The 288,358-nt window shown below is 41.9% G+C and overlaps 5 protein-coding genes, 1 long non-coding RNA gene, 1 other non-coding gene and 1 pseudogene across 16 annotated transcripts in view; 4 read left to right on the forward strand and 4 right to left on the reverse strand.

Moving 5' to 3' along the window:
* Positions 1-4,594: 4,594 nt before the first annotated feature.
* On the forward strand, positions 4,595-53,762 carry PKD2 (polycystin 2, transient receptor potential cation channel). 2 transcript variants are annotated; one of them, XM_027116878.1, is made up of 16 exons: positions 4,642-5,374; positions 12,721-12,759; positions 12,845-12,958; positions 21,761-21,894; positions 23,075-23,325; positions 26,927-27,151; positions 29,611-29,839; positions 33,615-33,782; positions 36,362-36,543; positions 37,895-38,015; positions 41,378-41,476; positions 44,132-44,253; positions 44,502-44,619; positions 46,278-46,441; positions 50,981-51,128; positions 51,512-53,762. In XM_027116878.1, exons 1-16 carry the CDS (start codon positions 4,762-4,764, stop codon positions 51,746-51,748), a joined length of 2,964 nt encoding a protein of 987 aa, XP_026972679.1. In that variant the 5' UTR covers positions 4,642-4,761; the 3' UTR covers positions 51,749-53,762. The 2 variants fall into 2 exon arrangements, with proteins under 2 accessions (XP_026972680.1, XP_026972679.1); XM_027116879.1 differs by lacking the exon at positions 12,721-12,759 and having other exon boundaries at positions 4,595-5,374.
* A 6,379-nt stretch (positions 53,763-60,141) lies between these two features.
* ABCG2 (ATP binding cassette subfamily G member 2 (JR blood group)) lies at positions 60,142-190,298 on the reverse strand. 7 transcript variants are annotated; one of them, XM_027116899.1, is made up of 17 exons: positions 190,178-190,298; positions 180,388-180,771; positions 98,371-98,592; positions 90,974-91,033; positions 88,562-88,676; positions 87,815-87,967; positions 84,731-84,888; positions 82,434-82,585; positions 80,352-80,456; positions 78,970-79,220; positions 73,819-73,901; positions 68,695-68,784; positions 67,440-67,564; positions 65,695-65,849; positions 63,449-63,538; positions 62,091-62,173; positions 60,146-60,357 (listed from the first exon to the last, which is right to left on the reverse strand). In XM_027116899.1, the coding sequence occupies exons 3-17, from the start codon at positions 98,571-98,573 to the stop codon at positions 60,210-60,212; spliced, it is 1,971 nt and encodes a 656-aa protein (XP_026972700.1). In that variant the 5' UTR covers positions 98,574-98,592; positions 180,388-180,771; positions 190,178-190,298; the 3' UTR covers positions 60,146-60,209. The 7 variants fall into 7 exon arrangements, 6 of the variants coding, with proteins under 6 accessions (XP_026972704.1, XP_026972700.1, XP_026972699.1 ...); XM_027116903.1 differs by lacking the exons at positions 180,388-180,771; positions 190,178-190,298 and adding an exon at positions 125,342-125,477 and having other exon boundaries at positions 60,142-60,357; XM_027116898.1 differs by lacking the exon at positions 190,178-190,298 and having other exon boundaries at positions 180,388-180,908.
* LOC113625973 (uncharacterized) lies at positions 188,231-194,368 on the forward strand. Its single transcript, XM_027116947.1, has 5 exons — positions 188,231-188,236; positions 190,194-190,272; positions 190,332-190,844; positions 192,961-193,122; positions 194,225-194,368. The coding sequence occupies exons 1-5, from the start codon at positions 188,231-188,233 to the stop codon at positions 194,344-194,346; spliced, it is 882 nt and encodes a 293-aa protein (XP_026972748.1). The 3' UTR covers positions 194,347-194,368.
* Positions 193,100-213,858, reverse strand: PPM1K (protein phosphatase, Mg2+/Mn2+ dependent 1K). Of its 3 annotated transcripts, XR_003434962.1 has the most exons (8): positions 213,710-213,858; positions 208,982-209,495; positions 207,532-207,632; positions 200,267-200,432; positions 199,964-200,108; positions 198,501-198,635; positions 195,635-196,404; positions 193,100-194,571 (listed from the first exon to the last, which is right to left on the reverse strand). XR_003434962.1 is itself a non-coding variant. In XM_027116905.1 (7 exons), the coding sequence occupies exons 2-7, from the start codon at positions 209,419-209,421 to the stop codon at positions 196,273-196,275; spliced, it is 1,119 nt and encodes a 372-aa protein (XP_026972706.1). In that variant the 5' UTR covers positions 209,422-209,471; positions 213,710-213,858; the 3' UTR covers positions 193,100-196,272. The 3 variants fall into 3 exon arrangements, 2 of the variants coding, with proteins under 2 accessions (XP_026972706.1, XP_026972705.1); XM_027116905.1 differs by having other exon boundaries at positions 193,100-196,404; positions 208,982-209,471; XM_027116904.1 differs by having other exon boundaries at positions 193,100-196,404.
* LOC113625947 (uncharacterized) lies at positions 213,066-229,166 on the forward strand. Its single transcript, XR_003434964.1, has 3 exons — positions 213,066-213,658; positions 217,913-217,988; positions 228,224-229,166. It is a non-coding gene; the product is annotated as an uncharacterized LOC113625947 (long non-coding RNA).
* Positions 229,167-251,217: 22,051 nt separating this feature from the next.
* LOC113625974 (ferritin light chain-like) lies at positions 251,218-253,154 on the reverse strand (annotated as a pseudogene).
* Positions 253,155-268,376: 15,222 nt separating this feature from the next.
* Positions 268,377-268,483, reverse strand: LOC113626141 (U6 spliceosomal RNA). Its single transcript, XR_003435051.1, has one exon. It is a non-coding gene; the product is annotated as a U6 spliceosomal RNA (small nuclear RNA).
* Positions 268,484-279,708: 11,225 nt separating this feature from the next.
* LOC113625975 (putative E3 ubiquitin-protein ligase HERC6) overlaps positions 279,709-288,358 on the forward strand; it is a 44,298-nt gene continuing 35,648 nt past the window's right edge. The window contains 5 exon segments of the mRNA XM_027116949.1: positions 279,709-280,176; positions 281,571-281,646; positions 282,341-282,436; positions 282,439-282,499; positions 284,284-284,360. Of these exon segments, the coding sequence (XP_026972750.1) occupies positions 279,709-280,176; positions 281,571-281,646; positions 282,341-282,436; positions 282,439-282,499; positions 284,284-284,360 (778 nt within the window).

Here is a 288,358-nt window from a genome sequence, read left to right on the forward strand (position 1 = left end):
TCAGATGTCAAGTGATTAAAAACTTATTTTACAATGTTCTTGAATAAATAAGGGCTGAGAAAAAAATTGAGAGAGAAACGTGTTTGTTTGGGTGGGTTGCTAAGCAACACCGCACATACCAGAGGCTCCTTTTGGATTTCCTTTTGAAGGTGGAATCTGTGGGACCAATGGGTACTTCAGCTTGCATCTGCTTCATCAGTTCAGATTGGAAAATAAAAGCAAAACAGGAAACAAACAGGCAATTCTAAAGTACAGAAGTCAGAGGTGTAGAGAATGCTAAGTATTAAATTAGCCTAGTCGCCTTTTAAATGACTTCTCTGAAGGTCCTCAGTGGCACTAACACTAATAGGTGAGGTTTTATAAGTGTGTCCCCGGAAGAATCGACCACACAGATGAAACAAAACCAAACAGTATCCAAGCTACATTATCTATCCCACACAGTATTTCAGGCCCTATAGATTACTGAAATTTGTAATATGGCAATAGGATGTAGCAACCAGATGAAGAAAAATATGTTTGTGTATCTCACTTATTTAATAAGGGATAACTTCTCATGAGAAATAGAGTTTTACGATGGGTACTAAAGGAAGGAATTCTGTGGGAAGGGAGAGAAATTTACAACCTCAGGGCCTGCTTGAGCAAAAGCTAGGAGCTCTGAAGGGGCAAAAAGAGTCAAGGTAAAAGCAGGAAAGAGAATATTGGTCAGCCAGAAAGAATGAATAAATAAATATTTGAGCAGGAAATATATTGGACAGCTGGGGAAGGGTTTATGAAGTCTAAGACTGAAATTAGTAGAGAAACTCCTACAATGTAGGATTTAAAGACGCTGTGGATCAAATACTATCTAAGTCATATTACACAAATATTGCTGTGCATTTTAAAAAAGCGTATTTCTTTCAACGATTTGTGATTTGAGTTTCAGGTAAGCACACATCTACATCTGAACTATGTAAGTGCGGACACGTTTTCAATCACTCTGTATTCTTTGAGGGACGGCGTATAGTCTTAGAAAGAATATTTCAGATTTTGATTTAAATAGTTGACACTACAGAAAGGGGGCATGTTATTATCATCAATTACAGAATAAAGTCTGTACTCCTAACGATGCATCTGAGGCCTTCCACGATCTGGCCTGCCTACCTGCGCTTCCCACGCCAGCCTGAGGATGGGCAGTCTCTCCTCTCAACCCCTCCCATGCTGAAAACCTTCACTACTGACTTGACACTGAATCATATTCTCCCGTCTATTGTTATTTACTCAGTGTGTGTATCTCTCCCTTGAGATTGTAACTCCCTGAAGGATGTGTCCAAAGAGTATTTTGTTTTGCATATTCTGACTAAAATAATAATGTTATTTACTATGTATAGTAAATGCACAGAATTTGCACTGAATACATGGACAGCACTTGAATTAATTTATCACTCCTTGATATTATTGTTTCTCCATTCAGTCTCCTTATGTTTCTGGACTCTAGGCCTGCTAGCAGAAAACAGGAAGAACAAACAAGAAATGAACAAGCAGAAGTCTATTGCCTTCTAAACCTTGAACTCTGGAAAATCAAAATATCCTTGGGAGACAAATATCACAAAACTAAAACCAGCATTTTGAGCAGGGAACATAATAGCTTCAAGTGGGCATAAGCTATTCCAAGGGCCCTTGGAGCCTGCAGGAGAAGTGGTGGTATGCGAAAGTTAAAAAGACCTCTACATGAAGAATTAGGAACCCCTGTCACAGCCAGAGGTCTAGCTGTGTGCCTTAAAATGACTGTACCTGACTAGATTCATTCATTTCCCCAACCAATCCGCGGGGAATGCAAGCTCTTTAATGGCGGGGCTTTTCACTAGTGTCATTGCTTGCACTCTGTCCTGGCGTTGTGCCTGGCTCCTACTAGGTGCTCAATAAATATTTGTTATGGGATCCTCTGTCTTGGTCATGGAGTGTCCATCCTCAAGAAGCTCATAGTCTGGTTAGGACAAAGACTTCCAAATATGCAATTCTAATAGATGAAAATACTTATCCTAAGTAAGCTATAAGAGCTCATAACGCTAACACTTGAGCATTTACCGTGTGCCAGGAAGTGTTCCCCATGCCTTACATGTATTAATTCACCTAATCTTCACAACAACCCCGTGAGGCGAACACTATTATTATTTCCATTTTCCGGCACAACGAGGTAAAGCCACTTGCCCAAGGTCACACAGCTAGGAAGTGGCAGCGCAGGAACTGAACCAGGGTTCAGAAGTAGCACAGTGCAGGCACAAGACAAAGAGTTAGTCTGACTCAAAGACCACTGAAGTTTCTTCTAGGCCTGGGATTGCAGAAGAGGGCACCACTGGTGACAATGAAGTGCTAGGAACACGAGGGAAATGTTTCATGAAACCCCACGCATGTGGACCATGTTGGTGCTTCTCAAACTTAGGATGCTCCAGAATCCTCAGAGAAGATTCAGAATTTCAGGCCTGAAATCCTGCAGTTTCTGAATCCATAAGGTTGGAGTGGGGACGTGGAATGTGTATTTTTAACAAGTGTCACACTGATGTCGAGAATCATGTTTTAAGAATACTAAACTAGACCTATTCTCCAGCAGAACACTTGGGCTGAGATTCTGCTCTTTTTTCTCAGGCCTGGCTCTCCTCCGGCCAGGTGTCTGTTGGGAATCCTTTGAAGATGCAATCTGGCAGCGCTCTGTTAGGGGCACCGGCACCTGTAGAGGCTCCTCAGACGACAGGCATCACAGCCCTCACCCAGGACAGTTATTGACGGTTTATTTGTCTGTCTCCTCTTGAGAGCAGGGGCTGTGTCATACTGTGCTCTGCATGCCAGCTCCTAATTCAGTGTGCAGGAAATGTCTTCTGAAGGAGACTGGATGGACTGCATCAGCCCTGCCCTTGAGAAGCTCATAGTTAAGTGAAGGACACAGATACCTGAATAGATAAACTGCAGGATTAGGTGATGGGTGGCCGTGATTACCTAAATACGAGCAGCATGCTGTGAGGGCACAGGGAAGCAGCAAAGCGTGCTGCACAGGTGGGAAACCATGCTGGAAAAGCAGGTTGGGAGCTGTAATGGGCTGAATTGTGTCCCCCTCAGAAATTCCCGTGTTGAAGTCTAACCCTAACCCCTCCAACCAGAGTACCTCAGAATGTGACTGTATTTGGAGACTGGGTCTTTTAAAAGGTAATTAAGTTAAAATGCGATCATTAGAGTGGGCCCTAATCCAATCTGGCTGGTGTCCTCAGAAGAGGAAATTGAGGCATAGACACATACAGAGGGACGACCATGTGAAGACACAGGGCGAAGACGGCCACCTACAAGTCAAGGACGGAGACCTCAGAAGAAACCAACCCTGCCAACACCTTGACCTTAGACTTCCAGCCTCTAGAACTGTGAGAAAATAAACGTCTGTCGTTTGAGACACCCAGTCTGTGGTACTTTGTTACGACAGCCCTAGCAAAAAAAAATATAGCAGCAGATTATGAAAATTTACCAAGCCAAACTACATAAATTAAATTTTTACCTTTTAAGCTGTCAGAAGCCTCCACGGGTGTCTAAGCATCAATGCGACATGAGCAGGTTTGGTTCCGAACCCAATTTGGAAACAGCGGGTACCCAGAAGTGAAAAATGATGGTGGAGTTGACAGATCCATTGTTCCAACGCAGCATAAAACAAGTCGTAAGGGCCCTGGACTAAATCATTGACAAGGGGAATGAATAACAGAGGTCCTAATCAGAGAGACCTTTGTGGGGCAAAAGTAACACAATTTGGGGGAAATGAGGTGTTGGAGGCGAAGAGCAGACAGATGAGGTTATCATGAAGTGTACTTTGGGGAGTGACGATGCCTCAGCTCTCAACTGGGGATACAGGAGGTGAAGCAGGCTTAAAAGAAGAAGGGAAAAGATAACAAACCTCCCTTGCGATGGGTGAAGTTTGAGACAACTGCAGAGCGTCCAGCTGGATGTGCTCCGGAGAGCGGGAATAAAGCTCTGGACCTGCGGCCTGAGGCGGGATTCCGTGACTCACAGACGGGGAGATGGTGGGAAGGGGGCGGTCGAGCTCTGCGGAGCATCAGCGATCCAAGAGCCCCGCGGCCGAATCCTCGGGGTCCTCGCAACGCGTGGACAGAGGAGCCAACCAGAGTCAGGAAACCCTCCAAAAAGCTGCTGGATTGGGGCGGGGGGTGAGCGCGCCAAAGGCCAAGGAAGTCAGAGATAGGACTCTGTTAGGAGTTTGCTGGTAGTTTTCAAACAGAGGAACGACCTTTGACCCTGCTACAGACCGGCTCGGGCTGGATCTCGCTTGTTCACGCCGTCGCACAAAGGGGTTTCCCTCGCTCCCTGCACCGCGGTCAACCGAGGCAGAAGTGGCGGGCGGCTAGCAGGGACCCAAGCACCACTCTGGGTGACGCAGGCAGTGCCAACTCCGGAAGCCCTCCCACCCGAACGCAATGGGGACGCCCGGGCCCCGGCTGCACTTGGGACACGGGCCCAGGCGCCGCTCGCCCAGCGCGCCGGCCGCGGGGGCGGCTGCCTCGCGCCTCCCCCTGCAGCGCGCCGCGGCCGCTGGGCGAGGCGAGGCAAGGCGAGGCGAGGCAAGGCGGGGGGAGGCGGGCCGAGGGGGCGGGCGAGGGACGCGGGACTCTGGGGAGCTCGGGGGCGGAGAGCAGGAGGCGGCGGGCCCCGGGAAGAAAGGAACATGGCTCCTGCGGCGGACAGCGCCGAGCGCGGCATGGGGCGACGGCGCGCCGGGCGCCAGTGACCACGATGGTGAACTCGAGCCGCGTGCAGCCGCAGCAGCCCGGGGACGCGAAGCGGACGCCGGCGCCCCGAGCGGCGGGCCCGGGCCGGCTGATGGCGGGCGGGCGGGCCGCGGGCGCCGGCTTCGCCGGCCCGGGCGGCCTCCGCGAGCAGAGGGGCCTGGAGATCGAGATGGAGCGCATCCGGCAGGCGGCCGCGCGGGACCCCCCGGCCGGAGCCTCGGCTTCCCCATCTCCTCCGCTCTCGTCGTGCTCGCGGCAGGCGTGGAGCCGCGACAACCCGGGCTTCGAGGCCGAGGAGGAGGAGGAGGAAGAGGAGGTGGAGGGAGAAGAAGGGGGAATGGTGGTGGAGATGGACGTAGAGTGGCGCCCGGGCAGCCGGAGGTCGGTCGCCTCCTCAGCTGTGAGCTCTGTGTGCGCCAGGGGCAGGGGTCTGGGGGGCTACCACGGCGCGGGCCCTCCGAACGGGAGGCGGCGCCAGCGAGAGGACCAGGGCCCGCCGAGCCCCAGCCCGGCCGGCGGCGGCGGCGGCGGCGGGGACCCGCTGCATCGCCACCTCCCCCTGGACGGGCAGCTGCCGCGAGTGGCCTGGGCCGAGAGGCTGGTTCGCGGGCTGCGAGGTAAGAGCGCGACCCTTGGCGGCTGATGCACAAACCAGAAGTGCGGGCGCCGTCAGAGCCATCGCCCGCGGAGGGCAGCTCTCCAGGGCTCCCGCTCGCGTTCCCATTGCGTCCCCGCCTCCCTAAGAAGCGTCTTCCGCACCTCTGCTAATTCCGTTCTATTTCCGGTACCCAGCACGGAATTCCACTGCGCCCTTGTTGGTGCAAATTCATTGGATACCTCCTTCTTCTAAAAGATGTGTCAGCTTATGTTTACCTTTGGAAATAAGTGAAAGCCGTATTAGAGCGAAGGGGTACATCTGGAGTTTGGGGGGTTTTTTTCCTTGTAGGGAAAAAAGTATTCTAAGGCAACTAATGGTGGTTGCAACTGCATATTTGCGAATTTCACTAAATGAAAACGAAACTTATGTGCTAGTACCCATGGCCTTTCACTGTCCTGGATGCCCTATTGCCCCTTACCCCTTTCCGGAATGGGTACGCAGTACAGGGTCCTAGTTGTGGAAGGGTGTCGCTGGACAGTCATTGATGTAGTTTTGGCGGTGTCTGGTTGTTTGGGGGAGAGGGAGCTGTTAAGAACGCCACGAATAGAATAAACTGTCTAGCAAAACAGTTATTCGGCCATTTCTAAGTCTAGGTATTTTTCTAAAACAGTTGCAAAGTAAATGCTAATGTTGTTTAAAAAAGTTGAAAGTATGTTTTTAAATAACTAAGTTAATGTTCTTTGAAGTTCCAATGAGACAGTGAGGTCATCAGATACCAGCTGTGTGGAAATGTGTCAGAGTTCGGTGCACCCAGCTCTCCAAAAGGCAGGAAAGGAATTTTCAAAATTGCCAGTGCCTATTAAGAGGACACAAATTTTCCAAGAGCAAATGGGATCCTGTTTTTGCAAAGTTTTGTCAGAGGCATCTTTGGAAAAGAGTTGCATTGGCTCTTGCCATCCAAGTGACTTTAACCTCTACTTTTAAGAGTTTTCCATTCTCAGTTCTTTTGAAAATTTCCTTGCCCTTCTCTTCCTGTCAGTTTTGAAAATCTTGCACAAAAAGCTATCCAGGTGTTTTTACAGCAACGTGATTAACACCAAGTCAGGCCTACACCCGAACCCCAGTTCTACCACACATTGGCTACATGACCTCGAGCAAATTGCCTAACCTCTCTGATCCCCAGTTTTTGAATTTTTTTTTTAAAGAGATAATCATAATACTTAGTTCTTGACTTGGGAGGATTAAATGAGGTGAAACATAAAACGTGTAGCAAGTCTCTGCCATGTTGTGAGTGCTTCATAAATAGAAATTAAATCATAGATTCTAAAAGTGTACATTTTGGTACTCTTACACAGTGATTATGCTAGTTAATTTGATTCAGAGCATGGTGGGGACCAAAAGATCCTTTTTGGATAACCTGTGTGAGTAGATTAGTAAGAAACTCTCATACTCTTTTCAGGTTGTTTAATTGTTTTAATTGTGCTTTTTAAAGTATTCGCTGAAGTGAGAGGAGTTTCTTATAAGTTAATAAATAATGGAAAGTCATGATCCTGTTAATTCAGCTTAAGTATTTGATAACACTTAATGTTCTTTGGATAAACTCAATAATGGAATATAATGAAATGAAATATATGAGTGTATGTATAAGTTTATCTCTTTTAAAGAAAAGTTTCAGAAAATTTACAATGAATAAGGTAACAGTAAAACTTCTAGTCAAACCTTATCAGTGGTCTAATTAGTAGAATAGAATCCTGAAAATCTTTTCTACAGAAAAATTTAGAATAAATTTTATTTTATTTCTTTTATGAAGAAATATAATTGATACTTGTCACTTATTAACATTTGTTAAATAATTAGTGACTATACTAGGTGCTACCAAAAATATATATATATATATAGCACATCACCATTTTCCTATGGACAGAAACCCAGAAAAGTGAAATGAATAACCATGAATGAGTTGTGATTTTTTTTTTCCCCCTCTTGGGATACCGATAACAAAAAATCTTATATACATTGTATAAGTAGTGCTCAGGGTCAGAAGAGAGAGTGACTTGGAATTTCTAAAGGTAGGAGCAATTACTCAAATTGGAGTGGTCAGGAGCTTCCCTGGAGGTCTCCAACCTTTTGTGACTTTCCGTAACTCACTCAGACTTCCTGGCCTCTGTTCCTCATGTATAAAATGGAAGAGTTGAACCTAATCTTCAAGGTCCCTTCTAGCTTCAGCATACCCTGTGTTGTTGTTAAATGACATGAATCTGAGCTGGACAGCAAATGGTCATTTCTCTCCTTGGACACTAAAAAGATCTATCCTCTTAGCAGGAGTAAGATAGCAATGAAGAAATGTTTGAGGCCTGATGATGGGAGGAAGTTGTGTCTAGCTAAGGAATTAAGAATTTACCCCTAAATATTAGGAAGCAGTTGGAAAGTTTTGATCAGGGGCAGAGCACATTGAAAGGGAATACGAGTCAAGCAGTGTGCTGGGCAGGAGAGCTTTGCAGAAGGAGACAGGGAAGCGGGAGGACCAGGTAGGAGGCCGCCAGTGGAGGGCTGACGGAGGCCTGCCCCGAAAGAAGCAAAGGAAGGCTGAAAGATGGAAAGACTGCTCCAGACTAAAAGATTTCCCCAACCCAATGATCTCGTTTACTTTTCTCTTAGCAAACGCTTCTTAATGCAGAGATAAAATTTGAGACTCTACATGAGTTATCATATTTTCTGAATTTCCAAAGTTGAATGTGTTTTATGGATATATCCGGGTACTGAAGTCACTTTCTGTTTGTTATTTCAGACATATATGCTTGGTTGGTTTTTTGTTTGTTTTCCTGGAGAAATCATAAAGAACTAGCTGTATTGGTCAGGGTGGGCTAAGCTGCTATAACAAATAGATACCTCCTCTCCCACTCACTATATTGTATCATCACCGTCCATATCCAGATCTTTTTTATCATCCCAAATAGAAGGTCTGCCCATTAAACAATAACTTCCCCTCCTCTTCCCCACACCCCCAGCCTCTCTTCCTCTTTCTGACTCTATGAATTTTTCTTTACTGGGTACCTCATGTTAGTGGAATCACACAGTATTTGTCCTTTCATATCTGGCTTATTTCACTTAGTATAACGTTTTCGAGGTTTATCCAAGTTGTAGCATGTATCTGAACTTCATTCATTTTTGATGACTGAATAGTATTCCCTTGTATGTATATACCACGTTTTGTTTATCCATTCATCAGTTGATGAACACTGGGATTGTTTCTACCTTTTGGCTATTGTGACTTTCCCTTTATTTTTAATTGAACCCTCACTCCATAATTGCTTCCTTTTCCCTTTTTATTTGCACTATAATTGTGAACAAGTGAGATGTTGTATTTTCATCGCATGGGGATTTTTTTTTGAGGGAGGGTTGCTACTCTGCAGGGTGTGATAAGGCTATGCTAGTAACACAGTTTGTGCAGTCAACAAACATTTATTGAGCATCTCCCTTGTGGTAGGTACTAGGGATACAGAGATGAATAATACAAGATCCCAACTCCCAAGGAGTTTAGTTTAGTAGCGGGGGTGAGAAGTGTAGGTAAATCATTGCAACGCCAGGTCCCAGTTGTGGGAGGGACCCAAAGAAGAAAGGACCTGCTCTACCTGGGGAGGTTAGAAGAAGTGAATCTTGAGTTATGTTTTGAAGGATTCAGGGGGGAGCTGGAGGAGGGAAAAATAGAGAAGTAAGACCAAGCAAGCTTGTAGCTCATTGGTACTTTTTCCTGTAGGCAGAGTCAGTGAGGGCTTCAAGCAGGGGGCTGATATGATATCATGGCAATCTGAAGATGATTCTAGCAAGAATGTAGAGAATGGGGTGAGGTGCATAGTGCCAAATGCTGGGAGAATAGGTCAGGATAAAGTGACAAAGGTGATACAGTGATAAAGTGTCAGTTGCACTGAGGATTGTGAGCTGGGATGGAAGCGCGCTAGATGAAAGAGAGAAACCGTCAGAATTGTGGACCACCTCCATGTGAGGGTTATGAAAAGGGCCTGTTCCAGGATGAAACCCATGTTTCTGGGTTGGTACCATTAACCCACACAGGGCAAATAGGTTTCTAGAGAAAGGAACAGAAGAGAAATCTCAGTTTGGGGCATGTGAGTGTGAGCTGTCTGTGGAATATGCAGGTAGATCACGCCATTAGCTGTGGCACACACCTGTCTGCATCTCAGGAGGGGGCTGCCTAAGAAATTTGAGATTCCAGCGTCAGTATCATAAGGTAGCAACTGACTATTCTGTAGAAAACGGACCAATAGTAAAAAGTCACTTCCCTTTCTGAAGGTGTCCCTGCAATTCAAATCACTGTGAAGAAGGATTGTGTATATCTTCCTAAGCAAGGCCCACATGTGTCTAAGCCCCAAAACAGGATTCTTTTATCATGTGAGTGCAATGAGAATTTGGTCAGGCAATTCACAATGACTTCAAAGTCCCTATGGATTTGGGTCTCCACGCCATTCTCAAATCTGGACCAGCTAGGCGTCAGAAGTAGGACATTTCAGATTTGGACCTGTTTCTGAAGCCATAAAAGGGCCTCTTGCCGCCACTCTATTGCTGTACACATAATATTTCTAATTCCCAGAACAACCCCACAGAGAGGTACTCTTACCTCACTTCCAAATGAGGAAGTAGAGGCTCTTGGCGTTAGGCAAGGTCTCACAGCTCCTAAGTGGCTGACCCTTCATTTGAACACAGCTTGGATTCCAGACCTCCACACTGCACCTTGTCACGATCAGTGAGTCACAGTGGGTTAATGTATTTCAGATGGGACAGGGTTAACGTGAGGCAAAAGAGCCACACTGAATTGTTTTTACCGTGGAACTGAGATATTAACAGGTGAAATGATACAGTCGCTGGAATTAGCTTCAAAATAATTGACGAGTGGGTGAGGGTTTCCATGAATCCAGGTTGGTGTTGAGTTGATACCTGTTGAAGCTGGGTGAGGGGTACATGGGAGTTCATTATATTGCTCTCTCTTTGTGATTTTTTTTTATATATTGCAAAATAAAAAGGGTTTGGAAGCATTTGGATAAAAGAGTTGCAGAATGGCATTTTTTCTAAAGTCAGTTATTTATGTTGGAGACCTTTTTGGTGTTTTGGATTACCCATCTCAGAGTTTATGCATGTTAATTTGCATATTAATTGCAAATAAATTGCGTGTTAGTTAATATGCATATTAATAAGTAACACTTATTGTTGAGGTGATGTGCTCCGACTTTGGGCTCTGGCATTGACTGATCGATCACCTTCTTACACAGGAAGGAAATGGCATATTGTCCCATGTCCCCTCATAATCGTGTTCTCCTAACAGATGGAGACATGTGAGTGCCTGGAGGCACTCCCTCCGCAGCTGGGATGATGGCGGGAAAAGACAACAGTTGTTTTTGAAGAACGCTCCCATTTTGGACGTGAACACTGCCCTTCACCATTCTTATTCTATCATCCCTGATGATAACTAAACATGGGAAGTAGTTGGCTGCAGGACAGCTGTTTTTTCCATTTGTGGATGCAGCATTTCTCACCCATCAGGATGTGAAGGGATCCCCGTATCCTAAGACTGACCCTACTACATACACACCCAGTGGGGAAACTGGATGACATTTGTAAAGCAATAAGTATTTGAGGAGGTAGCTAGAGAAATTTAGAAAAAAGTAAATGCATAGAAATATACTCACATAACATATAAATAAAAGGGCTTGTTTCTTTTCATTTGAAATGTTTCATTCAAGGGCTAGACTTAAATTGCCGTAGACCATTGCAAATTTAGCCTGAAGAAAATTCGATAGGAGTTTGGTGTTTTCTGTTTATAGGTCAAGCAAAACCATTTGCAAATAGTAAGAACCATGACTTTTCCTTATTGCGTAATTGTTTATAAACCATGGGAAAGAGTGAAATCACTGACCAAGTGAGACAAGGCAGCAGTCTCTGCGGATGGTCAAGGGACTAGCAATTTCCACTTATGCGTATATTTTAGGCCTGGCCTCCAAAAGAAATACGCCCAGAGAAATGGTGTGGTTTTATCCAGGGCTACTGAGCCTAATATTTGGCTGCCTCTGTGTTATTCTGAGCTGTAATTTTCCATGTCATCTAAGTTCGTAATAATTCTTTACTATGATGGAGTTTCAGCGAGCAAACATTCTGCTTGGTGCATTTCTTCTGAGTGAGTAATCCCCTGACACAACCACCAGGTGTTGGCAGAAGCAAACCTGGTCATAAGTCATGCTCCCCTTCCGGCGTGGTGAAACCTAGGACGCGTAACCCAGTGTCTTTGAGAGCAGTTGCTGATTTTTCCTAAAGGAAATTTGGGAGAAAAGAAGAAAAGGAAACGAAATACCCCAATTTAGGAGTAGAACTAATGTATGATTATAAGACTTAAAAAGTACATAAACACTAGCAATGAAGTCATTTCTTCCAAGTGCAAGACCATATACCATTTTCCCCTTGTTCTCTGTGTGGCTGGATTGTGGCATCAGTGGCTCGGTGAGTTTCTGTGATGGAAGGGGTTAAAGTCTGTGGGATAGAAGTGTGAGGCAATTTGCCATTAACAGCTGACCTAATCTAACAGAAAGAATTGAGAGGTTTGTCTTTTTTGGAAAACACTAAGGCTCTTCCAAGTAACCAGCAGTGTGACTTGACCACACTGCTCACTAGCTGGGGTTTGGACGGCCACCATGTCTGTCTGCTGGCTGCGTCCACAACTGTGGGATCTCTCTCCAGGCAGCTCACCATGCCTTATGTCATCTTCGGTCAGCCGGCCCAACGCTTTTTCCATCTGCTAAAATATGGAGCACGGGTGCTGCTTTTACCCTTTCTCCAAAGAGAGAGGGAAGGCAGATGAGTTCGTTGCTTTTCGTTTAAAAATCATACGTTAATTGGCATTTTTTAAAAACTGTTCAGCTAAGCGTGTTTAGTGTAATCAGTCAGCACTGAATTTCTTAAAAGGCAAAAATGGGTACAGAGCAGAGATTTTACACCGGTGTGTTAGAAGCTTGCTAGATGTTTCCATAATGAAATGGTGCTCCGACCAGGACCTCTTTTCATCAGGGGTGACCTAAAAAGTATTGTTTGCAATGTTACATCATGTACTAACGAGGATAATTAATTTAGTAACACGGTAATTCCTCCCGCATATAGGGAGGACTGATGTGTATGCATAATTATTAAACCTAAACTTCCTCTTCTCTTTCTAAATTTTTACTAAGATACTTTCTAATGAGGTTGGGAGTTTAGACAATGATCAGATCATTGCCTTGTGTTTTGCACATCTGGGGGGATAGTAGCGGCTGATGTATTCCTAAATTAAAGGTATTCCTGCTAAAACCATTTCTCGGTTGCCTTTAGAGCATGCTAAAAAAAAATCCAGGAGCATCTCCCTTAAAGGTATACTGTTTTTTATGTGTTTTTCCTTTTGCCATTCATGGGATTTTTTAAAAATAAAATGACTTCTTTTATTACTGTTTTAAAGGTCTCTGGGGAACAAGGCTCATGGAGGAAAGCAGCGCTGACCGAGAGAAACACCTGAAAAGTGTTTTACGGGAACTGGCCACGTATCTCCTTTTTCTCATAGTCTTGTGCATCCGTAAGTAGAACATTTTCTTCCACTAGAGGAAAAGTTTTGAAAATATTTGACGTGTCAAAATCGTGATTAAGAGGAACTGTAGATGCACCAGTGACGGTTAATTCAGAAGTTCTCTTCTCTGTTACCAATTCCAATTTACAGTTTGGTAAAGCTCTCCTCTCTCTTCTGGTAAACACTGATCAAAATTCGGCATTATTTGATTGGCCGGTTTGTTGTCAGTTGTGACCATCTTCACTATGAGATGCACAGGGCGACCTGCCAGACACCAGGTAACCAAGTAAAGGGATTTTTGTATTCGATTCTTAACAATAATTACAGCATTACTGTTATTACATCAAGTAATGTAAAGTGTACGCAGGAATTATTTTCCAAGTTTAACTTTCAGAAAATACAAATAATGTCACCTAATATTGCTTTTATGTCTATTTATATTTAAAAGTCCCCTTTTTTTGGATTCGGATGTGTTGTGTGGATGCCTTCACTCTAACTAATCATTTCTTCCAAATCTTCAATAATTGTAGATTTTTACTCCATAGGAAACTTACTGCAGACTCATCTCTTTCTGTTTTCTTTCTCCTTTCTTCTTTCAATACATTCCTGCATTGTCTGGGAGGGGAGGGATGCCTTAGCCAGAAACAACTCTTAGAAACCGTTTGCCTCCAAGTCCAGAAGGTCACGGGCAAAGGACTTATCCTCTGAATCAAAGGATATTGGTTGATGGAGTTCTGTTGTGTCCTCTCTAAAGCCCTTTATGAGAACAGACAGGAAGCAGATTTATGACCACCAGGACCTCTTAGCATATTCCTCAGGGAAAGGAGTTTGTTCTTACAGTGTACACTTAGAAATGCTTAAAAACCAACATCAACTGTGTAAATGGAGAGAGTAAATGGAGAGAGTCCTGATTGTAAATGGAGAGAGTCCTGATTTAATCAATACTTTAATAATGCCATTCTTATTACATTAAAATTGACCACCTTGAATTTAATTGACTAAGCGCTAAAAGCTTCCTTTAAAGATGTTTTTTGTTTACTAGATTTATAAGAAGATGTGTAAGTTGAACATAAAAGATTAAGGAAACATTTAAGCTTTTGATGTTTGTAATTTTAAGAAATTGAATATTGATTTATGTAATATTCCCGCACTGGTTTTCACTAATACCAGTAAGCTCTTAGTGAGACCCACACAGGGCACGACTTCTCACATTTTCTGAGAATTTGACTATCCAAGTGGGAACTTAAGAAAAAGAGAAAAAAAGATGTTATTTAAGCTAAAAGGTATATATGTGTGAACAACATTCGTTTTCTTGCTTTTTTCTTCCTAATTTTCTGAACTTTTCTGTTGTTTGTTTAGGAAGGAATCTCTCTCATTACCTTTAAAAGCATGTTATCTAAGAAATGCTGAAAACCTAGAAATGATCTATTCAGTACATTAAAAGTTATTAAGCAAGAGATGTGATATTTTTTAACTTTTATGTTCTGAGCTGTTAGAACTTAGAGTAAATGCTGAAGTGAAGTTTGCTTCCAGCGTAGAAATGGTGCTTAAATATTAAACTTCAGTGGCCTTAAATTTTAACAGGTAGATTAGAATCGTTATTATTACTAATTTTTTTCGAGCATGACACATACATTCATACACAGATTTTATGCAAAATATAGGTGCTCCTATAAGTCTAAAATTTCATTGTTCCCCAAAATTGCCTAAACATCAGAATCACCAAGAGAATTTCTTTTATAATTGTAGTTTGCCTGGATCTACTAAATCAAAGCCTTCCAGATATGGCCCAGAGAAGTGAATTTTCAGATGCACTGACCAGCTTCGGGAACTAGGCCAGATAAATAAACTGAGTAGCTAGAGTTTTAGGAAACAAGCTTGTCACATAACTAACTAGCGTTTTCTTGTTTATTTTAGAATTTTTATGCTTTTTGTTCTTTTTCACACTAATCACATTTTTGCTTCTTATATCAGCTACATTTCTTACATAGGCAAAGTTTTTTTTTCAAAATATTGTAGAATCTCTGGGTAAGAAGGAATCTTGGCAGTCGTGGATCAAACCTCCACTGAATGCTAAAACTGCCCCCTGCAGCATCCTTCCCAAAAGGTCAGTCATCCTGCCTCCAGTTGGGCAAGAGTTCCAGGTTAAGGGACTGACTCCTTTGAAATAGTTCATTTTATTTTTCTATGGCTGTGTTAGAAAGTTCTTCCTTATGCAAAACCAAAGTCTGTCCTCATCTAACTTCCCGTCTTAGTTTTACTCTCTAAGCCAGCCTAATACCAGGGACCTTTCCCATGTCTCTCCTCCAGTTTAGCGTGTCAGAAGTTTGGAGACAGACGTTCAATCTCCTCCAAGTCTTCTCTAGGTTAAACCTTTCCAGTTCCCTTAGCTGTTGATCATGTGATTGGAGACGTGCCTTTGAACAACCCACCTGATAGAAACTCCCTCCAGTTTATCAGAGTCCCCCCCTTTTTTTTAAGGGGATGCATTTATTGTCACTCTTCCAAATGTACCCAAAAAATGAGAAAATAACCCCCAACTCAATTCCCCTCACCTCCACAACATTCTCTCCAGCACAAATAATTTTTCCCAAAACCACAAACATAAACTGGTTCTGATATTCTCATAAATATCAGTACACCTAAGCTGCGTCTTTATTCCCGTCTTGCCCCTAGGTTGTTCATGACCATTTTTGTTTGTTTGTTTGTTTTGTTTTTTAGCTTCCATATATATGTGTTAGCATACGGTATTTGTCTTTCTCTTTCTGACTTCATTCTGTATGACAGACTCTAGGTCCATCCACCTCACTACAAATAACTCAATTTCGTTTCTTTTTATGGCTGAGTAATATTCCATTGTATATATATGCCACATCTTCTTTATCCGTTCATCCGATGATGGACACTTAGGTTGCTTCCATCTCCTGGCTGTTGTAAATAGAGCTACAATGAACATTTTGGTACATGACTCTTTTTGAATTCACGTGCAGTCTTAAGTTCACAGGCTACAGTCCATGGGAGGTAACTGCTAAAGACCAATTATGGCTGGAAAGCTCTCTGACCTTTTCAGTACTGGACAAAAACTACAATAACGGGCTTCCCTGGTGGCGCAGTGATTGGGAGTCCACCTGCTGATGCAGGGGACGCAGGTTCATGCCCCGGTCCGGGAGGATCCCACGTGCCGCGGAGCGGCTGGGCCCGTGAGCCATGGCCGCTGGGCCTGCGCGTCCGGAGCCTGTGCTCCGCAACGGGAGGGGCCACAGCGGTGAGAGGCCCGCGTACCGCAAAAACAAAAACAAAAAAAAAAAACACTACAATAAGAAATGTATATTCATATATAAATATTACTTTAAACATGGCCTTTACTCCACGTGCATAGCTTTCTCTTTATTTCTTCGTGGTAACTTCTGTGTAAATATTACATGCTTTTCTCTCTTGTTTTAAAAAAAAAATTACACTACTTAATACAGGCAGGCATTCACAAAAGCACTTGTGTTGACAACCTCTATCCCTCAAAGATTTCCATCACAACTTGTCACTTACCTTTGAATTTTAACCCAAACTGCATGAAAATATTTGGACGTGTTAATAATTTTAATGCACCTCTCTGGTTTATTCTGCAGCCTCACTCTGCCTCCTGAAAGGCCCTCACCCAGGTCACCAGGGACGTCTTAATTGCCAAAGTTTATGGGCTCCTTTTAGCCTTTCTCTCTCATTTGGTCCCAGATGAGACATTTGGCATTCCACAAACTTCCCTCTTTGGCTTCTGTGACTCCCTCTCTTCCTGTATCCCTCCTTACTCTATTCACTTTCTTCATTTTTTTCTTTCTGAGATGTGTTTAGACAGACGATTTTCTGTGACTGGGTCTTTGCCTTTCTTTCAAGGGATCTTCCCTGCAGCTTCAGCTGGTCCTGTACGCTGGCGCTCCCAAGTTCTTCCCGACCTCTCATGGACCACGAATCTTGTGCCAGCTTTTACTGGACCTCTCCACCGGTGCATCTCAGGGGCATCCTTAACATTTCTCAACCTGGACTCACCCTGTCCATCCAAACATGCTTTGCTCACGTTCTCTATCTGGTTTACTATTAACATCACCCCCATGAATGCCTCTCCCCAAACCTTGAAAAAGAATGTGAGTGATCCCTTCTGATACAGTATAAAGTTTGATATCTATGTAATACATTAAGTCGTATGTTCTATTATAAAACCCCTAATGTCCCGAGATCATTTTTATCTTCTTTCTCTGTCAAAGATTGAGAGATGTAAATTTGTTTCTAAGTGTTATTGTGGTTTTGGTAATTCTCCTTCTGTTACTAGAAGACGTTGCTTTATATAGCTTGATATTGTTATTCAATACATAAAAGTTCATTCTAGTCATATCATTGTGTAAAGTATCATTTATCAATAAAAGATCATCTTTTTCTTTAACTCAGTACTCACCTTATAATCTCCTTTGTCAGATGATTGCAATACCACTTAACACCTTTTGTATATCTAATATATATCTTCTCATTCCTTTATTTTTAACTTCATTTTGAATGGGTCTCATAAAAATTCTAAAGATACATTTTTAAATTTTTTAACCAATATTTAAGACTATGATCTAGTAAGTTTAAGCTCTTTACATTTCATGCTTTTGTCAGATTTCTGCCATCTTATTTTTTCCTCTCTTTTACACTTTCTTGGTATTTTTCATTTCTCTTCTTCTTTTTGTTACATTGGAAATTTTTTCTTTGCTTTTTATTCCACTGATCTGGAGTTTATACAGCGCAGTCCCCTTTATATAGTTTTTAGTATTTAAGCCTATATTTTTTCAGCCATATTAAGAAGAAAATGGTGTCTGTAGCCTATTTTTAAATGAGACCATGTTTTTTGGTTTGTTTTTGTTTGTGGTACGTGGGCCTCTCACTGTTGTGGCCTCTCCCGTTGCGGAGCACAGCCTCCGGACGCGCAGGCTCAGCGGCCATGGCTCACGGGCCCAGCCGCTCCGCGGCATGTGGGATCCTCCCGGACCGGGGCACGAACCCGTGTCCCCTGCATCGGCAGGCGGACTCTCAACCACTGCGCCACCAGGGAAGCCCGAGACCATCTTTTAAGACAGCTTTAGTTAGTTTACATGCTGATTAGTTGGTGATGCTGTGATAATGTTTTCTTTTCTGGCTTATTTCATAGAAAATCGAATCTGAGAGTTAAGACGAGGACTAAATAGCAGAAAAAAAATATATGCACATAGGATATCTTTTCTGGCTTATTTCATAGAAAATCGAATCTGAGAGTTAAGACGAGGACTAAATAGCAGAAAAAAAATATATGCACATAGGATATATGTGTCCTTTACCTTATATTTTTAAAATATTTTCCTCTCCTTTCTGATCCTCGTTTATGGTTATTTCATGATGTAACTTTCTTCTTTACAATTCAGTTCATTTAAAGAGTGTATGTTACCTTCCAAGTGGGCTTTGCCCATCAGGGACTGAAAGGAGAAACGATGTAACAGTCCTACATTTCTATTGCATTGAACAGTATGCAAAATCTGTTCACATAACATTTCTCCCAGTGAACTACACAAAAGCCTTAGATGTTATTATTCCCATTTTCTAGATAGTGAAACTCAGGCTCAGAAAAATTAAATACTTGTCCAAGATCCCAAGATACCGAGACCCACAATTATGAACACGGAGGCTGACTTAAGGGTGAAGGAAATCTTAAACTCAAACCCAAATCGTTCTGATTTCAAATCCCGGGGGGTCCTTTAGCTCCAGCCTAGCTGGACTCATGATGCAGCTGACCCCTGGAGTGTATGGAGCTGTCACTTGAAGATATCCCTTGGACCAGCCCACTGCCTGGCACAAGGGAGGGACGGAGTTAACGTTAGCTGACTGAAGGTGTTAGAATCGTCATCCCCTTCAACCACTAGGTGGCATTATTTCTCTGGATGTCCAGCAGGTGGCACTGCATAGCCAAGAGGATGTACCCCTTCCCTTTCAGTGAAGTTCTCAAATTCCATACAGGTCCTAAGAATTTCAAAAGCAATCAGTATTAAAAGTACAGGACAATAAAGGAGATGCATTTTAAAATCAGTGGCTAAAATACATACATATTGCATATTTATAAATCAAAAAATTTAAATAATTTGTCATAATTCTTTTTCAACAACCAAAAAAACCCCACAGGTAAAAAAATTTAAGAGTGATCTACATTAACCAGCCAATCCAAAGAAAATTCTAATTTCAAATTAATTCCAAAATTCAATGTAATAATCATTTAGTCGGCTTTGGGGAGACTTCACGACCCCTCTTTAGCATGATATCAGCTTTGGATCTGAAGAAGGCCTTTGCAGAACACATCGTACCTTGTCCACCCCTCTGTGGGAGCTGGTAGGCAGTGCTCCCCCTGGGGACACCGTGAGCACCTCTTCTTGAGGACAGAGATCACATCTTTTTTTTTTTTGCGGTCCACGGGCCTCTCACTGTTGCGGCCTCTCCCGCTGCGGAGCGCAGGCTCAGCGGCCATGGCTCACGGGCCCAGCTGCTCCGCGGCATGTGGGATCTTCCCAGACCGGGGCACGAACCCGCGTCCCCTGCATCGGCAGGCGGACTCTCAACCACTGCGCCACCAGGGAAGCCCCAGAGATCACATCTTGCGCATCTTCATGTGTAACACCTTGTCCCATCAATGGATTAAAAGTCCAAACCCTGAACTCCAGTCCGATGCAGTCTTAAGAGGTGACAGGTTATGTAACACTGGAAGAGGAGTGTTGTCCTAATTAGTGGGTCATAGGATGACAGGTGATGGAACCTAACTGTGAGGACTGGAAGAGGTCCCTTCCCCTCTAGATGCGGCACACGAGCCACGTGGTCGTGTGTGTTTATTGCTTCACTGACTGACTGCTCGAGATGCCTCGCAGACACGCTTGTGTTTGGATCACTATTATCCACTCCTCTCTTTTAATCTTAATTCTCTGTGATGTTTGGGTAGGGAAGGGGACTAGGTGAAGGAAAGATGTAATCCCCAAATCACTTATTATGAGGTTTTAAAATGCATTGTATGCTGCCTGAAGATTATTACAGAATCAGCTAAGTAGTCATTGCTTGCTGGGTGTTGAGAACTGTGGTCGAAAGACCTATAAAACCTCTGTGGTCAAAAGAAGCATAAAAGGAAGTATTTCCTTCCTCTTGAAGTGTTTTGTCATCTAATTGTAGGTATCAAAGCGTATGATACCTGCAATCATTAGAGTTCGGCATAAGACAGCACTCGTTAAAGTGCTGAAATTTTTAATAGATAACGTTGTAGCGATCTGGTTAAGGAGGAAGAACCACCATTATTGGACATTTAAGTGTCAGCCACTGTATTGGATAATTTTTAGTTTTGTTTTTTTTTTAAGAAATGCTGTTCTGCCTCTTCTTTCCCTTTATTTTTAATTTTGGCTGTGCTGGGTCTTTGTTGCGGTGTGTGGGCTCTGCTTTGTGGCACACGGGCTCTCTAGTTGTGGCACACAGGTTCCGGAGCACGCGGGCTCAGTAGTTGCAGCGTGCGGGCTTTGTTGCCCCGCGGCATGTGGGATCTTAGTTCCCCGACCAGGGTTCAAACCTGCCTCCCCTGCGTTGGAAGGTGGATTCTTAACCACTGAACCACCAGGGAAGTCCCATTTAGTTATATATTTTTTTAAACACCAAAAACTCCCATGAGATAGCTAATTACTCCTTACAGAAGAGGCAACTAAAGCTTAGAGAGTCTGAGCAACTTGTACAGCTCATACAGCAAGTAAGAGGCATGACCCAGACTCAAAGCCTGATCTCCTGTGACCTGCTGAGCCTGTACGCGATCGCCCCACCTTTCTCCGGGACCATTCAGAATGGGCTGGTAAGATCGGCAGGTCTTCACGTCAGGGGTGTGGCTTGAGTTTAGAGTGTGCCACGCAAGAGCTGGTAGGTGGCTGGGAGGCAGATGCGTCTGTTAGTCAGCATCCCAGAAGGAAAGAGATGGGAGACTCACAGCGGCAATTGTGGGAGTTCAGCGAAAGGACCGTTTACAGAGGTGTGGTGGCAGGGTTATAGGAGCCAACGAGGGGACACGAGGCTCTTGGGCAAGGTTCCCACCTCCGGGCCTGGAGGGACAAGGGCAGGGAATGGCGTGGTGTGAACCTGGTGTGGCTGGGGGAGAAGAGATGCCCCCAGCAGCGGTGGCCACCGTTAGAGGGTCCCCAGCAAACTGCACCCAGGCAGTGAGGGCGTGGGAGCAGGGAGAACAAACCCAGCTCTCTCTCTCCTCGGGCCGTCAGGTCTCCTGTGTGGCCTCCTGTGGGCTGAATGCACCGGAAACCAGAAGACAGGGGAGTCCAGTCGGTCTGCAGCGGTCAGCCTCAGGGTGCAGAGCAGGGCACAGGAGAATGGGGAGTTGATGTGGGAACAAGACGAGAGTGGGCTGCCCACGCCGTCGTAGGCAGAGGGGGCGGCAGGCGCACAGCTGGAGAACGTGGGGCTCGGCGTGGCGTCTGCTGGGGCGTAGGGCTCTCGGGCAGGGAGGGTGCTCCGGGAGGTGGTGGGAGGCGAAGTCGAAGGGCGTCTTGGAGGTCCCAAGTGTCAAGGAGGGGGCACCTGATCTTAATCCGGTGCTCAGTGGTAAGCCAGTTTTGTTTCATGGAAGCCAGTGTTAATTCATTTCTTGTATAAGCCAGAGAGCTGGGGAGGGATCCTGGAACAACGATGCAGGGAAGGGAGGCGGGATGGCTGTCTGCCCGTCCACCGGGATCGTGTGAGTGCGTGTGCAGGATCCCTGGCAGAGTTCATTTGGCCCTTTCTGTCTTCCAGTGACCTATGGGATGATGAGCTCCAGTGTGTACTACTATACCCGGATCATGTCCCAGCTCTTCCTGGACACCCCGGTGTCCAAAACGGAGAAAACTAACTTTAAAACTCTTTCTTCAGTGGAAGACTTCTGGAAGGTATTTGCAGATGACCTCTTGCTCTTGAAAATTGTCCTTTTAGCTTCGTAAATTCAGTTCAGGCCCACGGGGGCGGAATTTCATTGTGTTGTCTTGCTTCGTTTTTTGTTTTTGTCTCTTTGCTGGTGTTGGAATGTACCCCAGAACCGAGCCTGATACAAGGCAGGCACATTCTTTCAAAGATCTCTAATGTAAAATTCAACCCAGCCCTCCCCAACTTGTCACAAATTCCAACATTAGTGTTAGAGGATAAGCAATGAGGGATACCACAGGAAAAATACGAAACTGATCTGGGAGATGTGTTCAGAATCTAAGAGAATGGGGAGGGAAATTGGAAAGGAAATGATTACTTCCTTCTGGGGAAATACTGGCTAAAATTCTTAGTAAACCCTGGGGTCAGAGCTGTTGATTTTAAAGATAGAGGAACTGGGTCACAAGAACCTAAATATACTAAATAATGCCTAAAAATACTTGACATCCAAAACCACACTTGTATAATATGAATCTTTTCCACCTCAAGGGGGCAAATCACTCCATCTCTGTTGATTGTCTGATAAGGATAACACACTGAGAAATGGCTGGGTCTGTCTTTCCTACAGGCAAACTAATGAGAAACTTCTCACATGTATACAGTTCTGTGATAATGAATGCCACACTCTAAAAATGGAGGGAAGGAGGGGGGGGATGAGAAGTGAGAGAGTTCATTCACCCTATGACAAAATAATCCAGACAATTAAAAGGTCCATCTGATAGCAGACTGGTTTTCAAAACTATCATCTTTTCCTCTCCAGTGATGGTGAACCATGATTATGTGGGATGCTGTTGTAATAAGGGAAAGTGGAATTGATCATGGTTACGGATGCGTTGCAAACTGCACCCTCTCCCCAGCCTTTAGTCCTGGAGTAGAAGTCAAGAGTCGCCACGTATGAAGTGCCCATTCTGTGCCACGTGTAGCCACCATACAAAAGATAGGCATTACAGACGCTCGAGGCCTCACAGCCAGCAAGGAGATGACGGAGCAGGACTGGAGCAGGGTCCAGCCTCTCTGACAACAAAACCCACCCTTGTCACTCTACCCTGTTCACAGAGTTGCCAAACTGTTGGTCACACAAACATCCCAGGAAGGAGTAAGGCAGCCTCTGAGCTGAGAGTTTTTCAAAAATGGTGCCTTTGCTTTCAGTTTGCAGAAGGCGCTTTGTTGGACGGGCTCTACTGGAAGATGCAACCCAGCAACAGAACTGAAGGCGACGACCGAAGCTTCATCTACTACGAGAACCTACTCTTAGGGGTACCACGTATACGGCAACTCAGAGTCAGAAACGGATCCTGTTCCATCCCCCTGGACTTGAGAGATGAGATTAAAGAGTGCTATGATGTCTACTCTGTCAGCAGTGAAGACAGGGCTCCATTCGGTCCGAGAAATGGAACCGCGTAAGTGTCTGTGGCTCGGGGCCCTGGGCTGTCACGGACATTCATTCATTCGTTCTCTAACCCCTTCACCAAGGAGAAGATGCCTTCAATGCCTGTATTTAAGGCCGTGGCCAAACTTTGGCTTCTCAAGTTTTCTGTACTTTTTACCCCCTTTCAGCTTCTGCATACTTATTTTTCAGAAGGCTAAATGGCTGAGCATATCCCCACAGGAAAGAAGCTACCTTCACCTTCAGGGGTTTCTTTTAAGGTGCCTGGATCCTATTTTTATAAATCCAGTAACATGGTTCACCAGGTTGTTACTAGGAAGGTTTCTGGTACAGAAATTCTTTTGTATTAGCTCTTAGAAATAAATTTGTGTTCACACTACAATTACTTAAAGTGTATCATAAGCTCATGAGGCAGTTCTTCTGTCTGGTTTAAAGGCTGTCCTTCTCAAATGTGTGTTTTTGATTTTGAGTACGTGTCTGCATTGTGTGTATTTGCAGGGATTTTGGGTGCTCTTTGTCAACATACTTAAAACATCCTGTGTATTAAGGGAGGACAGTCCTTATTTCTAGAATTATTACAAAAAGTGAGAAGAGTTCTCAGGTTGTCCCAAGGTGGACATCTTGGGGCACAGGCCCTGGGTGAGTCACTGTGGATAGAATTGTCCTCTAAGTTTCACTAAACTAATTCTTTCAGTTCATCTAGATCCCTTTCTTGAGAACTGAGACACCAGAATCCAGATTAGTTAATACGCAATGAGGACAAACACCTTTTCCATAACCAGATTCTTCGTCTGTCGTCCAGTACACACCCTCTTTAGTACCTGGACCCATAAGGAACAAACTTACTAAACATCCGAAGATTTAGAGTAAAAAGACTGAATCGCAAAAGACGTGTTTTCCAGGTTGTGATAATGATTTTGCTCACTAATGCTCCTTTTTCCAGTTCCTGCAAAGCATAAGTTTGCACTTGAACTATGGTACCTTGTCTAATATTTTATCTCATCTCATGCCATTGGCAAGAGAGATTCATGCAGCCTCTATTCCATGCTAGACGCTATCTAAGAAGTGAATTCATGCATTATCTCATCTACTTTTCACAGAACAACTCTGAAATAGGTGTCAGCTCCATTTTATAGATGAAAACACATCACCGCTAGTGAATGGGACCAGCTTGACTCCAAAACCCATGTTTCTTTTATGACGCCACGTTGCTGCTTCCATATTAATTACGTTGCTAGAGTGGCTGCCTGCTGCCCTCAGTTCCCCGTCAGAATTCAAGCTTCTTGAGGGCAGGGACTCTGTTTTGTTCACTGCTGTATTTCCAGAGCTTTGAACAGTGCCTAGAACATCCAAGACGCTTATAAGTGATTTTCACTACAGGGTAGGCTACTGAAGGGATCCTTCTTGTGTGTATTTAAACCATCCCAGGTCCTGCCAGAGTCTGATAGAAGATGAGTGTGTATGCTACCTGTATGTCCCACCAGCTCCGATAATTCAGTATGCCCCAAACTGAGCTCGTCACTTTTTATCATTCATTATTTATTTATTTGTTTGTTTGTTTATTTTTGGCCATGCCGTGCGGCATGTGGGATCTTAGTTTCCCCAACCAGGGATCGAACCCGTGCCCCCTGCATTGGGAGCGCGGAGTCTTTTTTTTTTTTCTGCTGCGACAGGTCTTAGTTGCAGCACGCGGGATCTTCGTTGCCACGTGCAGGATCATTAGTTGCGGCATGCGAACTCTTAGTTGAGGCATGTGGGATCTAGTTCCCTGACCAGGGATCAAACCCGGGCCCCCTGCATTGGGAGCGCGGAGGCTTAGCCACGGGACCCCCAGGGAAGTCCCGGAACTCATCACTTTCTTGTCGAATGTGTCCTTCCTCCTGTTCACGGCACCACCATCTTAGCATTACCCAAAAAGAGACTGGAGTCTTTCTTCAGAAGCCCCATCTCCCTTGCCCCAGCTTCCAGATCAGTGCCAGGCTCTGTTGGCAGTCACCTCCGTGGCCCTGTCTCGGCCCTCCCTTGTCCTTCCCAGCTCACTGCTCTAGTTCAGGCCTCATCGGTTCTTGCAAGGACAGCTGACTCAGCTGTGTCGGGGTCCCTGGGACCAGCCTCACAGAGTTCAGCGATTCTCTGGAAGGGCTCCCCGGATTCAGCATATATTCATGGCCGAGCTTTACTACAGTGAAAGGAAATACGCAAAAGCAGCGGAAGGGACAGGCTCGTGGGGCAACGTCTGGAGGGAACCAGGTGCCGGGTTGTAAAGGTCCTCTCCCAGTGGAGCCACACAAGACACGCGTCTTCCTCCAGTGACGAGTTGTGACAACATGTAGGAAGCATTGTCCGAGAAGCTCAGCAGAGACTTGGTGCCTCCCATGTGTTTCTGGGTGCTGGTTACATAGGCAGGCTCTGGCCAGCACATCCCCAAATCTCAGACTCCCAGAAGGGAGGCAGGCGTGGGCATGAGCCACCTTGTTTGTACAGAAGCCTAGGCACTGTGAGCCTCTCCTTCTGGTCAGAGGAAGTTTCATATCAGTGTAGGGAGCCGTTTATCACTGAAATTCCAGGTGCCAGCCGAGTCCAGCCTGGATGCTTTAAGGAGAGGCGGTCTCGGACCCGCTGTGTTAACTCTCTTCCACACATGCGTCCTCTCTCTTTCCTCACCACTCCAGGTAACCCCGTTCTGTGCCTCCCAGAGACCTTCCCTTCAGTGACCCCTTCACGCCTGCCCCCTCGCCATCTGACCAGAGTCCACCTTTCAGCCTTCTCTCCTTCATCATATGGGCACCAAACCAAACTACTGGCGGATGCCTTGTACTTCTCCGGCCCCGCCTGGCTCAGGCTTAAAAACACCCTCCCCATCCACCTGCCTAAGTCTGAATCCTGCTTACCTTTCACAGCCTAGGTTCAACGTGGCTTCTTCCAAAGCCTTCTCTGGTTCACCTTTCCCATCATCGCTGAACCTCCAAAGAAGGCTAGCTTCCCTCTGCTTGGCCCGAGCAATTTTTCTATGATTCTTTTTTGGTTCTTCTTATCACCTACCTTGTATTTTCGGTGTTTAATTACAACTTTCCTCTCCCCACTTATTATAAATTGGGGAGAGAAAGGATCTTAGTTCATCTTTCTATCCTCAATACCAAAGACGCATCTGGTTCCTGAGAGCCTGTAAACGTTTGTGGGTTAAGCTCCCAAATGCCGTGTGGAGTCTTATTTAGTTGAGCTGCTGACCGTGGCACTTGATGAACTCGTACCTCTCTTGGCTGCAATTTTTGAGGGGCCTAGGGTCAGCTAGTCCCTGAGTAAGTCACCCTGAAAGGCAACCATATAAACTGAGAGCTAACAGCACAGGCCTCTGAAGGCAGACTGTCCTGGGGTGGGTTCCTGACTCTACCTTCAAAAGATCTGAGGCTGACTTGGCCTCACTAAGCCTCAGGGCCCTTATTCCTAAAATGGGCATAATAGCTATATGAGGATGATGTAAGAAAACACAAAGCACCGTGGCAAGCACATCACCCAGCTCGATGGGACTCACCGTTATTTGTTACGTACTCTGTCTTTGTAATTGCCCCAGGTGTTCCACTGATTTTCACCTGTTCGTTTTGTCTTTGAATTAGTTGGATCTACACAAGTGAAAAAGACTTGAATGGGAGCAGCCACTGGGGAATGATCACAACTTACAGCGGAGCTGGTTATTACCTGGATCTGTCAAGAACAAGAGAGGAAACAGCCGCTCAGGTTGCTAACCTCAAGAAAAACGGCTGGCTGGACCGGGGAACCCGGGCAACTTTTATTGACTTTTCAGTGTACAATGCCAACATTAATCTGTTCTGTGTGATCAGGTGTGTATAAAGGGCACTCACGCCTCCCACTTCTGTGTGTTTGTATATACGTCCTAGTCTGGAGTTAGACCAGAAAATCATTGCCTGCAGTTGGCTAAATGAGAGTTTCAAGGATCAGAGCTGACAGCAAGGAGGGGTGAAAACCAGAAAGCTTCCTGGGATAGGGGTTTCTGGAGGAAGGGAGTGAGGATCCGGGGATGTTATGAGTTAGGAAGAACCTTAAGTCTGGTCCAAGTTCATCCCAAGGCTGGAACCGTCCCAGACAAAGCACCGTGTTTTGCTGACGTCCATCCTTTCCCATCACGAGGATGACCATTGCTCCATGCTCTGCTACCAAGGCCCCCAGGCATCGTATCTTGACTCATTTCCCTGAGTTTCACATTCTCCGATGATGCGCACACGATTAGAACACGAGCACAGTAGTCAGGGGCTACACCTGTGCTCAGTAGGGTGCCCCGGTACCTGCTTACACTCAAGAATTACCAAAGGCACATAAAGTTCCTGCTGCAGATTCTGTGAGGTTTGTCATCATGACCATTCTGGTGACAGGGAGGAAACTGACAGAGATCCCACCGGCTTGTCTGGGACCTCTTGTTCGTTCATTCATTCAGCAAACATTTATTGGGCACTTAATATGTGCCAGGCACTGTTCAAGGCTCTTGGGATGCATCAGAAAGATCTCTGCCCTTGTAGAGCTCACATTCAACCACGAGGAGATGTTAGATGATAAACAATAAGCAAAGGAAACAAATTAATTAGATAGCATGTTAGAAGGTAATAGGTGCTATAAAACACGTAGAACAAGGCAAGGGGGATCCAGGCTTCACCCGCTTTAATCCTCCTGGTGAATGTGGCAGCAACATGCAGACGTTGCTGACATGAATCACTTGCACATATATTTACCCACCAAATAAGAAGGCTGCATTCTCATAATAGCCTTACTCTGTGATTACTTTTGAGGCTAAACTCAGCTGTGCTTTACATAGCCAGTTGGATTTTCCCAGTCTTTATATCTAATAACTTTTGCAGAAAACAATATCACATTAAATCAAGTAATAGTTATGACTAGAAATGAATGAAAATCTATTGCAATTATTGTTGAACTTCTGCTAATGATTCCAGTGAGCACAGAAAGAGGATACACGCAGGCAGGCAACTCTGACTGACGTTTAAGGAAATATCTATTTATAGAAGGTATAAACGAGTATGTCTCCCACTTCCCCCTCATACTTTAAGAGTGAATATTGTCAAGGCGGTTGCTTCATTTCTCTACATTGTTGTCTCAGTTTCTGGAGGGGTTGACGATGCAGGGCCAGAACAGGCAGAGAGAGATGACTCAGCACACAGAGGCCACTTCCTGCCCTTGTGAGTTCACACTGAGGCTGCCACAAGGCTCTTTGTCTCAGTATTGCCCTCCTGAGTTTCTGGTTCTCACCCCTACGCTCCAGCGTATTGAATAGGAAGAAAACAGGAGGTTGACAGTGCCAGGGAAGGAAGATGTTTCACACATCTTTGACCAATTCTCATTTGCTATAGTCCTTGCCTATACTTGATTATTGCTCATGCTCGAGCCCTAGATATTTAGGTTCTAGGAGTGGCCACCTGTCCTGTCCATCCTGTAACGGGAGAGATGGTTACACCTGATTGCTGACTGGAGATCTTTTAAAAGCCTTCGAGTTAAGGATCTAGAGAGTCTGTTTCTAGTGCGAAGGGAAATTGTACCATTAAGTGAATCGTTTAACCTTCTCAGTGTGACACCTACAAAGGGGAATTTGGCAAGAAGCATCTTCACTTCAGTTATTAGAAAGCACTAAAGATCAGTACCATCACTGTGAACGTAAGAGCGTATGTCAGTGTTGCAGACAGTCAGGCATTTACTGGGCACCAGTCCACTATAAGGCTCTGAGCAGTTCCAATAGCAAAATGGTCCCCGTAGGCAAATTATTTGATTCTGGTTAGGTGTCACCAAATGCATGAACGAGAAACTCATTCCCTGTCTTTATTTGTATATGAAAGAGACATCCTGCTTCTCAACCAGGCCATACATGTCTTGATTGATGACATATATTTCTTACGTTCTTGATTACCCAGTTGAAGGACTTGCATTTAATCAAAGTCCTCTAAAGTCTTGTTCGTTGATTAACTTCTACATTTAAAAATAAGCGTATAGCATTTTGAGTGGTCTCAATACCAGAAGTGTAAATGGGAGACTGAGGACGAATAACCTCTTTGGTCTGGGAGGCCTTGGGAAGGCTTGTTCTTTTTGTAACACAAAATTCTACAAGGATGGAGTTCCCGGCTGTGATAAAAAACATTTTGCCACTGGTTTGGAGTGACTTGTGGTCTCAGTTTTACTTAGAGCAGGGACAGAATAGACGATGTTTCTTCCCGGCTGCATCCACGTGTTGTTGTTACTGTTGACGTTGTTCGTCGTGTTAACTGTTCTTATTGCAACGCAGGTTACTGGTCGAATTCCCAGCGACAGGCGGTGTGATTCCGTCTTGGCGGTTTCAGCCTGTAAAGCTGATCCGATACGTCACGACGTTCGATTTCTTCCTGGCAGCCTGTGAGATTATCTTTTGTTTCTTTATCCTTTACTACGTGGTGGAAGAGATACTGGAAATCCGCATTCACAAGCTGCACTATTTCCGGAGTTTCTGGAATTGTCTGGATGTTGTGATCATTGTGGTAGGTTTGAGCACAACACCAAATCCCCTACCCTGTTATAAAAATGCGTTAGAGTCTTCGCTCCCCTCAGCGCTGTGCGTCTTGACCCTCCTGAAGGAGAATCTAAAGGTTCTCCTCTATAATATTAGCGTCACTGTTACTAACTTTCTCATGTCGCATGAGTGACCCTTCTGTGTATGGAAGTGGAGAGGCACTTACAGTAAGCTCTCACTTGGCCACACTAATAGCAAGAATGGGTTAGTAGTTCGTATTTGGCTTTGGCATGCCACACGAGATGTGGGGAGAAAGCAGTTTTGTTTATTCTGCTTTGGCTAATGATATTTTTCTTCAGCTACAGCAAAAATCAGTTTATATCTTTCTGCACATGTGTAAAGTTACGGCATAAGGAAACATCCAGGAAACTTTGGAGGTGGCAGAGAAAACCTCCCTGCAGTTTCAGATGTCCTGCAGATAGTCCACAGTGTACAAAATGTAAATGATGGCCATCAGCGTTTTCTGTAGGAGGTGCAGGAAACCATAAGGCAGAGTTATGATTGAGTTAAGACTGGGACCCCTTGTGGAGCCCTTGCCTGCCCGTGACTCTGTTACAAATTCCAACACTCGTTCAAGACGGTTCTCTTCAGCATCATCTTAATCACTTCCTTCCAGAGGCCTTAGTGTAAGATGTATTTTTGCAAGCTTTTCTCCCTTCAGCAATAACACATAATCTTCTGCTAGTCTGTTACACATTAGAGCATATAACAACATGCTTAATGGTTACGTGCTTAAAAGTCCATCCTTTCCACTGTGCAGCGACAGAGCTGCCCCTCTGAAATCTTAGTCAGTGATGCGTTATCCCGTTAGCATTCTCCCTTCTATTATCCTGCTTCTTAACCAGTGTTGTTCCTCCCCAACCAAAAGTTCATTTGGCTTTGGGAAGCATTTACGTCAAGTCATTATCAAATCATCACTAGAGTTAGTTGGGAATATATAGAAAGTATGTTACTTAATGTATTTTAATATGCTATTAAATATAGAAAAAATGTTATTCGTATGTAAGTAAAAGGAGCCTTAAGACATAAACAAGCTATATGTGTGTATTGCGTGGCAATAATGGTATTAATAGGAGCAGTAATAACAGTAATTGCTAACATTTAGAAGCTGTCTGTGCTAGGCACAGTTCCTCGTGCTTTTCCTCTACGGCACGTTCATTTAGTCCTCACGATAACCCTCTTAGCCACTCTGCCACCGCCCTCACGCCACATACATGCGTACTTCAGAAATAACTTTTACATAAAATATACGTTCCTGTAGGATACAGCACGGAACCCATCTGATCCTGATGCAGTTAGAAGTGCACCCCTTCTTTCACGATGGCTGTGTAACATCACAATTCCTGCAGCTAAACTCTTGATTCCCAAATTCTCAACAGATTAATAATGAACAGAATTACAGAAGAATTTCCGTACTTAAGGAGGCAGGAAAGGCGATGATATGGGAAATAATTTTTCAAAATATTTCTGTACTGCACGGTGGCAGAGGGCAGTTCATATACACTGAAAATCGTTCTGGAAAACAATTATTATTTGGAGCCCTAAGGATGCAAACTTTGCTTTTTTAGTTTACATGGATACGTTTATGTTTCTGTCATTGAGAATAATGGTAAAAAAGTGGGTGTGATATTATGCTAATTAATGTTTTCTTTTTTTTTTTAACCGAATACCTTCAGTGTGAGCAAAGGACTAGTCCGCGGCATTCAGCTTTTTGATTATGTGCACATATCAGTGAAATGCCACACCCTAGTGTATTTTTATTTATAAAGTGTGTGTGTGTGTGTAGTGGTGTAATTACATTTGTAAAAACATACACAGCATAGAATTTGAAATATTTGGATAAAAATAAATACAAGTAGAATTCTAACACTTTCTTATCACCTGCCTATACGTTTTAATGTTTTCATCTCACACCCCAGTGAATTGCCTCGTACCCACCTTGGAGACCGCTGGAAAAATAGCTGATGACATCATGGAAAGTGAGGCTAGTTTCTTGGCTAAGCAGCTGCAGAATTTTGCAAGTGTTTCTTTGAATACTTGCTTCCCTGTGCTCTTATTTTTTTTAACTCAGTGCTGACAAGACAACAGTTCAGGCAGTGTGCTTTCATGAGAACAAGGAACGGCTACTGGAATCCTACTTCTCCTCTGAAACCTTCTCTGACCCTTTAGAAATAGGGCACGCTTTCCGTGAAGCTTATGCCAAACGAAGAAAGTCCTTTTGTAGGTAAGAGATGAGAATCTCCAAGAAAACTCAGAGCCACGTAACGACCCAAATGCCCACCGAACCTCTTTCCTCTCTGCTTCTCTCTCATTCTCTATTTTGAAGGAAGAGGCTCAGGAAATTTAGTGTATTTCTATGGCATTGTATAAATGACCCCATGTTCCATATTTTTATAAACACTTTCCCTGGGCAGAGCAAAAACAAAGGATACCTAGTGAGAGTCGGTAAAGGGTTATTTTCAGATTCAGTCAGTCAGCCCTTTTTTCTCAGTGAAGTCCATGAAGAAAAACACTTATCAGGGTATTCCAGAGAGCTCAAGGGAAGTATTCTTAGCACCAGTGCAAAAATACTAGACTAAGTCTGGGAACCCTTCACGGGGAAGACAAGGACGGTGGTGAGGCTGGCTTTTGCAGCCGAGGCTGGCAGACAGGCAGACCCTGACTCTGATAATCACCAGACAGGCAGCTCAAGAAGGGCTGATGCAGTGGTCCTTGGCCATCATCTGTGAGAAGAGAGAGATGGACCGCGGAGGTCACGGCACCTGCCGTAGCCCGCATGCCGTGGACTCGGGGTCCATGTGGGGGCCCGGTGGTTATGGCTGACCCCTAGCTCTTTACACACATACACGTTCATCCAGTGGTGATGGGTGCGAGGCGGGCCCAGCGTTCCCCTCGGATTTTTATAGGCCAGAACCAAAGCAGATGTGAAGAGTTGTATGGTCATGAGTTAAAGGACAGAAGCAAGCAAGTGGGGGACCCTTGGCTCACATGTACCCACTGCGAGCCTTGTCGAGCCCTCTGTGCCCTTCGTTCCCGCCATCTAAGACCAAGCTCATTCTTCCCTGTCACGGGCGCTCCTTTGAGCATGTCTTGTTGCACCCTTCCCCTGTGTGGTGTGATGCCAGCTTCTTAGAAGGTTTTTGTGCTCTTTGTCTCTGGGTGTTTGTCTGCTCTTGAACCAGAGTATAAACTTCTCGAGGACGAGGTTTGTACTTTTCACTTGTATTTGTTCCTCTCGAGCCTTCACACGGTGCTGTGTACACAGATATCCACCATGTGTTTGTTGAATAAAGGAAAGAATAGATGGCTGGAAGATGAAAAAAAGAAGCCCCGCAAATAAAAACAGAGCGAGACGAGGCCTGGGAAAGCACAAGGCTGGAAAGTGATTTACGTGAAGGTGGAAGAATAAAACAGAAGGCGTTCCTGTTTGAGTTTCCTTTTGTAATGAAGTGACATCTCTCGGGTGTGTGCACGTGCGTGTGCAGGCACATGCGTGCACACGTGCGCTCACTGGGTTTCTGTTCCTAACCAAGGAAGTGCGAGCAATACATTCTTTTCCTTTTTTACGGCAGTGCTCAACACTTTCCCTCCCTGTGAGTGACTTAGTTTATGCATGCCGTTGGGTGAGTAGAATGGTGGGCCCTCGAATTAATACATTTGTGAAGGAAGATAAACTAGTCACTTTAAGGTGAGTTATATATTTCTAGAACACTGCACTAATAGCTAAATCTTTTGTCTTCCAGCTGTCAGTGGTAGCTGCGGGAATCAACATACACAGAACATCGAATGTGGAGGTGCTCCTCCAGTTTCTAGAAGATCAAAGTGCTTTCCCCAACTTTGAGAATCTGGCATACTGGCAAATACAGTTCAACAACATAGCTGCTGTCATAGTATTTTTTGTCTGGATTAAGGTAATTTATAAATTTCAGGTTCAGATCTTTAATATCGTTTTCGTCTTTTTATTAACGTGAGTCACACAAAATGCTGAAGGACTTGAATTGGTTTCTGTGGCCAAGTGTAGGCAGCCAGTCCCGTGTTTACGAGTAAAGTCAGCCCGCAGGACTCACGTGACCGTCCATCTCACTGCCTGCCTGCTACCTGCACTCTTGGAAGACCTGGCTTTGGAGCTTTCATTTAACAAATGCATTAAGAGACCTTTGAGTGTCACCTGGGCCTGGGGGCCCCTGGCTGTGCTAACCCAGAGACAGGTTCACCGTAAGTGGGGTGAACCAGGTGAAGGAAAAGGAACTAAGAAGAAAGGAGGGGAAGGGTGGGGAAAGGAAAGGGAGAGATCCTGCCCTGGAAATGTTCTCCGGAAGGATTGCCTCCTTTCCAGGTGGAGGCCAGAGAAGCTTTACCTAGAACTGAGATTGGGACAGACAGGTCCTCCGAGTAGTACCTTCACGACTCATTTCCTTCTTCTCCCAAGGCATCACGTGCCTTTCCTCGTGCGTGAAAGCTCAGGTCACTTCATATACGATGAGCCTCAATTCTGGAGGTTGAGGAAATGTCATTGTTTTGAGGCCAGCTGCCAGCTTGTCACCACTTAAGTTCTACGATTGCACCATCCAGATAGGAGCTGTCAGCCACAAGTAACTGTTTAGATTTTAATTTAAATTAATTAAAATGACGTGCAATTAAACATTCAGTTCCTCAGTCACTCTGGCCGCATCTTCAGTGTTCGGTGTCTATATGTGGCTAGTGGCTACTGTCTTAGATAGCGGAAATACAGAGCATTTCCATCATCAGAGAAAATTCTGTTGAAGAGCACCATTCTAGAAGGTACTTTCCAAACAGTTACTTGTTTTCCCGAATTGTTATTCACATCTGGAAGGCCTGAGATTTATCAGAGGGCTTAGACCTCGTCCTGCATCTCTCGCGCTATTTATTCAGTTACATGTTCGTTCAAGAGAAACCATCACTAACGTACCGTACCTTTATCACAAAACAGAACAATAATCAAGATCTCATAGAAATACTACGAGGAATCGTGTCAAGTAATGTGATTACAACAACCGTCAGAAACATTTTGTTGTGCCGGATGCGCTTTATAAGAGGTCTTTAAGTACAATTCTAGAGGTTTCCTTTCAGCGTGTGCCTCAGGGTGTTCATCTCATTTAGTGCTTCGCCTGTAAATATCTTGCCCCCGAGACCTTGTGAACCATTAGGTTCTTTAAGGCAGAGATTGGAGCTCAGCTTCTAACGGATCTGCCCACTTCCTTCCGCCGAGACTCCTAGCTAGAGCCGTGCGGTATGTCCTGCCCTCTGGGCTCGAGCTGCCGAACCTGGGCAGTACCCTCTGTGCCTGTCTACAGAAATGCGCCGTGTGGCTGTGCAGTCAGATAGAGCCCGGTTCAAATCCTCACTCCAAGCCCTGGCCAATGCCTGGCACAAAGCTGATGCACAAGCAGTGACTGTTAATATACAATAAGTATTTTCTGGAGGTTTTTTTAACTAGTGTCTTCTTTTTAAAGATTTTTTTTTTTTTTTTTGACGTGGACCAATTTTAAAGTCTTTGTTGAATTTGTTACAATATTGCTTCTGTTTTATGTTTTGGTTTTTTTTGGCCGCCAGGCATGTGGGATCTTAGCTCCCCGACCAGGGATCGAACCCACACCCCCTGTATTGGAAGGTGAAGTCTTAACCCCTGGACCGCCAGGGAAGTCCCTTAACTAGTGTTTTTTTATGTTAACTCTTTTTGTTTTTACTGAAGTACAGTTAATTTGCAACGTTGTGTTAGTTTCAGGTGTACAGCAAAGTGATTCCGTTACATACCTATGTACGTACATATATTCTTTTTCAGATTCTTTTCCATTATAGGTTATTACAAGATGTTGAGTATAGTTCCCTGTGCTACACAGTAGGTCCTTGTCATTTATCTAGCTAGTTTTCATTTGTGGGGTTTTTCCTCCTTTGTTTTAATCTTTCTAGGAGAAAAATATCAATGGTCATTTTAATTATAATTAAACTTGTTTTCACTATAAATGAGAAAATATAAGTGGCTGGATTTGAAAAAAAGCAAGTCATTTTTGTCCTCTCTTTCTTTCTGTTGTAAAATATACATAACAGAATTTTCCATTTTAACTACTTTTAAGTGTACAACTCAATGGCATTCAGTACCTTCACAGTGTTGTGCAACCATCACCACTGTGCGTGTCCAGGACTTTTTCATCATCCCAGCTGCAACTTCTTTATCCATTCCACACTAACTCTCCATTTCCCCCTCCCCGCAGCCCCTGGTAACTTCTGTTCTCCTTCTGTCTCTGTGAATTTCCCTACTCTAGGTACCTCACGTAAGTGGAATCATGCAATATTTGTCTTTTCGTGTCTGGCTTATTTCACTTAGCACAGTGCTTTCAAGTTTCATTCGTGTTGTAGCATGAATCAAAATTTCCTTCCTTCGTAGGGCTGAATAATGACCCATCCCATGTATATACCGCAGTTTGTTTACTCATTCATCCTCGTATCTCATCTTCCCTCTCTTTTACAGCTCTTCAAATTCATCAACTTTAACAGGACCATGAGTCAGCTCTCCACAACCATGTCGCGGTGTGCCAAAGACCTCTTTGGCTTTGCAATTATGTTCTTCATTATTTTCTTAGCATACGCTCAGTTGGCATACCTTGTCTTTGGCACTCAGGTTGATGACTTCAGTACTTTCCAAGAGTGTATGTAAGTATGTATGAAATTAAGAAGAAAAATTTAATCATAGACAGTGCTGCCTTCTCAAGGTTAAAGAAATCTTCACGGTGGCTATTTAACTACCAAGTACTTAAAAGCAGTTGTTTAAAATGAGAATTAGGGCTTCCCTAGTGGTGCAGTGGTTGAGAGTCCGCCTGCCGATGCAGGGGACAAGTGTTCATGCCCCGGTCCGGGAAGATCCCACATGCCGCGGAGCGGCTGGGCCTGTGAACCATGGCCGCTGAGCCTGCGCGTCCGGAGCCTGTGCTCCGCCACGGGAGAGGCCACAACAGTGAGAGGCCCATGTACTGCAAAAAAACAAAACAAAATAAAAAAACAACAACAAAAAAGAGAATTGATTCTCTTTCCCAGAAACATTGACCCATCAATGCAAAGATGACAATACCTTCTGAAACACTAATGTTTAAGACAGAGCCCGAAAGTAGTAAGATATAGAAGAACAGCTATAGTAAGCCAACTCTGTTCCAAAGACTGAGGTCTTCTTAGCACCAAATGCAGATGGTAGCATTTAAGAGAGACCTTTGCCTATACTTTTATTCCTATTAAATAATGTTGCCATAAACTTCAAACTTCAGCCTATTTTCTAAGAAGAAAAGGGTATTTCTAATATTCTAGGAGAAGCTCAAACCAATACAGGAATTTTCCGTCTTTTTCCAAAGTTCTCAAATAGGCTATGAAAAACCATTTCAGACTTCCATGTCACTTAGAAAGGAGTTAGTTAGGAAATAAGATGATCGTGTTAATAGGAGTTAATGGGGCTTTGTGCACGAGGACCCCTAATTCACGTTGCTGTCTGATGAAAGTCAGGAATGGAAACAACTGTACTGATAGAGACCCAGCATCTGGCAACGTGCAATTCTCAACCCCACTCTAAGTGCATTGAAATAGTGCATCTTCATACATGTACAATTTTGACTATCCTTCAAAAATCTTTCTTTCTTACGAGATTTTAAACTTAGACTCAGGGTGACCATTGTGAAGGTTTAGGGTTATTATATTTTACCCAGATTACGTTTTACTTTCTTCGAGCCTATTGCTTTATAAGCCATCTAATAATATATTTTCTTTTTACCAAACGGAAATAACACAGTTAGCACGAAAGCATATTCTTTTGATTCTAGAAGGCTCTAGCTGCTCATATGAGTAACAAGAGTTTTCCAAAGGGGTTGACACGTTTCTGTTATTTGGTAGCTTTCCACGCTGATTAAAAAACAAAAGGTCCAGAAGTATGAAATCATCTCTTAAGAAATGTTACGTCAGAAGAATGCTGGACATGCTTTGTTTTCGTACTGTGGTGTTGTGCTTTGTTTTATTTTTGTAGCTTCACTCAATTCCGTATCATTTTGGGTGACGTCAACTTCGCAGAGATGGAGGAAGCTAATCGAGTTTTGGGACCAATCTATTTCACTACGTTTGTGTTCTTTATGTTCTTCATCCTGTTGGTATGTATACTGTTGTTTATACCGAGGTGCTTTAGACTTCATGTATCACCATCATAAATCATCATCTCTTCTTTTCTCTCGCACTTTATTCCCTATCAATTTTTTAAAGACTCAGGAATAGTAAAAAACGTAGATATTAGGAAACATATTTTATTTTACTTCTCATTCATTCACAGTTTTAAGTCTTCACCAAGTATTTTTTTCCATGATCTTTCGTTTATATATGTACTCAGTGCAAAAAAAAAGTAGATCAAGTGCAAATGTATAGTTTCCTAAAATAGTGCTTTGCCCTTTAAGAAGTAGAATACGCTTACATGCTTTTTTTTAACACGAGTGTCAGCACTTTCGTGGTCACTTGCTTGAGTGACTTTTCATTTCTCTCCTTCTTCTTTTCTTTTTTAAAAATAGAAACTGACAAAGCCAGCCAGAGGCAGGGTGTCAGGAGTAACATTTGAGTGAATTATTGCGTCTCAAGATCAAGATAGGTTGTTTTAACTTACTCATATTTAATATATCTAGAGACTGCCTACAAAAAGTATTCAAATTTTAATTTAAAACTAAATCTCACAATGAATGGAAATGGCTTTAAGTATTATTTTCAAAAATAATTCTTTTATGCTTTTGATTTGGTACAGATGCACATTTTTAACATTTTGGCCTTAAATTAATTAAGATTTTTTAAAAGGCATTTTTTTCTTCATGTTAACATTTATACATTTATTGTCCACTCCACTAAGAAAGTATTAAATTAAGTGAGCTTAACCTAGGCATGGGTATTTTTCATTTAAACACTAACACTTAAGATTTTCCTTAAGAAAATAAAATCTTAACCATTTGAAGAAAAAAAAATTGTTTCCATTTTTAATGGATTTTCTAAAGATCCTTTGTATCAAGTTCATTAATTCAGTTGTAAGAGCTCCAGAGCTGGTCCAGGTATTTAGTGCTTACGTATATGTATTCACTGATTGAGAATTAGATGTACTTTAATGGTACTGAAAGAGTCAGGAATAGCATGCAAATCCATTTATGTCTTGCTGTATGCATGTATCATTATTAGTTTTAGGGCTTCCCTGGTGGCGCAGTGGTTGAGAGTCCGCCTGCTGATGCAGGGGACGCGGGTTCGTGCCCCGGTCCGGGAAGGTCCCACATGCTGCGGAGCGGCTGGGCCCGTGAGCCATGGCCACTGAGCCTGTGCGTCCAGAGCCTGTGCTCCGCGACGGGAGAGGCCACAACAGTGAGAGGCCCGCTTATCGCAAAAAAAAAAAAAGTTTCTCTTTCCTGTTATATATTAAAGAAAAAAAAAGAGGGAAGAGTAAGCCTTTGTTACTCTCTAACATTGGTAGTACTTTGAATTCTGGAGCAGCTGAATCCCTGAATGTCTACTAAGAGAATAAAAATCTCAGGCCACCTAAGTGTTCTTTGTACGTCAGTCTGCCAAGTGAGGGACGCGATGGTGGCAATTGGAAATGCTCCAGTGTGGGCTTGTTTGAATGTTGTCCTCTAGTAGGCAGTGCACCTACGTTATTCAGTTATTTTATCAGATCAATCACTAAAACATGAAAAGCTCTTAGTTTTTGTGTTTATACTGAAATATTTATTTGTACCACTGAACAAAAAGGAACTGTTCTCCCTGTACCCTCCAGAGAGAGAGGAAGCTACTGTCAATACAGATTTTTTTTTTTTTTTTTTTTTTTTAATGGCAAGCCAAGTGCAGGGCTGGCCACTGTTCTGAGATGACTGCTGGGAGTTAACGTATTGCCGCCACTTAAAAAGCCACAGTGGCATGCGGAGGCTCAGCTGAGTCAGGAAGCAAAAGCCCTGGCATCAACAGGGAAAGACCTCCTGTTGCAAAGTCCATCCCACAATTAAGTGAAGCTTGTGAGACAGGATGGAGACGAGGTGAACTTCCTCTCCCCACACCTTCGAGAGCCATTCTCAGTCACTTTCCATGTTCTGAAATCTCTTCAGAGGACACACACTTTAATCCATTTCAACTAAGACACTTGCAGGCGTTAGCTAACCATCATTTGGAAACAGAAATAGAACATTAGATGCCTGTGTTGGATGGGCGAAGGTGGGACATGGTCCACTGACTGCAACTGTCCACCCTTAGAATCAGGCATTAAGCCAGGAACTTACGTGTATTTTATATCCTGTTCTCATTTCTGCTACAGAATCTTAAACGGTATTCCTCCTTAATTCATAGAGATTTAGCAGCTCATCAAAATAATAGAGCTCTCATTTGTTCATTCATCAGTCATTCAATAAATATTTACTGAGCCACTATATTCCAGGCAATGTGCTGGGTACTGGGGATGCAAGTGGTAAGGAAAATAGATACCAACCCTCTCCTCATGAAGATTCCACAGACCTGTGGGGAGAACAGACGTAGTACACAACTGTACAGTCACAAACCATAGTTACACGCTAAAAAGGAAAAACAATGGAAGGGCATGTTAAAGAAGGGCCTGATCAGTGGGTGTGGTGCTTTGAGAAACCCGTTGGAAATAGGTGTTAGAAATACAACCCGTTATAGTGGGGAAGGGACAAGTCAGGAAAATGAACTAACCACCACTGAATAATAATAGTAGCTATAAATTATGTAGCACTTGCCATCCGTTAAGCCCTGTCCTAAGCACTTTACGTAGATGAACTCATTAATCCTTACAACAAATCTGTAGGGGAGGTACTACTATTTCTCCCATTTTATAAATGTAAAAACAAACAAAATTTCAAATTAGGAGTAGAAGAGTTACACAATATAGTCTTGCAGCGCCAAGACAGAAACCCAAGTTTGCTTGACTCCAAAGTCTCTGTCTTTAGCATTAAGCTTTTCTTGACTCTCTTTCTACTAGGCCTGCCATGTTTCTGTTTGCAGAGGTCTTTTTACCTCCTTAGAATATGTTCTGGAATCTCAACTATTATAACAATATTTGGAATGAGCATAGAATTCCACTTGTCTGTGTTGACTTGAAATTTGAGGAGCTCTTTAGAGTTCTACACCTCTAATGATTTATGTCAGATGAAAAAATGTAGAGAACAGTTAAGCAAAAGTAATAAAATAATCCCACCGTTCATAGGTAAATACATTAATATTTTGTTCTATTTCATTATTGTCTCTTTTTGCAAAATATATCAATGTATGGTTTTGTAAGTAAGAATATATATTGCATTTTCCCTTGCCATGACAATGGAAAAACTAATTTTCCCAAAGAATTTGGTAGCAAAGCTATTAATTGATGACTTCATAAAATACTCAAATTGTTAGAAAAAGAAAAAGACATGTCAAATTTTAGATTGATGTTAACAAAATATGTTTAGGTTTCTTCTTTAATCTCTACCTGCCTTTGGTTTACACACAGAATATGTTTTTGGCCATCATCAATGATGCCTACTCTGAAGTTAAATCTGATCTGGCCCAGCAGAAAGCGGAAATGGAACTCTCGGATCTTGTCAGAAAGGTATGACAAGCCCTAATTCTCAGAAGCGTTTTATTTTCTATATAAAATGGACATTGTTTCAGCCGGATTGCCAAATCAACATTGATCCATTGACACCACTTAAAGTGTAGATTGCTGTGTTCCAGGAATAATTTAAATGTTCTCTACATCGGAGATAGAGATGGATATAATGCTAGCTTGAACTTAAATTCTGGGAATCCTTTAGTGCCCTAGAATTAAATTCTCAGTAATCTCTTTTGCCTCTTAAGAGCTGAGCTCCTGGGTTCATCCCCTTTATTTATTTTGATATCTCCTCTAGTCGGCTCTCACTTTCAGATCCAGAGTTCAGAATAAACGGGAAGGGAAGATTATATAAAGACATTTTCCCTTCGTCTATCTTAATTACGATTTAAAAAAAAAAAAGGGAAAGACGTTTTAGAGGCAAATATTTTGTTGTTCACTCTTTACCCTGACCTTCCAGGGAAGTGTTAAAATAGTCAAAGGAAAAAGTCCTTGGAGCAAGGCCACGACCTAAGGGCCTGAGAACTTTCACTTATGCACCTTCTCAGGAAGCGTTTAATTGTTCATGGAAGGGCAGGGCAGGAAAGCTGGGCAGCTTTGTTCTTCTTCATGTGACTTCTATGCTTGATTTAAAATATAAAACTTCAACAACAACAAATAACTACATCTGAAGTACACAGCTCGTTCCCTGTCATCATTCAGCTAACGCACAGTGGCTCCTTAACCATAATATTTTTCCATTTGGTTCAAACCACAGGACAATGTTGTCTGTGAATCATGTTGAAACAGAGAACTTCCGCTTTGTAAAACAAAGTCCCTTGGACAGGACCTAACGTTTGTGTTACCCTGAATTTTGCATAATAGTCGATTACATTCTAGCAAATCCCCGGGGTAATACAAGCAGTCCTCACTTTGTACTGTGGTTCTGATGTGCACAGTATCAGTGATTTCAGTTAAGTAACACGAGCCTCTCAACATAGTTCAAATTTCAGTTATTACAGTATACTGACTGTGAGTAATAGCACGAAGGACAAACTTCACTACTAGCTCTTCAGGTCGTTACATAAATAACAGATGTGCATCATAATCAGTGACTAATAATGTCACTTCTTTCAAAGTCAAGGATGGTCACTGAGCATCTGCTCTTCAGTTTACATACAAAACTTGTAGTTGTGTTGTGCCCTCATCTCCCAGTGATAAACCGTGTGACATTTTACAAATACGCATAATTAAAATAGAGAATAGGCCAGCAAAGAAGAAAGTATAGGAAAGAAACAAGGAATGATAACACTGGAAGTGAAATTAAAAACAAACGTAATGGATTTACAGAAGAAATACGTAGCTGGCCAGGGGAGCATTGACACTGCCACCGTTCGAGAGCTAGACGGCAGCCAGAAGAACTCAGTGAAGGCAAATTTATCAACATAAATGAGGAAAGTGACTGTGATGAGTAGGATAAAGGTGTCTCAGAGGAAATCACACTGGCAACAAATTTCACATTAAAGGAGCTCTTGGAGATATTTCACAGCTTTGAAAGTGCAAGGGATAAAATGTTGGAAGCTGATACAGGTTAAGAAAGGATTATGATAACTCATCAAGACGTAGAAAAGATGCTCGCTCTATATTGTAAGTTACACAACAACAAGAAGAATGCAAGCACTGTTCAGACTGCTGTAGATACGTTTTTTAACAAAGAAGTGAAACTTTAATTTTCGATGTTTCTACTGTTTAAAATGTCAACATACAAGGGCTTCCCTGGTGGCGCAGTGGTTGAGAGTCCGCCTGCCGATGCAGGGGACACGGGTTCGTGCCCCGGTCCGGGAAGATCCCACATGCCGCGGAGCGGCTGGGCCCGTTAGCCATGGCCGCTGAGCCTGCACGTCCAGAGCCTGTGCTCTGCAACGGGAGAGGCCACAACAGTGAGAGGCCCACGTACCGCAAAAAAAAAAACAAAACAAACAAACAAACAAAAAAAATGTCAACATACTAAAATATTCATTTTACTATTTTTTAAATTTCCCTAAAATTTATAACCAACACCAAGGGAGTTTTTAACGTTTTAACATTTTGACAGAAGTTTTAAAGGTCACAGAACAATCATAATTTTTCCTATGGATCATTTGCATCGCTTCACACAGTTGCCTGGGGGTTTGCACAGCCGCGTGCTGCCATGCATAGCAAGGTCTGCCTGCAATGTATTAGTGAAAGATCCTCATCTCCATGTCACCGAAATTTTTTTACACACGTGACATATGTAAGGAAATTACCAACTATGAAATAATATAGAAAATAATTAATCCATGACTCAGGTTTCTTAGTTTTCTGAAGAACTGTTGCACATTCCTACATATTCTGAGACAGACAGCTGTGGAACACAGTGATTTTCATTCCTGTAACCTAAACGTGAACACAAACCAAAAGGCCCCTAGTTCTTGATTTATGGAAAGACCCTGACTCTTCCCATATAACTCTCCCACAAGAGCTTCACAGACAACTCGGGATGCATCCACCATTCATCCAACACATACTTGTTTTGTGGCCCACTTACATCAGGCACTGTTCTTGTCACTGGTTTACAGTAGTTACCACTGCAATTGGAAGGCAGAGCAAATGCAAAAGGAGGGTAAACTAAATGAAGTCTTCTCTTTCCAACAGGGCTACCATAAAGCCTTGGTCAAACTAAAACTGAAGAAAAATACCGTGGACGACATTTCAGAGAGTCTGCGGCAAGGGGGAGGCAAGTTAAACTTTGATGAACTTCGACAAGATCTCAAAGGGTAAGAATCAAAATTTCTGTGGCCCTGGGAAAGTCCTTATGTAAAGATAAATCCTTGGTGATAGGCTGACCCAAGTGCTCATGAAGACACTTCTTTTTCAGAGGTGGGTGTCTTTCTGGAATGTATTGTAAGAGGAGGACTGGCCCTGACTCAGCAGTTTCTCCTTTCCTCCTGCATGTGGATGTCTCTGTGTATGGGCTGGACCACGTACATGATTGAGTTCATCTGTAACCTCTCACTAATTTCAGGAAGGGCCATACTGATGCAGAGATTGAGGCAATATTCACAAAGTACGACCAGGATGGAGACCAAGAACTGACAGAACGTGAGCACCAGCAGATGAGAGACGACCTGGAAAAAGAGAGGGTGGGTCTAGTTTAGGAGCACATGATTGATTCATTACCTACCGTGTTTCAAACACCTTACTAAGTAGTGGATTACTGAGAGCGTGTGTGTGTGTGTGTGTGTGTGTCTTCTCTTTTTCCTTCTCTCTCTCTCTCTCTCTCTCTCAATTGATGTAGTAGTACCCTGCTTACTCCAAAAAGGATGGGAGTTTGGGGGAGAATGGATACACGTACATGTATGTGTATGGCTGAGTTGCTTTGCTGTGCACCTGAAACTGTCACAACATTGTTAATTGGCTATACTCCAATATAAAATAAAAAGTTTAAAAATATATATATTAAAATGCAATGTTAGCATAAATGTAAAAAGAAGAGTGAAGCAAAACAAAACAGATATAAAACTGAATGTGAATGAAACTAAAAAAAAATGCATTCCACAAAAATACATATGCTTAATAAGATTGAGCAACAAATTTAGCCCTAAGCTTTCTAGAAAAGCCACTTGAGGGGAAACCTGAGTAGTTATATACTTCACAATGTCCATGAGAATGGGAAAAAAAGATTTCTCAGGAGAGATACAATTAATTCGTTGTTCTTTAAATTATCATTTATAATAAAATAAAACTAACAGCTGCCTTCCATTTGAATACTTACTATGAAACTGTTAAAAATAAACTTACATGAGCTTTTATAATCAGAAAACATAATTTAAAGCTTTAACTTTAAAAATAGATGGTTAAGGGCTTCCCTGGTGGCGCAGTGGTTAAGAATCCGCCTGCCAGTGCAGGGGACTCGGGTTCGAGCCCTGGTCCAGGAAGACCCCACATGCCACAGAGTAACTAATTAAGCCCGTGCACCACAACTACTGAGCTTGCGCTCTAGAGCCCGTGAGCCAAAACTACTGAGCCCGCGTGCCACAACTACTGAAGCCTTCGCACCTAGAGCCCGTGCTCCGCAACAAGAGAAGCCACCACAGTGAGAAGCCCGTGCACCACACTGGAGAGTAGCCCCCGCTTGCAGCTAGAGAAAGCCCCACGCCCAGCAACAAAGACCCAATGCAACAAAAAATAAATAAATAAAACTAAATATATTTATTAAATAAATAAATAAATGGTTAAACAAACAAACAAAAAATCATGGTAATTGAGGTACAGAGAATACAAATTAACGTCACACAAAAAAGCTCGTTTCCTATGAGGAGACAGTACAGAACAGTGGTTTCCAAATGCTGCTCCACCGAACAGTGCCAACAGGTGAAAAACCTCAGTCATAGTGAAACATGAACAAGAAGACAATGAGTAATATTTTCACATGGCTGTATTTAATACAATTCTTATTCTAAGACTGTATCCTTCCTTACTTTGTAGCTATTACCTATGTTAACTTTTATGAAAAGATGATAATATATTTCTTCATTTACTTTTTTCTCTGCTTTGCTCTGTTTTTACTGTCCTTTCTTGTCCAAACAAAAAGTTAGCAACTTCTTGCTGGTCATTAAAATCTGTTTTGAAAATTTGCCAATCTAAAATTGAAAAGTATGAGAATCACAGTCTGGTGTTAACCTCACAGAAATCCTGGGTAAATGGCACACACCCATTTCCCATTTGCCCATGCCCTCAGTGAAGCTTCTGTGGAGTCTGGGGGTTCCTGCTCATCACTCAGTGATACCATGTTCTCCAGGAGGACCTGGACTTGGATCACAGCTCTTTACCACGTCCCATGAGCAGCCGAAGTTTCCCTCGAAGCCTGGATGACTCTGAGGAGGATGATGATGAAGACAGTGGGCATAGCTCCAGAAGGAGGGGAAGCATCTCCAGTGGGGTTTCTTACGAAGAGTTTCAAGTGTAAGTATAAAGGAATTGGCAGAATTTGAGTTGACAGGAATCAAAATGACACTAAGTAGTTCCTCCCACCTCTCTCAATTTGTCTTTTCCATTACTAATCATCAGTTCTTTTTTATAACTTTTATTGGTGTTTTTTCTTTTTATAAAAGTAATATGTTCATTATAGGAAAATTAGCAAATAAAGAAAAACAAAAGAAAATATTAAAATCTCTCATATTCCCAGCAACCAAAAATGTCAGTTAACATTTTGGTGTTTGTGTCTCCATTTACATGTGTTTATTTTTTAATGTTTTTATGGCCTAGCGTATGGTATATCCTGGAGAATGTTCCATGTGTGTTTGAGGTATGTTCTGTTGTTGTTGAGTGGAATATTCTATAGATGTTTTTTTAGGTCTAATTGGTTTTTAGTGTTATTCAGTTCTTTTATTTCCTTGTTCTGCCTAGTTTTATCCACTTTTTGAAAGTGGGGTATTAAATTCCCCAACTGTTACTATTAAATTGTCGACTTCATTTCTGTGAGGTTTTACTTTGTATATTTTGAATTCTGTTATTATATGCATACGTGTTTATAATTGGTGTGTCTTCCTAATTGATTGACCCTGTTTTCATTATAAAATGTCCTACTTTATCTCTAGTAAATTTTTTTGTTTTAAAGTCTTTTTTATCTGACATTACTATAGCAACTCCAACTTTCTTATGGTTGCTTTTTGCATGATATATCTTTTTCCATCCTTTTACTTTCAACCTGTTTGTATCTTGGAATCTAAAGTGTGTCTCCTTTACACAGCATATAGTTGGATCTGGTCTTTTTATCCAGTCTGAAAATCTCTGCCTTTTAATTAGAATGTTTACTCCATTTATATTTAATGTTATTATTGCTATAATTGGATTTAGTTTTGCCATTTTATTTTTTGTTTTCTATAGGTCTTTTTTGTTCCTCTTTTCCTTCTTTGCTGCTTTCTTTTACATAAAGTGAATATTTTCTGGTGTAACATTTTAATTCCTTTAATGATTTTTTTCACAGTATTTTTTAGTTATTTTCTTAGTGGCTGCTCTAGGACTTTACATATACAAATCAACTTATCAGAATCTACTTCATATTTATACTAAGTTAATTAATCCAATGAGGTATAGAAATATCGTTTCTATATAACTATCAACTCCTCTCCCTTTTTGTGCCATTATTATACACATTTACTTATGTGTATTACAAACCCAACATTGCATTCTTATAATTATCACTTTATATAATTTTATGTCTCTTAAAGGAGCTGAGACAAGAAACAAGAGATAAGTATATAGAGTTTGTTGTATTAACCTTCTTACTTACCATTCCTGGTTCTCTTCATTCGTTCCTGTGGATTCAAGTTACTATCTGACATCATTTCTGTACTCCAATGCAACTTTGCTCTTACCTACCTCATTTGTCCTGTTATTATCAAATATACTATTACATTTTTATATGTTATAGACCCAATAATATAAGTATGTACATATCATCTTCTACAATTGCTTCTTAAATCAGTTAAGAGAAAAAAGAAGAAATATGCATTGATACTATCCTTTATAGTTAAATAATTACCATTGCCAGTGCTCTCTTTTTTTTTATGTGGATTCTAATGACTATCTGGAATCACTTGCTTTTAGCCTGAAGAGCTTCCTTTAGTATCTTTTCTAAGGCAGGCCTACTAGCATGAATTCTCTGTTTTTCTTTATCTGGGATATTTTTATTTCACCTTCATTACCTTCTGGTCCCCACTGTCTCTAACGAGAAGACAGATGTTAGTCTTACTGAGGTTCCCTTGTATGTGACGAGTCATTTTTCTCTTGCTGCTTTCAAGATTTTTTTCTTCGCCTTTGTCTTTCAGTATTCTTACTATACATCTGAGTGTAGATCTCTTTGCATTTATCCTACTTGGAGTTTATTAAACTTCTTGGATGCATAATATGTTCATCAGATATAGGAAGTTTTCAACCACTATGTCGTCATGTTTTTCTGCTCCTTTCTCTCTCTGCTTTTCTTCTGGGACTCCCATTATGTGTAGTTGGGGTCTTAATGATATCCCATGTTTCTCTTAGGCTCTGTTCATTTTTTGTCATTCTTTTTTCTCTCTGTTCTTTCTTTAGATTGCATAGTTTCTGCCCATCTATCTTCAAGTTTGCTGGTTTTTCTTCTGCTGCCTCATATGTAGTCTTGAGACCCTCTAGTGAATTTTTCATTTCATTTCTTATTCTTTTCAACTCCAGAATTTCTCTTTGGTTCTTTTTAACAGTCTCTCTCCCTTTATTGATATTCTGTATCTGATGAGGCAACACCATCATACTGTCCTTTATTTTCCTTTACACATGATTTCATTTAGTTCTTTGAATATATTTAGAACAGCTACTTGGACTTCTTTGTCTACTGAGTCTACCTGTATCTGGGCCTTCTCAAAGGCACTTTCTGTTGCCTGCTTTTCTTTCCTGTGTATGGGTCACATTTTCCTTTTTCTTTGTGTCTCGTAATTTTTTTCTTTTTTTTGAAACCTGGAGACGTTAAATAACATTGTATATATGTATAAATTCCCCTTCCCCCCAGAGCTTGTTTTTGTTGTCGTTTATGCGTTTGTTTTTTAGTGAAGTCTGTTTCCCCCACGTTGTGAAGCTGCTGACGTCACTTCTTAGAGGTCACACGCTGACCATACACACCGTCATCCTGGGAAGACAGAGGTTTTAGCAGGGCTTGCATTGTCTTTTCCCTTTTCTTCTTCTCTCTGTTACGCCTTCTGCGTCTGCCCCTTCGGTTCTGCTAATTGTTGGCTGATAGGCCTATTGTTTTCAATAATGTCTTGGGATACAAATTTCTTCACAGTGTGATGCAGTGAAATGCAGGTCCCTTTGCAGGGGTAGGTTTTGAAGCCAGTCTTTAGCTGTCTTCTTAGCTCTTTCCCTGGTTCTTTCTGGTAAACTTGCCGGTAAACAGTGTAACCTGATGATCTCATGAAGTGACCGGCCTCCTCTTAACTGCTTATCACTACAGTCGCCACTGTTTTCGAGAGCATTCTTAGGCTTGACTACCCACAGTTTGTTCCAAATTAAAGCAAGTTCACTTGGGGAAGCTTTGGAGCTCTGTCTATGGCCTGATTCTCCCCCTAGGCAAAACTTCTGTGCCACTGCTCCAGAACTAGCGGCTGGCCCATCTCTCTCACAGTGACACCCCTGCTTCATGAATACGGCGCTGGGCTGGGATGGCAGCCTTTGGCGTTCTCAGCTCCCCTCTCCCAGCATGGAAAATCCACCCTACCGTTGGAAGCTGAGTGGAAGAAAAGAGCCTTCTGCCTCTCATCCACTCTTGCCTGGATTAGAGCCTCTGCATTGTGGATCTGGAGGTGGAGGCATAGGGATGAGAAATGCTGGCAGCCTGCCCCTCCCTCCCCCCTCTAGGAGCTGACGGGATAGGGCTGGGTGTTCTTTGCCGCGCCCACCCCCAGTGGAGCTCTGTCACACTGACCTAGGGAGCAAGAGAGAGGGCGGATGGCGGCTCCAGTATCACTCTTATTCTTACTGAAATTTAGTGGATTTTCTTTTTTTTTTTAACATCTTTATTGGAGTATAACTGCTTTACAGTGTTGTGTTAGTTTCTGCTGTATAACAAAGTGAATCAGCTGTACGTATACATATATCCCCATATCCCCTCCCTCTTGCGTCTCCCTCCCACCCTCCCTATCCCACCCCTCTAGGTGGTCACAAAGCACTGAGCTGATCCCCTGTGCTGTGCAGCTGCTTTAGTGGATTTTCTTAAATAAAAGCTTCTTCGTTTGTTGTATGCCCTTAAGAAAATTTCCAGAAATTAAAAAAAAAAGAATAATTCTCAGAAGTTATGGTTGTTTCGATGGGGAGAGGGCCTCCAGGGCTCTCATGCCACCATTCCAGAAGTTTTGTCTCCTATTAAATGTTTTTAAAGTGTTTATATAACATTTTGTTTATTCAAGATAATAGGATCATAAGTGAGCATACTATTTTCTAACTTCTTTATTTACATTATAGCTCACATCCTTCTATTTCATCATTAGAATGTGAACATCATTCTATTGCATTAAATACTGTCACAGTATAATTTCTGGTGTCTTCTTAGAATTCTGTTGTGTAGATGAAGAATAATATATTTAAGCAATCTTCTGTTAATTTTTAAAGTAACCATTTTTCAGTGACCCACTATTAATAAGCAGAACCCTAGGGAATATCCCTGTAGCCAAAAATTACGCACATACTTATGTCCTTTAAAACTTTTCGAAAACTGGAACATCTGAAAGAAAGAACAGGCATACCTTTTTCTGATAGGCGTACTTCTGATACAGTGTTGACTTGCGAAAAGGTTGTGCCGTTTAGCGTTCCCACCAGCAGTGTATAAGAGTTTCTCTCTAAAGTTTGAGACTATTTAGAGAGTGGTTTAGATCATAATCTTGTTTAAGAAAAAAAAAAATCTTAGCATTTCCATTTGACAAACCAACTGGGCCGAAAAGCCAGTGGCTTTGCCCCTCTCAACCACGTTTCCTGCAGCCTAGTGAGACGGGTGGACCGAATGGAACACTCCATCGGCAGCATTGTGTCCAAGATTGATGCTGTGATAGTGAAGCTGGAGATCATGGAGCGGGCCAAACTGAAGAGAAGGGAGGTGCTGGGAAGGCTGCTGGATGGAGTGGCTGAGGTCAGTGGTCGTCTGAAACAGAAACACCCTCATGCTATGAAGTATCAGGGTCATAGTTTGTAACCCTTAATCTGAGAGGATGTTTTTTCCCCATACCTGCAGATCAGTGCAGATAAAATGATAACCCAGAGGTGTTGCTTCCTTAATACTCCTCACACTGATGCTAACTGCCCTAACTGGACTGTAGAATTACTATAAATTACTATAAATTTATTACTATAAATTACTCCATTGATTCTCAGAATCGCCATTAAGGCTGGTGTTATTGCTCCAGCCTTACCTAAGTACAGATGATTGGGTCCCCAGATTTCCTAAGGCAATTTCTAAGTACGAGAGGATGCATCACTCTGCCTCAACATCTTGGTTTCTCTTTCCTTGATTAGGATGAAAGGCTGGGTCGTGACAGTGAAATCCACAGGGAACAGATGGAACGATTGGTGCGGGAAGAGTTGGAACGCTGGGAATCCGATGATGCAGCTTCCCAAATAAGTCACGGTGTAGGCACACCGGTGGGACTAAATGGTCAGCCTCGCCCCAGGAGCTCCCGCCCTTCATCCTCCCAATCTGCAGAAGGAATGGAAGGTGGAGGTGGAAACGGGAGTTCCAATATCCACGTGTAGGACACGTGCTACTATATGTGTTCTTCATAGGTGAGAAGGTGACTGTCCTGAGTTGCCGTGACAGGTACACTATTTATATGCCCTGACCACCATATATGATGCTGGTCTTTGTGACCAATCGTTAATTCTTCTGCACTTTAATTTATTTTAGATAAACTTTGCCCATGGATCAAAGAAGATGTTTTTTCTTTTTCTCATATAAGAAATCCAGGTGTAAATATTGAGTACAGAAAAGAAAATCTTTGTAAAGTATATTGAGTGGTATGCCCACTTGGTACCATAACTGAGTCTCCTCAGTTGACAATGAAGTAGCCTTTTAAAGCTAAAAAAAGAACTGTGAAAAGGCTTCTGAGTTTTTTATTTCCAATCACAAAAATCAGTATTGTCATTTTTGCCGAGTGTGTGAAGGGAAAATAGGGGCATTCCTTTCCACTGAGGCTTCGCTCATGGGCTTAATACATAGCTTTCTTTTAAGAAAGGAGCCTTTTATTTCAACTACCTTCCTGGGGTACACTTTTCTAAAAGAGCTAGAGAAGAACCCCAAACCATAGAATGGGTATGTAGTCATTATGCTAGAATTTGTATGAATGGTTACGATAAATGTTGTTGAACACTATGCTTTTTTGTTATTTTATCATATCTAATGCCTGGGGGACTAACCATTTCTCTTAATTTTTACACTGTTTTCACTCTCATTTGAAATGAGCTGCATGAAACCACTAAAGACCAATTGTGGGTTACAGTGTCATCTCTGACCATAGCACAGTAGAATTGGAAGGAGCCAAATCACTAAACTTGATTTTTTTCTAATAATTAGTTTAATATAAAGATTCATCCTTATGTCTTTTCCCATGTGGCTCAACTTATTTGCAACTGAATTTAATGTTGTAACTAATCTAGGAAGGTCAACTTACTAAATCTTTTAGGATGTACTGAACGTTTTAACTGAGTAAATATGTTCATTTTACACAAAATATTAAGGACTTTTGAAATTCATATAAAATATTATAAAACTAAGGTTTGAGTTTTATACCATTTTAAGAACACAGAACTCAAATTCTCTTGATCCTGCGTTTCAAAACTAGAATTTATAACCCAAGTGGAGCTCAATTTAATGAAAAGGAGTTTGGGTTACTGGAAGTTCAACCATTATCAGAAGGTATAAACTAAAGTTTTTGAGTTTGCAGCAGTATTTTTGTTTTTTTTGTTTGTTTGTTTGTTTTTAATAGGAGAGGGCCTCCCCAAATTTATGGGGAAGAAACCTATTTCTCAACAAAAACTGAAAATCTTATTTTTCAAAACTGAGTAAGCTGACCTTTGAGAGCAAGAGAGAATGCAGTGCTGGTGAATAACTCTCACCTGGAGAATAGCAGAGAGGCCTGTTTCTAATACTGTAGTTTAAACCCACATCGTTGTTTATTTAACTGGTAGAATATGCCAGCAAATCTTCAAAGAGAACATGAGCAAACCGACCTTTTTTAGCTGGCTTCTACAGAAGTGACACAGATTGGGTTTCTTTAACAGTTATTTCCCACGGCTCATCTCCATCTTTGCTTTCTTTTGAATATGCTACACAAAGTTCTTTATTACTAGGTACTAAAGTTTGCATTCCAGGGATATTGCGTGTACGTATTTATGTATGTGTACCATGTTGTTACATGTAAACAAACTTCAATTTGAAGTGCAGCCATGATGTGGCATCCATGTGTACTGACCAGGTGCCATATATCAATTATGGTCACTAGAAAGTCTGTATGATACTTAGTATCATACTGTTTTTCATTTCACCTGTAAAATTTTGCAGAGTTCTTTCTCTTTACTCATAAGTTACATATTGTTTTTTCTTCTTTAGTCACGGAGAATTACCTCCTTCTCCCTCCCCTATCATCTTCCCCTCTATAATGGTATCATTAAGAAGTTGTTACATATGCAAGTCTCTCAACAATCAAGAGTTTCATTAATGTGTAATACTGAGCACTTTACTTCCTAATAAAGACTTAATAGCAGATGTTAAGAGTTGTCTGTTTCTTAAGTAGAAGCAGTTGGGTAATTTGTCTTGTATCATGAGACTAATAGTAAAGGCTTAGACTTTGAAAAAGGCATCTTTCTATGTTCGGAAACAACGATTGACACATTACTTCTTCTGCAGTAGGTACCTCTAGTAAGTTATTCTGATGACTATATTAGTGTTTCCTAACGTACAGCCACTGCATTGTACTTACGCATTCCTATAGTGAATGGTTGGCTCCAATATTTCTGCTGTTTCAAAACCTTCATACATGATTCCCCTGTTGACTTTTCATGAGTTCCTCCGTGGGTACGTTACAAGAGGTGGGATGCTGAGTCCCAGGTATATAAACATTTAATTTCACCCAAAACTGGCAGGTTGCCCTCCAGAATAACGGCAGCAGTCTACAATTTCACTACATGCATGAAAGTACCAGTTCTACCCAGACCCTCACCAGCACTGGTACCATCCAGCTTCCTAATCTTTGTAATTGAATGGTTTTGAAATAAGGTGTCATTTTATTTTGCATTTCTCTGATTCCTAATAAGGTTGAACGTTGCCTTATATAGTTGTTCAACATTTGGGTTTCCTTTTTGTAAATTGCCCATTCAAATCTTTAAAATAGTACACTTTGATCTAATGGGAAACAGGTGTGTTTCTGTTCATTGTCTATTTTTCCACTGGGTCATAGTCTATTTTGTTGATTTGCATAAGTTCCTTGTGTGATTTAAATAGTAATCCCTTATCAGTTTTGGACTGTTAATATCTCTCATCAGACTGGTAATTTTGTCAATGTTTCCTTGGTGTTCATGTATTAATAGTAATATCCATCAGTATTTTTTTTTCCTGTATTGTTTTGGGGGTTTTAAAGAGACCTTTGTAAGGTCACAAACTTCTATTTATTACACTTACAGTTTTACTTTCACTTTGAATACATCTTAAGAGTAACTTTGCATAAGGTCCATAGGTATTTTTCTCCATAGAATTGAGCCAGTTATATCAGTACTCTCTATTAAATAGGTCATTTTCTTTACTAGTTCATGGCATCACTGATATATTTCAGGTTCATGTATATATGTGTCTATTTTTGAATCCTTTAGCCTCTTACACCCATCTCTGAATGTTCCTGCACAATAGGTTTTATTATGACTTTGTAGTATGTCCTCCTTCGTACGTGCCAAGGTCTTCATATGTGTTCTCCTCTTTGGCCCTCTTTTTATTGACTAGGCTATTTTTGTGTACTGTTATTTTTCCATATAAATGTCAGAACAAGTTTGATGGGTCCCGGGGCATGAGGGTAGGGGAGGAGGAAAGAGAGCAGAAAGTCCTGCTGAAATTTAGTTGGAATTGCATTGAATTTATTCATTAGTTTGGGGAGAACTGACGTCTTTACAATATCAGAAACATAAGTCTTCATCTGTTCAGAACTTCCTTAATGCCCTGTTTCTTTAAATTTCTTAAAGATTTTATGCATTCCTTAATATGGTTTTATTGCTACTATGAACAGTATCCTGTCTTCCATTATATTTTCTAGTTCGTTATTGCTGACATAAAGGAAAATTACTACTTTTTTTATAAATCTTACATATATCATACTTGTTGAACTCCTCTACTACCTCTAATAGATTCTGCATTGGTTCTTTGGGTTTTCTATGTAGAAGACCAGCTCATTTGTAAATACGGACAGTACCATGTTAGACGCTAGCAATAATAGTAGACATGCTTGTCTTGTTTCTGGTCTTAATAGGAATATGTTTTAGCTTGTGATCCTCTAAAAGAAAACCAAGGCAAGGACTTGAGTTCAGGTGATACTAGGAAACTGGAGTAGGAAACAAGAGTGAGCCAGGAAAGGAGGAAATTCATACACAGGTGTGTCATTGCAGTTGACTCTGTAGGCACAGAAGCCCAACTCCACCTCTGAGAAGGCTGCGGAATGCCTCCTGTAATTCCTTATCTGAAGAACATAAGCCTGGGGCATTGGTCCACTGGCTCTGATCCCTGCTGGTTGAGCGGTGCTCCTGGGGTGTGAACACCCCTGCAGTTTCAGGCTACACTTGCACGCGGGCCGAGCAGTTTCCTTCAGCTTTGGAGAAGGCCCTAGCACAGAAAAGGGAAGAGATTTGTGGTGCAGGCTGGAGGAGGGGTAATTGATGTCAACATGATCTGAGCTCACGTGGAGCCGTCCACCACAGCCGCGACCCAACAGAGGTGCAGAGGAGCTAAGACACAGCACCAGCGCCATGCCGATGCATGCATGCCCACATTAAGTGCACTCTGGACTTTTCGAGGGAGGTCAGCAAGAATCTCTAGAAAACACAATACAGGAGGGGCAGTGGAGCTAGCTAGTCCTCACTGCTGCCGCTGGTCACAGGCCCAGAATTACTTCTTATTCTCTCCTCTACCGTCCTTTTTAGAGGTTCCTCATTCTTGGCCAGAACTTCAGTTGTACTAGGTTGCTTGCCTGTTACAATGATTCACACCTTCATCGCTAAGGGCACAGAGCCCTTGGTTCCCTAGTCCTTTACCAGACTGCCTGTTAACTATGACCACCTAGCATGGAAACACCAAGTTCCCTCTGCGAATTCCCTGCCCCATTATGTAGCTCTGAAGTCTAGCCCCTCCTGACAGAGATGACAATGCAGTAACTGCTTCCTTTGCCTGCTGTTCCACCGGTGTGAGGATCTCAAAGTGACTAAGTGGCAGACATACTGCTAGTTTCAGGTTTAGTGGAGCCCCTGCTGTATTCCCAGGTGAAAAGGTACCCTCACTCTTGAGGATTCAGGAACTCCAGTACAGCAGTGCCTCAAGCTACAGAGACAGGAAGCATAAATTCTGCAAATGGGTTTAATGGGAATGATACTGAGAGAGGCCACTGTCATTTGGCACATGGACCTGTGTGTTCTAACGGTTGGGAACAGGCACTCTTGGTTTAATGCGAGGGTCTGCAAACTTTCCATAAAAGGCCCGATAGTGAATGTTTTAGGCTTTACGGGCTGCAATGGTCTCTGTTGCAACTACTTTGACATCGTGGTGCAAAAGCAGCCACAGATCATACAAACAGGCATGAGCATAGCTACGTTCCAGTAAAGTTTTATTTACAAAAAAATAGGCAGTTGGCTGGATTTGGCCCACAAGCCCTGGTTTGATGCACAGGACAATCCTGGAGGACGGCACTACTCCAGTCCCTGCCAAGGGGGTCATGCATGAACTGGCATGATGCCAGTAACCACTGTGATGTCCTGTGGGATGTAACAGTAATTGCTAAGATGTATGGAGCGCATCCTATGAGGCAGGTGCTTCTAGCCACTTTACATGCACCACATGCATTACCTTATTTAATCTTCACACCTCTGTGGAGGCAGATCCTATGAGGATCCCTATTTTGTGGATAAGAAAGATACAGAGTAAGTTAATCAAGTCCACAGGCCTGGGAAATGGAGAATGACAAAGTGGGAAGTGGGGGAACTTTTACCTAACTGTAGAGATAAACAGACCCTGTATTCACGTCACAGATCCTGAACTTCTTTTAGGTACCACTTTCTAGCTTATATTGAAGCCACTGTCCCCATCCTGGCTTCTGCACATGTTTACAAAAGTGACTCCCACAGATTGGGCACTGGTACTACTGCAGTACGTTCCAGATCTCAGCAAGGAAATAACCTGTCACAGAGTATTTGGCTAGTCACAGTCTCTGAAACCCAAGTTTCCTCATCTGCAAAATGAAGATGAGACAGCTTGAGATTTTCCAAACTACACAGTCAAGCCTTTCAATCACTGAGACAATGCCTCAGCTTTCCTGCTTGGCAAAGAAACGGGGCCAAACCAAGAGGCCACGTCCTCACTTGGATCCGAGCAACACCGCTTTCAACCGTCATGACTGAAAGGCTGTTCTGCGGGGTTGCCGGGTATAAGAATGATTCTGCAGGTTAAAAAAGGTTTGGAGATCCGGTGATGTTAACGCACTCCCTTAGTTCTAAATGTGATTCTGATATTTAGGTGGATACAAAATAGATGGCTTTGAACACAACTGTTGCACAGTTGTGATTGGATCAGATCGAATCATAAGAAATGTACGTTAAATGGTCTTAACTCCTTATTACAACCCTCAGTATTTCCCAAAGGATCACCTGGATTTCCAGTTCCACTCCTCAGAGATTCTAAGTCAACAGGGGAAAAAAAAAATAAGTCTTTCCTTCCTTTCTTCCTTCCTTACATAGCATGCCAGATGGTCTTTTTTTAAAAAAAACTATTTTTAAAAATATTTATTTATTTATTGGCTGCGTTGGGTCTTCGTTGCTGCTCACGGGCTTTCTCTAGTTGCGGCGAGCGGGGGCTACTCTTTGTTGGGTGCGCGGGCTTCTCATTGCAGTGGCTTCTCTTCTTGTGGCACATGGGCTCTAGGCACGTGGGCTTCAGTAGTTGTGGCTCATGAGCTCAGTAGTTGTGGCTCACGGGCTCAGTAGTTGTGGCACGTGGGCTCTAGAGCACCAGCTCAGTAGTTGTGGCGCACGGGGTTAGTTGCTGCGTGGCATGTGAGATCTTCCTGGAGCAGGGATCGAACCCACGTCCCCTGCACTGGCAGGCAGATTCTTAACCACTGCGCCACCAGGGAAGTCCCTACTTCTTAGTTTCTACTTTTGTTTTTTTTTAGGCCGCGTCCCATGGCATGTGAGATCTCAGTTCCTCAACCAGGGATCGAACCCACACCCCTGCATTGGAAGGGCAGAGTCTTAACCACTGGACTGCCAGGGAAGTCCCAATTTCTCAGTTTTGACATGCATCATGGTACATAAAATGTTAACATTAAAGGAAGCTGGGCAAAGGGTATACAGGAACTTTCTGCATAAGTTTTGCAACTCTTCTAATAAATCTAAAATTATTCCAAAATGAATAGTTTATTAACGGGAGTGGGAGGCTTACTTAAGGATGTATCTATACACACAGGAACACAAAAGTGAGCTGCAGTGACGTTCTGATAATAGCAACAGAGGGGAGTATACAAGTGTCATTTCAAAAATAACTCAGAAGAGAGGAAGCAGTATTGGAAGGGGAGCTCAGGGTTGCGGGGGGGCTTCTGTGCACTGGTCATGTCCTATTTCTTGACATTGTTGGTTGCACAGGTGTGTTCCTCCTCACGGGATTGTACTTTTCCCTACGTTACCCTTCAGTAAAAAAGTTTAAAAACACTTCCCTATTACTGGGAAAGGTCGGAATGAAAAGATGTGTAAGTAAATGAGATGTATATGTAAGGAAGGAAAAAACCTGTATAAGCCCAGTTATTCTATCATAAGTCTAAAATTTTCAGAGCTGGGAAGGATCATAGAAATCACCAATCCTGCCGTGGACAGTTCTTTATGCAGGTAGCCCTGGAGACCATAATGCAGTGCGGCTCGCAGAGCCCAGACGTCTGTATTGGAGCAAAATTTCTCAAGAGATTATCATGCACACCGAGATCACAAACCACTGAACTACCCCCCAGGAGGGTAAGTCACCAGACTCCTGGCCCTCTACACCTGTAGTCCAAAACCCAGCTGAGACCCCTGAGATATTCTAATTCCACTAGAGGGAAACTTCAGTAAGTTTTAACAACATTAGAAGGCTCATCAAAGCTTTTTCTATCGGGCTTCCCTGGTGGCACAGTGGTTGAGAATCTGCCTGCCAATGCAGGGGACACGGGTTCGAGCCCTGGTCTGGGAGGATCCCACATGCCGCGGAGCAACTAGGCCCGTGAACCGCAACTAGTGAGCCTGCGCGTCTGGAGCCTGTGCTCCGCAACAAGAGAGGCCGCCATAGTGAGAGGCCCGCGTACCGCGATGAAGAGTGGCCCCCGCTTGCCACAACTAGAGAAAGCCCTCGCCCAGAAACGAAGACGCAACACAGCAAAAATTAATTAGTTAATTAATAAACTCCTACCCCCAACATCTTCTTTAAAAAAAAAAAAAAAAAAGCTTTTTCTATCATAATGGCCTTTTTACCCCACAAATGACACTGGGTTTTGCCAACAAGGTTTGGATTTCATACTTCTACTGCAGCATCAATGTATTTGTTATTTATTATTTATTAAATAATGGAAGATCATAGATTCATATAATATTGAAGCTATTCATTTTAAAGGGGAGGAAGAAACCAATACCAGAAATATTAGTAACTTGTCACAAGTTTCTAGAACTCGATTTTTTTAAGGTCAGTAAATTAAACGAGATTTCTTCCCCGTGGTTACTGTCTGACTAGATGAACTAATACGTAGTACATAATGTCACTAGTTTATGACTTGGGTTCTTTCAAGTATAATTCAGTTCACTGTAATTTCTATAAATGTTTCTGTTGAAAATAATCCTTGCTGAAAAACGGTATGATGGCAAGTGAAAAGAAGACAACCAAAAAGTCAGTGAATACTGAAATCAAGGTGCTCCCTTTTTAATGTGGGGTAAATCATGTAAGTTAAAGAGGAACTTAGGAGAATTTTTTAAGGAATAACAGTTTCAGGTAGGCAATTGTAAGGAAGATCACGATCATGCATGCCAAGGCCACGTGATTCCTCCACAGGCCCCAAGGTGAGAGATCGATGCCCTGGCTTTCCAGAAATTCTTCGCCAGTACATCTGAAATTCAACAGAAAAAGAATATGACTTCATTCTTAGCATCTGTCAAACTTCACTCAATATATTCACTGTTCCTTTAAAAAGCCTACAGGTTACCACGTCTTAAATACCCATCCCTTCGTTTATAACAGAAAACAGTTTGGGAGGGCTTTTTGGTGGGTGGGTGGGTGTCTGTGTGTTTTAGCTTTATAATTCTGTTTTATTGGGATGTGACGGGGGCCCACAGGTCAGCCATATGCATCGTAAAAATATACAGAAAACAGTCGTTGAGTGCTTACTGCTAGATTCTGCTAGATACTGTGAAGCCTATAATAGTTTAGGTAAGCCCTAAAACAACCCAAATTTAAAAGGTGAGGAGACTAAAGTTTAAGGAACTTGGCGAAATTTACAGACTCGTACTTTGAACCAAGTTGCCAGCCTCCCCGAGTTCACTTGTTTCCAAGTCTATGATGCTGCTCTCCTCAAAGGGCAGAAACATTCATCAAGGAATTTTTCACTGAACACCTGATGGGAGAGTCTCAGCTTCAGCAGATGGTATCTACGGCCCTTACAAAGATGATGAAAGCCCTTTATAGAGCTTATTATCCACAGATCAGCCGTACGAAAGAAACACAGGCCGAGAGTTCTAAAACCAGGGGAAAGGCCTTAGTGGGGCTGGAGCAGAGCAGGATGGAGTAGCCCTGACACAGATTCGAAAAGGACCTGGTACTAAAAATACCTGGCACAAGCGTAACTATCGCCTGGTACCATTTTTGTGCAACTCTTGGAATTTGGCAGTTTAAAAAAAAAAAAAAGTTACACCCAGACCAAAAGAAAGGGAGTGGGCAGGATGAAGAAAGCTTCTCTTCACAGAGGTTTTCTGGCAATACTTCTAAATAGCAGTCTGTCCTATTATTAAGAATTACTTCTGTTCTACCTAAATATTCATGAGAGTTAGGCTACCAGCATTCTCTTTCCTCTCATTAATCAATGTATCAACATCACACCATTAACAACCATCACTGAAAAGGAAAGTGTTGCTCAATTTGAAAACAACACCTCTGATTTGATTAAATTCTGCATTTTTGTTTATTATACAAAAAATGGGATTTCCTTCTCTGCTCACTGAAATATGTGGTTCTTTCCTTAGAGGAGACATCCTTTAATAGGGAGTATTCCAAGTCAGTTAAAAAAAGAAACAAAAAAAACCTGTGCAGACTTTGATTTCATGTTGTCTCCTAACTGCAGGAGGAAGAGGCATGAGTCAGGACTGTGCAGGAAAATGTTCACCCTCCCCAACCCCTGCTGCCCTTTCAGCTCTTACTGCCATGGGTTGAGCTCACAGGAATTGTAAGTTCATGGCGTACACTTCGTATAATCCGTACAGTTCTGATACTGTTAAGGCCGTGCTACAAATATCAAAGCAGCTCATTTCAAACTCAAATGTTCTAAAAAATAAAAACTCAAACCCACAATCCAAACTGCAGAAGGATCTTTTCAAAGTGCCCCAAACAAACAAGTAACACGTAAGAAACATTTCTCCAACTGAAATACGATTTTGACCGTAATAGAATACCTAGGAGTTGTAGAGCACTTTCACGTGCATTAGCGTACAACCCACTTTATAGATGAGAACATCCAGGCTCAGAGAAGTCAGTGTCCCTGAAAGGACTCCCCAGCTCTAAGCCCAGTGGTGTTTCTGCATCACACCACAACAGTAAGCAAACCCATTAAGACAACGAACGCAAACTCACATTGCATAGCTACAGGTACTGTTTGTTGTTACGTTGAGTCCTGGGCAGAAGTTTTGTCCCAAAAATTCATTATGCTGCAAAGCCTGTAACACAAGTGGGAACAGGGCAAGGAAAATAGTTTTAAATTTCAGAAAGTTTCCAAAGAATTATCACAATCACATCCTCTGAGTTTAATCTCTGTTGCTATTTCTAAAAACAAACCAAGCTTCACGTTCACAGTCTTTGTCACACCAAAGTAAGTAAAATTATTTTTCCTGGCAATCAAGAGGCCAAGGGCTGGGATTCTGGCTCTAATACAAAAGCCAAGAGGAGAGATCTCTGGCTATATTATCCCACAGTTCTTTCCTTCTTCTCTCCCCAATTTTGTAACTCCATAAACACTATAATTAAAATGATACAGTGGGGGCTTCCCTGGTGGCGCAGTGGTTGAAAGTCCGCCTGCCGATGCAGGGGACACGGGTTCGTGCCCCGGTCCGGGAATTCCCACATGCCGCGGAGCGGCTGGGCCCGTGAGCCATGGCCGCCGAGCCTGTGCGTCCGGAGCCTGTGCTCCGCAACGGGAGAGGCCACAACAGTGAGAGGCCCACGTACCGCAAAAAAAAAAAATGATACAGTGGTACTCAATGACTATTGTTAATTTATAGTAACAATCTTTTGTATTGTTCCGGTTTGTTCTCATCCAAACCACTTATAATTCTTGGGAATTAGAAACTTAATTATATTATATTAAGGCACAGTTTTCTCTGGAGTTGATTAGCTTTCTAAAGCCAGTAGTGGCTGTATTGTATGGTCTTTGTTTTTCTTCTAATTTCCCTTTCAAGTTAAAATATGTATTCTAGGGCTTCCCTGGTGGCGCAGTAGTTGAGAGTCCGCCTGCCGATACAGGGCACACGGGTTCGTGCCCTGGTCCGGGAGGATCCCACATGCCGCAGAGCGGCTGGGCCCGTGAGCCATGGCCGCTGAGCCTGAACGTCCGAAGCCTGTGCTCCGCAACGGGAGAGGCCACAACAGTGAGAGGCCCGCGTACCGCAAAAAAAAAAAAAAATGTATTCTAGGCTCCCATCCTCTCATTAGTTTCTTAAATGAACTGAAACACTGTATTTTTTTATATCAATTAGTAATCTTTGTCCTTTACTCTGAGTTATCTCCCCATCCTTCACCTCCCTCAAACAACAGGGCGACTGGAGAAACCCCAGGTGATTATCAAGGTGACCCAAGGCTTAACAGGAAGCTCTCCTTCATTGTCCTAAAACTTGCACAGCCCATGGCTGGGGACGTGAGATGCTTAGGCGTTACTCTGGTTGTTCCCAGCAATGGGAACAATGAACCAGTCAAAGCGACAGACAAGGAGAACATACCGCAAAGCCATATCGAGGAATGCTGAAGTACTGAAGCCATGAGAGCCAAGGCACGACGGTTCTGAGATTTACCAACAGCCCTGAAAATATCTACAAAAAACAAGTACCAAGAATCAGAACTGGTGGAGTGATTTCATGAAGAATTCTAGCAGATACCCTCCTTAAGTCCCCGACGGCCCTGTGAACACTTCTGCCTTGAAATCCCTCCCACTACTCTGAAGACTTACCTTATCCTCTTTGTATATGTGTATCTCTCTAGAGCTGAGGCTGTTTAGGGTTCTAAAGGAATAACAATATACATTTTATTTAACTGGAAGATTTTTAATTGTTGAGGCTTTTACTTTCTCTGTAACTGCACACGGTGGAAGGTCAGTAAGTACTGACTGCTCTAATGATACAACCAACTATATGTTCCCACCAATAAACACACCCGAACATATCCTGAGCACCTCATGCCCCTATTTCCATTAACACAGTAATATTGACAAGGGTTTGCTTTCTATCTCTGTATGACTTTAGGAATAATTTTGGGTTCAAAATGCATGCTTAAAATAACCCAAAGACTGGAACTGGTACACAGCATAATATGGTAAAGCACAGCATAAAATATGGTCAATACCTTCATTTAAAGCTACCAAAAAGCAGTATTACAATGGAAATTCCAGGAGGGTCTGCTCCAGCAAGAGATGGCTACGTGAGAAGAGGTTCACGTAAAACATCTCCTAACTGGCACAAGGCATGCTGGGACGGGCATAACAATGACAGTGTTCCTGGTGTGACTACATAGTTTTAAACTTGACTTAACCAAGTGCTCAATACATAAGACAGCATCTCTGAGTAAAATACGGTCTTATGACTGGTTTATAAAGTTCTATACACAAACCCTTAAATAAAAACAAATCAAAGCATCTAATATATCAAATGAAACATTTTTATATTTGAAGAACATCTTATTTATTAGATGACATTATAGAAAATACACATAAAATTGATCACTTTCTCAATACTGTTTAGATTGGTACTTTTCAAACTCAGAAATGGAAGAATTAAACTTTGACACGAGTTGGTACTAATTACCTACCTTTTAAAGACAGGTACTGCTACTCTAGCAGAAAGGGCATGTGGATTAAGTAAATAGGCTACACATTCCTGTTTACTTGATGTTAGTGGGGAAATGTGATAACTGGTTCCCTTCACCTATTGAATCACCTTTGTGCGTGCAAAATGTAGGGCTGTGGGGACTTCCCTGGTGGCGCAGTGGTTAAGAATCCGCCTGCCAATGCAGGAAACACAGGTTCGAGCCCTGGTCCGGGAAGATCTCACATGCCGCGGAGCAACTAAGCCCGTGTGCCACAACTACTGAGCCTGCGCTCTACAGCCCGCAAGCCACAACTACTGAGCCCGCGTGCCACAACTACTGAAGCCTGCCGCACCTGGAGCCCGTGCTCCGCAACAAGAGAAGCCACCGCAATGAGAAGCCCGCGCACCGCAACGAAGAGTAGCCCCCACTCGCCGCAACTAGAGAAAGCCTGCGCACAGCGACAAAGACCCAACGCAGCCAAAAATTAATTAATTAATTTTAAAAAATGTAGGGCCACGTGAGGTTAGGATTAAATAGCTGTTTAAAAAAGGTAAACAGAAATATATTGACATAAAGGAATGTCAGGAACCCAGAAAGGAGGGGACCTAGTACTGGAATTGTTCAGTATTTTTAAAACACTCCTTTTCAAAATACTGGAGGGACACAAGATAGGCCCATGCCACATGCTGCTGTTTTCATGGAACTAAGTTCCTACCTTGCTTGGAGAGTAGTTCCTCCAACCAAACCATCTCAGCGGCCAGTTAAACAAGCCAGCAGTTCTCTCACACCAGCAGGGAAGTCAAACAATGAGCCTGTCATTTCTACAATTTTTTTAAATTTGAAAAATCAAAATTTTTCTGGTTTTTAAAGTTCCAGTCGATCAAGCTTTCACGATATGTCACCAAGAGGCATCTTTTTAAAGCTCATCGGTAACAACATGTTAACTAAGGTCATAACAACTATCTTAGAACAGTAGCAAAAAAGGCTGGATAAGGTGAAGAAAAAGCTGGTACGTTCTCTAATAATATAAGCTATACTTCAATATACGGCCTCCTTAAAGCAAAAGGATTTACAGAATCCTCAAGCAGGTTTTACAGGATAGGTGAATCCTGGGGGAGAACAAAGGGAAATAATTACGTCTCAGGGAAGCACAGTTCATACTCACCATCATAAACACAAAAGAGATGGTCATGAGAAGTGTTGCTATGGATACCACGCTCTGACCTGCTGCTATGGCCAGTGCCATTGAACTGGCTGAATAAGCCACCATCATCAGGGTAAACATCATGACGAAGAAGGCCTCCACCTGTGGTTTCAATCCTTAGGGAGCAAAGAGGGGGTTAATCCAACTGTCTACGTCACGGTGTATTGTTATTGTGCAAATAACACTACAATATTTTGAGAAACTAGTATCAGATGGAAAAAAGTCCATCCTCTATCCAACCACCCTGGGTCACCACTTTCATTGTTCCCCCCGATATAACTGTAGGAAGCTATATGCTATATGCAGTTTTCTTTTTTTAAAAAAATTTATTTATTTTATTTTTGGCTGTGTTGCATCTTCGTTGCTGCACGCAGGCTTCCTCTAGTTGCGGCGAGCAGGGGCTACTCTTGGTTGCAGTGCACGGGCCTCTCATTGCGGTGGCTTCTTTTGTTGCAGAGCACGGGCTTTAGGTGTGTAGGCTTCAGTAGTTGTGGTGCACGGGCTCAGTACTTGTGGTGCACGGGCTTAGTTGCTCCATGGCATGTGGGATCTTCCCAGACCAGGGATCGAACCTGTGCCTCCTGCATCGGCAGGTGGATTCTTAACCACTGCGCCACCGTGGAAGTCCTGCAGTTTTCTTTTACAGGCTCACTGCATGAGCACTTTTGCACGTAACACTCGTGCTTCTTTATTTGTAATTATTAACCATTTCTGAGTGCCTGAGGTGGAGAGCTGCAGGCAACACAACTGGCCAGCATTCTACTGCCTTCTCTCCTAAGAAGGAAACTTGCCAAGACCACATTCACTTTACCTAGACATCACCACATTACTCACTGTTTGTTGTAAATGTATTAGTGAAGATACTGGGAAGGTCAGGATTACACGCCTTCCCAGTGGTTTTAAAATCTGGGGGACGTGTCCATAATCCAAGTCTCCCAAGACAAATCACCCTGTAACTCTGGGATTGAGGACGGGGTTAAATTAAGTTTCATAAAACTGCTCTGTCAACGAAAACAGGCTCATACTGTGGGTCATACAAAAATCTGAAGATTTTGGAACAGCCATAAGAACACCAGTTAGGAGTCTGAGGATGTAGGATCTATGCCTAATTCTTTACGAAACACCTCTTATTTGTAAAATGGAATTTTACACTCAATGAATAGTGCTTTGTCAGAAAAGAAATATTTCTGGTGCGTGTGTATGTGAGAAATATACGGAAATTCTGATACAATGAGCCTGGGGTGTAGTCTAAACACAAGGCATAAAAAAATCAATCTGTCTACATCTATCGAACAAATATTTTTATTACCAGAAGTCACTATCTTTCATTATCTTCATACACACACACACACACACACACACACACACACACACACACATATAAAAATATAAATAGATAAGTAATAAATATCCCAGCTCCAGCTCCTCCAACATAGTGTCAAATAGTTTTAGGAATTATTTCCATGTTTGTATATGACACAGAGCATCTCTGTTTATAAAATATAGTTTTATAAATAGTTTTAAAATTACTTTGGAAAAAGTCTTGCAAAAATCTCCTCAGAGAAGAGTTATTCCAGAGCATACGTAATGAACAGATGCTTCCTTATCTCAGGACTTGATTTACAGCTTTGAGAACCAAGGCACGCCTGCAAAAAGTCCCCTCACATCCAAGACTAAAAACACATACCTTTTGTTTCACGGCTTACCTAACAGGAAGTATGTTATACTAGTAAATATAATACTTGGTAACATCCTCATGGGGAGTAAATCAGATAACAGTTTTCCAAAGAAGTAAGATGACACTCTGTAATATCCACTGATATATTCATGTCTAAAAACAAAGATTCACATCACACATCCTACGTTAGTTGAAGAAGGCAAAGACCAGAAGATTAGACCACTTGGCTATACCTATTTCCGCTGCCACCCTGGATCTAAGAACTACAGCTTCCAGGTCCTCGAGGCTAACCCACCACCCTTCATCCCCGTCAGCGCCAGGCGCATCTCACGTGTGCGCCTCCCCTGGGACATCACCCCCCAAGGCTCTGTGCAGTGACCCCTCTTCTCATTGCGTAACTCCCTCCAAATGCCGGCCAGTTCGCCCTCCTAACACACACGCCAGGGGGACGGGACCTGCATCGCCTCCCTCTCTTCCGACAGTGGCTCTCCTTGAAGGCCAGCATGTCTGAAGCTGATCTCAGAGGTCACAGAGGCTTTTCTTTTTCCCTGCTTCTAATTATGAAGAAGGTGGTGTTGCTACTCTCCGAGCCTCAAATGCAGCTTTGGGTCACTAATCTGTTTTTACTTCTTCCACTATCATGATAAAAAAAAGAAAACGGTACTTCCTTCCATGATCATGCCTGCCCACCACACACCCCTGTCAGCTCTCAAATCCTCTTTTCTTCCCTCTGAAGTTCTAGATCCCTCCTCTTCCTGACAGCTTCCTCCTGTAAATCCAAACTATTCCACCAAGATCTTCATTCTTCCCCTCTCTAATGATTCCTTTATGCGACATGTAAACACGCAAATCTCTTCCAACTTGGAAAAAAACAAGAAACGAAACAGCCCACCTTTATTTTAAGGCTGTCCTCTGGCCCTTCCGTTCTCCCTTCCACTGAGGGCTCGGTCTACATTCTCGGTCAGCTTTACTCCTCACCTTGAATTTACTGTTCAGCTCACTACCTTCCCTCTACCAAGCCCCTCCAACTTTCCTTGTGACAGTCATCATGACTTCTTCCTTTTCAGCCGCTTTATTCCCTGCTTTCTCTGCAGCAGTAGATTCGTGGGCTAGGCCCTGAACTCGAAACTCCTTTTTCCCTGGGTATCAGGCCCCATGTGCTCGTGATTCTCCTCCCAGCCTCTGAGTGAACACTGGTAATCCCCAAGAACCAAGCCATGGCCTGATTCTGGATATGACCAGTTTGACCAGTAGCCCCCTTCCTGAAACAGAGACCTACTCACATAAAGAGCTTCTTCTCGACCACCAGGAGCTCCACGGCCGACACACTGCTGAAACACTGGTTGGTGGTCAGGAAGAAGAGTACCCCGGCTCTGTGATGAGAGAGAGGGAACGAAAGCACTGCAGTCAATTAAACATTCTTAGGTCCTTTTCCTACCTGCAAAACTCTTCCCTCAAATGATATCTTAGCACATTAAACAAACGACTCTTCTGGTCGAAACTGAGAGGGAAGCATGAGCCCCATCAGGCCACTCCCTCACCCCCGTGTCTCCACAGTGATACCCCTGGGACTCCATATAGCACAGTTTGAAATTCATGACCCAGTTTGCTACGGACTGAATTGCGTGCTCCCCAAATTCCTGTGCCGAAGCCCTAACCCTCAGCGTGACGGCATTTAGAGATGGTGGCTTTGGGAGGTGGTCCGGTTTAGACGAGGTCATGAGGGTAGGGCCCTCGCAATGGATTAGTGCCCTTAGAAGAAAAGGGCGAGACATCAGAGCTTGCTCTCTGCCATGCAAGGACACAGCCAGAAGGCAGCAGATCAGAAGAGGGCCCTCTTCAGAACCCGACCATGCTGGCAACCTGATTCCCAGAACTGCGAGAAATGAATTTCTGTGGTTCAAGCCACCCAGTCTGTGGGTCCTTGGCCCCGTCTATGGCAGCCAAGCTGACAATTACATAGGCCACAAAAATACTATCACCCTGGATTTTAACTAACAAAATGCCAACTGCAGCTCCTAATGTGTGAACAGAGAAACAGGGAGCCAAATACAGCTTGCAAAGGTTAAAAGCCGCTATTAGCCACTTCTTCAAAAGTGGAGTAAAGCAGAAACTACGACGAGGCAAAATGAAAGACTGTGGAGGGACATCTTATTGTATACATCCGCCTCACCACCACCAGCACAGCCTTGATAGTCTCCTTGACCACCCACTGCCAATGGGGTTTCTTTCCAACGGGCTCAAAAAAAAAACACCCCAAAATAATGCTCATAAAGGAAAAACTAATTTGTGCACCTATGAGAAAAGGAAGACTATTAATGCTTCTCTCTCAGTAAAATAACTGAAGTTTAAAAAGGAAAGTACTCAGTTAATCTACACTTCGACAGAAATATGAATTTCATGAAAGCATGCCCACAGTCCTGAAACACTGTTGGGCTTTCCTTCCTAACCTAATGATTTAATTGACATTGAGGATGTGAGTTGAAACGAAAAGAGATGAGGCAGCACATCACTTAAATGACACACAAATAAGAGAATTTTTAAAAATGTAAACCCAAGTGTATAACCCTCTAAAAAAAAGAGTCCACAGACACTCAGTAATTGGTTTTAACACTCCCTCCTCCCAAAATAAAGAACTTAAGGAACAGGCTGTTTTAAAAGTAAATGTTTAGGGACTTCCCTGGTGGCACAGTGGTTAAGAATCCGCCTGCCAGTGCAGGGGACACGGGTTCGAGCCCTGGTCTGGCAAGATCCCACATGGCACAGAGCAGCTAATCCTGTGTGCCACAACTACTGAGCCTGCGTGCCTAGAGCCCGTGCTCTGCAACAAGAGAAGCCACTGCAATGAGAAGCCCACGCACCGCAAGGAAGAGTAGCCCCCACTCGCCGCAACTAGAGAAAGCCCGTGTGCAGCAACGAAGATCTAATGCAGCCAAAAATTTATTTATTTATTAAAAGAAAAGAAAAAAAAAAGAATCCACCTTCCAATGCAGGGGACGCGGGTTCAATCCCTGGTCGAGGAACTAAGATCCCACATGTCTCAGGGCAACTAAGTCTGTGCGCTGCAACTACTGGGCCCGCGTGCCCTGGAGCCCACGCACCACAACTAAAGAGAAGCTCGTGCACTGTAACTACTGAGCCCGTGTGCTCTGGAACCTGCACCCCACAACTCGAGGGAAGCCCATGCACCACAATGAAGAGTCCGTGCACCGCAACTAAAGATCCCGCATGCCACAACTAAGACCCGACGCAGCCAAATAAATAAGTAAATAAGTAAATGTTTATACAATAAATAAATGGAAAAAAGCCAGGCCTATAATGCAAGCAACTATGCTACTTTCTGCACACAAATAAGCCTAATATCAACATAAAAGCTAATTTCAGAAACACAGGACATGGCAACAATTCAGCTCAATTTGTTAAGTGTTACATCTAACGGTACAATAACGTTCATAAAGATTTTGAACTAGTACATAGTGAAATTCCTCCTAAATCATAAGATAATTTATTTTACACTAAACAGATTTTATTGTTAAAGAATTTAATGTATTCTAGTTCTTTTCAAGGTGGTAGTTCATGTCTGTAATATCTGCTTATTGATGCAAATGTTCTCAAAATATCTCTTCCCTTAATATACATTTATTTGTTTAGCTATCTCCACAACTCTGTAAGGTAGCTGTTAGGCCAAAGAAGCTCATATTCCACACATCATTATACAGGTTAGAGAAAGAACAAAGAGAGCATCTCCCCGGAATAATTCATTCCCACGAAAAGAGAACCAAACCACACTGGCCTCCAGGGCAGTTTCAAATGATAAAAAGTGGCAGTAAGCTTAAGTCAAAAATACAAATTAAAATAGCTCCAAAGCTCTATTTTTCCAGAAAACACTTGAAGAAACAGTTAACACTCTTCTAAATTTCTCTGGATTCTTCTACCAAGAGCTTTAATGACTAGATTTCCAGTTCCTGTCTTAAATTCCAGTTGCGGACAGACTCCCCAGTATCTTTTTCCAAATGCTTCCCATTGCACAACACAAAAGACCCACAGGCTCTGGATTCCTGTGTTATATACTCTGTGCTTCACGAAAATATGGCATCTACAGAGGGTACAAACCATCAATTACTAGCAAGTTTCAAATAAACCAGAGAAGAACACAGCCCTCGGGGAAGATAAAAAGAAAAACAACATAACTCTGGAAAGAAGCTCCAGTAATTATCTCACTATCTGATGCCCCACAGGAGATAGCTTACTTTACCCGAGTGAAGAATTGACTTTTATGCTCGTTCTGAAGAATTGACTTTTATGCTCGTTCTTCCCTTCATAAACAATCATCCTTTCCCAGATATCAAAACAGATTCAACTTAAGCTACTACCACTTTGCTCAATAGTGAAATGGGGATAAAACCATCCACTTCTTTGGCTGGGAGGGTAACCTGAGACCCTGGATGTAAAGCCCGGAGGACAGTGCCAGGCCCAGGGCGGCTCTCAATAAATAAAGCCAAGAAGAACTCTGCGGTCTTCCACTCTGCTCAGCACCTCTATTCACCGCATGTTGTGTTCCATTACAAAGTCTCCTCAGGAAACACAGTTTTAAGGGCACGTTATGACTGAAACCAGGTAAGGTAAACTAACGTAAGTACTAACCCTACAACAGAAAAAACTGAGTCCCCACCACCACCCCATGTCAAACAAATCAAAACCTTAAAAGGAAATTAACTCACAGGCAACAAAAGAAAAAATCAGATAAACTGAACTATGTCAAATTTTAAAACTTTTGTGCATCAAAGGACACACCAACAGGGACTTCCCTGGTGGTCCAGTGGGTCAGACTCTGCGCTCCCAATGCAGAGGGCCCAGGTTCAATCCCGGGTGGGAGAACTAGATCCCGCATGCATGCCGCAACTCAGGAGGCTGCACACCACAACTAAGAAGTCCGCATGCCGCAACTAAATGATCCCACGTACCGTAACTATGATCCGGCGCAGCCAAAATAAATAATTAAATTAATAAATATATATATATTTTTAAAAAAGGACACACCAACAGAATGAAAAGACAACACACAGAATGGCAGGAAATACTTGCAAATTTATATCTGATAAGGGGTTCATATCCAGAACATATAAGGAATTTAACAGCTCAACAATCTTCAAAAAATCCAATTAAAAGATGGTTAGGGCTTCCCTGGTGGCGCAGTAGTTGAGCATCCACCTACCGATGCAGGGGATGCGGGTTCGTGCCCCGGTCCGGGAAGATCCCACATGCCGCGGAGCGGCTGGGCCCGTGAGCCATGGCTGCTGGGCCTGCGCGTCCGGAGCCTGTGCTCCGCAACGGCGGGGTGGGGAGGCCACAACAGTGAGAGGCCCACGTACCGCAAAAAAAAAAAAAAAGATGGTTAAAGAACTTCAACAGACATGCTTCCAAAGAAGAAACACAAATGGCCAATGTGCACATGAAAAGGTGCTCAACAATACAATAATCATTAGGGAAATGCAAATCAAAACCACAATGAGATACCACCGTCCACTAATGAGGGTAGCTATTAAAAAAAAAAAGAAAACAAAAGAAAAAATAAGTGTTGGTAAGGTTGGGGAGAAACTGAAACCCTGTGCACTACTGGTAGAAACGCAACACAGGTAGCTACTGTAGAAGACAGGATAGCAGTTCTTCAAAAAATTAATGGAATTACCAAATGATCCAGTAATTCCACTTCTGCATATATGCCCAAAAGAATTTAAAGCAGAGACTCAAACAGATATTTATTTGTACATCCATGTTCATAGCAGCATCATACACAACAGCCAGAAAGTGGAAACAAACCAGTGTCCATGGACAGATAAATCGATACACAAAATGTGGTATATCCATACAATGGAGTATTATTCAGTCTTTAAAAAGAAAGAAGTTCTGACGCATGCTACACCGTAAATGGACCTTGAAGATATTATGCTAGGGGCAATAAAGCCAGTCACCAAAAAGACAGATACTCCATGATTCCACTTACATGAGGTACTTAGACTAGTTAAAATCAGAGACAGAAAGTATAATGGTGATTTCCAGGGGCTGGGGAAAGGGAGAACAGGGAACTGCTGCTCAGTGGGTACAGAGATACAGTTTGGGAAGATGAAAAAGTTCTGGAGTTGGAAGGTGGGGAGGGCTGAACAATAACGTGAATGTAATTAATGCCACTGAACTAGACACTGAAAATTGGTTAAGAGGGTACATTTTATGTTCTGTATATTTTAGCACTAAATAATTGATTCTTCCATTCAGCTTTCAATTCTCTGACTTATCCTACTCCTCAATTTACCCTTTGCTTATCTCACATTCAAATTCCTAATGGATTTTCATAAGCTTGAAAGAAAAGTAACAGCACATTCTCAAAGTCAAGGTCCAGACTTACTCACCTGTTCTGGATTCCTGCAGGATCATTCTTTAGATCGTAGAAAATGGCACCTATAACCAGTCCCAGAACGATTGTTACAATTATCTTTTCAAAAAAAAAAAAAGAATTTCAATTAAAGGTCAAAACTTAACACATTATTATTAAAATATATCTGGCTACATAATGAAACTCTCCATTGATATAGGTATTTTAAATGGCTTGGCCATAACAGTCCTTGGGAAAATATAAAACAGTGTATGTTTTTTTAAATTGAAATAAAAATAATTTATCTGTGTGCCAGGGAGACTGACAGGCGACACAGTAGAAAAGCTAAGATTTCTCCCAGTGCTTTACCAGGCCCTACCAGTTCATGGTCCAGTTCAGGCTACTGGGCCTGGGAATGCCATAGAGTGTAGCAGAACCAGGCAAGCACCTAGCAAAATAGTCTGGGGGGTAAACTAAAGTCCGAGTGGCTAAGATTTGTGGCCTGAACTCTCAACCTTTGTGCTAGTGAACATGCATAGTGTGATATTTCAAGAGGCTCCAATAAAAACAGGATACCTTTACTCTTAACATGAAAAATAAATAAAAATGAACAAAAATTTTAAAGCACACATGAAAAAAATTCTAACAATGTAATTTGGCAAAATAAGGAAGTAGGGGTCGGGAGAGTCCCCGCCTGCACTGGAAAAGTGCACTGTCACTGTCACCAAAGCATTCAGCCAGCTTTCTCTGAGGGCACCCGAGTGCATCCATTACCCACCCTCCTGTCACTGCTTCTCCAGCAACCTCAGCCCGGAGGGCCTACAGCCAACAGCAGGACTAAGCTGCCAGTGCTTTGCCACTCTTACCTACCTTCACCCACTCACTCTTGTTTGATGACTCCTAAGAAGACTGGATAAACATCACTCTGGTTTTTAAGACTGACAAACTGTCTCTTAAGGACACTTCTATAAGCGAAGGGTTAAGGGTTACATTATAATTTATTTAAGGAAATTCTACTTCTTGTACTTTTGAATTAAATTTAATTAAATGAATTTTAAAATATAGTAAATGATAACCTAAAGAAAACAAAATATTCCACGATGTACCTTGGAAACTTCAAAGTTTAAAAACAAAACAAAACAAAAAAACACCTCAGTACTACAACAGTGCAGTAGTATCAAGACTTGAAGTAACTTGTCAAGACACTTTTGGCATGAAGCAAACAAAATTGCAAAACAGAATCATGACCTGTGAAGACTAGCTCATGAAGACCAGTCTGGAAAGAATATGATTTGAGATGTCCTTAAAAATTGCCTTGCTAAAAAAGACAGTCAGAAATTTGAAACAAAAAAATCTATTACCCTGGCATATTTTAATTACCTTCAAAATATACTATAGTTTGGGCTTCCCTGGTGACGCAGTGGTTAAGAATCTGCCTGCCAATGTAAGGGACACAGGTTCAAGCCCTGGTCCGGAAAGATCCCACATGCCGCAGAGCAACTAAGCCCGTGCGCCACAACTACTGAGCCTGCGCTCTAGAGCCCGTGAGCCACAACTACTGAAGCCCGGGTGCCTAGAGCCCGTGCTCCACAACAAGAGAAGCCACTGCAATGAGAAGCCCGCACACCGCAACGAAGAGTAGCCCCCGCTCGCCGCAACTAGAGAAAGCCCGCACGCAGCAGCGAAGACCCAACACAGCCAAAAATAAATAAATAAAAGTAAATAAATTTATAAAAATATATATATATACTATACTTCACGTCAACAGATCAAGCTTCCAAAATAAATAATAATAACCCCATCAGCATGTGTGCATGCACATGTACACAAAGTCTATACTTTCACCTTGTATAACTATAAGAATAGTCAGACTTTTAAAACTGGACACTCCACATGCTTTGTTTCTTCTATATTCAACCTTAGTAACTTATGTTAACAGACTGTCAGTTTTATCCTTTGGATGTTTCCTAAAGGTTTCAAAATTCTAAAAGTATTTTCAAGGAAACTCTTCAAACACATTGACAAAATGATTAATCTCATAATTTTGTCATGGTTTTACAAGGTGTGTCTATGTTTTTCCTTCTTACATTAAGGAAAAGAAAATAAACAGGAAAACTAAACATGGCTTAATGGAGCAAAGAAATTCTATCCTATGGGTTCTGTGCAGCTGGCCTCTTTTGAAAAGAAATTTCCTAAATGTGTTAGTCTATCTTTGTTCAGATGTGTTTGTCAACATTTCTCAAGGTGGATTCTAAGGGATGTTTATGGCTGTCGGTGAAAAAATTAATCCACGGCCAAATGTTAAATGTGCTAATAGAAACAATGAATCTCCAAGAGATACGATAGTATTTTCCAAGTGGATTTGATCAGGAAAACTTTGGCACATTAAATGAACATTAAATCTTCTCACACAGATAATCCGTTCATTCCAGTATCTTCCAAAGACCACCTTTGGTTAAATGCATTACCAGAAGCAAAGTCTAACTCGTGTAAATGACTCGTTCAAACCCAAGTATGGCTGTAAGACGACCCATGCCAGATTTATCAACAGGAAGCCATAAAACATTTTAATAGCTCCACATTCAAACACTTAGAGAAATAAAAGACACACTCACAAGATTATAAAAAACCCTAAACCGGAAGTCAGCGAGCTGTGGCCCCCAGGCCTCGTCCAGTCCACGAGCAAGCATCGTTTTTTACCATTGTATTCATGGTTGAAAGAAAAAAAAGAATATTTCTTGCCACATGAAATTTACATACAATTCCTATTTCAGTGTCCGTGAATAAAGTTTGATTGGAACACAGCCATGTTCATTTTTTTAAATGTATTTATGGCTGCTTTCTTGCTAAAACGGCAGACTTGACTACTTGAGATAAAGACCGTGTGAGCTGCAGAGCCAAAAGTATTTACCCTGTGACCCTTTAGAAAAAAGGTTTGCCTACTCCTGTCTTAAGCTAACATTCCAGCATTGACGCATCTGAAGAAGAGTCCCCCCCACCCCACGCAGATGCTCAGGGAGATGCGAGGTTCTATCCCTGTTCTGCAAGGTTGCCACTGCTCTGAACATTGTTGGGATTTCTTTTGTGGAACTGAGGTCACTGAGGAGGTAAGTAGGCTGAACGTGCAACTTGGAGGCACTAGGCATGGGGTTTGCATCTGAAGAAAGCTTAGCATCAGGAGGTGCAGAAACTTGGTGTACTATTACAGAGAGCCCCACATTCCAATCACCTCTGCCCAGAACTGCCATATGGAGTCATCCCTTGGTAGCGGCAGGGGACTGGCTCCAGGATCCTCGTGGATATCAAAATCCACAGATGATCCAACCCCTTACATAAAATGGAGTCGTACAGTCAGTCCTCCGCACCCATGGGTTCCTCCAACCTCAGAGTGCGTGGAACCCGGGATACTGAGGGCCGACAGTATGTGACTTGGACAAGGCATTTAGAAACCACTTTTAGAGGCAAGAGAAATTTATTTTCCAAATAAAAAAATCTAATGCATAAATCAAACTAAGAATCACCTGCCGTATATCATCTCACAGTTGAACAATGGATAACCAGGTTGACCTTACTTAACAGAATTTTTTCCCCAATGACATCAAATCTACTCTAAAAGGATAAAAACATACCCTTGATTGAAAGTACACAGAAGTGTTCATGTTCTGACAGAAATGCCAAATAACAAGTGCAAAACTGTTTGGAGCAATTAGCAGTATGTCTCAAAGAGGGATACAGGCTCTCGGCATTAATACTTAGGAGGCGACAGTACTGCGGTATGAAAATGATGGTGCACGTGTGGTAAGAAGTCAGTGATGTTTCACTGGAGACGACAACATGCCATCTTTTAGCACTTGGCAGAAGTTCAGTGATAATAAAATCGGCCAACCCCAAAATAACTGGCTAAACTGACTTCCTTAGAAAGGATGGACCAATGAACTGGGAACATGAGGATTTTGGATGACAGAGGGCTTAAGAATAACGGAAGAATCATGAAGGAGTAATTCTCAACAACTATCAACGGAATCAGCCGAAAGAGAAAAAGAACATGATTTCAGCTTAAGAGAAAGTCAGTCTGACAGTGGAGTCTTACTGAACAGAATTCAAGCCGCCGGCTTGCTACCTCTGCGTTAACCTCATGCTGTTTTAGGTGTCCAGCGCTCTCCTAAGATCAGAAGCCCTCCACGAGGAAGGTCGCTCATAAGGAACAGCATTTGCACACGGGCTCCTTGCGCAGACAGTGGTCAGCCCTACAGCCCTCAGGGACATGACACTGAGCTGAAAGCTTCCCTGGCCCCTTTCCACCTGACGTAAGATGCAAACCAACCCCTTCCCTTGCTCCTCCTCTCCCCGCCCTTCCCTTCCTTCTCTCTTTCTCTTCCTTTCTCCACTTCTCTGCTTAAACTCTCTTCCTAGCCCTTTTTACCACCTGACATGCTATATAGCTTATTGCTATATGAATTGATCCTCTGTCTCTCTTCATAAGGAAACAAGCTCCACGAGAGCAGGGATTTTATTTTCGCCCACTTTGTTCACTGCTGTGTACAAGCTCCAAGATGTAGCACGTGATCAGTAAGAACTTGTTGAATGCATCAGGAAATGAACGTGCGAGGCCACCAGAAAACCTCAGATGTGGTCAAACGTTTCCTTTACTTCACAATTTATGAAAAAAAAATTTTTTTCTACAAAGATGATCCATTACAGCTTGTCTAAATTGTCCAAAATTCTGAATTAGACAGTCCAAAGAAAACAACCCATTAAAAAAGAAATCTTCTGGGCTTCCCTGGTGGCGCAGTGGTTGAGAGTCCACCTGCCGATGCAGGGGACGTGGGTTCGTGCCCCGGTCCGGGAGGATCCCTCATGCTATGGAGCGGCTGGGCCCGTGAGCCATGGCCACTGAGCCTATGCGTCCAGAGCCTGTGCTCCGCAACGGGAGAGGCCACAACAGTGAGAGGCCCGCATACCGCAAAAAAAAAAATTAAAAATTAAAAAAAGATTAAAAAAAAATAAATCTTCTGTAAGTAAAAACGTAATTGGGTTTTACTTGTTTCTATACCCCAAATGGAATGGGGATAAATAAATACATAAAAGTGTGGCTAGAAGGTAAGCATATCCTAAAATAGATTGTATCAGAACCTAATGCCCCCAAATGAGTATTTTACAGCATAATTAGAAGACTCTGCCACGTTACCTGAGCTATAGAAGCCTGGGGATTACCCAGTAAGTTTTTGAATGAACGCCTGGAAATCCATCTAAGCTGATGACAGAAGGAGGTGGCATAGGTGATCTCCTTGTAGACTGAAATCTTCTTCTTTCTCTGACCCCCTGAGAGTTGCTCTAACTCAGCTTTTGTTTCCTTGAAGAAGGAGGAGTTGGCATAAAACTCAGTTAATTTTCCTATGAGTGGAGTATCTGTCTTGGAAGGCTCTTCAGTCTCCTTGGCTTTGGAATAAAAGTGGATAAAGAAGGGAAACATTCTTAACAAAATAACAGCTGATTTCGTCCATTTTTCTGTAACCCCTTTCTTAGAGTCTTCCCTAGTACCTTAATTCTAAAGCTTGAGTATAAAAAATTATGAGAGCTGTCACTGCTTTACAAAGTAGAAAGACAGAGTAAATTGGCCTACTTCCTTCAACTTACGGATACAGCCGACTCATTGATCTTTTCCTAATTATGATATTTGGACGCTAAATCTTTTAAAATAGACTTCTCACCATATGGAGTTATAATTCCTAATAAAAAACCTGGTCTTCGCTTTTTACAATGTGCAAATGCATAAACTGTCAAGTTTCTTATTTCAAAACACTATACAGTTGGCCCTCGGTATCCACAGACGTTGAACCCAGGGGATAGGGAGGGCCTACTGTAAGGGACCTGAGCATGCTTGGATTCTGTTATCTGCGGAGGTGGGGAGGGGGAGTTCTGAAACCAATCCCCCATGGATACCAAGGGGCCACTATGTAAACAATGGGCACTTTTAAAAAAATGGGAACTGCCCTTAGAACTGACACCATCCTATAAATGCTCATTTACAGATTAAATCAAAAACAGCACTCTCACAGACAACAAAATCTGTGTTGACTGATGCTATGAGATTGAATGTCTGTGTGCCCCCAAACTTCAAATGCTGAAACCCAATCCCCAATGTGATGGTATCTGAAGGCAAGGCCTTTGAGGGATGATTAGGTCATGAGGGTGGACCCCTCAGGAGTGGGATTAGTACCCTTATGAAAGAGGCCCCAGAGGGCTCCCTCTGCACTCCCACCACATGAGGAGGCAATAATATGGTCGCTCATCTATGAACCAGGAAGCAGGTCCTCAACAGACACGGAATCTGCTGGCACCTTGATCTTGGACTCCCAGCCTCCGGAACTGTGAGAAATAAATGTTTATTGTTTAAACCACCCAGTCTATGGTATTTTTGTTACAGCAGCCAAACAAACTGGGACAACCAGTATCAGAGGACAGCACTGATGTAAATTCACACAGCCATGTTTTAGTGAGCTACCACGTGGCTAAGCTTCATCCAACTCAATTAGGCAATAATCTGTGACTCTCAACACGTCTGCTTACCTTCACCGTCTGTGTCTTCTCTGTTTAACACCACAGCACAGGAGTCTCCATTAATGACGTCCAGGAAGAAGTCTGCAGGGTTATTATACGGCTCACAGTGGTAACCTGCAAGAGAAGGTAACTCAGGTACACAAACGTGACAGTCTTGGGAAATAAAGACTCAGTGGGTGAGGGAGGCGTTGCTGGGCGAGACAGGATCTAACAATTTCTCCCTCTTTTCTTCTCTCTTCTCCCCTCACGAATTTACCGCTTCCTTTTAATCGCACAGTATTTCAACAGTTTTCTGACTCTTCACAAAACAGCACACTCCGAACCAACCTTGGACTCTTAGCAAGTCTTCTGTTAGTGCTTGGTCCTTACGCATTACAATTCAGGAGACCTGAAACAGCTATCAACATGCTCTGGTGCTTACCAGAACTTCTTCAGAAATCTAGATATAAGTCCAAGAAAAAAAAAAAAAAGCTATAGAAGAACTAATGTTCCTTAAAGCCAGCTAAGGCATAGCAGGACGGTGTTTGGGAGAGGCCTGGGGTATGTTCTGCTCTCCAAGTTCACCTGGGGACTGCTAGAATGCCAGTACCCACTTTAGCAATGATTGCTTTTGCCCCTATTAAACTCAGGTCCAAATGGGCCTCTGCTATGCTCCTGTAATTCCAATATAGAGAACAAATCACCAGAACATCATTCTCAAGAGAATGTGGCTGGCACAGCACAGCTGAATGCTTACCTTGACTTCCTGTGGCACTGTAATAGGGAAGAGCAAATCTGACTCCATATTGGATCTGTTTCTTTTACTTTAACCTTTGTATTCTATTGCTTCTGCTACAAGTTAAGAATGTTGCCTATAGCCTGAAATATTCAGGATAGCCCATTCTCAAGGGTCTGACCTTTAAAGGTGGAACACTTTTCCATTCATCTAGAGATAAAAAGTTGCAGAACAGAGAATAACGTTTGTCTTGTTGGAGGTTTACAGGAACACCAGGACCAGACCTACATGGACAGCTGCAAGAACAGAGGATTCCGACACTAAGAAGTTTTCAACAACCAGCCACACCCCCTTCCCTTTTAGTATAAAAGAAGCCTGAATTCTAACATGGGGAAGATAGTTCTTTGGGACAGTAGTCCACCACCTTCTCGGTCTGCTGGCTTTCCGAATAAAGTCTCTATTCCTTGTCCCAACGACTCATCTCCTGCTATACCAGCCTGTCGCGCAGCAAGCAGCGTGAGCTCAGACTCAGAAGCAACACGATTATCTGAACTCAGCTTGGCCTGTAGTCTGATCCTTAGGTTCAGCCCCCCTAAACTCCCTAGACCCATGCAAGGCTTCTTAGTTTTAAATGACAGAGATTAAACCAAAACATTTTAAAATGTGGTTAGCAAATACTTAAAACTATATCTGAGTTCATGGAGCATCGTCTATAATCATGTCCAAGGATCTCTAAAATGAAGCAGATTGCGTAAGTCACCAAAAAATGACGTATTTCCACTTAAACAGAACCAGGCAGTCCAGAGCCATCAGAATGTTGGCCCACTGAAGTCAGACTTACGACTAGCCATCATATCGACAGGTAATTCACACACACGCTAAATCCGCAACCTAATGTTACTAGAAAATTAAGTAGCATCTCCACAAACCCCCAATCAAGGTGGATCAACTTCCCATGTAAGGGAAAAACATGATAAAGCCTAATCTCTATCATGGTCAAGAAGACAAATACTGTAGGGACATGAGGCCTTTCCAAGAATATTCAACTGACAGATAACCGGCTATGAGACCAATCAATGTATTGAACTGTTAGGGAAAGGTCACCAGAACTGAGAAGGAGAACAGATACAGACCCAGCAGAAATACACACACACTCACACTCACACACACACTCAAACAGGACAGAAAAAGATACCTAAACAACAAGCTGGCACTGCAGAGTGAAGAACTAGCACTAAACTAACTGAAGATGTTTCGGAGTAGTGGAAACCATGCTGTATCTACTCGAAGATGAAACAGCACTCCAGGTGACCCCTTTGTTCTCCTTTAGGATACTATTAATGAAGGATCTTACTTCATAAAGAAGTCAACCATACCAGTGGACGCAAAGTAACCCAAGGCCTCCTGAGCAGGCCCGTGGAACATTAATCTTCCTGAGGCCAACAAGGTAAGGCTATCAAACAACTTGAAGATGGAATAACGAGGCTGATGAATGGAGAAGATGATTGTCCGTCCTTGTTTAGACATCCTGAATTAAAAGTGAGGAGATAACGAGTCATTAAACATCTGAAACTTGCGTTTCTTGGCAACATATTTTATTATTCCTGCCTTTAGATCATTTGTTCCTCTTCCAACTTGATTTTCTCTTACTAAATTCTCATCTCATATTATCTGTCTGATAGGCAGAGAACGTAAATTCAGTGCTTTCATGAAACACTACAGTTTCTAAAGTGTGTTCCATGGGTAGTCTAGAATCAATCAGAATATTAATTAAAAATACAGATCCCTGGGCTTCCCTGGTGGCGCAGTGGTTGAGAGTCCGCCTGCCGATGCAGGGGACACAGGTTCGTGCCCCGGTCCGGGAAGATCCCACATGCCACGGAGCGGCTGCGCCCGTGAGCCATGGCCACTGAGCGTGCGCGTCTGGAGCCTGTGCTCCGCAATGGGAGAGGCCACAACAGTGAGAGGCCCGCGTACCGCAAAAAAAAAAAAAAAATACAGATCCCTGGACAGTCTACTCAGACCTATTGGGTCTATGGAACCCTCTTTTTAACTAGCACCCAGGTAATTTGTAAGTACACTCAAGTTTTAAAACTTATTATGAACTAAATATTAAAACAATGGTCATATGCCCCATCCTCATTGATCATTTAAGACTTCTGGCTCTTTAGGAACTGGTTTTCATTCTTCTGCCCTAATAATACAATTAACATTACTGAGTACTGACTAGATCTTTGCTAAATACTTTATAGATGACCTCATCTAAATTTACACAATATTGTTATGAGGCAGTACCAATAATAATCATTACTGTTCTATATCAGATAAGGCTTAGAGAATTAAGCAATGGCTCCAAGTGTCACTGTTAGAAGGAGCAGGGCTGGGATATGATCCCTGGTCTAATACCATGGCCAAAAGACGGTAACTCCTATCTTTATACAGGAGTTACTACTTATGGGTAGAAGAAACAAAGGCCAAAATCACTATTCAAAATCTGGTATTATTGAAAACACTTTATGAGAAGAATCACATCAATTCAAGCATTTTCTAAGCACTTACTATATGCTAGCCAAGAAAGTTTGTTCTGCCTCAAAGATGACAGGCCAACAGACCAATCATTTCAATACAAAGTGGAACAGAAGTAGCTGAGGGTACCCTCAAACGAGCTAATACAAACAGCCTCCTGACCGGACTGCTGCCACTCACCCTTGCCCAATTATACAGCCTTTTCTCCAGACAGTTGCCAGTCCTCCGTTCTAAAACTCTCTGAAAGCTTCCCATGTCCCCTAGAGACATTAAAAGCCATAGCTCTTATAGCGGCCTACAGTCTATATAATCTGCCACCCACTCAATTCCATCTCATGTCCCGTTCTAACTGTTATGGACTGAACTGTGTGTCCCCAAAATTCATGTTGAAGTCCTAATCCCCAGCACTTCAGAATATAACTGTATTTGGAGATAGGGTCTTTAAAGAGGTAATTTTGGTTAAATAAGGTCATGTGGGTGCCACAATCCAATAAGGACCAGTGTCCTTAAAGGAAGAGGAGACTGGGACACAGACACATCACGGGAAGATACAGTAAGGACACAGAGAGAAGACAGCTATCTACAAGCCAAGGAGAGAGGCCTCAGAAGAAACAATCCTGCCAACTCCCTGATCTTAGACATATAGCCTCCAAAAATTTGAAAAACTAAACTTCTGTTTTAAGCTAACCACCCAGTCTGCGGTACTAGGTTATGGCAGCTTGAGCAAAGTCATCAATAAGAGTCCCCACCCCTCCTGAGGTCACTGGGTTCCAAACACATCAGCAGGCACGCTCTGCCGCAGGGCCACAGCTGTTCCCTTCCACTAGAACTCTCTTCTCCCATATATCCAGGTCTCGCTCCCTTGCTCCCAACTCAAGCGTCACCTCGTTGAGGTCTTCCCTGACCATCCTATATGTGATACAGCACCTCTATCCCACCACAGCCATCTTTTGCTACTCTCTTAGCCTGCTTCATTTTTCATACAACACTTCCATTTGTTCATTGACTGTTTCCCTCCAACAAAGAAGGAAGAAATTTTTGTCTGTGGTGCTTACTGCTGAGTCCCTTGCACCAAGAATAATACCTGGTACACAGTAGGTCACCATATATTGGATGAATGAAAGAATAATGTTCCCCTAGCGTTTACCTCTTCAGAAGCAAAAGGACAGCATTTGCTGTGCTGGAATCTAAGCCAGTTGTGGGCTCATCCAGGAACAAGATGGAGGGATCAGTAATAAGCTCCATTGCAATACTAGTCCTTTTTCTTTCTCCTCCAGACACACCACGGATAAACTGAGTTCCCACCTAAAACACAGATATTATTGTTATTAACAATAAAACCCACAGCCATTATCGTTTGTTGAGCTCCCGACATGTATGTGCCAACCCTATAAGAGGCACTTTATCTCATTATCCTCATTTATTCTGAACAGCAAATAAATGACTATGTGGGCAAAGAGGTAGGCTTCTCTTTAATTTGAAGAGTAAACTGAGGCTCAGGTCAGAGCTGGTAAGTGGCTAAGCCTGATATGAAACCCATGCTTTTAACAGTTCTATATGTTTCTCATCAAGCCATATATTTCATTTTAAGACAGTTAAGCCAGAACACTAAAAGATATGGCCCTGACGGAGTGAAGCCACAGACCACAACGGGAGCTGAAGATAGGAGTAGAAAAGCTGCTGAAAGCATCTATAATTTGTTAGTCTTTCTTACAGCTTCCTGACGCCCCCTTCCCTGCCCCCGCCCCGCCCAAAGTCCTCAGTGCAGCTGTGCAGCTAGGAAAGTTCACTTTCTATCACACCACATTAGCACTTCTTAAATCACCATGAGGTTTACCAAATTGAGCCCTCCCGTACCCTAACTTGCTGCAGAATTCCCGGCTCATTCTTTCAGACAAATTCAGAAGGTAGACTATTCTACAGGGTAACTGGCTGGGCCTTTCAACTAGTCAGTGTCACTGTGTGGTAGGGGACCAGAAAGGTTTTGGGGGAGAAAGGAGATAGGAAATAATCCTTATATTAAGAGTCTTCAAAGAGATAGTAAGTAAGTGCTGTTCATGCCCTTGACTGGATCCTCTAACAACTGAGCTGTGCCAGACATTCTGGAGGTGACATGGGGAAATGTGAGTGAATACGGCTCCACAGAGCTGAGATTAACACACCATCAATTCTGTTAGTTGATAACGGTATTGTGGTAATGTAGGTAAATATCTTTTTTTTTAAGACGCATAATCAGTATTCAAGAGTGAAATGTCATGAAATATACAACTTTCTTTAAAATACTTCAGAGAAAAGAAGCTGAAGTCATTATGGGAAAAGATTAACAACTGGGAAATCTAGGTAAATGTTATTAGTAATTGTGCCATTATATTAAGTATACTACAATCATATCATCACTATGTAACAGAGAAAAACAAACCTGACTCCATATTGAATCTATTCCTTTAGCTCTAACCTTTGTGCTCTGCTGCCCGTGCTTAGTCATGCTGGCTCTGCACCTTTTATGAAAGAATGTTGCCTAAAGCCTGAAATATACAGGATAGCCCATTGTCAAGGCTCTGACCTTTCAAGGTGTACCACTTTTCCATTTACATAGAGATAAAAAGTTACAGGGCAGAGAATGACATTTGTCTTGTTGGACGTTTATGGGAACATTGTGACCAGATCCACATGGACAGCTGCAAGAACAAAGGATTCCAACGGGAAGAAGTCTGCAACAGCAACCAACCAACCAACTCCCTCCCCTTTTAGTATAAAAGAAGCCTGAATTCTAACTTAGGTAAGATGGTTCTTTGGGACAAGAGTCCACCATCCTCTTGGTCTGCTGGCTTTCCAAATAAAGTTGCTATTCCTTGTCCCAACAACTCATCTCTCAATTTACTGACCTGTCACGCAGCAAGCTGTTCGAGCTTGGACTCCGTAACAACTGAGTAATCAGACTATACTCTCTACATTTGTTATGCTTAAAATTTCATAAAAAGTAAAAAAATTTAAATGAAGTACTTCAATGAATTAGATAAATACATTCTAAGTCAACAACTCCCTTCAGCTTATTTTTCTCTGGAAATCCACGCAAGGAACTTAGGGCGATAACTGCCTGTTGGTAGAGAACTTTTACCTAAGGGTAAAGAATGGTAAATACCTTATTGGGAAGAAAATCAAGCAATAAGCAGAGCTAACACAAAGGAAAACCCAGTCGCTTACAGGAAGAATTTAGTGGAAACTGGTGGCATCTCAGAGTTATTTTTCCAAACAAACTACAGCAAAATATACTTTACATTAAATAATGTCAGAAAGTATCGTATGAAACAGCAGCCAGCAGGATACCCCCATTCTTCGTTACGTCTACGTAAAGGATATCACGGGGGGACTAAACTAGGGCCATCACAATCTAAAAAGCTCATCTTCAAGGAAAGCTTCAGGTGTTTTCCCAGCAAAGCTTTCATACCTAGTCACCGACTGTAAAGTTCACTCGTTCATTTCATTTCTTCTTCCCGATTCTGTATAACCCACAAAGGGAATTACTTTTCTCTCTTGCCCACGACTTTTATCTCAAAAATCTAAAAGAGCCCAGCACATACCAGTCTGTAAGTAAATACTGGCAGAAGAAAGGGGGAGGGACAGTGAGGGAGGGAGGGAGGAAGGGAAGCCAAAAGTGCCAAAAGAAAGGCTCTAGAAAAACAACCTGGACGCCACACAAATTAGAAATAAACCCTAATTTGACTGGATGTAACTTTGGAAGCCAAACTGCAGCAAAGTGAAACATACAGAGCAGGAACCCTTGGATTTTCATCATGTACCAATTCCAGAAATATACCTCTCAAAGGCAATGGAACAAAGTCCCCTGGAGGAACAGAAGAAGGACAGCTAAAAGGGGAAAAGAAAAAAGGAAGAAGGAAAGTTAGCGTGAAGACATGGAATGAGATGTGACGAACAATCAGGGTGGGAGAAGACCAAGGGCTGTAATCACACAGAAAGGGCCATGTGTTCTTTGCAAAGAACACTTCCACATGCTGGACCACACTGCCACACTTCATTTCCAGGATTCAATCATTTTTAGGTTTTTTAGCCTGGTTAACTTCCATCTTCATATCAAGTAAGTAGTCACTTTTCTCATGGTTACAGAAAGCAGCCACTCTTTACTATACATGTTATAGAAAACTTCTGAACAAGTTATACTATCCACACAGGTGAGTCCGATTTGCGGGCTATGACACATTTTCCACATTACCTTGGAATCTGCCACTTTATCCAGACCTAACTCTTGAATGACCATGTTAATCCGTTCATTTTTTTCATGATTTGTCATAGTTGTTGGAAGCCGAAGAGCTGCTGAGAACTGTAAATTTTCTCTCACTGTCAGAGTTCCCATCACGACATCATCCTTAAAGCAAAATGGCGTTTTAACAAGACATAGCAGGTCTTTTCTAATACCCTCACTCTTTGGTATATGTAACTTACCCACAAAAATAACATACCCAAGGAAAGTTCTAGCTAATAATGCATTATACTTGCAATTATACAAGTTACAACTAACTCCATATAACAGCTGCAAAGCCTGATGAAATCATTTTCATTCCCTACCTGTACACCCAAAGAGAACACAGGTAATTGTGATTATTACTAGCAAACATTTCTACACTGCTTGATACAAGGATTTGCCAAAACACTGTTCTAAGCTAGGTGAAGGAGAGAGGTGAAGGTAAAGGAAAAAAGTAGAACAGTAATGTTTTTTAGAAATGATATGATAACAAGAATTGATATCATTGCCCTCACAAGGATCATATTCCAGATTCTCCCTGACTTTTCATTTAATACTGTCCTGAATTTTACGGGAGATCATGAAAAGCTGGTGTGAAGAGAAGTTGTTTCTACGAGTATGTCCCGTAGTCAACTGGAAGCACACTCAACCATTAGCCAAGGCACTTGCCAATACAGAAACAGAAGAAATCTAAAATGCAAATCCACAAATACTTACTTGTACCACGTAACCTGAGTTACATTTAAAATTGGCAGGTCGAGGTGCTCCGTTGATCAAAACATCTCCAGATAACCCATGTGGATCCTTCCTTGCAGCTAAGACATCTAACAACCTATAAAAAGACATATGTTATCGTTATTTATTCCCTCCAACTCAGGCTTTACCTCTCAGCTAATCTGAATCCAAATTCCGCTCAAGTTCGAAAATTAACTGACCAAGAAGTTATATGGTTCAACTAAACATATAGCTATATTTTGAATCTCACCTTCCTTCTTTTTTACTATATGCTGCAATAAAGCCCAAAACCATGAAAGCAAAGCACTGCTGGCTGATCCAGCACAGACTACCCAAAGTGCCCTCCAGGCTGTCTGACCTCTGGCGTTCCAAGGCAGGTAATGTGCTCCTTTGTCTAAGACACAAGCCTTCACTGATGCCTTTGGCTCCATGTCCTGACTTTCAATTGTATCCCCTTCCTTTTCCTCTCCATAGCTCAACTCATAGCTGACAGCTATATGCCAATCACCTTATCATGTCCTCTTAGTAAAGCTGACCTAGTAAGACCTTCCTGGCCCTTAGGACAGAACCCCAAACTAGCACAACTGCACATTATCCACAGCAACTAGAACCAGACAAGACATGCAGAAAATGTTCAAGAAATACCTGCTCACATAAGAGAGATCTTTAAAAGCACACTAAAACTGGAGGTGGGGGGCCTCCCTGGTGGCACAGTGGTTAAGAATCCACCTGCCAATGCAGGGGACAAGGGTTTGAGCCCTGGTCCGGGAAGATCCCACATGCCGTGGAGCAACTAAGCCCGTACGCCACAGCTACTGAGCCTGCGCTCTAGAGCCCGCGAGCCGCAACTACTGAGCCCGCGAGCCACAACTACTGAAGCCCGCGCGCCTAGAGCCCGTGCTCTGCAACAAAAGAAGCTACCGCAATGAGAAGCCCGCACACTGCCGTAAAGAGTAGCCCCTGCTCGACGCAACTAGAGAAAGCCCGAGCACAGCAACGAAGACCCAACGTAGCCAAAAATAAATAAATAAAATTTAAAAAAAAAAGAATAGGTGAAGGAGATTTAAGAGGTACAAACCTCCAGTTATAAAATAAATAAGCCATGGGGATGTAACATACAGCATAAGGAACAGGGCCAATAATATTGTAATAACTTTATATGGGGACAGATGTCTAGACTTATCATGGTGATCATTCATAAGGAATGCAAACGTCAAATGTCAAAAAGGATTAATCTCCAAAATTTACAAGCAGCTCATGCAGCTCAATAACAAAAAAACAAACAACCCAATCCAAAAATGGGCAGAAGACCTAAATAGACATTTCTCCAAAGAAGATATACAGATTGCCAACAAACACATGAAAGAATGCTCAACATCATTAATCATCAGAGAAATGCAAATCAAAACTACAATGAGATACCATCTCACACCAGTCAGAATGGCCATCATCAAAAAATCTAGAAACAATAAATGCTGGAGAGGGTGTGGAGAAAAAGGAACACTCTTGCACTGCTGGTGGGAATGTGAACTGGTACAGCCACTATGGAGAACAGTATGGAGGTTCCTTAAAAAACTACAAATAGAACTACCATATGACCCAGCAATCCCACTACTGGGCATATACCCTGAGAAAACAATAATTCAAAAAGAGTCATGTACCAAAATGTTCATTGCAGCTCTATTTACAATAGCCAGGAGATGGAAACAACCTAAGTGTCCACCATCGGATGAATGGATAAAGAAGATGTGGCACATATATACAATGGAATATTACTCAGCCATAGAAAGAAACGAAATTGAGTTATTTGTAGTGAGGTGGATGGACCTAGAGTCTGTCATACAGAGTGAAGTAAGTCAGAAAGAGAAAGACAAATACTGTATGCTAACACATATATATGGAATTTAAGAAAAAAAAATGTCATGAAGAACCTAGGGGTAAGACAGGAATAAAGACACAGACCTACTAGAGAACGGACTTGAGGATATGGGGAGGGGGAAGGGTAAGCTGGGATGAAGTGAGAGAGTGGCATGGACATATATACACTACCAAACGTAAAGTAGATAGCTAGTGGGAAGCAGCCGCATAGCACAGGGAGATCAGCTCGGTGCTTTGTGACCACCTAGAGGGGTGGGATAGGGAGGGTGGGAGGGAGGGAGACGCAAGAGGGAAGAGATATGGGGATATATGTATATGTATAACTGATTCACTTTGTTATAAAGCAGAAACTAACACACCATTGTAAAGCAATTATACTCCAATAAAGATGTAAAAAAAAAACACTATGTAGTACACCTGAAACCGACATAATATTTATGGCAACCATAATCCAATTTATTAAAAACCACACACTAAAACTACAAAGAAAAAGCTTACTTATACTGTTATACTCACGAAGATTTGCCTCCACCTGTGGGTCCCAGAATGGCATTGAGACCAGGTTTCATGATCCCACTGTAAATACAGAAATATATCAAGTTATTGGACCACTTTACAACCAGTTCTATGAATTTAGGGTTTGCATTTAATACACTCAATGAAGGCTGATAAAATTATAGACAGGGGGAAAAAACCCCACAAATCAACCGTTAAAGGAAAAAGAAACCAAAATGTCGATTAACAAAAATCTAGCACACAAAGAATGTTAACCACAAGTCAGGATTTATAAGAAAAATGACTTGGGTCCCTCTAAATTCCCCTCCCTTATTCTCCACACTGGTTCCCTGATGTAACTGACTCTGGTGAAGCATCTCTGCTACACTTATTCCTCTTTCACGGTGTAAAGTGCATTAACAAGTTCTGAGTGACACCAGATGACTAGTATCTTCATGTCACCTGACTTGCTACCTCGGTCTACACAGTTAGTAAGTCAATGGACTTCTAGAATCACCAGTAGAAGTGTTCTCACTGTACAAATCTAGTCAGACAAAGAAACAGTATATCTGAAATAGAAATTCAATGGCTGGAATAAAGCACCTCAGGGGGTTAAAAAGAAAATATCACCAAGTCTTACCCCTCACAAAATTCTTAATCAAATTAGAAAAGTAAAACATACACTCTCAAGATATATCGTCTTCTTCCTTGTAAAGTATGAGATAAGTGGACTGGAAAATTCTCCGTTTAGAAGTGGTAGATGCCACTTTCTAAAGGAGACAACCTTTAAGGATATATAGACATGGTGTACACACAGCACACTTCCAAACAGACTAAGCAGATGTTTGAGGGTGGTGAAAATTCAGATAGAAAGCAGAAGGGCTGGGCTTCCCTGGTGGCGCAGTGGTTGAGAGTCCGCCTGCCGATGCAGGGGACACGGGTTCGTGCCCCGGTCCGGGAAGATCCCACATGCCGCGGAGCGGCTGGGCCCGTGAGCCATGGCCGCTGAGCCTGCGTGTCCGGAGCCTGTGCTCCGCAACGGGAGAGGCCACAGCAGTGAGAGGCCTGCATACCGCAAAAATAAAGTAAAATAAAATAAGAAAGCAGAAGGTAGAAAAAATTAAGGCAGTTTTGACTGTGTTGAGTCTCAAGAAGAAAGCAAATACTTATCCTAACGGTAGCCAGTAGAATGACTAAGGAGGATGGACTGGAGAAAGGAAAATTAAGGGCAAGGCCTCCGCAGTTATGTAGGCGTGATGAAATAGAGGCCTGAAAAGCCCTTTCAAAACCCTGGTGACTAAATCCAATCTCTCTTTGGAACTGGTAGGTAAATCAAAATTTATTCCACAGAGAAAATGGTATCTATTCCAAGTGGATGGTCCAAAGCCAAAGGCTATTCCATTCCCAGATCATGGTTTTCACAGACGCCAATTCTATGATTACACAATTGTTGTAAGTGATGAACTTTACAAAGTACCCCCGGTGCTTCCATCCAGGAGGACCTCAGCACTTACTGACTATTGTGTTTGCATCATCACAACTGTGAAATGGCTGGTGCTAGGGTGACATGTACCTTTCGCGTTGCTCATTAGCTGAAACACTGAACAAAAATAAATGAATTAGGTAAACCAGGAACAAGGTGTAAAACAGAAAAATCTCTTATTCTTTCAGTGACTTTCCCCACAGATGTAAAAAAGACATGCTAATGGCTGGGTGAACTTTCAAGATGCATCTATCAATAGCTCTTGATGCACTTTCTTTATCAGTAGCTATCTAGTAACAGCTTCTAAAATCACGAGATACAAGCTTGTTATTCACTAAAACTCTGCGGTCAGAAAACCTTTCCAGGTTTTAGAAATATCTCCTCAAATCGAGACCAAGCAATCCGAAATAGCTAATCCCAAACTGAATGTAAACGTTCTAAGACAAAGAATTTTACAGGTCCCTCAGTTGGGTTTACTTTGGCACTAAGCCCTAGCATGACAGAAAACGACAGCAGTGTAGAATTACAGCTGCCACAGTTCCAGTTTGGAGCAGTGGCTAATTCTCCCTTCATTCATTAAACACAGTTATCTCATGTCTACTATATATATTATAACAAGATTACTCTTCTAGGACATGAGACTGAGCTGAGAATAAAACGAAGTCCTACCCCTTGTGGAATTTACATTCAAGACCAGGGATCAGCAAATGACAGCTGGTCACCTGTCTTCTGTTTTCATAAACAAAGTGTTACTGGAACAGAGCTATAGTCCTTCATTTGCGTTATTGTCTGTGGCTGCTTTCATGCTACAACGACAGGGATGAGTAGTTGTAACACAGATGGATGGCCCATAAAGCTGAAGATATCTACCATCAGGCCAGGCCCTTCACAGAAAAAGCAGTCGATGGTCTACAATTCCCTTGTCTCCCCACCCTACCCCCCGTCCTACTATCATCCCTCAAAACCGATTTCCCACCCTTATATACTGCTTTATAGCATTTACACGCAGCAAAGTCCCCCTCGCTAGACTGTAAAACCCTGCCAACAAGAGTTATGTCATCTTGTGTTAAGCCTCCGCCCAAAAGTATGTAGCACAGTGGTCTACAAGGGAAGACCCCTGAATACTGGACACACGAAGTGAAACCTAGCTAAAGGAGTCACATCACATGTATTACTTTTTTAGTGGATAATGGTTCATCCTTTGGTCTCGGTTTATAAAGGAGCAGTCAATGCCATTCCCAATGCTTGGAGCATGGCCTCTCCCTACCCTACCCTACTGTCCCCTACACACACACACACTCGTGCACACAATCTTCACCTTCTCTCTCCCCACACCCCTGAATCTCTGATTTAGGGTTAGGGATGTCCACTGTGTCTCCTAACCCTTCTATCACAGTAGAATGACACAGTGAGGTACTCTAGTTGTCTGAATCCCCCATTAGACTAGAAGGTTTCTCAGGACAGAGGACATATCTGTGTCACTAGCATCTTGCACAAGGTCAAGCACCCCATAGGCACTGGACAATTGTTGAATAAGTGAGTCTCAACATTTCCATAAATGACAATTACTTATAGGAAAACCAAAAGAAATGTTTTCAGTAAAAACAAATGTTAAGAAGTAGGAAAAGTGTATGGAGAATAGGTACAGTCTGACCAGAAAGAAAACTTAGTGACATTCCCTACTCGTTATTTTACGTTCAAATACGTCCATCATTTCTATTAGACTTCCGCTTCCCTTCTTAGTGCGAAGGTGATGAAAGTGGGTAGAGGTGCAGCAATGCCAGCACCCAAGAACACAGGCTGCAAAGGGAGGTAGGAGGAGGAGAGGAAACAGGTGGAAGGGCAGGAGACTGCGTATACTGAGGAATAAGAAGACTGACTGAGGAAACCAATGAGCACATTAAAGACAACGAGAACCAGGTTCTTTACTTTTTGAGAAGATGTTTTACAAACATGGAAATGTGGAAAGAACCTTGGAGTGTTAGATATAAATCGGAGGATGTATTAATGAGAAGTCATGCGTTTTCATCTACATACACAGATACAGAAAGTTTTAGATATGTGTATAAGCACACATGTGCGTATATTGAAACATACATATAGTCAGTCCCTACCTAGGTCTGTCCACCGAGAAGCCTAGAAGCTATAAGATCCTAATAGCAACAAACATTCCCAACACCCAGATCTTGGTTTGTAAATACCATCCTCCACATAAAGGAACATCAGCTGATCCCAGGTCTGACGCAGGGTGAGTACACAGTGAGTCCGAAAATTCTTGCTGTGCCAACAAAATATTCAAAGAATGAGAGTATGTGTCAAAAGAATGAGTTAAAACACAAAACAAAATACAGAACCTACCTTGAAAGTCTCCCACTGACCAAGTCAGGAACAAGAGAAAGATCAAGATGAATAATGACAGGACTTCCCTGGTGGCGCAGTGGTTAAGAATCCTCCTGTCAATGCACGGGACACGGGTTCGAGCCCTGGTCCGGGAAGATCCCACATGCCGCGGAGCAACTAAGCCCGTGCGCCACAACTCCTGAGCCTGCGCTCTAGAGCCCGCGAGCCACAACTACTGAAGCCCGCGTGCCTAGAGCCCGTGCTCCACAACAAGGGAAGCCACCGCAATGAGAATGCCATGCACCGCAACGAAGAGTAGCCCCCGCTCACCACAACTAGAGAAAGCCTGTGTGCGGTAATGAAGACCCAACGCAGCCAAAAATAAATAAATAAAATAAGTTTAAGAAAAAAAGATAAATAATGACAGTAATCCACTACTGTTGAAGGCTTTTGAATAAAATACAAATCCATGGGTCTATACTGATATAAATAAATGAACACAGAGATGATGAATAAAGTTTTTCCTTTTATTAGCACGCAAACTAATACATATAGAAGAGATGGATGAAAACAGAAAATCACCTTCTGGTAAATAGTGAACAACTAACTACCAGATCAGATTGTTCCTGCTGATTCGGGCAGGGCACATCCATGGCAGCTCGAGCTGGTCAGCTGAAGTTTAATGAGAAATGGGATTTCGGAATAATGTCATAGTATCTCTCCTCTCAATGTTTATCACTTACAAAGGGGAAAATGGTGACATTATGGCAAAGAAGCCTGGTAGACACCAACACGACCAGGTGACCGAGATTAGGGGGTGGGACAGAAATAAGCCAGCTTGGATGAGACTGCAGAGACACCATGGGACGATCAGCCAGCTCTGTGCAGAGCATGGCCGACCAAGGGCTCACAGGACCCACCACCGCACTCATCACGAAGCTACGCTTCCCCGGAGCTGCTCCCAGACAATGACTGAGTGGCTATGTGAGAGAGGGTCCCTATTTCTAGACAATAGGCACTGGAGGAGTCAGGGATACTGGAGCACCGTACGGACAGCTGGCTCTCACCTGGTTCAGAAAAACGTTGACGACAATGGGTATATGAAGCAACAGAGTGATGAACAAATGCAGTGAAATGTTGACAGGTGAATGGGTTAGGTTCCTGCGAGGCTTACATCTGAAATTATCTCACGATAAATTATTAATTAAAAAAATCCCCAAAGCGTATAATGAGTTTCCCTGAAGAGGTCAAGATATCCACACATCTACTGGCATGGATCGTTTTTTCTATAAATCTTCAGCTTTGGTGAGAAAAAGTTCAACTGCTGGGTATGGAGACAAACGAAGCATAACAGGAAGTTTTTAGAAGGGAGCAAAACCTCGCCTTTATGAATTCTCATAGTCAGATTTTGTTCTAGCTTCTTCCCCCATAGAGGGAAATGAGATGCTACATTCATTCTACAAATGAGATTATAAAATGTCCAAAGGAAAAACGAAAATCAAGATTCTCATCAGCTTTTCTGGAATACAGTTACTATTTTTTAAAAATAATTAACAATTTATGAGCATTTCTTTGTTTGTTTGTTTTTGGCCACACTGCTCATCATGCAGGATCTTAATTCCCCGACCAGGGACCGAACCCGAAACCCCTGCAGTGGAAGCACAGAGTCTTGACCACTGGACCACCAGGGAAACCCCACAGTTATTATTTTGAATGCTGATGGTGTTATCAAACATGAATCAAAAAGAAGACAGGGCTTCCCTGGTGGCGCAGTGGTTAAGAATCCGCCTGCCAATGCAAGGGACACGGGTTCGAGTCCTGGTCTGGGAAGATCCCACATGCTGCGGAGCAACTAAGCCCGTGAGCCATAACTATTGAGCCTGCACTCTAGAGCCCATGCGTCACAACTACTGAGCCTGTTCTCTAGAGCCCGTGAGCCACAACTACTGAAGCCCGTGTGCCTAGAGCCCATGCTCCACAACAAGAGAAGCCACCGCGGTGAGCAGCCCACACACCATAACAAAGAGTAGCCCCCGCGCAGCAATGAAGACCCAACACAGCCAAAAATTAATTAATTAATTAATTAATTAAAAATAAAAGATAAATGAGAGCACCCTTTTCCCCATCCCAGAAACTCTACTTAGTTGAAGCCCGCAGATGGGGGAAAAGATAAGAAACATTACTGCCTAAATAAGAAATGTGAGTAAGCAAGAAAAACGACCCCTGGTATCCTTTTAACTGTAAAATTTGAAAGGATTACAAGATTTGACTGAGTTTTTATGAACCTAGGAATGCATGTAAGGGTGAACTCATCTGTTGCTGAAACACACACCACTGAACCATAAAAACATTACGAAGCCTTCAGCAGAGGACACTGTTACTGTATCAAGTTACTAATTACTAGCTTTAAAACATAAGCAAGGTAAACGAACCCTCGAGCAGCATATATTTTAAATTTATTCAACCTGCACATACTCAAATCGTCTGTTACCTTCCACTTATCAGCACAAAATCTGAAGTGACCAGCATTTTTCTTGATCAGTATGCTCCACAAAAAACCTGTCAGCTTTTCAGAAAGGTCAGTTGACTCCAGTCTAGGCATGTGGCAAAAGGTAAAAGCTTTTCATCTACCATTCCTCTCCTTATTCTCATACTCAGGGTTTCTTTACGCAAGAAAGCATCAAGGAAGCAGGCATGACAGTCTGTTACTGCATGGAGAAAATACTATCTCATTCTACACAGCACCTGGCTTCCAGCAACCCAGTCTCAGCTCCCCATTGTTTCTTCCCCACCCACATCCAAAAATTTTCTCCCCTATTTGTCATCTCCCAGCCCTCTGGAAGCAGCTGGCTGCCAGTAACAGAAAGGACCACAGTCCCATATAATGCATCCAGATGATATGAGAAATGGCTGATTCCATATAGGTTTGTAGCCATACCTGACCAAAGGGCTCTTATAAAACCACTCCTCCAGGCTTGGAAAGCCGAAAAAGTTGCTTCCTTTGTCTAGGAATAATTATTTCCCCAATTAAACAAAAAAAATTAACAAAACACATAGGCCACACTACCTAAGCAAACCTAGATTCACTCCCTACTCCACAGAGAGGATTCTGCTCAATTCTCTCAATTCTGCTCAATTCTCTGGAAATCAGAAAAACATGAAAACCCTAAAGGCTATAATATAGTAAAGAGAGATACCTGGGACCCAGTAGATTCTATCTGAATGCCCATTTCTCTCCCCACTCTACAGCCCACTCCACCACCATGTGATGAATTAGTTACTGGATGAGGAGAATAAAAATCATAGTTTTATGTTGACTTGGATTCTAAAATATGAATAAGTGTATTAATTTGGATCCTAAATTCTCTTATCACTTTGGACTTCAACAGCATAACTTAAGCTAAGCTATAGTTGTCTTACATTTACATACACCTAACATGTGATCCAACTGTTTCACTGCTAGTTTAGCCAAATGAAGTGAAAGCATGTGTCCGTATATCTGTACAGACTTGTACACCTTTATCTGCAATAAGCAAAACCTGCCAGGTTCACTGCATGTCAATGAACCTATTTAAATAAAAGTTCATGCACATACTTGATATTCTTTAGTATTTCTTTCTCAACTGTTTTCCGACGAAGTAGAAAGCCACTCTTCACTGTTACTCGATAGCAGATGTTATGAAAACTTAACACAGCTCCTCCAGTAAACGTCTTCAGGTCATTGGAGGTTGTCTCCGGGATGCAATTGGTGTTTCTTTTGGACATTGGGACAGAAACTTGGTAACTCCTGGAAGACATCTGGAGTGTTTCTGCCTCTCTGGAGAGGGAAAAGCAACAGTAAGTTGACAGTAAATGAGACGGTAAACAGTAGTTAAGAGTACACTTAAAACAATTCGGTTTTGGTACAAACGTCCAGTTATAAAATAAGTTAAGTCCTGAGGATATAATCTGCAGCATGGTGACTCTGGCTAATAATACCGTACTGTATATCTGAAAGTTGCTAAGAGAGATCTTAAAAGTTCTCATCATAAGAAGAAAAAATTTGTGACTTTGGTGTGTGATGGACATTCAGTAGACTTACTGTGGTGATCATTTCACAGTATATACAAATTTTAAGTCATTATGTTGTATGCCTGAAACTAATATAATATTATGTATCAATTATATCTCAATTTAAATTTTAAATAGACACCAAAAAAATTTTAATGGGAAATTCCTCATTGGTCATTTTTATATTGATTACATGTTTAAGGAAAAATATTTTGCATATATTGGATTCGATGAAATATATTTTTAAAAATTTTAAACAAGTCCATTGTAAACCTCAATGCAATAAATAGCTCCTCCAATACATAGGCCACATCACAGCAATAAGAACAACCTTGAAACCTATATTAGGGAGGCAGACACAACTCTGAATACATACACTCCAATTAGGTGTCAATTAAACATCTAATAAGTAAATAGGGAGAGTATGAACATTTCTCAAAACTCACGAAGCAGAAAAAAGATGAACGGGAGTTAGATCTGACTTGAAAAGTGTATTACGATACGACTCAAGATCAGGGACAGACCACATGATCACCATCACCCCGTTTTTGTTTAAGTCTATGACACAGTTATTACAAAAAGGGGGATGGCCAGGCAGTCAGGGATAAGAGAGATTTATTTGAATTTAAAGCTCCAGACTTGGGCAAGATGGGAATAAAGATGCGGACCTACTAGAGAATGGACTTAAGGACACGGGGAGGGGGAAGGGGAAGCTGGGACAAAGTGAGAGAGTGGCATGGACATATATACACTACCAAGCATAAAATAGATAGCTAGTGGGAAGCAGCCGCATAGCACAGGGAGATCAGCTCGGTGCTTTGTGACCACCTAGAGGGGTGGGATAGGGAGGGTGGGAGGGAGACGCAAGAGAGAGGGGATATAGGGATACAGGTATATGTATAGCTGATTCACTTTGTTATAAAGCAGAAGCTAATACACCATTGTAAAGCAATTATACTCCAATAAAGATGTAAAAAAATAAATAAATAAATAAAGCAAGCTCCAGACTTCAGGCGGCCTCGGGGCCGGGCTCCGGGTCCGGTGGGTCAGCACCAGCTGATGCCCGGTGGGCGCCGCCGCTTGGACCTGTTGGGTGAGCGCCGGAAACAGTGGGCCCTGTCAGGCCAGAACGCTTCACCTCTTGGTATTTCCCGCAATCGCCACGTGAAGCACCTGTTGATGCAAAGCTGTCTACACAGTGGGTCTGGCCCTGGTAATCTGCCTCATTCGTGAGTTCCCGCCTGTGTTAGGCGCTGCGTTGGGCAGCTGGTTAAAACGGTGAAGAGCGGGGTTCCCAGTCCCCGGAGATGGCCTTCTGCAGAGGCAAGACTTTCCAACGCCAGCTGCAGTCCACGAGCGTGGAGAACGTGTGGGCTTTAGGGATGCTTGCAGCGAGTTCAAGTTGCGGCTTTCCCACTGGTCGCTAGTGACCACAGACACGTTCGTTTAACCTCTCAAAGTGTTACCTTATCCGTGAAAAGGAGATTGACAGTTGTTTGTGCTCTAGGATTGTGTGATTTACATGAGAGGACCTGTGTAAAGTACATGGTGCACTTCTGGCATGCCGGGGATGTGCTGTGTTTGGGGTTTCTGTCTGCCTTCCTGGGCATCAAAACAAGTGCAGTCGAACCGGTACAAGAAGACGGTCCTTCCTTCCCATCAGATTAGTGATTTTTATCTTTATCAAGGTGTTGAGATGCTTTGGGAAGGTATAAAATTTGCTGCCAGTTTCAGTCCATGACTTGGTTTAGCCTGTTTACTGAATCTTCCTAAAATATATATGTGCTCAGAAATCAACTCACCGTCCCTATTTTATACTCTGTGGAGCGCTTGATACTGTGCCCTGGACCTCACTCAGTGCCGGGCAGGGTCCTGAGAACTTACTAACCTCGTTCCTGTGTCCGTGCCGTGAGACACAGCACATACTGTCATCCCTTCAGGCCTGATGAAGAAATTAGGCCAAGGAGGGGAGAGAACACGACCAGGGTCACACAGGTGATGGCGGTTACAGCTGACATCTGTTAAATGCTTTCTGTGTGCCAGGCACTGTTAAAATGTTTTTTTTAAAACGTGTATCATTTAATCCTTGCTACTCTGTGAGTTAGGTTTCATGGTAGTGACCAAGCTGCATTTTGAACCCTTATCATTCTATTTTTGTTTTTTTCTAAAATATTAAAAATTGAAAAAAAATTACATTCTAAAACATTTTTAGTGTCATATATGTGGAATGTCGCGGGGAATGTGAAAGTGATACCTGTGATGACAGGTGTCATGATGATATGAAACATCAACGAAAACCAAGATTTTGTTTATGAAGAAAGTATTTGTATTCAATACCCCCAGGTCATGTTTTTAGTTATCAGTGGGAACTGTTCTTTGGGTTTCAGGGCCTGTTTGGAGTTCCTAAGCTCAGCGCCCCAGAAGGATTCCGTGTCGCCCAGGAGAAGGCCTTGAGGAAAACAGAGCAGCTGGTGGGCCACGTGTGCTCCGCGCCGCCGGGGCCCCAGACCGTGCTCATCTTTGATGAGCTCTCGGACTCCTTGTGCAGGCTGGCCGACTTGGTAAGACGCCAGGCATGGGCCGCAGACCACCTCTCACTTTTGCAAGTTAAGCTCAGTTTATTAGGTTCAGTATTGGACTGTAAGGTTAGGAATGTCTGAACTGTTTGAGAGGTCTTGGGTGTAATCTGTTATAGTGAAGCGTGCTGTTGAATGGGAAGAATGTACAGGAAAGGTCAGATTTAGTACTCGTACTTTAATCCGTATATTTAATAAAATAGATTTGTAATATGTAATGAAAGAATGATTACGCACATGGCAAAGATTCTTCATGTGACAGAGGTTCTTCATTTACGAAAATATCTACCAAAATTCTAATAGAACATTTACCGGTACATTTACAATAAAATTAATTGCATTAAAAAAAAAAAGCTCCAGACTTTATATGCTCCTTCAATCAACTAGGAAGATAAACTCCAAACTTCTTTGGAATGACAAAATCATTCCCTTAATGAGCAAACACACTTAAATTCTAGGAAGGTTTCAAATTATGTACAAAAATAATGGAGAAAATCAAACCAGTAGTTAAGCAGTTAAAGAATTTAAAACAAAAAGTGAGGATTAAATGTATAAATGAAGTTGAAAATATTTCAGTAAACAAATTTAAAAAGGCCCCTTTAAAGGATTTAGAGTAAGACCTTAAAGTGAACTTAACAGCTTGTGAAACAGGTTTGAAATGTGAAACTTCCATAAAACTAGTTTTAATTTTTAAAAATCAAAACAATCCATGAAGAACCTTCTCTCTGGCTATGGCAGAGTCGCTGGTCCAAACCAATTATTCTCCTAAGAACAACTGTAGAAGTAGACACAATATAAGATGCAGCTCTTTGAAGAGCGCTCTTTAATGAGAGCAAGCAAGGCAGCCAGGACTGGAGCTGCCAAGTTCCTGGAAAGGAGGGAGGCTGAAGGCACAGCCAGCACTCTGTGCCCTTTTCCCCTCGAGGCAAAGTACACATACGTGGGGCGAAACTCAGGAAAACCAGGCAGACGGAAGCTGCTAGAGGCCAGAAAGCTGAACAAATATTTAAGTAGCCTCTCAGTGTTAGGGAGACCAACTTTGGAGCTGTGAGCCTACCAGTTGAAAACCTGAAGTTTTTGAGATCCCACTAGGCCTATGACCTGGAAATATGGGCAACCCAGAAATAGACCAGCTTCCACTCAACCAAAGTGATCCACTCATACTTTGCTATAAGAAACTTAAATCATTCTGAAACTTATTATCATCCAAATTTTCAATCAAAAATTACCAAGCATGCCAGCAAATAAGACCTAATGTTCCAAAAGAAGAAAATAGAAATAGACCCATAGATATTGCAGATTGGAGTCATCAGACATCTGCGTTAAAATAACTGAGGGATACGTCTAAGAAAATAAATGAAAAGATAGACTACCATCAAAGAACCAGAATCTGTATTTTTTTTAAAAAATCAATAGATGAGTCTATTAGCAGTTTAGACACAGATTAGGAAAGAATTAGTGAACTGGTAGGCTGGTATGTAGAAAACATACAGATTGAAGAGTGTATGAAAATTCCATGTATCACCGTGGAAAAGAAAACAAAAACAAAAAAACTCCAGACTGAAAAAGTAGGCTTTTTTACTACATAAAAGAGGTATCAAGCCACAGACTGAAAAAGCTCTAGGAACACCAAAGCAGGAGACATACAAGAAAACCATGCCTGAGAATATCATAGTAGAACTGCCCCACACCAAAATAATCTGTAATGGTTCCTGTACCCCCAAACTACTCTATTGTTGTCACACTTAAAACACTATTCAATCTTGGAAACTGCAAAAGTAGGAAACCACTTAGAGACTGGTCCCAGGAAATTAGAAGACCTTGGTTTTAATCTGTGAACACAATGAATGGTAATAATCAGCTAAAATCCTACTCTCTTAAAGCAGTGAAAGAGAAGACTCAAGGTCCAAGTAATCTAGAGACCTTACCTCTTGACTCTATGGACTTCTTCAGCCAGCCCCCAGGCCTTCAAAAGCCAAACTATGCCAGTCTGATACGAGCAATTGCTTCTCCGGCCTCCATCCCCATTTGATGTTCAGCCACCGAAGACACCTTCTAACCCTCTCCCGAGGCTCATTAAGAGAATCAAATAACGTACCACTTGAATGTAAATAGGTCACTGGCTCAAGATAGACATTCATACAAAATTTTTGTGAGATCTTCTGCTAATAAAAGGCACCAACTGGAACTAAAGTACCCAAGAAAGATTATCCATGCCCGTCCATCTATCCATCCATCCAAGATACAGGGCTAAAGCTTATAAGTACAATCACAATTTTAGAAGTGTGTGCATACCGAGCTTGCCTTCACTGTGCTGGGCTTAAGTGTGTGATTCACACTGCTAGGAGGTGCTGGATTCCTCACCAGGATTCTAATCATCTTCCTCAGGAAGACAACAGGGTCTTAGTTTTTCATGTGTCACAACTCAAGAGATTAGCAGGCATAACTAAGCTGAAGCACATTATACCAAAAAACAAACTTATTTCTGACACCAATATGGAACAATATATTACTCCATGATGAAACAAAAAACTTACAGTAATGATTACAAAATTTAAAAAATACAATGTCTCAGGGCTTCCCTGGCGGCACAGTGGTTAAGAATCCACCTGCCAACGCAGGGGACACAGTTCGAGCCCCGCTCCGGGAAGATCCCACATGCCGCGGAGCAACTAAGCCCGTGCGCCACAGCTACTGAGCCTGCGCTCTAAGAGCCCGCAAGCCACAACTACTGAGCCCGCATGCCACAACTACTGAAGCCTGTGCACCGCAACGAAGAGTAGCCCCCGCTCGCCGCAACTAGAGAAAGCCTGCGCGCAGCGACAAAGACGCAAGGCAGCCAAAAATTAATTAATTAAATCTATAAAACAGACAAACAAAAAAGACCCCACCACTCTGGCTGCTGTGTGCCAAGTGTGGAAGCAAGGCCCAGTCAGGAGGCTCCTGCAGAAAACCAGGTGAGACACGCTTGGACAAAGGGATGGGCCTGGGTAATGACAGAGGGGACCTCAAAAGTTCCAGAGCTCTGTTCCCACGCAGTAAGGTTTAGATGCCTGTGAGACATCCGAGAGAGAGACAGATCTTTGGTTAAAAACTGAGAAGCATAAACAAGACTCTCATGGATGACAGACCACAAAGCCTTCTTGGGGGTCTTCAGCAGTCAATAATGTATTGCTCTCTGATTTTTAAAACATGCTACAGACCCACATTTGATTAACTGTGAACTGCTTTTCAAGAGGCATCAAGAGATTTACACTGTCATACACAACTGTAAGGTTTAGGATTTTGGCAGGTGCAGTAAGTGTCAAAATCCATAAGAAGATCCGTTGTCCCTGGCTTACCAGCCCCTTGGCCTTCTCTCCTGGAAGGACGGTGCCTCCCTACTAGCTCAGCCATACATGCTGCCCACCTTGGCACTGTGAATCAAGACGGTGTCTTCTCACCCACTTAACTCTCCCATCTTTTATCCATCTATCTTTCCAGCCCACTCCCTCTACTTATCAGAGGACAGCTCCCCTAGGACTCCCACAGTTCCTACCTAAGTTAACCTTCTACTTATGCTCTGCTTTTCATTCCCTGTTGCTTACTCAAGGACACCTACCCAGTTATCTTCCACCACCCCTCACTTTTTCTCCCCTGCATCAATTTTTCCTTCTCTCCTGATTATAAAATTCTGTAATTCTTCTCCCTTCTCCCCCTCCCCTTCTATGAAGACGGTATATAAGTCCCAAATTCTAACAGCCCCTTGGTGTCACTTTCTTTTTCTTTAAAAAAAAAAAACAACAAACTCCCACAGCTCCTGTCCATCCGTTACCCTCTCCCTCCTAAGTCCCTCTTAAAACCACTCCAATCAGGCTTCCATCCCACCTCACCCTCACACCAAAACCACTGCTGACAATATTAGGTGACTGCCAAAGTGACATATCCAATGACTTTTCTGATTAAAATGTAATTCACCGAGCATAAAATTCACCCTTTGAAAGTATGGCTAATTACGTGATTTTGAATGTATTAATGATCAATTCTTAGTCAAACCACCAGCAACACTGAAAGCTGAATATTCTCTCCTGGAAACATTTTCTTCACTTTGATTTCAGGACAAGATCAGGAAGCTCGGTTTAGGACATATGCTTTTGAGACATTCAAGCAGAGATACAGTGGACGGTTGGATGCTGACAGGAGAGGACCTAGAGATACACACCAAGTGGTATGAAGACCCTGAAACTGAATCAGAAGGGGAGTGGCTGTTGAAACACCACTGTGGCATAAAAGTTATTTTGAGCTGAAGGCATTTGAGTTCCTGAAATCCCTTATCTGCCTAGAAGCAGAGCACGCCCTCACGCAAATTGTCATAAGTCCTCTCCCCAGAAGCAACCAGGGAAAACTGACTCTTACCACCTGAGACAAAGAGAAATCTGTACCACACCTAAACAGACCTGTCAAAAACTTATCTATTTCCCATCGATTCTCCTAAAGGCCCAGTTATCTTTCCTGAAAGTCATTTGTGTTCCCATAAGTGCCCTCCTCCCCCTCTCCTTCTATGAAGATGGCATTTAAGCTCAAATTCTAACCACTCCTTTGAGTTACATTTTTCTGTGAACTCCCTTTCCACATGATTGAATCTAACCTGCCTTTCTCTCTCCTTAATCTGTCTTTTGTTGGTTTAATTTGCAGGTCCCCAACAACAGAACCTAAAAGCGTAGAGGAAAAGTTTTTCCTCCCCTCCTCTGCACCTAAGAGAGGAACGCCAAGGACTCCAAGGACTGAGTCCTAAGGATATGTTTACAATAGTGGCAATTAGGAAGCACCAGCCAAGAGGTACATAATTTGACAAAGTTAAAAATTACCAACTCCCTGGAATTCCCTGGCAGTCCTTGGTTAGGACTCTGTGCTTCCACTGCAGGGGGCTCGGGTGTGATCCCTGGTTGGGGAACTAAGATCCCGCATGCCGTGCAGTGCAGCCAAAAAAAAAAAAAATTACCCACTCCATTTATTCTCACAAATTACACAACAAATCACTGATTTTAGAGATAATAATCTGGTTCTTGATGTGTAAAAATGCTATAAATAAGGCCCAAGGAAGTGATTCTCTTGTGTTCAGGATAATTGGAGGTCAGATGGAAAAGCACCTATGCCTCTTTCCACATTCTATAGTAATATGCACAGGGAAAATAAAATAGTGCTGTCCCCTGGACACACGTGGCTACTGCTACTCAACACTTGAAATGTAGCTGGTGAATGTTTTATGTTATTTAACTTATTCACTTAAATTTAAATAGCCACAAGTGGCTAACAGTTACCATACTGGACAACACAGGTCTAGACTGTTTACTTCTTAAAAATGTATTTCCTCATTCTTGGGTTACTTGATAAATAACCAGTTTTATAACCCCATAAAAGATACATACACCTGAACACTGAGGTCACCCCACCCACTCTCATATCCATCCTGCAGCAAAGAAAAGAAGACTAGAAAAAGATGCATATACTTGCTATATGCTGTTATCAAATAAATTCATTCCTGAGTTTTAAAACAGCACAAAACTGTACTGTTTTTATTTCAAAAACAGGAGAGTGCTATATATTTCAGGTTGAGAATAACAAGTCTATAAAATGATTAAGTATACAATGGCTGAAAAAAGGCAATGCTTATTTTAGAGCTGTCTTCTGAACAACTGCTAAATTGAATTACATCACTTGCCTCAAGCGAAAACAAATGAGGTGAATCCCTAAGGAATTAAATCTGATCCCCAAACAGAATTCACATTTTACCAAAACATTTTTGACCGTGTTTCTGCAGAAAGGGGGACCCCTTCCAGGGCCCGAGAGTGGGCTCTGCTCTAACACTCGGAAATGAATTGTCCAAAGAGACACACATGCTGACAAGACTTTATTAGGGGTGCCAGGTGGAGAGCGGCAGGGTAAGGGACCCCAGGAGAACTGCTCTGCCACGTGGCTCACGGTCTCAGGCTTCATGGGAACGGGGGTAGTTTCTGGGTTGTCTCTGGCCCATCACTCTGACTCAGAGTCCTCCCTGGGGGCGTGCGCGTCTCTCAGCTAAGATGGATTCCAGCGAGGAGGCTTCTGGGAGGTTGGCAGGACGTATCGTCTCCTCCCTCCTCCTTTTGGCCCCTCCCGGATTCTCCCAGTTAGCTTTTGGAGGCAACACCTCATTCTTTATCAGGACCCCCTGCTGTGAGACAACTCTGGCAAGCAGTTATCCTGCTTGTGCTTGGCCAAGGCTGGTGGTTTCGATCCACAGTTCCCTAACAATAACAGAAATTTCATAACATTCTCATGGTGAATTTCATACTGCTTTATTCAGAATTTCAAACACCAAAGGTAGGCTAATGAAAGAAAAATAATTAATTTAAATAAAATATAACCCTGCCAGCCACCCTCCAGGGCTTTCCTCTCAGAGTCACAAAGATCTAACAGTGTATGACCAGTACGTGGATCACAGCTCACCAAACAAACTAGCACTAAAATGTTCTTCCAGCCCCAGCTCATAGTGTAGGAACCTTCCTCTCGCGCCCTTTTGGCCTTCAGCCATCTCCCAAATTACAAGTACAAGAATGATATTTCAAAGTATCTCCTTTAGACTTTACTGGAAACCTGCCACTTCAGAGAGCCACATTTGCATTTGCAAGCTAAAAATTTGCCCACACAGGCTGTTGTAAAAGCAGGGACCTAACATCCATTATCTTTGTATCCTCTGGAGCTCTTCATACCCTGTTCTCGATTATTCCCACTGAATGAAAGACTAAATCGCAAGATGCCACATCCCTGTATTAAGCAAAGTGGTTTCATAAAGATATTCTAACAACAGGAAGTCACTAAGCATCCTGTTTAGAGAAGTTAGGTTCTGGTAGCATTAGTAAACTACATGTACAAATTAGAAAGAACGAAAAGACACACCACAGAAGATTCTGCCTGGAATCTATGAAAGGTAAGGACAAATCTTAACGAACACCACCTAAGAACTCAATATATCAACACAGCTGGAGTTCACAGAAAAAATAATTATCCCGTTTCAAGGCAGAACATTCTTCCGGCCAGCAATGTCCTTCCCCATTCCTTTGCCTACAGCCTCAAATTCACTTGACAGATTACGACCAGTTCCATCCTTCTGAAGCAGCACATGGCCTCCTAGAGGAGACTAACCAGTTGTACGGGAAGAAGAGAAAAGAGAAGAAAGTTGTCCTAGTAAAGGAAAGTAACACCATTAAATTGAAAGAGATTGTGCTGGGAAATGCATGCTGTCCGTTATACTAGAGTGCAGCCTTGGGGACGGGGCAGTTAAGAAAAAGAGGCTGAAAAAGTAAGCAAAGACCATCAAAGGGTGACATACGCCCTGCAGGGAGTGAAGACTTGACTCTGGAAGCTCCGCAGGTCCCTGCAGCCCTCCTCTCACTCGTCCTACACATCCCCATCCTTCCAGCACAGAGGAGATACTCCGTAAGGCCAGTGAGGGATCTGCAGGGAACTAGTGACTTATGGAAAAAAGGTACAGGTAACAAAAACTGGGGGAACATTCCTTCCAATATAATGCCAACTATACTCATGGTTCAGCCTAATCTTTGTTTTTTGTCATGTTTATTAAAAACACGTCAACAGTAAACAGTGTTGTACACAGTAAAACTTATCCTCCTTAAGTACAGTTTTTGGACTTTGAAGGTGTATACAGTCATGGGACTTCCCTGGTGGTCCAGCGGCTAAGACTCCACGCTCCCAGTGTAGGGGGCCCCAGGTTCCATCCCTGGTCAGGGAAGTAGATCCCACATGATGCAACTAAGAGTTCGCATGCCGCAACTAGAGATTCCCACGTGCCGCAACAAAGATCCTGGGTGCTGCAACTAAGACCTGGCACAGCCAAATAATTATTTATAAATAAATATATATATATATGTATACAGTCATGTTACCACCAAAATTAAGACACAGACCATTTCCATCATCCCAAACAAATTCCCTCTCCCTCCCCCCAAGTCCCTGACAACCACAGATCTGTTTTCTGTCCCTTTTTCAATTTAATCTTAATCCTCCCTTTAAATAGATACAAGTGCACATAAAGTAAATACAGCTGACCCTTTGAAACCCAGCAGCACCCTGTGGGGTCCTCCTGGGAACAAAAGCCTTTCTGTGCCCGTGGTTTCTTATATGTAGGAAAAGGCTTCAGTCTCCTAGACCTTCCCTGAGTTCCAAAAGGCAGATTCAAACAGTTACTAATTAGAAGAGTGAAGGAACCAGAAACAATGGAAAGGCAGTAAAGAAATAATAGTGCAGGGACTTCCCTGGTGGCGCAGTGGTTGAGAATCCGCCTGCCAGTGCAGGGGACACGGGTTTGGGCCCTGGTCTGGGAAGATCCCACATGCGGTAGTGCAACTAAGCCCGTGCATCACAACTACTGAGCCTGCGCTCTAGAGCCCGTGTGCCTAGAGCCCGTGCTCCGCAACAAGAGAAGCCACCGCAGTGAGAAGCCTGCGCACCTCAATGAAGAGTAGCCCCTGCTCCCCGCAACCAGAGAAAGCCCACGTGCAGCAACGAAGACCCAACACAGCCAAAAATAAATAAATGAATAAATAAATTTATTTAAAAAAAAGGAACAATAGTGCAACCCTGGGGGCAGGGTCCTGGTTCCTCCTCAAGGGATATATATTACAATATCTTTGAGCTCTTCTACAGGAACTGAGGTCCCCCACCTGGCTGGACAACGGTAACTTCAGGCTGAGCACTAGATTCCTGGAGCACCGCCCTGTTACCTCACCACCAACCAATCAGAAGAAAGTCACACACCCTGCAGCCCTCACCCCAAATTTTGCCTGTAAAAACACTTCTCCAAAAACCATCAGGGAGTTCCGGTCTTTTGAGCACAAAATGGCCCTTCTCCTTGCTTGGCCCTTGCAATAAACCTTCCTCTGCTCCAAACTCCGATGTTTCAGTTTGTTTGACCTCACTGTACGTTGGGCACCTGAACTTGCATTTGGCAACACCTTAAACAACACAGGTTTGAACTGTGCAGGTCACTTATATGTGGATTTCTTTTCCATAACTATGTAAGAAATTTTTTTTTTAAGATTTGCAACAATTTGAAAAGACTTGCAAACTATGTAGCCTAGAAATATTGAAAAAAAATGAAGGAAGTTAGGTATGTCATGAATGCATAAAATATATGTAGAGATACGTGTAACATACAAAATATGTGTTAAGTTTTGGAGGAGTCAAAAGTTATACACGGATTTCTGACTGTACGGGGGTGCGTCCCTAACCCCTGCTATTCATTTTTCTTTTGCATTCTGACAAAATTTGCAAGGATTCTGCCCAAATTTGTCTTAATCTGCGACAGAAAACTGAAACTTCTAGAAAATATTTAGTCAAATTGCGAGTAAAAATGAAGAGTTAGACTAAGTGTAACTTACATATATGTTACATCCCGAAGTTTCTTAATCTTTGGATCAGCAGTTTCCCGGATGAAATTGTGATGTTCCCTCCAAAGGCTGCTTGTAAAATGCTACCTAGCACCCATCATCAAACGTATGGGATTCGAGTTTCTCCAGCCCTTAAACGTACTAGCCAGTAAACTTGGAGGCATTGCTTAGCCTCTCTAAGCCTGTTTCTCATCTGCTGAACTAAAATTCATTCACTAATACTCATTAGACTTCTACTACGTGACAGGCACTGGGGATACAGGAGTGAACAAAACAAAAACATACAAACATCCCTGCCATCAATGAGGTTATGTATGAAAAATGTCAGGGTCAACGGTGCCAAAGAGAAAAAATTAAAGCAGAAGAGAAAAAGTGGTCAGGGGAGTGAGGCCTTTGAGCAGAAACCTGAGGGTGGCTCTCTGGAGGCGTGACACCAAGTCCAAGTGTCAGTCTAAGGAACTGCAAGGCCAGCGGGGCTGAGGCAGAGGGAGGGAGAGCGTAGGATAGGAAATCAGAGGTTCAGGTCAGCTCTCGCAGCACCCGCGCCTCAGGCCACTGCAAGAACTTTGGACTTGGCTCCAAATGAGACTGGAAGTCACCAAAAAGTTCTGGGTGGCGCAATGACAAAATCGAACTCTGTTTAAAAAGATCACGCTGACTTGGGAATGGGGGGCGGGGGAACAGAGCAGGGAGACCACCTAGAGGCTACTGCAGCCATCCAAGAGCCCAGATGGGAACACCGTCCTGCACCCCTCCTCCCAGCCTATGACAGCTGGGTATGTTTTGCCCTAGAGACACTACCAGACACGAGACAAGCACTCAGAAACTGTACGTACCTGGTTTCTAAGGAAGAGTGTATTCAGATATATACCTTAGGATGCCAGGAGTATCCCCGGTCTGCAGCCCTTTGCCCACAAGAAGGTGGGGCTGGGAGGAAGGACTCCAGCAGGCAAAAGGCACCTACTGCCACAGCAAGGTCACGGCCAGTGGAGGTTTTATAGTGAGTCTCTGCTGTCCAGCCCATTCCAAAAGAACCCCACCTCCCCCGACTCTGCCCAGGCAGGGAAAAGCAGGGGCAAGTACAATGGTCCAGCCTCAGGCCCACGGAAACCCACTTATGTTTATGTTTTACACTCATTTTACATTTACGTTTACACTCACACTCACTTACGCTTAAGAGGGAACTGACAGACGTGGACAGGGAATGCTGCCTGCCGTCCCAGGAAACAAGAAGTGCTGCCCGTCATTGCAGCAAACCAGGCTCTGGCCACCCGCCCTGCAGCCACCATCCCCATACCTCCCGATGCCCCTCCACCAAGCCCCCATGGTGCACACCAAGGGGAAGTTAGAGAAAAAGAGGAAGCACTGTGTGTTCTGGGCACTGGCCCTAGATCGTTCATATGCATATCTAAGGAATTACTACAATGAGCCCAGATGCTGGTATCTTCCAATACATCGAAAAGCACTAAAATCATTAACCTGTGATGTCTGTCTCTTGTGACTATCAGTTGTCTTTGATGTCTGACTACACGGTTTGTTTTTTGTTTTTGTTTTTTTTGTTGTTGTTGTTGTTCAGCAAAAACTCCTAAATATCCTGGCTAGTCCCTTATTCTTTGGAGCAGTTCCTCAGAGCTCTCCAAGAGGCTGTCTCCTGAGCTTCAGTCTTCAGTAAGGTCCTCAAATAAAACTTAACTTGCAACTTTTAGGTTGTGCGTTTTTCTTCAGCTGACCGTTTTAGTGAACAACGAAGGGACCCAGAGCAGACTTCTCTCCTTCGCCTGAACTCTAGCAAAGGCCTCTTGTGCCCGGCCGCCTCCAGACGAATTTAGGTAAGTCTCTTCTGGGTCTTGGATTTCCCACTACTGGCTGATGATCCTAAGCTTTATTTGGTGGTGGATAAACTCCTCGTTGGAAGAGTAGACTTTCCTCGAACTTACTTTCAAGAAGAGGTACCTGGGTTACCCCAGATGAATGACACTGGGAAGATTCTGCTCAGTTTAAAGACGTGAGCGGGTTACCACAGTTGAGAGACGCTGGGAAGATTTTATTATGTATTTGTGGCCGAAATCTCGGCTTCTGTATGCCAGCGCCGAATAGAAATACGGAGACAGAATTTAGGAGAAAAGAGAAAAAAGTGGTTTTATTTCTTTGCTAAGTCAAGAGGGGACACAGTAGGCTAGTGCCTCCAAAAACTGTGCCCCTCCTCCCCTCCACCACCACTGGGGAATCGGAGAAGATTTTATATGCGGGGCTCGCAGTCTGTGGTATATGATAAGGATCAAAGTAGTGAAGGTCTTGCATTCTTTTTCTCCTTGCATTATTTCAAAACAGTCATCGTGGCGTCAGGCGGCCCGGTAATTGGGTCCGTCTGTCTCTGGTTTATTGGCCTGCGAGACCTTCTTTCTGAAATGCAAAAGCTACAGGGGGTGGTTTGCCGCCAGGGAGCAGAGGGAATTTACCTAAAGTTAGGCAGTGACAGGCGCAGGATGTAACGCACACAGAGTCAGGGGTGACAGGGGCAGGATGTAACTGACATAGGGTCAGAGAGTGAGAGGTTAGCTTTGTGAAGTACCAATCTAGCTACAGACACTACAGATTAGTAACAGTTAAAATAAAACAAGGAGTGATTAACTCTTTCAGGCCAGGTTATGTTTCTTCTCTAGCCTGTTCACTGTCCCCTTTACTTTCCTTGTTCTCAGGAGAGGAAAAACTTCTTTTCTATTTTTGCGGCAACATACACATACAGAATTTATTCCTACAAATACCTCCTTAGTTGGGAATTAAAGGAAATCTCACCCTAAAAATGGCCAAATTGGGATTATTCTAACATTCCAAAATGAATGTTAAAAGAACCCCAATTAATTATTTTAACATTCCAAAATTAATTAACTAAAAACATTCTAGCTGTGTGCGCAGCTACAAAAAGCCAGCTTGGTAAAACACCTTTTCAGAATTCCGACCTTAAAGGAACAAAAGCCCTTCTAGGAGGAGCTTGCATTTCTCTCCCTGGGTCTTTGAGATGTAAATGTTCTACCTGATCTTATGCCTTTTTTCCTCCCCCCGCCCCCCGCTCTGCCCCCCGTGTTTTGAGAGCTCTGACAATGGCCAGACAATGGATCTTTTAAATTGGAGAGACTTCTGAATTAGTAAATTTTTAGAGGGCTCTCACTATAAACAACTGTTTTATTGGTACCGATGAAAAGACCAAAGCAGAAAGTAAATACAAAAAAATATAACGGCTAAGCTTAACAACTCCCTTAGTTTAAAACAAATAAACAGCAACAACAAAAAAACAGTTTGGGAAGCTGCATCTGTGGTCAGTTTCCCCTCAATGGGTCTTACAGATGCTAATAAAAACATTAGATTAATTGTTAATCAGGTTGATTAACAAGGGAATAAGAAACTGAAGGGAAAGTCTAGAGATGTCTTCCCAACAAGGTGGAAATTTTAAAGGGACTTACCCTAAAAGGATAAAAATCTTTAGATGGTTAAGAAATGGGATAAATAAAACAGACATTAATGGGATTAAAATCAATGTTTTGATACAACACTAAGGTTGGATGGCCAAAGGGACCTCCATTGGTCCCCGATACTAAAGAGCCCCAAACAAGTCTACTCTACCCCAGTTTACAACATACATGTATTTAAAAGGCTGCTGGCGACTTCCTTGGTGTTCCAGTGGTTAAGACTTGGCCTTCTAATGCAGGCGTTGCGGGTTCCATCCCAGGTTCAATCCCTGGTCAAGGAGCTAGGATCCCCCATACCTCAAGGCCAAAAAAGCAAAACACAAAACAGAAGCAATATTGTAACAAATTCAATAAAGACTTAAAAATAAAATGGTCCACATCAAAAAAAAAAAAAAAAAGTCTGCTAGAAAATTACACTGAGATACCTGACCAGCAATTGTTTGGGGCAACAGGCCAATTAATCAAGTTGGCTCAACCCCTCAACTGGGGACCCCAAAGCCTTTTACACAAACATAGATAAAAGGGTTGGGGGATACAAAGAAAGGTTTCTAGGGTCAACAACAAATTGGCACTTGCCAACTACCTCTACAAGGATTAAGTCATGTGCTGCTGGAGCTGCTGATTTTCAACACCACCTGAAAGGAGTTCAGGGCAGAGAGCAGAAATGAAGCCCTCTGTGCTCTGGGAACAGCTGGCAGCACAGGTCTTCAGAGAGTTGGATATTTTCAGCAGCCAATTTTATGAGCACAATTCTTGTATCTCCTCATATCTAGAAAAGCACCAAAATCCTTCATGGTGACATCTGCTCCTCGTGACTAGCAGAAACCTGCAGAAAATATGTGCTTGACTGCATGTACTCCCCCTTCACCAAAATCCCGTATATACTGACCTCCCCCCCACCCCTGCCTCTTTGGAGCAGTTTCTCAGAGCTCTATGAAATGCCGTCTACGGGGCTGCAGTCCTCATTTTGCCCCAAATAAAACTTAACTCGCAACACTCATGTTGTGCGTTTTTTTTAAGTAGACACTGGGACTCCTAGTAAGACCAAGCCTAGTTGATGGGGTCTTAATGGAGGCTAAAATTAAAGATATAAGAGTTGATAGAATTGAGATGAACCTTTATAAAAGTTGGTATATTTGAATGGACTTTATATAAGATGGTTACATCTCTTCTACCAGTTATATTATGGGATAAACATTAGGTCTCACTGGGGAATGCTTCCTTTGCCTGGTATAAGATAGGGCGCATAAATCGGCCCCTCAGGCAATATTGCTTAAAAGTACTAAGGAAAATCAATAAGGTTATCTGAGCCCACACAATATGAAATAGAACTGGGAGCTAATATTCAGGGACTAATAAAAACAATAATGGAGACTTTTTTTTTTTTGCCCCTAGGGTAAATTGCTCTGGGTTTAATTTGTACACTTAGAATCTGAGGGCCTTTGTTGAATGCCCTGTGCAAAGTTTGGAAGGCATGATAGATTGAACCCTAAAGTTCTAGAACATAGAACTCTTGATTTTCAGTGTAGTTGGAAATCTTACTGATATCAAAAAGCAAATTAAAGAAAATGTAGTTGGGCAAATCAATCTTTCAATACCATTTAGGTGGCAGACTAGTTCTCTGGGGAATTAAAAGCAACTGTCTTTGTCTTGCAAATCTCTAGAAATCAGAAATGTAAGTACAGCCCACAAGGACCTGAGACTGAGCCTAATTAGCTCAATCAGGTAGAACCTGAACCCCCTTCCCTCCACCAAACAAAACAAAAAAGGGAAAAAGAGGGAGGCCTTGTTAAACTCAAACTGCTGGAAAGGCTCCCTCACCAAATCTAATTCACAGCCTCCTTCAGGATTTATCAAGGACAGATACAAATCTTAAAAATCTTTTCGACAATAGTGAAAAGCTTTAGTCATCTGAGCAAATAAATTTAACTTATTCCAAATATTACTTATAGACTAGTAAGTTTATAATGTAATAACTGATTCATGACTAAGTTTTGAAATGAAGCTATAAGATCTCTATTTATATCTGTTTATATGTCCATGTGTACATTATACATATGATATGTCCATACCTCCAGATAATATTATCAAAATTAACTTTATAAAAGACCTGTATTTAACTGACTTAAAAGTAAGCACTTACAAATTGAGTATCTTTAAATATAATAAAAAACGAACCCAAATTTCAAGTTCATGTGATCTGGGAAATATTAAGTTAATATCCAGTTTTAAAGTTTAAATTTGTTGGTTTAATTAATACAGACATGTCTTACTTTTATTACACCTAGGTTTACTAAAAGTTAAATAGTCATATTATCTCTGTTAAATTCATCAAGAAAAATCTCTTGAAATGATGGCTGACTTGGTCTAATGTCTCACGAAGTTTTCATGGGTAATCTAAACACAACTAATTCAATAGATATAAATGGGGTAAGAGCTTTTAGGTAAATTCTTTAAGAATAATTATGTTTTATGGTATGTCTACTTAAAAAATAGTTTCTCCAGATTTTTGGTGACTTAAAACTTCAGAGTTTTGCTAAGTTAAATGATGGAAATTTATTAAATGTCCAGATCCTTCCCAAATAAAATAAGATACTGAAACATTACTCAACATAGGCTGCCTTTTACGGAGAAACTAAAGATACTTCGGTTTATTAATAAAAATGTTTGATGTCACACTGAAAAATTTTCTATTAAAAAAAGCACCTATTTTTTAGAAATCATAAAGAGTATTTGTGATTTTGCCAATCTACAGAATAATAATGTGGAAGACAGTTTATAATTGCTTACTTCTTAGTTTTCACTAGAAATTAAGGTTTTTAAAAGATTAGAATTCTGGTTAATATATGTAATTGAGACAACTAAAATTGGTAAGGAAAACATCTTTGTATGAAAGGAAAAAAGGTATATAAAGTGGAAACACATTTTGTTGCGGGAAAAGAAAGTAATTTTGTCCTGGAGAGAGAGAAAGAAAGGAAAAGCGTAGGACAAAATCTGAAAGTAAAAAGAAAGTTACAGAAGGTATGTGGAAATGGAACCCTGAGAAAAGAGTTCTGTACATGGTCAGGACTGGCTAAGATTAAAATAAAGTTTAATTGAGTAAATAAATTTCAATATCAAAAGTAAGCTAGCATGATTAACATAAATATGGATCTGAAATTTAACTGAATCTTTTCATCACTGAACTCAATCAACAGACACTAAAATTATAACTAAAATATAGGGAGAGTGTCCAAATCCTCTGGATATTAAGGGGCCCTCTGAGCACACAAAAAGACAAGAGAAATGAAGATCTTGCCTAAAACCCTTCTTTTCAGAATGAGAAAGTAGGCTCAACGGCTTGCCCCAAGATTGGGGGAGGCAGGAGGTGGGGGCCAGGACCTCACAATTCATTTGAAGACATTTTGCACATCTGAAAGATGTGATCTCAACACACTATTGTAAAGCAATTATACTCCAATAAAGATGTTTAAAAAAAAAAAAGGGCATGAAACCCTTAAAGACAAATAAATAAATAAATAAAATTTTGCCCTTAAAAAAAAAAAAAGAGAGATATCTTATTTCACTCTGTCACCCAACCTGGCTTCTAGAGCATATGGTTAATTTGTGTTAAAAATAAATAAAGGAATTTAACTTCTGCCAAAAAAAAGTGATATGAACAGATTGTCCATAACATGAATACACACTGACTGGTACTTCTGATCTGAATTCAAGACTATGTATGGGGTTTGCACATAACCACTTTTATATTACATCTGTGTCTTCTTTCTTCCACACAAAGAATAATGATTCTCAACACTCGGGAGATGACAGAATCTGAATATCTCATAATTATTTCTTTGTTTTGTTGCACATTACATACATAATAATTTCAGAGTAATAAAATATTAATACTACCATCACTAATATGATTACTGAAAGTTAAAAAGAAATTTTTTCGGTGCAGCCACTATGGAAAACAGTATGGAGGTTCCTCAAAAAATTAAAAATAGGGTTGCCATATGACTCAGCCATCCCACCCCTGGGCATATACCCAGACAAGACTATAATTCAGAAAGACACATGTACCCCTATGTTCATAGCAGCACCATTTACAACAGCCAAGACATGGAAACAACTTAAATGTCCATCAACAGATGAAAGGATAAAGAAGATAAAATGGTATATATATCCAGTGGAATATTAGCCATCAAAAAGCATGAAATAATGCCATCTGCAGCAACATGGATGGACCTAGAGATTTTCATACTAAGCGAAGTAAGTCAGAAAGGGAAAGATAAATACCATGTGATACCACTTATATGTGGAACCTAAGATACAATACAAATCAACATATCTATGAAACAGAAACAGACTCACAGATATAGAGAACAGACCTGTGGCTGCCAAGGGGGAGGGGGCATAGGGGAGGGAAGGAATGGGACTTTGGGATTAGCAGAGGCAAACTATTATACATAAGATGGATAAACAACAAGGTCTTATTGTATAGCACAGGGAACTATATTCAATATTCTGTGACACACCATAATGGAAAAAAGAATATGAAAAAGAATATATATATACATATACACACACGCAACTGAGTCATTTTGCTGTACATAAGAAATTAACACAACATTGTAAATCAACTAAACTTCAATTAAAAAAAAAAAAAAAAAAGATACGATCTGTACATATCTGCCCTTCACATATATTGAGCCATTGGTCGGGACATAGTTTAAATAAGTTAATAAGCTAAAAAAAATCCTACTTCCTTATCAGAGCCTGAAAAAATAAAAATTAATGTGTTCATTGTTTTATAAGCACTTATGGGTCATCATTTGGGAAAAAGTGGGAAATTTTAACGCTCTAAACTCTGCCAATTTCATTTCTTTCCCACAAGAGACTGAACCCAAATTGGCAAATACAATCAGGGCCTCTAGAGTGTTTGAAATGTAAGGCATTACTTGCCTTGTAGAGATGCATTTGCTAGGTCACAAATCTATGAAACTTAAAAATACCAAAGCAACTCCCAGCAACACACCTAGTACCCACATCTTGGTTTCTTATAACAGCTTCCAAAACGAGGAAGCAGAGTGCCTTGGAGAAATGGTTGATGCCAGGGTTGGGGCATGGAAAATACAAAAATGAGCCTGGAGCATTTCATGATACCAGAAAGTAAGGAAATGCTTTTTAAAAAACGGGGATAGGGAGGTGGTATGTCAAAAGGGCACAGGGGCCAACCTGAAAAAAGAGCTCCCAGTGGCTAAAGATGGAACAATTTGAGCAGCAAATTAAATAATGACAGTATCGGATTATAACCTATATAATAAAATAAATATCCATGAGTCTGTACTGATACAAATAGTTGAATAAATAAATGGTGAAGGAAAAGCTCTTCCTTACAGAAGAATTCTCTTTAATAAACATCGAAGGAGTGAGAAAAACAATTTTTAAATCACCATTAGAACAACACAGTACCATGTACATCAAGTTCCACCAATGGATGCTAAAACTAGTGAATAAAGATTTAAGGAGAGGGGCTTCCCTGGTCGCTCAGTGGTTAAGAATCCGCCTGCCAACTCAGGGGACATGGGTTCGAGCCCTGGTCCAGGAAGACCCCACATGCTGCGGAGCAACTAAGCCTGTGTGCCACAACTACTGAGCCTGCGCTCTAGAGCCCATGAGCCACAACTACTGAGCCCGTGTGCCAAAACTACTGAAGCTCGTGTGCCTAGAGCCCGTGCTCTACACGCAACTGCAATGTGAAGCCCATGCACCGCAACTAGAGAAAGCCTGCTCACAGCAACGAAGACCCAATGCAGCCAAAAATAAATAAAATAAATATTAAAAAAAAAAGATTTAAGGAGAAACAAGATATTTGCATGGTCCAAGTTTCTCTCCCAAGATATCTACTAAATACAAAAGGAAAAATGATAACGTTCCATCGGAGACCTGACAAACAGCACTTAACCAAGGTCTACAAAAGTCATAAGACATCATGTACCTCTGCTGTGATGCACTGGGATTACTTCTAATATTTCTGCCCAAAATGGATAGCTTCAATCTAGTCATGAGAAAATACTGAGTACTAACTGAGGGACATTCTAAAAAATAACTGAACAGTACGCTTCAGAAGTGTCAAGGTCAGGAAAAACCACAGAACAGAAGGTTGATGAGTTGTCATAGTTTGGAGGAAACTAATGATACACAACAATCAAACGCAATGTTAACTCCTAGGCTGGATCCTGAACAGAAAAAGGAGAGTGAAAAGCCGATGAGATCCAAGTAAGTCTATAGTTTAGTCAATAGCATTTACCAATGTTAATCCATTAGTTCCGACAATGGTACTGCAGTTTATGTAAGATGCTATAGGAACTCGCTGTACCATTTTTTTTGCAACAAGTCTAAAAATAATTCCAAAATAAATAATGAAATAACCCCAATATTTTTCAATGTTTATAACGCAAGTGTAATATTAGACTTAAATTGCCATCTTTGCTCTTTAAAACCAACCCAGCCACGGCTGTATCTATTCTGAAAAGCATTGTTTTATAAAGACTAACACATCAAAGATCTCTTTCCCTTGTTTCTCATAACATATGGAGGGAGAGGAGAACAGCAATTTGATTTTTGTTGAAAACTTCAAACCACTTGAATTTTTTTGCTTGCTTCCACTTAGGAAGCAAGATAGAACACATCTCACTGCGGGAGAGGGAAGGTATATATCTAAGGATGAAATCAGAACACAATGAGGGGTTTGCAGCTCCAGGAAAGAGCTAAAAGTAGCAAGGATGGATCTACGCTGTAGCAACTGGAATGAGTCACCTGGCCCTAGGCTGCTGGTAATAACTAGGCGTAAATCAACATTGCACACGTCAAACATATTGTACTCATAGCTTAGATTCCGATGGAAGCAGTGAACGGTTTGGCATGATAATAACAGTACTATCAGATTTAAGGTACGACTTAAATTAGGTTTTTAACTACAGTTAGCCCACGGCTTTATGGTTTCTGAAGTACACGTGTTCTATTTGAGGTAACTATCATATGAGATACCCTGGAAAGACATGTAACAGTCTTCCTGTGTTATGAAACAGGAGAAAGGTGAATCAGAAAGATTTCTAAAACAAGGTACATGGCTGGTTTGCAGAACCCTTCACTGATGGGTCAGATAAGAATACTAAGTGTTCTCAGTACACCTGACAGTCTGTAGAACTAATCTGGCATTTTCAACTAACCCATATTCCACTTGTGGACTCAAAGAAAATCAGACCTCTCCCATTCAAACTCATATATTCTCTGGTCCCATGAAGAAACTGTGGCCCAGAGAGATGACAAGACTTCATCAAAAGTAGAAAATGAAGAAATGGCACAGTTGATTAGACCTAAGTTAGGTCTGGGCCTCCCTACTCCCACCAGATCACAGGCTCTTTTCACGTCCCTGCATGCCTTTACAATGAGCTGCTCTGTGAACATGGAAGGAAACAGAAACAGATGACCAGGCTAAGTTTAAAAGAAAAAAGAAAGGAAGGATTGGTGAACTTTAATAAAGTTCAACACAGTCTTTTTGTCCCAGCTATAAATGACCCTGTGAATTCTCAGCCTCCTTCTCTATAAATATGAAACTCCAATATCTCCCTGAAAGGTTTGGTGTGAGCAAAAAAATGAGAATGAATGTAAAAACCACCTGCAGACCGCAAGCACTCACCACAGTTAACGGCCGCTTTTATTAATTTTGAGGACCTGATAATCTTGTCTTAAGGCATTCCAAACTAATATGGGATGATGGAGGAAAAGGAGGAAAATGAAACACTTTCTTCTCCCTTTCTAAGGATCCTGTTGTCCCTCTAACTTTTCTATCCCTCTTTCCCTTCCCCCAGGGTGGGCCCAGGGTGCGGCCAGGGTAGGGCTGTGCAGGACGGGAAAAGAAGAGGCAGACCTCCTGTGCAAAGGCATCCGAGGTGTGGGTACCTCTCAGGCAGTCTTTATTACTCTTTCCTTGTGAGACACTCAGCTCAAGTGTCTTCAGAGAGAGATCATAGGGCCTGCTGCTTTCTAGAGACTTCCATTTTTATGCCTCTGGGTAAAAACTCAATGCCTGTGAAATGACAGAGAACTGCCTAATGCTACCTGGGCCTAAGCACGAATTTCCAGCCAAACCTTGTTCTAAAGAGTAACAGGTCTGGACTCCCCTGGTGGCACAGTGGTTAAGAATCCGCCTGCCGATGCAGAGGACACGGGTTTTGAGCCCTGGTCGCCCATGCACCACAACTACTGAGCCTCCGCCCTAGACCCCTCGAGCCACAACTACTGATCCCACGTGCCTAGAGCCCGTGCTCCGCAACAGGAGGAGCCACTGCGATAAGAAGCCCGCGCACCATAGCCCCACTTGCCGCAGCTAGAGAAAACCCACGCGCAGAACTGAGGACCCAACGCAGCCATCAATAAATAAAATTAAAGAAAAGAAAAAAAACTCTCTAAAAAAATTTTTTTAAAAAAAGAGTAACAGGTCTTTTCAATTGCAAGCCCAAAGGGACTGAGCTAGTGAGCAGCGTTTCCAACGGGGTTTCTGACCTTGCCAAGATTTCATTCCACCCTTCTTGCCGAAAACAAAACTTCTTCCTTGAAACTGGGATGAGGGCAGCACTTCTGCTTTACCCACACCCACCAACCCCAGTTTAAACGACAGAACACTACTTTCAATGCTACGATTCTCTGGACGTTTTATTTATTTCTATAAACAAGCTAACTGTGTGGCTCAAAAATTAGATGTCCACTTTCTAACAGTCTCCTAGTGAAGGAGAATACCGGCTTCCAAAAAACAAGAGGGGGCGAGGGGGCTGCGGTGAGAAAGGGGAGTGAGTGTTAATGGGTTTTTAGGGGAGAGGATGATGAAAATGTGATGACTGCACAGACTGTACACTTTACATAGGCGTGAACTCAATGATATGTTCTCATAAATTAGATCTCATAAAACTGCTGTTGGGAAAATAACACAAAACTATGAGGCCCAATTCAGCTAGACAGTTTCTTGGTTCACATCCTGGAGTGAAGTGGGAACTGATTTTTTAAAGGATAAACTTTAGCTTCCTGTAGACCTATAATATCCTATATCCTATAGAGAGGATGGCCATTCAAGTTCTTTAATTTTCACTAAAAAATCTCAACCCTAACCTATAACCCCAATAAGCAACAGAGAATAAAACTTCCCACTTGATATCGACTGCTGCCAAACTGCTGTCAGAAGGGGGCTTCCCTCGTGGAGCAGCGGTTAAGCATCCACCTGCCAAAGCAGGGGACACGGGTTCGATCCCTGGTCCGGGAAGATCCCACATGCCGTGGAGCAGCTTAGCCCGCGAGCCACAACTACTGAAGCCCATGTGCCTAGAGCCCATGCTCTGCAACAAGAGAAGCCACCGCAATGAGAAGCCTGCGCACCGCAGCTAGAGAAAGCCGACACGCAGCGACGGAGACCCAACGCAGCCAAAAATTAATTAATTAAATTTTTTAAAAAGCTAGAGAGAGAAATACAGAGTATCTGAAGACATGAGGTCCATCTATCCCTCTATAAAATCTAGATTTACCCCCAAATAAGCCCAAACTATCAAACTGCAGCATTTGTGACCATAGGGGCTTAGGAACCTACAAGCGTTTCTCATAATACTTACGGCAAGGAAAACGACCACTACAGCAAGCAGTCCTAGAAAAGGCACTATTGGCATGTACTATGGGATGGGCACCCCGACTCTCCCACCGCCATCCTTCAGTCTCCTCTGCATCCTTCTGTGACACAAGACATTTGCCTCAGAAGCAGATGCCAGGAAAATCTTCTCTAAGGATCTCATACATTTCCTGTCTTTATCCTCACTGAACTGTGTGACTGATCGGTCCCTTCTTATTTTAGCTTCCAAGGCGTCACTTTAATTTGCTGTCCACATCCATTCTAACGTGCTCCCCCATGGTGACTCTTGGTGCATTTTACTTTCCATCTGTAACACTTATGCTTGCCTCAAATTGTTCTTGAATGCTTAATAAAAATAATACAGAAATTGATTTTGGCTGTTCAGTGTATTTTCATACCATTTTGATGCAACACAATGTCTCCTATGGGAGCTCTTGCTGAATGCCCAGGGTCTGGAACAAAGAGGACCAGTATACATTTGTTACTATGAATCTTTTTTTTTTTTCTGAAAGTGTAATGAGCTTTTATATTTCTACTATTGGGCAAGAAAATAAAATGAGGCAACATTACAGGTATTTTTTTACCTGTTGGCTAGATTTACAATCTAACTTTTTGGTCATATGTTTCTCTGTATTGTTCTAACTTCTCCAGTATTATTTTTAATAAGTATTGAAATAAGCTGGTTAATTTTTTGAAGTTAATCATTAAAAGTCAACTACCCACAGAAAAATTACAAAAGGCAGCTCAATATAACTCTTTGGCAAACCATCCAAAGTTGTGGACACATTTTATGTCCTGGGGAGAAAAGACATAGAATATATTGGCTAATCCCTTTAAAAGCACCAATATTAACACATTTCTCTCCTATTCCCATACTCAATAAGTTTTAATCCACCCAGTATCAACTCTAGCTTCATACATTCGGGGAAAGGCAAGAGTTTTACCAACCGGCTAACACACACTACCAGACACGGAATCGGGTGCACCAAGACACTGTTTTCTGGTTAAAAAAAAAAAAAAAAAGAGTCTATATTTTCAGTCTGTTTCATACTTACTTTCAAATGAAACTGGCTGGGAGGGACTAATTAAAACCTAGTCATCTCAGTTGTACAGTTTTCTATTCTCTACCAAATGTGTACACGCAACAGCCACGGACCTTTCACGGCACACACATCCCAAACGGCTTTCACAGTTTACTCGCTCAGTTAAACAGTGGTTCAGTTTAATTTAACTAAGGGCTTCCGTCTCCGGTGCTGTGATGCTCAGAGGCAGAGCACTAACAATCATTTACATAAACGCTAAGCTGAGTCAGCTGGACCTTCCAAACATACCCGACCGAAGCAGCTCCCACTCAACAAGGAGAGCAAGCGCCCGCACTTACGCGCCCCTTTCCAGGCGGCCTCCTTCCAGCGTCCGCCCAGTCTGGCTCCCTCCTGCGCCTGGCGCGCGCGCTCGGGACCCGGCGCGTAGCGGCACAGGACCCAGGACCCAGGACCCAGGCCGCGCCCGCCGAGGGGGCGACGTTCTCCGACCGACGCCCACGCCCCGGCGGGCAGCCCAGGCGCCGCGCCCGCGCGCTCCCCGCGAGCCCCGCACTCACCGGCGCCGCGGGCCGGCCTGGGAAGGCGCTGGCCCGGATGACTGTCACTGTCAAGGGGAAGCGGGCGACGAGCGGAAAGAGCGCAGGGCGGGGCCCCTCTCTCGCACCCCGGCTCCCTCGGGGTCGGTGCCCGAAGGCCGGCGGGAGGCGTGGCGCCGCCTACCTAGCCGCTGATAAGGGCCCGGCGCTCGGGCGGAACGCGGGCGAGGGCTGTGTGAGCGCATCCAGCCTGGCGCTGGACCACACCGTCACCTGCCTGCGGGGACCGGCTGACAGAGATGACTATCCCGGAGTCCGCAGGGACAAAGCCACAGCTCCTGTCCTCCGGGGCTCGCACGAAACGGACTGGGGCGATTGGCCCTGGAAGCCCCAGGACGCTCCCCGGGCCGATCAATACCTGGTCTGACCTGGATGGACTTGGCCACTCCCGGTGTCCCACGCTCCTAAGCACCAGGGGAAGCGGACACCGAGTTTTGTTTTTCGGATTTTATTTTTTCTGTCTCACGTTGTCCACCCCCGGAGCAAGTAGGCGGTCTCTAATGAATGAGCTTCTGAGAAATCAGGTGTGCGCGCCCCAGGGCCAATAAAATCAGGAACTGAATCTAGGGGTGGAGGAGACAAAACTTGCTGAATGAAAATAGTACTATGAACAGTTTAAATGTGTCCCTCACACTCCTGTAATAAATATCAGTACTTCTGTTCAATACACTGATGGTGTGGAAAAGCTGGAAAGTGTGCAGATTCAGGAAGAGAGTTCCTAACCTCATCCCAATACGTTCTTAAGCTGATCACTGCCATCAAATTGTTTGAGAAATTCAGATTAAAGCCAGCATTTCATAAATGTATGGCATTATAAAGAGTCATTTTAACTTATAAATTAGCATCTTACTTCGGGCTAATTATTTTCAAATGCCCTGTCTTCTCATTTTGTGTTTGGGTATTTTAGGTAACAATATTAGGGAGGGGGGAACCTGAAGACGATGGTCCTAATTTTACATATGAGTCACCTGGTCCAAAGGAGGCCATTTTACACAAGGTCAAAAGTTAGGCTAAATGGGTGACTCAGTTTCTCAGACCATTGCCCTCTGTTCTCCCTGCTCTCCACCTCACAACCTCTCTGAATAGAGTAACTGCCCAGTATTCATAGAGCCTGGTTATTCTTTTTTTTTTTTCCTCCCTGCTGCACGGCGCGGCATGCGGGTTGCAACCCCTAATCCCTGCAGTGGGACTGCGGAGTCTTAAACACTGGACCATCCGGGAAGTCCCTGAATGTGTTCCTAATCTGGCACTTTTTCTTTTCCATTTAACTAAATTTTTTCTCTCTTATTACGTATCAAGTAAGAAAATGAAAATCCCCTGTAACCCATCAGCCACATACCATCTGCTTTTAGTCTTTTTCTCTGCATACATTTTTTTTTTGAAAAAACAAAATTGGGTTTATATACAAAGTACAGGGATGAACGTCATCATCTCTGGAGTCAGATAGCCTGTGTCTGAATCCTGGCTTTCCCAAACCCTGGAGACTTGAACTAGTTACTTAGTCTTGAAGTGGTTATTGGTAATCAGGGGAAAGGATCTCTCAGGGTAGTTACAAAGATTAAATGGGACAATGTGTGCAAAGTCATTAGATAGCACTCGATAGCAGTAGCTGTTATTATTTTGTAAAACTGCTATATTGCAAACATGGTTCCCTGCGGGCACGTGGTATTCAGTCCTCTTGTTACGTACCACAATTAATTTAACCAATCTTCCTATTATTCACAAAACATCTCTGCAGCTGTGTCATGGCACACTCAGGTAAATTCCAGACAGGGAATTGCTGAGGCAAAAGTATGCTCATTTGAAAAATTTTAAGACATACAGCTAAATTTCCCACAAAAAGTTTGTGCCAAATTCAGTCTCCTAACAATTTAAAGATTGCTTGTTGCCCTAAATTCTCACAAATACTAGACAGAATAATAATTTTTTTAATTTGATAGGTAACAAATGGCATATCAGTGTTTTAATTTATATTACGTTGACTTACAATAAGCTTTTTTAATGTTTAATGATCGTTTGTGGTTTATTTGTAAATTTTCAATGTAAAGTTTTCCCCCATTTCTTTCTTTCTTTTTTCTTTTTTTAAAATTTATTTATTTATTTATTTTTTGGCTGTGTTGGGTCTTCGTTTCTGTGCAAGGGCTTTCTCTAGTTGCAGCGAGCGGGAGCCACTCTTCATTGCAGTGCGCAGGCCTCTCTTGTTGTGGAGCACAGGCTCCAGACACGCAGGCTCAGCGGCCATGGCTCACGGGCCCAGCCGCTCTGCTGCATGTGGGATCTTCCCGGACCGGGGCACGAACCCGTGTCCCCTGCATCGGCAGGCGGACTCTCAACCACTGCGCCACCAGGGAAGCCCTATATCTTTTTTTAATTGTGGCAAAGGGGAAGGGAGTCAGGGGGTGTCCTCATGTAATAATTGTTTTAAGAAGGGAAAAGAGAGAAAATTGAAAGAAATGCATGGCCTACAACTCCACCTTCTTTCTGAAGTTGGGGGATCTGCTGAGAGTATGGGCGCGAATGAGAAGATCAGGGATCTGAAATAATGATGAATACTGGAGTAGGCCTGTATTCATTTCCTGTGGCGGCAGTAACAAACTACCACAAAACTGGTGGCTTTAAAGCAACGAAAACGTATTACCTGGCATTTCTGTAGATCAGAAGTCCAACGTGGGCTTCACTGGGCTAAAACCAAAGCTGTTAGCATTTCTGGGTTCCTTTCTGGAAACTCTTCCAGGTTTCAGAGGCTTCCTGAGTTCCTGGGCTATGGCCCCCTCCTCCAGCCAACAACATAGCATCTCTCGGACCCTGCTTCTGTCATCACATCTCTTTCTCTCACTCTCATCTTCTACCTCCCTCTTCTACCTTTAAGGACCCTTATAATGACATTAGACCCACCAGATAAACCAGGGTAATCTCCTTATTTTAAAGTCATCTGATTCGGTAACTCAGCACAATCACATTCTGGGTATTAGGACATGGACATCTTTGGCAGGTCATTATTCTCCTTACCACACGGCCCTAAGGAAACAAAGAAGATGCACATGTGGGGACCCACAGAGCTCCTATGAGGACTATTTAAACTGAAGCCATATGAGATACAGCTGTTGCAGAAAGAAGCTTTTTTTTTTGTTTTTTGAAGCTACCTTACCTGACTAAAAGCAGAGCCTTCAGAGAGTGAAGCTGCTATAAATCCCTCAGAGGAGCTTCAGTGCCGGGTAGAAGACCAACCACGCATACCTGGATAAGAAATTGCATAAAGCAACATCACAAACTGTCATACTTCTTTCTTTCCCTAAAAGCCTACTTGTCTTTCCTAAAAGTCCTTTGTTTTCCCATAGAATCCCTTTCTCTCCACCCTCCTTTCCCCTATTAAGCTGGTCTGTAAGCCCCAGAACCTGATCTTTTCTCCTTTAATCGGTTTGTGGTCAATTAACTTTCATTCCTCCCCCAGACCCACTAGACCTATTGGCAGAGGAAAAGTTTTTCTTCCAAGGGACCCAGAGAGAGACTACAGAGCAACACCAAGGACCCTTAAGATTGGACTCTATAAAAGTGGTGCTCTCAAAGCCACAATGGGCATGGCTTTCCCAATCACAAAGAAGTAAAGATAGAGCGGGTTAGAAGGTTGAATTAATTCGAGGATGTGGTTTTGCTGGGTGGGGAAGGCAATAGAAAAATGGAGCATGAGTTTGAGCGGGTGAAGTGATTCATCCTAGGAAAGTGAATCCAGGAAGAGACAGGTAGAAAGGGAGCCTATAGCGGGGTCACTTGCAGGCTGAAGAGCTGAAACTGGACGGTGAAGTCACTGAATAGGAAGCTGGCATATAATATTGGCACTCCAGGATTTGACAAGGTCCCATGGTTTCAACGTGACAGAAAAATTCTGGAAATGGAAGGAAGGTATATTTACCTTCTAGTGCTGAGAACCTGCCATCAGTTTACCATCTTAAAACAATACTCATTAATTATTTCAAAATTCTGGAGGTCAGGAATCTAGGCGGGCTAGGCGTGGCTCTGCTTAGGGTATCATGGGGCCAGATCGAAGCATGAGCCAGCCCGGCTCTTATCTGAAGACTCTACTTCCAAGGACAGGTTGTTGGCAGAATCCAATTCCTTGCAGTTTTAGGACTGAGGTTCTTGTTTCCTTGCTGTCAGTCAACCAGCTGCTTCAGGCTGCCCACATTCCTTCTCATGTGACTCCCCTCCATCTTCAAAGCAGGCTCTCAAACTTCTAATCTCTTGGATTTCGCCTTCCTCCTTTTGAAGGGCTTGTGTGATTACATCAGGCCCATCTAGATAATCTCACTATAATCTAGATATTTTGGGGTGAACTCATTTGGACTTCAATCACAACTTCACATTTACTCAGAGCAGTGCCCAGATTAATGTTTGGTTACATACCAGTGGAATCTTGGACCCTGGGGGAGAAGGGGATCTTTAGAATTCTGCCTACACTGAAGATTAAGTTGAGAAGATCAATAGCACAGAAGCTAGGGTGATGGGTTGGTCAACTAAATAAACACAGACTCTGCCAAAGTAGTGACATCTTGGAAAGAGGAGAAATACCAAAAGCGGTTGTCAATGTTTTTATAGGTACGGAGAAGAGAAGAGAAGAGAAGAGAAGAGAAAAGAGAAGAGAAGGTGGCATTAATACAGAGAGAGACAACATAAGGTGGGGCGGGGGGCGGGCAGCAGGGGATGGTGGAGGTGTTGAGGCCAGATGTGCAGCCGGACCACCTTGATTCATATAATTTTCTTTATATAGCAGACAAGAGACCAAATAATTCATTTGGTTGTAAAGTTCACAGAGGTAGTCAAGCCCTAAAAAAATGAGCACAGCAGAGGAAAAAATGTATATAATTAGGTAGGTACAGATGATTAACCTGCAGAGTTTCAAAGTGGGACAGAGGTTGTAACATTTGTCCCTGCAAAACAGACTGAAAGTTTAGATGTTGAGAGTCCACCGAAGTAAATTTCACATATCTATAAAGTCTTTAGTTGAAGTAAACATTTTTTTAATGAAGTGAACTTTTTAATGGAAGTATAACACACATATAGAAAAAGTACAGAAAATCTAAGTAAACAGCTTGACGTGTATTTACAAAGTAAACACACTTGTATATCTGTTACTCAGATCAAATATATATATATACACACATACATATTTGTGTATGTTATATGTCAATTATATTTCAATAAAAATAAGCAAACAAGCCAAAAAAAGAAACGAAAATAGACAAAATTCATGTACAGTGATAAAAGTAAGATGAGTAGTTACCTTTGAAAAGGGCAATGACTAGGGTGGATCATAAGGGAGACTCCTGGGATACTGATAATAAACAAACAAACAAAAAATATATATGGGGGTCTGGGTGGCAGATATACAGGTATGTTCACTTTGTAAATATACATCAAATTGTTTACTTAGATTTTCTTTACTTCTTCTGTATTATGTTATACTGCAATTTAAAAGTTTACTTAAACATAGGACTTTATGGATATGTGAAAAAAAAGATGGGGAGATGCTAGATTCAAACAAGTTGATTAAGTAGGTTTCATCATTGCAGAACATGCATACAACATTTGTTCGTGGAAACTCTCCAGCAAAGAGCAGTTCAAAGGCTCCATTCTCGGTAATGTACTAATAGAAATGGGAGAGTATCTTCTGGGGCCAAATTATGGAAGGCTTGAATGCCAAACCAAGGAATGTAGACTTACCTTGAGAGTGAGAAAACACTGAAAGTTTAGTGTAGAGGGATGCCATTGTCAAAGTGGTGTTTTAGGAAGATTAATTTGTTCATGTATAGAATGGTTGGGGGAATGTGGGAAGGCAGTGATCAGTCCGGAAATGAAAAAAATAAAGACTGAACTAGAGCAATGGTGGAAAAAGAGGAAAGAGGAAAAGACACAAAAGAAACATCATAAAGTAAGCATTTACAGTTCCTGGTAATGGATAAAATATTGAAAGTGAGAGACAAAAGAAGCCGGAGCTGACTTTAAGATCTCAAACCTAAGAAGCTGAATACCTTGTGGATCGTTGATGGGAATTACTAAGATAGAAAGCATGTCTTCCACCTAAGTGTATTTCCTCAGTGTTGCCTTTCTCAGGGCCTTGAACAGACAAATACTTGATATTTATTGACTGAAAAATAAAACTGAGTTTATCTTACGTAATGCAGGGGTGTATCTACCCTTACCTGAATGTTGTAAAAATGGAAGAGGGTTTCATTGAGACTGACCTTTTTCATTTGATACATTACTGACTGCTATAAACATTTTATTGCCTGTAGAGATAAGAGTTCATTCGTGGGAGCCTGGGAGCAACTGAAGTTAAAGTGTAATCAGCATTAAATGACACACGATTCATTATATAATGCCTTAGACTTTTTTCACTGCTGGCTGTCATGCCATCTATTATAATAGTTAATATCAACAGAGCCAAAACCTTACAGCTTCACCCAGAACGACATCTTAGTCTTCGCTATGTCATCACCCGTATTAGACCAAGAAACATACATTAATCATTCTCTGTGTAACAAAGCCAACAGCCAATCTAGATGTACCCAAGGTTCATCTCACCGCTACAATTTTTGCTATTTGACCCTTGGGTGCCTCACTTTCTTACCTCAAATTAAGGGTGATAATACCTATGTCACTGGGTTGAATAAAAATAAAATAATGTATATTTGGAAAACATAAGGTAACCTCGCTTTTTACCCAGTACCAATAATAACAGGTAATGTTTACTGAGTACTTGCTGCTCGCCAGACAGTGTTCTAAGTGCCTTTAGGTTTTGTGCATTTTTTTTTTTTTAAACCTCATCTCATCTTCACAACAATGTCCTTAGTGGGTTCTATTAAAATCTCTATCTTGCAGATGATGAAACTGAAGCATAGTGAGATTAGGCAACTTGCCCCAGGTCAGACAGTAAATGACTTATGCTCCTTATTGCAGATATAAGAAATAAGGACACTATTATTTCCTGTAAAAACTGCTCAAAAATTTCCTTGAAGAGAGAATGTAGAATAAATTCATTCACCCTTCAAAATCCCCCTCAGTCACAATGGATCAAAGTAAAAGAAGAAAAACAAAAAAGTCCAGTCGGTTGCAAAACCAAGATGAGCATCTCCATGAAAGGAACCCAGAATGTTAATTACCAAGCTTGTGGGTTGAAGGCCTTGAGTCTAGAAGCAGGTAATGGTGGTAAGGAGTTTGGCTGAATAAAGGGAACTCCAATGACACAAAGCAGGGGACTGGAGCCAGGCTCTCTGCTTGAAGCCTAGAGCAGTGAAGGGTCTACCCACTTATAAAAGGGCGGAGGTTCGTGGGACAAAGCACCGCCCAACTCTGCCTGGGGCTGTGTGATGTGGATGGGAATGTTAAGACAGAGACAAAGCACCTGCGGGGTGAAGCTCCCGAAGCCCATCGTGCCTCCCCGCGCCTCCCTAAAGGGGGGCAGTGGACACCGAGAGCCCCTGGAGTAGACCTCTGACTGTGAAGCGCCTGGTCTCCCCTGCTGCCTCTGGGAAGGTCTCTAACACGGCTCGTAACCTGGGACGCCTCCACGGCCCTCTGCTCAGTGACACGGCTTCCCCAATCAGATTGTTTCTCAACAAAAATGTGAGATTCGGGCTTCCCGGGTGGCGCAGTGGTTGAGAGTCCGCCTGCCGATGCAGGGGACACGGGGTTCGTGCCCTGGTCCGGGAGGATCCCACATGCCGCGGAGCGGCTGGGCCCGTGAGCCATGGCCACTGAGCCTGCGCGTCTGGAGCCTGTGCTCCGCAACGAGAGAGGCCACAATAGTGAGAGGCCCCCGTACCGCAAAAAAAAGAAAAAAAAAAAAGTGAGATTCAAGCTACAATCCTAGCCTTACCCCACCTCATTAATTTGTAAGACTGATAATGAAAAAAATTATGTTGATCCTTAAAAAAAAAAAAAGTGCTTTTAAGTTCCGGCTAGGGATGTAGCCAGTGGGCTGCTCCATTTGTAGGAAACAGGAAGACACAGATGCAGTCTGTTGGGCCTTCTTCCTGCTCCTCTGTGGCTCTTAATCCCCCTTAGGATGTCCACATCTTACCTCCCTGTGGCTATACTTTGGATAATTTCCTCAGATATATCTTCCTGGTCACTAATACTCTATACAGGAAATATTTATTTATTTATTTTATTTTTGGCTGCGTTGGGTCTTCGTTTCTGTGCGAGGGCTTTCTCTAGTTGCGGCGAGCGGGGGCCACTCTTCATCGCGGTGTGTGGGGCCTCTCACTATCGCGTATACATTTCTATTAATCTTTTGTTTAACTTTCTATCCATTTGAATTCTTAATTTTAGTAAGTTTCTTTTTTTTTAATTTCTAAAAGTAATATTTTGTTCTTCTTCGAATTGGCCTAATTATTAGTCTCCTATTCTCTCGCTCATGTTTTCAATGCCCTTTTTAAATCTGAAAACATTTCAAGCAGACTTATTTTTAAATTTTAATTCTGATAATTAATTATAAAAGCTGACCTCTCTGTGGTTCTAGTTCTGTTATCTGTGGCTTGCTGGATTTCTGTTTTATAATATTTTATTGTGAGTTTTTTGTTACCTGTCTCTAGGAAATTCCTTGAGGCCTGGTTGAGGGTATGCTCATCTGGGAAAGTCTGTTTTTGCTTCTCTTAGACACCTGGGGATATTACCTACCCTGATATTCCTTAAATTATAGGCTTGTGTTTTGGGATCATACAAAGAAGGTGGACTGGGTCCCAAACTACCTGAGGTCTGGCCAGTGGCTACAAGTTCTCAAAGGACGTGATTTTTTTTTTTTTTTTTTTTTTTTTAACTTTCATTCATAGCCCAGCCCAAGATAGAAATGTGTTCTTGTGGTTCACCTTTGCAGGGTGGGTTTCCATTTTAGTTCGCCCTTTCTGAGGGTGCACCTCTCCCGGGCCCAGGCATTATGCTTCTATTTTATGTGAATTCAGGCTTTGTCCCTGTCCCCTCTGTGCAATGCAGTTCAGAGTCTCAATAAAAACGACTGTAGGCCTCAGGGTATCCAAGGCTCTAAAATTTAGTTTACTCCATTCTGATCTTAGTGGACTCATCTAGTCATTTAAGAGTGGTTTTAAAATTTTACCAAGCATTTTTAGATATCATGTAGCTGGGTAGTTTCAGGGTCTCTAACTACAATATCACTGAAAATAGAAGTCCTCAAATGTATCTGTCATCTTCTTCACTTTTTCTTCCTACTATGGAAATTTCCAAGCATTTCACAAGTAGAAAGAACAGTATGATGAACGCCTATGTGCTGATCTCAGCTAGTAGCCTCTCTTTGTTTCATTGATACTTCTCTTTTCTCCCTCTCCCACAGATTATTTTGAAACAAATTTCAGAGGCCAAATAATTTTATTCATAAATATTTTCATATGTATTTCATACATATTTTCATATGTCCAAAGATATGGACTCTATCTTAGTAATTTTCATATTTATCTCATATATCATCTTTCACCAACTCTTTTTTTTAAATATTTATTTATTTGGCTGCATTGAGTCTTAGTTGCAGCACGTGGGATCTTTGTTGCGGAGCGCCGGCTCCTCTCTAGTTGTGGTGTGAGGGCTCAGTAGTTGTGGTGCGCAGGCTTAGCTGTCCCACGGCATGTGGGATCTTAGTTCCCCGACCAGGGATCAAACCCGCGTCTCTGCATTGGAAGGCAGATTCTTAACCACTGGACCACCAGGGAAGTCCCTCACCAACTCTTTTAATTTAAGCTATTTACTTCCTTTTTATAGGCAGATTATAAATATAATAATTAAATCAAAGAGTAGGCTACAACGTTTAAAGTAAATTTAATTTTAAATGTCACACTTTCCCTAATAATGAAATGTACTTATCTTATGCCTAATTTCCTTGGAGTCATAGTATTTCTCCATGTGCCTTATCCACCATGCCAAGTGATGACAAATATCCTTGACCATTAAAGAAGTCAGAGCAGAGAGCATCCATGAACTCTAGATGGAAAAAAAAACCAACTAACAACAAGACCCAGCTAATTAACAGAGAGATAAAAATAAAGAACTCTGGGAAAAAATAAGTAAAAAGATTGGTAATATGCATTAAAGTACATTTATATAGAAAATAATACTTCTCACCATGGAAATTATGTTTATACACATAATGTAACTATTATAAACATAAAAACTTACAAATCTTAAAAGCTAAGGGGGAGGTGAAAGGAGGTGGAAAGAAACATGAGTCATTCTCATCTTTCAAAGCAGGAAACCAACTGATACGTTTTTTTGGCTGCACTGGGTCTTCGTTGCTGTGTGCAGGCTTTCTCTAGTTGCGGCGAGTACGGGCTACTCTTCTTGTTGCGGTGCGTGGGCTTCTCACTGCGGTGGCTTCTCTTGTTGAGGAGCACAGGCTCTAGGCGCGCGGGCTTCAGTAGTTGTAGCACGTGGGCTCAGTAGCTGCGGCATGTGTGCCCTAGAGCACATGGGCTTCAGTAGTTGTGGTGTGCCAGTGCTAGGGTGCGCGGGCCTCAGTAGTTGTGGTGCACAGGCCTAGTTACTCCGCGGCATGTGGGATCTTCCCGGACCAGGGATCAAACCTGTGTCCCCTGCATTGGCAGGTGGATTCCATTACGTTCATTTGTATCTTTTCTTTTTTTTTTTTGGATTCTGCATATAAGCAGTACCATGTGATACTTGTCTTTCTCTTTCTCTGTCTGGCTTACTTCACTTAATATGATAATCTCCAGGTTCATCCATGTTGCTGCAAATGTCTGCCCATTTTTTTAATCAGGTTGTTTGTTTTTTTTGTTGTTGAACTGCCTAAGCTTTTGTTTTTGTTTTTGTTTGGCTGTGCAGTGTGGCATGCAGATCCCAGTTCCCTGACCAGGGATCGAACCCTCACCCCTTGCAGTGGAAGCGCAGAGTCCTAACCAGGGAAGTCCCTCTTTGTATACTTTGGATATTAACCCCTTACCAGATATATTGTTTGCAAGTATCTTCTCCTGTTCAGTAGGCTACCTTTTCATTTTGTTGAGAGTTTCTTTTGCTGTGCAAAAGCTTTTTAGTTTGATGTGGTCCTATTTGTTTATTTTTGCTTTTGTTTCCCTTGCTTGAGGAGACAGATCCAAAAAACTATTGCTAAGACTGATGTCAAAAAGCATACCCCCTGTTTTCTTCCAGGAGTTGTATAGTTTCAGGTCTTATATTGAAGTCTTTAATCCATTTTGAGTTTATTTTTCTACATAGTGTGAGAAAGTAGTCTAGTTTAATTCTTTTGCATGTAGCTGTCCAGTTTTCCCAACACCATTTATTGAAGAGGCTGTCTTTTCCCCATTGTATATTCTTGCCTCCTTTGTCATAGACTAATTCACCATATTTATTTATGGATTTATTTTTGGGCTCTCTATTCTGTTCCACTGATCTATGTGTCTGTTTTTGTGCCAGTACCATACTGTTTTGATTACTGTAGCTTTGTAGTGTACTTTGAAATCAGGACCCAACACCATTTCTTGAAAAAGACTGTCCTTTTCCCATTGAGTGATCTTGGTACCTTTGTTGAAAATCAAACGACCATACAAGTGTTTATTCTTGGGCTCTCTAGTCTATTCTATTAGTCTATATGTCTCTTCTTATGCCAGTACTGCAATGTTTTGTTTTTTTAACTATATTACAAATTATTTTATTTGATCCTTTTAGACATTAAGACAATAATAATATAGTTTCTATATATTTTTTAAAATTTTTTATCAAAGTATAGTTGACTTACAATATTATATTAAGTGTACAACATGGTAATTTAATATTTTTATAGATTATACTCCATACAATGTTATTATAAAATATTGACACTATTCCCTGTGCTGTACATTACATCCTTGTAATTTATTTATTTTATACCCAGTAGTTTGTACCTCTTGGTCACCTTTACCTGTTTGCCCCTCTCACCTCTCCTCTCCCCTCTGGTAACCACTAGTTTGTTCTCTGTATCTGTTAGTTTGTTTCTGTTTTGTTATAATTGTTCATTTGTTTTACTTTTTAGATTCCACAGATGAGTGAAATCATATGGTGTTTGTCTCACTTATTTCATTTAGCATAATACCCTCAACATTCATCCATATTGTCACAAATGGCAAGATTTCATCTTTTTTTATGGCTGAGTAGTATTCCTTTATATATATACAGCACATCTTCTCTATCCATTCATTTATCAATGGGTACTTAGGTTGTTTCCATATCTTCACTATTGTAAATAATGCTGCAATGAACACAGGGATGGGGGTGCATATATCTTTTAGAATTAGTGTTTTCATATTCTTTGCATAAATTCCCAGAAGTGGAATAGCTGGATCACATGACAGGTCTATTCTTAATTTTTTGAGGAACCTCCATATTGTTTTCCATAGAGGCTACACAAATTAAATTTGGTTTGCTAATAATTTGGTTGAGGATTTTTGCATCTATGTTCATCAGAAATACTGGTCTGTAATTTTCTTTTGTTGTGTCATCCTTGTCTAGTTTTGGCATCAGGGTGATGTTGGCCTCGTAAAATGTGTTAGGTAGTGTTCCCTCCTCTTCAAATTTTTGGAAGAGTTTGAGAAGGATAGGTATCAAATATTCTTTGAATATTTGGTAGAATTTACCAATGAAGCTGTCTGATCCTGTACTCTTATTTGGGGGGACGTTTTTGATTACTGTTTCAATCTCCTTACTAGTGATTGGTCTATTCAGATTTTTTATTTCTTCATGATTCAGTCTTGGAAGGTTGTATAATTCTAAGAATTTATCCATTTCTTCTAGGTTGTCCAATTTGTTGATGGATAGCTGTTCATGGTAGTCACTCATAATCCTTTGTATTTCGGTGGTCTTCATTGGAACTTCTCCTTTTTCATTTCTGATTTTTCTTTTTTTTCTTTGCGGTACGCAGGCCTCTCACTGTTGTGGCCACTCCCGTTGTGGAGCACAGGCTCGGGACGCGCAGGCTCAGCGGCCATGGCTCACGGGCCCAGCCGCTCTGCGGCATGTGGGATCTTCCCGGACCGGGGCATGAACCCGTGTCCCCTGCATCGGCAGGCGGACTCCCAACCACTGCGCCACCAGGGAAGCCCCTCATTTCTGATATTATTTGAGCCTTCTCTCTTCTTTCTTACTGAGTCTAGCTAAAGGTTTCTCCATTTTGTTATATCTCTTCAAAGAACCAGCTCTTAGTTTCACTGATCTTTTCTACTGTCATTTTAGTCTCTATTTCATTTATTTCTACTCTGATTTTTATTATTTCCTTCTTTCTACTGACTTTGGGCTTCATTTGTTCTTCTTCTAGCTCCTTTAGGTGTCAGGTTAAATTGTTTGAGATTTTTCTTGTTTCTTGAGGTAGGCTTGTATGCTATAAACTTCTCTCTTAGTATCAATTTTGCTGAATCTCATAACTTTTGATATGTTATATTTTCATTTTCATTTTTCTTCAGGTTTTTAAAATTTCTACTTTGATTTCTTTGTTGACCCAACAGTTGTTCAGTGGCAATGCTTTTTAGACTCCACACATCTGTGATTTTTCCAGCTTTCTTCTTGTAGCTGATTTCTAGTTTCATTCCATTAAGATCAGAAAAGAAGCCTGACATGATTTTAATCTTCTTGAATTTACTGAGACTTGTTCTGTGTCCCCACATAGGGTCTATCCTTAGGAATGTTCCACGTGCACTTGTGAAGAGTGTGTATTCTCTTGCTTTCAGATGAAATATTCTTTATATATCTATTAAGTTTATCTGGTCCAATGTTTCCTTTAAGGCTGATGATTCCTTGTTGACTTTCCGTCTAGATGATATATCTATTGATGTAAGTGGGGTGTTAAAGCCCCCTACTATTATTATGTTGCTGTCAAGTTCTCCTTTTAGGTCTCTTAATAATTGCTTTTATATATTTTGGTGCTCCTATGTTAGATGCATATATATTAATAAATGTTTTCTTGATGGACTGTCACTTTTATCATTATTTAATGTCTATATTTGTTTCTTATTGCCTTTTTTGTCTTGAAGTCTATTTTGACTGATTTGAGAATTGCCACACTTGCTTTCTTTTGGCTGACATTTTCTTGGAGGGTCATCTTCCATTTCTTCACTTGGGGCCTATGTTTGTGTTGAGAGCTGAGATGAGTCTCACAGAGGCAGCATATAGTTTGGGGCCTTGTTGTTTTTTGTTTTTTGTTTTTTTTGCAGTACGCGGGCTTCTCACTATTGCGGCCTCTCCCGTTGCGGAGCACAGGCTCCGGACGTGCAGGCCCAGCGGCCATGGCTCACGGGCTTAGCCGCTCCGCGGCATGTGGGATCTTCCTGGACCAGGGCACAAACCCATGTCCCCTGCATCGGCAGGCAGACTCTCAACCACTGTGCCACCAGGGAAGCCCGTGTAGTATTCTTTTATATTATTAGTAATTTCTCTCTTTCCTTAGTCAATGTAGCTAAAGATTTGTTGATCTTTTCAAAGAAATAACTTTTTGTTTCATGGCATTCTTATACTCAAAAATACACCTACTTATAAAATATATACTTAGTCCATAATTTTATAACTGCTTACTTATGTATTTTCGTTACAAGAGTGAGAATTAATTTTTAAGGCCAGTTTGTAGCTTTATAATAGGTACTCAATAAATTCATTGTTAAATGAATGAATAAGTTTAAAGGGGTACACAGAAAGAAATGTACATAAATCGTAAATGCAAAGGAGGCAATCGGCGTTCTGAGATAAATGTGCAAAGTTAACCCTCAAATACTGAACACAATACAGTTCCCTTAACCGCATGAATTTTGTTTTTTTCTTAGTATTTACAACAGTTATTGAGGTGGATTTCTATTTTTAAAGCCTGGTTTCTACAGAGTTTAGAGTTCTTCCTTACCCTTCTTTGATGCTTAAACTTTTTTATCATGAGCCAGCGAATAAATCCCTAGTCTTATCAGGAAATGCTGATTTTTTTTCACTTTGTACTCTGGCCTTAGCTGGACTCTTGACCCCTGATGTGTTTGTTTGTCCTCAAATCCAAGCTGTACCTCCAGGGTTCCATAAAACCTTGCACACAGGCATTGCCATTAAGTCATTCAAACATTCAGGAGTTTATTTACAAAATTAGAAGGGCATTTGGTTAATTGCAAGGCCCCTTCCAACTCCATCAGTCCATGATTCTGCTGAAGATGAGTTACACAGCTCGCTGAGTTTAAATGCCGTGAAATGCTTCCTAGCGGTAGGTTTCAAATTATGGTCTGATAATCCTGGGGTACCATGGAGAGGCTTCAGGACTCCACAAATATGCAAATATTGTTTTTAAACTATTTTCACCATTAAGAAAATGAATGGACAAGTCACAGACTGAGAGAAAATATTTGCAAATCATATATCTCATAAACAACTTCTATTCATAACATGGATTCCCCTCAACATAAATAACATTTATGCATTTGGGTTCCATTCTGTAAATGAAATTAAAAATGTAAATATTGCACATGCCTTTAAAAAAATGTATAGGATAGAGGGACAACTTGTATTCAGAATATATAAAAAACACTTACAACTCAATACCAAGAAGATAAATAACCCAGTTTTAAAATGGGCAAAAAATTTAAATAGACATTTCATCAAAGATCTATGAATGGCCAATAAGCACATGAAAATATGCGTGATGGTCATTAGGGAAATACAAATTAAAATCACAGTGAGATACCACTTCACACCACTAGAATGGCTATATGCAAAAAGACACAATAACAACTCCTGGTGAGAGAATCTGAAGAAACTGAAACCCTCGCACATTGCTGGTGGGAATGTAAAGTGATACAATTACTTTGGAAAACAATGTGGCAGTTTCTTTAAAAGTTAAACATGAATTTACCATGTGACTCAGGAAATTCACTCCTAGCAATCTATCCAAGAGAAATAACAACATATATTCACACAAAGGCCTGTAAGCAAATGTAGCATTATTCCTAATAACCAAAAACTGGAAAAAACCTGAATGTGCACCAACTGGTGAGTATAGATAAACAAAGTTTGGTATCTCCATACAGTAGAATATTGTTCAGCAATAAAAATTAATAATTCATGCTATAAGATGGGCGAACTTCAAGAACGTACTAAGTGAAAGAAGCCAGACAAAAAGATTACAGGATTCAACTTAATGAGATGCCCAGAGAAAGCAAAGCTATAGAGTCAGAAAGTAACTTAGTGTTTGGGGTGGGAAAGAGGAATGTTACAGACAGGCAAGAAAAAAATTTTTTTCAACACAACTCTTCCTATAGTGCATTCAGCAGTTATCAGTTACAGCATCTTGTGTGACTGGCTCAAAAGAGCCCACCCATATACTGGAATCGGCCCATAGTCCAATTAGAGATTTGTTTCCACATCCAAAGTAACTTTTTGACTATGCTGATGGGGGATTCTAGGCACTGCATTGACTGGTGCCCCACTGTCACAAGGGGCTGACAGGCTTGACAACTTTATTTTTATTTTATTATAGCCACACCATGCCGCATGCAGGATCTTAGTTCCCCAACCAGGGATCGAACCTGTGCCCCCTGCAGTGGAAGCACAGAGTCTTAACCACTGGACCACCAGGGAAGTCCCAGGTTTGACAACTTTGAATGCCATCAAGTTCCCAACACACTTTAACCAGTGCATAAATCTTCCAGTCCCAGATAGAAACAGAGGAGCCTCAACCCCTGTCTTAGGCCTGCTTCTTCTTAAAAGGAGAAAGGCCTAGGAGGTGGTGCTGAAGGCATTAGGTACACATCAATCCAAACTGCACGGATCTCCGCAAGGGAACCTTGGTTCTCTTGGCCCTCCTCCTGCTGCAGCAGTAGGGTCAGCCATAGAGAACCGCGTGGGTTCCACTCCTGGCTCGCCCACACAGCTGGCAGGGCGACCTCCTCTGCTAGTCAAGGAAGAAACCTCTATAGTCTCATTGGGCTCTTGCCCAAACCCCTCCTTTGTATCACTTCTTTCCAGCTTAGTGTAGGAATAGACCTTAGTACATTGTGATGTAACTGACTGTCCCTTGTCTCCACTTTATCAATGAGGTCTGCTACCTGCTACCAGGGCCTGTTCCATACCTGCTTAGTCCACCAGGTATGTCTCACCTGTATTTTTTTTTTAATTAGTTATCTATTTTATACACATCAGTGTATACATGTCAATCCCAATCTCCCAATTCATACCACCACCACCACCCCACCACTTTCCCCGCTTGGCGTCCATACGTTTGTTCTCTACATCTGTGTCTCCACTTCTGCCTTGCAAACTGGTTCATCTGTACCATTTTTCTAGATTCCACATATACGCGTTAATATACGATATTTGTTTTACTCTTTCTGACTTACTTCACTCTGTATGACAGACTCTAGGTCCATCCACATCTCTGCAAATGACCCAATTTCATTCCTTTTTATGGCTGAGTAATATTCCATTGTATATATGTACCACATCTTCTTTATCCATTAGTCTGTCAATGGGCATTTAGGTTGCTTCCATGACCTGGCTATTGTAAATAGCGCTGCAATGAACATTGGGGTGCATGCGTCTTTTTGAATTATGGTTTTCTCTGGGTATATGCCCAGGAGTGGGATTGCTGGGTCATATGGTAGTTCTATTTTTAGTTTTTTAAGAAACCTCCATACTGTTCTCCATAGTGGCTGTTATCAATTTACGTTCCCACCAACAGTGCAGGAGGGTTCCCTTTCCTCCCCACCCTCTCCAGCATTTACTGTTTGGAGATTTTCTGATGATGCCCATTCTAACCAGTGTGAGGTGATACCTCATTGTAGTTTTGATTTTCATTTCTGTAATAGTGATGTTGAGTAGCTTTTCATGTGCCTCTTGGCCATCTGTATGTCTTCTCTGGCGAAATGTCTATTTAGGTCTTCTGCCCATTTTTTGATTGGGCTGTTTGTTTTTTTGATATTGAGCTGCATGAGCTGTTTATATTTTGGGGTGCAACTGGCACCAGTAAGCATAAGTTTTGTTTTTTTGTTTTTTTGTTTTTTTTGCGGTACGCGGGCCTCTCACTGTTGTGGCCTCTCCCGTTGCGGAGCACAGGCTCCGGACACGCAGGCTCAGCTGCCATAGCTCACGGGCCTATCTGCTCCGCGGCATGTGGGATCTTCCCGGACCGGGGCACGAACCCACGTCCCCTGCATCGGCAGGTGGACTCTCAACCACTGCGCCACCAGGGAAGCCCAAGCATAAGTTTTTGAGGTGATAGAAAGGTTCTAAAATTAGATCAGTAATGGTTACACAACTCTATTAATTTACTATAATTCATTGAATTGTACATTTAAAATGTATAGTATCTAAATTTCAATAAAGCAGTTTTAAAGCAGTTTAAAGCCAATAAACAACAATATGTTCATCCTAAATACGTATGTGTATATATGTATTTATCTATTCATTTAAGACATTTAAGAAATTGTATATAAACATACTTACTGTATCCTCTCGTGTACTATCTACCACACTGGGAGCCTATGTGTTAACTTGTGTCATTTTTATATGTATCTCAGAATATATCTTCTCTGGTCATCTCTGTTTATAATCAGAGAAAATCATAAAATTGTAAGATGAACAAAACAATACAAAAGCCATTTCCGACTAACAGTCTGTGAATCAGATTTTTCTTGATACTTTACAACCAAATGCAGAAATAAATTTATTTTGGAGGCTTTCTGCAACTATAATAAATACTTTCCACAACATTTTTGTGCTCATCAAAAATACTGCTTTTAGGGCTTCCCTGGTGGCGCAGTGGTTGAGAATCTGCCTGCCAATACAGGGGACACGGGTTTGAGCCCTGGTGTGGGAAGATCCCACATGCCGCGGAGCAACTGAGCCCGTGAGCCACAGCTACTGAGCCTGCGCGTCTGGAGCCTGTGCTCCGTGGCAAGAGAGGCCGCGATAGTAAGAGGCCCACGCACTGCGATGAAGAGTGGCTCCCGCTCGCCGCAACTAGAGAAAGCCCTCGCACAGAAACAAAGACCCAACACAGCATAAATAAATTAATTAATTAATTTTAAAAAATACTGCTTTTATTGACTTACTTCCTAATAAGTAAATGTATAAATGTTAACATATAAATAATAATAAATATATTTTTAATATATTGGAGTTGTGCATTTATTTTTAAGTTTAAAAAACATTTCTGTTGCTAAAACAAAAAAAAAGATCTAAATTCTCCTTGGCCACAGGTGGTACAAAAAGATCAAGCTTAACTACATTTTTACGAGTGGAGTGATTAGAAATAAGTTCAGAGCTTCCCTGGTGGCGCAGTGGTTAAGAATCCACCTGCCAATGCAGGGGACACGGGTTCGAGCCCTGGTGCGGGAAGATCCACATGCCGCGGAGCAACTAAGTCCGTGCGCCACAACTACTGAGCCTGCGCTCTAGAGCCCGGGAGCCACAACTACTGAAGCCCATGTGCCACAACTACTGAAGCCCACACACCTAGAGCTCCACAACAAGAGAAGCCACCGCAATGAGAAGCCCGTGCACCACAACAAAGAGTAGCCCCTGCTCGCCGCAACTAGAGAAAGCCCGTGTGCAGCAATGGAGACTCAAAGCAGCCTTAAACAAACAAACAAATAAATAAATAAAATCTATTAAAAAAAAAGCTAAAAGAAATAAGTTCAGTTCAAAAGAATACTTTATTATTGTCCTCTGAGGCTCCCATGAAGGGCGATGGGATTCTACTTAGACAGCAAAGGTTTAACTTCAAAAAACATTTTAAAAACTCAGGTGTTCCAGGGCTTTCCTGGTGGCGCAGTGGTTGAGAGTCCGCCTGCCGATGCAGGGGATGCGGGTTCGTGCCCCGGTCCGGGAAGATCCCACATGCCGCGGAGCGGCTGGGCCCATGAGCCACGGCCGCTGAGCCTGTGCGTCTGGAGCCTGTGCTCCGCAACGGGAGAGGCCACAACAGTGAGAGACCCGTGTACCGCAAAAAAAAAAAAAAAAAAAAAAATCAGGTGTTCCATGTCCTTCTTTATCCAACATTTCTTAGAAACATAGAGTCCTCTTTCCTGCTTCCCCTTTCCTGTGGGCTGGAGTCCAAACATACCGGAGTTCCTGTAGCTATCTTGGACCATGAGATGACTGAGAACAGAAGCTACATATGGCAAAGCAACAAGACAGAAGGAATGAGAGTTCTTGAAACCAGGGGATTGTTATACTCTCTCTGGAATGCCTACCTCTGGATTTCTTGAACATGAGAGGTAGACATCTATATTGTTTTATACCACAGCCTGACGACTAAACTTAATTCTAATGAAAATACTGAGATCAGAGCGGTGCTATAGAGGGGGCAGCAGGCCCCAGACTCTCAGATTGGAAGTGCTTGGCATCTTCAAGGCACAATATAAACGGGCTAGGGTACTGGTAAAGGGAGGGAGATGGAGTGATGGCTAATGGGGAGGCAGATGGTATAGGGCCTAGTGGCTCATTGGTTCTTTGAGCTTTTGTTTAAATGTAGAAAACCAGTGGAGGGTTTTGAGACGAAAAGTGACTTGATTGAGATATTTATATCTATATCTATATCTATCTATATATATGTATGTATGTGTATATATATATATATATATATATTTTTTTGGTCTTTGTTGCTGCGCGTGGGCTTTCTCTAGTTGCAGCGAGCGGGGGCTACTCTTTGTTGCGGTGCGCATGCTTCTCATTGCAGTGGCTTCTCTTGTGGAGCACGGGCTCTAGGCACACGGGCTTCAGTAGTTGTGGCTCGCGGACTCTAGAGCGCAGGCTCAGTCGTTCTGGCGCACGGGCTTAGTTGCTTCACGGCATGTGGGATCTTCCTGGACCAGGGCTCGAACCCGTGTCCCCTGCGTTGGCAGGCGGATTCTCAACCACTGCGCCACCAGGGAAGTCCAATAGTCTCTACTATTTTATATGTTTAAAATATCCTAGTATTGATCTTAAAGATCAAAGTCAGTTATTTCACTGACAAAAATGGGTTTATCTGGGGATAGCAGAAAATTACAATTTGGGACAAACATGCCATGGCGAAAACCATAGGCAAGTCCAGTGAACAAAGGAGAGGAACATTATTTTATAAAGAAAAGAGGGGAAGTTGGGAAAGGTTGTTTTGAATGAAAGTCCACGGGAGAAAAGTGACAGTTCGGGGTAATGACGGTTTCTCATTGGCTGAGGTGCCAGTAGTGGATTTCTTCTAGGAGGTGCAATGCACACCTTTTCCTGGAGGTGCACTGTACACCTTTTCCTGTTGGGGGCTGTAAATGATGATTGTTTTCTGTTGACTCTTCTTTTGGGCTCTGTACCTGACAATTCTTCCGGTAATTGATGTGGAGTTGTACTGGGTGAGAGCTCCCCCTTCTGGTCTCCCTACTTCATTTTAGTGAGGTTTCACTTTATTAATTTTCATACTAGGTTATAAAATTTCGTGGAAAACTTTTCACAATCACCTTTATTAACTGGCCAAAGCTAAAACTGAATCCTTTGTAACTAGTTTTAGAGTAGCCTATCAGAAAAACTAATGTGTTAACACAAGGATGTGGTCTATATAGAAACTAAAAACAGTCCGAGATAGTATATGGTGAGCTCAGAGAGTACTACCTCTGAATCCTGCCTCCGGGTTTTACTAATGGTGTGGGTGAGCTTGATTTGTGGAATTCGAGTGCCTAGTGGGCCACTTTTGGTAAAGCAGAGCTGGCACTGCAGGATGAACGGGATTTAACATTCCTAATCTACCAAAGTGTCATCATCTTTATCTCGGAAGATTCTGTGAGGATTAAGTGCTTAGCCGATTTCCTGGCACATAAGAACCATCCCGTAAATCATGTCTTTATTATTACTAGCCACAATTATTAGAGTTTGAGAATCTTTAACTACACTTTTAACACTGGATCAGGGCAATATGAAACTTCCAGCCCCTAAAGATGTTTTTCTCTGTTATGGGTTGAGACAGCTCACACAAGCATTTTCCATTACTTGGATGGAAAAGCTCTCAAGTATATACACTTATCTTTACTCTGATACACAGAAGTAGGTGACTTGAGTACTTCAGTCATTGGAAGGAATGTCCCGTAAGAAAATCAATTAATTATCCTTCTGATTCATACCTCAATTTCTTGAGTTTAATTGTCGTGAATTGGCAACTATGAGCTCCAACAGCACAGGTATACAGTGAAAAGATCCAGTTTCTGGGCCCACATAAGTGAGGCCAGCCTCCTAACTAAGTTGATCTTACCTCAGTACTGCTTACTGTTGGGGCCCAGGGCAGGCTACCTCAAAATATGCCTCAATGGCATAATGATTATTTTAAATTAAAGTTACATGAAAAATAGCTGGTGGGAAAAAAATGATATTAAAAAAAAAAAACAACCCACTCAGATCCTCCTCTTTCTCCCTAAAAGTAGGAAATAAATCTCCTACGTGAAGGTATCCTCCCTCTACCAGGAGGACAGAAAGCATCCTTATCAACAGAGTTAGGGAATTCAAGTCTGAGAAAGCTGTGTAAACTTTGTTACTTCTTCATTAGTCCGTTACCCCAAGCACAAGCCCCTTAGTTTTGTCAAACCTTTGCAAAGAGTTGTTTCTTGGTCTGAGTATGATATATAAACAGCCTGCTTTGGTTACTTCACGGGTCCCATTTCTAGAGACATTCATGCCTATGAATTAAATTTTTTTCTCCTGTTAATCTGTCTTGTGTCAATTAAATTATTAGATCGGACAAAAGAACTCAAGAGGGGTAAGGGGGAAATCTCCCCTTCCCAACAGCTGGCGTAGTTGGCAGGACACTGGCTGCATTCTGCTGCGTCCTCTACCCCCACCCCAAGGCTGCAGCAGAGAAATCCAGGGACCTCTGACAAAGGTCAGCAGAAGGTAAGGGTTCTCACCACATCAGCCTCCCAGATCTCTGCCTGCGGGGTCCAATGGAAGGAAGAAGTGGTGAGAGTCCTTTTTCTCCCTTTTCTAAACCTAGATTAAGAGAAGATATTCGTGGAACGGCTTCCTGGGGAAATAGCAGTGCTGGTATTTGGTGAAGGAGTACTTTGATCTTTATTAATCGTTTCCTCCCAGAGATGGCCACTGTTTTTCTTTGTCTCTGTTGTGCAATTTCTCATAAGGAGGAAAAGCCATAGGCAGAATAGCAGGCAGAGGCCCTTTATATAGCCAGCCGTTTGAGATGGCCTCATAGACAGGTGAGTTAACAGTTCTCACCAGACCAGTATCTATTTAGACAAACTTTGCTGTAGGTCCCCTATGTAAAAACTGGACGAGGCTTTTCTTCCATCTTGTTCTATGTCTTGAGAGCTTGGCTTTATGACCAGTGAGAATGTTCTCTCTGGTCTCCACCACCTGAAAGTAGTACTTACTGGGGTGCGTCTGGTGGCCAGCGGAATAGACTGGGGTTCCGAGACACAAAGTCATAGACAGCACTTTCCTTGTCCAGCCATGCCAGCTCTCAGGGGAATTTATCACAAGGGATCCTAGTCCATAAAGGGCCTTTGTTGTCTCAACCTTCACTTGTTAATGCTAGAAAAGTCCCGATCCAGTAGCACCTGCCCAGTGTCACAGATCAGTAGGCCTATAACTGGAGGCATCCCACGTTCTTGTGGGAAACCAGGGACACTATTTTCACTACACCATTCTTACCAACTGTAGCGATGAAAAGGCTTTTACTTTCTCAGATTAACTCTGGGAATGAACTTTGTGGATCTTGTGAGGGCTACATACTTTCTTATGAGATGCCTCTTGCATCTCTGGTTAAGCCATTAAAAAAGGCTTATTGGTTTCAGTCACTGTTTGAAACATAAGATTCTACTCAACAGTGGCCAAGCAATGAATCCTTTAAATTGGCTATATTTAAAAGGAAAAATATTAGCGCTCTCATCATAAACAACTGTCATATTGGTACTTATGGGAAGATCAAAGTGAAAGGACAACACACACACACACACACACACACACACAAAGTGTAACAGCTAGCCTTAGGGAATCTCTTATTAAGATGAAAGAACAGGGACTTCCCTGGTGGCACAGTGGTTAAGATTCTGTGCTCCCAACGCAGGGGACCCAGGTTTGATCCCTGTTCAGGGAACGAGATCCCATATGCATGCCACAACTAAGAGTTCGCATGCCACAGCTAAGGAGTCAGACTGCCACGACTAAGACCCAGTGCAACCAAATAAATAAATAAATATTAAAAAAAAAAAAAAAGATGAGGGCTTCCCTGGTGGCGCAGTGGTTGAGAGTCCGCCTGCCGATGCAGGGGACACTGGTTCATGCCCCGGTCCGGGAAGATCCCACATGCCGCGGAGCGGCTGGGCCCGTGAGCCATGGCCGCTGAGCCTGTGCGTCCGAAGTCTGTGCACCGCAACGGGAGAGGCCACGACAGTGAGAGGCCCGCATACAGCAAAAAAAAAAAAAAAAAAAAAAAAAAAAAAAAGATGAAAGAACAGAAGTCAGACCTAAAACAAAGATCCAGCATGAATTCCCCTTCTTTAAAAAAATCACTGGGCAGAAGACATGAACAGACGTTTTTTTCAAAGAAGACATACAGATGTCTAACAAGCACATGAAGAGATGCTAAACGTCACTGATTAGTAAAGAAATGCAAATCAAAACAACAATGAGCTATCACCTCACACCTGTAAGAATGCCCATCATCAAAAAGTGTATAAATAAGGGCTTCCCTGGTGGCGCAGTGGTTGAGAGTCCGCCTGCCGATGCAGGGGACACGGGTTTGTGCCCCGGTCCGGGAGGATCCCACATGCCGCGGAGTGGCTGGACCCGTGTGCCATGGCCACTGAGCCTGCGCGTCCGGAGCCTGTGCTCTGCAACGAGAGAGGCCACAGCAGTGGGAGGCCCATGTACCACAAAAAAAAAAAAAATGTGTTCTCCTTATAACAGGACACAGTTGGAAAATGATTATATTACTAAAGTTTTGACTGGAAGAGCATATTTGAGAGAGACATATACAGACTCAGCTATGACCAGACAACTTTAACAAAATAAGATTGACTCTATGGAGGCAACAAAGCCCTTTGGAGAAACAGCCTGGTACCTTGCTTACAGGGTTCCCTGTGCCTTACCAGGTGAGTAAGGAAGGTCACACTTTCTGGCAGGCCCAGGAACCTCAGGATATTTTAGGGACCTCAAGAAGAGAGGAATTCACCCAAATCTATGAGTACTGCAGGCAAATTCTGATGACAAACGTTTGACTTGGCTTCTTAGCCTCAAGAGGCTGTTAAAAGTTCAATCAGGAGGGGCCTTCCCTGGCAGTCCAGTGGTTAAGACTCTGTGCTCCCAATGCAGGGGGCACGGGTTCAATCCCTAGTTGGGGAACTAAGATCCCACATGCCGGGCAGCGCAGCCAAAAGATTAAAAAAAAAAAAGTTCAGCCTGGAGATTCCTTATGAAAAATTCCAGCGAAGCAGATTTAAAAGAGCCTATATGGTCAACCACTATTCTTGCTGCACTTCTGTAAATAAGCAGGCCAAGTTTGTTGAATCTAGACTTATTTTGCAAACAAATTAGCCTTAGTGTGGCTATCTTTGGTAAAAATGAGGGTGATTTTAAAGAAAAAATAAGCTTCAGCAGGAACTAAAATACACACTTGTGGATCTTAGATTCTGGTGCTATTAATTTCCCTTGAGGTTTTGTTATTTTCTGAAAACTGGACTGAACCCTGAAATTTTCTAGTTTCCTCCAATATTTGGCTACAACTCTCCAAACTAACATTTATTTATTTTTTTTTTTGGCTGTGCTGTGTCTTCGTTGCTGTCCGTGGGCGAGCAGGGGCTGCTCTTCGTTGCAGTGCACGGGCTTCTCATTGCAGTGGCTTCTCTTGTTGCGGAGCACGGGCTCTAGGCGTGCGGGCTTCAGTAGTTGTGGCTCGTGGGCTCTAGAGCGCTGGCTCAGTAGTTGTGGTGCACGGGCTTAGTTGCTCCGTGGCATGTGGGATCTTCCCGGACCAGGGCTCGAACCCGTGTCCCCTTCATTGGCAGGCGGATTCTTAACCACTGTGCCACCAGGGAAGTCCCCAGGCTAGCACTTTTAATTTTCTCCCTCCCTTTTAACTTGGAATCATTGAGAACTAAAACTGTCCTTTTTCCTAAAGTCCTAGAAACTGAAGCTAGATGTTTTAAAATAAATTTTGGAAAAATCACCACAATAACTCACGTTTAGACAATCTTCCTCATGCCTGTTGCTATATGGGCCACTCAGAAAGTTTACCTGAACGTCGGATGACATCATCAAAGACATTCGAACTACAAAAGCTGCTTCAACCCTGAAATCCAGAAATCTTCTCACCTGGCTACCCTGAGAACTCAAAAACTTATCTATAATTTGATCCAATTATTAACCACTGTTTTTCTTTTGTCTCCATAGAAATGCCTCTTATTAAATACCTGCTTGCACCATAGGCGTAACTTTGGGAACCCAACTGCACTACCACCTCCTGAATGAGTTTAACGGAAGTGACCTATTGTCGAGACTAAGAGACTTGGAAACGGAACAGCTCAATTTTTAATATGCAAAACTTCCAGGGAAGTTTCAGAGGAGGGAACTATTGGGGCCCAGCCACAGGACATCCCAAAAAATGCCTCAGTGGAATTCTAATTATCTTGAATGTTACTTGAGAAACAGCTGGTGAAAAAAACAATATTAAAAAAAAAGAAAAGAAAACTAACACTCTGACTCCTCTCTTTCCCTGTGCAAGTGGGAAGTAAATCGAGTGTGTGAAGGTACTCTCCCTCTACCAGGAGGACAGAGAGCATCCTTATCAACAGAGTCAGGGAATCCAAGGCTGAGAAAGCTATATAAACTAACTTTGTTACTTCTTCATTAGTCGGCTACCCCAAGAACAAGCCCCTTTTGTTTTGTTAAATCTTTGCAAATAATTGTTTCTTTGTCTAAAAATAATATATAAACAGTCTGCTTGTTTGCTTGGGGGAGGGGGAGTCCTATTTCTATGAGACCTTTGTGTGTACAAATTAAATTATTTTCCTGTTAATTTGTCTTGTGTTAATTCAATTATTAGACCAGCCAAAAGAACTCAAGAGGGGTTAAGGGGGAAATTTCCCCTTCCCCACACTACCAAGTACTAATTTTTGCTGCTTGAGCAATTAATCATTTGACAACTAATTCAGACATAGAAACATACAAAAAAGTGTGTCGGCCATCACTGTTGAGGACAGAAATTGGCATTTAAAACCATTCAAGCAGACTCCCAATTTTCAGTCAGATATGTAAGGACCTTGGAAGGCGTCACTCTTTCCTAACAACAAATAAAACAGCTGAAGAGATTGAAAATTCAATAACTTTTCTTAGATCTGTCAGAGAAGTGAGTCCATGGGACAAACTGCTTCCCTAAAATTGCACTTAGAGCAGAAACCCACAAACAAGAACCTCTGTGGGAACCAGTGCCAGGGTAGGACCACATGTCTTAGTCAGCTTGGGCTGCTATAACAAGTTACTATAGACTGGATGACTTAATTAAACAATAAACATTTATTTTTCACAGTTCTGGAGGCTGAGAAGTACAAGATCAAGGTGTCAGGAGATTCAGTTCCAATGAAAAACTGTGTCCTGGTTTGCTGTATCCTCCCATGGCAGACAGTAAAGAGAGTGAGAGCAAGCTCTCATAGCTCTTGTTATAAGAGCACTAATCCCACTTATGAAGGCTCCACCCTCATGACCTAATTACTTCTCAAAGGTGCCCCACCACCACCTCTTAATACCATCACAAGTGGGTTAGGATTTCAACATATGAATTTTTTGGGGGTACACAAACATTTAGTCCATAGCAGCACAAAACCACGGGAAGCTCAGAGAACACCAGGCAGGCTGAATGCCAAATAAACTACACCTAGGCATATCATATCCAAACTGCAGAAAATCAAAGACAAAGAAAAACATCTTGAACGAAGCCATAGGAAAAGAGCCTCTTACCTATAGAGAAGCAAAGAATTACCTCCTACTGCTCCTCAGAAACCATGTAAACCAGAAGAACGTACAGGAAAATATTTAAAATGTTGAGAGAGAAAAGAAACCAACCTAAAATTCTGTACCCTGCAAAATTATCCTTCAAAAACGAAGAAGAAATGAAGACTTTCTTAGACAAACACTGAGGGAAGTTGTGGCCAGTACATCTGCCTTGCAGGAAATGTTAAAAAGAAGTTCTTTAGAGAGAAGGAAATTGATATAGGTCAGAAACTTGGACCTACATAAAGAAAGAACATTAGAGAAAGAATAAGTGAAGGTAAATAAAAACCTTTTATCAAAGAAAAAAAAAGAGAGAAAAATACAGTATGCTAACGCATATATATGGAATTTTAAAAAGAGGTACTGATGAACCTAGTGGCAGGGCAGGAATAAAGATGCAGACGTAGAGAACAGACTTCAGGGCATGGAGTGGGAGGGGAAGCTGGGACGAAGTGAGAGAGTGGCATGGACATATATACACTACCAAATGTAAAATCGATAGCTAGTGGGAAGCAGCACATAGCACAGGGAGATCAGCTCGGTGCTTTGTGTCCACCTAGAAGGGTAGGATAGGGAGGGTGGGAGGGAGACACAAAGAGGGAGGAGATACGGGGATATATGTATATGCATAGTGGCTTCACTTTGTTATACAGCAGAAACTAACACACCACTGTAAAGCAATTATACTCCAATAAAGATGTGAATAAAAACAAAAAAACCTTTTATCTTTCTTATTCTTAATAGTCTAACAGATAACAGAATATCAACAATGATACAAGGGATGGGAAGGAGGAATCAGGAATATTTTGTTATTATAAGGTACTTACACAACCCAAGAAGTGGTACAGTGTTATCCGAAAGTGAACTAGGATTAGTTGTATATTGCAATGTATATGGCAAATTTGAGGACAACCACTAAAAAAAGTTTTAAAAAGACTGTAATTGATATGCTAAGAAAGGAGAGAAAATGGAATCATATAAAACACTCAACTAAGACCACAAGTTGCAGAAAAAGAGTGGAAGATGAAAACAGTAAAAAAGAACAAGGGTAATGAATAGAAAACAATAATAAACGTGGTATATACTAATCAAAATATATTAATAATTGCTTCAAACATCAATGGTCTAAATACAACAATTAAGACAGAAATAGTCAAAATGTATCAAACAATAAGATTCAACTATATGTTGCCTTAAAAAAAACCCACTTTAAATATATACATGCATATATATTTTAAAATAAATGGGGGGCTTCCCTGGTGGCGCAGTGGTTGAGAGCCCGCCTGCCAATGCAGGGGACACGGGTTCGTGCCCCGGTCCGGGAGGATCCCACATACCATGGAGCAGCTGGGCCCGTGAGCCATGGCTGCTGAGCCTGTGCGTCCGGAGCCTGTGCTCCGCAACGGGAGAGGCTACAACAGTGAGAGGCCCGCGTACCGCAAAAAAAAATAATAAATAAATAAAAATAAATGGATAAAGAAAGATACACCATGCTAACACTAATCAAGGAAAGTAGGAGTACCTATATTAATTTCAGACAGAGCTGACTTCAAAGCAAGGAAAATTACCAGGGATAAAACATGACACTCCATAATGATAATGGGGTCAATTCTCCAAGAAGTCATAACAATCTTTAATGCGTATGTACCTAACAACAGAGAATCAAAACACACAAAGCAAAGCTGACAGAACTGTAAGGAGAAACAGATAAAACCACAATTGTAGTTGAAGACTTTAATACCCCTGTCAGAATGGACATTTCCAGCAGTCAAAAATTAAGAAAGATCATAGTTGAATGCAAGAGCACCATCAATCAACTGGATATAATCGACGTCTAGAGACTGCTTCCTCCAGAAGTAGCAGATCACACATTCTTCTCAAGCTTACATGGAACACTTACCAAGACAGATCACATTCTGGGCCATAAAACACACTTTAATAATTTTAAAAGAATAGAAATCATACAATGCCTGCACTCAGACCACAATGAATTTAAACTAGAAGTCAATAACAGAAAGACAGCTACAAAATCTGAAAATATTTGGAAATTAAACAACGCAGTCTTATTTTATTTAGTTTAATTAAAATATAGTTGGCATGCAATATTTTGCTAGTTTCAGGTGTACTACATGGTGATTTGACATTTGCATACATTATGAAATGGTCACCACAATAAGTCTAGTAACCAGCTGTCCCCATTCGAAGTTATTACAATATTATTGACCATATTCTTTACGCTGTATATTACATCCCCATGGTTTATTCATTTTATGACTGGAAGTTTGTACCTCTTAATCCCCTTCACCAATTTCTCACCATCCAGCACCCTTTCCTCTGGCAACCACCTGTTTCTTCTCTGTATCGATGAGTCTGTTTTTCTTCTGTTTGTATTAAACAATATGCTTTAAATAACATATAGGTAAAGAAGAAATCTCAAGAGAAATTAAAAAGATTCTGAACTAAATGAAAAGGAAAATACAACTTATCAAAACTTGTGGAATGCAGCAAAAGCAGAGCTTAGAGGAGAATTTATAGCATTGAATGTACTAATTTTAGCAAGGAAGGAAGATCTAAAATAGGTCATCTGAGTTTCAACCTTAGGAAATGAGAAAAAGAAGAGAAAATTAAATACAAAGCAGAGAAAAGGAAAAAGTAAAATTCAGGACTTCTCTGGCCATCCAGGGGTTAAGACTCTGTGCTTCCAATGCAGGGGGTCCAGGTTCGATCCCTGGTCAGGGAACTAAGATCCCACGTGCCACAGGGTGGCCAAAAAAAAAGAAAGAAAAAGTAAAATTAGAGCAGAAATAATGAAGTTGAAAACAGGAAATCAACAGAGAAAATCAATGAAGAACCAAGGCACATACTGGAAGAAAATACCTACAAAAGACATATCTAACAGAGGATTATTAAACAAAATATGCAAAGAACTCTTAAAACTCAATACTAAGAGGACAAACGACTCCATTAAAAAATGGGCCAAACACCTGAACAAATACCTCACCAAAGAAGATATGCAGATGGCAAATAAGCATATGAAAAGATGTTCCACAACATGTTATTATGGAACTGCAAATTAAAACAAGAATGAGGTACCACTACACACCTCTTAAAAAGGCCAAACTCTAGGGAATTCCCTGGTGGTCCAGTGGTTAGGACACTGCACATTCACTCCCAGGGCCTGGATTCAATCCCTGGTCAGGGAACTAAGATCCTGCACGCTGCATGGCACAACCAAAAAAAAAAAAAAATTCCAAACTCTAAAACACTGACAACATCAAATGCTGTCCAAGAACTTTCATTCATTGCTGGTGGGAATTCAAATTGGTACAGCTACTTTGGAAGACAGTTTCCCAGTTTCTTACAAAACTAAACATACACTTACCATGGGATGTGGCAATCACGTTCCTCAGGATTTACCCAAATGAGTCGAAAACATAGGTCCTCACCAAAACCTGAACACAGATGTTCACAGCAGCTCTAGTCATAACTGCCAGAACTTGGAAGCAACCAAGATGTCCTTCAGTAGGTGGATGGATAAATAAACTGTGGTACATCCAGACAGTGGAATATTATTCAGTGTCAAAAAGAAATGAGCTATCAAGCCGTGAAGAGACATGGAGGAAACAAATGCACGTTACTAAGTGAAAGAAGCCACTCTGGAAAGGCCACATGCTGTATGCTTCCAACTACGTGACCTTCAGGGAAAGGCAAAAGTATGCAGACAGTAAAAAGTCAGTGGTTGCCGGGGGCAGCAGGACAGCAAGGAATGTGGAGCACAGAGGATTTTTAGGGCAGTGCCACTCTTCTGTGTGACAACACAGTGGTGGATATCTTTGTCGAAGTCCATGTGCACCACCAAGAGTAAACCCTGATGTAAACTATGGACTTGGGGTGATGATGTGTCAATGTAGGTTCACTGACTGGAACAAATGCACCACTCTGATGGGGAATATCACTAATGGAGGAGCGTGTGTTCGGGGTAGTGAGCAGAGGACATACGGAAAATCTCTGTACCTTCCACCCAATTTTGCTATAAACCTAAAACTGCTCTTTTAAAGAATCTATTTTTAAGAAAAACCACGTAAGGGGATAAATTACTTTGAAAGTTGTGATCACACAGGTAAAACCATAAATGCATACCCAGTATTCTAATAATATAATAATATTAATAATCTAATAATATTTAGAATAATAAATATTCTAAAAATGTATGGTCCTAAAAGATAGCAAGAATATGAAAGAATGAAGAATTTCATTAAGTCCAAAAAGCTTTAAATTTAGACCAAAATAAACAATTAGATTAAGGTCCCTCTGCCACAATTAAAAAAAAAAAAAGCATCGTCCTGTCAATGTTTAAACTAGCGTAAATTGCAGACTTCAGTCAGCTGTCAGAAGAATTAGCTAATATGTAACCTAAATGCAGGGATATCACAATAACTCACCTTTAAGCTACCTAATCAACCACAATTCAAGGTCAGGGCAAGAACTCAACCTCTGCAGAAATCTCCAGTTCCAGGTCACGCTACCAAACCAGCTAAGATATCTGCCAGCAGTGTTAGGGGTGACATAGTTTCCTTAGTGTTAAAGCATCTTTCATTCTAGGAAGAACTGGAATTAATCCTAGAAATGTTTAAGATAATCAAATACATGTTAATACTTTGATATTAAAGAATTTTTATCTATTTGCTATTTTATAAATTTACGTTATTTAATAGAATTTGGTCCATTAGTCCAATTTCAAATGTGTAATTAAATAAGTGATTTAGGCTTTTGATTTAAAGTTGAAATCCTACTAAATTTGTAGTAAATAACAGGACATTTAAAAGAACTAGCGTTGGGGACTTCCCTGGTGGTCCAGTGGATAAGACTCTGTGCTCCCAACGCAGGGGGCCTGGGTTCAATCCCTGGTTGGGGAACTAGATCCCACATGCATGCTGCAACTAAGAGTCCGCATGCTACAACTAAAGATCCCGCATGCTGCAACTGAGAGTCTGCATGCCGCAACTAAGAAGTCCGCATGCTGCAACTAAAGACCCCGCATGCCACAACTAAAGATCCCGCACAACGCAATGAAGATCCCATGTGCCACAAGACTCGGCACGGCCAAAATAAATAAATATTCAAAAAATAAAAATAAATAAACAAAATTAAAAGAACTAGGGTTTACCAGAATTATCATTTCAATTATTTTCTTCATATGCATTATTTGAGCAATTGGGAAAGTCTTATTTTGTTAAATTAGAAAATAGGAGTACCTAAGTGTGCAGAAAAGAGTTCACACAGCAGGTCTGAGACTGCTATCCTTAGAAACGTCTGCTCTGGAGGTTGGCCCTTGGTTGGCACCTGGAAGTTGAGTCACGGAGTGTTCCTATGCAGTAGTTAACTGATAAGGATGGTTCACTTTGCCTAGACTGCTTGTGCAAACACTATGGTTTAGGCTGAATGCCTGCTCGCATTTGGGGAGTCTGGAATTTTGGCGCATCCTAGGCAGAGCGCGTCTACATACTCAGCACCCAATAAAAACCTTGGGCTCTAACTCTCGAGTGGCTTCCCCAGGCCAACATACTGCACACGTCAACAAGGACCTACTGGATAGCACAGGGAACTCTACTCAATACTCTGTAATAACCTATACGGGAAAAGAATTTGAAAAAGAATGGATATATGTATATGAGTAACTGAATCACTCTGCTGTACACCTGAAACTAACACAACATTGTAAATCAACTATACTCCAATATAAAATAAACATTAAATTTAAAACAATATACTGCACACATGTTGTTGAGTTTCCACTGCTGGGGAAAGAGCATGTTCTGTGTGACCCCTTGTGAGAGGGAAAGAGCACAGGGAAGCTTACAGATGGAGTCCTCCAGACTCTGCCTTTGTCTTTCCCTTACAATCTGCCTGTGTATTCTTACTACGTTGCTATAATAAACCTTAGCTATGAGTAGACCTACACGCTGAGGTCTGTAAATCCTTCCAGTGAATCTGAAGGTCGGGGTGGTCTAGGGGTCCCCCAACACACTAGGGAAACTGAATTTCCTTCTTCCACGTACGAAGTGTTTGGAAGTGTTAAATTAAATGAGTTTATAAATTAGACCAAACATTACTGAAAGGGCTCTTAGAAGTGAATAATAAAATGTGTTAGACTTCTAAACAGAGCAATTGCATCAATAAACTGAATTTACAGACGAGAAAAACTAGAGCCTTGAATTTATAACTTTGATCTCCAAATATTAATTTCTAAAATTCAAGTAGACTTCTGAATAGGCTTTTCAGCCCCCCAAAACATCCCTTGAGAGGATCAAAAAAGCTCAAATTTAGTATATCTCATCAGCCCATAGCAGCCTGCTTGTCTCTAGTCTCAGTGGAAGAAGGGTATTTTTTCGAACTGATCACAGGTCCTTATCACTAAGATTTCAGTTAAAAAGGAGCCTAGGCGGGCTTCCCTGGTGGCGCAGTGGTTGAGAGTCCACCTGCCGATGCAGGGGACGTGGGTTCGTGCCCCGGTCCGGGAAGATCCCACATGCCGCGGAGCAGATAGGCCCGTGAGCTATGGCAGCTGAGCCTGCGTGTCCGGAGCCTGTGCTCCACAACGGGAGAGGCCACAACGGTGAGAGGCCCGCGTACCGCAAAAAAAACAAAAAAACAAACAAACAAACAAAAAAAAAGGAGCCTAGGGGCTTCCCTGGTGGCGCAGTGGTTGGGAGTCCGCCTGCCGATGCAGGGGACGCGGGTTCGTGCCCCGGTCCCGGAAGATCCCACATGCCTTGCAGTGGCTGGGCCCGTGAGCCATAGTCGCTGAGCCTGCGCGTCTGGAGCCTGTGCTCCGCGACGGGAGAGGCCACAGCAGTGAGAGGCCCGCAAACAAAAAAAAAAAAAAAAAAAAAAGGAGCCTAGGATCCATCCCCGTTTATACCACTTAATAGTTAACCATATCACACCATCTTACAGAATCTGCTTCTAACGGTGATGTTAAAATACAATTTTTTTTTTTTTTTTTTTCCTTTTTCGGTACGCGGGCCTCTCACTGTTTTGGCCTCTTCCGTTGCGGGGCGCAGGCTCCGGACGCGCAGGCTCAGCGGCCATGGCTCACGGGCCCAGCCGCTCCGCGGCATGTGGGATCTTCCCGGACCGGGGCACGAACCCGTGTCCCCTGCATCGGCAGGCGGACTCTCAACCACTGCGCCACCAGGGAAGCCCTAAAATACAATTTTTATAAAAGCACCAGTAGGTAGGGAGTCTAACTGAACTCATGCAATAACTGGGAAGTCCATAGTGTTGAAGACCCAGGAAGAGTTAATAAAAATTATCCTTTTAATATACTTCAGTACCTTTGACAGATTTCTCCACCGGACACTGAGGAGTGTAGCAGAAGTCTCTGCTAGAGCATCATGCCTGAAACCTACTTGTTACACATTAAAAAAAAATCTGCTTTGAGAACTGCACTGTAAGGAGAAAACAAACTTTCTCCCCACAGCTATAGCACAGTACCTGGCACTTGGTAAACCCAGTTAACATTAATAAATGAATGAAGGCGTTCATGATTTAGTTGAGGGGATAAGTTATAAACATCCCAAAGTTAAATGATAATAGGAGACAGTCGTTTTGAAGACATACAAGAGGCAGTAAGTGACAAGTTGCCAATAAGTGAGAATAAGTGTTAAGAGCTCAAAGTAGGAGACTGCTGTAGGCTACAGGGGTCAAAAAGCCTTTATGGAGGAGGCTGGTCTTTAAGGACCTTGGCCTTGAAAAACATATTAAGGTTTGAAGATGTAAGAATGGGGAAAGGTCTGAGAAGCAGACAGAAGCCTGTGTGTGCCAAAGGGATGGAAGTGAGAAAATAACAGATGTGATTTTAAGATGCTCGTAGATCCTCTCACACTGCAGCCCAGCTGTTTACAAAAGAAGAGTGAGGAAAGGCCTCTTAGCTCCAGGCTGTGACGGTTGTTTTTCCCAGGCTCAGGAGTTTGGTTTGGACCTGATTCTTTCCATAGGGAGAAGAATGAATGGGTTTTCAACAGTAAGGATAGATGAAAGAGTTTAGTGGCTCTAGAATAAAGATTATACTAGGGACAAGGTGTAGGATGGTTTAAGTTAGACTAAAGAAGTGAGCACTGTTGGCAGAGAATACAGTAGTTAGAAAACAGTCCAGATATAAAGGAATAAAAGGTAAACTAAGTTCACAGGTTTTAGAAAGACATACATTTCTGAAGCACTGTAAAGGAAGAAGTGATGGGACAGGTTACCACACTGAAAGGGGAGATAAAAGTATGTTGGTGAAAGTGAAGGAAGAGAGTAAATTTTCAGAATGAAGTATGCATCTGTGGGTTGTTTATATATTTTCATATATATATATATATATATATATATTTTTTTTTTTTTTTTACACCAAGTGAGTTGGAATCAGTGTGTATATCAGAAGGCAGTGTGAAAAGTTTAGACCCCTACTTTTCCAAGACAGAAAAGAATTTTTGCAACTGAAAATGTAACTGCAACACACGCCCAAGGGGTTTAATGCTTATGTATTTTTAAGACTAGAATCCTGGCTTTACCAAATAAACGGAGAGAAAGTCAAGCAACCCATATCTTGAGGGGTAATGTGTGCAGTGGTGAGCTGGCATGCTGCGGTCTGCCGGGTCTTTGGAAGACTTTGCAACCATTTTATAGAGAAGAGCCCGAGACGCAAACAGCTTCGGTGATTGTGCTTCAGGAAAGACGACAGGCTGTCAAGTTCTCTGCCAGTGGAAGTTGAAGGAAACAGAACTAAAGGAATTGTTTGGCCATTTCCTAATGCGCCCCAGCTGGTAGACGTGCTTCGGGAAAGGGTGAACAGCTCCTGGCCGAGGGGGAAGCAGCTTTAGGAAGGCAAAGCCAAAGCAAAGAATTGGCACCACTCTTAGGAAGCTGAGTAGCACTGTTCGGGCCAGCCTGGCCTTCCTGGTCTGTGGAATCACAAACATATTTTTGTATTTCACTGACAAATACTGCAGCAGCTGAAGACCTCAAGTCTAGTTCCATGCAGAACCAACTATTCTTAAAATTATGAAATCAAATACTCCTATCAGTATCCGAATCCTCCAAAACCATGCAATTAATCATTCTATGACGGAGAGAATCACCAATCTCTTTTCATCAAAAGCAACCGAAGTCCTCCATTCCTTCAAAACACTGTCAACGACCCCCTTTATTGTAGGCAACAAAACAAATAAAAGAAAATGGAGTTTTCTTACTGTACCAAATGAGGCCAGCTGATCCAGAACCTGAAATCCGCTGAAGAGGTACAAAACTATTACATACACAGAGACACATGTGGCCACTGGGGGTGAGCAACTTTACGCCCACGCTGTTGATTACTGAACGTCTATAGTAAAGTCATCCTTTGCACCCAAATGGTACACTAAGCAAATATAACCAATATCCCATACCTGTTATTCTTGCAGTCGGGGACTGACTTGCCTGAGTTCTTTCTAGGTAGAGTATGTTGGCTCCTTCCGAAGCCAACAAAATTCTTTCCTACTTGAAGAGAAGAAAACTAGAGAAAAATAGAAGCTCTGCAAAGTGATTAAAAGGAGGTATGTAATTATATTTAGAGGGTTATCTTCTCTTTTCAGGAACAGAGACACCTTTGGTCTGGCTGCTGCTTTAAGACTTTCTGGTGCAAAAACAGAAAGTCAGTATCTCTGGGTCATCTATAAAGATTAGCCTTGTGCCACTGGGATCAAAATTTTACTTTGATACCATCAATAACATTCAGCTGCACTTTTTCTTTATGAGGTTTAAAGAAAACCTAGTTCCTCGGGTGTAGCTGTCATGTCATCTTGGAGCCTCAATATTGGAACACTCTAATTAAACCACGTGGAAGAAATCATCCCACAATTTGTTAACTATGACTTTCTTTGTAAACAAGCCATGGTTGCCAGATGGCTGCAGCTTTGGGTCATTGAATCCAGTGGCTAGAATCCAGTTGTCATTAAGAGTTTACAAAACCAAAAAGAACAAGCAAGTATTCACTCTCTCTGCTTTCCCTCCTCCTCAGATCCATCCGCCTTTCTGTCCTCACCTCTCCAGTCCCTGAATAAGCTGCAGTACAGTCTTCTGTATCATCCTCAGTGTTTTCAATGGTTATGAACAGAGTCTAATTTTACTGATACTTTGCTGAACGCCAAACAGTTTTATTAAATATATAGTTGAACAGGGGACTTCCCTGGCTGTCCAGTGGTTAAGACTTCACCTTCCAATGCAGGGGGTGTGGGTCCGTCCCCTGGTCGGGGAGCTAAAATCCCACATGCCTCACGGCCAAAAAACCCCCAAAAAGATAAAACAGAAACAATATTGTAACGAATTCAACAAAGACTTTTAAAAAATGGTCCGTATCCAAAAAAAAATCTTAAAGAAAAAAAGATATATTTGAATGGAAACCTACTCTGCTAGGGTAAGGAATCTGGGTGGGAGTGAAAGAGAAAAGAGAAACTAAGGAGAGTTTTATGTTACTAAACTATTCAAACAAATAATTCTACAAATATAATCTCTCTAAATTGTTGAAGGGCATTAATGGATACTGTCCCATGAGTACCATGCTGGGGGCAGCCCACAGAATACTGCAGTTGTTAAAGACCCTTTGAGCGGGACTTCCCTGGTGGTGCAGTGGTTGAGAATCTACCTGCCAACGCATGGGACACGGGTTCGAGCCCTGGTCTGCGAAGATCCCACATGCTGCAGAGCAACTAAGCCCGTGCACCACAACTACTGAGCCTGTGCTCTAGAGCCCGGGAGTCACAACTACTGAGCCCTCAAGCCACAACTACTGAAGCCTGTGCGCCTAGAGCCCGTGCTCCGCAACGAGAAGCCACCGCGATGAGAAGCCCGCGCACCGCAACGAAGAGTAGCCCCTGCTTGCCGCAACTAGAGGAAGCCTGCGCACAGCAGCAAAGATCCAATGAAGGCATAAATAAATAAATTTATTTAAAAAAAAAAGACCCTTTGAGCTAAACATGATAGTACTGCACCTATATTCATGCTGTGATTTTGGCTACTATGCTCTCTTTTCAAACATGGCTGAAATTTAAATAGCCTGGGGAACTTTTAAAAACTCCAGAGTCCAGGCCAACCCCACACAATTAAATCGGAATCTCTCCCAGAGGATTCTAACCTGCAGACAGGTTGAACTCCAAGGCTGCTCCACCCCTAACGTGCATTTGGAACCACCCAAGGATCTGGCTGAAAAGGCAGATTCTGACTCTGTAGATCTGAGATGGGGCGCAAGAGTCTGCATTTCTAGCTGGCGCTCAGCTGATGTCCATGCTGCGCCTTCCTGGGCCTTGAGCAGTAAGGAAGAGATTAGTTAGATAGACAGTCTAGATCAAACCTTGGTCCCTACCACCATCGCCTGGGAAATCTGGTAAAAATACAAAGACCCAGACCCATTCCTGTTTCAGTGAACCTGGGCCCTTGTGTTCCTTAGTAGCTTCCAGGTGACTCTTACACATCAAGACACAAGAACCACGGGACTAGACCATCCAATCACTCTGCCCTGTCCATTGTAGCTTTCTTGCTGCCTCTCCTTTCCTTTTCTGTATCTTCTGAATTCCTAGACTATACATATCAGAAGAAACTAAAAAATCCAAAGAACAGAGTCTTAATGTAGTTTAACATTGGTTGTATGAAATACATTACTCAAAAAAAAAAAAAAAAGAACAGTTCCTGGGGCAGATACGTCCTGCCTAACAACCCACTTCAAGACTCTATGGACTAACATGATATTGGACATTTTATTTGCAAAATCTCACTTTGACTCATGTCATCCAATAATCTTTATCTCCCTCAATTTTCATAATTGTGCACCTCCTCAACCTGAATCCCATACTTACGTACGATGTTTTTGCATATTTTAATGATCGCTCTGCTTAACATTATAACAGGGTCACCAAATAGCTGCTTTTAATTAAGAATATCAAAAGAGACTATCTGGTCTATGGATCATATGTTGTCATATTATGCTATTTTCTACCATATTTTAGGGCATATACTTATATTAAGAAAATGTGTACCTTTTTTTTCCCGACAGACATGACATCTCCTGGGATGATACATTTATAAAATGTTGTGTTGCTTAATATTAATAATAATAGCTAACATTTATTGTATACTTACTAACTACCAGACACTTTTCTAAACACTTAACATGGTTTAATTGGTTTTGTCCTCTCAGCAACCTAGGAGATAGGGGTCTCCTTTGTGACAGATGAGGAAGCAGGAAGGTGGCCAAGGTGACAGATTAGGATGAAGTAGAACTGGGATCCAAAAAGCCTGGCATTAAGTGAATAATTTCCGTGTCACGCTGGTTTCGGTGGTGTTGTTTACACATACATGCCTCTTCATTAAATACTTATATGTTTTCTTTTTCCTTTTAAATAGACTTTAATTTTTGGAGCAGTTTTAGGTTCACAGCAAGACAGAAGAGAGTACAGAGTTCCCATATACCCCTTGCCCTCTATAAGCACAGCCTCTCCCAAATCAACATAATACTCCAGAGTGGAACATTTCTTACAAGTGATGAACAGACACGGACGTCTCATTATCACCCCAAGTCCATAGTTTACATCAGGGTTTACTCTTGGTGGTGCACATGGACTTCGACAAAGATATCCACCACTGTGTTGTCACACAGAAGAGTGGCACTGCCCTAAAAATCCTCTGTGCTCCACATTCCTTGCTGTCCTGCTGCCCCCGGCAACCACTGACTTTTTACTGTCTGCATACTTCTGCCTTTCCCTGAAGGTCACGTAGTTGGAAGCATACAGCATGTGGCCTTCCCAGAGTGGCTTCTTTCACTTAGTAACGTGCATTTGTTTCCTCCATGTCTCTTCACGGCTTGATAGCTCATTTCTTTTTGACACTGAATAATATTCCACTGTCTGGATGTACCACAGTTTATTTATCCATCCACCTACTGAAGGACATCTTGGTTGCTTCCAAGTTCTGGCAGTTATGACTAGAGCTGCTGTGAACATCTGTGTTCAGGTTTTGGTGAGGACCTATGTTTTCGACTCATTTGGGTAAATCCTGAGGAATGTGATTGCTAGATCCCGTGGTAAGTGTATGTTTAGTTTTGTAAGAAACTGGGAAACTGTCTTCCAAAGTAGCTGTACCAATTTGAATTCCCACCAGCAATGAATGAAAGTTCTTGGACAGCATTTGATGTTGTCAGTGTTTGTTTTTTTTAAAGAATTTTTTAAAATAAATGTATTTATTTATATTAAAATTTTTTGGCTGCGTTGGGTCTTCACTGCTGCACGCGGGCTTTCTCTAGTCGCGGCGAGTGGGGTCTACTCTTCGTTGCGGTGTGCGGGCTTCTCACTGCAGTGGCTTCTCTTGTTGCGGAGCACGGGCTCTAGGCGCGCAGGCTTCAGTAGTTATGGCTCACGGACTCTATAGCGCAGGCTCAGTAGTTGTGGCGCACGGGCTTAGTTGCTCCACGGCATGTGGGATCTTCGCAGACTAGGGCTCGAACCCGTGTCCCCTGCATTGGCAGGCAGATTCCTAACCACTGCACCACCAGGGAAATCCCTGTCAGTGTTTTAGAGTTTTGCCTTTTTGATAGGTGTGTAGTGGTATCTTATTCCTGTTTTAATTTGCAATTCCATAATGACATGTTGTGGAGGATCTTTTCATATGCTTATTTGCCATCTATATATCTTCTTTGGTGAGGTACTTGAACACTGTGTTGAACACCGTGTGAACACTGTGTTCAAGTGTTTGGCATTTTCTAATGGGGTTGTTTGTTTTCTTAGTGTTGAGTTTTGAGAGTTCTTTGTATGTTTTGGAAAACAGTCCTTTATCAGATATGTGTTTGGTAGATATTTTCTCCCAGTCTGTGGCTTGTCTCCTTATTCCCTTGACATTGTCTTTCACAGACCAGAAGCTTTTAATTTTTTTTTTTTTTTTTTTTTTTTTTTTGGCGTTACGCAGGCCTCTCACTGTTGTGGCCTCTCCCGTTGCGGAGCACAGGCTCTGGACACGCAGGCTTAGCGGCCATGGTTCATGGGCCCAGCCGCTCCGCGGCACGTGGGATCTTCCCGGACCGGGGCACGAACCCGTGTCCCCTGCATCGGCAGGCGGACTCCCAACCACTGCGCCACCAGGGAAGCCCCAGAAGCTTTTAATTTTAACGAAGCCTAGCCTATCGATAATTTCTTTCATGGGTCCTGTCTTTGGTGTTGTATCTAAAAAGTCATCATCGTGTCCAAGATCACCTAGATTTTCTGCTATGTTATTTTCTTGGAGTTTTATAGCTTTGCATTTTCCATTTAGGTCTATGATGCACTTTAATTTTTGTGAAGGGGGTAAGGTTTGTGCTTCGATTCTTTTTTTTGTCCTCCCTATGGCTGTCCATTTGTTCTAGCACCATTTGTTGAAGACTATTTTTATGCCATTTGCATTGCCTTTGCTCCTTTGTCAAAAATCAGTGGACTATATTCACGTGTGTCTTTTTCTGGGCTTTATTCTGCTCCATCATCTATTTGCCTATTCTTGCACCAATATCAGACTGTCTTACTTACTGTAGCTTTATAGTAAGTCTTGAAGTCAGGTAGTCTCAGCCCTCCAACTTTGTTCTTCTCCTTCAGTATTACGTTGGCTATGGCTATACCAGGTTTTTCTGCCTCTCCATATAAATTTTAGGATCAGTTTGTCAATATCTATAAAATAACTTGCTGACTTTTTTATTGGGATTGCATTAAATCTATAGATCAAGTTGGGAAGAACTGACATCTTGACAATATTGAATCTTCCTACCCATGAATATGGAATATCTCTGTATTTAGTTATTCGTAGATTTCTTTCATCAGAGTTTTGTAGCTTTCATCACACAGATCTTGTTCATATTTTGTTAGATTTATACCTAAGTATTTCACTTTTGAGGATCTAATGTAAACGGTATTGTATTTTTAATTTCAAATTACACTTGTTCATTGCTAGTATATAGAAAAGTGGTTGACTTTTTGCTTATTAACCTTGCATCCTGCAACCTTGCTATATCATTTATTAGTTCCAGGAGTTTTTGTTGTTGTTATTGCTTTTTTTTAATTTTTATTTTATATTGGAGTATAGTTGATTAACAATGTTGTGTTAGTGTCAGGTGTACAGCAAAGTGATTCAGTTATACATACACATGTATCTATTCATTTTCAAATCCTTTTCCCATTTTGTTGCTGTTACTGTTTTTGTTGTTGATGATTTGTTTGGATTTTCTACATAGACAAGCATGTCATCTGCAGCCCAAAACAGTTTTATTTCTTCCTTCCCAATTGCCATAACGTCTTGTCTTATTGCATTGCTAGGACTCCCAGTGCGATAACTGAAAAAGAGTGTTTAGAGATAGCATCATTGCCTTGTTCCTGCCTTGCTCCTTGTTCCTGAGAAGCGTCTAGCTTCTCACCATTAAGTATGATGTTGACTGTAGGCTTTTTGTAGATGTTCTTTATCAAGCTGAGGGAGTTCTCCTCTCTTCCTGGATTGATGAGAGTTTTTACGTGAATGAGTATTCCATTTTATCAAATGCTTTTTATCATCTTTTGATATGATCATGTGATTTTTCTTGTTTAGCCTGTTGATGTGACTGATTACAATAATTTAGTTCAAATATTGAGCCAGCCTTGCCTACCTGAAATATATGCCATGTTGTGTAAAATTTTGGGTGTGTAATCCCACATAGTATATAATTCTTTTCATACACTGTTGGATTCAACCTGCTAATATTTTATGGAGGATTTTTGCATCTATGTCACAAGAGATATTGGTCTGTACTTTGTTTTCTTTTCTTGTAATGTCATTATCTGGTTTTGGTGTAAGGGTAATGCTCATAGAGTGAGTTAGGAAGTATCCCCTTGGCTTCTATCTTCTGAAAGAGATGGTAGAGTATTGGTAGAATTTTCCCTTAAATGTTTGGTGGAATTTCCCAGTGAACCCATCTCGATCTCGTGCTTTCTGTTTTGGAAGGTTATTAATTATTGATTCAAGTATTTTAAGATATAGGTCTATTCAAGTTGTCTATTAGGTCTTTTTTTAAAAAAAAAGATAATTTTATTGCTTTGAGTGGCATCAATAGATAGTCTTGCTATCTACTGGTTATCAGGAGGAATTCGTTTTATTTTTTTAATAAATTTATTTATTTATTTATTTATGGCGGTGTTGGGTCTTCGTTGCTGCGCGCGGCTTTCTCTAGTTGTGGTGAGTGGGGGCTACTCTTCTTTGCGGTGCGCAGGCTTCTCATTGTGGTGGCTTCTCTTGTTGCGGAGCACGGGCTCTAGGCACGTGAGTTTCAGTAGTTGTGGCACACGGGCTCAGTAGTTGTGGCTCACAGGCTCTAGAGCGCAGGCTCAGTAGTTGTGGCACATGGGCTTAGTTACTCCACAGCATGTGGGATCTTCAGAGACCAGGGCTCAAGCCCGTGTCCCCTGTATTGGCAGGTGGATTCTTAACCACTGTGCCACCAGGGAAGTCCCTAGCAGGTCTTGAATATAGCTATAGGCACACTAACGAAAGTTAAGCTGATTCAACTAGTTATAAAACCATGACAGCTGGCTTAGAATACATCAGAATCACTTTGGTGCTTTTCATAAATACAGACTCTTACAAAATACATACACACACAAACAAGATTTTGATTCAGTAGATAAGAAGCCAGGAATCTAGACTTTAAAAGAACATTACCAGGTGATTCTGACTCTGACGCAGGTAGACTGTGGACCACACTCTGAGAAACAATGTTTGAGATGAGACAAGATTAGATTTGATCAATTTGTTTTCCCCCCACTTTTAATGTGCTAAACTGGACCAAAATTTATTCCTAAGAAAATACCTGGCTTTGCCTTGTAAGGGCTGCTCATCTTAACATCCATAAAAGGACTTCAACACTAAAGGGTGACTATTTGTGGCCTACATGGGAGAACTTAAATTTCCTCTTCACTGGAATGAATGAAGAGAAAGAAATCTCTGTACTGGTCAAGAAAAGGTAGAGATGGGAAGCAGAAACAATGCAGTAGGTCATGCTTTAATCTGTAGCTGAGGGACTTCCCTGGTGGTCCAGTGATAAAGAATCTACCTTCCAATGCAGGGGACGCAGGTTCGATCCCTGGTCGGGGAACTAAGATCCCACATGCTGTGGGGCAACTAAGCCCACGCATGCCACAACTACTGAGCTCACGCGCCTCAACTAGAGAGAGGAAAACCCGCACACCACAACTGGAGAGAAGCCCGCGCGCCACAACTAAACAGAAACCTGTGCGCTACAAAGAAGAGCCCATGTGCTGCAACAAAAGATCCCACAAGCCGCAACTGAGACCCAACGCAGCCAAAAACAATAAAGAAAATAAACAAAATAAATACATATTTTTAAAAAAGAGAAATGAAACACTTAAAAAAAAATCTGTAGAGGAAGGCCAACTATTATGTTGCCGTAAGAGTCATATGTATTTAAGCTTCGTTAGTGTGCCCTCTGGCTAGACCCAAAGACCCAGGTGTAATTCCCCAAGGCATTTGCCAGTGTGAAGTGAAAAGACATCAGGTGTTCCCACAGGCCCCTCCTCAAGTTCGATAATTTGCTAGAACAGCACACAGAACTTGGGAAAACAGTTTACTTATTGGTACTGGTTTAGTATGAAAGATACAACTTGGTAACAGCCAAATAGAAGAGATGCCTAGCGCCAGGATGGGAGAGGCAGCACGCAGCTCCATGCCCTCTCTGGACACACCCCCTTCTCAGCACCTTGATGTGTTCACCAGCTCTAAAGCTCTCTGAACCCCTTCAGTTAAGGGTTTTTATGGAGGTTCCATGATGTAGTCATGATTGATTAAATCACTGGTCAGTGGTGACTGATGAACCCAACTTTCAGCCTCCTCTCCTCCCTGGAGGTTGGGGGATGAGGTTGAAATTCTTTAATCACGTAGTTGGTTTCTCAGGCAACCAGCCCCCATCCTCAAATTCTCTAGGTGCCCACCAGGGGAAGCTGATGGTACGTTTTCAAGAGGGACGTGTGACATCCAGTAAGAAATATATATTTGGTCTTTGTCCTCGGTTCCTGACACAGCTTCTAAAACTCTTGTAATTTACTGAGTGATAGGAGTCATGGGAGCATCTTTTGTTATTCACAACAATCCCCTTTCAACCATACTTGAATTTATGTTAATAAGATGACTTTTAATTTTGTATCTATATGAGATGATGGATGTTGACTAAACTTACTGTGATAATCACTTCATAATACATGTAAATCTAATGCTGTAAACCTCAAACTTATACAGTGCTGGATGTCAATTATATCTCAATAAAACTGGAAGGAAAAAAAAAGAGCCATTTTCAACATCTGTTCTTTACTGTCCTCAGCATGTAAGTCATGTTTAAAAGAAGAAATAAAACAAGTGTAGAAATAATTACCGTGTAATATAGAAGATAAAAGATATTCAGAAAAGAACCATGAGAATTTTTGTTTTTAACAGCTGCTCTCCTTTTGGTTTTCTTTTTATTTGTTTTTAATTTATTTTTGGTTGTGCTGGGTCTTCGTTGCTGTATGTGGGCTTTCTCTAGTTGCATCAAGCTGGGGGCTACTCTTTGTTGTGGTGCATGGGCTTCTCATTGCGGTGGCTTCTCTTGTTGCAGAGCACGGGCTCTAGGTGCGCGGTCTTCAGTAGTTGTGGCATGCAGGCTCTAGAGTGCAGGCTCAGTAGTTGTGGCACACGGGCTTAGCTGCTCCGCAGCATGTGGGATCTTCACAGACCAGGGATCAAACCCGTGTCCCCTGCACTGGCAGGTGGATTCTTAACCACTGTGCCACCAGGGAAGTCCCAAGAAGTATGGGAAGTTAGAGAACACTTTAGACTACTTTCAAATGACCAAGATAATTTGGGATAGAGCAATTCTCTTACTTGAAGATACAGTCAAACTAAGATCGCACTGAGGGGAAAAATAGGATAGGAAATAAATATAATTAGGGAGGTGGGATGCAGAGGAAAGTCTTTCTTGATCTTCTCTTCAAGATAAGAGCAAGTTTGGTCACTTTTTCTAATCTGCCTGTGTGTCATAAGTATTGTAGTGATCTTTGGGAATGAGAACCTTTAGTGTAGAGCTAGTTCATAATTAAATTGGCCATGTTCATACTGTGCAGGGCTTATGTCCCAGTTTGCATAGGAAAGTCCCAGTTTACACATGTAGCCCCAAGTGATTATTGATCGTGCCCCCCTCACTCAAAGTAAATGTGGTTGCCCTAGCTTTAGATAAGAACAAAAATAATCCTTCACTGGACTCTGGTGCCCCCTTGTGATGAAAGCCTAAAAAGTCATTACAGGGGCTCCCCTGGTGGCGCAGTCATTGAGAATCTGCCTGCCAATGCAGGGGACCCAGGTTCAACCCCTGGCCCTGGAAGATCCCACATGCCGCGGAGCAACTGAGCCCGCGAGCCACAACTACTGAGCCTGTGTGCCTAGAGCCCGTGCTCCGCAACAAGAGAAGCCCCCACAGTGAGAAGCCCGCACACTGCAATGAAGAGTAGCCCCCTCTCACCGCAGCTAGAGAAAGCCCATGCGCAGCAACGAAGACCCAACACAGCCGGAAATTAATTAATTGATTAATTAATTAATTATTTTAAAAAAGTCATTACAGAAACCAAAGAGCTTTCTTCTGCAAGAAGAAACCACTGCAAAATGCGAACATCCCAAAGTGGGTCATCTACTAACTTCCCTCCACATCTCAGCTTTGAATTTCATGTCACCGGACTGTATCACTGACTGCTCTCCACGGCTGCTGCTTTCTTTGGACTCCAGGACCTCTTCCCCCATTAATCAGTAACGGGCGCCCTGTCAGTCTCTCTAACACTTTCTGTCTTACCTCTTGGTGAATTCAACATACTCATAAGTGATTTTTCTAGCATGCTGGCCTCTGCCTACCTTGAACCTCTCTCCTCCAGTGTTCTTGTTCTCCACCCTGCTTCAGCTATACACCTCCAGGGCGTGCCACGGACACAGTCATTCGCAACCTCATTTTATGCGTCGTGCTCTCTGCACCTCTCCACCTAGCTCCTTCTAGTAACCCAACTCTTAACAAACCCCCCACAAGGACCTATAATCATTAACTTCACAAATATTTCACTCTGCCTCATCCCTACTGGTATCTTTAATCTCCATACCAGCTGAAATTCCATGATCATTCATTATGATAATACCCTTGCAAACACCCTCAACTCCCTTGTTCCTCTTTTGTGTTGCCACTTGCTTGGCAAAACCAGAATCTCTAGTTAAATTCAAACCTCCCCCACTCTGTGCCTGCACCCCTGCACCTGAATATGGATGGAGAAAAACACATAAAAATTATGACTGTCTGATTTTAAATTCATGATAATGAATCTTAATGCTGGGACTCTGAATGGACTCTAGCAACTCACACTCAGAGCCCATAGCTTCAGAGAACCTAGTAGCAGAAGGGGAAGTGGCACACATGACTTGGCCTCCCAACTGCACTAGCGCCCATGGGCAGCAGCGGCAATGGGGCCTGGGACACCGTTCCTCCACTGGTTGAGGTACTCATGACCCCAGCCCTTGCACCCATCATCTGCAGTGGTAGAGCCTGCAAACCTTACAACACCAGACATGGTAGGGATACCTGCTTGGCCCCAGCTCCCCTCCCAATGTCTCCCTCCCCCCACTGGGCAGCCTGTGTCTCAAGGGATCCTGGATGCAAGGAAAGAGCCCACCATCCCAGTGACAAGAGCAGTTCTGGCAGAAACAAGGCAATAACCACCCCAGAGGAACAAGAAGTGACAACAAAGGCATGGAGCCACACCTCTTACAGAGACAGCTGAGAATGGAAAGTGCTAAATCTCACATATGACCAGAGGCAGCTCAGGTGAAAGAAATCATAAACTTGTATGATACCACCATCTACTGGAAAACAAAAGAAAGGACTCTAACAGCTAACCTGTCATTTAACTTCAAATGCACCAGAAGAGGAATACTTCACCAAGCAACATGAAGAACCACAGTAACACTGTACCATGAAAAGAAAATGACAATTTTCCAGAAACCAAACTTAAAGTCATGAATATTGTGATCTAACTGATAGAGAATTTGAACTAGCTGTCTTGAAGAGACTCAACAAGGTACAAGAAAACTCAGAAAGGCAGTTTAATGAGCTCAGGAATAAAATTAATGAACAGAATGAATATTTTACCAAAGAAACTGAACCTCTAAAGAGAACCAAAAAATTCTGGGGCTGAAGAACACAATAAACGAGATGAAGAATGTATTAGAAAGTACTGGAAATTAAGCAGATCGTATGGAAGAGGGAATTAGTGAGCTTAAAGACAGAAATCTGGAAATCATACAAGCAGAAGAAGAGAGAGAAATAAGATAAAAATATTAGGAAATTCTTTGAGAGATATCCAACTCTTTTGGGAAAGGCAACATTAGGATAATGGGCACCCCAGAAGGAGAAAAGAGAGAGAAGGGAGCAGAGAAATTACTTAAAGACATAATAGGTGAGGACTTCCCAAACACGGTAAAGTAACTGGACATACAAATCTATGAAGCTAAGAAAATACCTGAGTACCTCAATGCAAAAGACCTTCTTCAAGACACATTATATTAAAACTGTCAAAAGTCAATGATTAAAAAAAAAAGGAATTTTAAGGACAACCAGAGGAAAAAGGATGGTAACCTACAAAGGAACCCCTATTATGCTATCAGCAGATCTCTCAGCAGAAAACCTACAGGCCAGGAAGGAGTGCAACATTCTCAGATACTGAAAGATAAAAGCTGTCAGTCAAGAACGCTCCACCCAGCACTTACCTTTCGTATATGAAGAAGAAATAATTTCCCAGACAAATTTGATGGAGTTCATCATCAGTAGACTGCCTTACAAGAAATGTTGAAAGGAGCTTTTCTACCAGAAACAATATGGCAGAAATACACAAAATTTTAAGCAAGGTGATAAACAGAACTAGAAGATTGTAACTCTTTATCAGAAAAGGTTTTTAAGCACTTAATTATGGTAAAAGGGTTAAAGGGAGAAAAAAAGAAAGCAGAAAAATAACTAGCTATCTCAGTATGGTGACAAACACAACATAAAAAGCTATAATTTGAAATAACAAAAACATAAAGGTAAATGAAAACAAAATGCTTGCAGCAGAAAAAGCACTACTTTATCTATGAGACTTTTTATACAAACCTCAGGGTAACCACAAAACATAAACATAGAGCAGAGACACGAAACATAGAAAAAGAGAAAACTCAGAAGAATATCATAGAAAACCACCCAACTAAAATGGCAAACAGAAACACAAGAAAAAAGAAACAATGGAGATATAGAGCAAACAGAAAATAGAAGATTAAATGGCAGTTCTAAGAGAAAAGGGAACCCTCCTTCACTGTTGGTGGGAATGTAAATTGGTGCAGTCACTGTGCAGAACAGTATGAAGAGTTCTCAAAAAACTAAAAATAGACCTACCATATGATCCAGCAATTCCACTGATGGGTATATATGCAAAAAAACCCAAAACCCTAATTCAAAACGATACATGCAAAAAAACAAAAAAAACACAAAAACCGATACATGCACCCCAGGGTTCATAGCAGCATTATGTACAATTGCCAACGTATAGAAGCAACCTAAGTGTCCCTCAACAGATGGATGGAAAAAGAAGATGTGGTGTATATATGTACAATGGAATACTATTCAGTCATTAAAAAGAATAAAATTTTGCCATTTGCATCAACATGGATGGACTTGGAGGGCATTTTGCTAAGTGAAATAAGTCAGACAGAGAAAGACAAATACTGTATTATATCATTTATATGTGGAATCTAAACAATACAACAAACTAGTGAATATAACAAAAAAGAAGTAGACTAACAGGTACAGAGAACTAGTGGTTACCAGTGGGGAGAGGGAAGGGGGGGCAATATAGGAGGAGGAGGTTACAGAAAGGGGGGTTATTATGGGATATATGAAATCATCTGTGTGAAACTTTCAAAAGATGTGAAGCACTATAGAATTTAAAGAATACTTCATTCAATAAAAAAAATAAGTGGCAAGACAAATTTGCCCCAAGGGCAGTAGTTTGATACCCTCTGGACTGGCGGTCACAGCTGGGAATTTTCAAAGGCCTTAAGGAAGGCCAGCGTGATAAGAACAAAGATGAGAGAGAAGGGAGATGAGGTTGGAGAGATATACAGGGGCCAGATCACATAGACGCTTGTTGACCACAAGGAGGATTTGATTCATTCCCCCTCATCCATTCACCTACCCAACATCCATCAAAGACCTACTAGGAGTTAGGGGCTGGGACTACACAGAAGTTAGGCTCAGTCCTCAGCCTCCTGGAGCCTCGATGGAGAGAAGAGGCATAAGCGAAGCGAAGGAGTTTTAACACAGTATCACATTTCCTTTCTGAGTCATGGCGTTCGCTCCATTCCATCACCTGAACCATGGGATTCCTGCTCTGAGCTTTACTCTACTGCCTTCGTCTGAGCCTTTATTAATTCTCTCCATGATGGTTGCAACAGTCTATTTAAACAGCTCTCTGCCTGTAGTCTAACCTTTTCCCAAACTGGCCTCCATGCTGCAGCAGGAGACACTTCTAAAATGCAATTCTGATTGCACTCCCCAGCTTCAAACTACATTGATGTCTTCCATTGCTGTCAGAGTTAAGTTCAAGCTTTTAAGATGACATGTAAAGCCTTGCGTGATCGGGCCCTTGCCAACTTCTCATCATCATCTGCTCTCTACCCCCTCAGTGGGAAGCGCTAGCTGACAGCTCAGGACATCTACTTATACACGCGTAAGAACATGTGTAACTCATGATTAAGTCCTGGGGTAACATCTACATCAAAGAACAGCATTTGATACCTGCTCACGCAATATCTTCTTGCTGTTGGTGTTTCTACTATAAAGTATAATTATGAATTGAGCAAGACTTAGAAATAATAAGAGCAAACACACATAGAGATAGTCTGTGCCTGGCACTGTTAAGTCATTTAATCCTCACAACCACCATATGAGGTAGGTGGTATCATTGTCTCCATTTTACAGATTAGGAAACTGAGGCACAGAATGGTTAAGTCCCCCAGGATCGCACAGCTTGTAAGTGTGATGGCATCAATATTCAAACCCAGGAATTCTGACTCTATCATCTCTGTTGTTAAGCACACAAAGCCTCCTCATTAAACCATAAATATGTTCTTTAAAAATACTGACCGAAGCTATGCCTGTAGACTAAAAGCATGGTCTCTGGATGGTAGCATTCAAATCACCTGGGAGCTATCAGACATGCGAATTCTCAGGCCTGGGCCCTGACCTACTGAATCAGATCTCTGAAGTTAGGGCCCAGGAATCTGAGTTTTAGCAAGCTCCCCAGGTGATTTTCAATCACAATAAAGTCTGCGAAGCCCTGCTCTAAAATGCTTATTCCTAGGGAGTAGAGGCGCTAATGGAGGCAAAGGTTATGACAAACGTGGATAATTCTGACAATCCTAGAAACAGGACTCTTTTTAATGCACAAATGTTTCAAATTTTGACATTAAAAGTCAACAAATCCTAGCAGAGAACAATAATGGTTGTCATAGGTTTTGAGAGGATGCTTGACGGGATGAAGAAAAGTACAGGATAAACCTGAACTTACAGCAAACGGCCAAGTTTCAATCCAACACACCTACTAACCAGCTGTGTGACTTTTCAGAAATTGCTTAACTGGAGCCTCAGTTTCTTCACTGACAGGTAAAAATAATAATCCCCTTGACGTGTACCCCATGATGGCTGTGAAAAATCAAGCAGGGCGAGATACGTGACAATGCTTTGTATGGAAGGATAGCGTGCTGATCAAGTTTCCTTTTCTGCCGTATCTGTTTACAAAAGAATACACGCATTTTCCCTTGTACTCAGGAAATGGATAGGATTTGGGGTCACTTGCAGTGACTGAAGAGATCCCTCCTTTCTTTAGTGAAGGTTGCAGGAGATAACACAGCCGGAATGAGGGGCTGCTCCAGGCTCGGAAAGTCAGGGAAGTGGCCTCACCTGAGAGAATGGGGCCAAAGCGCTGACAGGTGGTGGTAGGACTGTGATCATATGTCTCTAAACTCATCTGTAGCTTTACAATTTCTCCCCCCGTAGAAGTTCATGCAGGCTTAGCTGAGGCTGATACACAGCCCTGCTGCGCTTCTTACTGCCTGTCAGTGTGGCCTGCTTTGGTGTGGGCTCTTTACAGCAGCTTCTGTTTTGATTAGGCAGCCTTTGTGCCAAGTAAGTTGTTAAATTTTTAAGTAACACCCCCGTTATGCTCCACAATGGAAAGGAATGTTATTTGACGTTTATTTCAAACAGAAGCAACTCCCCTCCCTCTGGGATGGTTTAATGGATTCATACTGAACCTCACCAGGCCTGTTCACGCCACTGACCTTTGATTCCATTGACTGTCCTTGACTCAATGACAAATAGTTCCAGCATGTTCATTAAAACAATGCAATTTTAGGGCTTCCCTGGTGGCGCAGTGGTTGAGAGTCCGCCTGCCGATGCAGGGGACACGGGTTCGTGCCCCGGTCTGGGAAGATCCCACATGCCGCAGAGCGGCTGGGCCCATGAGCCATGGCCGCCGAGCCTGCGCATCCGGAGCCTGTGCTCCGCAACGGGAGAGGCCACAACAGTGAGAGGCCCGCGTACCGCAAAAAAAACCCGAAACAAAACAAAATGCAATTTTAAATTTACCTATTCTGTCTCAAGCACATTTTTCTAGCTGAGGAAGACGTGAGCTACTGCTCTAGAAAAACTCCCATGCATGTGAGGGAAAGAATTCTATTATCACGCTGGGGTTTCTTGTGTTCACTTTGCACATCTGACTTCCCTGGCCACAACTTGCCTTTCTTTCCCTTTTCTTCTCCCATTGTTTGCTTCTCCCCTCAACAGGCACAGAATAGGTACCCTCCCTGTTATTTGTTTTTTGCCCTCTTGGCTTGTGGCTTTCGGATTAAAAGCAACTTTCTGATAAATATGTATCATTTAGGACAGGGGGCTGCTCGATTTAAAGAGGAACACTCTCGCAAGAAGAGAAAACACATCAATCATACTCCATACTCCAACTGACTTTAAACTGCATCACAGATTCACACGCTGTACAATCTTCACCTCCAAATGGTAGGAGGAAGACACCGGTTATTTTTCTAGATGTGCAATTTTCAACTGAAGCTGAAATGTTCAAACAACCACTAGCTACCCCAGTTAAGGCACCATGTGGATACTTATTCCCCCAAATTGCAACAATGTTTCTGGCTCTGCTCAAAGTGGTCCATGCGGTCTAAGGAGCAGACCAACATCCTCTCTCACTTGGCGGGACGTGGCTTACCACATCTAGGAACTATTTAACACAACCCCCCAAACTCTGAGGCTGTCCATCAAAGCAGGTACGACCTGGGCACAATGGTGTCTGATTTTCCTCCCAGGCGCTCTACATAAATCATGTGCTCAGCCGAATGCCTTCATTCTGCCAGCATCTCCCAACCCCTTTCCCCCAAAAGCAACAGGCCGAGAGGGTGTTAGCCGTTGTTACCCGTGGTTCATGGGCCAGCAGCACCGAGGTCACCTGGGAACGTGTCAGATATGCAGAGGCTCAGGCCCACTGAATTCTGCTGCTTTTTAACAACATCTCCAGGTGATTCATACACACATTCAAGTATGAGAAGTACTGGTTTAAGTGACACACTTGTTAAAACACATACCAAAAAAGAATCAAGATTCTCCACTCAGTGTGAACATGTGAAAAAAACAAAAACGAACAACTCACCTCCGTTATGATCTGTGATGCTGGAAGGAAAGCACCTTGGTAGAGAGGCAGTGGTGATACTGAGACGATTTGGACTCTTGTTGGCTTTCCCACAGAGACTTCAACCAAGGTCCGCGTCTATTAAAGTCCAGGAGCTTCCCTTTCTTCCAGCTCTCAAGGTGCAGAGAGGAAACTTACCAGCCCCCGGCTAGGTCTTCCAACTACCAGAAAGACTGAGGCTTTCCAAATAAGCTAGCCGTGGGATAATGTCCAGTTCTCCTATCTCCTTGAGTTCCTTTTTTCTCCACTGTTAGCTGGTTATTAACCACATTTCCTTCTCGATCACTGGGATTCAAACAGACAACCTAATGCCTCTAACCAGCCTGGGATCCTTTTCCGACGTTCCTGGCAAGGGGATAAAAAAGGAAGAAATTCACGTGTCAGAGAGATATTTTTATATCCTTTCCTTTGTGCAAGAGAATCCTGACGACAGTATCTCCGACACTCATGGCAACTTCAGCAAGGATAAAAACCGATTCTAGCAAATAGTTTTGCTCTGTGTAAACTTCCTGTCTTTTGCTAGATGTGACGTAACAGGGGCCTCCTTTCACAAGCTCTGTCTTCTAGCAAAAGAATACAAGCAGGAAGATAACACAGATTTGGAAAGGAAGTGAAAAAAACCAAAGCACAGCCGGCATTAGGTTTCAGTGCAAAGGCCCACTAGAGATTTGAAGAGAAGAACTATATTTGGAACCCGCTATCCTTCTAATGTTCTTTTCTAAACCAGAAGTATAACAGGAAGTTAAGGTTGTATTAAATAGGCATTTCAGCGAAAACATGAAGGATGTCAGGTGACAAAATCTGACACATACTAAGAGCTTCTGGCTCCACCCTTTACCACCCGTGACCAGTTTTTTGATCCAAGGCTTCTCAACATAAAATGGTGGTAACAATAGTGCTTTCCTTAGAGAGCTGGCATAACAATATCATGAGATACGTGAAACGCCGATTACTGAACTCGCCTTGCTGGATGTTCTCTTTATAGTCAAGTCACTATCCTGATTTTCCTCTCTACCGTGCATACCTAAGCACAGCTCAGGCAGTCAATAAATATTTATTGAAATGAAATGCAAGCTGTTAAGAAATTCCATCTATTTCTTTTTTTCTTTTCTTTTTAAAATTTATTTATTTATATTTAAAAATTCTTTTGGCTGCATTGGGTCATCGTTGCTGCGCGCGGGCTTTCTCTAGTTGCGGAGAGCGGGGGCTACTCTTCATTGCAGTGCACAGGCTTCTCATTGCGGTGGCTTCTCTTGTTGCGGAGAACGGGCTCTAGGGCATGTGGGCTTCTGTAGCTGTGATGCACGGGCTTAGTTGCTCCCTGGCATGTGGGATCTTCCCGGACCAGGGTTCGAACCCGTGTCCCCTGCATTGGCAGGTAGATTCTTAACCACTGTGCCACCAGGGAAGTCCCATCTATTTCTTTTTATCATTTTTAATGTGGTAAAATACATATAACATAAAATTTTAGCCATTTTTAAGTGTCTGATTCAGTGGCATTAATTACATTTACAATGTTATGTAACCATCACCACTACCCATTTCCAAAACTTTTTCATCACCCCAAATAGAAACTCTGATCATGAAGAAATAACCCCTCCAGGGTTCTTTTTTTTTTATTATTATTATTATTTTTTTGCGGTACGTGGGCCTCTCACTTGCTTCCTAACTGATATAGACCCATGGTCGACTTAGGTAAGCTGACTGAGTAAACTCTTAGCAAAGCTCAGAGTACCTGGGCTCAAATTCTCATGATTCCCATTTATTCCAAACAATAAACATTAGATAAGTCCTTGCTTAAGAAGTAACTGAGGCCTTTTTTCCATTGAGGTAAATCTAAGTGCTCCCAATTTAGGAAACACATATTGCTTTTCTGAAAGAAGGTAACACAAACTTTAATTTTCAAATTCCTCCCATGTTTCATGTAACATGTAATTTTATGCTATTAAATGTAATATTAAGACAATAGTAATTCAATATGGGGAGGAAAGGAGGAAGGCAGGAAGGGAGGAAAGGGGAGAAATTTGAACCTAAATATTTACCTATAAAGGTATATGGTTAAACAAAACAGAGCGCATGCATACAACAGAATAGTATACAAAAAAGAATGAGATAGAAATTTATGCACTGTTTTGACAGAGAAAGATCTCCAAGACATATTAATTATAAAAAGCAAGTTGCTAATAAACACAGGGCATATAAGTTCACTTATGTTATAATGCACCCATGTAGACAGACACACACACTTGCCCTCACAAAACAAAACTATGTATTTCTGTATGTACCCATCTATGTATGTAACCACATAGAAAAACCTTTGGAAAGATATGACTCAAAATGGCAGCAATGTCTGGAAAGTATGGGGTTAGGAGGTGGGGATACTTTTTTGAACATATACATCTCTGTTGTTTAAAGACTTCCCACCACGTATGCATCTGTTTTCCTATTTTTCTTAGATTAAAAGCCAAAGACCTTTACATGTAATCTGTATCTTCCACCCCTATCCCTCTCATCTCATGTTCCCCTTTACCGATTGCAATGTAGTGAGACATATCTCCCTGTTATACCTCAAATATACATACACAGACCCACCTCATGGCCACTGCTCTAGCTGCTCCTTTTCCCTAGAAAGTTCTTCCCCTATTTATCTATTTGGCTCATTCTTTCACTTCCTCCAAGTTTTTCTTCAAATGGTAACTTCTCATGAGGCCTACCTGACCTCCCAACATAAAACTGCAGTTCCCCTCTTGCACTGTTGGTGGGAATGTAAGTTGATACAGCCACTGTGGAGAACAGTATGGAGGTTCCTTAAAAAACTAAAAATAGAACTACCATATGACCCAGCAATCCCACTACTGGGCATGTACCCTGAGAAAACCATAATTCAAAAAGACACATGCACCCCAATGTTCATTGCAGCACTATTTACAATAGCCAGGTCACGGAAGCAACCTAAATGCCCATCGACAGATGAATGGGTAAAGAAGATGTGGTACAGATATACAATGGAATACTACTCAGCCATAAAAAGAAACAAAATTGAGTTATTTGTAGTGAGGTGGATGGACCTGGAGTCTGTCATACAGAGTGAAGTAAGTCAGAAAGAGAAAAACAAATACTGTATGCTAACGCATATATATGGAATCTAAAAAAAAAACAGGTTCTGAAGAACCTAGGGGCAGGATGGGAATAAAGACGCAGACCTACTAGAGAATGAGGACACAGGGAAGGGGAAAGGTAAGTTTGGACGAAGTGAGAGAGTGGCATGGACATATATACACTACCGAATGTAAAATAGATAGCTAGAGGGAAGCAGCCGCATAGCACAGGGAGATCAGCTCGGTGCTTTGTGACCACCTAGAGGGGTGGGACAGGGAGGGTGGGAGGGAGCCTCAAGAGGGAGGAGATATGGGGATATATGTATATGTATAACTGATTCACTTTGTTATAAAGCAGAAACTAACACACCATTGTAAAGCAATTATACTCCAATAAAGATGTTTAAAAAATAAAGTCAACTATGAGAATTCAAAAAAAAATTGCAGTTCCTTGTACTAGCATTCTTGATCTACCATATGTTATTTTTGTTAATAGCACTTATCACCTTCTAACATATTATGTAATTTCCTTACTTATTATGTTTGTTTTTCTCCTTCCACTAGAATCACGCTCTATGTGGGCATGAATTTTTATTTGCTTTGTTCATTGATGTAGCCTTAGTCCCCAGAATTGTGCCTGGTATACCAGTAGGTACTTGATAAAATATATTAATCAATTCACAAATCTTCACAAGAATATATTCATGTATTTTTAAAATCAAAGATATCCACAATCTCACAAACAAAAAGTCAGAATAAAATGTTTAAGGACCTCCCGGGTTCTGTGGAACAAGTTTTGAAAACCTCTGGTTTAAACCTCTTAAATAAGATAAAACTTATGGGAAGGAAGCTTTTTAAATGGAAGCCCTTCTACTGACTTAGGCACACTATCTAACAGTGCATATTATCTCACCCTGGAACACCTATTTTTCAGACAACTAGGAATAAATCAACCACTCCTAGGGATTTCTGTGAAATCCCCAGCTCTTTCTTTCCAAGGGCAAAGAACCAGTGAAGATCCCTTATTTCTTATAAAGGAAGCACTGTGCACAAGTGAAGAGTTGTAGCAAAAATCATGTCTAATTCTTGGAGGCCTCCTTTATCTTTCAAAAATATGTATGTCCCTAAGGGTGTAGATGGACTTGAATTCCTGATCTTGTTTGAGCAGATATTGAAGCCTTTGGAATAGGGAAAGTGAGAAAGGTTTCAAACAGCCAGCTTCATCCTCTAATTCAAAGAACAGTAAAGTCCTTTAGCTAGAGAAGACTTTTATCAGAATCCGTAGTATGGCGTGGGGAGGAAGCCAATCCAAATTATGAGGGAGGGGAGGTTGGGAAGGTGATACCCAGGCAAGTATTTTGCCAGTCCTGTTTTTCCCCCGGCTTTAACCGTTCCTCAGTGCTCTGAGAGGCAGTCACAGAGAGCAGTCCTTAGCTAAGCATTTGAAAATGATGGAAGGGCCTTTGATATTATCCCAAACTTTTTGTTTTGTTTCCCAGCCTGTGTTGGCTTATGATGGAGTCTTCAGAATTCACTAGAATGCATTCATGTAAATTTATGATAATCTATTCCTGTGTTCCAGGGTATGGAAAAGTTGCTCCAAATTTTCTTTAAGATTCAGAAGCAAACTCAAGACTTAGGAATTGTTTACAAAGAGTCAAAAATCCTATGTTGCATGCTTTTATTATCAAGACTCTCAATGGTTATGTACAAGTCCCTCAGCACTCACAGTTTGGGTTTCTCACTTTGCCAATTATCAACTACTCAGAGTTAAGGGCCATATCTTAGGCTTTTGTAGTCCTATAGTATGGTACTGTTCACACAGTAATCATTTAACCAAGGTTTACAGTCATCATTGTGAACAAATGACAACATAAACTGAGGCTATGAACATTACTTAAAATAAAATCACACTTCTGGCAGAACTTGGAAACACCAAACCTGCTTCCACGGTGCTTCTGCATTTTAAAAGCCAAAAGCTACAACAGAAAAGCAGTCATCGTGACACACTCTCCTTGTGAACTCTTCGAACTTGTTATGTACTGAACTGGCTACACAAGAAGCTCTAGGAGAGGGAAGCTCAAACCAAAGCAACCATTTTTTACTGGGCAGACCAACCTCACCTCTTTATTGCCTCGCAAGTTTGTGCAACTGCTGGTAAATGTTTAGTGTTGAAGCAATCTAGGTACAGTAGTTCAGGACTGGTACCGTGATCAGCTCTATAGAGAAGAGAAACTCTCAGGAGGCCTGGCTTTGATACCGACCAGGGCTCTTGGCCTTCGGCAATCAATAGAAATTGACTAGAGGCCAGACGCAAGGCTTTATGGGGGCCCCTGTAGCAGCACGGGGGAGTGAGAACAAGGAACAGGTTCCCTTGCTTGCTTGTTCCCTGATGGGGAGCGAGCTGGCTCCTTAAACGGCGTGAGGGTAGTGCTGTGACCAGGGGTCCGGCCAGAGGGGTAGCTTCGGTGTTTTGCCCACCCCTCTGGTGGTGCTGAGCGCACAGGGCACGCTCACTACTGTGCTGTTGCCCCCAACACCCTGTTTTTGGTCCCAGCTCTTCAGAAGTGGCAGTTGGGTTTTTTTTGGTCTCTTTGTATCTTTTGGGGCCAGAATCTGTCCCAACTGCGCATGCACGCAGTTATTTTTAGTCCTGTAGAGTTTCTTTGTATTTTGTTGCTGGATGAGAAGTGTGTCCAGGTGCGAGAATGCAGCACTGCAGCTAAGTGTCCTGGGTCCCAGCCTGTCTCAGTTTTACTTTTTTTCGCAAGACTGAAGATCTACACAACAAACGCAGCAAATTTTATGTATTTCCATAATTATGCATTTGTACGTTTGTATATATCTTATGTAGCAGAGAACGCAAGGGAAGTGTCCTAAAGGAAGGAGATACTTAAAAAGACTAAAAAATCAGAAACATCGATGTGCCCCACAAGAGGAGAATGTGACAAACTGTGGTATATGATACCATAATCATAAAAATTAACAAGTATATGGTCTATATTGATCATGGCATATGAAGTATTTGAGGAGGAAAAAACTTTTGCTGTACCCTTAGGTTGAGCTCTTGGGGACCTCTGAATTAAACTGACAAAAGACAACAGGAGAAAAAAGCCTTATTCACATGGAAGCAGCTAGTAGCTAGCTAACTGGTTAAAGACAGAGGCTTATCTACCTAACTTAGTAGGGGAAAGAGGGAGATGGAGAAAAATCTATGAAAAAAACAAGTAGGTTTCCATAGGAAAGAAAAGGATTTTTAGGAGAATAAACTGGAGATAAGAAAGCCTGTGATAATATTTATGAATATGCAAGTGGGCTTTTCCATCTCCTTCACAGCCACGAAACTCCCAGAGAGGAGATTTACGGCCTATTTACTTTTGATCTCTCTCCTAGGAGTAAGCTCATCCTGAAGAGGGAACTTATGACAGCCTCATTTCTCAGAAGTTTCTGCTCTTAGATAAGGGAAATGCTGAGAAGGCTTCTTTCTGCAATCCGTTGATTCTTAATTGCCTTCAGCTCAAATTAATCCTCATGCCAAAGGGGCATATTGGGGGTAGGGGGGCATATCCTGATCCCCTTCGGTATAGTTATATTAGGTGATGAAAATCAGAACTAAATTAACATGAATGTTTTCACTGATTTTTAAATATAAAAAAAAGTATGCCAAAACATGGCAGAGATCAGAAACCAGTTTGGGAAAAAGAAAATAGGGCTTTAATAGTCATTATTAAGTTTCTTATTCTGTAAGTTTATTAAAGTTCATAGCCATCAGTCATTTTTTAGGTGAGTGAGGGAGAAGTATGAGAATATTAAGAAGAAATTCAGTCAGGCAGGGAGAGAGATAGTTTAAAAAAAAGTAGTAGAGGGTCTTCCCTGGTGGCGCAGTGGTTGAGAGTCCGCCTGCCGATGCAGGTGACACGGGTTCGTGCCCCGGTCCGGGAAGATCCCACGTGGCGCGGAGCGGCTGGGCCCGTGAGCCATAGCCGCTGAGCCTGCGCGTCCGGAGCCTGTGCTCCGCGATGGGAGAGGCCACAGCAGTGAGAGGCCCGCGTACCGCAAAAAAAAAAAAAAAAAAAAAAAATAGTAGAAAGGTAGTGAAAGGGGAAAGAAGGCACAGAACGGGATGGACAAAACAAAAACCCACAGAGAGGGCTTCCCTGGTGGCGCAGTGGTTGAGCGTCCGCCTGCCGGAATAGGGGACGCAGGTTCGTGCCCCCGTCCGGGAGGATCCCACATGCGGAGCGGCTGGGCACATAAGCCGTGGCTGCTGGGCCTGCCCGTCCAGAGCCTGTGCAGCCTGGGCAGGGAACAGACCGGGAGGGAAGGGTCCTTTTTTTTTTTTTGCAGTACGCGGGCCTCTCACTGTTGTGGCCTCTCCCGTTGCGGAGCACAGGCTCTGGACGCGCGGGCTCAGCGGCCACGGCTCACAGGCCCAGCTGCTCCGCGGTATGTGGGATCTTCCCGGACCAGAGCATGAACCCTTGTCCCCTACATCGGCAGGCGGACACTCAACCACTGCACCACCATGGAAGCCCCATAGGTAGGGTCTTTTATGCAATGCTAACGACTTTTACTTTATCTGGGTGGTGAGATTGAAAAAACGCAAACACGAGTGTGTGTGATGACCAAGTGGAGAATGGACAAGGGGTGACCCTGAAGGCAGGGCAATCAGTTGGGAAGCCACAGCATCAGCTGGATCTAAGGAAATGGCGGTGAGGATGGAGTGGAGGAGAAAATTACAGATGTGAAGGTCTGAGTGAGAGGCACTGCCATTCATCAAGATGGGCAGACTAGAAGGACTGGTTTGGGTGGGAATTCCATCTTGCATATGTTGAACTGCGGCGCCTATAGGACCTCTGAGCAGACATTTCCGGCCCATATCTGGACATCTGAGCGTGGAACTCAGGAGAGAAATCTGGGCTGGGAAAACAGTTGGAAGTTATCAGTATGCACGTGATGGGTGACGTCATGAGAATGCATTGGCTCACACAAGGAGAGTACACCATGAGAAGAGGGTGGATATTTTGTCCTTGATGAAGCAGTAAAAACTCCTGATTTGATTAAATTGTGACCCCAGAGTATATGTTTTTCAATATTCCGTGTGAAGAAACGGCAATTATTCATAAAGCACTTCTGCTGCCCAGCTATGATGGTTGTTGTTAGGAAAAGCACCAGTGAAGGGGGCAGGTGGTTATTGTTTCAGTTGCAACCTGAATTAGTTGTTTCCCCTCCACACAGGTTTAATGGGTTTAATAAGGTAAACCTGGGGAACACCAACAATCAAAGGGCAGGAGACAATCACAGCAGCTGCTAGATATTTAGACAGAAAAGCAGTGACAGAAAAGCCTTGAGAGGAGACTGATTCAATGAGACGGAAGTAGCCAGGCATGTTGAATGTGGAAGAGATGTCAAATAAAATAAAAACTAAAATGAATCACTATGTTTATCCAGTAAGAGGTCACTGTGGACCTCTGAGACAGATGTTTCATTGGTGTGGTAGAGTTGAAGGCAGGATGCAGTAAATGAGAGATGGGGAAGCAGCAGCCTCAAATGTAGTCAGGAATGTGGTCTAAGAGTTTGGTTACCTTTTGCCTTGGTCTTTTTTTTTGCGGTATGCGGCCTCTCACCGTTGTGGCCTCTCCTGTTGTGGAGCACAGGTTCCAGACGCGCAGGCTCAGCGGCCATGGCTCACGGGCCCAGCCGCTCCGCGGCACGTGGGATCTTCCCGGACCGGGGCACGAACCCGTATCCCCTGTATCAGCAGGTAGACTCTCAACCACTGCGCCACCAGGGAAGCCCTTGGTCTTAGTCTTGATGTGCTTTTACTATGTCCTCTCCTTCTTCCCCTGACACATTTTCCAATTATTCTATCCCTCCTGGTTTCCAATGAACAGCTGCAGCGTTCTCAGGTCCCTTCTGGAATTTTTTTCCACATAATTATTAATACGTAAGTACTTATTAACCTTACCTGACTTTGGTAGTGGAAAATAATTAACTTTGGGATGAAACAGGGCTGGGTTTGAATTCCTAGCCAGCACCCTCTGGTACCTGCTTTTTGTATTTTGTTACCTGTAGGAGTTTGGGCCTGTACAGAAATCCTCTCAAACTGGCCATGGGTTGGAATTGAGACTCGGCTGGGATGGAGGTAGCTCTTCCCTCCACTCGTCCGTCCCCCTCTGGGGAAGTAGCTCCTCTCTGCAAAGTCGAAAGTGTGCACATTATCTAGAAATGGCCCTGCCAGTTGACAAGTCCTCTCAAACCTAGCTCCTCCCATTATACAGCTAGAGAGCCGGTCCATCCCTTATTATAGACTTTTGAAGGAATCTCACTGGTTGTTGACTAGAGCTAAGGATTGGCTCCATTCAGGATCCTGTCGCCCAAACAGCAAGAAGTGTCAGTTGGGACACACATGGCCACCAGGCCGAACATTTAAGCAAGAGCTACGAATAGGGCAGTGCCTGGGAATGAGAGTTTGGGCTGGACAGAAAGGCCGACGGAACCTCAGACCAATCCCTCGATCTCTTCAGTTTTCCCTGCAAAGCGGAGTTAGTACCTAGCAAACGCTGTGTTGTGCTGCCCAGAACCGACCACCAGGACTGAGGAACTACAGTAGCCCCCTGGCTGCGGGGACACCGCCCGGGGACAGCTCTCACCCGCTCTCCGCTCCAGGCGCTTCCCCGGGCAGAAGAGCGCCTCCTCGCCGCCGACAGTCACGTCCTCTTCCCGAACGGCCGGCCTCCCATCGCCGGTGAGTTCAGTTCGGGGGGCCGCGGCCAGTTCCGCTAGACCCGCCGGGCGCGCACTGAGGAAGAGCCGGGAGGAGGCGGGGCCGCCGGGCGGCTCGGCGGGCGGTTCGCTCAGCTTCGGTATTTGAGGCAGATTCGCTGTCCGGCCGGCGCAGCCGGCGCAGCCGCCGCAGGGGGAAAAGCAAGGGACGAAGGAAGGAACGGGAGGAGGAAGTGAGCGACAAAGGGGGACGGGAAGGGCAGCTAGCTGTTCGGACCCGCTTTCAGGCGCCGCAGGTCCGGGTCTCGGCCAGGCCCTCCCGAGGCGCAGCCGCCAGACCAGTGGAGCCGGGGCGCGGGCATGCAGGGGCGCGGGGCGAGGATGCCGGGCGGGGGATGCAGGGACTCGGCGCAGTCCCCCCTCCCGCTCCCGAGAGCGAGGAGAGCGCCGCCCACCGCTGTTTCTCATCTCTGCCTGTGGAGTCAGGGCGCCAAGCTGCTCGGGCTTTGCCTGGTTCGGTGGGCAGAAACCAGGGATCCCGGGCAGCAGCCGTAGTCGCCGCCTGGGGCCAAGCACCACAGTGCATCTTGTCCGGTGAGTGCCCGCGCACTGGCGAAAGGCCGTGGGTGTGCAATGAATGTGCTCCCTTCTTTTGCTGCATTTGCTCTTACAGAGTATTTTCCTTCTGGTTATGGGTGCACGACCTGCACAGGATCCAGCTGCTAGAGGGGCCCCCTACTTGGTTTAGTGCCCTGCAGTTGCTGTCTTGAATAAGGACCTGGCATTGTCATTTGGCACGAAATATGTTACCGGTCCTGCCTTTGGCCGCCTGCCTCTTAAGACATGACGTTAAGTCTCCTGGCCCTTGAAAGAACCTACCCTTGACATGTGAACAAAGGCTCAGTGACTTCACTGGTTAGATCTCTCTCGGCTCCAAACATCCTGGCTTCACCTGTCCAGGTGAACACTGATATCCTTCTGGTATAACTCACTTTCCTCACTTGTCGGTCTCCGGACAGAGTTCTAGGGATATTATCAACCACTAGCCCCAAGCCCTGCTAGACCCACCCTAGTGTCATTTAGACATATGCAGTATGTTCTCAAAAAATGCTTACCGTTGGTAAACTGACTTATTGGACTTCCGTAAGTGACCATCTAAACCCTGTACTGTTTAAAGCATTATTCTGTTCATTCTTCACTTGTTCCCCAGTTATACTGTTCGCTGGAACATAATTTAGTTCTCTACTCTAGTTTTAGGTGACAAATGCTCAGTTACTGCCTCTATTATGTTCATTCATCCACTGAGTTAGTTTCTGGGTCGTGTCCATGTCACTCTTTTTCATGTCCACCAGAGAGCCTTCTGCAGATGGATGTTAATAGCTGTTTGATAGTAGTGAATTGGTTTTGCTTTTGCTAGTGTATAAAGGAGGTATGGTAAGAGAAGAAACAGACTTTGAAGTCAAAGGAGTCTGGATTGGACCTTGCTATTATTAGCTACTTAAGGGCTTTATTTCTTCATCTATAAAAATGATAATTAGAAAGACTTCCCTGTATGGTTGTTAAGATTAAATGAGATAATATATGCAAAAGAGCATAGCACATAAAAGACCCTTAATATTCATATCCCTTTCTCCACCTTTTAAAGAAACAAGATTATAGTCATCCATGCAGCACTGCTCTTTAGGTTTTGTTCAGAACAAGATTCTGAACCATATTTATACTAACTTACACTTTACAAGGCATAACTGATCATTGTCTTAAGGAAACACCAAAAGAGGTTAAATACTATTCCTTCACGATTAAATACTATGTTTGGCTTATTATTTAAAATATCTAATGCCCATTTCCCCACTAACATAAAATTAATAAAAATGTAATTCAATGAATGCATTGACTCACTGATTTAGCAAACATTTTATCCTCATTGCTGAACTTATAAAAAGTGCTAGGTCAGGAGTCTGAACAAAATGAAATAGATCTCTGCCACCATGGAGTTTACCAAGTTACCTTCAGGGGATACTCTAGAAGAGATCCTTGTGCCGAAAGATTGCAACTATGACATTTTGTTCAATCAATGGCAGGACATTAAAAATTGCTTACATTAAATGCATATTGCTGAGTTCCCACTGAACACTTGTTTCTAATTTTTAATACATGGAAATGCTGCAGTAAAATATACCACAGGCAACATATTGTAGAAATCACAACCATTTTCTTCTTATGTACCAACAAATATTTTGGAAGAGGAAAATGAGAGATAAATCTTGTTTTCAATCCAATCGAAAAGATTTGAATAGATAAGTGTGTATATAATGTTTTCAAAGATCCTTCACATTAATTTTGCAAACAGCCAGGATTTGGCTGCTAAAAAATTTCCAAACATTCACTGACTCCTTTACATCAGTGTTCACAGGGTCCCATAATAAATATTGGAAAGTCTGGATGCCAAATAAACACAACTTGATTTTAAAGTGTTTAATGCACATACTTTATTTAAATGTTGCTTTGAACACTGAGATATGATTTTAGTATGCTTACAGTTACTCTAATACATACTTTTAAAACAACGGTCAAAGCAGCAATTACATCAGCCCACTACAGAAGTGCTATACACCCAATTAGTACTTTGGTAAATTATAAAACAAATGTACACAAGAGCACTTTAGCAGAAACTAATTTGGGAGACAGCAAACCGCTCAATTCTGTACAGGAATCCAGTGGAAGAGGAGTCGTTCTTGGAGATGGAACAACCCCACGACTTCACAGCCTCGAATGCGCAGTATGACCATCAGTGGACCGTTTCAACCATCCAACAACCAAGGGGAGCTGCCAGAGAGTCAAGCAGTCTCATTCCAGATGCCAAAAGCAACAGGCAGGTCATCACAGTTTGGCTTCTAAAGACATGACTTTTTATTTCTGCTGAAGTCATCCAGATAAGTGAATATAATAAATGCAGTAAAACGTAACCCAACCAGAATTTTATGTCACTTTGCACAGACGCAGGTATGTGAACTGAAGTGCTAAAGGAGAATACAAATATATGTTTGTGTTTAAGGGTTCAATGCTAAACTTTAACCATCCCTTCCCCCACTGCACCTTGAAGCATTTTCTTATTATAATATTACTGTGAAATTAAATCCTTGTCCGTTCTTAGAAAGAAAACTAAACGTCCTGTCTGATACTGAAGAGTTAGCAGAGGCCTACTCATTCTCTCCCAAGATTTGTTTAAAAAAAAATTCAGTTCCACTTAGAAAAAATAATTTCTATTTAAATGACATGCTAAGAATTCTTCCAAGTAAGTAATTTCCCATCATAGAGTACTGAAATTCAAAAGTGATCCTGCCAAAACTTTATTTATTTTTTTTTTTAAGAAAAGTGCATACAACTTTGATGCACTTAACACAAGGGTCTGTAACAAATAAATGGTTGATGGAAAGCAGGACTGCATTTACACTTGAATATATAAGGTACCTAAGAATTTATACTTGTGAAAAATCACAATGATTTTAAGAATACTTTGCCAAATCAATGATGGCAAATAAAGTTAGGCAACTTATTTTAGAAAGATGATTTATATACTACATATAAATGAAAGGCAAACATAAATACAATTGATTTAAGTTTAATTACATTAATATAATTTACACCATACCTGTACCCACATGGTAATAGCCACATGGCAAAATCACAGTTATAGCCAAAAAACTATTTAGAACAGCCCTTCTGTTCCATTACTATTTGCATAATTCCCAGTAATAGACTTAAAAGCCTAATACACGTATGCTTATCTTCTATGGATTATAATAATCTATAAGTTATACTTCAACGTCGTGGCTTGAAAAACAGACACTAGTGTGTTTTCATGCTTTAGTCAAAGCTGACTAGATTCAGGTTTTAAAAACTTTCAGGTTGAGCAGAGCAAAATCCACTCCAGACCAAGGCCTACATGTCCTACAAATTCTTCTTTGTCACAGATGGCAATCCACCCAACGCATCAGTGGCTCTTAAACCTCTGAAGTCAACGACATCACTCCCACGCTGGTTTTTTAAAGGAAAAGAGAGGAATAGCAATGTGAAGAATTCAAAACAAAAATAAAACCTACATTTCGAGCAGGTCATCTTGTGCTTTAGAGTTTCTGTTTGCTTGTTAGTTTGGAAACTCTCCATACTCCTAAATGTAGCTTCCAAGTTTATGTCCCAAGACCCTACTCAGGAAGAGGGAGAAAGTTTTCCAGGCCTACCTTTGGTTCCTCACTTCCCAGGCAATGAATAGGAGACCATATCCTTTCTTGTAACGTTTCTCTTTCTTTTACCAAACTTCCTTGAAAAAAAAAAAACACCTTGAAATATTTCCATACCACTTTTTCCCAAAGGATAATTCCTGATGAATACAGGCAGGAAAACTCAAGATTTCTTTCCTTCCATTCCCAAAAAGGTGAGATGTGAATATCGATGTTGTGCCCCCTTCCTTCTAATAAGCCTTGAGTAAAACTTAAAGAAAAGTCAACCTGAAAACTAAGAGTTGAAGGTACATCAACTTTATCGTTTTGGTTTTTCTTTTGTTTCCACAGAACTCCACGTCATTCTTAACACTTCAGTATTTTTCTCACATCCTATTATTTTATATGCAAATTACAATATAGCAATGTAGCTTCAAATGCTGTTCTGTTCCTAGGTTTTTCCACAGAAGTTACCCACCACAGAATATCTCCTACAGCCATTTTTAATCTATTTCCTTATCTCCCAGTAACCATTGGTTCTCCTCTCTGAAACTTTCCTCAGTTTGTCAAGTGTTCTTAGAGATAAACATATCAATAATTGAAAGCTGACTGGTGAAGGAGCTATGCAGGATTGTTCCCTTTCATTTTCCATTAGTCTAAAATATACATATGTACATACACCTACACATACAACAAATTTACACTGTCTGCAGAAATAAACTGCAGATGTAATTCCATACACACATTTAGAGATTCACATTTTAACAGCAAACTTACACACAGATATAAGGAAATATAGTTTTATACTCCTAAATTACATAGCAAGCTGGAATAGATAAGGCTTTTTTTTTTAGATTTAGTCTTTCTTAGGAGTCTTAGAAAAAGGAGACATAAACCTCAAGCTATGTCTGTAGCAGTTATCAGTCAATGTGGGATTATTTTTACTGACAAATTATCCGACTTGCTTACTCTATACAAAAAGCGATAATATAAACATTCCGTATACAAAACACAAAACATAGAATTCGAATAACAAATGGAAACGTTATACAAAATACTTGATACTGTCAGTATATAACTCTGTATAGCTTTGACCAAAGAACTCTTAGCCTGGACATTCTTTTCTGATATGAAGGAATAGTCATAGCTATACAGCATTCTTACCTACAGAAAAACAGGAATGAATTGACTGGTGGCAGGAGAGACCTGGTGACACAGTGGAAATACGTAAGTGCACTGTTGTACATATGTATACAGCCTAGCAGTGTCATGTCAGCTGAATTAATTTCTTTTGCATTGTTACGTTCACCAGTAGGTGATCCAGAGTACAAAATACAGTAACAGAGAACTCAGTTTTCATCCTTAATGCTTGGTACAGTTATTAAAAAGAAACACTTGCAGATAACCATTGAGTAGCTGTCAAACTACTGACTAGTTTTGAAGAACTTGAAGGCAAGAACCTGGTCAAATGAATAAAGATCAGAAATGGTCAAAAGAAATTCATAGAGAAATTTAACACTCAGCAAGTGTATCAAAACCATTTTTCATTTGCTCACTCAGGGACTCATTCACAATAGCTGAATTACACGTATTTATACTGAGTATGTACAGTTAGTTGAACATAAATATGACAGGTATTTGTGAAAAACTACTATGTAGATGGTTACTAAGTTTATAGTGATGTGTGTACTGATCTAGTGAGTCCTAGGGTCACCTTGGTACAGTCAGCTTTTTAAAATCTTATCAGTTTCTTGACACAATCAGTGAAAAACTGCACAGAAACTCCAAGTCCCAGCAGGTGATCAGGCCCATCTTCCACTGGAGGCAAAGCTTCTGCTGAACGAGAAGTTGATTTCAGAGGTCTTGTATTTTCCCCAAGCACCAAAAGGCACTACTACTGCAGTAGTGTTGTCTTCAGTACCATACTGTATTGCCTGCAAGTTACGGCAGGAAGGAAGAGATGAACAATGGAAATCAGAGTCTGTACAAAAAGAAATGGCCTTTCTCTGGAAGGCCAAACTGGCTTAAAACACAGTTACTAACGCAGTTATTTCACAGTGGTTTGTATCAATTGCATATAGGATAACTGATGTCCCAAACAACTATATTAAGTATATGCCACTGTAGCGGTTTTGGCAATAAATACACCAGTGGACTAAGGTACAAGATACGTAGCTCCTGAAGAAGAAAACACACGTAAAGCATTTAGCATAGGGAATAATGCAGGGTTAAGGATTCAGTGTTAGCTCTTACCTAGCAATTCTTCTCCTAGGAATTTAGCTTAAAGAAATAATAACCTAAGGAAGTGGATGTGTATAAAGATATAAAACTGTAAGAAAGTTTATTACAGTCTATACAAAATAGAAAACTGGCATAAACTAAACTTCCTACAGTGGAATTATAAATCAATTTTAGGAACTAATGCAAATAGCAAATTATATAGTCAGCATTAATAAATGCTTGGGATTACAGCAAATGTACTTCAAAAGACCTCAGAGCCTGGGACTTCCTGGGTTCGATCCCTGGTCCGGGAAGATCCCACATGCCGTGGAGCAACTAAGCCCATGTGCCACAACTATTGAGCCTGCGCTTGAGCCCGCGAGCCACAACTACTGAGCCTGCGCTCTAGAGCCCACGAGCCACACTACTGAAGCCCGCGTGCCTAGAGCCCATGCTCCTCAACAAGAGAAGCCTGCGCACCACAACGGAAAGTAGTCCCTGCTCGCACAGCAACGAAGACCCAACGCAGCCAAAAATGAATAAATTTATTTATTAAAAAAAAAAAGAAAATACCTCAGAGCCTGAGGTCAAAACTCTGAAGAAAAAGATTGATAAAAAATATATGATATAGGGGCTTCCCTGGTGGCGCAGTGGTTGGGAATCCACCTGCCAATGCAGGGAACACGGGTTCGAGCCCTGGTCCGGGAAGATCCCATATGCCATGGAGCAACTAAGCCCGTGCACCACAACTACTGAGCCTGCCCTCTAGAGCCCGTGAGCCACAAATAGTGAGCCCACGAGCCACAACTACTGAGCCTGCTCTATAGAGCCCGTGAGCCACAACTACTGACGCCCGCACGCCTAGAACCCATGCTCTGCAACAAAGAGAAGCCACCGCAATGAGAAGCCTGCGCACTGCAGCAAAGAGTAGACCCTGCTCGCCGCAACTGGAGAAAGCCTGCATGCAGCAATGAAGACCCAATGCAGCCAAAAATAAATAAATAAAATAAATAAAGTAAAAAAAAAAAAAAAAAAAGACAGCTATCTATCCAAACAGAGTATTAACATATGGAAATTTTACATTTTGTTTTACTGGATATTATCCAGCTTCCAAATTTTAGCTCTGACTGGCACACCAACATACCACTCACCCATATAGCTTTTTGTATTTGTTTGTTTTTACACACCCATCTTTCAAAACCAGAAATTGACTGTGCTATAGTGTTTCTACACTGGATATTCATGTGGAGCAGTCTAGTTTAAAAGGGTCCAGTGGCTGGATTCAGGAGCCCGGCTGTCTGGGTTTGAAGACCAGTTCTGCAATGTGACAATCTTGCCATCTTGAATAAGTTACTTAATGTCTCAGCCTCTGTGCCTCCGCTCTCTTCCTCTGTGAAGAAGGGATAATCCTACCTCCAGCCTCAGAGGGTTATCATGATGATTACATGAGTTAAATACATATGAATAGAAAAGTGCCTGACACACGGTGACATGAGTATTTGCTAATGTTATAATTTACCAATGCTGTTACTGTCATTTCAAGATGTGTACAAAGCCAAAAAAGAAACATAGCTCATTTCCTTGGCATATTGATTTTACTTAACTACTTGGAAGAATTGGAAAAACATTTTTAATTGGAAATATTATGGAGTCAAGTGTAAAATTCCATGTAATACTAAAGCTAAAACACAAGATCTCAAAGAAATCTGCAGTCAGTGGTGGCCCCTCCAGGCTGCAGCGAAACCTGCACCTGGCTTTGTGCTCTCCTCCCCGCCCTGGGACTTCTCTAGCGGAAGCTCTGCTGTGTCACCTGTTCAGTAACTGCATGGGCGGCTTCACTGGGATCGTGGCACTGATTGACGAAGTCACAGATCTCTTGGCTGTTTACCATGAAGTTAATGCCATCTGTAGTGAGGACCAGGAAGCTGTCATCAGCATGATGTAGCTGTGGTCAGAACCAAACGCACAGGGTTATAAGACAGACAGCCTGAGGATAATCTTCATAATGCAACAATTTTATCTGTTTTCCAAGTGGTCAGCCGTGTGTCAGAGCTTGTAGGCAAACAGAGTGAAAATGGAAGGCCTGCATTTAGGCCAAAAGTGGCAACATGTAGCATCAATCACTGAGGACAAACCTAACATTTACTTAGTAACACCATGGAGGAAGAAGCCAGGTAGCTAAATGCTACCGGGCAGCTTGATGTAATGGCTGAGAGCACTGTCTCTGGAGCCAGGCTCCCTGGGTGTGAAACCCACCTCTGTTTTTCAACTGGTCAAACATAGGTAGGTTGAAGTGTATATGCTCCAGAATTGTTTTCTCTGTAAAATGGGGTAGGAGTAGCTATTTTGAACAGAGCCTGGCACATAGTAAACTGCTATGTAAGTATTTGTTAGACGAAATGAATATAAGTGGGATATCTATAAGACATAAAATCGTTCAATACATTAACAGTCATTTGCTGCCATTACTGGGAGCCTACACTCTAATGTGCCAGGTACTAGAGCAGGCTGGGGGTTGCACAGGTGAAGTGTCGGCTCACCACTGGGTGTATGCTGGGGGAAGCGTAGCGTAATGGGGGCAATGATTAGTAGCAAGCAGAAGATGTCACAAAAAGAGAGGTGGGACAATTATTTAGCTTGGTGGAAAAAGGAAGTCAGGCTCAGCTTCCAAGGGAGAGGGATGCTGAATGATGAGGTGCAGGTGAGCAAGGGCAGTACAGTGATGCTTCCAGGCAAATTCCACAGCAGGGTGACACAAAGCCAACACTTCCTCATACATTAGGCCAGGAAAGCACTATCCTATTTTGTCTGAAAAGTTTATCTATCCTTCCATTAATAACTTCTGTTTAAAAGCCATTCTGGGGACTTCCCTGGTGGTGCAGTGGTTAAGAATCCGCCTTCCAGTGCAGGGGACGCGGGTTCAATCCCTGGGCGGGGAACTGAGATCCCGCATGCCGCAGGGCAACTAAGCCCCGTATGCCGCAACTACTGAGACCATGCTCTCTGGAGCCCGAGTGACACAACGAAAGAGGGAGGAGCCCACGCACCGCGAGGAAGAGCCTGCGTGCCACAACAAAAAGATCCCATGCGCCACAAGTAAGACCCGATGCAGCCCCAAACCAATAAATAAATAAATAAAATGAATATTTTTTCAAAAACTAAGAATAAAAGTCACTCTGGCTTCAATTAAGGCTTCCAAGAAAGCCTGCGGCTGGAGACAATCCTGCATTCCTTCCTTGCCTGTGTATCAAGGGTTTGCAAGTCCTTTCTTACCTTAATCCTCTTTGTTTCCGGTTCTGCTATCACACCACTGGTTTTAAGATCCAGATCTCCAAGACTCCTGGTCATCGCGAGTCTGCCGTTCACGTGAGGCTGTCCCAAGCTATTCCAAGCTATAAAACCGCCACATTTCTTAATCCTGGTCAAAAAAATGTTAAAAGACTACGTTGTGATACCCAGAAAACCAAGGCTCCGTTAAACTTAAGCATAAAATCAGTTTAAAATGCAAGGTTTTATTTCTGTCTTGAACTATATAAATACTATCCTTATAGAAAGATTGATGAGTGGAGGTGGTACCTTTCTTTTTCATCTTTTCTTTCTGGAGTATGGTCAATTGTCAGCTTCATGGGTTTTCCTTTTCTGCACAAAATAGCTCGGCTATCGCCAACACTGGCTACAACCAGTTCAATACCATCTCTCAAAAGGGCTACCGTGGCAGTAGTCCCAGAGGTCAGAAGGGTCGCTGCAGACACGATGAAAAAGAGAACAAGTCAGTGACGGTCAAATGATTGGATGTGGAATTTTTATTACAAGATAAAACATAGGCATGTTAAACTAATGCTGAAATGTATCATTCTAATTTAACTAGAGCTATGCAAATAAAACGCAAATGAACTATGTAAGTAAGAGCATGCAGAGAAAGAGGTATTTAATTCAGTAACAAGGCTCCATGCAAACAGAAAAAGTTGCTAACCTAATTTGGTAAAAAATGCATCACTGTCTCCAAATGGCTTCTATTTATACGCAGTAGGGTTCACTTGAATGGATCATTATTACACCTTTGTGTGTGCATCAGGTGTTGGGATTAAGAGTATTACATTTTAATTAGATTGGCTAATATGGCAGGATGATTTAGGTCTACAGAGCCCATTCAGGCAAGCCAACTTCTCTAAAATCTATGCACTCAGCTTTTTTCTTCCATTTCTTACCCCTGTCCTGTGAAATTATCATCAGTTAATAGGCTAAGCAAGATATGCCAAGTGCCTCATTGGCTCTTCAAGCACTATATTTTATATTCTTTCCTTCTACACCTGTTTTAATTTTGCAAATGTTCACCAAAAAAAATCCTAAAACGGTTAAAGGTTCACATTCGTTTCTCATCTTTGTCCTCCCCAGACATGAAACAAAGGTACAGCCATCATCATATTAGGAGTAAATCTGGAGAGCAGGGAATGAAATTCATTCTAGTTTCCCATAAACTTGGTATAGTTCACGCTTGTAGTTCCACCGAACAATCAGTCTGTCCCCAGATGCCGGACAGTGCTGCCAAGTGCTAATCCTGTGGTCAAGCCCTGGGCCCAGAGCACTCCAAGAATATTAATTTCCTCCAACCAATAACAAAATTATACGTTGCTTGGCTGGAGGTCACCGCTATTTCCTCCATCCAATCCAAAGGGCATTTTTGCATCTTTCTTTGGTGTGTATTCTAACAGTGTCTGCCCTGAGTTCTTTACTACTTGTTGAAAGTTTTGAGGGTGCATTGAGCCTTGTCAAAGTTGAGAGTACTGTGAAATTATGGGCTAAAAAGGAAAGCAAATTGAAAAAATCAAAAAAGATAGCATTTAAAGCAGGTATTATCTTCAGTAACATGGTTAATTCTTTAAAGCATCTAAGTAAAATATTCAGGTGATCATCTAAAGATGATTTTGACTTCAAAGGCAGATTTAGGAAAAATGAAGTGCTATTGACTGATGGAAGCTCAGTCTTTCCCTTTTTTTCTTTTAAAGACAATTTTCAAAACAGCAGTAATGCATTTTCGAAAGATATATATGCAAGTATTTTCCAATCAGTATATTAAAATGCCTGCTTTAATCAGAAGAGGAAAATGGAAAAAAACATGAATAAACCCTGCTTAATCTTCTATATCCGTGCCGGATTTACTTTATGGAGAGAGAGCGTATATGGTTGCACTATCTTCCCATTTATCTCTTTTGATTTTGGAACTGCTGTGCCAAAGTAGTATCATCTTGGCAAAACTAAAATATATAACATATCATAGTTGTACAACACAAACGTTTTAGTGTATCAGTGATGTTTATATTACAAATGTCAACTTGTGAGTGTCCTAAAACATTATACAAAGGAAGCTTTACAGTTGAACCTTTGTAATCCTTTCAAATGATGAGAAGAGCCAGGCGAGAAAACACAGGCGTTTACTCAGATGCTACCTGTCCAGGGAGTTTAGTATTCTCCTTTGTTTAAACTGACAGGAGCAGCTTTTCTCTCTCTCTTTTTTTTTTTTTTTTTGGCCACGCTACACAGCAGCACGTGGGATCTGAGTTCCCTGACCAGGGATCGAACTGGTGCCCCCTGTAGTGCAAGCTCAGAGTCTTAACCACCAGGGAAGTCCCAGGAGCAGCTTTTTCTTAAAAGTGGTTTTTAATTGGCTACATCAAGAGTTAAAACCTCATAAATGAAAACTTCAAGTTTAGCTGCTTAGGATTATAATTCATGGCTCTGCCATTTGGGAATTTAAAAGAGCTTGAGTTTTTAACCAACCCAACTTCACAGTTCCAAAATCCCAGGATTTATGGGAAAGTTTTCAAAACTGTTGGTTCTGGTTTGCTAAGCATCTAAGAATATAAATATTAAATCAGCATTTATTTTCATTTAACATTTAACATGGAAGTAAAAATTCTCACTTTTTTCCCCTAACAACAAAACTATAAAACTAAGACATCTTTCAATAAGTTCTTAACACTCACTGGACATTTTCTACTGCAAGTCATCTCAACTAATGGGACAAAGAGGATGTGGGAACCTTCCAGTAGTCCAGGCTAGGAACCGCTGGACTCCTTCACCTGGGACAAAATTAAGCAGATCTCTCTTTCCACTGAAGCCCAGCATATAGTGTCCACGGGCTCCAGGTCTAGAGCTGCTGACCAGGCACAGTTCTCTGCCACAAATAACACGCACAGAGGCAAATAGGAAATTCACCCAGGAATTGTGCTCAAACATTACAAACCTGCAACACAGGGGAGGGTAGAGAAAGAGCTGCAAAATAAGGGGAAGGGTTTTATTTTGGTGAAAATTTCACTAGCAAATTATATAATATTCCAGGAGATGCCAAATCAATGATTCCAAAACTCAGTTTGCCCAAGTTGATGGTATTTTGTAGTTGAGTCTGTTTTTCATCACAGAGCAACACTTCTTGGTTTTGTGGCTTCCCAAGGCAGGAAAACCTATATTCAAATGTATGTGTACCAAGACACATATTGTGGTAACACAGACACACATCTGTATACTCATGCACACACACACGGTCAGTCAGTCAGTCTTGAAGAGTAAATCAGTACGTTTATTGAGTTGAAAAAAATGCACCGTAAATTTGTTTGGTATCAATATCAGAACTGTCCCAGTTACAAAAGGGAAAATTCATGGGAATTCATGGGTAGAGCACTGAATAGTTCGTATCTGACAAGCATACCAGAGAGGATGTAAACTACAGTATACCACCAAATTACTGGGATTTAAACATAAATCAAGAAGGAATCAAAGCACCTCCTATACCAGACACAAGGAGTGACTTACTTGTTAATGGTGCTAAGTGCAAGGATTTTAGTATCTATAAGGCATTTTTTGAATAGAAGATTAAATTAATTGTTTAAATAAAGGCTAGCAAGGCTCTTGAGCTCTAATGAATGTTTACAATTTTATGTAATTCATAAAATGGGAGTTTCTGCAGCTCTCTCTTTCCTCCAGTGTCGCAGGTCAATATATCAAAAGAGAAATGATCAAGATTTTGAATGGCAACATAAAGAGTAAAGCTGTACTTTTCAAAGTATAACCCCCCCGCCCCCGGTAATTATTCAACTGTGTAAAAAATAATATGTATAAACCAATACAGTTTCAGTGTTTATCAAAAATGGGCATTCTAGACATGTATGATCATAAACACTAAATCAGTAACAAGTTGAAGCAGTAACAGCACAATAAGAATATCTCTTCAATGCTGTCCCTATTTTTTTTGCTTTTGGCTGCCTCCAACATAAGAAGGGAAATCAAAAACATGGCATTTCTCACACTGGTTATTTTTTAGTGTAATTCTTCCATAAAGAGATCAAGGAACATGAAGAGCATGGAAGTTTCCAATGAGACTCACAATGCTGCCACCAACGTCTCCCACTCTGAACGTCAGAGCAAGTCTTCTCTTTTTGATCCATTTGTCTCTTGGGGAGCTTTGTTGCTTTCAAATCTTAAGCAATCTAGAAACACTTCGAAGAGTTTATCGGATATAGAGGATATCATCTAAGTTTTCTACCATCTGGTTTGAGTGACAATTTGTTCATTAAACAATAGACTAATGGGACATCACTCGAACTTACTGGCTGGTTTCATTAATTGTAAAAATACACATGACTGGTATAAAATGAATACAAAATATTCAAAGATGATGATGAAATTAGCTAGTTGTAAATAAGGGTAAATTGAAAATGCATCTACAACAAATCAATAAAAATAGCTAGCAATTTCTTAAGGTCTGTTTCTTGATAAGTGGCATTCTGATTTTATTCTCCTCAAACTACCCCCATTTTAAACTGAAATAGTAAATATTTTAAATGCTAATGAGGTAATTGGAAGTATTTTATGCAGATATTGGATGAAAGTCTTAAAAAGAGAGTGTTTTATTTTCACTTTATTATTTTCACTTTCTTTTGAGTAAGCTAATAGTATGACGTGGGGCACTCTTCCCTACCTGAAATTCCAGCATTAGTGATTCATTCCTATGGTTTAACCAATCTCTTTTCAGCTTTCCTTACTCAAAACTCAGATCCCCCCCTAGAAGTGATAACTCATTAAACTATATACATTATGTTAATAATTTGGTTAAATCAGCTACAGGATAATCAAGGGATAAGTTATAATAACTTTGGTAAGAAAGCGTAGGCAGTGGAGATCAGTTTAGTCCAAATAATTATTGAGTACCTTCCAGACTCTCTACAGGGTGCTGAACCCTAGAGATTCAAAACTGAATAAGCCATGGCCCCTACCCTCAAGCTGATCACAGAAAGGGTTCCAGGAGGGAAAATGGAGCTGATGCTGAAAGAAAAGGTGAAAGAAATTGCAGAGGGCAAACCACTTACTTCCCAATTTTATTTAACTAGCATGGGTCCTACTCACAGCTATGCCAGAAAGAATATTATTCGCTCTTATAATACTGATACTGCTTCAGTTCTTACTAAAAACTAAAAAATGTTTTTTAATTTAAATAATCACTTTGAAATCTGAAGTGGTACGCTTTTTTTTAAAAAAAAATCCGCATATTGAAAGGTTAAACGACGTACAGCATCCTATCTTTAGTGGCTTTAATATATTTGATAAAATAGCCCCCAAAAATCAAAAGGCAATTTTTGCCACCTTTGGAAGCCTTGGCAACCGATTAAGAATAAATTTAAAGCTGTTCTCAAAATACTTACTTAAAAAAAAAACCACACAGACTAACTGATCTATAAGAATACATCGAAAATAAGACTTAAGAACAACAATGTCATAACAGACCCTTTCTTTTTCTTTTAGTAGTACTCTAAGCATCATTCTGTCATGCTCCATTATACTCGCAAGCAAATGAAAAATAAATTCTAGAATTATCTTATGAAAGGTCTGAGATCATTAACTCAAAGTATGTGACAGAGGAACTAAGTTAAATAAATAAATTTTCACTTCATTATTAGAAATGAAGTACATTTTTATGATTAATGTCTTTGCACAACTGAATTGATGTGAGAAAGGTATCTTTAGAAAGGTTCTTTTAAGGTAGGCAAGTTAAGTCAATTCTCTCCCTAAGTTCAAAATTCCCTTTAACTGTGATTTATTATTTAATAAATGAAAGGAGTACTCTCACATTTTATACCAAATCTATCACTGTTTTAAGCATCTTCGTCAAGTAGATCCTTTACAAAAGGGCTAACTGCACCCATGAAGGGTTACTGGTTTTTGACTGTTGGCCACATTTCCATGGTAAAGTTGAACATTCCTTTCTGAAAACCTTGCCCAGTGAGCTCTACCTATTTACGCAACAGCTGGGGCACACCACCTGCGCTACAGCCAATAAACTTCGTGGTGTGATACACAGCCGACCTGCTTATGGATGAAATAAAAGCATAGCAATATTCAGAGTTATAAAAATACAGCTATAAGAAAGTGTTTTGATGTCCTCTTCACTTTCGTATGTTTTACCCACGAGGAACCAGTACAGAATCTCTTCACTTTTGTATGTTTTCCCCACGAGGAACAAGTACAGAATCTTATGCTAAAATCTACCGTCTCTCAACCCTTATTTTCACAAGGTGAGGGGCCAGCTGGAAGGCGGAAGAAAAGTCCTAAGGAACGGAGAAGAGAAAATGGGCCTGAATAATCTACAAACGAGAAAATAAATCCCTGAACTGAACAAAGAGAGTGGACTCTAATGCTTTTCGGAGAAGTATGATGATGATAAAGTTCTCGAAAAAGAGGAGGAAAAACTTCTTAAAATGGCAAATAGGGCCATCCTAGAATCATCCTCTCTAATACTCATCTTTAAATACGCCCATGAGAGAGGCCACGGTGGGTGCCAGGAACATCTCAGGCCTAACTCTGCAATTGACCTTCTACCTCTCTCTGAGTTTCACTTCCTCATCTGTGAAATAGCCAGAATTTCCAGCCCTCCAACTGAAAGTTACAAAAATAACATTGCTGTGGTACACTTTGACCTCCTTTAAACAAAAGGAGGAACAAAACACAGATTAATATTACTGCATGATTCGTTTTCAAATCGGTTATGAGGTCTATATGCATACATTTAAATGGTTGCTGCAGAAGTTTTCAAGGTTAACTTTATGAGCAATAAACTGGGGGGCCAGCTAACCAAAAAACATCAGCTACATTCTCCTGAAATGGTTTTGATAAATTTAGTCAAAATCAGAAACATTTTACTTTCAAAATGTAAGGTCACACAGTACACAAATTCTAAAATTCAGCTGCCATGGCCTTGTGTTTAACAAATAAAAAAAAATGTCAACTAGTTACCACGGGAAAGCTGCAAGATCAAGCTTTTTTAAGAAATGGAAGAAAAAAGATCTTCCTTCTAATTTTACAGAGTAGTGCATATTAGCCATTGTCCTTTTCTATTGAGGACCAATTAGCAATTTTCTTCTGATGTGGACATTTACTCTCTGGCTAGATTAGATTACCCTGTAGTGAATTTCAGTACTTGCTTGTCAGATTCCTCTTAAAAAAAAAACCCAAAATAATAAACCCTCTCATAGTACGGACCTCTTGCCCATAAAACAAGCAATCAAACAGATTAAAAAATGTTTTTTAATCTTTGTAAAATTGAAATTCAATATCAGAGCCATTTTGGAGCTCCAATTTCTAAAACAATCTCCAATATAGTTCATTTAAAAGTGGATTTCGTTTGGATTCCAAATAACATTTAAAGTGATTCTTCATTTAAAAAATCATTTTCAACATAAGCATCCTTACAAATAAACTTACATTAAAACTCCCACCCCTAAAGGGCTTAAAGTGTTTCCTTTTTCCCTGAAATGCCCCAGGACAGTAAAGAAAGAGATTGCTTTACTTACCATCAGCAGACAGGTGGGCGTGCCTTGCAAAGGCTTTATCTATTTCTAGAAAAGCCAAGGTCAACACAGTTTCCAAGTTCTCCTCCTTAGGAAGCAAATCCCTTCATGGAGAGGAAAAAAGAGCCCCAAACAGTCATTTGACTACAGGTTTCTAGCCTTCCTCTTGGTCCCTCCAGCTAGCAGAGTCATTCCATACAATGGACCTCCGTGGCTTGCCTTTCAGAGGCTTCAGATCCACATATTAACGAATCAATTTGAGAAAGAATCAGGCACAGAGATAAGCCTTTAAAAACAGTCAAATAACAGCCCAAGTCTCCATCCTTAAAAAATTAATCCTCACTATCACAACCCTGAGAAGTCAAGAGTTCCTTTATATTAAATTTAAGCCACTGAGTTCCTTTGTGGAATAAGGCAAAATATATATAAATCAACTGATGAACGGTATGAATAACTATGCTTGGGAAGAAGAGTCACGTGGTCATAACTGTCACATGTTCTCCCCCTCTTTTAATTCTAGCAGTAGAATAATTAATAATAATAATAATTAATAATAATTGCGGTAAATAAACTTTTTAAAGAGCTCCAAAGCACCCTCATTAAAAGCATTTTCCCTATTCTAATGCCAATCATCTAAAGCTATTTTCAACAAGTATTCCAAGCTATTCATACCACTTGAAGGAATAATTACCACTTACTGAAGCACTGTGTGCCCTGCACTGATAGGAGTAAATGTTACTCATAGATTCTCAGAGTACATGAGATCATGTACTTTATTATGTTAATTCACTTGAAATGATCACAAGTCAAGGGCTGCAGATTCTGGTCAATGCTCTCACCAAGGGAGTTGTTAAAACATACATATTTCTGAAGTGGTAATAATCATCTGTAATAACTGGCATGCTTGAGCAACTGCTTGTTCATAAAACAATAGTGTGAAAGCACTCAAATAACTACCTTAACAGTGAACCTTGGGACTTCCCTGGTGGTACAGTGGTTAAGAATCTGCCTGCCAACGCAGGGGACACGGGTTCGAGCCCTGGTCCGGGAAGATCCCATATGCCGCGGAGTAACTAAGCCCGTGCGCCACAACTACTGCGCCTGTGCTCTAGAGCCCACGAGCCACAACTACTGAGCCTGCGCTCTAGAGCCCACGAGCCACAACTGAGCCCACGAGCCACAACTACTGAAGCCCGTGCGCCTGGAGCCCGTGCTCTGCAACAAGAGAAGCCACCGCAGTGAGAAGCCCGCGCACCGCAACGAAGAGTAAGCCCCGCTCACCGCAGCCAGAGTAAAGCCCGCGCACAGCAGCAACGAAGACCCAATGCAGCCATACATACATAGAAAAACAAACAAAAAAAAGCAGTGAATGTCTCAGCCAAAAGGTGAAGTTTAAACAGGAAGCAGAAGGCACACTGCAGAGAGTGAAAGCCATTGTATCATTTGTACGTACAGGATGCATTTCTCCATGTGGGTGTGACAGAAATCGGCCGCCGACGGTCCGCCATGGCCATCATACACCGCAAAGTACAGGACTTCGTCTGTCAGCTGAGCGAAGCCAAACCGATCTTCGTTCTCTTTTCGTTTGCCAATCTGCGAGGCGCAGCCCACGTTCGCCAAGCTGACTTTGGGAATCGGCTTGCCATACTTAATGCTGGGCGGCAGCAGAATCGGCTCATCGATGCGGTTATCCCAGATGCCAAAATTATCCCAGGTGGCTGGCCGTCCGCTACCATCAGGGTCAAACCGAGAACACCGGGCCTCTGAAGTGGAGCTGTGGCACGTGGGCGTCACCCACCTGTCGTCCTGCAGCAGGCGGGCGCCGAGTAGCGCTTTCCTCCTCACCTGGTTTCCAGCACTTCTAACCAAAGTAAGTAAGGCAGCTGTGGACATAACTCCAGAGGACTCAGGAATTAGGGAACCGTCAATGGAACAACAATGGGCTGTCTTCCAGAGAAACGATGCAACTGAGTCGAAAGAAACAGAGAAAGAGAAAGGGAGAGGGAGGGGGAGAGAGAGAGAGAGAGAGAGAGAGAGAGAGAGAGAGAGACTCCATCAATGATTTCAAATATAACTGATATATCATTAGATAGTACCAAGAATGAAGTCTGTAAAGGAGGTGGCACTTAACAGCCTACTTCTAAGAATAGTGGATCAAAAATGAATTGATTTACCTACCCCATTCACAGGGTTTAAATTCTATAAAAATTTGACAATGTGCACAGCTCACATAGAACAAGTGCTTCTCCAGCTTTAACCTACAATCACTTGGGGATCTTGCTAAAATGTAAATTCTGATTCAGTCTGTCAGGTGAGGCCTGAGATGCCGTATTTCCAACCAGCTCCCTGGTCCTGCAAACAAGTTGCTGGTCGGGCAGGCCCACACTTTGAGTAGCGAGAATATAGAAAACAGGTGTAACTAAATAGTCTTCCCTTCATTAACTCCACTGCTCTGAAGAAAAGGTGGGGAAAAATATTAACAGTAACAAAGTCTCTTACAAGAGTTAGAAATTGAAAAAAAAGAAAACTGGTTAATAGAATATTTATGATAGTTCTGTACTCAGAGAGTGCCCAAGTTTTAGCAAAGATACAATCTAGGATCTCAGTTCAGTTTAAGATTTCTCAACTTACTAAACTTCATTATTCTGGTTAATGTAAATTGGGTCGTGTGTGTGATCTCAGAAACTGGGGGCAACTGCACGTGTGACAAGCAGCCGTGATTTATGAGCCTCTGATCTATGCATTTACATTAACAGCTGCAGCTCATCCGAAAGCCTCCCCAGGGCGTTGGCAGGGGGAATTCCTACACCCCTGCAGGAAGGGCTGTGTTTCTGGCAGTTTGCCATACAAATAAGGTTCTAAGCAGAAATTCGTCTCCACAGTGTTTCGTTCTGTTACTTTATGAATTAAAAACGAACTGTAAAAAATAGCACAATGTTACGATTTGATAATGCCGGCGGAGGGTATACAGGTGTTATATTATTCTCAACTGCACGTTTGAATTGATTCACAATAAAAAAATGAATTTGAAAAAAATGTATCTCCCCAAAAGGCACACATGAACACACACAAAAAGCCCAGCTTGAATTCATCTACAAGAAAATGCATTACAGATTTGAAACAATCATTTTCAATAAGTTTTTGGAAATCAGTCTAGCTGTGTGTAGGAAGGACCATTACTCCTTTCAGTAAGTAAAGCAGTAGAAGGAAAGGATGAGGTTCCAAAGAACGCCCTTGGATACCTAAGCAATGGAAGACATCTGAGCCCTGCCTTCTCAGAATCTAGAATGAAGATGGCCTCCCAAACTATTAATGGGTCACAAAAGACTTAGGAGGCCGTTCCCTCTTGGCCTTTTAGCTGATATCATGTACTAAAGTCTGAAACTCACTTCTTTTATGACGACACTGGGGTCGGGGGAGACATAGCACCTCCGGTTATCAAAGGGAAACCACATCCCATTACCAAAAAAAGAGGTGTTTACTCCTTTGCTTCTATTTGAAGGTTATATGTTATTCAAAACCAAAACTGTTTTTACTCCCCAATCAACACAAAACGTATGGCTCACGATTTACTTTAATCACATGAATTTTTTAAAACGTGTCAGTGTGAGCCTGCATATATTCTACATACTGACAATAAATAAACGCTGAAAATACTTTCCATTTTCATCATTTTAATATTCATTTGTGTGACCAGGTCTCCATCTTCCTCCTCCTCAATGCTTTTGGTTAATCTCATACTTTAAAGTCCTGACACAGAACTCTGACAGTTGACCCCTGATTGAACAACGCTGACTAGCGGGGGGGATTCTCAGCAAAGAGGGTTAAATGAAATAAGTTGTGAGTCCACGAGAGGAGGCATAGAGATTCCACAGTAGAGCGCTGGTGAAAAGCCACATCCTGAGAGTAGGAAATCTCAGGTGAAAAGCATCAGAAAGGGAAAAAAAAGGCATTTGGTTTCTAGTAAACTTTTGAAGTATACACTTTGTTTAAAAATGAAAGGGGGTGAGTGTGATGAAGAAAGCCGCAGCTACAAGATTGCTGTGCCTAGTTTACATCTTCATCTTATTCCAATTTTATAATCCCGCAATGATTTAAACACCTTGGAGCTGTCCAAATGTGCTTTTGGAAAAGGGAGGCGCTCCCGGTCTCTGGCAGCAGCGTGCACTTGGGATTTGAGTTAAACTGCTCTTGACTGTTGAAAGCAGGTAAAAAGTGCAGTTTATTGCTGTCATGTTAAGCACATGCCAAAATTACTCAGGAGTTCTAGGGATCAGTACTACTGAAACTTGCTTAGATTTATACCTCTAGCAAAAATATTTAACGAAGTATTCACATTTGCCCATTATAAAGTGGCACTCAGGTATCTTTATATCAGTAACTTGCACAACGGAAACACAGGTAAATTTTAATATTCTTAAAATAATTCTTTAAGCACTCTAGAAAAAAGAAAAAATCATCCCAATCGATTCAAATATTATGGAAACCTCCAAAATGTATTTCAGGAAATTTGGGCTCCAATATCCTCTTTACCAGTACCCTGCTAGGAGGAAGGAAAGAAAATCTACTAGTCTACATGAGGGAGAAAACAAAAACAGAAACCTCCAATGACTCCTCTTAGGTTTGATGTGAACATATGTATTTAGATGTGTGAATAGAGACAAGAACATGGGAGCAATGAAAAGTATTCATCATTCTGATTCCATAAATATCTTGTAAAACATTTCAGTTAATGTGGATACAGACCATATTCCAAACGTTCATTTAAGAATTTTCCAGAACAACTGAGTATAAAGTGTGTATTTTATCCTTTTTCATTTCCTCTAGAGCACCTAATACAACGTTGAGAGCTACACATTAAATTTTCAGTAAACTTTTTAAAAAAAGAAGAAGAATTTTCCTTTACGTTCTATCACCAGCACCTCTCCCACTCTTCCTCTTCTCTAAGATTCCAGTCAAGGGAAGTAGGTGCCTGTGTTGGTGACCAACAGAAACCAACTAAGGTTCCGAGAAAAAAATCCTGAAAAATTATAACTGAGACTTTTTTTCCCCTAGACTACGACACTATTGCTGTCTTTCAAGACCAACATAATCTGTCACCTTAGCTGCCCAGTTCTAAAGCGCCGACCACCTCCTTCTTTCCTCCGCACTGGTGGAGTGTGCAAGGACCGGAGAGGCCTTGCTGCAGATTTCCAGTCTGAAGCTCAGAAAGGCCGGTGGAGCTTTAGAGACTCCAAATTCCCTGGCTGTTGCCACCCGGAGTCTCGCCTTTGTCACCTCCTGGGAAATCTCTAATCGACAGACGGCGGCTGCGAAAGAAGACGTCAGCAGCCACAAGGCCTTGAGATTATAGTGCGCTCTTGGCAAAGCAAGACCCACGTCCTCAGGTCGATCCCAGCTAGGGCTCTGCATCCTTCTCTCTTCCGAGCCCCTGAAAAGCTCACCCTTGGACAGTTCGGGATCCTGGGCTTGGCTCGCTGGCCGGGACAGCTGAGCGACCCAGGGCGATACACCGCAGCAAGCGCAGCCTCCCACCGGCGCAGCGCGCGGCAATGCTGCCGGCTGGGTTCCCTCGCGCACCTTCCGCCGCCCAGACCCCGCCTCCCAACCGCAGTCTCCGCGGACAGATTCCGGCCACCGCCACGTCTCCCTCGGCCCGGCCGCAGCTGCAGCGGCGACAAGGCGCTGACCCCCGCAGCATCCTCGCGTCCGGGAGTTGGGGCTAGGCGACTCGGGGCCTCGCTAAAGGGAAGCGAGGGCGGGCGGTCCCTGCTTCCCGTCCATCGACCCTTCCATGGTCCCCTCCCTCCTTCCAGCCCGGCCCACCACCCTCGCTCGGCAGGAGCCTCCAGCTCGCAGTCAAGTTCAGGCCGAGCGCGAAGGCTCCGCAGGAAATGCCGGCAGCCGGTGGCTCAGCCACCAAGGTGGGCCCCGCCCGGACATGCTGCTCCAGAACTCGAAAAGAAAGCAAGCTGCGCACAGAGAACCCAGGCACCGGCCGCCGGGCTCGGACTGAAGGGGCTGGGGAACTAAACAGATATTCCCCTCCCCTCCTCTCCCCTCCCTGGGGAACCCTCCTCCGTTTACCCTCCATTCCGCGGACCGGGAGCAGTGGGCTGTGCCCCCATCCGTAAGTATCATAAACGGTTAAATAAATGAAGTACACTCTCCAGGCTCTTACCTCGTGATGGCAATGTCCCTGGAAAAATTGTAATTAGCTAACGGAGGGCGGGAGAGGGGTTTTCTGTAAATAAGACTGCCTTCTCCGATGTTTCCAGTCTCTGGAGCAAGCAGTTAGAACACCCACTGGCTCAACTGCTGGAAATTCTCGAGAATTTTTCTCGGGCAGCTGCCAGATGGAGAGGGGCACGTCTGTTCCCGCTGACTGATGGCAGCTCCGACCAATCCGCGCTCAGCGGCGAGGCGCGCACGCCTCCCGGGCTCTCGGTCGCAGCCAATCACAGGTTCTGACGGGACCGAGCCTCCCCTCAAGGGCCGTTGGACTTGGCTGACTTTCAGCAGTGCACCGCAGAGCGACGTCAACTTGGGCCAGTGGTGGCTCGCGGGGATGTCCGCCCTTCCGAAGGCCGTGGCTCTCTGGCCAATGAGGGAGCGCCTCTGCGGTGGGTGAGGTCGAGAAATTTGGTACCTCGCCAGGGGGTTGAGGAGAGGCAGTGTGTCGCTTGGGGCAGTGGAGCGGTAGTGACAACTAGGAAAGCCAGAACGGAATGCCAACACTTTGCCTGGGCGGAGGTAATGAAAGACATCTGGTTTCATTGCTGTTCTTTGAAAAACTCAACAGTGCACCGTTCTTCGTGACTGAACAGGCATCTCGTGATCCCTTGAGAATGTGTGGGGTTTTTTTTCACTTTTTATTTATTTATTTTGGGGGGGGGAGGTTGGGCTGCACCGCGTGGCATGCGAGCTCTTAGTTCCCCCACCAGGGATGGAACCCCTGCCCCCTGCAGTGGAAGCGCGGAGTCCTAATCAGTGGACAGCCAGGAGACTCCCCTTGAGAATGTTGATTCATTTATTCCACAAGTATTTCTGTGTGTTTAGGGAGGACCTTTTGTGTGCCAGGCACTGGAGATAAATCTCGACACAAATAGACATGATAGATGCCTTCATAAAGCTTCCAGTCTAAGGAGGAGGAAGAGGGAGAACAGAAAGAGGTAAACAAGCAAATGACATAATAACAAATCATGTCAAGGAAGGAAATAAACAGATGTGGATACAGAGGATAATAGGAGGTTGAGGTTAGCTAGAGAGGGTTGTTCTATAAGAACTTAATAACGTTTAAACAAAGAGTGAGAAGATCAGTCAGCCACGGCACCTGGAAAGTGATTGTTCTGGGCAGAGGGGACAGCAGAGCAAATGTCCTGAGGTGGGACAGCTTGACATTTTGGAAGAACAGAAAGGCCAGTGTGGGTCTAGTTTAGAGGGAGGGAGAGAGCAGCATGACAGAAGGAGATGAGGTAGACAGAGGCCAGAGGATGTAGCCAAGACTTGGAATTTGCTTTACATTTTAAATATAATGAGACTCTATTGAGGCATTTTATGCAAAGGAGAAAAAGGATCTGGTTTAGACTTTAAACTGCTTTGGTTAATGTGTAGGTGAATAGGTAGAACAGGTTATTGGGAGACTGGTTAGGAGACTAAATCAGAGGAACTCCAAGGTGGGAGATGACCTGTTTTAAACTATGGTGATATCACTGGAGGTAGAGAAAAGCAGAGATTTTAAAGATAAATTATTAGCTTGTTTTGACATATTAGGTATCCCATTCCCCGGACAACTGTTCTGAAACCAGTTCATTGAGCATTCTGTTTAGAGAGTGATTCAATTTTCATGGGCTTCCTGGAATTTTCTGTTCTTTGATCATTTTATTGAAGCCATATATATATATATACACACACGCACACATACACATGCATATCTGAACCATCAGACAAGGCAATCTTATTTACAGAAAGCCCTCTCCCACCCTGTTATGTGTGTGTGTGTCTCTCTCTATATAAGTGCATATATCCCAAGTGTATACAGCTCAGTGAATTTTCACAGTCTGAACACACCCGTGTATCCACCACCCAGATCAAGAAACAGAACATTATAAACACCCAGGGACTCCATCATACTGCCTTCCAGTCATTGCCTATCATGACTTTCAACAACATAGATTAGTTTTGCCTGTCTTTGGACTTGATATATATAGAATCACGAAGTATACACTCTTTTGTGTTTGGCCCTTTATTCAACTTTATACTTATGAGATTCTTCCATACTGTTGCATATAGTTGTAGATTATTCATGTTATTTCATTCTGTAAACATACCTTTGAATTCATCCTTCTGATGAACATCAGGGTAGTTTTCAGTTTGGAGCTATTACAGATAGTGCTACTATAAACATTCTAGTACGTGTCTTTTGGCCTTTTCTTTTGATGGAGAGATCTGGTGGCTGAGTTTTAAATACAATTAAGTTATTTTTGAATCTGTTCATCAGTAATATAGTACCATGTATTGCAGTATCTCAAACATACAGACCCCAGATCATCAAGGGCTTTGCTCTCACAAATGTGAAAACTTTTGGCAACAAGAACTGTTGACGTGAGAAATTTTAAGTTTGGAAGTCTAAAACACTTGTAATTATGTATGGCATTTTGACCTTCTTTTTAAGCAGTTGCAAACTGCATGTCCAGGATTTGAGAACATCATGACTTTGCTACATCCTTTTATTATAATAGACTGTAATTCACAGGCATATGATAAACAAGGTCAGTTAGGCTGACCTGAAGAATATGCATATGTTTGGTGCTAATACAGTCCTTGGAGTTATATTTGAAAACCATACCATTCCACATTCTACCACAGTTGATTAGGAATAAAGCCAGCAGTTTACTTCTTTAGAATTATTTATTTTTGCCTTTTGCATCTCTGAAGCATGGCTAAATGTAGTACAAATGTACATATACTCAACATGCGGGATCAGTGCATAATGTCCAAAAGAATCAAGTGGATGCAACACTCCATGCTTCATTAAGTTGAGCTCCTTTTTATTTCACTTTATATTTTAAAGACTTGAACTATTTGATAGTTGTCACTCTTGGGAAATTATACTCAAGATGGGTCACAAGGCTGTGGGTGGACAGGTCGCAGGAGGCCTTATAAAATATAAAGTGAGGACATAAACCATTTGAGATTTGGGCTAATGAACCACTGGACTGGAACTGTTACAAGATGAATTGAGGCGTATTACACATTTTAAGAGTTTGAGCCAAAACTGATTGGAATTGTTCAGCACCAAACCGGAATTGGTTAGGAGCGCAGCTAGAGGCAAGATTTTATAGAGAAGATGTGAAAGCCAAGCAAGAAAATGATTTGATTGGCTACAGTTTAAATAGGTACCGTATTTGGGGAAGTCTGTTTGACTTTGTGGTTGGTTGTCCTTAGGTTTTCATTTCGTAACCTTAGGGCGCTATAGATTTAGGTTTTGGTTTGTTTACTTAGGCTACTAAGGCGTTGTTTAATTAATTTAACACTACCCATTTTCCTGATTAGTTGCTAATGCTCCTGGGGGCCAAATACTGTGGAATAATGAATTGATAATTTTATTAATATTCACTAATGAATAACCAATTTTTTTCTTGTTAAAACATTAGAGATGGTATTTTTGTATAGTCAGTGAAGGGTACCAGAATATGTGACCCCCAAAATACACCTCTTTGGATTGTTATTATTATTTTTTTTTTTTGCGGTACGCGGGCCTCTCAGTGTTGTGGCCTCTCCCGTTGTGGAGCACAGGCTCCGGACGCGCAGGCTCAGCGGCCATGGCTCACGGGCCCAGCCGCTCCGCGGCATGTGGGATCCTCCCAGACCGGGTCACGAACCCGTGTCCCCTGCATCGGCAGGCGGACTCTCAACCACTGCGCCACCAGAGGAGCCCTCTTTGGATTATTTTGAACTAAAGGCAACTGAGGACCAGGAGATGCAGAAAAAGCTCTTCACCTCCCCCTGCCTAAAAATAGAGTATAAATTTCCCCTTTAGTAAAGGAAATTTACATTTATAAAGGAAATTTCCATCTTTCATGGTGGCTCCTGGAAGTACCAGAAAGAGTGCTACTCCCAGAGAGAACTATTACCGCCTGACAGACTCCTTTCTACATAACAAGACAACCCTTACTTAATACACGCTTCCTGCCCTTGCATTCCTGTAACTTGCCTCCCCTACTTCAAAGCCCCTTTTCCTTTGTTTAGCCTAAAATAGTATATAAACCTCAATCATCTGGTCTCCTAGGGTCTCATTTCTTTATGAAATTTCCATTCATACTTACAGGATTAAAACTGTTTTTTCTCTTCTTTATTTGTCTTTTGTCAATTTAATTTCCAGGGTCCCAGCCAGAGAACATGAGACGGTAAAAGGAAACATTTTTTCTTTTCCTCCGTTAGAATCAGCAGTTCTCCAGGTAAGACTCCGGATGCTACTTCTGGCCTCATGCCTAAAGTGTGAGATATTAGCTTGTAGTTTTCCACAGTTCAGGTGGTTTTCTATCTAGAATTGCTAGCCCAGATGTCCCTTCTGTGTGTCACCAGAATAATTGCCAAAACCCTGACACAAACAATTTTTACATCTTGTCTTTGAACCCTATTAAAACTTGTAGCACTGATTTTACTTTAGAATGTAATTGTTCCTTTTTTTCCCACAAATATGGAATAAATGAGCTTCATCCAGTACCAGTGTTATAGAGATCTGAATTATCTTTCCATTTCCACCTCTGACTTTTCTATTTGGCCCTATTCAAGTATTTAATCTCATTATGCATCATTCTCATATAGGGCTGTTATGAGGAAAATCGTATTTTATAAATATAGAAAAAGTTATAAACAAAATTGCATTTTGTTACTTAAATTGCAAAAGCTCAAAATCAAGGAAATGGAATATGATAGTCATTAGCTCCATTTGCCAAATAGTTCCTGCTCTCCACCTCCCAGGCAGTTTCTGGCCCCTTCATGGGTGGTGCTGTGGGAAGGTAGGGAGCCTGTGACTAGTTTAGGTCAGTGAATTGTGCGTGGAGGTGACAGCGTTTCTGAGTTGGAGCAAGACCCTTCAAGGCTTATTTCCCTCTGCCATTACAACTAACGAAGTTCCAGATCACTGCTTCTCCTTCCGTCCGGTTCCTGAGTAACTAACTGTGGAGAACAGAATCCTGCTGCCAACCCATCGTGGCCAGATAGCTGAGCAGGAAACAAACCTTTGTGGTTTTGAGCCCCTGATACTGTTTGCTGCTACATCTTGAGCTAACTTAACCTAGCCTATCCTGACTCCTACAGTTAGTAGCTCCAACTTAAAATCATTTGGTTGAGGTTTTCTTGGGGCAGTTTTATTCAAAAAGAAATTTTCATTCATTTTTTCAATAACTTTTCATGAAGTTTCTACTGGGTTTATAGCAATGAATGAAAAATATAAATGTCTCTGTTCTCAGGAAAATTGCGAGGGGGCAGAGGAGATAGTAGGCATTTATCTAGGTATGGTGAATGCTCTAACTGGAGAAGTATGGCTTTCTCTAAGTATTATTCTTGGAGTGTTGTGGCTCCTCTTCCCCTTTCTGTCTCTGTCTTTCTCTTAAGTTAGGGATTATTCAGTTGCTGAATATTATACAAGCCTACCTAGAAAGAATGAGAAAGAAAAAACAAGTTTCCAACTCTTGAGAAGTATCTTGGACTCACAGAAAATATACCTCGCCTGAGTCTGGAATGCCAACATTGCTTTTGACCAATGGGCGGCCTCAGACAAGTAGCTAGCTTTGCTGTGCCCCTCTTTTATCAGATGTAAAATAACACTAAATATAACCTGCCTTGGCTGACTTTCATAACTGCTACAAGAATTCAATTAAGCAGAGAATTAAATGTCCCATATAAAAAACCAGTGTTATTATTCTTTGAAGATTTTACTTGAAGTGAACTGGAGGAGCCAATAAATAGCTAGTTTTAAAAAAAAAAAAAGTTCGGTCCACCTATAAAGCAACATATAAACAAATTAAAATTAAAATTGTACCCTTCCAGCTGTGGGAAATGATACAGAATGACACGGTCAGAGTTGTACCTTCAAGAATGTAAACTGCGTGTTTATTGCCAAGTCATATCTGCTAATGTACTGCTATTAGGATATGGCTGAAACAAGCCAAAAATTCCCTGTAATCTTCATAAGGAATATTCAGTACTTTTCTTGTCAGTAGAATGAAGGGAATGTTCGAATAAGTAGTTTTATACAAGTGGATAAACAACAGAAAAATGCATGCAGTGTTAATAGAAACTACCATTGTCTTTGAGATCTGTAATTTCAGAAGTATGTACGCTTATAACTTGTTGGAAATACCTAATTTTCTAAACTCATTCCTAAGTCTCAGTTAGATTAGAGTTCAGTATCCCAAAGTAACATTGTAAGAGATGATGAAAGGCACATTTGTCACTGGTTGTCAGGCAACCCAAAGCATGAGTTATTGGCATGTACAAACACACCTCATTAGGTATACAGAGTGGGTGTAGGTGCTGAACTGCTTTTCTATTGGTCAGTTTCCCTTCCAATGACAGAAGAGACAGTATTTTTCCCCTAGTTAATTAGCATACTCTGGGGAAGTACCGGACTGTGTTTCTTAACCCTGGTAGTGTTAAATATAGACTCGAAAACCAGCCTTTAACATTTACCATTTAAATGTTACTTTGGCTTTGGGTGTTCTAGATTTTATATACAAGAATACTCCAGAAAAAGTTGTGAAAATTCAAATAAACTAATAGCACATAATGATTATGCTATGAGAAGTTAGCAAGAAGGACACTGGTTCTCTTGAAGATACCTTCCCATAAAATAAGAATCGACAATCATCTTCCCAGAATGAAACCAGGAAAGATATCCCCGGGTCACAAAGGACAACAGAAATGGTGTTCCCTGCCGCCACCCCACCTTGGCATAGACCACAGGGAAGAGGCAGAACGCTGAGATTCGGGAAGAGGGCAGAGTTACAGCAAAGGGAAGAAAGGGAAGGGGACCAAGAGAGGGACGTCAGCCTGCCCACATGAGGGACTGTCATATGGCCTGAAATGTGACCCAATGAAAATAGTGTAGAAATAGATGCTTAGTGCTCTTGGAACTATATGTAACTGGTGAATGCAAGGTTACATAACATTTTCTACGCGTTCTCTCGTTCTGTGGCTTCTCCCTCCTAATTCATCCTACACCCACTGGTACTATTTTTCATCTTACAGCACGGTTTCACGAAGCTTCAGTAGCTCCCCATTTCCAACAGTGTTTAAAAAAAAATTCTAAGCTTCTAAGGCTAGTATTCACACTTCTCCATGAGCTTGTTCCTGCCCTTCAGCAGCCTTCTGATCCACTACTTCCCTAAACGGACACTCATTCCACCCAAACTCATCATTTCCTAAACCTGCCGTGAGGGTTCTGACCCCCTCGCTCCCTTGCCTCTGCTTAGGCAAACCTTAATTTTCTCCTCTTAGTTTTCTTAACTCTTCAGCAACGGAAGGATTAAAGTGAACGTTTGCCATGTGATTACTGATTGCTTGTACTCTTAGAGAAGAGGCAGAATAGAGCATCACTTTGTGCTGTAAACAAAAATAATAATTGCTAACTGTTAGGGTTCTCCAGAGAAACAAGCAATAGGGTGTGTACGTATGCGTGCGTGGGTGTGTGGGCGGGGGCTGAGAGAGAGAGACTGAGATTTAAGGAATTGGCTCATGGGATGTGGGAGCCGGCAAGTCCAAATCTGAAGAGAGAGAACAGACCCTGCGTATATTTGGAGGAAAAGTATTCTAGGCGAAAGAGAGGGCACGCACAGAGGCCCTGCAGCAGAGTCGCAGGCTGGAGACCCAGGGAAGAGACGCCGCCGCACTCACGTCCCAAGGCAGTCTGGAGGCAGATCGCCTTCTTCCTTGGGGGATGTCAGTCTTTCTCTTAAGGCCTTTAACTGACTGGATGAGGCCCATCCACATTATGGGGGTAAAATCTGCTTTACCCAACCTACTGATTTAAATGTGAATTCCATCTACAAATACCTTCACAGAGACATCGAGATTTATGTTTGACTAAACATCTGGGTACCTTGGCCTAGTCAAATTGACACATAACCTTAACCATCACACTAACCCATACAGATGCTTATTCTGTCCAGGCACGGTTCTAAATTCTTGATGTGTATTAACTCATTTAACTCTAACAACCCAATGAGATAAGGTTATTATTATCTTCCCCATTTTACAGATGAGGCACACAGATAGATTAAGTAATTTGCCTGAGGTCATATAGCTTATAAATGATGACTTGCCAGGACTTGAATTTTTGCAGCCTGGCCCCAGAGTCTGTGTTCTTAACTGCTGTGCTCTTCACCTCTCAAGAAAAAAAAGTGAAAGCTGAACTCACTGATACCTTATATGTTCTTCCCGCTGCCTCCGTAAATATCTTTGCCTGCCATTAACATCTGTTGGAAATCAACTTTTTACAGAAACCTGATGTATGTCCACACAACAGCTCTTTGATGTAGGTAGTGTTATCCCTCTTTTACAGACGAGGAAAATTTGAGGCACAGAGAAGTTAATGATCTGCCCCAGGCCACGAAGTAGTGAGTGGAAAGCAGGCATTAGCCTAGGACGCTCAGTCTCCCAAGCACATCCGCTGACCACAGTGTCTCTCTGTATGTTCAAGATGTTCCTACTCATCTCTGTTTTGAAGCCTTTAAATTACTTTAACCAAAGTTGGCTTTGCAGATTAACAAAAATTGGCTTTCTGTTTCGATGTGTTCCACAAGTGAAAAACACTGTACACATAAGCCTAAATTTCTGACTAATTCATGCACCAGAAAAGAACATAGATTGTGACTAAAGAACATAGATTGTAGCTAAGTGGCAAGAAAAAAAGAAAGAGCATTTCCTGTTTTACCAGGTAGGGATTAGCTAGTATCATCTCCTGGAGGCCCGCTGCATTTAGAGAAAGAGCAAGGGGCAAACACATCACTCGGAAGCACTGAAGTGGGAGAAAACGACCAGCTAGAGTAGAATAGAGATCGAACCTAAGGAGTGACTTCACCTAAGCCTAGCCCGCTGGCAAGGACTTCAGTGGGCGGGAAAACACATCAGACATCATCGCCCGTTTTGCAGTGTTGCTTGCTAAGCTGGAATTAGGTGAATCTACTGTCTGTTTTTACGGGACTGATGTAGAAGGTTTTATTCCAGAAGGAGTTTTGGTTTCCCAGTGGGGCCCATGAGAAGGCAGAGCATACTGTTTACTGTTGATAAGGATCTTAATGGAGTAGTGGTTGCCACCAGGCATCTTTCCCCTCTGTCTTCTTAACTCGCTGAACTAAATCTGTAGCCTGGGAGAGGAAAGGCCCCAGAAGGTTTTCGGCCTGTCCGGAAGTCAGTATATGACCAAAGAATTTTAGAGCCGGGAGGTACCTTTGAACTATTTTCCTCCTCTTCGTCTCCCCTTTATTTTTCAGAAAATTAAATGCAAACTCTGAGAGGTGAAGAGATTTGCCCAACACCACAGAGCTGGTAACTACAGGCTAGAATTATAGGCCAAATTTTTAGTATCCCAGGCGAGTACTAATCCAGCCTCTTCATACTGTGTGTGATCAGAGTCATTCTTGACTTTAGACAACCTAGTTAATGTTAGGAATTTTTATTATTCCCTGTCCTTGCCTAGAACACCCTAACTGGTCCTGAGCTCACTGGTCTCTGACACAGTTTCCTGCTTACAAAACTTCTTTCTTCTTTCTCCTCTCCTCTATTAAAACTCTTTTGTTTGCTTAATAAATGGCTGTTCATTCACTCAAATAATATTTATTTAATGCATCCTCCTATGTACTAGAAACTATTCTAGGAGCTGGGGATGTAGCAGTGAACTAAACACACAAAATTTCTGTCCTCATGGAACATACACTCTAGAGGAAGGAACAGAAAACCAAACAGATAAATATATTCTTTGATATCTGTAACGATGAATGGTCTGTAGAAAAATAAATGATGAATAATGGGATAGAGAAAGGAGTATGTGCTATTTGAGGTGTGGAAGTGAGGGAAAAGCCTGGCATTGGGGGGCAGGAACCATAATGAAGGAAGGGAGGGAACAGACCCTGCATATATTTGGAGGAAAACTATTCCAGGCAGAGGAAAGGGCACGCACAAAGGTGCTGCAGCAGAGTGGCAAGGAAGCCTGCAGGACGGGAACATAGATAATGAGTGAAATTAAGCAGAAATGAGGTCAGAGAGAAACCAGTCTGTAAGACATTGTAGACCGAGATAAGATAAGATAGGGAAAGGAAAGGACAGAAAAGAAAAGGAATTTAGACTTGATTCTCTTTGTTGAGAAGACCTGGGGAGAGAGAGTAGGTGAGGGTTGTGAACTGATTTGTGATGAAAAGGATCACTCATGTTGCTGTGCAGGGAATGAACCCTGGGAGAGGCAAAAGTAGCAACTAGGAGACCAGGTAGAAAGTTGTTGGAGGAGAATGGAGAGTTTCACCTTGAGGATGTTAACTTTGTGACGTCCTGTAAACATACAATAAAGCTTTTGCATAGGACTTAGATATATTCATCTGTGGTTCTGAAATCACACAACTCAGATAGGACTTCAACCCACGGACCTGGACTCGAACCCAGTCAAAATTCAGGTTGGGACTTGAACCCACTGTCTTTTAATTGAGGTCACACAGCTGATCCCAGGACTTAAGGAAGCTCATGTTCTTTATGTCTCATCGCGGAAAGAATTCAGTGAGAGGCAAAGTGATAGGTAAGAAGTGGATTTATTTAGAGAGATACACATTCCATAGACAGAACGAGGTCCATTTCAAAAGGTGAGAACGGCCTTGGGAGAAACACACTACAGAGACAGAAGTGAGCCATCTCGGAAGGCTCAGAGGCCCCCAAATATGGAGTGGTTAGTTTTTACGGGCTGGATAATTGCATAGTCTAATGACTGGGAGGATTATTCCAACTATTTTGGAGAAGGGTTAGAGATTTCCAGGAACTGGGCCACCACCCACCTTTTGAGCTTTTATGGTTGGCCTCAGAACTGTCGTGGTGCTGGTGGTGTGTCATTTAGCATATGCTAATGTATTACAGTGAGCGTATGATGAGACTCAAAGTCCACTGGAAGTCAGATCTTCTGCCACCTCGGACCTAGTTGGTTCTAACCAGTTTTTGTCATGCCCTATGGCTATGTCATTCTTTTAAAGGTCGTACCCCGACCCCTTCCCTCCTGTGTCAGTTCCAGGGAGAAGTCAAGGCGAAAGACATGCATTCAGGAGTCACCAGTGTGCAGATAGAATTTAAAACCACGAGGATGAGACCACCTAGGGAGTGAGATGGATGGAGAGGAGAGGAGGCTGGAGGTCAAAGCACTGGGATTTTGCAGAATTTAGAAGTTGGCAAAAGGAAGAGGTCCAGGCAAAGGTGACTAAGAAGGAATAGTAATGAGCTAGGAGGAAATCCAATAAAAAGTGAGAGAAAGGCAATAAAGAAAATTTCAAGGAGAGTGTAAGCAGCTGTTTGATGATTAGGCTTGACCATGTAAAGGTCATTGAAGACCCAGACAAGGTCAGTGTCAGTGCAGTGAGGGCACATAAACGTGATTGTCATGAGTTCAAGAGAGAATGAGAAGTAAGGGAGCAAACACTCTAAAAGTACTTGAGGAGTTTGATGTTAAGGTGGGACGTAGGAATGAGGCAGTAACAGAGGGGTATTTTTTTAAGATGGAAAATATTTTAGCATGTATGCATGCCGATGAGAATAATTTGAAGGGAATGAAAGACTGACTTGCAAGAAAAGGAGCACATTAGTCATCTGGGATGGGGGAGGCGTTGGAGGACCCAGGTGAGCTGGCAGGGTAGCTGGACAGATCTAAGGACCCACTTGAGGCTAGGTTCATGATTTGGTGTGAGACCAGTTAGTGTGTGTTAATGTCTTTCTCCAGCCACATTCAGCTACTTGGGTGCAGAGGCAGTTTAGGTGAAGGGTTAGATTTGAACAGGTTAAGCTTTAGCTACATGGATATAACAAAGCAGGGAGGTGAGAAACTATAACAATGGACCATGGAATCCCAACTGGATAAACAGAGAAGAGAGGGCATGAGTGGCGCCGTGGAAATTAAAAAGCCGGCAAGGGTCAGTCACTTGGAGATACTGGCCGTTGTACAAACCCAGGACAATGTCTTTTTTTTCCAAAATACTCTAAAATGTGAATGACTGGTGAATAGCTTATAAAGATAACCTTCCATGCATTTAATGACAAAATAGATACTTCTTAACACAAAGAAATTAATTTCTAACGGGCAAATTCTAGGGGCATTTGACAGAATAATGGGAGAATATTGAAGGAAAGAGCCTCAATAATATAAGTTAAGGACTTCCCCATTTGACCTAACTGCATGGGGTCCAGAATACGTGGTGACCCACTGCTTTCTCTGTATCAAAAGTGAGTTATTCATCAACCAGAAGTCTAACGAGATGAAGCGGAGATCCACTTGATCTTGAAAGATCAAGACGTGTTATATAAATAATACAGGACTGGAATTTATATTACAGACTTCTTTATTCCAGAAGAAGGAACATGAGGGGAAGGTGGACTGTCTTAATAATTGACTTCAGTCACCATTTAGCAGCCGTATTGAGTTCTGTGGAGATATAGAGATAGATAGATATTCTCTGTCTTTAAGGAATTTATAAATCCTAGGTGTACAGGTACTGAACGTGAGTGAACATGAATAATGATAGGATATATATAAGAAATACCAAAAATGTTAATGAAAATGCTGACAATAGGAATGGATAGATCAGGACTGAAAAATCAATAGATTTACTAGTATAGTCATTACTGAGAAACTAATATAGTTGCTCCCAGGAAATAAAATCCATTATGTATTGTGGCAGAGACAGCTAGATGCCCGATTCAATATACATTCTTCCCTTCCTCCTTAGTAACAGACCCCTGATTTTCATCTGGGCATACTGCTGGCAAAAAGAAAAGATCATTTCCTAGCCTCCCGTATAATTAGTGTGGTCTTGCTGTTAAATTCGTGCCGTAAGACGTAATTAGAAACACACGGACTTCCAGAAAGTTACAATACAAAGGAAGGAGGCATGCCCTTCTGTCATTCTCCTTTCCTGGACTGTGGATATGACGGCTGGAACTTAAGAATCATCTTGGGTCATAATATGACATGGTAGAGATGGCAGAGCAGTAAGAGAGGAGGTCAGATCTTTGGGGAACTGGTCTGTGGAGCAACCATAACAACCATTGCTGTTAAGAGCTGCCCAACCTGATCGTAACACGCACACACATTCATCACTGTAGATACCACAGTCTCAGGTATAGTATTTTACACATACTGGTCACTCAGTAAATATTTGATGAATAAATACAATTATTTGTGATGGGGGTTTTGCTTCTGAAAGTGCTGTTGTAGTGGAAACTCTAATGATGTTTCCCCAAATATAGCAGTTTTTTCTTCTATTGCCTTTAACTAGAGGAGCCTCTGAAAGTGACACATATATATATATTTATATATATATATATATATATATATATATACAGTTTATACAGTTACAAGCAAATATAAGACAGGATATAAATTTTATTCACAAATATTTGCTCTTAAAAATTGCCCTATGTATTAGTTATTGCTGTGCGACAAATCACCCAAATACTCATTGGCTGAGAACAATAATCATTTATCCTGTTTTTGCTTCTGCGGCCTGGCTGGGGTTCAGCCGGCCTAAGTTTGGCTCAGCTGGGCAGCTCTGCATCTCACTGCAGGGCTACAGACTGGCCGGATCAGCTCTGCTCAGAGCGTCTCTCATTCTTGGGCAAGTGGGCTACCCACGCACTTCTTCACATGATGACGGCAGAAGCACAAGAAAAGGAGACGCTCAAGGATCTTCTAGGCCTCGACTTGAACTGGCGCATAGTCACTGCAGTGTCCATGCCATTGGCCAAAGCAAGTCACATGCTCTCGTAGACTCAATATGGCCGTAACCTATTTTCGCCTCCTCCCATCAAGAGGTAGTTTATTTCCCAGACATATTCTTTACCTCTTGAAGATGGGCTTGTGACTTGCTTTGACCAGTAGGGTGTGATAGAAGTGAAGTTTTGTGACTCAGTGAGCCCTAGCCTAAAACGGCCTTGTATTTCCACCCTCACCCTCTTGGGATGCTGTGGTCACCACATGAGGATGAGGAAACCCAACTCAGTTGAGCCTCTTCGTGGATGAAAGCCCACGTGGAGAGAGGCCTGGCCATCCCAGCTGTCCTAGCTCAGCCCCCAAGCTGCCTATTTAGCTGAATGTAACTTCACGAATGAGCCCAGGTCGGAACAGCAACAGAACCCCCGTCCAAACCGTAGAATTGTGACATAGCTATTTTAAGCCACTAAGTTTGGGAAGGGTTTGGTATGCAACAATCGATAAATAACACTTATACCTAAGACCAAAGTCAAGCGACAGGGAAGTATAGTCTGCATCAAGTAAGTGTGTGGGTACAGGGAGGGGTAAAGAATTGAGACCAACAAATCAATCCACTATGGTGGATAATATCTGACTTTTAACTATTTTAAATATAGTTTGACCTTTAGTTGTTAGTGGCTTCCGACATTTTGAATCTGGTTTCTTGCTCCCCAACCTATTCTGTCTTCATGCTAGTTTATCTCCAATTCTTCCCTTCCTATACTCACATGCTACTGCCCAGTCATGAGATGGAGTCTATTTCTGCACACCCTTGAATCTGGGCTGGCCTGGGACTGCTTTGACCAATAAAATACAGAGAAGAAACTGTCTCAACTCCTAGGCTTTTAGAGGCCCGGCAGCTTCCATGTCCTGCCTCCTTGTAAGAAGTACAACTGCCGAGGCAACTCAGCTGAGAGAAGGCAAGTTTTTGACGTTTGTTGCAGACAGATGATCCCTTACACATATGTTTTGTAAGGTCTGGTTTGCATATTCAAATTTTTAAGATGACAGACACCACATTTTGTTTATTCCCTCATCAGGTGATAGACATTTAGGTGGTTTCCACTTTGGGGGAATTATGAATAATGCTGCTGTGTAAACATTCACGTGCAGGTTTTTGTGTGGACACGTTTTCATTATTCTGCATATGAGTGAAGTTGCTAGGCCATATGGTAGCTACATACCTTTGAATCTCTTTTCCTAAAGGAATACATTTTTTAAAACTCTGAATCTGTGACAGAATTTAGAGGGCCAGACATCCTTGGAAAATGCAAGTGAACTTTTTAAAATACAGCGTGTTGGAGAGGAATTACAAATATAGCATAACATGGTTAAAAAGCTCAGGCTGATCATGTACAGCATAAAATAAAACAGGAAGGAAGCCAGGAATATAAAGTGTGTGTGTTAATATAAATGACGTCGTATACTTATTCCTGGCTCCCGATCTGAGCCCATCTTCCCCTCTCCCCAGGGCAGCTCCGTTCTGCCACCCTGGCCCTCCCCAGGAGACAGCTCAACGGACCACTCTCTCGCCTCGTCAGCTGTCTGATCACTCAGCAGTGTATTAGAGGGGCCTTCCTTGATCACCTACCTAAAATACCTGTCCCTCACCGTCTATCCCCTTGCCGATCCCCACATTCAGAGCATTTATCAGCACCTCAGATGTTTACTCGTTCATTCATTTATTTGTGTCTGTCACTCCCCAGACTGTGAGCTCTGTGAGAAGTGGCTATTCCTTTAAATTGTGATATCCCCCACATCAAAACAGAGCCCACTGCTCAAAGTATATTTATTAAATGAATGGGTGAATGAATGAATGAATAAATCCTTCCATTCCTTGCAAAGCCTTTTTTTCTTTTAAAAAAATTTTTATTGAAATATAGTTGATTTACACTGTTGTGTTAGTTTCAGATGTACAACAAAGTGATTCAATTATACATATATATATATGTGTATATATATATATTCTTTTCTTTACATCATCTTCCATTATAACTTATTACAAGATATTGAGTAGAGTTCCCTGTGCTATACAGCAGGTCCTTGTTGGTTATCTATTTTATGTATAGTAATGTGTACCTTTTAATCCCAAACTCCTAATTTATCCCTCCCCCGACCTTTCCCCTTTGGTAATCAAAAGTTTGTTTTCAAAGTCTGTGAGTTGATTTCTCTTTTGTAAGTAAGTTCATTTGTATCATTTTTTTAGATTCCACATACAAGCGATATCATATGATATTTGTCTTTCTCTGTCTGACGTACTTCACTTAGTATGATAATCTCTGGGTCCATCCATGTTGTTACAAATGGCGTTACTTCATTCTTTTTTTATAGCTGAGTAGTATTCCATTGTGTATATATACCACATCTTCTTTATCCATTCATCTGTCAATGGACACTTAGGTTGCTTCCATGCCCTGGCTATTGTAAATACTGCTGCAGTGAACATTGTGGTACATGACTCTTTTTGAATTATGGTATTCTCAGGGTATATGCCCAGTAATGGGATTGCTGGGTCATATGGTAGTTCTATTTTTAGTTTTTTAAGGAACCTCCTTACTGTTCTCCACAGTGGCTGTATCAATTTACATTCCCACCAACAGTGCAGGAGGGTTCCCTTTCCTCCCCACCCTCTCCAGCATTTATTGTTTGTAGACTTTTTGATATGGCCATTCTGACTGGTGTGAGGTGATACCTCATTGTAGTTTTGAGTTGCATTTCTCTAATAGTTAACAATGTTGAGCATCTTTTCCTGTGCCTTTTGGCCGTCTGTATGTCTACCTTGCAAAGCCTTTGCTGCATCGAGGACTGTCCTGTGGGAAACTGCATCAAACAAACACCATGTGAAGTTGGCCACCATCAGAAAATGCCAAGGGCCGTTAGTCAGTTCACATGTGAGTCGTGGAAGCAGAAAAGAAAACAGAACATAAAATTAACCTAAATACTCCTGTTCTCACTTCATGACATGGTTTCTGCTGCCTTCCTCTTCAGCAATTTTGGCCTTTTATACCTTTCAGTGTTTGCTGTTGTTTACGTCACACCTGTGTGGCACAGAACAGTAGGGCTGATTAAAAACACCTGAGATGGGCAGAAGCCGTAATTACTGGTGCAGATAGAGCTCAGCCTCATTATCTCTACAAGAGTCCTTTTAAAAGTCCTAAGTCCCTGAGGGCAAGGGTCCACCCTGCTTTCCCCTCCATATTTGCTTCAGCTGACCACTGGTGTCGTTGATCTGCTTTTAAAGTCCTTCCTTTCACCTCTCTTCATTTCTTTCACATTTGTCCCCGCTTTTTCCGTCTTCTGCTCCTGTTTAAACTCAAAGACTAGTGTAGACAGCTGTACCGGGAGAGGCCTGTACTTTTGTGTCGCTTAATATTTTCTGCCACATCTTTTAGTTACTTCCTTATCTCAGTTCAGTTATATTGAACAAATGTTTGTGGAGTAGCTACTGTGCAGGACGCTTGCTAAGCCTTGGAGACACCGAAATTATCAAACAATTCCTGCTTCTGCTATTTCGCAGTTTTAAGAGTCTGCAGTCCATTCATTTGTGTTAGGATTGTAAGCTTCTTGAAGGGCTCAGAATAGCTTACACATAGGTAATGTTTATTAGTGTGGGAAATGAATTAAACTGAATTGATAACCAACCTGGAATTTGATTTCTTTCTTTTACTCCTCTTCCATCCAATCTATGTCGACCTGTGACACAAAAATAAACACATATTGGGTCTTTGTCCCCAGTTCCTGACACAGAGCTCCTAAATCCCTTGGAATTTCCTGAGTGAGAGGAACGTCTTCTGTTCTAATGAGGTGGCTCTTGCTGGGCCTCTAGATAGCTTCACGATGGGGGCTGGTTGCCAGAAAGGCCAAGACTTGATTAGAGGTTTACAACTTTGAGTCCTACTTCCAACCTCCAGGGAGGGGAGAGGGGCTGGAGATGGAGCTCATCACCAATGACCATGACTTAATCAGTCATACCTGCATAATGAAACTTCCACGAACACCCCTAAACGATGAGGTCCCGGGAGCTTCTGGGTCGGTGAACACATGGAGGTGCTGGGAGGGTGGCATAATCCAGAGAGGGCGAAAAGCTCTGCACTCCATGCCCCCTGGCTTACGCTATGCACCTCTTCTATTCGCCTATTCCTGAGTTGTATCCTTATAATAAATCAATAGCAGTAACTAAACTACTTTCCTGGGTTCCAGGAGCCATTCTAACAAATTACCAAACCTGGGAGGGTGGGTCATGGGAACTTTGATTTCTAGCTGGTGGGTTAGGAGTGACAACCTGTGCAGGTGACAACCTGAAGTGAGACTGCACTTACACCAGGTAATTATTAGCATCAGAATTGAATTGAAGTGTGGGACACCTGTTTGGTGTCCAGAGAGTCGGAGAATTGGTTGGTGTGGGGGAAAAAAAGCCCTCACATTCGGTGTCAGAAGTATTGTGAGAACAAACTCTTGGGTATATATACCTAGGAACTGCTGGATCTTTTGCATTCAGAATATATAAAGAACTCTTGCAACTCAGTAATAAGAAGACAACCCAATTTAAAAGTGGGCAAAAGATCTGAATATGTATTTCTCCAAAGAAGATATACAAATAGTCCACAAGCACATGAAAAGATGCCCAACGTCATTAGTCATTAGGGAAATGCAAATCAAAGCCACAATAAAATGCTACTTCCCACCCATGAGGATGGTTATAATAAAAAAAGATAACAATAATAATTATAATTGTTATAATAATAAAAGATAATAACAAGTATTATAGACAAGGATGTGGAGAACTTTGAACCTTCGTACATTGCTGGTGAGAATATAAAATTGTGCAGCTACTGTGGAAGGCAATATGGCAATTTCTAGAAGTGTCAGACATGGAGTTACCACTTGACCCGGCAGTTCCTAGTATATACCCAAGAGAAATTAAGACACAGACACAGAAAAAAAAAAAAAAAGAACCAACCACACAAAAGTATGTGCAGGCATGTACGTAGAAGCATTTTTCATAATAGCCAAAAAGCGGGGATAACCCAAGTGTCCATCAGCTGATGAGTAGATAAAGAAAATGTGGTACATCCGTACAATGGGGGTGTTATTTAGCAGTAAAAAGTAATGAAGTACGGATACATGCTATGACACAGATGAACCTCGAAAACATTATGCTTAGTGAAAGAAGCCAGTCTCAAAATACTACATATTGTGTGATTCCATTTATATGAAATGTCCAGAAGAGGCAAATCTGTATAGACAAGTAGCCTCATGGTTGCTAAGCTGAGGGCTGTGAGAGTTTGGGGGAGCAATGGAGAATGGATGCTAATGGGTACAGGGTTTCTTTGGGGTGATAAAAGTGCTCTAAAAGTGACGGTGGTGATGGTTGCACAACTCTGAATCGTGCCCTTTAAATGGACGAATTATGTGGTATGTGAATTATATCGCAATCAGGCTGTTCAAAAACTGGTGTCGGCCTCCCCCCGGGAACAGCACAAGGTATGCACCTGAAATGGCACGTTCGATCTGACCCTTCTCAGTTCACGGACTTTACCATGGGTTAGTCACTTAATATAAACAAGAATCACTAGTAGTCAGAGAAATGCAAACTGAAACATTCACAAGGATATCACTTCACACCTTTCAGGCTGACAAAAAATCAGAAATGTGGATCCTGTCAAGGGTTGGAAGAGATGTGGGAAAAGAGGAACATACCCTCCTCCTCTGCTGGGGGGCATCTAACCTAGTGCAGCCATTCTGGAGAAATAATCTGTCATAATTTAGTCTTGTGAAGAAGACACGTATTCTGTGGCCCAGCAATTCTGCTCCTGGTATATATTCCAAAGAAATTTTCACACGGGTCTGTGTGGGAACATGTGTGACGATGTTCCTGGCATCACAGCCCAGGGTGAAAGGGGTTGGAGTCTATGTGGGTGCTCATTCCTGGGTGAGTAGACAGGTTAAATGTCATGCACATGCTGGAGTCTAATGGCTCTGTGAGTAGCATCAGGTTAGATGTGGGCAAAGCTGCATGGATGACTCTTAAATATATAGTGCTGAGTGGAAAAATATAAACACTGGATGGAGATATTTAATACTGTTTCCATACGATAAAAATGTGCACACAGGGAATTCACTGGCGGTCCAGTGGTTAGGTCTCCGTGCTTCCACTGCAGGGGGCACGGCCAATATCTGGTCGGGGAACTAAGATCCCACATGCCACACAGCCTGGTCAAAAAAAAAAGGTCAGAATTTATAGAGCTAGTAAAGATGAAAAAATATCCATCAGTAAGTCTGTAGGAGGGATTTCTGCCTTGGATAGGAGACTGTATCAGATGGCCTAGAGCTAGATAAGCCAAAACAATTCTATCAATAAGATAACAGAGGTTGCAAGATTATGGCTGAATCCTGAGGCAACCTAACTTCTTGACTATTTTAAGGGTCAGTAGCCAGGGGTGGTTCCTCCAAAACAGGATTTAAACCTTGGCTCTCTGAAATGGAAAATGGTTGGTTCTGCTCTAAACTGAGGTTAACCATTGATTCCACAATGGCTCTTGGTATGTCCCTCAGCTTTCCTACTAGCCCAGCTATGTACATGGTTTCCTTAAACTTTCCTTAAAACAAATGTACCCACAACCCCAGTTTTTGCATCATTCTGCCAGTGGCTCCTGGCATTCCCTCAGACCGTCCTGCCTAATGTTAAAATGGACTAAGCCAGGTTCCATGCCAGAAAGACTTGGTTTTCTCTCCTGGCATCATTCTTTACAGCTGATTGTTCCTAGTTAAGTCATTTAACTTCTCAGAGCTTCTGTTTTTCTACATGAAAAAGAGATAACAATAAAATATGTTAGCTATCCTAAGTATTTTCTATGCAATTACAAATGTACATATTGAAGCTCAAATTGTATCCTATTTATTATGCATATTCTAATGTTAATTTTGTTTTTACTTTATATATATCTCTATATATACACATATACACACACACACACACACACACACACACGCATATGTATAATGAATGGCTGTCCATGTCAATATAGATAAAGTTAATGGCTGTCATGAATGTGGTAGGGCAGGGGGTAAAAGAGAAATCTCTGTACCTTCCACTCAATTTTGTGGTGCACCAAACTCTGCTCTTAATAATAGCCTATTTTTTTTAAAAAAACTTAAAGTTGATTCAACAAAATGATTGAGGAATTTAAAATGCATGTTAATAGAATTTCATGGTTAATCGTTATTGAATCTAGGATTGTACTATGTTAGATTATATGTGCAAAGTAATATTTTCGTATTTAAATAGTATACTCAGTGAGAGAAATGATCTCAATATGAACATTTAATACATAATTTTAGGTAATAGCTGTCCATAGCAATATATACTTTTAAAAAAGTAGACTTTACTTTGCAGAGCAGTTTCAGGTTCTCAGCATTGAGTAGGAGGTAAGAGAGTTCTCACATATCCCTGCCCCCCTCGCCCATGCACAACCCCTCCACTATCAACATCCCCCCACCAGAGTGTTACATTTGTCACAATCGATTTGTCACAATTGACTTGACACATCGCTGTCTCTCAAAGTCCATGGTTTACATTACGGTTCACTCTTGGTGTTGTACATTCTGTGGGTTTTGACAAATATATACTTTTTAATGGCCACATGTAGTACCATGGTATGACCTACCATGAATAGTTTAAACAATTATTTGAAAATGAAGTTCATTTGAAAATTTTTTCTACTATATACAATACAGGTGATGCAATGTGTGTTAAAATCCTTGCTATTTTAACTTATCAATCAATATAAGATTGATGCGTAGAAAAATCAACAGACAACATGAATAGTCATTTTATAAAAGAAGAAATATAAATGGACAGTACGGAATGAGAAGTTGCTCAATCGCATTAACAATCAAAGAAATGAGATTTAGAAAAAGACATCCTTTTCGAGAGACATAGATTGGTGGAGATGAAAAAGATTGATAATATCGGGACTGGCCCTGCTGTAAACTGGGGGTGGAAGGGTAAATCTTGGCACCCTTCTTCTTCTTTTTCTTTTCCAATATTTATTTAATATCTGGTCACCTTCATGAGCTTTCATTTTATTTATTTATTTATTTGTTTATTTAGATTTATTTAGCTGCGTCAGATCTTAGTTACGGCATGCAGGATCTTCATTGCGGCACGCGGACTTCTCTCTAGTTGCGTGCTCGGGCTTCTGAGTGCGTGGGCTCAGGAGTTGCAGCACGCGGGCTTAGTTGCCCTGTGGCATGTGGGATCTCAGTTCCCCGACTAGGGATCAAACCCGCATCCCCTGCATTGGAAGGCAGATTCTTAACCACTGGACCACCAGGGAAGTCCCCTTTGCACCCATCTAAGAGGGCAAGTTAGCAATATGTAACCACAGTTACAATGCACAGATCTTTTGGATTATTTTTAACCTTTCAAAACCTGTGGTAATAGTATTATTGTTATAGTTCTTATCTTCTAAAGACAAACATTGAAATTTTTTTTTAAAAAATTTATTTTATTTATTTTTGGCCGTGTTGGGTCTTCGTTGCTGCACGCAGGCTTTCTCTAGTTGTGGAGAGCAGGGACTACTCTGTGTTGCGGTGCACGGGCTTCTCATTGCGGTGGCTTCTCGTTGCAGAGCACGGGCTCTAGGGCACACGGGCTTCAGTAGTTGCAGCACGCGGGCTCAGTAGTTGTGGCTCGCGGGATCTAGAGCGCAGGCTCAGTAGTTGTGGCGCAAAGGCTTAGTTGCTCCGCGGCATGTGGGATCTTCCTGGACCAGGGCTCGAACCCGTATCCCCTGCATTGGCAGGCGGATTCTTAACCACTGCACCACCAGGGAAGTCCCAAACATTGAAATATTATGAATGAAATTCTATAATATGGATTGCTTCAAAATAGTCTGGTGAGGGCTGGGGAAAAGTGGGCGGAGGTATAGATGAAGCAGATGAATTCTCATGTGTTGAAGCTGGGTATGTGATAAATATATACTTGGTCTTTGTCCTTGGTTCCTGGTACACAGTTTCTAAATCCATGAGGCCACTCTTGGTGGATTCAGGATGGGGGCTGATCGCCATAAAGACCAAGGCGTCATTAGAGGGCTGGAACTTTGAGGCCCACACCCTTACCTCATTCTGTCCTTCAGTGGTTCACAGAAGAGACAGACTCTGGTCAGAACATAAGATGGTGATAGTAAAAGGGAAGCAGGCAAGTCCATGTTGGAACCTACAGAAGAAAAGAAAGGTAGTTAAAAGCACATGACCGAGAGCAATACTGGGAGTCACACAATCAGAGTTCCAGGCCTCGCAGCACCTCATCCTCAAAGCCAAGGCCACCTGCTCCCTGCTCCTTCTTTTCCTTCAACCACAGCCTGCTGCAGGCCCATGCACAAAGCGGCCAGCATCGCTGGGGAAATTCCCCATACCATTGTCCAGCAATAGAGACCTTGAGGTCTCAGAAAGGTCTCTGGGGTAGGGATTGGTGGGTGGGCTGGAGGGGATGTAAATGTGGAGGTGGGAGAGATGTGGCCATGGTTCTCAATTTTTCTTTTTTTTTTTTGGCCGTTCCGCGTGGCCTGTGGGATCTCAGTTCCCAGACATGGGATCGAAGCCGTGCCCCGTGCAGTAGAAGCGTGGACTCCTAACCACTGGACGGCCAGGTAACTCCCTGTTTCTCCCTTTTGAATAGATGAATGTATTCCTCATGAAAACATTCCTGCCCTTGGCAGCAGGCTCTCTTGGTGCCATTGCAGGATAGAAAGATTTGTGGGCTGACCAGAGACCTAATCACCATAATTTCTAACATTACATTAGAGGAAAATGCATTCTGCGTTATAAACAACCAACTAACAAAAGCTTTCTTAGAACATTCATTCAACAAGTATTTATCAAGAGCCTACTAGTTTCTTTCTTTTTTTTGTTTTTTTATTGAAGTAGAGTTGATATACAATGGTGTGTTAGTTTCTGGTGAATAGCAAAGTGATTCAGTTATATATATGTATACATATTCTTTTTCATATTCTTTTGCAGTACGGTTTATTACAGGATATTGAATACAATTGCCGGTGCTATACAATAGGACCTTGTTGTTTATCCAGTCTATATATAATAGCTTGCATCTGCTAATCCCAAACTCCCAATCCAACCCTCCCCCAACTCTCCCCCTTGGCAACCACAAGTCTGTTCTCTATGACTCTGAGTCTGTTTCTGTTTTGTAGATAAGTTCATTTGCGTCATATTTTAGATGCCACATGTAAGTGATATCATATGGTATTTATCTTTCTCTTTTTGACTTACTTTGCTTAGTATGATGATCTCCATGTCCATCCATGTTGCTGCAAATGGCATTATTTTATTCCTTTCTATGAGCACTACTTCTAGGTGCTAGTAACACAGCAGTGAAGAAAATAGAATAAAATCCTTTCTATTAAGAAACATTATTTAAACCTTGGAAATAAAGCAAAAACATGAGTGTACTTTCAATGTCATGGGAGGGCATTGTTTATCAGGTACACCCAAGGAATATTTCATAATCTAGGGGGAATATACCTTGTCCAAATCACTGTTTACTTTTTTTAAGTTAATTAATTAATTTATTTATTTTTGGCTGCGTTGGGCCTTTGTTGCTGTGCACAGGCTTTCTCTAGTTGCTGCGCGCAGGGGCTACTCTTCATTGCCACGTGGGCTTCTCATCGCGGTGGCTTCTCTTGTTGCGGAGCACGGCTCTAGGCACGTGGGCTTCAGTAGTTGTGGCTCGTGGGCTTAGTGGCTCTGCGGCCCCGGACCATGGCTCAAACCCGTGTCCCCTGCATTGGCAGGGGGATTCTTAACCACTGCACCACCAGGGAAGTCCACTGTTTACTCTTGATTAAAGGGCCCAATCATAGTGAAGTTACATGTTTTTTCCCATAAAGATGCAAATAATATTTGTCCATTAGAAAAGATAACTCCAAAGGCTACAATTAATTGCCTTGAAGAACATGAACCAGTTTTATATCTAGTGTAGCAATCTTATGCTAACATTCTTTCATTAAGTAGGAACCAGTCTTAACCGTCCTGCTGGCCCCCTATTAATTAGTTGAATAAAATCTTTGACATGTGTTCATTATATATTTTTATGAAAATGGTATTTTTAACTTTTTGAAACTTATCCTTTGACAGTCTCCTCATGGAGTTTATAATCTGGTTATACTTTCTCCCTTGGCTTTCTTTTTCTAGTTTGGGGTTCAAACTAGTGGACTGAGACAGAGTAATTCTTCCCATTTATTTTTCTCCTTCTCTTGGCCTTTTTGGGTAGTAAATGAAGGAGACCAGAATACATCACCACAAAATAAACCTCTTTGACCTAAACATTATTTTGAGCTTAAGGCAGTTGAGAAGCAATGAACACAGGAAAGGCTGTCCCTAGTTGCTCCCTTTTCCGCCTATAGGCAAGATATAAATTCTCCTTTTCCTGGAGGTAAGTTCTATGAGCCCAGAGACGGCAGCAGAGGAATCCACAGACAGACCTGACTTCATTAGTTTCCTCCCATATATTTACGTTCCCACAGTTTGCTGCACTTGGAAGCCTAAAACTAGGTTCCTTTGTCCTGTGACTTTGCTACAAATGTACTGTTCTTTGTTGACTGTGTTATAGAAAAGCCAGACTTCTCAGCCACCACTTTGAGTTACTCTTCCTGTTAAGTTTTTCCCCACATGGTGTGTACTGCACACATGAATAAACTGTTTTTCCCTTATTCATCTGTCTTTTTGCTAAAGAGCCCCAGCCGGAAACCTAAGAACCTAAGATGGGGAGAGATGAAGTTTTGCCCCTCCTCTCCACACATGAAGAAACAAATCACCTTCAATGGACTGAACATTTACATCTACCTCCCACCCCAGCTCATATATTGAAACCCTGATAACAATGTGATAGTTTTGGAGGTAGGGCCTTTGGGATGTAATTGGGTCATAAGTGTGGAACCCTCATGACGAAGGCTCTTCTTGTATAAGAAGAGGCCAGCTGGCTCTCTTCCTGCCGGTGAAGATATAATGAGAAGACAACAGTCTGTAACCCAGAAGAGGATTCTCCCCGGAGCCTAACCATGCTGGGCTGATCTCAGACTTCCAGCCTCTAGAGCTGTGAGAAAGAAATTGCTGTTGTTAAACCACCCAGTCTATGGTGATTTGGTATAGTAGTGTAAACTGAGACAATACCCTTACATTTTGACTTTGTTCCTGCAATGCAGGTGACAAGTGATTGTTGAAGTCATGATCGCATAGCCTGGTTGCAGGCAGGCATGCACGTACTTAGAGTTTGCGGTACGCGGGTCTCTCACCGCTGTGGCCTCTCCTGTTGCGGAGCACAGGCTCCGGACGCGCAGGCTCAGCGGCCATGGCTCACGGGCCCAGCCGCTCCGCGGCATGTGGGATCTTCCCGGACCGGGGCACGAACCCGTGTCCCCTGCATTGGCAGGCGGACCCCCAACCACTGCGCCACCAGGGAAGCCCTAGAGTTTGATTTTTATAGATCAAGCTGAGGATCAGAACATGTGGCTTCAGCAGGTCATGATTCCGTGGGCTGCAGAAGAAAACACAGGCTCTCCTGGCTCTTAATGTCTTGTGTTAAATCATTCCCTGTATGCAGTATCCCTTTCCCTCTCACTGTCTTTTTGTGGGTTTTTTGGGGGTTTTTTTGGCTGTACCTAGGGGCATGAGGGATCTTAGTTCCCCGACCAGGGATTGAACCCATACCCCCTGCAGTGGAAGCTTCAGGTCTTAACCACTAGACCTCCAGGGAAGTCCCTCCCCATCACTGTCTTTTAAAGGAAAGATTCAGGGACTCCAAGTACACCTTATCCTCTAGCCCAGTGGTGAAGAACTGAGGTGACTTAGCGGCTTCTTTGTACTTTGTGCCAAATGCATTCCCATTGGCCCTTTTTGGTTTGTCTGTTTGGTTGGTGGTTTTTTCATTCCTTTCTCTTTTGTTCTTTTAAAAATTATTTTGATATTTATTCACAAATCTTTATTGAGTTCCTGTTCTATATGAAGCATTGTAGCAGATGTTAGGAATTAAATGATAAGTCAGGACATAGTGCCTCTCTCTCATGGAGTTTACAATAATTCTCTCTCCATAAACGAAAAAAAACACAACAGCAGCTAATGCACATAGAGTGCTTACTATATGGCAGGCACTCTTCTAAGCACTTTACGTTTATTAATGAATTTAATCATCACACAACCATGAAGGTTTATTGTTGCCATTTTGTAGATGAGGAAACTGAGGCACAAGGAATAAGAAATGTACCCAAAGTCACAAGGCTATTGGTGGATCCTGTATACTACTTGCTCCTTTTTTTTTTTTTAACTGTATTTACTCTCCTACCAATGTAGGTGTCACCTGATCCACTCATTTATTCATTCGTCCACTCATCACACTGTTATTAAACATCTTTGATGTGCCAGGCATGTGGGCACGGTTCTGGCCAACAAGGAATTAGTCACCGTCTCTGTCACTGAGAGGATCACATTCCACTGAGAAAGACAGGACCATAAACAAACAATTCCGGCACAACCGGCTAAGTGCAAAGGCAGGGCTATGTACCTGGAAGCAGAGACGAAGAAATGACGAGTTTTGCCTACGGTTGCTGAGAAAGATTATACACAGAAGGGAAATTTTTTATTAGTGTCTTGAAGGTAAATAGCAACTTATTAAAGAATAATAGGAAGATCAATCCATACAAAAGAGAGAACACATGGAAAAGCCTGGAGTCACGCTAGTGCAAAATGTTTACTGACGGGCTTCCCCGGTGGCGCAGTGGTTGAGAGTCCGCCTGCCGATGCAGGGGACACGGGTTCGTGTCCTGGTCTGGGAAGATCCCACATGCCGCGGAGCGCCTGGGCCCGTGAGCCATGACCGCTGAGCCTGCGCGTCCGGAGCCTGTGCTCCGCAATGGGAGAGGCCACAACAGTGAGAGGCCCGCGTACTGCAAAAAAAAAAAAAAAAAAGAAAAAAGTTTACTGACAATGATGACGTAGGTGGGTGGAAAATAGCAGGACTTAAGGATCAGAGGTTGAGTCGAAAACAGTGACTGCTGACATGCTCAAAGGGGTTTAAGCTGGGGAGTGATGCGTACAGATCTGTATTCTAGAGAATCTCTAGCACCATTTTGAAGGACATCAAGGCTAGAAGGTCCTGAGAAAAGGAAGAACAAGTTGGTAGCTATTGCAGCCATCTAAGCAAGAGTCAATGAATCACTTAAGGCATTGGAGAGGAGAGGATGGAGACACTTTAAAAGATGGAGCGGGACTTCCTTGGTTGTCCAGTGGTTAAGACTTCACCTTCCAGTGCAGGGAGTGTGGGTTCGATCCGATCCCTGGTCGGGGAGCTGAGATCCCACATGCCTCATGGCCAAAAAACCAAAACATAAAACAGAAGCAATATTGTAACAAATTCAATAAAGACTTTAAAAATAAATCAATCAATAAAAGATGGAGCAGCAGCACTTGGTGCTGCTTAAGGTTGGGAGCAAGGAGTGGTCAGGAGACTGGGTAGGCCATGTCACCCAACTTGAAATAGCATCTCAAATTCTACAGGGTTACTTTTTTTTTTTTTTTTTTTTGCGGTACGCGGGCCTCTCACTGCTGTGGCCTCTCCCGTTGCGGAGCACAGGCTCCGGACGCGCAGGCTCAGTGGCCATGGCTCACGGGCCCAGCCGCTCCGCGGCACGTGGGATCTTCCCGGACCAGGGCACGAACCCACGTCCCCTGCATCGGCAGGCGGACTCCCAACCACTGCGCCACCAGGGAAGCCCTACAGGGTTACTTTTGAGCCAGTCTGCTCAGGGTACATTAAAAGCAGCTTTAGTTGAACTATGAGGGCCCAGAAAAACAGTAGCTGACTCATACATAGCTATGTAGCTCTTACAGTGGAGTCAGGTGTTGTCTGAGTTATGGAATAGGATTAATTCAGGTCATCCTGACAACAACCCTTATAAAGTAAGTGCAATCATATCCCCGTTTTACAGATGAGGAGATCAATAAACAGAGAGGTACACTGATTTGCCCAGGGCCATACAGCCAATAAATGGAGGACTCAGGGTTTTTAGAGACTTTGGGACGAAGGGTGGAGTGCCGTGCTGGGGTAGGGCTGGGGGATGCAGCACATTCCAAGGCAGACTTTCCTAAAAATCCCCTTTAAATATCCTTCCAAAGTTTACACTCACTTCAGCTGCTAATCTCTCTCTCCTCTGCTCCAGGGGTCTAGTGCTGCCACACCGCTTTCCCTGAGAGCTTCCTCCTCCGCCTGGCGTTTATGTTCCCCTTACCTCTGAGAATGCGACCCACTTGCTCCAGTGCTTTCCTAGGGTGGGGGAAGCAAAATCCCCTCCAGATCTAACTGGAGAGAATCAGTTATTTTTGGAGAGAATCAAGCCCTGTTTTTTTTTTTATTTTTCCAGTGAAACTGCTTTATTAATATTTGAAATATATACAACATAAAATTTTTTAAACATCTTTATTGGAGTATAATTGCTTTACAGTGGTGTGCTAGTTTCTGCTGTATGACAAAGTGAATCAGCTATACGTATACATATATCCCCATATCCCCTCCCTCTTGCGTCTCCCTCCCACCCTCCCTGTCCCACTCCTCTAGGTGGTCAAAGAGCACCGAGCTGATCTCCCTTGTGCTATGCAGCTGCTTCCCACTAGCTGTCTATTCCAGGGCAAGGTTGGAGGAGGAGAATTTTGGGACTGGGAAAGAGCTAAGAGGTTGGATGTGACTTGGGGCTTGTTTTGTTTGCGGTGCCTCAAGGATGTTCAAGGGGAGACGAGAACAGAAACCACAGGGAGAGAAAACCAGAGGTTTGAAGTTCTTCTTTCAAAAATACTTCGCAAATGTTTGGTTTCAGACACTTCACAGAAATATCCAAACAGCATCTCCCTGAGCATTACTTCTAGAATTTTGGAAAGCAGCCCTTGTACACAGCTAAATATTTTTTCTAAATAACTTCGAAAAGGAAACTAAACCAATTAGGCATCAATGGCCAAGGTCTTGAGGCCTATTTTTTTTTTTTTGATATAGGAATTTTTTCTGAAGCTAGTTTATGATTCATATTATGAAATTTGCCATTTACTCAGGTGTAAAGAGCCACGTAGGAGCATGTGTCATAATACATGTACCAAAATTTTGATAAATACATGTATGTATAGGTTGTAATTTTAATTTCAAAAATATTACTAATTATGAAAAAACACATATTGATCATAGAAAACAAAATACAGAAGTGAAAAAATCCATCTTATATGTAATAAGCACCATGAACATCTTGGATGTGTTCTCTAGCAAACTTCCTTCCCTCTTTTGCTTTCTTTTTGATTACTGCATTTCTCTTATTTTATAGTTATAATTGTTGCTGGTGTTCCATTTCAAACATAGCTCTCTCTTCCACATGATACATAACCTGCTACTGGAAAAAAAAATCTTTGTTTAAACAATTATAAAAGTAATACATTTTCATTGTAAAAAAAAGAAAATGAAAATTCAAAGTCATGAAGTACAAAAGTATATAGAGTCGGGCTTCCCTGGTGGCGCAGTGGTTGAGAGTCCGCCTGCCGATGCAGGGGACACGGGTTCGTGCCCCGCTCCAGGAAGATCCCACATGCCGCGGAGCGGCTGGGCCCGTGAGCCATGGCCGCTGAGACTGCGCGTCCGGAGCCTGTGCTCCACAGCGGGAGAGGCCCCAGCGGTGAGAGGCCCACGTACCGCAAAAAGAAAAAAAAAAAAGTGTATAGAGTCAAACGTATACATTTCCCCTCCTTTCCCTGGTCTCATTCCTGGAGGTACTTCAAGCAACAGTTTGATGAAATCCACAGGTATTCTCAAAAGTAAATCAACTATTGGGGTTAATTTTTCTCTTCGTATCTGTAATCTAAATCATTATAAACATATTTTCTTTAAAATGTTTTAGTGTTTTGCTCTAATTGTTTTTTGGACTGCTTTTTTTGTGTAATGTTTTTAACAATTATGCATTGTGGACTGTTGCTAAAACACCAGAATGCCAGTTTGCCTTTGCCTGCTTTGAATGACCTGGAGGAAGATTTTACACTGAGGGTGTTAGTGGTATCATTGGAATGCAGTCATTCTTTGAATAGAATCTAATTATGGACTAGATTCTCTTCCTTCTTGACCTTTCTTAAAAATAAACTTATTTTGGGGGCTTCCCTGGTGGCACAGTGGTTAAGAATCCTCCTGCCAATGCGGGGGACACGGGTTCAAACCCTGGTCCGGGAAGATCCCACATGCCACGGAGCAAGTAAGCCCGTGGGCCACAACTACCGAGCCTGTGCTCTAGAGCCCGCGAGCCACAACTACTGAGCCTGTGCGCCTAGAACCCGTGCTCTGCAACAAGAAAAGCCACCGCAGTCAGAAGCCCGCACACCGCAACGAAGAGTAGCCCCCGCTCCCTGCAACTAGAGAAAGACAGTGCGCAGCAACGAAGACCCAATGCAGCCAAAAATAAATAAATAAAATAAATAAATTTATTAAAAAAATTTTATTTTGGAATAATTTTAGATTGACAAAAAGGTTGCAAAGATAGTACAGAGAGTTCCTATGTACACTTCGCCCAGCTTCCCCTTAATGTTAGTATCTTATATAACATACTATGTTTGTCAAAGCTAAAAAATTAACATTGGTACAATACTAATAACTACAGAAATCTATTTGCATTTTACCAGTTTTCCCACTAATATCCTTTTTCTGTTCCAAGATCCAATTCAGGATACCTGATTGCATCTGGTTACTTCACCTTTTTTTTTTGGTGGTACACGGGCCTCTCACTGTTGTGGCCTCTCCTGTTGCGGAGCACAGGCTCCGGACGCGCAGGCTCAGCGGCCACGGCTCATGGGCCCAGCCGCTCCGCGGCATGTGGGATCTTCCCGGACCGGGGCACAAACCCACGTCCCCTGCATCGGCAGGCAGACTCTCAACCACTGCGCCACCAGGGAAGCCCTACTTCACCTTTTTAATTCCATTGTTTCATTGCCTAAGAGAGAGTGTGGAAAAGGAAAGGGGTTAGAGACAGAACACGTACTGACACATTTGAGATCATGTAAAATGAGGTTGCAGTCACTGGAGTTCTGGGATTCTTGGTGAATGTTATTTTACTTAGTCATCCTGCCTCCTTTGGGCAAAGATATTTGAGGGGCGGCTGTACTAAATGTCATCTGCGAGTGGAAATCCTCACGATGTGCTTTAAGAGATGAGCGACGTCACACGACTCTATTCTCAAAAATAGCTCCTAACCCCAGCAACCATTCTCCTGGAAATTACAGCAACAGGGGTGTGTCTACCACTCTGGACAACAGAGGCCTTCACAGGTCATCCTTAGAAGTACAAGTCTTCATCTTGATTTATCAGGTCTGTTTCTTGGGTGGGGTGTCAGGCAAGTTGCTATAAGGGAAGAGCTTGGGTAGGTGTGTAAGGGAGATGCTGAAGGACTGATCTGGGGACTTGGGAAGCACCTGAAACACACTCAGGTGTTGGTGTTGAGGTCTACTCTTGGGAACTGGGTGCCTGGGAGTGTGTGTATGGGGATCACTGCAGGTAGAAAGGTTGGAGAAGAGGAAAAGTGAAACTGTAGCGGAGGATCCATTTCGGTAAGATATGCTAGGAAAAGACAAATCCAGCCTTCTTTTTAAGCTTTCCTGCAGCTAAACAGGTGCTGGAAATAGAACACAATGCCCCAAACACCCAGGAATATTGTTGGTGTTCAGCCAGTTTACACTGATACAGTCAGACCAGTTCTGAAAATACTGAAACACTTCCATTTCAGTTGGTAACGCAGTTGCTTCCCTGAACCCCCAAGTGCCTTTCACTGCCCTGGATGCCCTGCCCCTCCCCCGGGACCTCTGCCAGAAGGTCTGCAGCTGGCAGAGCAGGAGCCTCCAGAATCCTGCCCCAGTGCCAGGGCCCCCCATCCTTTCTGATGACTGAGCCTAAGCAGGGAGCAAATATTTGCACAACATTCCTGCTGATAAAGACCATGACCCTGGGGACTTCCCTGGTGGCCCAGCAGTTAAGACTCCGTGCTCCCAGTGCAGGGGGTCTGGGTTCGATCCCTGGTCAGGGAACTAGATCCCACATGCTGCATTGAAGAACCTGCATGCCTCAACTAAGACCTGGCGCAGCCAAATAAATAGATTAATACTTAAAAACAACAACAAAAAAGGCCATGATCACTTGCTGTGTTTTAAGTGTTGAGAGAATTCCAACCATCAGGGCTTCCAGACGCAAGCCGAATTTCTATCACATAGATAGCATCCCTCCACCAATAGGTCTTAAGTTACTTAAAAAAAAAAAAAGTAAAATATACATAACAAAATTTACCATTTAACCATTTCTAAGTATACAAATTCGGTGGCGTTAAGTTATTTTTACAGCCTACTACCAAGAATGCAATTTTTATCCTATTCAGACCACTCTCTAAAAAGGATGACTGAGGGCCCTAGGGGTCTGTGCTTTGACTCACACTGCTTCACTTAGAATGCCTTGCTCTTTCCTCTGCTTATTAAAAACCAGAATGTATCTCTTTATGGCCACCAAATCTTCATTCATCTCTCACAGCTGAGACTAAGGCCTGCTTGCTTTACCCTTGGAGCACACAATTTAAAACTCTCGAGAATTTCCACTTCTTCCTCGTATCATCATTTTTTGTGTGTATGTGTATGTGCTGACACCTCCTATACACGTGTTTCTCAAAGTACTGTTCAGAGATCACCTGTATTAGAATCACCTAACAAGTCTGGAAGAGAGCCCAGAACCTGCACTTTAAACAAGTTCCCTAAGCAACCTTATTCCCACTGAAGTTTGAAAGCAAAGCTTTGGACGATTGCTCCTAGAGAGTAGGACCTTGTCTCGCTTATCTTTGCATCTTTCGCAGCACCCAGTGCTCAGTACTCAGCAACCCTTGGATCAAGCAGCCTGGTTGACTGTATAGCAAAAATGTGAATGTGTTTTCTCTGAATCTCTGTGAATCTGACAACTGGTTTTTTGTGTTTGCTTGTTTTTGCACGACCAGTGCTTAGTCCTACTACTGCTAAAAGCACCTCATCTTCCTTGTTTGCGCTGGAGAACTAGTCCCTTCAAGTATTCCATTATGTAGTTCAGATGGAGTTAAAACTACTCCCTGGTTCCAGAAGTAGAAACATTAGCCATGCCAGCCTTGGAAGAGTAACAGTTTCTCCTGGGTACAACGATTTGTTCACAGGTGTGCATACAATCCAAGCTGAGACAGGGGAGTCCATCCTAGCACTTGATTCCAGTAAGCTCTTTTCTGAAGCTGAAAAGGCAAGGGAACAGATTCTCTGCTGGAGCCTCCTGAAAGGACTGCAACTCTGCTAGCAAAAAATAAAAAAATAAAAAATAAAAATAATAAAATAATTCAAAAAATAAAAAATCAGGGATCACACACAAAAAAATGGTAATTATGGGAGGGTACAGAAGGGTTAACCAACCTTAGTATGATAAACATTTTGCAATTTATACAGGTATCAAATCATCATGTTGTATATCTTAAGCTTATATGTCAATAATATCTCAATAAGGCTGGGGAAAAAAAGAAATAGGGTAAATTTGGGCACTTGGCATTTAGAGTCTTCAAATAATATTATTACTTAATATTTTCAAACATCTTATGTGATAATCGTGAAGAATGAGACACACGGGAAAGTAAGTGACCTTCTTTACAGGCTTATAGTGAAAAAGTCACGTGCATACACGAGCCAGAGGTACAGGGGAAAGTGATATAATACTTCTCATTTTATGCTGACATCTCCAAATGGGCATTGTTCCAGGTCACAGAGAGTAAGCTAGGCTGTTCCTGAAAACAGTTCCTGAAATTTACAAATTGTTTGAATTAGCATATCCCTGTTCATCAGGAAGTATCCCCAGTCAGGTAGCTTTGGGGAGAGATTGCTCCCTACAGTCTAAGATATTAGACATACTCTTTCTAGTAATAACTCAAAAATTTACATTTAAATGGACACCAACTTTAATAAAAAGACAGCTTCCACTGAGAAGACTGATATTCTCGGGATCTGACCTTTTAAAGAAGCACATCTGAATCTCAGGACTGTGTTTCGAAAACGCTCATGTTCTAGCTCTGATTGCTAATTTCTGACAAAGATTTTTTAAATTTAATTTTTAGTTTATATTAGAGTAGAGTTGATTTACAATGTTGTGTTATTTTCAGGTGTACAGCAAAGTGATTCAGTTATACATATACATATATCCATTCTTTTTTAGATTCTTTTTGCCATATAGTTTATTACAGATTATTGAGTAGAGTTCCCCGTGCCTTGTTGATTATCTATTTTATGTATAGTAGCATATATATGTTAATCCCAAACTCCGAATTTATCCCTCCCCTGACCACTCCCCTTTGGAAAGCATAAGTTTGTTTTCTATGTCTGTGAGTCTGTTTCTGTTTTATAAATAACTTCATTTGTATCATTTTTTTAGATTCCACATATAAGTGATATCATATATTTGTCTTTCTCTGTCTGACTTACTTCACTTAGTATGATAATCTCTATGTCCATCCATGCTGCTGAAAATGGCGTTATTTCATTCTTTTTTATGGCTGAGTACATATGTACCAGATCTTCCTTATCCATTCCTCTGTTGATGGACATTTAGGTTGCTTCCATGTCTTGGTTATTGTAAATAGTGCTGCAGTGAACATTGGGGTGCATGTATCTTCTCAAATTTTGGTTTTCTCTGGATATATGCCCAGGAGTGGGATTGCTGGATCATATGATAGCTCTATTTTTAGTTTTTTAGGAATCTCCATACTGTTCTCCACAGTGGCTATACCAATTTACATTGCCACCAACAGTGTAGAATTGTTCCCTTTTCTCCGAACCATCTCCAGCATTTACTGTTTGTAGACTTTTTGATGATGGCCGTTCTGAGTGGTGTGAGGTTACCTCATTGTAGTTTTGATTTGAACTTCTCTAATAGTTAGTGATGTTGAGCATCTTTTCATGTCCTTTTTGGCCATCTGTATATCTTTCTTTGGAGAAATGTCTATTGAGGTCTTCTGCCCATTTTTTGATTGGGTTGTTTGTTTTTTTGACATTGAGCTGCATGAGCTGTTTGTATATTTTGGAGGTTAATCCCTTGTCGGTCGTTTTGTTTGCAAATATTTTTTCCCATTCTGTGGGTTGTCTTTTTGTTTTGTTTATGGTTTCCTTTGCTGTGCAAAAGTTTTTGAGCTTAATTAGGTCCCTTTTGTTTATTTTTGTTTTTATTTTCATTACTCTAGGAGGTGGGTTAAAAAAGATACTGCTGCAATTTATGTCAAAGAGTGTTCTGCCTATGTTTTCCTTTAAGAGTTTTATAGTGTCTGGTCTTACATTTAGGTCTTTAATCCATTTTGAGTTTATTTTTGTGTATGGTGTTAGAGAATGTTCTAGTTTCATTCTTTTACACGTAGCTGTCCAGTTTTCCCAGCACCACTTCTGACAAAGATTTGACCTTACTACATTTTGTATCTGTGTCCTATAGGTTCCCACTGTGAGGAATTTCCGAATAAAAAGTACCAAGAAAATGACAAGTGGCAATATAAATAGAGATCATTTTTCTTATGTTTTCAAATAGCAGTTCATCCCCAATCTCAATCTGTGTTTTCTCTCTTTATTTCTATTATTATTACTAGAAATCTTATGGGTTGAGGGATTACCTACCATCCTGTTGTCCTCACTTCCAATCTGTCAATCAAGACAGCTTGGTACTATATCCAGAGACAAGGGTTTTCCAGTAAACAGACAATGATAGGTAGGAATGCTATAAGATTTTTTTGTCTTTGAGGTTAAAAATCAGGAATATCATACTGTGTCGTATTGATAAAATGAAGGTAAATATAGAAAGAATTACAGTCAGCCTCATTTATCCGGTATACCTTAGATAACGTGTTGTGGATTACAATTTAAAAAACTCTTTTACTGAGGTGTAACATATATACATATATAAATATGCATAACTTGTGTCAGTCATAAATAACACAAGTATTTTTATTAGGTATACACTCAGGTAACCTCCATCCAGATGGAGATGTAGAAAAATTCCAGCCCTCCATAAGGTACAACTTTTATTGCATTTTAAAATAATATATTTAAATTGTAATTGAAATAAATGAAACAGGGAATTCCCTGGCTGTCCAGTGGTGAGGACTCTGCGCTTCCACTGCAGGGGGCATGGGTTTGATCCCTGGTCGGGGAACTAAGATCCTCCAAGCTGCTTGGCGTGGCCAAAATAAACAACTAAACACATTTTTTAAATTAAAAAAATGAAACATATTTAAGTATTTGACATAACAATACTGAATAGAGTATTTTAAATTAAATGTGATCATACATTACAGAAAACTTGGAAAATAAGAAGGATCGCCATCCATTGTTTTACCACCTTCATAAAACTATTTTAATTTTTGGTAATTTCATTCAAGATTTTTTTCATATATTTTTTAAAAATTGTGAGCAGAGTATTATAAAACTTCAAATCCTGCTTTTTTTTTCTTTTCCTGCAAAAAGCTTTATTGATTCTATTTGGTCCAAGACTTGGGAGAGGGCTCCAAGGGTGTTTAAAAAGCTGTCTAGTGGCTGCAGAGAGGGGCTTCAGGCAGTAAGCCCTGACACCAGAGGGGCTCTGGAAGCGCCTAGTCGTGCTTGAGGGTGAGCCTTTCAAAGATACTGGCCCAGCCCAGCCTGGGGACCAGCCAGCCTGCAGAGGTGCTTGCCCATCTTCTTCTTTTTTTTTTTTTTTTTTTTTTTTGCGGTAAGCGGGCTTCTCACTGTTGTGGTCTCTCCCGTTGCGGAGCACAGGCTCCGAATGCATAGGCTCGGCGGCCATGGCTCACGGACCCAGACGCTCCGCGGCACAGTGGGATCCTTCCGGACCGGGGCACGAACCCGTGTCCCCTGCATCGGCAGGCGGACGCTCAACCACTGCGCCACTAGGGAAGCCGTTGCTTGATGAGCTTTACATGCTCTTCTAGGAAGCGGGTCTCCAGGAAGTCACAGAGGTGGGATCTGCAGGGGCAGAATCCAGGGCCTGCAGGTGGGAAAGGGCCTGGTTCAGGTTCTTCTCCCCGAGAATGGCAGCCTCCACAGCGTCCTGGGTTTTACCCCATTCATCTTGAGACGGCTTCTGCACGTCCTGGAAGAGGGCACAGCCGCCATGCTGGTTTTGCCTTTTCAAGAGACGCTTAGGCCCCCGCACTTCTCCTCAGCCTATTCACGGAAAAAGCGGCCCAAGCCCTCCGGAGCCACATCGTCGTGGTTGAAATAGAAGCCCAGAGCGAGGTAGGTGTCAGAGGCTTGCAGATGTATGTTGACCACGCCGGGGACAATGGCCTCCACCTTGGTGGAATAATTTTGACGAATCTAGGAGCTTGTGGTTGATCGGTAGTAAGGAGTTATTCTCAAAAAATGGTGTTGGGGGCTTCCCCGGTGGCGCAGGGTTCGAACCCATGTCCCCTGCATTGGCAGGCGGATTTTTAACCACTGCGCCACCAGGGAAACCCTACATACGCTCTTAACAGACGTGACCAGATTGTCACAAAACTGTATAACGATTTGCTCTATTGATACTGCTGACTGAACAGTCCAGAAATACTGGCATGGCTGATCCAGCTCCCCTCTCTTATTCATCGCCGCATTTCTCAGTTACTTCACAACTCCCTATCAGAACGAGAAAGAAACTTCACTAATGAACTTAGATGGAAACATTCATCCTCACTGGCTTATGAACTAAGAGTTTGTTTTGCTCTTTTTTAAAGTTCAGATTTTTATCTCATGAAAATTCTCATGATAGATAAGTGTCTGCACCAGAGCTATTTTAATAATAGCACGAATAGATGGTGTAAGGGCTAGATGTGTATTTTTCCTTGGTGAATGTGCAACGCGTAGCAGGCTATGGATGAAATAATAGCTCTGGGAATCATAACTTGAAAAAAGAGTCCACCTCCCTGAATGCTCAGGTTATTCCATATCTGTACCACAAGCTCCTGCAGAAGCTGAAGTAATTCTTCCAAGCTTCTGGGGACGCTCTTTGGCAAGGTGCTTTCCGGGTGTTCTCCGTCTAAGTTTTCTTGAGATGTTTCTCCTCCTGATTAACGGTTGGACGTGTTTTGCTCTTTCAGAAGAGGGGGTGTGTATCAGTAAGGGGAAAGAGGTGTGAAGAGCTGAATCCAAGCCAAGGAGAACTCGGGTTTCCTCACTACTCCTCACTTTCCTTACTTGCTCTCATCCATTTCCATGTTTCCTGCTTGTCACAGACGGCTGCCAAATTCAGATCTCTGGCACAGACCTCTCTGAGCTCCAGACCCACAAATACAACTGACTTCTTAACATCGCCAAGTGGAGATGTCTCAAAATACCTCAAATTCATGGCCTTCTTTCCCAAGCCCAGGTTGGCTCCTCTTCCTGTGTTCTCTGCGTCAGAGAATGGCACCATCATCCGTCCAGTTACACAAGCCAGGCACCTGTGGATCATCCTTGACACGTGACTCCTCTTACCTTCTTATCACTTCTCACCCACTTTCTCTCCAACATGTATCTCAGACACATCCACTCTGTCCTCCTCCAGGGCCATCTCCCCAGTCTTGCTACCATCACGTCTTGCTCTTGCCCCGACAACAGCATTTACGTCCTAACTGGTTTCTCAGTAGCCACTCTTGCCATCCTTTCAACTAGTTCTCATGCTACAGTTCAAGTGATTGTTTTGAAATGCAAATACATTCACGTTACCACACACACACACACACACACACACACACACACACACACACAGAGCTTTCCTCCTTCAATAACACTTCAGTGACTTCTTTTTTCTCTTATCACAAAAATAAAAAAATTTAACTAGGCCTGTGCATCACTGCATGTCTGGTCCTATCCTACTTCTCCAAACTAATCTTATTTCTGCTCTACCACTTACTAACTCTGTAACCTTGGATTGGTTCCTTCTCGGTGCCTCAGTTTTTTCATCTCTGAAATGGGAATAATGGTAGTATCTTTCACTTGGGACTGTTGTGCGGACCAATGTAAAGTGCTTAGATCTTACTGATAGGTACTCCACAAATGTTAGCTCTCATTAGCACGTCTTAGCTCTCTTCAGTCCCTCTAATGTTTTTTCTCAAGGGTGCCGTACTTCCTTCCATCATAGGACCTCTGTATGGCCTGCAAGGCCTAAAACGTCTACTATCTGGCCCCTCAATACACAGAAGTTTACTGACACCTGACCTAGGCAATTGATGTACTCTTATTGCTATTAAATGGACAGGTAACTATTAGAAAATACATATATTTTAGGGTAGGAGAGGGAAAAAAATCAATAGCTAAGAAATTTGGGGTAGCATTGAAGGCCGTATTAGAAAAGTACATGTATTGATTACTCCCTCTGTATAAAAATAAATTTGATGTTCCAATTTTAATGACTATCAGCATAGCTATAGTATGCGGGGTGATGGGAAGATAGGTTCTTTGGATAGGTTGCAGTTAGGAAAAAAAACCTTTGTTTCTTTAAGACTAAGGACGGAAACCTTCGAGTCAAGTTCAGCTTACTCCTTCCTTCTTCATGACTCCCCTACCCACAGGGCTTTCAGCTGCCTGGGGATCGCCAGGCGACTAGCTGATACTTTGCATACCAGGCTAAAAGAAGCAGGGACTCTGAGAAGGAGGGTTATCAGGTGTAAGTGAGCAAGCCGACTGACTTATGACTCATTCTTGGCAGAATCAGCAAGAGGGTACTGGATTGCAGACGGATTGCCTCAGCCCTGAACAGAAAGGCACGCGTGATAACAGAATCAAGGAAAATGTCAAAGAAGAAAAGACAGTTTTACAACTAAACAGACAAATAACCGATTGCCTTTTCTGTGTCTCTAGAGTTGGCTGTTGTGATTAAAGTTACCCTTGAAAGAAGAGAGCAGTTAACTTAGGATTTTGCAGGAAATAAAGAATTTCAAGAGGAAGGAAAACTGAGTGTACAGGAAGACCAGTCAACAGGTCAAGGGGAGCAGCTGTGAGAATTTTCACATTTTGGACAGTGTCCTTTTCGTTTAAGGGAGAAGTTTCTTTACTCACTGTTAGTAGCAGTAATGCCCTAGACGTAAAAGAGAGCAATCCTCCTTTCCCTTTGCACCGTGCATTCTACTGGATCTGTTCAGTCAGCCATTGGGTAGGGATGCGGTGCCCGTTCTCACCTAAGCGCTGAGCATCCTCAGCAGCAAAGCAGACAGAAATCCTGCTTTTGTGGAGCGTGCAATTGCGCAGGAGACGAGGACACCATAAACCCAGAAAATCGTTATATTCTATAATATTTAGAGGCCGAGAGATGCAATGTAAAAAATAAAGCAGGGAGGGGTCGGGGTGAAAGGGTGGGTCTAGCCTTAAATAGTGTGGTCAGGAGAAGCCACTCTGAGAAGGTGACACGTGAGCAAAGTCTTGAAGGAGGCGAGACACGAGCCCCGTGCGTGTCAGGGACAAGGACTCCAGGCAGAGGGACCGAGGGTGCAAAGATTCTGAGATGATGCGTGCTTGGCATTGTGAAGGGACTGTAAGGAATCCCAGTGGTTTCAGGGAAGCCAGCAAGGAAGCAGTTAGGAATAGTATTGGAGAGTTGAGGGGCTGGTGGCTGGACTGTAGAGCCTTATGTTTTGGCTTCAACTTTGGGTGAAATGGGTGAAATTCTCTTCTTTAAAGTGGAGATCTGAGACCTAAGATCTGAAATCTACTCCTAAGTCTCCATACGTTCTGCCACCCTGTTTAGTCCCTAACCATCCCGACCCTCTCCAGAATATCGCCGTGACGCCAGGGCCAAGGTTAGGGCTGAGGGAAGCACTTGCTTCCCATGTAAAGTTTAAGGGGGCACCAGCTCTCTCAATACTTACTAATTTTCCTTCTGCCTGAGTCTCTGATGTGGCACAATGCACCACTGTTATTGATCCTATCTTTATGTAAATATTGTTATTTTGTTCGTCGTGAGTCATTTTGTTTTCTTTTTTAAGATTGTAAATTCATTTTATTACCTTGTGTGATGTTTAAATTTATGTGTCAACTCGGCTGGGCCACGGTGCCCAGACGTTGATCAAACGTTAATCTAGGCATTTCTGCGAGGCTGTTTTTGGATGAGATTAACATTTTTTTTTTGGAGTTTTATTTTTTATACAGCAGGTTTTTATTAGTTATCTATTTTATACATATTGGTGTATATACATCAATCCCAATCTCCCAATTCATCCCACTCCCCTCAACCCCCCGCCACTTTCCCCCCTTGGTGTCCATGCGTTTGTTCTCCACATCTGTGTCTCTATTTCTACCTTGCAAACCAGTTCATCTGTACCATTTTTCTAGATTCCACATATATGCATTAACATGCGGTATTTGTTTTTCTCTTTCTGACTTACGTCACTCTGCATGAGAGTCTCTAGATCCATCCACATCTCTACAAATGACCCAATTATGTTCCTTTTTATGGCTGAGTAATATTCCATTGTATATATGTACCACATTTTCTTTATCCATTCGTCTGTTGATGGGCATTTATTTAGGTTGCTTCCATGACCTGGCTGGTGTAAATAGTGCTGCAATGAACATTGGGGTGCATGTGTTTTTTGAATTCTAGTTTTCTCTGGGTATATGCCCAGTAGTGGGATTGCTGGGTCATATGGTAATTCTATTTTTAGTTTTTTAAGGAACCTCCATACTGTTCTCCATAGTGGCCGTATCAATTTACATTCCCACCAGCAGTGCAAGAGGGTTCCCTTTTCTCCACACCCTCTCCAGCATTTATTGTTTGTAGATTTTCTAAAAGGTGTGAGGTGATACCTCACTGTAGTTTTGATTTGCATTTCTCTAATAATTAGTGATGTTGAGCAGCTTTTCATGTGCCTCTTGGCCATCTGTATATGGTGTTAGGAAGTGTTCTAATTTCATTCTTTTACATGTAGCTGTCCAGTTTTTCCAGCACCACTTATTGAAGAGGTTGTCTTTTCTCCATTGTATATCCTTGCCTCCTTTGTCATAGATTAGTTGACCATAGGTGCATGGGTTTATCTCTGGGCTTTCTATCCTGTTCCATTTATCTACATTTCTGGTTTTTTTGCCAGTACCATATTGTCTTGATTACTGTAGCTTTGTAGTATAGTCTGAAGTCAGGGAGTCTGATTCCTCCAGCTCTGTTTTTTCCCTCAATATTGCCTTGTCTATTTGGGGTCTTTTGTGTCTCCATACAAATTTTAAGAATTTTTTTGTTCTATTTTTGTGAAAAATGCCATTGGTAATTTCATAGGGATTGCATTGAATCTGTAGATTGCTTTGGGTAAAAGAGTCATTTTCACAATATTGATTCTTCCGGTCCAAGAACATGGTCTATCTCTCCATCTGTTTGTGTCATCTTTGATTTCTTTTTTTCAGTGTCCTATAGTTTTCTGAGTACAGGTCTTTTACCTCCTTGGTAGGTTTATTCCTAGGTATTTTATTCTTTTTATTGCAGTGGTGAATGGGATTGTTTCCTTAATTTCTCTTTCTGATCTTTCATTGTTAGTGTATAGGAATGAAAGAGATTTCTGTGCACACGGAAGATAAACAAAATTGATAAACCTTTATCAATGGTTTTCATTCCACAGGCTGCAGGATTGTAGTTATTCTTGCTTCTGCTCCGTCATGGGTCTTTGTCATTATTTTTGATTTTTAAAAATACTGCATTAAAATATTATTTGATTGGCTGAGTGTTTTCGGCACCCCTTCCCCTTAAATGTTGTGGCCAAAGAGAGTGCCTCACGCACCTTGTCCCAGTCCCCACCCTGATGCTCTCTCTTATCCCTGTTTCCCCAGTGTCAGTCTAAACCAGGGGTTTGCAAACAGTTTCGGCTATGGCTAGACGGTAAATGTCATAGCCTTTTCAAGCTATACAGTCTCTGTCACACTCTGCCACTGGAACACAAAAGCAGCCATAGACAATAAGCGAACAAGTGAGAGTGATGATGTTCCAATAAAACTTTGAATTTGAATTTCATATAATTTCCTTTTTTGTGTTTTATCTAATCTGTTTTACTTAATCTAGAAGCTTGATCAGATTTAAGTTAAATTTTCTTAAGCTATAATTATTATTTTACTTATTTTTAATTTTAATTTTTTAAAAATTTTAATTGAAATGTAGTTGATTTAATTTCATATAATTTTCATATGTCACAAAATATTATTCTTCCTTAGATTTTTTTCCCCCCCAATCATTTAAAAATGTAAAATTCATTCTCAGCTCACAGGCCGTACAAAAACGGGGCAGAGCAGGTTGGGAAGCCTTGAACTGTAGGGTCGATGCCCTGAGGAGGCTCTTTTAAAAGTACTGTTTTCTCAGGACTTCCCTGGTGGTCCAGTGGTTAAGACTCCGTGCTTCCAATGCAGGGAGCATGAGTTTGATCCCTGGTTGGGGAACTAAGATCCCAGATGTGGCTTGGCCAAAAAAGTAAAATAAAATAAAAAATAAAAGTACTGTTTTCTCACCTCTTGTGGTTGCTCAAACACCTCCAAGTTTACTACATTCAGTGTAGACTGTCAGGGCCTCTGTGTTTGGCCCACGCTTCCTGCTGAAACTTGTTTTCCTCTCCTCCCACAAATACGCACAGACTCACCGTCCCCTAAACACACCAGGTTCATCGTTAGCTACTTGCTTTTTTTTTTTAAGATGTTGGGGGTAGGAGTTTATTAATTAATTAATTAATTTTTGCTGTGTTGGGTCTTCGTTTCTGTGCGAGGGCTTTCTCTAGTTGTGGCAAGCGGGAGCCACTCTTCATCGGGGTGCGCGGGCCTCTCACTATCGTGGCCTCTCTTGTTACGGAGCACAGTCTCCAGACGTGCAGGCTCAGTAGCTGTGGCTCACGAGCTCAGTTGCTCCGCGGCATGTGGGATCCTCCCAGACCAGGGCTCGAACCCGTGTCCCCTGCATTAGCAGGCAGACTCTCAACCACTGCGCCACCAGGGAAGCCCGCTACCTGCTTTTGACCTTGTTTCTTTTTCTGTCTAGGATCTGCCCTAACTTCTCTCTCCAGCATCCCTGCAAGGTCATTCTTCTTTCCTGACTCCACTGGCCAGGTGTGGCCTCCTCTTTTCCTCTGAATTCCTACCACAGGTGTCAGTAATACCCGTTTTAGTTCTTAATTCTAGCTTCTCCTTGTTTTTCTCTGTTTTATATGTGTACGTATTCTGTTGCAGATGAGATTCCTTATCCTCTGTAAATCCTTCCGAGTGCCTAGTCCAGAGCTGAGAATATGATGGAAGGTTGATACTCAGGAACTAACTCTATCTAGTATGAGTATGTCTTCTCTTACAATCAGCCTTCAAATAGTCAAACAGGCCTGATGACATTCTTAGACGGGCCCCCTGAACCTGAGGGAGGTAATCGTTTTGATGGGATGTACAGATTATCTATGCTCTCTTGCCTCCTTTACCCTGTGATTAGCCGCATTTTTGTGCCACGTGATTGCTAAGATTGTTATCCCACTGCCTTTGCATGTACTTCCGTCATACCCCCTACTTTTTCCTGATTCATCAATTTACTAAAAGAAACCCTCGGGTTAAACAGAGACCTGTTTGACCTCTTTCCATTAATAGAAGAGGAAAAAGGAATGGTCATTGAGTAAACACCTACTAAGGTAGCAAGCAGTCTGCTAGGGATCTTACATAAGGCTCTTGTGATTTTCAGATGAGGGGACTGAGCTTCAGAAAAGTTCACAAACTCATCTGAGCCGAAGTGGTGGAAATAAAACGAAACGTACAGGAGGTAACTGGAAAGGAATTTATAGGAGTTTAACCTCATTGGTAAGACTGAGGCATCAGGGACTTCCCTGGTGGCGCAGTGGATAAGACTCCGTGCTTCCAATGCAGGGGCCCCAGGTTCAATCTCTGGTTAGGCAACTAGATCCCACATGCATGCTGCAACTAAGAGTTTGCATGCCACAACTAAGGAGCCTGCCTGCCACAACTAAGGAGCCCACCTGCCACAACTAAGGAGCCCACGTCCTACAACTAAGGAGCCGGTGAGCTGCAACTAAGACCTGCTGCAACCAAATAAATAAATATTTTAAAAAAAGACTGAGGCATCAGCTCTCTTTCTGTACTTGCCTCATCTCTGTATCTCACCTTCCCACCCTCACTCCTCCCAAACTGTCTAATATTCATACTGCATTGATGAGATAATGTGTAAAGCTCATAGCAGCGTGTGACACATGACACTCACTCCAAAGGTGTTCTGTTTTCTTTCTCTTAAATCTCTTCTACTTCTATCCCCCAACCTCTACAGGCCGCTTTAAAATTGAATGGCTATTGTATATCTATACCTACATTGTATTTCATTTTATGATTTACCAAATTACATTAAGGTAGGAAATCAGAAAGGTAAATATTCAAACGCCTGAACCCCAGAGCATGTAACCTAGGACCTGGGATTTGTGGTCAGTGCGTGGCAAATTCTTGTTGACCTAAACTGACATTGGAGTAATTTCTCTAGATTTAAATATAAAATAATCAGGTCACACATTTGGCTGAAATCTTGGTGCTCCTGTGTTCCATTCCTTTCAATGGTTCCCCATTGCTTAGTAGAATTCATTTTGAGGGCCTGGCCTCCCAGGCCTGCCGTGGTCTCCTGTCTTTCTACCTGGTTACCTGTACTTCCATATCCATTCCAGGCCCCAGGCAAATTGGCCTAGTCAAACTGCTCAGACAGATGGGTTTAAAGATCTTTGGCATTTTTGACTTTAAAACTTGACGGTTATTTAGGAAACCACTCTACATATTTCACCTTACCTGTGTCTCCTTGTTCATGCCAAGTCTCCATTTCAGACTCCTTTGCATCCATTTCTGTAAGTTGAAATTCTCCACATTCTTTATGGTACTATGCAGTGGCAACATCCTCCGTGAAACTTACCCTGACTTCCTTGGCCAAAAAGATCCTTTCCCTCTCTGAGTGCCTATAACCCTTTGTTTGCTCCCAACCATGATTCTCTTCATATATACCCTTTATTATAGTTACTAATGTACATGTCTCATCTGGTCTGTGACAGTTAATCATCTTGGGGCACAAATTCCATGAAGTTTCTCAAGTGGTACCTTGTATAAGTGGGGTACTCAGTAAATGGAAATTAAATGAATGAATGGAAAGTGAACACAAGAACAATGTAGGGAGTCCGCCCCCCTTTTAGGACTTTATCAGCCACTTATAACGAATACTTCCTTAACTAGAGAGTGTTTTTTTTTTTTTTTCTCATTAGGTAGGAAACAATTTCTTTTCGATGGAGTGTGAAATTTGGAAGGATGTATTTTAAAGTTCTACTTGGGAGTTGAGAAAATGAGAAGTGTCAACATGTTTATTACTGGAAGTGTTGCAATAAGGAAGCAAAGTTATACCATTGTATTGTCAACTCATCCACCACAAGAATATTTTAATTCATATCACTACTCCTAAAAGAGAAGAAGTGATGCGTAAATAATAACTAGGCACCTGCTTCAAACTTGTGGGTCTTAGAAGAAATAATCCTCAGCTTCTGATGTAGCAACCTAAGGAGATACAAACCTACTTCTGATGCCAAGGGCATGGGGGAAAACATTTTAAGTAAACTGAGCTCTGATCACAAGGTGGGCAACAGTGGTTACATATCTCTTTTTTAAAAATGTATGTATGCATTGTTTCTTCCAGTTTTACTGAGATATCATTGACATACAACACTGTATACGTTTAAGGTGTACAGCATAATGATTATTTTTAAATCTCTATTTTTAAACTATTTTTTTTTAAATATATTTATTTATTTATTTTTGGCTGCATTGGGTCTTCATTGCTGCATGTGGGCTTTCTCTAGTTGTGGCGAGCAGGGGCTATTCTTCTCATTGTGGTGGCTCCTCTTGTGCCGGAGCACGGGCTCTAGGCATGCAGGCTTCAGTAGTTGTGGCTCGCGGGCTCTAGAGCGCAGGCTCAGTAGTTGTGGTGCATGGGCTTAGTTGCTCCACAGCATGTGGGATCTTCCCGGACCAGGGCTCGAACCCGTGTCCCCTGCATTGGCAGGTGGATTCTTAACCACTGCGCCACCAGGGAAGCCCCCAGCATAGTGATTTGATTTACACACATCATGAAGTGATTATCACAATAAGTTTAGAGAACAACCATTATCTCATATAGATACAAATTAAAGAAATAGAAAAATAATTTTTTAATTAAAAAAATTGTTTTTCTTGTGCTGAGAACTCTTAGGATTTACTCTTAAGAATTTTCATGTATAATGTACAGCAGTGTTAATTATATTTATCATGTTGTACATGTTGTAAATAAGTACATTCCTAGTACTTATTTATCTTATAACTGGAAATTTGTACCTTTTGACTGCCTTCATCCAGTTCTTCCTGACTACGCCCTGCCTCTGGTAACCACAAATCTGATCTTTTTTTTTTTTTTTTTTTTTTTTGCGCTATGTGGGCCTCTCACTGTTGTGGCCTCTCCCATTCCGGAGCACAGGCTCCGGAAGCACAGGCTCAGCGGCCATGGCTCAAGGGCCCAGCCACTCCGTGGCATGTGGGATCTTCCCGGACCGGGGCACGAACCCGCGTCCCCTGCATCGGTAGGCGGACTCCCAACCCCTGCGCCACCAGGGAAGCCCTGATCTCTTTTACTATGAGATTGTTTATTTATTTGTTTTTGAAGTACAATTGACCTACACTACTATGTTAGTTCCTGTTATACAACATAGTGATTTGATGTTTCTATACATTTCAAACAGATCACCACAATAAGACTAGTTGTAGTATGTCCCTGTACAAAGATATTACATAGTTACTGACTATAGTCCCTTGAACATTTCGTACCCAAGACTCATTTATTTTGCAACTGGAAGTTTGTACGTCATAATCTCTCTCACCTATTTCTTTCCTTCTCCAACCACCTTCCCCTCTAGTAACCACCTGTTTGTTCTCTGTATCTATCTCTATTTCTGCTTTGTTATGTTTGTTCATTTGTTTTGTTTTGTTTTTTTGATTCCACATATAAGTGAAATCATACAGCATTTTTCTTTCTCTGTCTTATTTCATGTAGCATAATATCCTCCAGGTCCATGCATCTCGTCACAGATGTCAAGATTTCATTCTTTTGAATGGTTGAGTAATATTCTATTGTATTCCAGTGTAACGCATCTTCTTGATCCATTCATCTATTGATGGGTACTGTGGTTGATTCCATATCTTGGCTGTTATAAAGAATGCTGCAGTGAACATAGGGGTACATATATCTTTTGGAATTAGTGCTTTTGTTTTATTTGGATAAATATCCAGGAGTAGATATGTTGGATCATATGGTAGTTCTATTTTTAATTTATTTTAATTAAATTTTTTTTGGCTGTGCCACTTGCTTATGGAGTCTTAGTTCCCCCACCAGGGATCAAGCCCATGCACCTTGCAGTGGAAGCATGGAGTCCTAACCTCTGGAATGCCAGGGAATTCCCGCTTTTTAATTTTTTGAGATATCTCCATACTGTTTTCCATCGTGGCTGTACCAATTTACATTCCCACCAGCAGTGCACAAGACATCCCTTTTCTCCACATTCTCTCCAACTCTGACTATTTGTTGTCCTTTGGATAATGGCCATTCTGACAAGTGTGAGGTGATAGCTCATTGTGGTTTTGGTTTGCATTCCCCTGATGATTAGTGATTTTGAGCATCTTTGTGTGTGTGTGTTAGCCATCTCTATGACTTCTTGGAAAAATATCTGTTCAGATCCTCTGCACATTCGTTTTTTAATAAATTTATTTATTTATTTTTGGCTGTGTTGGGTCTTCATTGCTGTGCATGGGATTTCTCTAGTTGCGGCAAGCGGGGGCTACTCTTCGTTGCGGTGCGCGGGCTTCTTGCGGTGGCTTCTCTTGTTGAGGAGCATGGGCTCTAGGCACGCGGGCTTCAGTAGTTGTGGCACACGGGCTCAGTAGTTGTGGCTCACGGGCTCCAGAGATCAGGCTCAGTAGTTGTGGCACATGGGCTTAGTTGCCCCGTGGCATGTGGGATCTTCCCAGACCAGGGCTCAAACCTGTGTCCCTGCATTGGCAGGCAGATTCTTAACCACTGTGCCACCAGGGAAGTCCCTCTGCCCATTTTTTAATCAGGTTGTTTGTTTTTTTGATATTGCGTTGTATGTGTTTGTATATTTTGAATACTATCAGATTTTCATTTGCAAATATATCAGATATATCATTTACAAATATCTTCTTCCATTCTGTAGCTTGTCTTTTTGTTTTGTTCATGGTTTCCTTTGCTGTGCAAAAACTATTAATTCAAATAGGTCCCATTTGTTTATTTACCTTAGGAGACAGATCCAAAAAAATATTGCTACAATTTATGTCAAAGAGTGTTCATCCGGAACTTCCCTGGTGGTGCAGTGGTTGAGAATCTGCCTGCCAATGCAGGGGACACGGGTTTGAGCCCTGGCCCCGGAAGATCCCACATGCCTCGGAGCAACTAAACTCATGGGCCACAACTACTGAGCCTGTGCTCTAGAGCCTGCGAGCCACAACTACTGAGCCCATGTGCCTCAACTACTGAAGCCCACGTGCCTAGAGCCCGTGATCCACAACAAGAGAAGCCACAACAATGAGAAGCCCGCGCACCGCAACGAGGAATAGCCCCCACTCACCACAACTAGAGGAAGCCCACGCAAAGCAATGAAGACCCAACCCAGCCAAAAATCAATCAATCAATCGTTAATTAATTAATTTACAAAAAAAAGAGTGTTCTTCCTATGTTTTCTTCTAGGATTTTTATGGTTTCTCGCCTTACATTGAGGTCTTTAATCCATTTTGAGTTTATTTTTGTATATATATAGTGTTAGAAAATGTTCTAATTTCATCCTGTACATGTAGCTGTCCAGTTTTCCTGGCACCACTTATTGAAGAGACTGTCTCTTCTCCGTTGTATATTCTTGCCTCCTTTGTCATAGATTAATTGACCATAAGTGTGTGGATTTATTTCTGGGCTCTCTATTCTGCTCCATTGATTTATCTGTTTTCATCCCAGTACCATGCTGTTTTGATTACTGTAGCTTTGTAGTACAGTCTGAAGTCAGGGAGCATGACTCCTCCAGCTCTGTTCTTCTTTCTCAAGATTGCTTTGGCTATTACACGTCTTTTTTGTTTCCACACAAATTTTAGAATTATTTATTCTAGTTCTGTGAAAAATGCCACTAATATTTTGATAGGGATCGTATTTAATCTATAAATTGCCTTGGGTAGTATAGTAGTTTTAACAATATTAACTCTTCCAATCCATGGACACAGTATAACTTTCCATTTGTTTGTGTTGTCTTTAATTTGTTTCATCAGTGTCTTATGGTTTTCTGAGTACAGGTCTTTTACCTCCTTAGTTAAGATTTATTCTTAGGTATTTTATTCTTTTTGATGTGATGGTAAATGGGATTATTTTCTTAATTTCTCTTTCTGATAGTTCATTGTTAGTGTGTAGAAATGCAACAGATTTCTGTATATTAATTTTGTATCCTGAAGCTTTACCAAATTCATTGATGAGCTTTTGTAGTTTTTTGGTGGTGCCATTAGGATTTTCTATAGAATCATATCATCTCCAGGCAGTGACAGTTTTACTTCTTCCTTTTCATTTTGGATTCCTTTTATTTCTTTTTCTTCTCCGATTGCTGTGGCTAGGACTTCCAATACTAAGCTGAATAAAAGTGATGAGAGTGGGCATCCTTGTTCTGTTCCTGATCTTAGAGGAAAAGCTTTCAGCTTTTCACCATTAAGTATGTTGTTAGCTGTGGGCTTATCATATATGGCCTTTATTATGATGAGATGAGTTCCCAACTCTTTGTTGAGAGTTTTTTTTAATCATAAATGGATGTTGAATTTTGTCATAAGCTTTTTCTGCTCTGTGGAGATGATCATATGGTTGTTATTCTTCAACTTGTTAATTTGATGTATCACATTGATTGATTTGCAGATATTGAACCATCCTTATATCCCTGGGATAAATCCCACTTGATCATGGTGTATAATCCTTTTATTTTTATTTTATTTTATTTTGGCCATGCCATGTGGCTTGCAGGATCTTAGTTCTCTGACCAAGGATTGAACCTGGGCCACGGCAGTGAAAATGCCAAGTCCTAAACACTGGACCGCCAGGGAATTCCTATAATCCTTTTAGTGTATTGTTTTTGTTGAAGATTTTTGCATCTAGGTTCATCAGTCATGTTGGCCTGTAATTTTCTTTTTTTGTGGTATCTTTGTCTGGTTTTGATATCAGGGTGCTACTGGCCTCATAGCATGAGTTCAGAAGTATTCCTTCCTCTGCAATTTTTTGGAATAGTTTGAAAAGGGTAGGTGTTAACTCTTCTCTAAATGTTTGGTAGAATTCACCTGTGAGGGCATCCGGTCCTCGACTTCTGTTTGTTCGGAGTTTTTAAATTACTGATTCAATTGCACTGCTGGTAATTGGTCTTTTTATACTTTGTATTTCTTCCTGGTTAGTTCTTGGGAGACTGTACATTTCTAGGAATTTGTCCATTTCTTCTAGGTTATCCATTTTATTGGCATATAATTGTTCATCATAATCTCTTATGATCCTTTGTATTTCTGTGATGTTGGTTGTAACTTCTCCTTTTTCATTTGATTTTATTGAAATCTTTTTTTTTGAGGATTCTGGCTAAAGGTTTAACAATTTTTTTTTTATCTTTTAAAAGAACTAGTTCTTAGTTTCATTGACCTTTTCTATTTTTTTAAGTCTCTATTTCATTTATTTCTGCTCTGACCTTTTTAAAAAAATATTTATTTATTTATTTATTTGGCTGCACTGGGTCTTAGGTGCAGCATGTGGGATCTTTAATGGCAGCATGCGGGAACTTTTATTTTATTTTTTATTAATTTTTATTGGCATATGGTTGCTTTACAATGTTGTGTTAGCCTCCACTGCACAACAAAATGAATCAGCCATACACATACAGATATCCCCTCCCTTTTGGACTTCCCTCCCATTTAGGTTACCATAGTGCATTAGGTAGAGTTCCCTGTGTTATGCAGTATGTTCCCATCAGTTGTCTATTTTATACATAGTATCAATAATGTTTATGTGTGAATCCCAGTCTCCCAATTCCTCCCACCCCACCCCTTTCCCCCTTGGTATCCATACATTTGTTCTCTACATTTGTGTCTCTATTTCTGCTTTACAAATAATATCATCTATACCATTTTTCTGGATTCCACATATATGCGTTATTATACGATATTTGCTTATCTCTTTCTGACTTACTTCACTCTGTATGACAGTCTCTAGGTCCATCCACATCTCTACAAATGATCCAATTTCGTTCCTTTTTACGGCTGAGTAATATTCCATTGTATATATGTACCAAATCTTCTTTACCCATTCCTAAATGTCGATGGACATTTAGGTTGCTTCCATGTCCTGGCTATTGTAAATAGTGCTGCTATGAACATTGGGGTGCATGTGTTTTTTTGAATTATGCTTTTCTCTGCGTATATGCCCAGTAGTGGGATTGTTGGGTCATATGGTAGTTCTATTTTTAGTTTTTTAAGGAACCTCCATACTGTTTTCCTTAGTGGCTGAATCAACTTACATTCCCACCAGCAGTGTATGAGGGTTCCCTTTTCTCCACACCCTCTCCCACATTTATATTTTTTGATGATAGCCATTCTGACTGGTGTGAAATGATACCTCATTGTAGTTTTGATTTTCATTTCTCTAATAATTAGTGATGGTGAACATCTTTTCATGTGTTTGTTGGCCATCTGTATATCTTCTTTGGAGAAATGTCTATGTAGGTCTTCCACCCTTTCTTTGATTGGGTTGTTTGTTTTCTTGATATTGAGCTGTATGAGCTGCTTGTATATTTTGGAGATTAATCCTTTGTCAGCTGCTTCATTTGAAAATATTTTCTCCCATTCTGAGGGTTGTCTTTTTGTCTTGTTTATGGTTTCCTTTGCTGTGCAAAAGGTTTTAAGTTTCAGTAGGTCCCATTTGTTTATTTATTTATTTATTTATTTATTTTTATCTCATCAGAAAAATCTTTATTGAGAAGGTACCAAGCTCACAGTTTTTCTAATATTCTAATTTTTGCTTCAAACTCTAATTTTATCACTGACAACAAATACTGTCCATGGTTTTCCCTGAAGTGACAGTCTCACTTTGTTTATTTTCAAAACAATATCTGCCACAAGCCTGATTTTGAATAACCATGGTTTGTAAGTCAGTTCTTCTTTCAAGTAAAAATATTCCATGAATATAGTAGTTAATTCAGTTTGCACATCATACAGTTGCTTAATTGCTGTTCCTCAAGACAGTCTTCAAACTTGGGTATCCAAGAAATGTTTTTAATTGTACTTATCATTTTATGACACAGAATTTTTTTTTAAATTTACTTAAGGATAGAAACTTAATTACTTTTATTGCTTCATCAAAAACATAGTGATAAAAACTAGTACAGTTGGGTATTATCACCTTGATTTGTGGTAAGGCAATAGCAGTTTTACTCACCATTTTTTAAAATCTTTTTTATTTTTTAACACCTTTATTGGAGTATAATTGCTTTACAATGCTGTGTTAGTTTCTGCTTTATAACAAAGTGAATCAGCTATATGTATACATATATCCCCATATCCCTTCCCTCTTGCGTCTCCCTCCCATCCTCCCTATCCCATCCCTCTAGCTGGTCACAGAGCACTGAGATGATCTCCCTATGTGATGCAGCTGCTTCCCACTAGCTATTTATTTTATATTTGGTAGTGTATATATGTCAGTGCTACTCTCTCACTTTGTCCCAGCTTTAAAAATATGGAATGATTCACGAATTTGCATGTCATCCTTGTGCAGGGGCCATGCTAATCTTCTCTGTATCATTCCAATTTTAGTGTATGTGCTGCTGAAGTGAGCACCCATTTGCTTATTTTTGTTTTTATTTCCATTACTCTAGGAGGTGGGTCAAAAAAGATCTTGCTGTGATTTATATCAAAGAGTGTTCTTCCTAAGTTTTCCTCTAAGAGTTTTATAGTGTCTAGTCTTACATTTTGGTTTTTAATCCATTTTGAGTTTATTTTTGTGTATGGTGTTAGGGAGTGTTCTAATTTCATTCTTTTACATGTAGCTGTTCAGTTTTCCCAGCACCACTTATTGAAGAGTCTGTATTTTCTGCATTGTGTATTTTTGCCTCCTTTGTCATAGATTAGGTGACCATAGGTGCGTGGGTTTATCTCTGGGTTTTCTATCCTGTTCCAATGATCTATATTTCTGTTTTTGTGCCAGTACCATACTGCCTTGATTACTGTAGCTTTTTAGTATAGTCTGAAGTCTGCAAGCCTGATTGCTCCAGCTCCATTTTTCTTTTTCAGGACTGCTTTGGCTATTCGGGGTTTTTTGTGTTTCCATACAAATTGTAATTTTTTTTTTTCTAGTTCTATGGAAAATGCCATTGGTAATTTGATAGCGATTGCATTAAATCTGTGGATTGCTTTCTGTAGGATAGTCATTTTCACAATATTGATTCATCTTTGATTTCTTTCATCAGTGTTTTATAGTTTTCTGAGCACAGGTCTTTTGCCTCCTTTGGTAGGTTTATTCTCAGGTATTTTATTCTTTTAATTGTTTTAATTGTGGCATGTGGGATCTTTCAGTTGTGACATGTGGGATCTAGTTCCCTGATCAGGGATCGACCCTGGGCACCCTTCATTGGGAGCATGGAGTGTTAACCACTGGATCACCATGAAGTCCCTCTGCTCTGAAATTTATGATTTCTTTCCTTCTACTAACTTTGGGTTTTGTTTGTTCTTCTTTTTCTAATTCCTTTAGATGTAAGGTTAGGTTGTTTCTTTGAGATTTTTTTCTTGTTTCCTGAGGTAGGCTTCTATCACTTTAAACTTTCCTCTTAGGACCGCTTTTGCTGTGTCCCATAGTTTTTGGATCATTGTGTACTTGTTTCCTTTTGTCTCCAGGTATTTTTAAGTTTTTTCCTCGATTTCTTCAATGATCCATTGGTTGTTTAGTAGCTTCTTGCTTAGACTCCATGAGTTTGTGTTTTTTTCAGTTTTTTCCTAGTAGTTGATTTCTAGTCTCATAATCTGTGGTCGGAAAAGATGCTTGATATGATTTCAATTTCCTTAAATTTACCGAGACTTGTTTTATAGCCTAGTATGTGATCTATCCTGGAGAATGTTCCATGTGCACTCACAAAGAATGTGTATTCTGCTGTTTTTGGATGGAATGTTCTATATATCAATTAAGTCCATTTGGTTTAATGTGTCATTTAAGGCCTGTATTTCATTATTGATTTTATATCTGGATGATATGTGCATTGATGTAACTGGGGTATTAAAGTCCCCTACTCTTATTGTGTTACTGTCAATTTTTCCTTTTATGTCTGTTAGTATTTGCTTTATAAATTTAAGTGCTCCTATGTTGGGTCCATATGTATTTACAATTGTTTTATCTTCTTGGATTGATTCCTTGATCATTATATAATATCCTTCTTTGTCTTTTGTAACATTCCTTATTTTAACATCTGTTTGTCTCATGTAAGTATTGCTACCCTGGCTTTCTCTTTATTTCCATTTGCATAGACTACCTTTTGTCCAATCCCCTCACACTCAGTCTGTGTGTGTCTTTAGATCTGAAGTGAGTCTCTTGTGGGCAGCATAAATATGGGTCTTGTTTTTGTATCCATTCAGCCACTCTGTGTCTTTTGATTGGAGCCTTTAGTCCGTTTACATTTAAAGTAATTGTTGATATGTGTGTACTTATTGGCATTTTGTTAATTGTTTTTGTAGTTCTTTTTTGCTCCTTTCTTCTTTTTTTCTCTTCCCTTGTGATTTGATGATTCTCTTCAGTGTTATGTTTGGATTCCTCTCTCTTTTTTTGTGTGTGTGTCTATTATAGATGTTTTTGTTTTGTGGTTATATAGTAATTTATATATTTGTGATTATTAGTAATCTATCTATATGTGATTATTTTAAGTTGCTGATATCTTAATTTCTAATTTTAAAAAACTCTTCATTTTTACTCTCCTTTCCTCATGATTACTGTTTCTGACATCATATTTTACTGAATTTCTATATTCTGATTTGACTTTTCCTGCATATTATAAACTAGTAATAGTTAAGGACACTAGTGTGAAAAAATTCTCATAAAACTTTCATGACACAATGATGAGCTCTCCTGATGAAATCTGTAATGGGAACAGCCTTCTATTTTGACTTGGCTATATTACTTTATCTTTTCTTTCCAAACTTTCATTATTGACACAGGGCTGGAGGGAGTGGGAAGGAAGAAAATGTCTGAAAATGGAGTATTTACCTGAAAAGCAACATTTCAAGCAAGAAGAGATGGAGATAGTTAAATGATAAACTTAAGATCACTGCCCACTCTGTAGCACAAAGGCTGGAGAATAAGTTTATATAAGTTCTAGAAAATAAATGTTTTTGAATAGTCTGAGTTATTAAACCGTGACATCAGTGCCAACTTCATAATTTGTGGGGCCTAGTGCAAAATGAAAATTCAGAGCCACTTGTTCAAAGACTAGGAAAAAAAGGTCAATTAAAGGTATAAAATATAATTTTTTATAATTTTCTTCTACAATCTCTTTTTTTCCCATCTTTTCCTTTCAAGGGTAAAAATTTTAATTTTTGAGGAACTTCATACTGCTCATTTTCAGAGTCACATTAGAAAGCAAAATATTGTTCTCCCTTCATCCTAGAAATTAATAAGAAGGGCATACATTTTTTTGAAAAAAAAATCACAACTCTTGGAAGTTTACCACCAGCATCTAAAATGAACAAAAGAGAGAAAAAACATTTACTATGTATTTCAGATTTCTTTGGTGGGGGAGGTCTTCCCATGTGGTATTAATACTTCTTTCAGTTCCTATTACCAAAATAGTAGAAGCAGGAAAAAATAGAAACCTAGTGGTTTTGTTTTTTGGGGTTTTTTTTGCGGTACGCGGGCCTCTCACTGTCGCGGCCTCTCCCGTTGCGGAGCACAGGCTCCGGACGCGCAGGCTCAGCGGCCATGGCTCACGGGCCCAGCCGCTCCGCGGCATGTGGGATCTTCCCGGACCGGGGCACGAACCCGTGTCCCCTGCATCGGCAGGCGGACTCTCAACCACTGCACCACCAGGGAAGCCCAAACCTAGTGATTTTTGCTGAAACCCACGAGGTTGCTCTCTTGGTCTGTGCAGACACTCCCAGTGTCTCAGCTTGCTGGAAGAAATTTGCTGACATTTTCCTTTTGTAGTTGTTTGTTTGGTGAAGAATAATAGTAAACATTCTAACATCCACATCTTGGTGACTAGTCTTCCACATTATTGCTTGGTTGGTTGTTTGGTGTTGGTGAGGTCATCTTCCACAGTCTTTTTCAATTTGTCATGGTGTTTTTATTTGCTTAATGTTATTCAAAAAGATATATATAATTTTAAATTATTAGCATGAATTCTACCGTTCACCTTTACGTTGTGCAACACCAGTTTTAAATGCAAATACAAACATTTAACTTGTATGCAAAATCATAAAAATTATGCACTTTATATTTTGTAGCTCTTATTTATGTGTGTTTCATCCTTATCAGAATAGTGGAAACACTGCCCCAAATTAACTCAACTGTTTTATTCCACTTCTTGATTCCCACGTGTTCTACCAACACTCTAATTTTGGCCTAATGATAAGGAAGGACTGGAAGGAAAAGGAATTATGGGTTGCCCTATCTTTTCTTTTCTTTCATAATTTAAACTCTTTATTAAATAATGCAGTTTCACTTTCCCCACATTGACTCTTTTCTTAATTTATTAGTTTCCCCAGTTACTTAGCTTTCAAGTGAACCCTCAAATCCCAGGAAAGACTTTATGAGCTGAAGTTTATCTAAATAAATTAGGGCTATAAACGAAAAAATTAGTCACTGAGAATCTCTAAAAATAATAGACTTCCTCCTCTACCACTCTTGAGACTAGATGGAAGCTTAACATATTCACAACTTAACCAGCTTAACAAAGTGACCCTCAAAATTATACAGGAAACCTTTTTTTTTAGTTTTGAAAGAATATAATATTTGATATTTCAGTAAAAGTATGAAAGTATTCATTATGGGGAAAATCAAATTTTGTTGGACTTTTCACATTTTTTTAATTAAAAAAATTTGTTATTGAAGTATAATTGATTTACAGTACTGTGTTAATTTCAGGTTTACAGCACAGCGATTCAGTTATACATACATATATATGTGTATATATATATGCATACATATATATTTTTTCAGAATATTTTCCCTTATAGATTATTATAAAATATTGAATATAATTCCCTGTGCTATACAGTAGGTCCTTGTTGGTTATCTATTTTATATATAGTAGTATGTATATGTTAATCCCAAACTCCTAATTTATCCCTCTCCTCACACCCCTTTCCCCTTTAGTAACCATAAGTTTGTTGTCTATGTTGTGAGTTTCTTTCTGTTTTGGAAATAAGTTCATTTGTATGGTTTTTTTTTAGATTCCATACATAAGCAATATCATATAATAGTTGTCTTTCTCTGTCTGGCTTACTTCACTTAATATGATAATCTCTAGATCCATCCGTGTTGCTGCAAATGGCATTATTTCATTTTTCATGGCTGAGTAATATTACACTGTGTGTGTGTGGGTGAGTGTGTGTGTGTGTGTGTGTGTGTGTGTATAAAACATCTTCTTTATCCATTCCTCTGTTGATGGACATTTAGGTGGCTTCCATGTCTTGGCTATTGTAAACAGTGCTGCAGTGAACACTGGGGTATACATGTACCTTTTCAGATTGTGGTTTTCTCCAGATATATGCACAGGAGTAGGATTGCAGGATCATATGGTAGCTCTATTCTTAGTTTTTTAAGGAACTTCCATACTGTTCTCCACAGTGACGCCTTTTGTTTCTATATCAGCATTTTCAGCATAAGTGGTTGCCTAACACTGAGAACTAATGGGAGTGAGGAATGGTGTGGTAGGGTTTCTTGCTCCTTTGTGTTTCTTCGAATGCCATTGCCTTCCTTCTGTGTTGGAAGCCCAGTTCTTGTTCAAAAAGAAAGTGTGGCCTCTAGGGGCTATCAGTGTCCCTACTTACTACTCAGTCGTAGATGTAACATGCTTACCTTATACTAGCTTTGAGTCTCATTGAACACATTGAGCACATCATGGACCCAATGGGATTTTGCGCTCATGGGGCATCTTGAACACTATATGTGAACAGGGTGGCAAGAAATAGCAGACATATTGCATGTATCTCCCCTGCTCACTTGCATATTCCAGTGTTACATCAGACTGCACTTATAAAACACAAGTTCAAAGGTAAAGTTGTTAAAAATTTTAAGACAGAACATTAAACTAAGTGCAGGGCCTTCTGAGAGCAGGACCCTCTCAGTGTACAACACTGGTCACACACCCATGAAGCTGCCTTGTCTGCTGTATATGTTTGGACCAAACATCTCAAATTCCTTGCTGGTTGTAGAGAGACTGCTCATTGCCACCTAATAATCCTCTCCTTCCTCCTTGGTAACAAAATGCCAATTTTATTTGGAGTTGTAAGATGCTCAGCTAAAAACTACATTTTCCAGCATCTTATGCATCTACTTATAAACAAGTTTTGGTTAATCAGATGTCTGCAGAAGTCTTGCATGGGATTTGGGGGATAGCAGTCTCATTTCTACTTTCCAGCTGCTTAGAATAGAGTTGTGATAGCTAGAACTCCAGCAGTCACCTTGGAACGTGAGGCGACCTTGAAGGTGGAAGTTGGGTTCTCAGATGAAACGCATAGAAGGTGCCTGAGTCCCTGAAAAGCCATGGAGGTGCCACAGGAGCCCTTGGCTACATATCTCAGGACTTTTTATGTGTGAGAGAAATAAACTTGTATCTTGTTACATCACTGTTATTTGGCATTTTAATTATATGCAGGCGAAACTAATCCTAACTTACAAGGAAAGCTTCACTGGTTCTCATAGGTTAGCCAATTAAGTTACGCAGTGTTTTAAAGACAAACCTGGGACAGTCCTCAATTTGTTATTGTGTAACATGTTTAGAATACCCTGGCTTGAGTGGCAACGATTTCTAGGATTCAGAGGCACTTTTCCTCTTTCTTCCCAGTTCAGGACTATGTTTCGGAGCTCTGAGATTGCAGGTAGACTCCAGATAAACGCAGTGTTACGATGTAAGGCATTATGGCAGTGATATACGTGAGAGTAGGGTTTTGTCATTTTTTTCCTAAGTAATTTAAATACCAATACCTTACAATGAGCATGGGAAAGAAAATTATAAACATCCTTGTGGATATTTATAAGATTACCTATAGAAAAGAGATGTCAACCGTTATTACTTTGCCAACCACAAAAAATAGATGAACGTGTTGCCTAAGAGTAGAGGATCAGGTTGGCTCATACTGCCACCTAGAGATAAAATTCAAAACTACTACCTCTTATCTCTAAGGAGCCTGAAAGGTTAGGGTTTGAGCAGGCGGTTTCTTCTCCCACTGACTAGTACTGACTCTCCTAATTGTCTTGTCCATTTGTGAAGAGTCACTGGATGACATTTTCCAGGGAGCCTTCCGGAGGTAGCTGGGATGGCAGCTAGAGTGTGATCATAAACCAAGCTAATACATGGGGTGCAGTCCATTTTCCATTTATCTGTCCCGTCTAAGGGCTGTCCTGGCTAAGTAGCATGGAGATGGGCTTTGAACTCAGAAGCATTGTGGGTTAAACAGAAGTGGGTCTAGGAAGACGATGGCAGAGGATAGCAATGGAAATGCTATACCCTTCCCTCTTCTCAGATGTCCTTCCAGCTGATCCTCAAGGATTGACCTCAGGCCCATTTCCCCTCCTCCTACCTGGTTTATTCTGCTTCCCTCAACCCCATGTGTTCCATGATGACCTTCTGTAAGCTCATCCTCTCTCTCATCCCCTTCCTAACATCCTTCTCACGTCACTCTGAGTCAGTGCTGTTTGGTGGAAAGAGGGTGGAGAAGGAGGCAAAGGTTGGGCAAAGGTGAAATAACATAGCCATACAGAGTGAAATCATGGGAGTGTGTACGTACTGAGGTCATCATTTGTTGTAGGAGCCCAGAAGGGGGTAATTGATGTTGTGGAGTCCAAGAAGAACTTCACAGAGATGAAGCATTTAAGACATACTATTTCTGTAAACAAATGGAGAGGAGGAAATTCCTCTTCTCAAGTGAACAAAGGGATGGATTTGGAAAAAATCAGGGAGGAAAAGGCAAGTTGTTCGTTGTGACAGTAGACAGAGAGAGAGAGAGAACAAGATATGTCTGTAATTGCTGCTGAAATGCAGCTGGAAACATCAAACAAGCAGATCATGGAGGGCCTTAAATTATACACAAAGGATTTTGTGTGTACTATTTCTGTAGCAATAGGCCAACAACGATTAGAACAGTTAAGTGACATGATCAGAACTGTGTTTTCTGCAGATAACTCTTAGGAGAAAGTAAAAGATTGATTAGAGATGCCAGATATTAGAGATACAGACATGTGAGATGTTATTGCAGAAGAACTGAACCAGGGTAGGAGTGGTGAAGATATAAGGTGCATAGAAAATATGATTCTGATATGAGCCTGCATCCTTCAGCAACTAATTGATTCGGGGAGGATTTTGCAATGGGGAGAGAATATACGATGAATTGGAATTATCTAGATGGAAGGGTTGTGAGGATGCGCCATTAACCCAAAGGGGGCCCGAGAGGAGAGGTCAGGGACTCAAAAGTGTGCAAAAATTATTATAACAAACCTCAGTTAAATGGACTTGCGATACCAGAAGGGGGAGCTCTCAAGCCCTGGACAATAGCAGAGCCCAGCAGGAAGAAAAAGGACTTCTCTGGCAAGGACTCAGCCAATGAAAAGCCATGGACTCTTAGCGTACTACGGGCCTCCCAACTTCCTTTTCCCTCTATAAAAGTGTTCTCCTTCTCTTGCCATGGGGGGATTTGCACATGGCTCACCATGAGTGCAGACCCCAGACTGCAATTCTTCGCTGATCCCAAACAAACCCACCTTTGCTGGAGAAATATATGGCATTCTATTTGTTAAAGGTCAACAGGTATGTTATAGTAGAAATTAAATAGGCTTTCTAGTCAAATTAGTCAATGTTAAAATCCTGCCACTTATATGCACGTATCGTCAGACAAGTTAGCAAAACTCTCTGAGCCTTGATTCCTCACCTACAAAATGGGAATGATAATACTGCTTAGTTTCCGTGATGGATGTAGAGGATCCCTGTTGCTTATCTCCTTGGCATCCATCCCCCACTTCTTCCAGCGACATGCCCAGCTTTCACTGGGGAATCTGCTTACTCCGCACTCTCAGAACGTGTGCTCATGAGAGATTCTTGCAGGCAGATCTGATGGGCTCAGGAGTGGACATGTGACCCAGATTGGGCCATTGAGAGCATCATGGCTAAACACCATGGCTTTTGTTTGTGAGCAGATTGTCTGCAGGCTGTGAAGCTGAGAGCTGGATATAAAGGTTAGAGCTGCTGTAACCCTCTTGCCACTTCAGAGGAGATTCTGGAATTGTGCAGTTACACTGCTTGGGGCCTGAAGATGAAGTCCCGTTAGCAAGAGGCAGAAGGAAGAGATACAGAGAAGTGGAGTCACTCGGACATTGTATAAGCCCTTGTTGACAACACTTCCCCAAATCAGCCATGACGATGGACTTTTCAGTTATGTGACTGTCCGAAGACGCTAAGTTATGCTGTGTGGTAACAAACACCCCAAAGCTCAGGGGCTTACAACAACAAAGATTTAGTTCTCACTTAGTTACACAGGATGGCTGCAACTCTGCTAGGTTGTTTTTGATCTGGGACCCAGGATTATGGAGCAAGCTATGTTTGGAAAATCACCAGTTGTAATAGAGGGAAAAGAGAGTAGTAGGGAAAATAAGTACTAGCTCCTAAACCATCTCCCTGGAGGATGCTTCCTGCTCGCACGCCATTGGCCAGAACAAATTCACATACTCAAGCTTCATGCCATAGGGTGGAGAGGGGCAGCAAATATTTCTGAATAATGATAATGCAATCTACCAGTAAATTTCCCTTTTGCTTAAGCGAGCTGAGGTCATATTTTCTGTCACTTGCAGCCAAAAGAACCTTAACTGAGAAAAGCTGTTGAAAGAATTAAATTAGAAATTTTATATACAATAGTCAACACATGGTAGACATTCAGTAACTGGGAGCTACTATTTCCAAGCGCATGAACACAGATGAATCGGGGATTACATTTTTCTCAAATGTTCTCAATTTCTTTAATTTATTCACTATCTCACTAACATTTATTGAGTTCTTTTTATGTGACACACTCTGTGCTAGGTGGTGGGGACACAAAATGATGCAGTACATTTACAGTTTAGTTCTCCAGCAGATTTCATGTTAAAGAAATAACTTAATGTCAGGGCTCGGTGTCTTATGCCTAAGGAAAGTGGAAAACATTTAGGAAATTAGTATTCAGAAAAAGGTTACCTATGGTACCTAATGAAATGGAACCAGAAGTATGACCGATACTCATTTACTCACCACTCATCAACCCATTTGTCCAATACATACTTATTAGCCTCTACCACGAGCTAGACCCTCTTGAGGTAGAAAAGCAAATGACATTTATTCTTGTCTTTACTTAAAATATAGTAGTAAGGAGAGGTGAGCTGAGAGTATATAAATGGATGCTATAATAAGAAAAATAAAACGAAAATGCTGGTGATGGCTAATGCTGTCAGTCACCAATAACCTCCATTTGGCCAAACCTAAAGATCAACACTCAACCTTGCTCCACAAGCAACTGACAAGAGTTAATCATTCCCTTATTCTTCACTTGCTTACGCACACCGCCCTTCCTGGTTTTCCTCCTAAGATCAGTCCTCTGTTACATGCTTAACACACTTACCCCGTAGGTGATCTCATTCAGTCTTCTGGCTTTAAGTATCATCTCTACACTGACGATTCCCAGTTTGATGACTGCCTCAGTGTCTCTCCCCAACTCCAGAATGATTGATCTTATTGCCTCCTTGTATAATAAGCGTCTCACAGTTATCACCAGACTGGACTGCTGATCCATCAGCCCCAAACTGGTGGCTCTCTCGGGGTTCCCACTCCAGTAAAGGGTACCACCTTTCACCCCAGTTGCTCAGGCCAACCTCGGAGTAATCCTAATCCCTTTCCTTCTTTCCTCCCACTTCCAATTCATCAGCCAATCTGTGGACTCTGACTTTTACAACATGTTGAATGTGATCACTTCTTCTCTCTCCCCCTCTAGGATATCACCTCAGTCCTGGACTCAGCCATCCTTCTATCCTGGGCTCTGACAGCAGCTTCCCCTAACTGGCTTTTCTGCTTCCGTCTTTGTTCTGTTATTTTCTACATGGCAGCCAGAATAATTCTTTTAAAACTAAAGTCAGATCATATCACTTCTCTTCTCAAAAGCCTCCAAATGCTCCACTTCACCCTGCGCGCTTAGATACGAGAATGACTCATTCCCTCATTCCCCGGGTCCCATTGGCTCTCTGCTCAAATGTCACTTCATCAGAGAAGTCTTCCCTGATATCTTACCAAAAAATGCTAGTTCCGGGCTTCCCTGGCGGCACAGTGGTTGAGAGTCCGCCTGCCGATGCAGGGGACACGGGTTCGTGCCCCGGTCTGGGAGGATCCCACATGCCGCGGAGCAGCTGGGCCCGTGAGCCATGGCCGCTGAGCCTGCGCGTCCGGAGCCTGTGCTCCGCAACGGGAGAGGCCACAACAGTGAGAGGCCCGCGTACCGCAAAAAAAAAAAAAAAAAATGCTAGTTCCTTCTGCCCTCGCCCTCCATTCCTTTACTGTTTTATTTTTCTTCACGTTGCCACTTGACATCATACAAAATATTTATTTATCTGTTTATAAATAGGAGAATGTAAGCACCATGAGGATTTTGTATTTCCAGTGCCAAAAACCGCCTAAAAAAGGGCTGGCACGCAGATGCTTTTATTAAGTACTCTAGGCATTATTCTAACACAATTTATTATCATTAGATTCGCTGTATTACTGTCCACATTTCACAGACGTGGTAGCCGAGGCACAGAATCGGGAAGTGACTTGCCCAGAGTCACAGCGCCCTCAAGTGGCTTAGCTAGGATGCACATTGAGGCGCTCTTCCTCCGGGGTCCCTCTGCTCCTCAACACTTGGCGCTCAGGTCCGACACCCGAAAGCCGTTCGCGGGGGGCGAGCTGGACGTCAGGGGGACGCCAGCGAGGGCGCGGCTCACTCAGCCTCCCGTTTCCTGGGAAGTCAGCGCGCACCCGTCCCTAGCCTTTGGGTGCCGCAGCTGGCAGAGCGCACAGATTCGGACAGGCGGCTGGGCGCGGGAGCGGCCCGTACTTCTGCTGGGTCGCGGGTCGCCGGAGACGGGAGAACCGAGCCCCGCGCAGCCTGAGCGCAACGCCTCCCGTTTCGTTTTCCCGAGGCGCCTCGGCTTTGTTTCGGTTTCCAGTTGTTCCGTCTTCAAAACGAAACTGAAAGTTGCGCTAAACTGCGCAGCGTTCCCTTGGACGGAGATGCCTTTTGGCACCAGTCCTTACCTCTGCGAATCTGTCTGGAACAGAGTGACCTTGCAAACGTGGTTTGTGGTTTGGACACCTGAAACTCCCTCAGAAATACCCTAGGGCGTCTTTTTTCTTCAGATTAAAAACATGTATAATAGCATTTTGCTATTATTGATTATTATATCAATAGAGACACAGGGAAAGAAATCGCTTATGATTCTAACACCCAAAGACAACTAATATTTTGATGCATTTTTTTTGGCCTTTTTTTCCTATTATACATTTAATCTTTATAAAATCATGTCATTATACAGTTTTATATATGCAGAATTTAACTCTAAATTGCGTTTTCGTCAAACATAATATCATGAACATATTGCCCTTTTATTATATATTTTTTAAAATAAATTTTAAATTGTTGTGTAACGTTCCAGGTTCTGACAGTACAATTCAGTTATTCTCTTGTGGAAGTTTGTTTTTATCTCATCAGGGCCTTTTATAAATAATAGTATGATTGACATTATTGTAAGTAAATATTTGACCAAATTTCTGATTACTTAAAATAAATTCCAAAAGATGTGTCTGGAGGAAAAACTTCTCCTCTCCCCTCTTAGTTCTTATACTGAGGGTCTGTGAACTAAACTGACAAAGACAGATTAACGAGAAAAAAACCTTACAACTTTATGAATATTTTATGTGCACAGGAGTTCACAGAAAAGTGAAACTCAAGAAGTGGTTAGCCTTAGGAGCTTATATGCCATTTAACAAAGAACAGGGGGTTTGGGTTTTGAGGGATGATCAGTTGTGGAGAAGTGTCTTTGAAATATATTAGGGAGGGGCTTCCCTGGTGGCACAGTGGTTGAGAGTCCACCTGCCAGTGCAGGGGACACGGGTTCGAGTCCTGGTCCAGGAAGATCCCACATGCCGCGGAGCAGCTAAGCCCGTGCGCCACAACTACTGAGCCCACGCACCTAGAGCCTATGCTCCGCAGCAAGAGAAGGCACGGCAATGAGAAGCCCGCGCACTGCAACGAAGAGTAGCCCCTGCTCGCCGCAACTAGAGAAAGCCCGTGTGCAGCAATGAAGACCCAACGCAGCCAAAAATAAAACAACTTAAAAAAAAAAGATAAAAGTAATGAACATCTTAAAAAAAAAAAAGAAGTATATGAGGGAAACTAATGGAAGATAAGTGTTACTTTACTAAGGGCTGTTTATGCAGACTCATCTCAGTGCCAGCTCTGGTGATAAGAGGCATTCTTTTCTTCCTGGTATGGAAGGGGGGGTGCACCTTCACAGGAGAAATTCATGCCAACTTCACAAATTTATGCTTTTAAGTTGATAAGGGGAAGGCAGAGAACTCTTTCTGCATCTGTTGATTCTCAGTTGCCTTCATCTCAAAGTCATCCTTAGGCCAAAGTGGCATATTTTGGGGTGGCATATTCTGATCCCCTTCAGGTGGAAATTAGGGAGAACGTGACACTTAAAGCCAAATTCTTCTCCAGGAAGAAGGTACCAGTTTCCACCTCCATGAGTATATGAATCTTTGGGAATTTTTTTATCGTTGCATAGTTTGCAAAGTAAATCATTGAAAAGGATAAGATCACAAGATTAAAAAAGAAAACTTAAGTGTTAAGAAAAACTTTACCAGTAATGACATGCTTAACTTCAAACCTCCGATAATTCAGAGACAAACGCTTTGGGAGAACAGCTTGGATTGTCTTGTAGGGAAATGTGCTCAGGTTTTCATCTGTGGGCACATCTGGCCCATTGGGAGGCATGTTACTGCACTCTTCACTGTGAGTGCCTCTGGCATCTGCCTCTCACACTCAGGCAGGCTCCTTGCCCTTAGCAAAGGATGCACTGTTCTCACTCTTCAGGGCTGGAAGGTCAGAGGAATGGAGGAGGGGTGATCCCACCTTCTCTCCTTTATCTGGCTGGGTTTTGACTCCACCCTCATAGAGAAATGTTAGGGCAGCAAGTCCTTACAGGTTCCCTCCTCCACATGCCCACCCTTTTAAATAGCAGCCGTATTCCCATAAGGACAGTGCCACACACTGAGCCTGTTTCCTTCACACCTTTAAGGTGGACCTTAGGCCTTGATTGAAAAGTCATTGGAAGAGATGGGAAATCCCAGTGACCCTTCCTTTTGAGGAAAAGTACTTTCTTAAACTTGGTATTATATGAACAATCTTATGGGAGGTTTGGTTTTGTTTTTGTTCCTAAAGAACGAATTCCGGCATTGGAGACTCTGTATGTTGGTCCGGTGAGCTGTGGAAAGGAGCATTCCCTGGCTGGCTGTCACAAAGGAAGGGTCTTCGCGTGGGATCTGGTTCTGAAGGACAGCTGGGAATTGGAGAATTTAAGAAAATACATTTTATGCCTAAGTACGTATTTTAATTCATTCATTTATTCATTCAGTATTTTTGAGTTTCATGTGACAGGCACCATGCAAGAGCACCATGCAAGGGTCCGAAGATGACTATAACAAACACAGTCCCTAACCTCACAGGTTACAGTGTAGTGAGGGAAGGAGGGGGGAAGAAGACAAGGTATAACACCAGTTGTTATTTAATTAGAGTCTATGAAAGAGCAGGGCAGCATGAAGTGAGAACCTGTGACCCTGTGATTTTAATCTTAGGTACTGGAAATAACTGTGGGACCCACTTGGACCTCCAGAGTTGGTGTAAAGATTATTTTAAAGCGAAAATCTTTGAGCTACAGAAAGTTCACAGAGAGACATCTTACCTGACTAAAACAGGTAAGATTTAGTTTTACCTGTTTTAGATACAGCTGCCATTAACCGTCCTTTGAGGGAGTTTCCTATGAATTCAGCCGTTGTAAAGACAAAGCGCCCGATCAGCATCAAAAACCCAATTGAACCTTCCATCCTCTCCCACTCAAGCCCTAAATAAATCCCTTTTGCTAAGTTAATATACGTACACCTCTACTCAGGCTATTGTACAAATTTTCCGTTACGGGAGCTCCTGTCTGTACATGTAGATAAACTTTGCCTTTTCTCCTGTTAATCTGTTTATACTCAGTTAATTTGCAGGTCCCCAATCATGGGACACAAGTTGGAAGAGGAAAGGTTTTCCTCCCAACATAACCTTTTGGCTTGTCATAAGCCACTGGATCCTAATATTTTCCTTAGTAAAATCGGGGTAAAAAATCACATCCTCACACACAGCTTCCTAGGCCAAATGATATGACAAGCAGTCTGAACTGTGTGTTCATGAATTACGTGCATTGGAAATTTTCAAAAACATGTTTTTTAATGCTAGGAAGTTACCTTTTGTTACTTTCTCTGCTCATTAAATTGTATAAGAGATTGCTGTAGGGGCTTCCCTGGTGGCGCAGTGGTTGGGAGTCCGCCTGCCGATGCAGGGGACACGGGTTCGTGCCCCGGTCCGGGAAGATCCCACATTCCGCGGAGCGGCTGGGCCCGTGAGCCATGGCCGCTGGGCCTGCGCGTCCAGAGCCTGTGCTCCGCAACGGGAGAGGCCACAACAGCGAGAGGCCCGCGTACCAAAAAAAAAAAAAAAAAAAAAAAAAAAGAGATTGCTGTGGCTTGGGGGAATGAGCACTGAACTTGGAATGAAAAGCCCAAGGTTTGAGTCTGTTCTACAACTGATACTAGTTCACCTCTTTGAGTTTTCCTAGGTTGAGCCGTGTGAAATTGCCGATAGTTATGTTTTTGATCCACAAAAGTGGCAGTTTAATAGGAATCAACCTAGTGGTATCTTTATCTCACAGGGTGAGATAGGTGTTGTAGGTGACAGTGCTCTATAAATTCTAAAGCCCTGGACTATATGTGTGTGAAGAAATTTAGTTTTCTTTTAGGCTGATAAGTATAGCATAAAAGTTAGTACATTATACAATGTGTGAAAAGCCCAATAATTCAAAAGCCCAATTCCTTTTTGAATTATATATTGTTCTGGATTCTGCCCTGCACCTTTGTACATGTTGATGACACGTTAAAATAGCTTGAAGGCTTTGGAATAAAAAGTTTGTTCGGGTTTTTCCATAAGATGTTATGGAAACCCCCGAACGAACTTTTTGGCCAACCCAATAGTACAGAAATACAAGAAAATAAGTTAAAATATCTGTAGTCCACTTGGTGACCCAATCTGAAGAAGGATTAATAGATTTTGTATCATTTTTATTATAGGAAGATAGAAACTCTGACTGGTATGAAAATTATACAAGTCTCCTGTGGATGCTACCACTCCCTGGCATTATCAGAAGGTAAAAAAAGTCTTCCTGGATCTCCTGTGTGTCATCAGGAAGTAATTTTTTGAATAAGAATGATACCTGTACCTCGAGTCTGTCATACAGAGTGAAGTAAGTCAGAAAGAGAAAAACAAATACCGTATGTTAACACACATATATATGTGGAATCTGAAAAAAAAAAAACAAAAAACGTTCTGAAGAACCTAGGGACAAGACGGGCATAAAGACGCAGATGTAGAGAATGGACTTGAGGACCGGGGAGGGGGAAGGGTAAGCTGGGACGAAGTGAGAGAGTGGCATGGACATATATACACTACCAAATGTAAAATAGATAGCTAGTGGGAAGCAGCCGCATAGCACAGGGAGATCAGCTCGGTGCTTTGCGACCACTTGGAGGGGTGGGATAGAGAGGATGGGAGGGAGACACAAGAGAGAGGAGAGGATATATGTATAGCTGATTCACTTTTTTATAAGGCAGAAACTAACACACCACTGTAAAGCAATTATACTCCAATAAAGATATTTTTTTAAAAAAGAATGATACCTGTTGAGTTTAATGCACTGGGGTTCATTTTAATGCATTTAAAGTTAAAAAGAAAACTTAGATGTAATAACTTACAGAAATCTGACATGTGTTGGCATTTCTCTGAGTAGCATCAGAAGAACTTGACTTTTTTTTTTTCCTTTTTTGCGGTACGCGGGCCTCTCACTTTTGTGGCCTCTCCCGTTGCGGAGCACAGGCTCCGGACGCGCAGGCTCAGCGGCCATGGCTCACGGTCCCAGCCACTCCACGGCATGTGGGATCCTCCCGGACCGGGGCACAAACCCGTGTCCCCTGCATCGGCAGGCGGACTCTCAACCACTGCGCCACCAGGGAAGCCCTATTGGTATTTTTTTTTTTTTAGACTTAATTGATCATATATTTTTATCATGCATCAGGCTTTTGGAAACATAAAAAGGAAAATGTGCACCAACCAAACTGGTAAAGCTTTTCCTAAAGCTTCTTTGCATTCTTTTTTTTAAAATATCTCTCTTAATTCTTTTTTTATACAGCAGGTTCTTATTAGTCATCCATTTTATACACATCAGTGTATACATGTCAATCCCAGTTTCCCAATTCATCACACCGCTACTCCCATCCCCTGCCGCTTTTGTCCCTTGGTGTCCATACGTTTGTTCTCTACATCTGTGTCTCTATTTCTGCCCTGCAAACCGGTTAATCTGTACCATTTTTCTAGGTTCCACATATATGCGTTAATATATGATATTTGTTTTTCTCTTTCTGACTTACTTCACTCTGTATGACAGTCTCTAGATCCATCCACGTCTCAACAAATGACCCAATTATGTTCCTTTTTATGGCTGAGTAATATTCCATTGTATATATGTACCACATCTTCTTTATCCATTCATCTGTCGATGGGCATTTAGGTTGCTTCTGTGACTTGGCTATTGTAAATAGTGCTGCAGTGAACATTGGGGTGCATGTGTCTTTTTGAATTATGGTTTTCTCTGGGTGTGTGCCCAGTAGTGGGATTACTGGATCATATGGTAATTCTATTTTTAGTTTTTTAAGGAACCTCCATACTGTTCTCCATAGTGGCTGGATCAATTTACATTCCCACCAACAGTGCAAGAGGGTTCCCTTTTCTCCACACCCTCTCCAGCATTTGTTGTTTGTACATTTTCTGATGGTGCCCATTCTAACTGGTGTTAGGTGATACCTCATGGTAGTTTTGACTTGCATTTCTCTAATAATTAGTGATGTTGAGCAGCTTTTCATGTGCTTCTTGGCCATCTGTATGTCTTCTTTGGAGAAATGTCTATTAGGTCTTCTGCCCATTTTTGGATTGAGTTGTTTGTTTTTTTAATATTGAGCTGCATGAGCTGTTTATATATTTTGGATTAATCTCTTGTCTGTTGATTTGTTTGCAAATATTTTCTCCCATTCTGAGGGTTGTCTTTTCGTCTTGTTTATGGTTTCCTTTGCTGTGCAAAAGCTTTTAAGTTTCATTAGGTCCCATTTGTTTATTTTTGTTTTTATTTCCATTACTCTAGGAGGTGGATCAAAAAAGATCTTGTGGTGATTTATGTCACAGAGTGTTCTTCCTATGGTTTCCTCTATAAGAGTTTTATAGTGTCCGGTCGTACATTTAGGTCTCTAATCCATTTTGAGTTTATTTTTGTGTACGGTGTTAGGGAGTGTTCTAATTTCATTCTTTTACATGTAGCTGTCCAGCACACTTATTGAAGAGACTGTCCTTTCTCCGTTGTATATCCGTGCCTCCTTTGTCATAGATTAGGTGACCATAGGTGCGTGGGTTTATCTCTGGGCTTTCTATCTTGTTCCATTGAGCTATGTTTCTGTTTTTGTGCCAGTACCATATTGTCTTGATTACTGTAGCTTTGTAGTATATTCTGAAGTCAGGGAGTCTGATTCCTCCAGCTCCGTTTTTTCCCCTCAAGACTGCTTTGGCAGTTGCTTCATTTGCAAATATTTTCTCCCATTCTGAGGGTTGTCTTTTGGTCTTGTTTATGGTTTCCTTTGCTGTGCAAAAGCTTTGAAGTTTCATTAGGTCCCATTTGTTTATTTTTGTTTTTATTTCCATTTCTCTAGGAGGTGGGTCAAAAAGGATCTTGCTGTGATTTATGTCATAGAGTGTTCTACCTATGTTTTCCTCTAAGAGTTTTATAGTGTCTGGCCTTACAATTAGGTCTTTAATCCATTTTGAGTTTATTTTTCTGTATGGTGTTAGGGAGTGTTCTAATTTCATACTTTTACATGTACCTGTCCAGTTTTCCCAGCACCGCTTTTCGAAGAGGCTGTCTTTTCTCCACTGTATATTCTTGCCTCCTTTATCAAAGGTAAGGTGACCATATGTGCATGGGTTTATCTCTGGGCTTCCTATCCTGTTCCATTGATCTGTATTTCTGTTTTTGTGCCAGTACCATACTGTCTTGATTACTGTAGCTTTGTAGTATAGTCTGAAGTCAGGGAGCCTGATTCCTCCAGCTCCATTTTCCTTTCTCAGGACTGCTTTGGATATTCAGGGTCTTTTGTGTTTCCATACAAATTGTGAAATTTTTTGTTCTACTTCTGTGAAAAATGCCATTGGTAGTTTGATAAGGATTGCATTGAATCTGTAGATTGCTTTGGGTAGTAGAGTCATTTTCACAACGTTGATTCTTCCAATCCAAGAACATGGTATATCTCTCCATCTGTTTGTATCATCTTTAATTTCTTTCATCAGTGTCTTATAGTTTTCTGCATACAGGTCTTTTGTCTCCCTAGGTAGGTTTATTCCTAGGTATTTTATTCTTTTTGTTGCAATGGTAAATGGGAGTGTTTCCTTAATTTCTCTTTCAGATTTCTCATCATTAGTGTATAGGAAGGCAAGAGATTTCTGTACATTAATTTTGTATCCTGCAGCTTTACCAAATTCATTGATTAGCTCTAATAGTTTTCTGGTGGCATCTTTAGGATTTTCTATGTATAGTGTCATGTCATCTGCAAACAGTTACAGTTTTACGTCTTCTTTTCCGATTTGGATTCCTTTTATTTCTTTTTCTTCTCTGATTGTCATGGCTAGGACTTCCAAAACTATGTTGAATAATAGTGGCAAGAGTGGACATCCTTGTCTTGTTCCTGATCTTAGAGGAAATGCTTTCAGCTTTTCACCATTGAGAATGATGCTTGCTGTGGGTTTGTCATATATGGTCTTTATTATGTTGAAGTAGGTTCCATCTATTCCCACGTTCTGAAGAGTTTTTATCATAAATGGGTCTTGAATTTTGTCAAAAGCCTTTTTTGCATCTATTGAGATGATCATATGGTTTTTTCTTCTTCAATTTGTTAATATGGTTTATCACATTGATTGATTTGCATATACTGAAGAATACATCCATCCCTGGGATAAATCCCACTTGATCATGGTGTATGATCCTTTTAATGTGTTGTTGGATTCTGTTTGCTAGTATTTTGTTGAGGATTTTTGCATCTATATTCATCAGTG

The sequence above is a fragment of the Aethalodelphis obliquidens genome, unplaced genomic scaffold (assembly GCF_003676395.1).
Source record: "Aethalodelphis obliquidens isolate GAN/ISIS:26980383/991018 unplaced genomic scaffold, ASM367639v1 scaffold17, whole genome shotgun sequence".
NCBI classification, from domain to species: Eukaryota; Metazoa; Chordata; class Mammalia; order Artiodactyla; family Delphinidae; genus Aethalodelphis; species Aethalodelphis obliquidens.

Excerpts from the sequence above, each read along its gene's own strand:
- PKD2 (XM_027116878.1), top strand. The coding sequence starts at position 4,762 with ATGGTGAACTCGAGCCGCGTGCAGCCGCAGCAGCCCGGGGACGCGAAG. Across the intron at positions 27,152-29,610 it reads AATCTGTTCTGTGTGATCAG|GTTACTGGTCGAATTCCCAG; the intron begins GTGTGTATAAAG and ends ATTGCAACGCAG. Across the intron at positions 44,620-46,277 it reads ACGACCTGGAAAAAGAGAGG|GAGGACCTGGACTTGGATCA; the intron begins GTGGGTCTAGTT and ends CATGTTCTCCAG.
- ABCG2 (XM_027116903.1), bottom strand. The coding sequence starts at position 98,573 with ATGTCTTCCAGGAGTTACCAAGTTTCTGTCCCAATGTCCAAAAGAAAC. Across the intron at positions 65,850-67,439 it reads TATAACATACTTCCTGTTAG|GATTGAAACCACAGGTGGAG; the intron begins GTAAGCCGTGAA and ends TTGCTCCCTAAG. Across the intron at positions 63,539-65,694 it reads TCTCTTTTGTGTTTATGATG|ATATTTTCAGGGCTGTTGGT; the intron begins GTGAGTATGAAC and ends TGTTTTTTGTAG.
- LOC113625973 (XM_027116947.1), top strand. Across the intron at positions 190,845-192,960 it reads ACCACAGTGCATCTTGTCCG|GAATCCAGTGGAAGAGGAGT; the intron begins GTGAGTGCCCGC and ends AATTCTGTACAG. Across the intron at positions 193,123-194,224 it reads CCAGATGCCAAAAGCAACAG|ATGGCAATCCACCCAACGCA; the intron begins GCAGGTCATCAC and ends TCTTTGTCACAG.
- PPM1K (XM_027116905.1), bottom strand. The coding sequence starts at position 209,421 with ATGTCCACAGCTGCCTTACTTACTTTGGTTAGAAGTGCTGGAAACCAG. Across the intron at positions 207,633-208,981 it reads CACATGGAGAAATGCATCCT|GGATTTGCTTCCTAAGGAGG; the intron begins GTACGTACAAAT and ends CTCTCCATGAAG. Across the intron at positions 198,636-199,963 it reads CGGAAACAAAGAGGATTAAG|CTACATCATGCTGATGACAG; the intron begins GTAAGAAAGGAC and ends TTCTGACCACAG.